Source organism: Salvelinus alpinus, chromosome 7 (assembly GCF_045679555.1).
Source record: "Salvelinus alpinus chromosome 7, SLU_Salpinus.1, whole genome shotgun sequence".
NCBI lineage: Eukaryota > Metazoa > Chordata > Actinopteri > Salmoniformes > Salmonidae > Salvelinus > Salvelinus alpinus.
Window position 1 is genome coordinate 60,159,030 of NC_092092.1, and position 288,358 is coordinate 60,447,387.

Genomic DNA, 288,358 nt, shown 5'->3' on the forward strand with positions numbered 1-288,358 from the left:
GTCAGTGTGTGACTGACGGACACTCCAGTATAAGAAGGTGACTTAGAGACAACAGTTAAACACAATCTGAAGAGAGTGAACGTGTTTGAGCAGTTCTGATAAAGGATACAATGCACACTATAGATTTTTTAAAGACACAGATTTTTCTATGAAGTGTTGCAACCTGGACTCAGGGGTAGACATAACACAGTAAATGAAAATCCGGGACCCTCCAATTAGAATGATATGTTACGTTTCATATGGTAGTTATTAATTTGTGGATGTCCATCATCCATTTTGTGTGATATTTTCCGAATTACATTTTATTTTTAGTAACGATAGCTCGGTGGCTAATGCTAGCTAGATGGCTAATGTTAACAAGGCTAGGGTTTAGTGTTAGGGGTTAAGGGTTAAGGGTTAAGGTTAAGGTTAGTGTTAAGGTTAAGGGTATGATTAGGGTTAGCTAACATTCTAAGTAGTTGCAAAGTAGCTAAAAAAGTAGTAAGTAGTTGCAAAGTTGCTAATTAGCTAAAGTTGTCCATGATGAAATTCGACCACGAAACCTTTTGGTTGCTAGATGTTAGCGTTATACACTTACCCATCCATCACAATCAATTACCCTACTTTAGTTTTTGGCCCTTAAGTAACCTTCTGTCTTATGTAACCATACTAAACGAAACATATCATACTCATTTGTGTGTCCCGGATATACATTTACTATGTTAAACCTAGTCTATGAGACCAGGCTAAGTGTATGTCATTTGCACTTACAGACGGAGTTTCAATATGATGAATGTCAACCTTTGCAGTATTTCCCTATTCTATTATAGCAGAGCTGGGTAGTGTTGCTGGCTCACAGACCTGGCAACCACACCTGTCTCACAGGATGTGCCAGACAAACACCATCTCCCCACGTTGCCCACTCTGCACAAAGCAGGCTGCAGCAGCATAGCACTGTCCGGCTCTGATGACCAACCAACCTTCACGGTCACGTTCACAGCCATACCACACCTCACAACCACACCACAGAGGTTACCTGTTCCTTCTGCTTGGGTGGACACCGTTTTGTTAAACTCCACTTTGGAAAGAAGTCAAAACAGCGAGAGAAATAAAAGGAGGAATATGTGAAGGAAGTCATAGCTGTGAGGAATGAGGCAAAGTGGTGTGTGTGTGTGTGTGTGTGTGTGTGTGTGTGTGTGTGTGTGTGTGTGTGTGTGTGTGTGTGTGTGTGTGTGTGTGTGTGTGTGTGTGTGTGTGTGTGTGTGTGTGTGTGTGTGTGTGTGTGTGTGTGTGTGTGTCCTCTGTTCCGCTGCAGGCTATGTGTCAGGGGCATGGCTGTAGCTGGACGGTCATGAAAGCCAGGGCACAGTGAACGGGGCACAGGGGAGGTCTGAGCTGATTAGACCAAACAAAATGGCTACTGATGCTATCTTGGCCGCAGTGGCCAGAGAGACTGGTCTAATGAGGAGCCCAGAGACTGCAGGGGTGAAGAGTTAACCACGTTTAATCTGAGTCTCCGTTCTATGTTCTCGGTTCTCTTTTCTCTCTCTCGCTCATATGCATAACAGTCTACTCTATAGAAAACACTAAATGCATTCTCAGTGTTTCTTCATGGACATAAATAATTTGGTTATAGATTTCAATCTGCCTCCTACCAACGAGCGCCTTGTACTGAGGGAAATGACCAGACTACACGCCCTGGTTTTGAGATGCATTGACCTTGCAGAACGTGGCAGCGTAGATTTGAGTGTTGTTAAGTAATATCAAAGACGTTTAGCGCGCTGATCTCTTGTCAGTATTCTGGAATCATTATCATGTCAAACAGGCGCCGGCATGCACATACAATTTGTACGAACGCCAATATTTCAGAGAAGAAGAAGACACTCGCTCCTATCTCCCGGAATGAATACTTTATCATCACACACAAACAAACAATTTACAGGTTGATAACACATCTGAAATAATGTATGCAATTTAAATTAGCTTTAGACCAACAACGTGACATGTTGCAGAGCTGTTGTAAAGCACAAGTGGTGTGAAGACATTGTTAATAGCTTTCGCTCGCATTGAGTCTTGCTGAGTTGCTTGGGCTGGCGCGCTCTGAGTGAAAGTCGCTCTCTGCTGGAGAAACACAACACACACAGACAAAGCTGTTACAGTCAAGCAAGGGGACCAGCGTTGTTAAACATGCTTTCGTTTACATTCAAGCAAGGGGACCAGCGTTATTAAACATGCTTTCGTTTACATTCAAGCAAGGGGACCAGCGTTGTTAAACATGCTTTCGTTTACATTCAAGCAAGGGGACCAGCGTTGTTAAACATGCTTTCGTTTACATTCAAGCAAGGGGACCAGCGTTGTTAAACATGCTTTCGTTTACAGCCGATGACAGGCAGTGCATTTTCAACACAGTATCATCATCCTTGCCCCAAAATGCATGTTCACACGAGAATTTAGTCTGATGGAGCCATATGTAAGTTAAGCAAGCCAGCGCATACCCAGGCCAGTCTACCCCCGCGACCAATACAATTTGATTTGATTGGAAAAATAAGCATATGAAAGCTAAACGTGCAGTTACGGTTACATTCCGTGATTTCCAAGCAAACAGCAATATGTAAGCAATGATATTTAACGAGCTTTTTATCATTGCAGATTGTTTCCCACGACCACGGGATCAGTTTCAGGGAGGATGAAGGTCTTCATGGATCCCACAGAGAAAAGGTAAGGTGCTATGGATTCATCGCTACATGTAGAACGTTTGATGGAGGATTGACAGGTGATGGCTATGCTTCAGTGTATGTCCAGCCCGTTGGAATGTTCAATAACAGGGTTGCAATCATGAAGCTTTGTGTGTCTGAAACGTAGCCTTACAGAAAGTAAATATTAGCCTACATCTCTTTTGAAGAATACTGCCTCGGCCTCGCAAACCCGAAAACGTAGGCTAACTATGTTGTTTAATATCTCTGGAAGAAATACCTTGCATCTAAGTACAAAGGCTAATCAGTCGATTTGGCCGGTGACTATTTCATCGCTGTGTGCAGTTCTAAAATGACTCTCTGTATGCCGCTGTGTAGCACCAGGCACGAGCTGCTTCGAATGAATTGCGCACGCGCTGCTCTTTCCCTCCCTCCAGAGCTCTCTATCCCTTCAGTATACTAACAGTAGGCCCATAGAATGGGATCCCAGGACTTGTTAACGACATGTGTATTAACACATGGGTATGGGTATCTTTATAGCAGCCCAACTAAATTGAGATGAGGGTTGACAGGTTTGGGACTTTCGGTTCGTTTTGTTGATATGCATGCTCTTAGAATGGTGTGATTCCATTTTATGTATTTTTTGCTAACCAACCATATCTGTCGCCTCAAAAAGTAAAGGAGCCTTAACTGTAAGAGTAGCAGCATGGTAAGTTAGTTTTTAGTTTCCAACTCGTAACACTATTTGTATAGAGAGACTCGAGAGACGAGAAGTTTGAGAGTGTACGTCCACCGAGGTCCCTAGTGGTCGCTGTCCATGGTGCTGAAACATACTGGCTGTGACCTACGGCTATTGATTGCTCTATACGTTTACAATGGCTTCGTTTCCTCAACATAGAAGCCTACAGGATATACAATGAGTAAGTATACGTAAATATTTCCTATATCAAACATATTTAACAGTGCAATGTAATTAAGTATGCGTCATTTCTGAAGGTTGCTCTAAGTGTCGCTGTTCACCAGCTGAGGTTGAATATACTGTATACACCTCTCCTCCCACTGCTGTCGTATTTACAGCTCAGGGTTTGCCACTAATGCAGAAAACCGTGGAAATGGTCAGATTGCGCATTCTCTTGGTTTATATTTTGTTGTAATTTTCTATCAAACCATATCTCAGCCAGTGGAATCGTTATACTTCGATCGATCTGCATATAAGGGGATCTCTTCACCACATTCTAACGATGGGGCACAAAGGAATCTCGGTGACAGGCCTGGTCTGCGGCTTTGTTTTCTTTCTTCTACCGCTGCACTTCGCCAATGGAGACGTAAGCTATTCTTTTCCGGAGGAGATGAAACGAGGATCTGTTATTGGAAATATAGCCAAGGATCTCGGGCTGGAGGCGAGCAGACTTTCCGCTCGTAAGGCCCGTATTGATACCGAAGGGAACCGCAAACGGTATTGTGACATTAATCTGAGTACCGGGGATTTGATTGTTGCTGAGAGGATTGACAGAGAGGGGCTTTGTGGCAAGAAGGCTTTGTGTGTTTTAAACCAGGAACTTGTATTGGAGAATCCTTTGGAGCTGCACAGTATCAGTCTTCATGTTCAAGATATAAATGACAACTCCCCGCAATTTAAGGAAGAGGTGATTAAAATTGAAATAGCAGAATTGTCCGTAAAAGGAGCTCGCTTTTTATTAGATGAGCCTCGTGATGCGGATATAGGACAGAACACGGTTCAAAGCTATACACTTGAAAGGAATGACCATTTCATTTTGAATGTTAATACAAAAAGTGGCGGACGGAAAAATGCCGAATTAGTCTTAGACAAAGAGCTAGACCGTGAACAACAGCAGGAATTTAAATTATTACTCACAGCTGTAGATGGGGGCACTCCGCAGAGATCAGGTACTGTAGTCATACACGTCACTGTACTGGATGCTAACGATAACGCCCCAGTGTTTAGCCAGGCCGTCTATAAAGCCAGTCTGCCTGAAAACTCTCCTTTAGATACTCTTGTAATTACAGTGAGCGCCAGTGATATAGACGAGGGACCCAATGGCGAAGTTCTGTATGATTTTGACCATGTTTCAGATGAAAATAACATTGTATTTTCTCTTGATCATAAAACGGGAGAACTAAGAGTTATTGGGTCTCTGGATTATGAAGATGAGTCATTATATGAAATGCAGATCAGCGCAAAGGACGGTTTAGGATTAGCATCTTCCTCTACCTTGATAATAGAAATCACAGATATTAATGACAACGTCCCTGTGATATATCTACAATCTCTGACTCACTCCATACCTGAGAACGCGTCTCCTGGTACAGAGGTGGGCATCATTAACGTGCAGGATAGAGACTCTGAGAATAACCGACAGGTCCGCTGCTCCATTCAACAAAACGTTCCTTTTAAGCTGGTCACATCCATCAAAAACTATTATTCTCTGGTGACCACGGGCGAACTGGACCGGGAACTAGTGTCTGATTACAACATTACAATCACTGCCACCGACGAGGGCTCTCCACCTCTGTCCTCCTCTAAAAGTGTTCAGTTATCTGTAGCTGACGTCAACGACAACCCACCTGTGTTTGAGGAACAGTCCTATAAAGCCCACGTGACTGAAAATAACAAACCCGGTGTGTCTGTGTGTACCGTTACTGCACGGGACCCAGACTGGAGACAGAACGGAACAGTGATTTATTCTCTCTTACCTGGTGAGGTGAACGGTGTCCAAGTGTCCTCGTTTTTAACCGTTAACGGAGACACGGGGGTGATCCACGCTGTGAGGTCGTTTGATTATGAGCAGTTCAGGAGTTTTAAAGTCCACGTGGTGGCCAGAGACAACGGTTCTCCTCCGCTCAGCAGCAACGTCACGGTCAGTGTGTTCATAACGGATGTGAATGACAACTCTCCTCAGATACTATACCCCGCCACGGAGCGGAACTCCTTCATGACCGAGCTGGTCCCCAAAGCTGCGCACGGAGGCTCTCTGGTTTCCAAGGTGATAGCGGTGGACGCGGACTCCGGCCAGAACGCCTGGCTGTCCTATCATATAGTCAAATCCACTGATCCGGGACTTTTCGCTATTGGTCTCCACAGTGGAGAGATCCGGACACAGCGGGACATTTCTGAATCTGACAGCATGAAACAGAACCTCATTGTGTCAGTGAAAGATAACGGACAGCCCTCTCTCTCTGCCACCTGTACAATGTATTTAGTGATTTCTGATAACTTGGCTGAAGTGCCGGAACTGAAAGATGTCTCTTATGATGAGAGCAATTCCAAACTCACCTCTTATCTGATCATCGCGCTGGTGTCCGTCTCCACCTTTTTCCTCACCTTCATCATTGTCATCCTGGTGGTGAGGTTTTGCCGCAGGAGAAAGCCCAGACTGTTGTTTGACGGAGCGGTCGCCATCCCCAGTGCGTATCTCCCTCCCAACTGCGCAGAGGTGGATGGCACTGGAACTCTCCGCAGCACATACAATTATGACGCATACCTGACAACGGGATCGCGCACAAGTGACTTCAAGTTCGTCACATCTTACAACACACTGCCCACGGACCAGACTCTGAGAAAAATTACTACAGACTTTGCTGATGATGTTGAAGATGCCGATGTTTCCCCAGAGGTAGGACTTTACCGTTAATAATAGACTTGGCACTAATTAGGCTCTGTATCAGTGGTGGTTTTTGCATGTATATCTTGGTGGGGTGAACTTCCCAAAAAATAAATAATAATCATGCCAGCAAAGTCACTACACAACACAACACGAAACCATACATGAATTGCACTGTAATAGTGACAAAAAGGTGCCCATAAACTGTTAAGGCCTACATAAAGCTGTCCCAACAGAGGAGCTTTCCTTTCAGCACCATGGAGTGAATCCTTACCCCTGTTACACCTGTCAATCAGCAGAGCCTTGTCTGGCAGCGAAACAGCTCATTCAGCCTCATTTATTGCCTTAAAAAACATAGCTGATATGGCTGACTTGTTTAAACAAATGTAAATTCTACTGACAATTGAGCTGTACAAACTATGGCATAAGGGAACGATGAGTGGAAATGAAGCAATCCGTAATTTCGATTAAGACATGAATGAGTGAGCTAAGACAGACATAGTCAATACAACTATTTGTTCAGCCCTTTTGAAATGTACAGCGACAGAATTCAGAACATGGGCCATTCTTATAGTATTCTCCCTGTACACCAAATCAGAACCATAGGACAAATAAACGGGGCATGTAAGCAGACAATAAAAGCTCTTACAATATTCGATGATGACATTTCTCTAAAACAGGCTAAAGCCTACATGTGTACCACCAAGTCAGATGAGGGGAAAGGGACCGAATTATTAAGGTGAGGCACATGGGCTACAAACAGCTTACTACTTAACATACACTTAGTATTACCTTCTTAGTTACAGTATACATATCTCCCTGGCATATTACATAATATATTACATAATTTCTGTAGCAGCATACAATACATTTTTGGACTCACAGTTGTGCTGTGCTAACTTGAACAGGAAGGTGGCACGGCGGTCCTTCTTAAGGGCACATTTTGTCATAAAACTTTGTCATCAAAGTCTGACATTCTCTGGGTTTATGCTGCTTTCAAGACAACTGAGAACTCAAAAAAAAAAAAAAAAAGGTTGAATTACGTCAGTGACGTCAGTGAGGATCGGGTCGGAGCTCTAGAAAGAGGCCTGAGTTACCCGACTTGGAATTGTGAGATGGATGATCGTTCAAACATATTTCCCCAGTCGGAGTTCATTTTGTTCAGAGTTCCCAGTTGTTTTGAACTCACTGAAGTCTGAGATTTCCCAGTTCTGAGTTTCCAGTTGTTTGAACGCAGCAGAAGTCATGCTGGCTTGACAGCATCGCCAAAGTATTTAACCTTTTAAGCTTTGAGAAGAGACCATTAAAACCAGACATGGGCCTCTCCACCGGATAGCAGGCAGGGGAAGACAAATAGGGATTTGTTTTTTTCAACGCTTGCAGTTAGCCACTGATATCTTCCAAACAACTCATTGTTGAATTTGCAATTTCAAACTTGTTGTGTAATGTTTATGTCTAATGGCTGATGAGCACTGATACGTTTTATCTATAATTTCTCTTCATATGACAAGGACTGAAAAGGATTTGCCAGTAGATTGTCAATGTGAATCATGATGGTGACTGCCTGTGTAGTTTGCTAGCTAAGATTTTGAAAGTATGATGTTGACATGATCACTCCAATCAAAGCTATGGTAGATATAATGTGATTTGACGTAATTGTATCTGTGGCCAATGACTTTGTGCCTTCTTGGTTGGGCACTTCTAATGTAAATCTAAGGCAGCAACCAAGGGGTCTTGAACTTTCAAGCTCTCCCTGTAGATTTTGCAGTGAGGGAGTGTCCCCATGAGTGACAGAACACTGAGCCAATAATGGCGCAACTAGAGAAGATTACCAAGCCCTACGCTTTGTATTACCCACTGGCTGCCCCTCCATCACAGAAAGCAATGAGCTAGGCTGAAACACCTGCATTTTGGAGCAGCCTTACTCAAGAAAGCGAAAAAGAGACGTTGGCTGCGTTTCAAACTCAAAATAGACAGCCCTCGTACCCAAACCCTCAGCGCTTGAATTACGTTTTACATCGTCAAATCTGAGTGTACCTTAAATGTCCCTTGCCCAAGCGAGGGAGAGTGATGATCGGAGAGGCAACATCCTTGTTGGAAATCGTGAAGTTTAAAACCAACCAACCTAAAGCTTTCAATGTACCTAGCAAACGAATGTATTTAGCTGGCTAGCTACAGTTACCAATAGCTGGCTAGCTAGTTCCCTAGTTTGGTAATTTATTCCAATCCATTTCAGATATTCCCAAAATATGTTTATGAATCTAGCTACGTTTTAATATTTATAGGCTGTTTACGACGAGACTAAGCCAATTTGCCCACGCTAAAATCAATGTCTATATATATTTTTTAGCAAGCTAGCTTCATACTTTTTTCTGACATGCTGAATATGCAGCCTTGTTGATTACATTTGAGACTTTGCGGGCACCAGAGTTTGACGTCACTACAGTTTGCATTGAATTGTGGGTTATATCAATCCCGCAAGTGACCAACGTTGTTCACTCTCTCCCTCGAGCTAATTCGAAGGCCGAGGGGGCAACTTTAGTGAATTGGACCTCCACTTAAAATGGCAATCTGCATCCAATTTCGACTGGGATTTCCCCGAGGGACAGTGGCTAGCGAAAGAGCTGAGAGGGTAAATATAACTTTCTTGAACTGCAGCCCATAGTTGTGCAGCTTTATTAACTCATTAAAATGGTTTACATTGTTTGCAAACTGAAATGTGACAAGTATTAATGAAGAAATAACATACAAAACAGTCAATAAAAAAAAAATATACATATATATACAGTACCAGTCAAAAGATTGGACACATTCAAGGGTTTTTCTTTATTTTTACTATTTTCTACATTGTAGATTAATAGTGAAGATATCCAAACTATGAAATAACACATATGTAATCATGTATTAAACCAAAAAGTGTTGAACAAATCAAAATATATTTTATACTTGAGATTCTTCAAAGTAGCCAACCTTTGCATTGATGACAGCTTTGCACACTCTTGGCATTCTCTCAACCAGCTTCATGAGGAATGCTTTTCCAACAGTCTTGAAGGGGTTCCCACATGCTGAGCACTTGTTGGCTGCTTTTCCTTCACTCTGCGGTGCAACTCATCCCAAACCATCTCAATTTGGTTGAGGTCGGGTGATTGTGGAGGCCAGGTCATCTGAAGCAGCACTCTATCACTCTCCTCCTTGGTCAAATAGCCCTTATACAGCCTGGAGGTGTGTTGGGTCATTGTCCTGTTGAAAAAAAAGTGATAGTCCCACTAAGCGCAAACCAGATGGGACGGCGCATCGCTTCAGAGTGCTGTGGTAGCCATGCTGGTTAAGTGTGCCTTGAATTCTAAATAAATCACCAACATTGTCACCAGCAAAACACCCCCACACATCACACCTCCTCCTCCATGCTTCACGGTGTGAACCACAAATGCGGAAATCACCCGTTCACCTACTCTGCGTCTCACAAAGACACAGGGGTTGGAACAAAAAGTCTCCAATTTGGACTCATCAGACCAAAGGACAGATTTCCACCAGTCTAATGTCCATTGCTCATGTTTCTTGGCCCAAACAGGTGTCTTCTTCTTATTGGTGTCCTTTAGTAGTGGTTTCTTTGCAGAAATTCGGCCATGAAGGCCTGATTCACGCAGTCTCCTCTGAACAGTTGATGTTGAGATGTGTCTGTTACTTGAACTCTGTGAAGCATTTATTTGGGCTTCAATCTGAGGTGCAGTTAACTCAAATTAACTTTTCGTCTGCAGCAGAGGTAACTCTGGGTCTTCCATTCCTGTGGCAGTCCTCATGAGAGCCAGTTTCATCATGGAGCTTGATGGTTTTTGTGACTGCACTTGAAGAAACTTTCAAAGTTCTTGAAATGTAATGCATTGACTGACCTTCATGTCTTAAAGTAATGATGGACTGTTGTTTCTCTTTGCTTATTTTCGAGCTGTTCTTGCCATAATATGGACTTGGTCTTTTACCAAATATTCTGTATGCCACCCCTACCTTGTCACAGCACAACTGATTGGCTCAAATGCATTAAGAGGGGGAAAAAATCCACAAATTAACTTTTTAACAAGGTACACATGTTAATTGAAATGCATTCCAGGTGACTACCTCATTAAGCTGGTTGAGAGAATGCCAAGAGTGTGCAAAGCTGTCATCAAGGCAAAACATATTTTGATTTGTTTAACACTTTTTTGGTTACAACATGATTCCATATGTGTTATTTCATAGTTTTGATGTCCTCACTATTATTCTACAATGTAGAAAATAGTAAAACATTAAGAAAAACCCTTGAGTGAGTAGGTGTGTCCAAACTTTTGTCTGGTACTGTATATACATTATTTACTTTTGTGGCTAAACAGCTGGAGCTCAAAACAGGTGGGGTTTTCCCTGAATGACGGGGTGCTACTGCTCTGTAGCAGGTTTTACACTTGTAGTTAAAGTATTTTGTGGCCACAATTTCAAAACAGTTTTTGTGATTCATGATGAAAACACTGTTTCCACAGGTCTCCTATATGTAGATTTCCATTCATTATCTGTCCCATGTTAGGTATTTTCAAAAATGGTGGATGTGTTGTATTTTCTGCTTTGAAATCAACCCTCCTCATTTCAAGGCAGACATCCCGGATGATATTATGTTCTTTGCATTGTGTTTGGGTACGTTTGGCTTGGGATTGATAATCAAATAATTTTTTCTCCCTCATAGCCAACCGCCCAGTTTTAATATTACAGAGGGCGTGTTATAGCCTGGTTCTATTTGGAACCGTTGATTGTATGTACCCTCAGAAGGCTAAAGAACAACGTGTAGAGAGCACAATGTTGAGAAAAGTACTGAAGTGTATCGGAGTGTCGCTGTCCATTGTGTTGAAACGCTCGTGTTGTTTTTGTAAAGTCTGTAGCGGCAACGCTACCAAATACTAATTGAGTGTATGTAAACTTCTGACCCACTGGGAATGTGATGAAAGAAATAAAAGATGAAATAAATCACTCTCTCTACTATTATTCTGCCATTTCACATTCTTAAAATAAAGTGGTGATCCTAACTGACCTAAGACAGGGCATTTTTTACTAGGATTAAATGTCAGGAATTGTGAAAAACTGAGTTTAAATGTATTTGGCTAAGGTGTATGTAAACTTCCGACTTCAACTATATCTTCCTTGACAGTTCTATTCACTGGCTTTGTGCATTTTACCAATGAGTGACAGTTGAGAGATAGAAGGACCCTGCACCTCTTCAGACTTTATAGGCCTAGCTACCATTTGGTAAATAGTAGTTAATTTCTACCTGGCATATACCTAACTCGAGAGTGCGAATGGTTTTAGGGAAATGAGTGCTTGTGGTTTTATGTTGTTTCCTGTGCCTATTTGGTAATGCCCTTCCTTATGCTGGGGGCATACATCATGTTTCCAATGTTTACCTACTATTTTTTTTATGTATTTTGCGCAATGTCAGCGTGTATGTGTACACTATGTGTAATTTTGGAAGGGTACACACAGTGTCGCTGTTCACTAGCGGAGGTATAGTATATGTAGCTCTCCACCCATTGCTGTTGTCATTGACAAAGCTCTGGTGCCATTTCACTGCAGATAACAGTAGAGGTAGATGCACATATACTTTGTTGATAATATAGGGAATTTTCATGGTTTTGTCGAACAATTTTTCATTACATCGATCTGTCTAACTGTGAGGTGGTTATTTGACGTTTTAATCTAAGGATGGGAAACAAAGGACTCTCGGTGACAGGCCTGGTCTGCGGCTTTGCTTTCTTTCTTCTACCGCTGCACTCCGCCTATGGAGACGTGAGCTTTTCTTTTCCGGAGGAGATGAAACGCGGATCTGTTATTGGAAATATAGCCAAGGATCTCGGGCTGGAGGCGAGCAGACTTTCCGCTCGTAAGGCCCGTATTGATAGCGAAGGGAACCGCAAACGGTATTGTGACATTAATCTGAGTACCGGGGATTTGATTGTTGCTGAGAGGATTGACAGAGAGGGGCTTTGTGGCAAGAAGGCTTCGTGCGTTTTAAACCAGGAACTTGTATTGGAGAATCCTTTGGAGCTGCACCGCATTACTCTTCATGTTCAAGATATTAATGACAATTCGCCACAATTTAATGATGACATGATAGATATAGAGATAAGGGAATCAGCGGAGAAAGGTTTTCGTTTTTTATTAGGAGAGGCTCATGACGCGGACATAGGGCAGAACTCAGTTCAAATATACACTCTAGAAAAGAATGACAAATTTGTGTTGTCCATTGATAGTAACAATGTTGAGCTTGTTCTAGATGAAAAGCTTGACCGTGAAGTAAAGCAGGATATTAAATTATTGCTTACAGCGATGGACGGAGGCTCTCCGAAGAGATCAGGTACTGTAGTCATACACGTCACTGTACTGGATGCTAACGATAACGCCCCAGTGTTTAGCCAGGCCGTCTATAAAGCCAGTCTGCCTGAAAACTCTCCTTTAGATACTGTAGTGGTTACAGTGAGTGCTACGGATGCAGATGAGGGAGTTAATGGAGAGGTGACATATGATTTCGATCACATTTCAGATGATGATAAAAAAGTATTTTCTATAGACCGTAAGGGAGGAATAATTAAAGTTATCGGTTCTGTTGACTTTGAAGAGGTTCCGTCGTTTGAGCTGCGCATCAAAGCGAAGGACGGTTTAGGGTTAGCATCATATGCCAAAGTGATAATAGAAGTAACTGATGTTAATGACAACGCTCCTGTGATATATCTAAAGTCTCTGAAAAGCCCAATACCTGAGAACGCGTCTCCTGGTACAGAGGTGGGCATCATTAACGTGCAGGATAGAGACTCTGAGAATAACCGACAGGTCCGCTGCTCCATTCAACAAAACGTTCCTTTTAAGCTGGTGCCATCCATCAAAAACTACTATTCTCTGGTGACCACGGGCGAACTGGACCGGGAACTAGTGTCTGATTACAACATTACAATCACTGCCACCGACGAGGGCTCTCCACCTCTGTCCTCCTCTAAAAGTGTTCAGTTATCTGTAGCTGACGTCAACGACAATCCACCTGTGTTTGAGGAACAGTCCTATAAAGCCCACGTGACTGAAAATAATAGACCCGGGTCTTCCCTGTGTTCCGTTACAGCACGAGACCCAGACTGGAGACAGAACGGAACAGTGATTTATTCTCTCTTACCTGGTGAGGTGAACGGTGTACCAGTGTACTCGTTTTTATCCGTTAACGGAGACACGGGGGTGATCCACGCTGTGAGGTCGTTTGATTATGAGCAGTTCAGGAGTTTTAAAGTCCTCGTGGTGGCCAGAGACAACGGTTCTCCTCCGCTCAGCAGCAACGTCACGGTCAGTGTGTTCATAACGGATGTGAATGACAACTCTCCTCAGATACTATACCCCGCCCCGGAGGGAAACTCCTTCATGACCGAGCTGGTCCCCAAAGCTGCGCACGGAGGCTCTCTGGTTTCCAAGGTGATAGCGGTGGACGCGGACTCCGGCCAGAACGCCTGGCTGTCCTATAATGTGGTCAAATCGACTGATCCGGGACTTTTCACTATTGGTCTCCACAGCGGAGAGATCAGGACACAGCGGGACATTTCTGAATCTGACAGCATGAAACAGAACCTCATTGTGTCAGTGAAAGATAACGGACAGCCCTCTCTCTCTGCCACCTGTAGCATGTATTTGGTGATTTCTGATAACTTGGCTGAAGTGCCGGAACTGAAAGATGTCTCTTATGATGAGAACAGTTCCAAACTCACCTCTTATCTGATCATCGCGCTGGTGTCTGTTTCCACCTTTTTCCTCACCTTCATCATTGTCATCCTGGCCGTGAGGTTTTGCCGTAGGAGAAAGCCCAGACTGTTGTTTGACGGAGCGGTCGCCATCCCCAGTGCGTATCTCCCTCCCAACTACGCAGAGGTGGATGGCGCAGGAACTGTCCGCAGTACTTACAATTATGACGCATACCTGACGACGGGTTCGCGCACCAGTGACTTCAAGTTCCTCACATCTTACAACGACAACACTCTGCCCGCTGACCAGACTCTGAGAACAACTCCAACAGACTTTTCTGAAGATCTTGATGACTCGGAAGGGTCCCCAGAGGTAGGCTTTTAATTAATGCAAATAATAACGCGATTTGTTTTTTAGGCTTATATGATAGGTTGGGGCTCAATTATTTTAAAATTGCAGCTAATATGCTTTGTGTAATATTTTTGTTGTTGGAGAAACCACTTTTCGTCATTAACCCAGCTTGACTATTTTTTTATTTTTTTATTTATTTTACCGTTATTTTACCAGGTAAGTTGACTGAGAACACGTTCTCATTTGCAGCAACGACCTGGGGAATAGTTACAGGGGAGAGGAGGGGGATGAATGAGCCAATTGTAAACTGGGGATTATTAGGTGACCGTGATGGTTGAGGGCCAGATTGGGAATTTAGCCAGGACACCGGGGTTAACACCCCTACTCTTACGATAAGTGCCATGGGATCTTTAATGACCTCAGAGAGTCAGGACACCCGTTTAACGTCCCATCCGAAAGACGGCACCCTACACAGAGCAGTGTCCCCAATCACTGCCCTGGGGCATTGGGATCTTTGTTTAGACCAGAGGAAAGAGTGCCTCCTACTGGCCCTCCAACACCACTTCCAGCAGCACCTGGTCTCCCATCCAGGGACTGACCAGGACCAACCCTGCTTAGCTTCAGAAGCAAGCCAGCAGTGGTATGCAGGGTGGTATGCTGCTGGCGATAATTAAGCAAATTATTTATGCTTCAGTTTCATTCAATTTGAAATGTTTTAGATTATTATTTCAGTCCCGTCGCAATTTAATTGCAAAATCCCGAGGTGCGATTATATGTTGTTTGCTAGAGTTGTAAAGTCGTGTGTGCTCTTTTTGTAATTGCTAGAATCGGTGGATTTTTCAAAATAATAGACTTCAGTCGCCTCTCGGTTTTGTGATTAGGGTTGTACTGACTATTAATTGCTATTGTGTGTTTGCACTGGAGGAGTGAAAACCTTTTTGGAAAGAGGATCGAAAATAGAACTACTGTGTTTTGAGAGATAATTATTTATTAGACATCTTGCAGGATGAAATCTCTTGAGATGCACCTTCTCGGGTTAAAGAATGTCCAAATAAAAAAACAACCCCCAAAAACAATACTTATAATATGGCAACTACTGTCTAATAATACTAACAATGAAATAAAAATAATAATAATAAAAGGTAAATTATGAGCATAAAAGAGTTGTTATACACCTACTAATAGGCCTACAACAAATACAAATAAATGATGCAACTAATAACACTAAGTTGGCTGCCTATAATATATACATAATTACAAATATCGTCACATGTTGACGTTTCTACTAGTTAAAAACACAAACAGTTTGTTCTTAACATTGGAAAAGGGGCTTTCTTAACTTCACTGTGTGATTTTAATGCCCTGATTTCTATTAGTAAATGATTCCAGCCAGTTGGTCCTTTGTATTTATTAGTAACAGAGTGATGGGAGAAGCGGTGTGAGAGCAGTGTCACTGTCCATGGTGCTGAAATGTCTAAAATCCTATTTAAACCAGTAGGCTTTACTATTGATCGCTGTTTGACCATATTCTTATTCCTTGCCATGCCCTGTTTTTTCTATAGCAGTTATGAGTTTGCTCTGGCTGAGGAACCAGCAACGGATATATTGCTTTGTTGCCTCTCTTGCAGATGTGTTGTATTTTATATTCATAGTATACCTGATCTTAACTGATGAAAAAAGAGTGGGGGGATTTTAATAATTTATGTTTGTACGGTTTAATATCCTATCGTTTTCTGTGTTTCTCTTTCGTTTTCCGATAGTTAATTGACCAAATAAACTTACTTAAGCGTATTTATAACCTTCTGTTAAAAAAACATTAAGAGAACTGTAAGCTAATAATGTACATTCTGTTGGGTACGCACAGTGTCGCTGTTCACCAGCTGTGTTTGGATAGATCCAGTTCTCCACCCACTGGTGTTGTAACAAGACTCGGGTGCTCGTTCTGCAGAAAATATTGGACGCGGTCAGATTGCTTGAACATTTTGAGGATATTATTTTCATCAAGCTGAACCTTTTTGTGGGAATACTATTTGTTCACATTGTATTATCAAGGCTATATTGTGTTTCGACGTTTTAATCCCAGGATGGGTCACAAAGGAATCTCGGTGACAGGCCTGGTCTTCTGCGTTGCTTTCTTTCTTCTACCGCTGCACTCCGCATATGGAGACGTGAGCTATTCTTTTCCGGAGGAGATGAAACGTGGATCTGTTATTGGAAATATAGCCAAGGATCTCGGGCTGGAGGCGAGCAGACTGTCCGCTCGTAAGGCCCGTATTGATACCGATGGGAACCACGAACGGTATTGTGACATTAATCTAAGTACGGGAGATTTGACTATAGCTGAAAGGATTGACAGAGAGGGGCTTTGTGGCAAGAAGGTTTCGTGCGTTTTAAAACAGGAACTTGTGCTTGAAGATCCGTTGGAGCTTCACCGTATTAGTCTTCATGTCCAAGATATAAATGATAATTCCCCACAGTTTAAAAAGGATGTAATCAAAATGGAAATGAGTGAATCAGCAGTCAAAGGCGTTCGTTTTACTCTAGATGAGGCCCATGACGCTGATATAGGACAGAATACGGTTCAGAGATATACACTACAAAGAAATGAACATTTTATTTTGAATGTCAAAACCAAAAGTGGTGGACGCAAATACAGCGAGTTAGTGTTAGACAGAGAGCTAGACCGCGAGGGGCACCATGAAATCAAGTTATTACTGACAGCGATGGACGGAGGCACTCCGCAGAGATCAGGTACTGTAGTCATTCACGTCACTGTACTGGATGCTAATGATAACGCCCCAGTGTTTAGCCAGGCCGTCTATAAAGCCAGTCTGCCTGAAAACTCTCCTTTAGATACTATAGTGGTTACAGTGAGTGCTACGGATGCAGATGAGGGATTGAATGGGGAAGTTACTTATGAATTTGATGACGTTTCAGATGAAAATAGCAATGTATTTTCTCTTGATCATGAGACTGGAAAAATTACAGTTGTTGGTCCAATAGATTATGAAAAGGAGTCTTCATATGAAATGCAGATCAGTGCAAAGGACGGTTTAGGGTTAGCATCCTACTCTACATTGATAATAGAAATCACTGATGTTAATGACAACGCCCCTGTGATTTATCTACAGTCTCTGACTAGCCCCATACCTGAGAACGCGTCACCTGGTACAGAGGTGGGCATCATTAACGTGCAGGATAGAGACTCTGAGAATAACCGACAGGTCCGCTGCTCCATTCAGCAAAACATTCCTTTTAAGCTGGTGCCATCCATCAAAAACTACTATTCTCTGGTGACCACGAGCGAACTGGACCGGGAACTAGTGTCTGATTACAACATTACAATCACTGCCACCGACGAGGGCTCTCCACCTCTGTCCTCCTCTAAAAGAGTTCAGTTATCTGTAGCTGACGTCAACGACAACCCACCTGTGTTTGAGGAACAGTCCTATAAAGCCCAAATGACTGAAAATAACAAACCCGGTGTGTCTGTGTGTTCTGTTACTGCACGGGACCCAGACTGGAGACAGAACGGAACAGTGATTTATTCTCTCTTACCTGGTGAGGTGAACGGTGTACCAGTGTACTCGTTTTTATCCGTTAACGGAGACACGGGGGTGATCCACGCTGTGAGGTCGTTTGATTATGAGCAGTTCAGGAGTTTTAAAGTCCACGTGGTGGCCAGAGACAACGGTTCTCCTCCGCTCAGCAGCAACGTCACGGTCAGTGTGTTCATAACGGATGTGAATGACAACTCTCCTCAGATACTATACCCCGCCCCGGAGCGGAACTCCTTCATGACGGAGCTGGTACCCAAAGCTGCGCACGGGGGCTCTCTGGTTTCCAAGGTGATTGCGGTGGATGCGGACTCCGGCCAGAACGCCTGGCTGTCCTATCATATAGTCAAATCCACTGATCCGGGACTTTTCACTATTGGTCTCCACAGTGGAGAGATCAGGACACAGCGGGACATTTCTGAATCTGACAGCATGAAACAGAACCTCATTGTGTCAGTGAAAGATAACGGACAGCCCTCTCTCTCTGCCACCTGCACCATGTATTTGGTGATTTCTGATAACTTGGCTGAAGTGCCAGAACTGAAAGATATCTCTTATGATGAGAGCAATTCCAAACTCACCTCTTATCTGATCATCGCGTTGGTGTCCGTCTCCACCTTTTTCCTCACCTTCATTATTGTCATCCTGGTGGTGAGGTTTTGCCGCAGGAGAAAGCCCAGACTGTTGTTTGACGGAGCGGTCGCCATCCCCAGCGCTTATCTCCCTCCCAACTACGCAGAGGTGGATGGCGCGGGAACTCTCCACAGCACATACAATTATGACGCATACCTGACGACGGGTTCGCGCACAAGTGACTTCAAGTTCCTCACATCTTACAACGACAACACTCTGCCCGCGGACCAGACTCTGAGAACAACTCCAACAGACTTTACTGAAGAACTTGACGACTCCAATGTGTCCCAAGAGGTAGGACGTTATTGTAAACAAAAATATACCTTTGGTTTTATGTTTTATTAAATTGAGGCTATACTCTTCCATACATGTTCAGGTGTCATGCTTAGCAAAACAATAACATTCTCAATTAGAGCAAGATCCTTTGTCCTATAGAAAATCACACTTTTCACAGTAATACATTCATTTTCCAATGTTTGTCTACATTGTCAGTCTGTATTTGCAACAGAAAGAGACAAATGGTTGTTAAATGTGTTTTACAGAATAGCTTACAGTCTATAGATTTCACTCCATTGTGGGTAAAATGCTGAAAAATGCTTTTATTCATTGTAATTGGAAGCCTCCTGTAAAAATGATTGTATTATACTCAATTATTTTACAGTAATAGTTTATGCCTACTGTAGATTACAATTTTCAGTTTCAGGCACCAAACTCATGCGGTGGGTAAGACACATGAGGTTCAGACTATTAATTCCTTACCCTGAATAGATTTGCCCCTGATCATAGATCTAAGATTGTACCCAATCCCAATGTTAACTCCATCTCCTTCTCTCTCTCTCTTTGTCTCTCTCTCTCCCAACACCTACCAACACAAACCAGCACATAATATACTGTAGGTTTTGAATTAGTGTTGTAATTATGCTTTTCTTTGGTTACATACATTGTTGTTTTTACAGTATTATACAATAAAACTAACAGCAATTTACTGTATTACCTGTTTATAGCCATAAATACGATGCCCTCTGGGTGATGTTAGGCATATCTGGTAAATGGTAGATGATCCCTCGATTCCAATAAAACGTTGGTTTAACAGTACGTTACTGTAAATAAGTTAACATTGTACTATATTTCCACCCCACAGTATATATGAATACATTACCCTACCATATTTTTTGCTTGACAAAAACCTTTTGACCTCTATATGGTATGGTTGTTTCTGGCTCATTAACATATTTTGAGGCACAAATTCAATATGTGTAGGGGATAGATTGGAGTGGCAGCAAGCATCTAACCTTTAATGGTTGAGTATTTGTTATGTTCTTGGTCTGTTTTTCCTCTGTAGTGACTGAACATTTGGAAGTCTTTGTTAAGTGCAAGTGATTTTAAACACCAATTATTTATATATATTTGTTTGATATGCTGTAATATGAAAACACATTACCTAGCTGCCAACCTGCTTGCACCAATCCCATGGAATTACACTAAAATACTGTAAAATACAAACCCGCCTCCCCTCAATGAATTTAATTAATTAATCCCAGTATTAAAATATTTACTGTAAAACATTTACAATTACAGTATTCGCCTGGCAACTCTGCTGATAATATAATTCTGTAAATTTACAGGGAAAAGTTTGACAGTGTATAGGCAAGTTGATAGGCTCCAGGTTTGATGTAATTTGTAATGTCGCCTGTTAAATGATTGTTTTGACCCACTCAGTTGAAGTGAGAAATATTGAGGTGCTGATATATAATCTGAGTTGTGATGGGGTTAGTTTATTTATTTAACTAGGCAAGTCAGTTAAGAACAAATTCTTATTCACTATGACGGCCAACCCCGACCAAACCCTAACCTGGACGACGCTGGGCCAATTGTGCGCCGCTCTATGGGACTCCCAATCACAGCCGGTTGTGATACAGCCTGGAAACAAACCAGGGTCTGTAGTGACACCTTTATCACTGAGGTGCAGTGCCTTAGACCGCTGCGCCACTCAGGAGTGAGGTTGTTCCTACAGTGATTACAGTCACCTCCAAAATGATTGACAGCCTTGATAAAGATGAGCAACAAAGACTGCATAAAATAAATAATACAAATATAGAGCTATTGTGTGCAAAATCATATTCATTTATACTACTATAATTGCTCAGAGAAAGAGATTTTAAAGTAAAAAATTAAATCTCAAAAAGATTGGTGTCAATATTTTTGCCAGCGCCATGATTCTCGTGAATAAATCAAACTAAATTTAAATCTACATTATCATTCTACTTTTTTAAGTTGATCTCATCTTCATTAACTTTATTGTGGCCTTCCAAGGCTTCCTGTTTCCTTTGGGTATAAGAATTAGCTAACACGCATGTAAAGTCCTTTCTCGTCCATCACCAGGGGGAAAGGCAACGAACTCACAAATGAAGAGAGAGACAAATCGTTGTTGACTTTCATATATCAGGCATTAGGTCTAAAAAAACACTACTGGAAAACCAAATATAGCACTTACTCCTATTAGGGCAATAATTGAAAATGTAAAACCACTGAATTGGTTGTAAACTTGCCTGGAAGAGGATGCAAGTGTATCTTGTCCCCACGCACAGTGAGGAAGATGGTTCAGGAGGCAAAGAAAAGTCACATCTTGGGGTCACGAAGTCTCCAAATCTACAATTAGATGCCACTTCTATGCCAATGGGCTATTTGGAAGGGTTGCCATAGAAAGCCCTTATTGAGAGCAATAAACAAATGTCAAAGCGTGGAGTTTGCTAAACGGCATTGGCACTTGGATTGGCACCAGATGCTATGGTCAGATGAGACGTAAAATAGAGCTCTTTGGCCACGCACACCAGTTTGGCTCGAAAGAAGGATGCAATGCAGAAAAAAAACTCATAAGTTATCTAGCAAATACCAGGACATTTTAGCCAAAAACCTGGTTGCCTCTGCTAGGAAGCTGAAACTCGGCCGCAAGTGGATCTTCCAGCAAGACAATGACCCAAAGCACACATCAAAATCCACAAAGAAATGGTTCATTGACCATAAAATCAACATTTTGCAATGGTCGTCTCAGTCTTTGGACTTGAACCCCATTGAAAACCTGTGGTTTGAATTGAAGAGGAAAGCACTATAAGAGCAGATCTAAGGATATCGAGGATCTTGAAATATTCTGTCGAGAGGAATGGTCTAAGATTCCTCCCAATGTGTTCTCCAATCTCATATTTTTTTATTTTATAGAAAAGGCTAGGATACCGTTATCACTGCAAGGGGAGGGTGCAAAAAGTATTGAAAACAGGGCTGCCAATAATTTCTTACAACTAATGTTTTGAGATTTTTGTATTACTTGTTATACAAAATGTTTTTCTCTGAGCAATTGTATTAGTATGAAATTATATTATCATACGTCACCTACTAATTTCAAGGCAGTGTTCGCAAATTATATTATATAATTTGGTTTGGGAATGATAAATAAACTGGATTTTTCGTGGGACACTGCACAGTTTTAGTGTTACAGAGATCGTGTTGCATATTTATTTTTTCTTTATTTTACCTTTATTTTACCAGGTAAGTTGACTGAGAACACATTCTGGAGAATAATTACAGCCGAGAGGGGGGGGGGGGGGGTGGGCCAATTGGAAGCAGGGGATGATTAGGTGTCCCATCCGAAAGGCGGCACCCCAAAAAATATAGCTGGTTCTATTTGGAATAGTTTGATATAGGTCTTGTTGGAAGGCATTTCAAAAGAAAACATAATGCTATTTAGATAATGATGAGAAGCGTTAGAGCCTTTTTTCTGCACTGTAACGGAGTTCCGCTGTCCGTGGTGTGTTTCTGAAAATAGCAGTTGATTTTCTAAAGGCTTTAGCGCCTTTTATTCTAGTTTGACAGCAGAGCTAGCCTATTACTTTCCTCCCTTTAGCGTGTTATATTCTAGTTTGACAGCAGGGCTAGCCTATTACTTTCCTCCCTTTAGCGTGTTATATTCTAGTTTGACAGCAGGGCTAGCCTATTACTTTCCTTCCTTTAGCGTGTTTTATTCTAGTTTGACAGCAGAGCTAGCATATTACTTTCCTTCCTTTAGCGTGTTATATTCTAGTTTGACAGCAGAGCTAGCCTATTACTTTCCTTCTTTTAGTGTGTTATATTCTAGTTTGACAGCAGGGCTAGCCTATTACTTTCCTCCCTTTAGCGTGTTATATTCTAGTTTGACAGCAGAGCTAGCCTATTACTTTCCTTCCTTTAGCGTGTTATATTCTAGTTTGACAGCAGAGCTAGCCTATTACTTTCCTCCCTTTAGTGTGTTATATTCTAGTTTGACAGCAGGGCTAGCCTATTACTTTCCTTCCTTTAGCGTGTTATATTCTAGTTTGACAGCAGAGCTAGCCTATTACTTTCCTTCCTTTAGCGTGTTATATTCTAGTTTGACAGCAGAGCTAGCCTATTACTTTCCTTCCTTTAGCGTGTTATATTCTAGTTTGACAGCAGAGCTAGCCTATTACTTTCCTCCCTTTAGCGTGTTTTATTCTAGTTTGACAGCAGGGCTAGCCTATTACTTTCCTCCCTTTAGCGTGTTATATTCTAGTTTGACAGCAGGGCTAGCCTATTACTTTCCTCCCTTTAGCGTGTTATATTCTAGTTTGACAGCAGAGCTAGCCTATTACTTTCCTCCCTTTAGCGTGTTTTATTCTAGTTTGACAGCAGGGCTAGCCTATTACTTTCCTCCCTTTAGCGTGTTTTATTCTAGTTTGACAGCAGAGCTAGCCTATTACTTTCCTCCCTTTAGCGTGTTATATTCTAGTTTGACAGCAGGGCTAGCCTATTACTTTCCTCCCTTTAGCGTGTTATATTCTAGTTTGACAGCAGGGCTAGCCTATTACTTTCCTCCCTTTAGCGTGTTTTATTCTAGTTTGACAGCAGAGCTAGCCTATTACTTTCCTCCCTTTAGCGTGTTATATTCTAGTTTGACAGCAGGGCTAGCCTATTACTTTCCTCCCTTTAGCGTGTTATATTCTAGTTTGACAGCAGGGCTAGCCTATTACTTTCCTTCCTTTAGCGTGTTATATTCTAGTTTGACAGCAGAGCTAGCCTATTATTTTTCCTTCTTCGCCAGCTCTACTTACTTTTCGCATTTTACTGATGAATGCTAGTTGACTTAAAAAAATTACACTGCAACTCTTTTTATGTGCGTTTTACCTCAATTTTGACAGAAGATAGGCCTATAGCTATCTTTTTGTAATGTCGTTTTTTCACCTACCTGACATTTCCCTAACTCATTATTTTTCTCAATTTTGGATTGGGGTGGTAGGATTAGCGTAAAATAACAAAGAAGGGGAAACATATATTTAAAAATATATATATGGCGGATTGGAAATGATGTAGAGATTTACAATGATAGAACCCACACTCTATCTACAATGCTAAATTACAAACAAATACACAAAAAATAATACAAAAAAAATAACATAATGAGTGCGAATAGTTTTTGTGAGAACAGTGGTTATTTTTTTCTTCTTCCGTGCCTTTTTTTCTTCCCTTTTTTCTTTATTCCCATATGCTGGAGGCATACATCTTGTTTCCAATGTTTGATGACGCAAATACAGTTTACTTACTACTTTTATTGAAATGTAGGCCTATTTAGACCAATGCCAGTGTGTATTGGTAAATATGGGTAATTTCTGAAGGGTGCTCATAGTGTCGCTGTTCACCAGCGGAGGTAGAATAGATACAGCTCTCCACCCATTGTTGTGTTGTCATTAACAAAGCTCTGGTGTCGTTTCACTGCAGAAAACAGTAGAGGTAAACGGTCAGACTGCGCACATATTTTGTTTTGAGATTCTAGTGAATGTTGATCTTTTTGTGGAATACTTTCTCCTTACATCGATCTGGTTAACTATATATATGGATGTTGTTGGAAGTCTAAGGATGCTGAACAAAGGATTCTCAATGTCAGGCCTGGTCTTCTGCTTTGCTTTCTTTCTTCCACCGCTGCACTCCGCCTATGGAGACGTGAGCTATTCTTTTCCGGAGGAGATGAAACGAGGATCTGTGATTGGAAATATAGCCAAGGATCTCGGGCTGGAGGCGAGCAGACTTTCCGCTCGTAGGGCCCGTGTTGATACTGAAGGAAACCGAAAACGGTATTGTGACATTAATCTGAGTACCGGGGATTTGATTGTTGCGGAGAGGATTGACAGAGAGGGGCTTTGTGGCAAGAAGGCTTCGTGTGTTTTAAAACAGGAACTTGTATTGGAGAATCCTTTGGAGCTTCACAGTATCAGTCTTCATGTTCAAGATATAAATGACAACTCCCCGCAATTTAAAGATGAATTGATAAAAATAGAGATAAGAGAATCAGCTATTAAAGGAGCCCGTTTCTTATTAGAAGAGGCCCACGATGCAGATATAGCACAGAATGCAGTCCAAAAATATACATTACAAAGAAATGGTCATTTCATTTTGAGTGTTGATACAAATGTAATTGAACTAGTCCTGGACAAAGAGCTTGATCGTGAGCAGGAACGGGAGTTAACAGTATTGCTATCTGCATCTGACGGAGGAGCACCGCAAAGATCAGGTACTGTAGTCATACACGTCACTATACTGGATGCTAACGATAACGCCCCAGTGTTTAGCCAGGCCGTCTATAAAGCCAGTCTGCCTGAAAACTCTCCTTTAGATACTGTAGTGGTTACAGTGAGTGCTACAGATGCAGATGAGGGAGTGAATGGGGAAGTTACCTATGACTTCGGCCATATTTCAGAGGAGGATAAGAACATGTTTTTCATCAATTCGAAAATGGGTGAAATCAAAGTTATTGGATCTATTGACTATGAAGAGGTGTCTTCATTTGAATTGCGTATTCAAGCTAAGGATGGTTTAGGGTTAGCATCATATTCTAAAGTCATAATAGACATCACAGATATTAATGACAACGCCCCTGTGATATATCTAAAATCTCTGACTAACCCCATACCTGAGAACGCGTCTCCTGGTACAGAGGTGGGCATCATTAACGTGCAGGATAGAGACTCTGAGAATAACCGACAGGTCCGCTGCTCCGTTCAGCAAAACGTTCCTTTTAAGCTGGTGCCATCCATCAAAAACTACTATTCTCTGGTGACCAGGGGTGAACTGGACCGGGAACTAGTGTCTGATTACAATATTACAATCACTGCCACCGACGAGGGCTCTCCACCTCTGTCCTCCTCTAAAAGTGTTCCATTATCTGTAGCTGACGTCAACGACAACCCACCTGTGTTTGAGGAACAGTCCTATAAAGCCCAAATGACTGAAAATAACAAACCCGGTTCCTCCGTGTGTTCTGTTACTGCACGGGACCCAGACTGGAGACAGAACGGAACAGTGATTTATTCTCTCTTACCTGGTGAGGTGAACGGTGTCCCTGTGTCCTCGTTTTTATCCGTTAACGGAGACACGGGGGTGATCCACGCTGTGAGGTCGTTTGATTACGAGCAGTTCAGGAGTTTTAAAGTCCACGTGGTGGCCAGAGACAACGGTTCTCCTCCGCTCAGCAGCAACGTCACGGTCAGTGTGTTCATAACGGATGTGAATGACAACTCTCCTCAGATACTATACCCCGCCCCGGAGCGGAACTCATTCATGACGGAGCTGGTCCCCAAAGCTGCGCACGGGGGCTCTCTGGTTTCCAAGGTGATTGCGGTGGACGCGGACTCCGGGCAGAACGCCTGGCTGTCCTATCATATAGTCAAATCCACTGATCCGGGACTTTTCACTATTGGTCTCCACAGCGGAGAGATCAGGACACAGCGGGACATTTCTGAATCTGACAGCATGAAACAGAACCTCATTGTGTCAGTGAAAGATAACGGACAGCCCTCTCTCTCTGCCACCTGTAGCATGTATTTGGTGATTTCTGATAACTTGGCTGAAGTGCCGGAACTGAAAGATGTATCTTATGATGAAAACAATTCCAAACTCACCTCTTATCTGATCATCGCGCTGGTGTCCGTCTCCACCTTTTTCCTCACCTTCATTATTGTCATCCTGGCCGTGAGGTTTTGCCGCAGGAGAAAGCCCCGACTGTTGTTTGATGGAACGGTTGCCATCCCCAGCGCGTATCTCCCTCCCAACTACGCAGAGGGGGATGGCGCGGGAACTCTCCGCAGCACATACAATTATGACGCATACCTGACGACGGGCTCGCACACAAGTGACTTCAAGTTCCTCACATCTTACAATGACAACACTCTGCTCGCGGACCAGACTCTGAGAAAAACTCCAACAGACTTTGCTGAGGCTCTTGATGACTCTGATGTGTCCCTAGAGGTAGGCCTGCAAATATATATCATCTAGGTTTGCTTTAAGACCAACATGATGGAATAGAGGCTATACTTATTTTCTTCTTTTTTCCCCCTGGAGAATTCACTAGTCCCAAGGACTTACTCAATTCTCTAGCTGGGCTATTTAGGCAGCTTACACATGCTTCAGGTTTCAGGAAATATGTAATTTTGTTAGGTGATTATTTCCATCCCCTCGCTATTTAACTGATAGCCTCAGTCTTCAGATGCTAATGTCCTTTTTTTGATGGGGTGTGTTTGTGATTGTTGTATTAGGTGGAGTTTTTACATAGCCTACATTCTTCACAGTTTTGAGGTTAAAAGAAAATTAGTAAATGCTGTCTGTGGAGAGTTTATTACAGTGTAGCTGTCCATGGTGCTGAAATTCAGAACATCTCTGTAGGCTAACGCTCATTCAGCATTACCTCTTTCCAGTAACTTGCCCAGTGATTTTTTTCGTCGACATTAAAAAAGTTTGCATAGAAAATATACGCGGCAACTGCTTGCTAGGATGCGTTTCTATTGAACTATCTTGTGTCGATAAAAACAGCTGGACGCAGTGACGTCACACCTAAAACAACACTTTTTTTCTAAAGAACCTACAGTGTGGAATATAAATCTAGTGGTTGAAGTGTTTCCATTACCCATTTAGACAAATTGCTCATTAACAACTGATCGAGAGTCTGTATGCACTTCCACCTAACTGTTTAATTTCTCAGGTAGCCTGCGAAAGCCAGCGTAGTTAGAATGCAATAATTGATACATTTTTGCCATATTCTAATAATTGTCATGTGACAGTATCGCCAAAGTCCATGCTATGGTGAAACTTGCAATCCTGTAGATCTGAAATAATTGATTGGTGAAAATTACCAGCCAACCAGAAACGCAAGGCGAAGCAATTCGGACATTCTTCAAAATCAGGACAAATCTTGTCCTGCAAAGAAACGTACTTTTTTATAGTATACATTTTTATTTTGCAAGCAGTAGGCATTTGGAATTAAATGTGGAGTGGAGCTCATAGTGACGTGATTATATCACGTTTCCCACGAACTTTCAAAAGTATTTGTCAATCATTTTGTTGTTTCTTTCCATCATCATTTGTCGAAATCAAGAAATCCACCCGTTAAATGGATAAAAATGATGTCGATTTTTCAACCTGGTCTCAGAGAATTTCCTATTATTCTGTACGTAAATCCTAGACTCTTCATTTTGTATGTATAATATGTTTAGTATGGTTACATAAGACAGATGGTTACTTAAGGCAAAAACGAAAGTAGGGTGGTTTGTCGTGGTGGATGGGTGGGCGTATAACTCAAACGTCCAGCAACCCATGTGTGCGCGTATAACGCAAACTTCCAGCAACCCAAAGGTTGCGAGTTTGAATCTCATCGGACAACTTTTGCATTATAGCTAATTAGCAACTTTTCAACTACTTACTGCTTTTATGCTACTTTGCAACTACTTAGCATGTTAGCTAACCCTTCCCTTCACCTAACCCTACCCTTAATACATACAATTTGAAACGTAACATATCATGCTAAATGGAGTGTCTTGGATTTACGTAAAGAATCATTTAAAATGCTCTGAGACCAGGTTTTATCTTTAGAAAATGTCTCCTATGGCTGCAGTCTCCATTACATGTGTCGCAATTAATTGTTTTGTGACATTGCTTTTGTCGAATAAACCTGGATCAATGGAAGCCCGCCTACAGTTTGACTGTCTTGTCACGCTCTTATCCAGAGCTACTAGGGCTTGCTCGGGGGGAAACATTGACAGATTTTTACCTAGTAGCTCGGGATTCGAACCAGATATGTAGGCCTAAACTATTTTGTTATGTCTCTTTCACCAGAGTATGTAGACGGTTTTCATACAATGATTCATCTGTTGTGATTTAATATAATGCCCGTTCCTATCCGTATAGTTGGTTATGCTTATTTCAAGACACTGGAGGTAAAATTTATCCCCAATAGTTATAAAGCAGCTTACTTATAAGCATACTTAACTTTTTATGAAATATTTAGAAAAATCGTTGCTTTGTGTAATATCTAAAGATATGCTCAACATGTCGCTGTTCACCAGCTATGCTTGGATAAACCCAGTTCCCCACCAACCGGTGTTGTCACAACGCTCGGGTGCTCGGGTGCCACTGAGCTGTAGAGAAGATTGGAGACGTTTCAAATTGCGTGCACATTGTGTTCTGACTAGTTTTATCAGGCTAAATATTTTTTTGTGGAATACTGTTTGTTTCCATTTCAAAATCTAACCAAGTTGTTCGACGTTTTAATCCCAGGATGGGACACAAAGGACTCTCGGTGACAGGCCTGGTCTGCGGCATTTCTTTCTTTCTTCTACCGCTGCACTCCGCCTATGGAGACGTGAGCTATTCCTTTCCGGAGGAGATGAAACGTGGATCTGTTATTGGAAATATAGCCAAGGATCTCGGGCTGGAGGCGAGGAGACTTTCTATTCGTAAGGCCCGTACTGACACCGAAGGGAACGACAATCGGTACTGTGACGTTAATTTGAGTACCGGAGATTTGATTGTTGCGGAGAGAATTGACAGAGAAGGGCTTTGTGGCGAAAAGTCTTCATGCGTTTTAAAACAGGAACTTTTATTAGAGAATCCTTTGGAGCTTCATCGTATCAACCTCCACATCCAAGATATTAACGACAACGGACCACAATTTAACGAGGGGATGATATATATGGAAATAGGAGAATCGGCAGATAAAGGCACTCGATTCCTATTGGAGGAGGCTCATGATGCGGATATAGGACAGAACTCAGTCCAAAAATACACACTAGAAAGAAATGAGAATTTCGTATTGGCTGTAGATAGTAATATTGTCCAGCTTGTTCTAGAGAAAGAGCTTGATCGTGAACAAAGGCATGATTTGAAGCTGTTGCTTACCGCTGTGGACGGAGGCACTCCGCAGAGATCAGGTACTGTAGTCATACACGTCACTGTACTGGATGCTAACGATAACGTCCCAGTGTTTAGCCAGGCCGTCTATAAAGTCAGTCTGCCTGAAAACTCTCCTTTAAATACTGCAGTAATTACAGTGAAGGCTACCGATGCAGACGAGGGAGTGAATGGGGAGGTCACGTATGACTTTGGTCATGTTTCAGAAGAAGTAAAGAAAATATTTTCTATCAACCGTCCAACAGGAGAAATTGGTGTTATAGGCACAATTGATTTCGAAGCGGTTTCGTCATTTGAATTGCGTATCAAAGCGAAAGATGGTTTAGGTTTAGCTTCATATGCCAAAGTTATAATAGAAATAACTGACGTAAATGACAACGCCCCTGTGATATATCTCAAATCTCTGACTAACCCCATATCCGAGAACGCGTCTCCTGGTACAGAGGTGGGCATCATTAACGTGCAGGATAGAGACTCTGAGAATAACCGACAGGTCCGCTGCTCCATTCAACAAAACGTTCCTTTTAAGCTGGTGCCATCAATCAAAAACTACTATTCTCTGGTGACCACGGGCGAACTGGACCGGGAACTAGTGTCTGATTACAACATTACAATCACTGCCACCGACGAGGGCTCTCCACCTCTGTCCTCCTCTAAAAGTGTTCAGTTATCTGTAGCTGACGTCAACGACAACCCACCTGTGTTTGAGGAACAGTCCTATAAAGCCCACGTGACTGAAAATAACAAACCCGGTGTGTCTGTGTGTTCTGTTACTGCACGGGACCCAGACTGGAGACAGAACGGAACAGTGATTTATTCTCTCTTACCTGGTGAGGTGAACGGTGTACCAGTGTCCTCGTTTTTATCCGTTAACGGAGACACGGGAGTGATCCACGCTGTGAGGTCGTTTGATTATGAGCAGTTCAGGAGCGTTAAGGTCTACGTGGTGGCTAGAGACAACGGTTCTCCTCCACTCAGCAGCAACGTCACGGTCAGTGTGTTCATAACGGATGTGAATGACAACTCTCCTCAGATACTATACCCCGCCCCGGAGGGAAACTCCTTCATGACGGAGCTGGTCCCCAAAGCTGCGCACGGGGGCTCTCTGGTTTCCAAGGTGATAGCGGTAGACGCGGACTCCGGCCAGAACGCCTGGCTGTCCTATCATATAGTCAAATCCACTGATCCGGGACTTTTCACTATTGGTCTCCACAGTGGAGAGATCAGGACACAGCGGGACATTTCTGAATCTGACAGCATGAAACAGAACCTCATTGTGTCAGTGAAAGATAACGGACAGCCCTCTCTCTCTGCCACCTGTAGCATGTATTTGGTGATTTCTGATAACTTGGCTGAAGTGCCAGAACTGAAAGATATCTCTTATGATGAAAACAATTCCAAACTCACCTCTTATCTGATCATCGCGCTGGTGTCCGTCTCCACCTTTTTCTTCACCTTCATTATTGTCATCCTGGTGGTGACGTTTTGCCGCAGGAGAAAGCCCCGACTGTTGTTTGATGGAGCGGTTGCCATCCCCAGCGCGTATCTCCCTCCCAACTACGCAGAGGGGGATGGAGTGGGGACTCTCCGCAGCACTTACAATTATGACGCATACTTGACGACGGGCTCGCACACAAGTGACTTTAAGTTCGTCACATCTTACAATGACAACACACTGCCCGCGGACCAGACTCTGAAAAAAACTCCAACAGACTTTGCCGAAGAGCTTGATGGCTCTGATGGTTCACCAGAGGTAGGCATTTATTGTTAATATAAATAACCTAGATTTGGATTCAATGTTGAAAGAGGCTAGATATCTTTTTATACAGCTAAAATAAATATTGTTATTTTTTCCCTGGAGAAAATCCCTATTCCCACGGGTCCACGGGAGAAGGTCTCCATCCATGCATCTTAGCTTTAAGTAACTTGTTTGTAATCCAGTTCGGATGTAAAGTTTTGGATGATTATTTGAATCGCCTGAAAGTTTTGTGAGAAGTCCAGAGATGATATAATGATAGGGTTTTATTTGTGATGGGTTATTTACTGTTTGTGATTGATTGATGTGAATGTACATATTCACGCTGGCGGCACAGTTTTGAGATTACAGAAAAATGGTTCGATGTCATGAATTTATCACTGTAGGAATGAAAGCCTATTTGGAATTGGGTTGTAGTTTACAAGAGAAATGTTGTCTACGGAGAGCTATTTGGTTATCAGAGAAGCGGTGTGAGAGTATTTGAAGTGCATCGGGAAGCGTTGCGAGGTCACTATCCATGGTGCTGAAATTTCTAAAATCACATTTGAAGCCAGTAGGCAGAGGTATTCATCACTTTTAGACTGTCATCACTTTCATTGATTACCATACTTTCTGTTTTTGTGTATTGCATGGATGAGTGTGCTGACTGATAGATCAACACTAAAATTGGACATTTGCGATGTAGGCCGATATTTTCCCGCAAATTGGTTCCCTTTGTAATGTATTTTTTCCACCCAATTAACTCATGTAGTATGATAATGGTTTTCATGTCATAATTTAGGGTGTGTGTTTTATGTGAGCTACTGTCGTTTCCTGTGTTTTTCAATAGGGTGAAAATGATTTCAAATAGTAGCCAATCATGCATCCTACTTCTATAACTTCATATGACGACTTCTCCTAAAATATGGATTTAGAATGATGTGTGAACATGTGTCATTTCTGTTGAGTACTCACAGTGTCGCTGTTCACCAGCTGTGTTTGGATAGATTCAGTTCTCCACCCACTGGTGTTGTTACAAGACTCGGGTGTTGCCATTAAGCTGCGGGAAAGACTGGAGACGGTCAGATAGCGTGCACAATTTGAGGATATCATTTTGATTACACTGAATGTTTTTGTGGAATACTATTTGTTTACAGTGTAGTATCTTGGCTATATGATGTATCGGCGCTTTTAATCCCAGGATGGGGCACAAAGGAATCTCGGTGACAAGCCTGGTCTTTTGCTTTGCTTTCTTTCTTCCACCGCTGCACTCCGCCAATGGAGACGTGAGCTATTCTTTTCCGGAGGAGATGAAACGAGGATCTGTGATTGGAAATATAGCCAAGGATCTCGGGCTGGAGGCGAGCAGACTTTCCGCTCGTAAGGCCCGTATTGATAGCGAAGGGAACCGAAAACGTTATTGTGACATTAATCTGAGTACCGGGGATTTTATTGTTGCCGAAAGGATTGACAGAGAGGAGATATGTGGAGAAAAGATGTCCTGTATTCTTAGGTTTGAGTTGGTCTTAGAGAGTCCTCTGGAGTTGCATCGTATATCACTTCAAATCCAAGATATCAACGACAATACACCCTTATTTCCAAAGGATACAATCAAACTGGAAATAGCGGAATCCGCATTCAAAGGCGCTCGCTTTCGTGTGAACGCAGCTCACGACGCGGATATAGGACAGAATGCTGTTCAAAGCTACACTCTGCAGAGAAATGATCATTTTGCTTTAAGTGTTCAAACGACTGCTGCCGGTAGTAAATATGGAGAGTTGGTTTTAGATAAAGAGTTAGATCGTGAACAACAGCAGGAGTTGAAATTATTGCTAACAGCTGTGGACGGAGGCACTCCGCAGAGATCAGGTACTGTAGTCATACACGTCACTGTACTGGATGCTAACGATAACGCCCCAGTGTTTAGCCAGGCCGTATATAAAGCCAGTCTGCCTGAAAACTCTCCTTTAGGTAGACTAGTTCTTACTGTCAGCAGTACTGATGCAGATGAAGGAATGAATGGAGAAGTTACATTTGAATTTAGTCGAATGTCTGATAAGACAAGGAAAGTGTTTACATTGAACCACGTAACTGGAGAAGTGACAGTAGTAGGAGAGTTAGACTACGAAGATGAATCCAAATATGAAATGTTCATAGAAGGAAAAGATGGTTATGGACTTTCCTCAGACACTAAAGTTATTATAGAAATAACTGACGTAAATGACAACGCCCCTGTGATATATCTCAAATCTCTGACTAATCCCATATCCGAGAACGCGTCTCCTGGTACAGAGGTGGGCATCATTAACGTGCAGGATAGAGACTCTGAGAATAACCGACAGGTCCGCTGCTCCATTAAGCAAAACGTTCCTTTTAAGCTGGTGCCATCCATCAAAAACTACTATTCTCTGGTGACCACGGGCGAACTGGACCGGGAACTAGTGTCTGATTACAACATTACAATCACTGCCACCGACGAGGGCTCTCCACCTCTGTCCTCCTCTAAAAGTGTTCAGTTATCAGTAGCTGACGTCAACGACAACCCACCTGTGTTTGAGGAACAGTCCTATAAAGCCCACGTGACTGAAAATAACAAACCCGGTTCCTCCGTGTGTTCTGTTACTGCACGGGACCCAGACTGGAGACAGAACGGAACAGTGATTTATTCTCTCTTACCTGGTGAGGTGAACGGTGTACCAGTGTCCTCGTTTTTATCCGTTAACGGAGACACGGGGGTGATCCACGCTGTGAGGTCGTTTGATTATGAGCAGTTCAGGAGTTTTAAAGTCCACGTGGTGGCCAGAGACAACGGTTCTCCTCCGCTCAGCAGCAACGTCACGGTCAGTGTGTTCATAACGGATGTGAATGACAATTCTCCTCAGATACTATACCCCGCCCCGGAGGGAAACTCCTTCATGACGGAGCTGGTCCCCAAAGCTGCGCACGGGGGCTCTCTGGTTTCCAAGGTGATAGCGGTAGACGCGGACTCCGGGCAGAACGCCTGGCTGTCCTATCATATAGTCAAATCCACTGATCCGGGACTTTTCACTATTGGTCTCCACAGTGGAGAGATCAGGACACAGCGGGACATTTCTGAATATGACAGCATGAAACAGAACCTCATTGTGTCAGTGAAAGATAACGGACAGCCCTCTCTCTCTGCCACCTGTAGCATGTATTTGGTGATTTCTGATAACTTGGCTGAAGTGCCAGAACTGAAAGATATCTCTTATGATGAGAGCAATTCCAAACTCACCTCTTATCTGATCATCGCGCTGGTGTCCGTCTCCACCTTTTTCCTCACCTTCATTATTGTCATCCTGGCCGTGAGGTTTTGCCGCAGGAGAAAGCCCCGACTGTTGTTTGATGGAGCGGTTGCCATCCCCAGTGCGTATCTCCCTCCCAACTACGCAGAGGTGGATGGAGTGGGAACTCTCCGCAGCACTTACAATTATGACGCATACTTGACGACGGGCTCGCACACAAGTGACTTCAAGTTCGTCACATCTTACAATGACAACACACTGCCCGCGGACCAGACTCTGAAAAAAACTCCAACAGACTTTGCCGAAGAGCTTGATGGCTCTGATGGTTCACCAGAGGTAGGCCCGTTACTGTAAATAAAATCAACTTCTTTTGGTTTGATATGTTTTTGAATGTGGTATATTTTCATTAAATTACAGCTAAGAGGCTTTTCTTTTTAAATTACCCTTGGAGAAAATCATTCTCCCCATGTGTACACAGGAATGTGTAATTCAGCTTGTCTATTTAGGCAACTTGTTTGTTGTCCAGTTGTGATGTACTTTGCAACTCATTGGATGATTTTTTTCAATCACCCCTAAATTAAAGTGAGAAATCCACGGATGTTAACATGATGTGGTGTGGTTTGTGATGTGGGATATGTAACCTACTGTTTGTGATTGAATTTTTCACATATACTCTGCACAGTTTTGAGGTTAAGGGAAATGGGTTGATATTTGACTCTGTTTGAGTGAAGGGATATTTAGCTTGTTTTGGGAATGAGATAAATACTTTCCTAATATGGAGAGCTATTTACAGTCAGTGATGAGAGAATGCATCTCCGGAGTGGCACAGCGGTCTAAGGCACTGCATCTCAGTGCTAGCGGTGTCACTACAGAACCTGGTTCGATTCCAGGCTGTATCACAACCGGCTGTGATTGGGAGTCCCGTAGGGCGGCGCACAATTGGCCCAGTATCGCTCGGGTTAGGGGTAGGGTGTCATTGAAAATAAGAATTTGTTCCTAACTGACTTGCCTAGTTAAGTAAAAATACATTTTTAAAAAGTGGTGTTAAGTTTCTGACTGGCAGCGCCTCGCTTTGTCGCTGTCCATGGTGCTGAAACGCACACAATTCGCTTCTATGCCAGTAGGGTTTACTAATAATGGTTGTTGACTGTCATAACTTTCATTCCTTGCCATACTCTGTTTTTGTTTATTGCACTGATGAGTTGTTGTGGCTGAATGACCAGCACCATAAATTGCATACATTTGATATTTGAATTGTAGCCTACTGCACCCCCTCTCATGTGCTCTATTGTATAATGTCTTTAATCCACCTGATCTTAACTCATATCAACACAGGATGATTGGCAATAATTCATGTTTTTGTGATTTTTACAATGTCGTTTTTTGGTCTTCTATTGGTTATTTCCAATAGTTTATAAATCAATTCAGCCTAGGTTATTCATAGGCCTAGAACAACTTTTCGTGGACCATATAAAAGAATGTCAAGTAATATGTATAATATCTGAAGGGTACTCACTCTGTCGCTGTTCAACAGCTACGTTTTTATAGATACTGTTCTCCACCTACTGGTGTTGTTATAAGGATCGGGTGTTCGTGTACCACTTAGCTGCGGAAAGATTTGAGAAGGACAAATATAGCATGCACATTTTGAGGATATCATTTTGATCAAACGGTATCTTTTTGTGTATTACTATTTCTTTACACTGCAGTATTTAGACTATATGTTATTTTGACGTTTTTAATCCCAGGATGAGTCACAAAGGAATCTCGATGACAGGCCTGATCTGCGGCTTTGTTTTCTTTCTTCTACCGCTGCACTTCACCAATGGAGACCTGAGATATTATTTTCCGGAGGAGATGAAACGCGGATCTGTGATTGGAAGTATAGCCAAGTATCTCGGGCTGGGGGCAAGAGGACTGTCCGTTCGTAAGGCCCGTATTGACACCGAAGGGAACCAAAAACGTTATTGTGACGTTAATCTGAGTACTGGGGATTTGATTGTTGCGGGAAGGCTTGACAGAGAGGGGCTTTGTGGCAAGAAGGTTTTGTGTGTTTTAAACCAGGAACTTGTATTGGAGGATCCTTTGGAGCTGCAATCTCTTAAGGAAGAGATTATCAAAATGGAAATAAGAGAATCTGTAGCCAAAGATGGTCGTTTTTGTCTAGACGAGGCCCATGATGCTGATATAGGACAGAATACGGTTCAAAGCTATACTCTAGAAAATGATGATCACTTCATTTTGAATGTTAATACAAAAAATGGGGGACGCAAGTATGGTGAATTAGTGTTAGACAAGGAGTTAGATTGTGAAAAGGAGCAAGAGATAAATCTAATACTAGTTGCATCTGACGGAGGCACTCCGCAGAGATCAGGTACTGTAGTCATACACGTCACTGTACTGGATGCTAACGATAACGCCCCAGTGTTTAGCCAGGCCGTCTATAAAGCCAGTCTGCCTGAAAACTCTCCTTTAGATACTGTAGTGGTTACAGTGAGTGCTACGGATGGAGATGAGGGACCCAATGGCGAAGTAACATATGCCTTTGATCATGTTTCATATTAAAAAAGTAATGTGTTTTCTCTAAACTATAAAACAGGAGAAATTACAGTTGTTGGGTCACTAGATTATGAAGAAGAATCCTCATATGAAATGCAAATCAGTGTGAAGGATGGCTTAGGGTTGGCGTCATATGCTACGTTGATAGTAGAAATAACTGATCTTAATGACAACGCCCCTATGAATTTTCTCAAAGCTCTGAGTAACCCCATACCTGAGAACGCGTCACCTAGTACAGAGGTGGGCATCATTAACGTGCAGGATAGAGACTCTGAGAATAACCAACAGGTCCGCTGCTCCATCCATCAAAAACTACTATTCTCTGGTGACCACGGGCGAACTGGACCATGAACTAGTGTCTGATTACAATATTACAATCACTGCCACCGACGAGGGCTCTCCACCTCTGTCCTCCTCTAAAAGTGTTCAGTTATCTGTAGCTGACGTCAACGACAACCCACCTGTGTTTGAGGAACAGTCCTATAAAGCCCACGTGACTGAAAATAACAAACCCGGTGCCTCCGTGTGTTCTGTTACTGCATGAGACCCAGACTGGAGACAGAACGGAACAGTGATTTATTCTCTCTTACCTGGTGAGGTGAACGGTGTCCAAGTGTCCTCGTTTTTATCCGTTAACGGAGACACAGGGGTGATCCACGCTGTGAGGTCGTTTGATTATGAGCAGTTCAGGAGTTTTAAAGTCCACATGGTGGCCAGAGACAACGGTTCTCCTCCGCTCAGCAGCAACGTCACGGTCAGTGTGTTCATAACGGATGTGAATGACAACTCTCCTCAGATACTATACCCCGCCCCGGAGCGGAACTCCTTCATGGCCAAGCTGGTACCCAAATCTGCGCACGGAGGCTCTCTGGTTTCCAAGGTGATAGCGGTAGACGCGGACTCCGGGCAGAACGCCTGGCTGTCCTATCATGTGGTCAATTCCACTGTTCAGGGACTTTTCACTATTGGTCTCCACAGTGGAGAGATCAGGACACAGCGGGACATTTCTGAATCTGACAGCATGAAACAGAACCTCATTGTGTCAGTGAAAGATAACGGACAGCCCTCTCTCTCTGCCACCTGTACAATGTATTTAGTGATTTCTGATAACTTGGCTGAAGTGCCAGAACTGAAAGATATCTCTTATGAGGAGAGTAATTCCAAACTCACCTCTTATCTGATCATCGCGCTGGTGTCCGTCTCCACCTTTTTCCTCACCTTCATTATTGTCATCCTGGTGGTGATGTTTTGCCGCAGGAGAAAGCCCAGACTGTTGTTTGACGGAGCGGTCGCCATCCCCAGCGCATATCTCCCTCCCAACTACGCAGAGGTGGATGGCACTGGAACTCTCCACAGCACTTACAATTATGATGCATACCTGACGACGGGTTCGCACACCAGTGACTTCAAGTTCATCTGTTCTTACAATGACAACACACTGCCTGCGGACCAAGCTCTGAGAAAAACTCCAAATGACTTTGCTGAAACTTTTGACGATTCTGATGGGTCCTCAGAGGTAGGCTTGAACTTTTAAACGATAGGTTTGATTTGTATAGGCTATCATAGAGTAGAACATATTATTTTTCTACAATCACAGCTAAGTTGCCTTGTACAATAAGCTATTGACCCCTGGAGTAAATCAGTATTTGCACGTGGTAACCTACGTAAATAACCCAGCTTGTCTATTTGGCAACATGTTTTTGCTTTAGATTTAATGCTATTTGTAATGTATTGATGATAATTCATGACCCCTCACAATTGAGGTGAAAAAAGGACGATGCTGGTATTTGGTTTGAGTTGTGATATTTCTGTTTGTAATTGATTTGGATTGTTGACACAGGCTTACACGCTGCACGTTTGAGGTAAACAATGGGTTAATAGTTTTGCCTGTTCTAGTGGAGTTCTAGTTGGAAAAGGTTACAAAATAAAAATGCAGTATGTGGAGAGCTACTAAGACAGAGTGATGAGAGAAGCCTTGTGAGTGTCTGAAATTCTGCGGCTTTGGTGTGTCGCTGTCCATGGGGCTGAAATCCTTTTTTAGGCATCGTTGTTTACTTTTCATTGCTGTTTGACTGTCATCACCTACATTCATTACCATTATCTCTGTTTTTGTGTATTACACTTGATGAGTTTGTGTTAAGTAAAATACCAGTAATATAAATCTAATACTTACAACGTAGACCTGTACATTTTCTTGCAGATGTGTTCCCTTTGGAACAGATTTCTTCCTACTAATCTATATCTTAACTCGTGAAAATAGTCTGAGATGTATTTTAATGTCATAATTTATGTTTGTTTTTTCTGGTGTTTTCTGAGTTTCTAGTTATGGCCATAAGCTTGGGGTGATTTCCCACAAATAGTTACAGTAATCATTCATGCACTCTTCTTATTGGAGAATATATTCAGATGTCAACTTTTCTCGAAATAGAGATTTAGAATAATATTAGTTAACGTGTAATTTCTGTTAAGTACTCATTGTGTCGCTGTTCACCAGCTGTGTTTGGATAGTTACAGTTCTCCACCCAGCGCTGCTGTCATAAGGCCCCGTGTTCGGATGTCATTTAACTGCAGAAAAGATTGGAGGTGGTCATATCGCTTGTACATTCGGTGGATGTTCTTTTCAGCAAACGGAATCTTTTTATGGAGTTTTTCTTTAGAATATCTATACTCTTGTCTATTTTTAATCGCAGGATGGGGCACAAAAGAATCTCAGTTACAGGCCTGGTCTGCGGCGTTGCTTTCTTTCTTCTACCGCTGCACTCCACCTATGGAGACGTGAGCTATTCTTTTCCGGAGGAGATGAAACGAGGATCTGTTATTGGAAATATAGCCAAAGATCTCGGGCTGGAGGCGAGCAGACTGTCCACTCGTAAGGCCCGAATTGATACCGAAGGGGAAAATCAACGTTATTGTGACATTAATCTGAGTACCGGGGATTTGATTGTTGCGGACAGGATTGACAGAGAGGAGCTATGTGGAGAGAAGGTTTCGTGTATGATTAAATTCGAGTTGGTTCTAGAAGGTCCATTGGAGTTGCATCAGATATCTCTCCTTGTTGAGGATGTCAATGATAATTCACCCATTTTCCCGAAAGATACAATCAAATTGGATATTACAGAATCGGCAGACAAAGGGGCTCGCTATCGAATTAACGAGGCACATGACGCAGATATAGGACAGAACGCAGTGCAACGGTATACATTAGAAAGGAATGAACATTTTGTGCTGGCTATTCACGATTACACAGATGGAGGAAAGAACGTCGAGTTGGTTTTAGATAAAGAACTAGATCGTGAGGGAAAGCAAGAGATGAATTTACTTATTACAGCTGTAGACGGAGGCACTCCGCATAGATCAGGTACTGTAGTCATACACGTCACTGTACTGGATGCTAACGATAACGCCCCAGTGTTTAGCCAGGCCGTCTATAAAGCCAGTCTGCCTGAAAACTCTCCTTTAGATACTGTAGTGGTTACAGTGAGTGCTACGGATGCAGATGAGGGATTGAATGGGGAGGTGACGTATGAATTCAGTCGCATATCAGACAAAGCAAGAAAGATATTTTCTTTGGGTCACAGTACTGGAGAAATGAAGGTGATAGGTCCAATAGATTTCGAAGGCGACCCAAAATATGAAATGCGCATAGAGGGTAAAGATGGCTATGGTCTTTCATCTGATTCAAAGGTGATAATAGAAATAACTGATGTTAATGACAACGCTCCTGTGATATATCTCAAATCTCTGACTAACCCCATACCTGAGAACGCATCACCTGGTACAGAGGTGGGCATCATTAACGTGCAGGATAGAGACTCTGAGAATAACCGGCAGGTCCGCTGCTCCATTCAGCAAAACCTTCCTTTTAAGCTGGTGCCATCCATCAAAAACTACTATTCTCTGGTGACCACGGGCGAACTGGACCGGGAACTAGTGTCTGATTACAACATTACAATCACTGCCACCGACGAGGGTTCTCCACCTCTGTTCTCCTCTAAAAGTGTTCAGTTATCTGTAGCTGACGTCAACGACAACCCACCTGTGTTTGAGGAACAGTCCTATAAAGCCCACGTGACTGAAAATAACAAACCCGGTTCCTCCATGTGTTCTGTTACTGCACGAGACCCAGACTGGAGACAGAACGGCACAGTGATTTATTCTCTCTTTCCCGGTGAAGTGAACGGTGTCCCGGTGTCCTCGTTTTTATCCGTTAACGGAGACACGGGGGTGATCCACGGTGTGAGGTCATTTGATTACGAGCAATTCAGGAGTTTTAAAGTCCACGTGGTGGCCAGAGACAACGGTTCTCCTCCGCTCAGCAGCAACGTCACGGTCAGTGTGTTCATAACGGATGTGAATGACAACTCTCCTCAGATACTATACCCCGCCCCGGAGGGAAACTCCTTCATGACCGAGCTGGTCCCCAAAGCTGCGCACGGAGGCTCTCTGGTTTCCAAGGTGATAGCGGTGGACGTGGACTCCGGGCAGAACGCCTGGCTGTCCTATCATATAGTCAAATCCACTGATCCGGGACTTTTCACTATTGGTCTCCACAGTGGAGAGATCAGGACACAGCGGGACATTTCTGAATCTGACAGCATGAAACAGAACCTCATTGTGTCAGTGAAAGATAACGGACAGCCCTCTCTCTCTGCCACCTGTAGCATGTATTTAGTGATTTCTGATAACTTGGCTGAAGTGCCAGAACTGAAAGATATCTCTTATGATGAGAACAATTCCAAACTCACCTCTTATCTGATCATCGCGCTGGTGTCCGTCTCCACCTTTTTCCTCACCTTCATCATTGTCATCCTGGCGGTAAGGTTTTGCCGCAGGAGAAAGCCCAGACTGTTGTTTGATGGAGCGGTCGCCATCCCCAGCGCGTATCTCCCTCCCAACTACGCAGAGGTGGATGGCGCTGGAACTCTCCGCAGCACATACAATTATGACGCATACCTGACGACGGGCTCGCGCACAAGTGACTTCAAGTTCCTCACATCTTACAACGACAACACTCTGCTCGCGGACCAGACTCTGAGAAAAACTCAACTTGACTTTGCTGAAGAACTTGACGATTCTGAGGGGTCCCCAGAGGTAGGGCTTTACGATAACTTAAAGGCTGGATTTAATTTTTAACGCTATCCCACTGGGCAAAAACTGGTTGATCAATGTTTTTTCCACATAATTTCAACCCTAAAAAAATAATTGTGCTGACGTTGAATCAACGTGGAAAACTGATTGGATTTGCATAAAGTCATAAATAGATTGATCTGGACAAAAAACTCCATGATGTCGACATGAAAAGATAATGTAATAACCCCCTTTGTTTAGGCAAGACTAAATTATTTCAGAAGCAAAATGTGGCTTAACAAATCACATAACACGTTATATGGACTGAAATAATAGGGGTTGACATGCTTTTTGAATGACTACCCTTTCCTCTGTCCCCCATACACACAGCATCTGTAAGGTCCCTCAGTCAAGTATTGAATTTCAAGCACAGATTCAACTTAAAGTGAAACGTTAAAAATGTGGATGATGTATTAAATCACCCAGACACATCAAATATGCAGTCGTCCTTCTGAACTGAGCTGCAGGACAGGAAGGACAGTGCTTAGGGCCATTGGTGATTTTAACATCTTCAGAGTTCAATGGCTGTGATGGAAGAAAAGTGAGGATGAATCAACAACATTGAAGTGACTCCACAATAATGACCTTAATGACAGAGGGAAAAGAAGAATACAAATATACAGAATGTTCCAAAACATACATATGTAATAAGGCATTAAAATAAAACGGCAAAAGAAACACTGCAAAGAAAAAAATCCTAGAAGAAAATCTGCTTCAGTGTGCTTTACACCAGACACTGGGAAAGGAATCCACGTTCCAGCAGGACAATAACCTACAACACAAAGCCAAATCTACCCTGGAGTTGCTTATTTATCAAGAACACAGCGAATGTTCAGGAGTGGCCAAGTTACAGTTTTGACTTTATAGCAATACTTGAAAATTCCTGTCTAGCCATGATCCCCAACACCTAGACTGATCTTGAGTAATTTTGAAAATAATAATTGTCAAATATTTCACAATACAGGTGTACAAAGCTCTTATGAGACTTACCCAAGAAGAGTCACAGCTGTAATCAGTGACAAGGTGTTTTTAACATGTATTGACCGATGGGGATGAATACTTATCTAATCAAGGTATATTAGTGGTTTATTTATCGTTAACCTTTAAAAAATATATAATTTTTCTCCAACTTTGACATTACAGAGTATTTTGTGTAGATCGTTGACATTTTTTAATATATGTGTATGTATATAATTAAATCAATTTTAATCCAACTTTGTAACATAAAACAATGTGAAGAAATCCACAGGGGGTGTAGACCTTCTATAGGCTCTGTATCTCTGAAGTGCAGAGGGATTTCGCAGCGTTAGCGTCCATGGTGCTCAAAATGTAAACTCAGTTTTATGAAAAACTCCAAACTACACTGAACAAAAATATAAACACAACATGTAAAGTGTTGGTCCCATGTTTCATGAGCTGAAATAAAAGATTACAGAAATGTTCCATACGCACAAAAATCTTATTTCTCTCAAATGTTCTGCACAAATGTGTTTACATCACTGTTAGCGAGCGAGCAAATTGGGGGGGGGGGGGGTGCGCTAAGGCATATTTCTGTCTGTGAGAAATCCATTTTGTAGGGAAAAACACTCATTCTGATTGGCTGGGGCTGGCTCCCCAGTGGGTGGACTTGGCTGCCAAGTGGGTTGGCCTATGCCCTCCGAGGCCGACCCAAGGCTGCACCCCTGCCCAGTCATCTGAAATCCATAGAATAGGCCCTAATGAATGTATTTCATTTGACTGATTTCCTTATATGAACTGTAACTCAGCAAAATCGTTGAAATTGTTTCATGTTGCGTTTATATTTTTATTCAGTGTATTTTTGGCATAATCACCTTCCTACCCCAACTTATTTACATACTTTTCAGGGCATTGCTCTGACTGAATGGAGTGTTGAAAAAATATTTATTTTTGTGGAAAAGTATTTATCTACATTCTAATATTTTGGATTCAGGGTGTATCGACGTTTTTGAACCCAGGATGGGGCACAAAGGAATCTCGGTGACAGGTCTGGTCTGCGGCTTTGCTTTCTTTATTGTAATGCTGCACTCCGTCTATTTTGTCCATATGATTTTAGCTGATTCAAAGATTGTCGATGGTTTTCATTTGATTAATTATTTGTTCTGTTTTTATGTACAACTACTTATTGTGTTTTATGTAGTTAATCCTGACCAGGGACTAAATGTATCCAGTTGATCAAGCATATAGGCAAGCAGGAGTTATATTGAAAAAATGTTGGCACGTCTTTAAGTTCAAATGTGGCCTGTTGGCATGAAGGCCTATTTGGACAGGGGTTACAAAAGAGAAATGCTGTATGTGGAGAGCTAGCGTATCTAAACAGAGTGACGAGAGAAGTGGCGTTTGGCGTTAGAACGTCTGAAATGCAGCGGCCTTGCTGTGCCGCTGTCCATGGTACTGAAGTCCTATTATAAACCAGAAGGGTTTACAATTCATCGTTGTTTGACTATCATCATTTCCACCCATTGCCATGCTCTCTGTTTTTGCGTATTGCGCTGATGAATGTGTGTTGACAAAAAAAACAGCACAATCTATATCTCGTGAAAAATAGCGTGGGATCGGTTTATATATCCTTTCTGTTCCTGTGTGGCTTTTCATCGTTTCCTGGTTCTATTTGGTTATTTTCATAAGCTAAGGGGGATTTTATATTCAATTGTTCAGTAATCAATCATGCAGACCACTTATTGACTTTCTTATGACGGCTTTTCCTGAAATATATATTCAGAATAATTACTGTTATTATGTGTACTTTTTAAAGATTACTCACAGTGTCGCTGTTCACCAGCTGTGTTTGGATAGATCCAGTTCTCCACCCACTGCTGTTGTTACAAGGCTCGGGTGTTCGGTTTTCATTCCGCATTTGAAATTATTGGACACGGTCAAATTGCAGATTTTGTGGATGTCATTTTCATCAAACTTCCTGCTTTTGTGGAATACTATTTATCTACATTATATTATTTTGGATTCAGGGTGTATCGACGTTTTTGAACCCAGGATGGGGCACAAAGGAATCTCGGTGACAGGTCTGGTCTGCGGCTTTGCTTTCTTTATTGTAATGCTGCACTCCGCCAATGGAGACGTGAGCTATTCTTTTCCGGAGGAGATGAAACGCGGATCTGTGATTGGAAATATAGCCAAGGATCTTGGGCTGGAGGCAAGCAGACTTTCCGCTCGTAAGGCCCGTGTTGATACCGAAGGAAACAGTAAACGTTACTGTGACATTAATCTGAGTACCGGGGATTTGATTGTTTCTGAGAGGATTGACAGAGATGGGCTTTGTGGCAAGAAGGCTTCGTGTGTTTTAAAACAGGAACTTGTATTGGAGAATCCTTTGGAGCTGCAACGTATCAGTCTTCATGTTCAAGATATAAATGATAATTCTCCACAATTCACAGAGGATTTGATTACATTTGAAATAGGAGAATCCGCAGGCAAGGGGGCTCGTTTTTCTCTAGACGAGGCCCACGACGCAGATATAGGACAGAATATGGTTCAGAGTTATACACTAGAAAGAAACGAAAATTTCGTGTTAAATGTTAATACGAAAACAGGGGGACGCAAATACGCTGAATTAGTATTAGATAAGGAGCTAGATCGTGAACAGCAACAAGGGTTGAAATTATTGCTTACAGCTGTAGACGGAGGCACTCCGCAGAGATCAGGTACTGTAGTCATACACGTCACTGTACTGGATGCTAACGATAACGCCCCAGTGTTTAGCCAGGCCGTCTATAAAGCCAGTCTGCCTGAAAACTCTCCTTTAGATACTGTAGTGGTTACAGTGAGTGCGACAGATGCAGATGACGGAGCAAATGGCGAAGTAACATACAACTTTGACCATGTTTCAGATGAATATGTACATTTATTCTCTCTAGATCACAAAACAGGTGAAGTAAGAATTATTGGAAAAGTTGACTATGAGGAGGCTTCATCATATGAATTACAAATAAGGGCTAAGGATGGGGCAGGTTTAACATCATATTCATTTTTAATTATTGAAATTACTGATGTTAATGACAACGCCCCTGTGATATATCTACAATCTCTGACTAACCCCATACCTGAGAACGCGTCTCCTGGTACAGAGGTGGGCATCATTAACGTGCAGGATAGAGACTCTGAGAATAACCGACAGGTCCGCTGCTCCATTCAGCAAAACCTTCCTTTTAAGCTGGTGCCATCCATCAAAAACTACTATTCTCTGGTGACCACGAGCGAACTGGACCGTGAACTAGTGTCTGATTACAACATTACAATCACTGCCACCGACGAGGGCTCTCCACCTCTGTCCTCCTCTAAAAGTGTTCAGTTATCTGTAGCTGACGTCAACGACAACCCACCTGTGTTTGAGGAACAGTCCTATAGCGCCCACGTGACTGAAAATAACAAACCTGGTGCCTCGGTGTGTTCCATTACTGCACGAGACCCAGACTGGAGACAGAACGGAACAGTGATTTATTCTCTCTTACCTGGTGAGGTGAACGGTGTCCCGGTGTCCTCGTTTTTATCCGTTAACGGAGACACGGGGGTGATCCACGCTGTGAGGTCGTTTGATTATGAACAGTTCAGGAGTTTTAAAGTCCACGTGGTGGCCAGAGACAACGGTTCTCCTCCACTCAGCAGCAACGTCACGGTCAGTGTGTTCATAACGGATGTGAATGACAACTCTCCTCAGATACTATACCCCGCCCCGGAGGGGAAATCCTTAATGACCGAGCTGGTCCCCAAAGCTACGCACGGAGGCTCTCTGGTTTCCAAGGTGATAGCGGTGGACGCGGACTCCGGGCAGAACGCCTGGCTGTCCTATCATATAGTCAAATCCACTGATCCGGGACTTTTCACTATTGGTCTCCACAGCGGAGAGATCAGGACACAGCGGGACATTTCTGAATCTGACAGCATGAAACAGAACCTCATTGTGTCAGTGAAAGATAACGGACAGCCCTCTCTCTCTGCCACCTGTAGCATGTATTTAGTGATTTCTGATAACTTGGCTGAAGTGCCAGAACTGAAAGATATCTCTTATGATGAGAACAATTCCAAACTCACCTCTTATCTGATCATCGCGCTGGTGTCCGTCTCCACCTTTTTCCTCACCTTCATTATTGTCATCCTGGCCGTGAGGTTTTGCCGCAGGAGAAAGCCCAGACTGTTGTTTGACGGAGCGGTCGCCATCCCCAGCGCGTATCTCCCTCCCAACTACGCAGAGGTGGATGGCGAAGGAACTCTCCGCAGTACTTACAATTATGATGCATACCTGACGACGGGTTCGCGCACAAGTGACTTCAATTTCCTCACATCTTACAATGACAACACACTGCCCGCGGACCAGGCTCTGAGAAGAACTCCAAATGACTTTACTGAAGAACTTGACGACTCCGACGGGTCACCAGAGGTAGGACTTTAATGCAATAATAATAATACAGTAGATTTGTTTTTAGGCCTATATGATAGCATTGAGGCTACACTAACTGTAGCTAACATGCTTTGTATAATCACATTCTTTCTGGAGAAACCGCTTTTCCTCATTAGCCCAGCTTGACTACAACAGCAAGTTATGTATCCTTTGGTTTCATGATATTTGAAATGTTTTTAAAGACTATTTCAATCCCCTCTCTTTTTACTTGAGAAATCCTGATGGTCTATTATGCGTGGTTTGCTTGACTTGTAATGTGGTAAGCTCTTTTTGTTATTGATAGAATCTGTGGATTTTTCACACGATAGCCTATTCTTCACAGTTTTGTGATTAGGGGCGCAGTAACAATGAGTTGCAATTATGTTTTGGCACTAGAGGAGTGATAGACTGTTTGGAAAAAGAGAAATGCTTTGTTTGGAGAGATATTTATTTTAAAATTTTACAGGACGAAATCTCTTGAGATGAACCTTTTCGGTTTAAAGAATGTCCAAATAAAAAAACAACCCCCAAAACAATACTTATTAACAAGAATAATGTATCAACTACTGTCTAATAATAATAATCATAACAATTAAATACAAATAAATACATATAATAATAATGATGATAAAAGGTCAATTCTGAGCAGAAAAAAGTTGTTATACATGGGCCTCCAACAAATACAAATAAATGATGCAACTAATAACACTAAGTAGGGCAGAAATTATTAAATAATAAAGCATTAGACCTCTCACTAAAGGCATCAGTCATACAAAAGTTATACTTAAATCCAAACTGGTTCTCTGGTAAATTGGTACGAATGTCTCATCCTATGTTCAAGAAGGGCCTTTTCTCCTTTATTCAGATTACACCTGCTCACTTTCGGTTGCTTGAAAAGGCAATAATCTCCAAAATATCGTTATTTTTTAAACAAGCCTTAGAAAGTTGGTTGCAATTTCAGTTTAATCCACCTGAAAGGACGGAACAAATAGTACAACAAATATTGTGGTTAAATTCAAATATACTAATTGATTTAAAAAAATATTTTTTTCGAATATTTTTTTTTTAAAGGTATAATTTTTGTGAATGATATCATAAATAGGACTGGTGGAGTTATGTCACACATGCAGCTAACACAGACATATGGAAATGTCTGCTCTACCCAAAATTACAACCAATTAATTGCAGCATTACCACAAAAATGGAAGAGGCAAGTAGAAGGGGAAAAGTAAGGAACTTGAATCTCGGCCCTGTATTAAAGAACATAAATGGTTAAAGAAAAGTGTGATAAATAAAAACATATACCAATTTCATTTAAGGACCAAAAAACTGACAGCTGTGCCATATAAATTGCAAAATAGTTGGGAAGAGATTTTCGATGTACCCATTCCATGGCACATGGTTTATGAATTGATACGCAAAACAACGCCAGATTCAAAACTTTCGAATTTGTCAAATTTAAATTACTATACAAAATTCTTTCAACTAATAGAATGTTATATACAGTGGGGCAAAAAAGTATTTAGTCAGCCACCAATTGTGCAAGTTCTCCCACTTAAAAAGATGAGAGAGGCCTGTAATTTTCATCATAGGTACACTTCAACTATGACAGACAAAATGAGAAAGAAAAATCCAGAAAATCACATTGTAGGATTTTTTATGAATTTATTTTCAAATTATGGTGGAAAATAAGTATTTGGTCAATAACAAAAGTTTATCTCAATACTTTGTTATATACCCTTTGTTGGCAATGACAGAGGTCAAACGTTTTCTGTAAGTCTTCACAAGGTTTTCACACACTGTTGCTGGTATTTTGGCCCATTCCTCCATGCAGATCTCCTCTAGAGCAGTGATGTTTTGGGTCTGTTGCTGGGCAACACGGACTTTCAACTCCCTCCAAAGATTTTCTATGGGGTTGAGATTTGGAGACTGGCTAGGCCACTCCAGGACCTTGAAATGCTTCTTACGAAGCCACTCCTTCGTTGCCCAAGCGGTGTGTTTGGGATCATTGTCATGCTGAAAGACCCAGCCACGTTTCATCTTCAATGTCCTTGCTGATGGAAGGAGGTTTTCACTCAAAATCTCACGATACATGGCCCCATTCATTCTTTCCTTTACACGGATCAGTCGTCCTGGTCCCTTTGCAGAAAAACAGCCCCAATGCATGATGTTTCCACCCCCATGCTTCACAGTAGGTATGGTGTTCTTTGGATGCAACTCAGCATTCTTTGTCCTCCAAACACGACGAGTTGAGTTTTTACCAAAATAGTTATATTTTGGTTTCATCTGACCATATGACATTCTCCCAATCTTCTTCTGGATCATCCAAATGCTCTCTAGCAAACTTCAGACGGGCCTGGACATGTACTGGCTTAAGCAGGGGGACACGTCTGGCACTGCAGGATTTGAGTGCCTGGCGGCGTAGTGTGTTACTGATGGTAGGCTTTGTTACTTTGGTCCCAGCTCTCTGCAGGTCATTCACTAGGTCCCCCCATGTGGTTCTGGGATTTTTGCTCACCGTTCTTGTGATAATTTTGACCCCATGGGGTGAGATCTTGCGTGGAGCCCCAGATCGAGGGAGATTATCAGTGGTCTTGTATGTCTTCCATTTCCTAATAATTGCTCCCACAATTAATTTCTTCAAACCAAGCTGCTTACCTATTACAGATTCAGTCTTCCCAGCCTGGTGCAGGTCTACAATTTTGTTTCTGGTGTCCTTTGACAGCTCTTTCGTCTTGGCCATAGTGGAGTTTGGAGTGTGACTGTTTGAGGTTGTGGACAGGTGTCTTTTATACTGATAACAAGTTCAAACAGGTGCCATTAATACAGGTAACAAGTGGAGGACAGAGGAGCCTCTTAAAGAAGAAGTTACAGGTCTGTGAGAGACAGAAATCTTGCTTGTTTGTAGGTGATCAAATACTTATTTTCCACCATAATTTGCAAATAAATTCATAAAAAATCCTACAATGTGATTTTCTGGATTTTTATTTCTCATTTTGTCTGTCATAGTTGAAGTGTACCTATGATGAAAATTACAGGCCTCTCTCATCTTTTTAAGTGGGAGAACTTGCACAATTGGTGGCTGACTAAATACTTTTTTGCCCCACTGTATATGGGGGATACATTCTTCCCAGCTCTGCAGATTCTGCTGTGAGGAGGCAGAGTCATTAGATCATTTATTTTGATATTGTCCATATGTAGCTCGTTTTTGGTCACAGGTCCAGGAATGGCTGAAGAATTGCAACATTTGCCTAGAACTAACACTACAGATAGCAATAGTGGGTGGTTTGAAAAGCCATAGTCAATCAATCAATAATATAATAATTATTTTAGCAAAAATGTTTATTTTTAATTTACAATCTGTATAAGCTATGAGAATAGGAAGGTTAAATTATTTTGTGAAGCATCACAGCACAGTTGAAAAAGATATGGCAAATAGAAACCCGAAATGGATGATGTTGAGAGATAGATGGGAGGGGTTGAATGGAGCTGAAGGGTGGGACTAATAACAAGATAAACAATGTAAAACATACGGGATCTGTAATATGTATATAGGTTCAGAACTTTTGTGAAATAGCACAGTTACAAATAGAAATCAAACTGGATGGACATCAGAAATAGAGGACGGACTAAGAACAAACAAGAGAGAATTATTGTAAAGTAGACTGTGTCTGTAAAATGTGTATAAGATGTATAAATTGAAGGTAAAAGCTGAAGTGTTTATTAGTTTACTCCAATTGGGGGATCGGTGGTAGGGTTGTGGGGAATAATAATAAAGGTATATTCTTTAAAAAAGTATGTATGTCTATATAGGTATGTGTATGTATATATGTGTATATGTATGCATGCATGTATGGATATGGATATTTACAAAAAATATATATGGGGGATTGGAAATGATGCAGACAATTACACTGATGGAAGCAACATTCTTTCTGCAATATTAAGATGATCCACCCCTTTAAATTTTTTAAAAATAACACTAAGTAAGCTGCCTATAATATACACAAATCAGATATACAAATATATTACAAATATTGTCAAATGGTGACGTTTCTACTAGTTAAAAACACAAACAGTTTGTTCTTGACATTGGAAAAAGGGCTATCTTAACTTCACGGTGTGATTTTAATGCCCTGATTTCTATAAGTAAATGATTCCAGCCAGTTGGTCCTTTCTATTTATTAGTAACAGAGTGATGGGCAAAGCGGTGTGAGAGCAGTGTCACTGTCCATGGTTCTGAAATGTCTAAAATCTTATTTTAAACCAATAGGCTTTACTATTGATCGCTGTTTGACCATATTCTTATTCCTTCCCATGCTCTGTTTTTTCTATAGCAGTTATGAGTTTGCTCTGGCTTAGGAACCAGCATCGGATATATTGCATTGTTGCCTCTCTTGCAGATGTGTTGTATTTTATATTCATAGTATACCTGATCTTAAATGATGAAAAAAGAGTGGGGGTGATTTTAATAATTTATGTTTGTATTGTTAAATATCCTTTAGTTTTCCGTGTTTCTCTTTCGTTTTCTAATAGTAAATTGACCAATTAAACTTACTGAGGGGTATTTCTAACCACTTCTCAGTGAAACATTAAGAGAACTGTAAGTAAATAATGTACATTCTGTTGAGTACGCACAGTGTCGCTGTTCACCAGCTGTGTTTGGATAGATCCAGTTCTCCACCCACTGGTGTTGTAACAAGACTCGGGTGCTCGGATGTCATTCTGCAGAAAATATTGGACGCGGTCAGATTGCTTGAACATTTTGAGGATATTATTTTCATCAAGCTGAACCTTTTTGTGGAATACTATTTGTTCACATTGTATTATCAAGGCTATATTGTGTTTTGGCGTTTTAATTCCAGGATGGGGCACAAAGGAATCTCGATGACAGGCCTGGTATGTGGCTTTGCTTTCTTTATTGTAACGCTGCACTCCGCCTATGGAGACGTGAGCTTTTCTTTTCCAGAGGAGATGAAACACAGATCTGTGATTGGAAATATAGCCAAAGATCTCGGGCTGGAGGCGAGCAGACTGTCCGCTCGTAATGCCCGAATTGATACCGATGGGAACCACGAACGGTATTGTGACATTAATCTGAGTACCGGGGATCTGATTGTTGCTGAAAGGATTGACAGAGAGGGGCTTTGTGGAAAGAAGGCTTCGTGTGTTTTAAACCAGGAACTTGTGCTTGAAGATCCGTTGGAGCTTCACCGTATTAGTCTTCATGTCCAAGATATAAATGATAATTCCCCACAGTTTAAAAAGGATGTAATCAAAATGGAAATTAGTGAATCAGCCGACAAAGGCGTTCGTTTTTCTCTAGATGAGGCCCATGACGCTGATATAGGACAGAATACGGTTCAGAGCTATACACTACAAAGAAATGAACATTTTATTTTGAATGTCAAAACCAAAAGTGGTGGACGCAAATACAGCGAGTTAGTGTTAGACAGAGAGCTAGACCGCGAGGGGCACCATGAAATCAAGTTATTACTGACAGCGATGGACGGAGGCACTCCGCAGAGATCAGGTACTGTAGTCATTCACGTCACTGTACTGGATGCTAACGATAACGCCCCAGTATTTAGCCAGGCCGTCTATAAAGCCAGTCTGCCTGAAAACTCTCATTTAGATACTGTTGTGGTTACAGTGAGTGCTACGGATGCAGATGAGGGATTGAATGGGGAAGTTACTTATGAATTTGATGACGTTTCAGATGAAAATAGCAATGTATTTTCTCTTGATCATGAGACTGGAAAAATTACAGTTGTTGGTCCAATAGATTATGAAAAGGAGTCTTCATATGAAATGCAGATCAGTGCAAAGGATGGTTTAGGGTTAGCATCCTACTCTACATTGATAATAGAAATCACTGATGTTAATGACAACGCCCCTGTGATTTATATACAGTCTCTGACTAACCCCATATCTGAGAACGCGTCTCCTGGTACAGAGGTGGGCATCATTAACGTGCAGGATAGAGACTCTGAGAATAATCGACAGGTCCGCTGCTCCATTCAGCAAAACCTTCCTTTTAAGCTGGTGCCATCCATCAAAAACTACTATTCTCTGGTGACCACGGGCGAACTGGACCGTGAACTAGTGTCTGATTACAATATTACAATCATTGCCACCGACGAGGGCTCTCCACCTCTGTCCTCCTCTAAAAGTGTTCAGTTATCTGTAGCTGACGTCAACGACAACCCACCTGTGTTTGAGGAACAGTCCTATAAGGCCCATCTGACTGAAAATAACAAACCCGGTTCCTCCGTGTGTTCCATTACTGCACGAGACCCAGACTGGAGACAGAACGGAACAGTGATTTATTCTCTCTTACCTGGTGAGGTGAACGGTGTCCAAGTGTCCTCATTTTTATCCGTTAACGGAGACACGGGGGTGATCTACGCTGTGAAGTCGTTTGATTATGAGCAGTTCAGGAGTTTTAAAGTCCACGTGGTGGCCAGAGACAACGGTTCTCCTCCGCTCAGCAGCAACGTCGCGGTCAGTGTGTTCATAACGGATGTGAATGACAACTCTCCTCAGATACTATACCCCGCCCCGGAGGGAAACTCCTTCATGACGGAGCTGGTACCCAAAGCTGCACACGGGGGCTCTCTGGTTTCCAAGGTGATTGCGGTGGACGCGGACTCAGGCCAGAACGCCTGGCTGTCCTATCATATAGTCAAATCCACTGATTTGGGACTTTTCACTATTGGTCTCCACAGCGGAGAGATCAGGACACAGCGGGACATTTCTGAATCTGACAGCATGAAACAGAACCTCATTGTGTCAGTGAAAGATAACGGACAGCCCTCTCTCTCTGCCACCTGTAGCATGTATTTGGTGATTTCTGATAACTTGGCTGAAGTGCCAGAACTGAAAGATATCTCTTATGATGAGAACAATTCCAAACTCACCTCTTATCTGATCATCGCGCTGGTGTCCGTCTCCACCTTTTTCCTCACCTTCATTATTGTCATCCTGGCCGTGAGGTTTTGCCGCAGGAGAAAGCCCAGACTGTTGTTTGACGGAGCGGTCGCCATCCCCAGCACGTATCTCCCTCCCAACTACGCAGAGGTGGATGGAGTGGGAACTCTCCGCAGCACTTACAATTATGACGCATACCTGACGACGGGTTCGCGCACAAGTGACTTCAAGTTCCTCACATCTTACAACGACAACACACTGCCCGCGGACCAGACTCTGAGAAAAACTCCAACAGACTTTGCCGAAGAATTTGACATCTCCGACAGTTCCCCACCAGAGGTAGGCCTTCATCGTAAATAAAAAATAGTATATTGTTGTGTGTTACACATTTTCAGTTATTAAGACATGTTTTAAAACATTTCGAGCTAAAATTAGAGTAATGATGCTATGTAAAATACATTTTTTCCTGACCATTTTTTTTTACAGCAGTACTTCAATATCACAACTTGTCTATAGGTAATGTGTTAGTGATCCAGGTTTGACGTAATGTGTTAGTGATCCAGGTTTGACCTAATGTGTTAGTGATCCAGGTTTGACGTAATGTGTTAGTGATCCAGGTTTGACGTAATGTGTTAGTGATCCAGGTTTGACGTAATGTGTTAGTGACCCAGGTTTGACGTAATGTGTTAGTGATCCAGGTTTGACGTAATGTGTTAGTGATCCAGGTTTGATGTAATGTGTTAGTGATCCAGGTTTGACGTAATGTGTTAGTGATCCAGGTTTGACGTAATGTGTTAGTGATCCAGGTTTGACGTAATGTGTTAGTGATCCAGGTTTGACGTAATGTGTTAGTGATCCAGGTTTGACGTAATGTGTTAGTGATCCAGGTTTGATGTAATGTGTTAGTGATCCAGGTTTGACGTAATGTGTTAGTGATCCAGGTTTGACGTAATGTGTTAGTGATCCAGGTTTGACGTAATGTGTTAGTGATCCAGGTTTGACGTAATGTGTTAGTGATCCAGGTTTGACGTAATGTGTTAGTGATCCAGGTTTGACGTAATGTGTTAGTGATCCAGGTTTGATGTAATGTGTTAGTGATCCAGGGTTGACGTAATGTGTTAGTGATCCAGGTTTGACGTAATGTGTTAGTGATCCAGGTTTGACGTAATGTGTTAGTGATCCAGGTTTGACGTAATGTGTTAGTGATCCAGGTTTGACGTGTAATGAAGCTTTTCAGATCCTCATTTAGATCCCCTCAGCTGAAGTGAGAAATACTGAGGCGCTGATGTACAGCTGCTGATAGATATTTTTAGTTGTGATGGGATTTGTGATTATGTTATTTTTTGACGAATTGATTGGTTGGATTTTTCACATACACAGAGCAGCGTTTTGAGTTCACTGAAAATGGGTTGATATAGGAGTTTTGCTCTGTTGGAATAGGCTTATTTGGAAAAAGGTTAGAAAATAAAAAGTACTGTCTGTGGAGAAGTGGTGTGAGAGTATCTGATTTGCGGCTTGAGCCTCAGTGTTGCTGTCCATGGTGGTGAACATGCAGAAAATCCAACATAAGGCCAGTAGGGTTTACACCGAGTCATCGCTACTTGACTGTCCTCACCTATCCTTCTTTCCCATAGGCTACTCTCTGTTTTTGTGTTTGTGCATTCTGACGAGTGTGTCGACTAAAGTAGCAACATAACATGTCAGTTGCTATGTAGGTAGCCCATACATTTTCTCCCCGATGTGTCATAACCTTTTCTAATGTGTTCCTTACAGCTAGACCAATCTTACCTCAATGCTGTGAGCATGATTTTAATGCTATGGTTTATGTTTTATGCTTTTTAATGTTGTTTTCTGTGTATTTCTATTAGGTTATTTTGCAACAAGGAATTACATTTATTTAGGGTTTAATTAAAAGATGTAGGCCTATATTAGTGCACATTATTCAATCATGCAGCCTACAAATATAGCTTCCTATTACGACTTGACCTGAAATACAGATATAGAGGAATGTATGTTGACATGTGTAATTTCTGAAGAGTACTGACAGTGTCGCTGTTCACCAGCTGTGTTTGGATAGATCCAGTTCTCCACCCACTGGTGTTGTTACAAGGCTCGGGTGTTCTGGTGCCATTAAGCTGCGGAAAAGACTGGAGACGGTCAGATTGCTTGAACATTTTGAGGATATTATTTTCATCAAGCTGAATCTTTTTGTGGAATACTATTTGTTTACATTGTATTATCAAGTCTATATTGTGTTTTGGCGATTTAATCCCAGGATGGGTCACAAAGCAATCTCGGTGACAGGCCTGGTCTGCTGCGTTGCTTTCTTTCTTCTACCGCTGCACTCCGCCTATGGAGACGTGAGCTATTCTTTTCCGGAGGAGATGAAACGCGGATCTGTTATTGGAAATATAGCCAAGGATCTCGGGCTGGAGGCGAGCAGACTTTCCGCTCGTAAGGCCCGTGTTGATACCGATGGGAACCGTAAACGTTACTGTGACATTAATCTGAGTACCGGAGATCTGATTGTTGCGGAGAGAATTGACAGAGAGGGGCTTTGTGGCAAGAAGGTTTCGTGTGTTTTAAAACAAGAACTTGTATTGGAGAATCCTTTGGAGCTGCAACGTATTAGTCTTCATGTTCAAGATATAAATGATAATTCTCCGCAATTTAAGGACGAAGTGATTAAAATTGAAATGAGCGAATCAGCAGATAAAGACGCTCGTTTTTTACTTGATCAGGCACACGATGCAGATGTAGGGCAGAATGCAGTGCAAAGGTACACTTTACAAAAAAATGACAATTTCCTATTGACGGTTGATAGTCATACTGTGGAGCTTGTTCTAGAGAAAGAGCTTGATCGTGAACAAAGCAATGAAATAAAAGTATTGCTTACAGCTCTAGACGGAGGCTCTCCGCAGAGATCAGGTACTGTAGTCATACACGTCACTGTACTGGATGCTAACGATAACGCCCCAGTGTTTAGCCAGGCCGTCTATAAAGCCAGTCTGCCTGAAAACTCTCCTTTAGATACTGTAGTGGTTACAGTGAGTGCTAAGGATGCAGATGACGGAGTGAATGGGGAAGTTACCTATGACTTCGCTCATGTGTCAGAGGAAGATGACAAATTATTTTCTATCGACCGGAAGACTGGAGAAATTAGAGTGATCGGCACAATTGATTTTGAAGAAATGTCATATTTTGAACTGCGCATCAAAGCAAAGGATGGTTTAGGGTTAGCATCATATGTCAAAGTCATAATAGACATCACAGAAGTTAATGACAATAACCCTTCGATTTATATACAATCTCTGACTAATCCCATACCTGAGAACGCGTCTCCTGGTACAGAGGTGGGCATCATTAACGTGCAGGATAGAGACTCTGAGAATAACCGACAGGTCCGCTGCTCCATTCAGCAAGACCTTCCTTTTAAACTGGTGCCATCAATCAAAAACTATTATTCTCTGGTGACCACAGGTGAACTGGACCGTGAACTAGTGTCTGATTACAACATTACAATCACTGCCACCGACGAGGGCTCTCCACCTCTGTCCTCCTCTAAAAGTGTTCCGTTATCTGTAGCTGACGTCAACGACAACCCACCTGTGTTTGAGGAACAGTCATATAGCGCCCACGTGACTGAAAATAACAAACCCGGTGCCTCCGTGTGTTCCATTACTGCACGGGACCCAGACTGGAGACAGAATGGAACAGTGATTTATTCTCTCTTACCTGGTGAGGTGAACGGTGTCGCAGTGTCCTCGTTTTTATCCGTTAACGGAGACACGGGGGTGATCCACGCTGTGAGGTCGTTTGATTACGAGCAGTTCAGGAGTTTTAAGGTCCACGTGGTGGCCAGAGACAACGGTTCTCCTCCACTCAGCTGTAATGTCACGGTCAGTGTGTTCATAACGGATGTGAATGACAACTCTCCTCAGATACTATACCCCGCCCCGGAGCGGAACTCATTCATGACCGAGCTGGTCCCCAAAGCTACGCACGGGGGCTCTCTGGTTTCCAAGGTGATAGCGGTGGACGCGGACTCCGGCCAGAACGCCTGGCTGTCCTATCATATAGTCAAATCCACTGTTCAGGGACTTTTCACTATTGGTCTCCACAGTGGAGAGATCAGGATACAGCGGGACATTTCTGAATCTGACAGCATGAAACAGAACCTCATTGTGTCAGTGAAAGATAACGGACAGCCCTCTCTCTCTGCCACCTGTACAATGTATTTAGTGATTTCTGATAACTTGGCTGAAGTGCCGGAACTGAAAGATGTCTCTTATGATGAGAACAATTCCAAACTCACCTCTTATCTGATCATCGCGCTGGTGTCCGTCTCCACCTTTTTCCTCACCTTCATTATTGTCATCCTGGCCGTGAGGTTTTGCCGTAGGAGAAAGCCCAGACTGTTGTTTGATGGAGCGGTCGCCATCCCCAGCGCGTATCTCCCTCCCAACTACGCAGAGGGGGATGGCGCGGGAACTCTCCGCAGCACTTACAATTATGACGCATACCTGACAACGGGATCGCGCACAAGTGACTTCAAGTTCGTCACATCTTACAACGACAACACTCTGCCCGCGGACCAGGCTCTGAGAAAAACTCCAACAGACTTTGCTGAAGAACTTGACGATTCCAACGGGTCCCCCCCAGAGGTAGGCCTTTATTGTAAACAAAAATAGTCCTACGATACGTTGTACAATTATTTTTTCCCTTGAGACAATCACCTATTTCATGGCAGTACATCATTATCCCATGTTTATACACTGCTAGTCCCTTCTATAATTTCAACAGTAAATAAACACATGGTTGTTTAATGTGTTTGACATAATACATGCTGTAGGTTGCACTGCATTATGGGTAAAATGCTGGAAAATATTGTTATTAATTGTAATTTGAACCGTCCAGTAAAACATATTTCTTAAAAATAATACTTCATGCCAACTGTAGATGACCATTTTCAGTTTCAGGCGCCAACCTCATGCTTTGGGTTGCATGCATAAAGCTCAGACTCTGAACCCTCTTACTCTGAATAGATTTGCCCTTGATCATATATCTAAGATTGTGCCCAATCCCATTTTTAAATCCATCTCCCTCTCTCTCTCTTTGTCTCTCTCTCCCCCAACACCCACCTCACACACACAGTCACATAATATACTGTGGGGTTTGAATCAGTGTGGTAATGAAACCTTTCTTTGGATACATACATTGTTGTTTTTACAATATTATACAATAAAACTAACAGAATGTACCATGTTCATTATTTACAGCAAATAGTCGTGAATCGCAATGCACTCTGGGTGAATTTAGGCGTAACTGTCACGCCCTGACCATAGAGAGCTTTTTATTCTCTATGTTGGTTGGGTCGGGGTGTGAATAGGGTGGGTCATCTAGGTGTTTGTGTGTCTGTGTTGGCCTGTTATGGTTACCAATCATAGGCAGCTGTTTATCGTTGTCTCTGATTGGGGATCACATTTAGGCAGCCATTTCCCCTTTGTGGTTTGTGGGATCTTGTCTATGGATAGTTGCATGTCAGCACTATTATTACCTTCACGTTTCGTTTGGTAGTTTGTTGTTTTTGTTCGGTGTTCATTTATTAAAGGAAAATGTACGCCTACCATGCTGCACCTTGGTCCTTTCATAATGACAATCGTGACAGTAACTGGTAAATGATACCGTCAATTCCAATGAATCATTGGTTTAACAGTACGTTACTGTAAAGAAGTACTGTATTTAAAATGGTACTATAAGTCCACCACAAAGAATATATTACCCTACCATATTTTTGGATCGACCAAAAACTTTTTTCCAGTATTGGGTATGGTTGATTCTGGCTCATTAACATATTTTGAGGCGTGCCTTGTAAGATGCGACATTTGTTGCACCCGTGAGTGAGAGTGGTGTACCAAATTAACACATATGTGGTAGTAGTGCCACAACAATTCAATATGTATAGGGGACAGATTGGAGTGGCAGCAAGCATCTAACCTTTAATGGTTGAGTATTTGTTATGTTCTTGGTCTGTTTTTCCCTGTAGTCACTGAACATTTGGAAGTCTTTGTTAAGTGCAAGTGATTTTAAACACCAATTATTTATATATATTTGATACCCTGTAATATGAAATCACATTACGTATCAGCCAACCTGCTTGCACCAATCCCATGGAATTACACTAAATTACTGTAAAATACAAACCCTGCCTCCCCTCAATTAATTTAATTCATTAATTCAACCATCCATCCGTTAATTCATTACAATTACCATAAAAATATTACCGTAAGAGTATTGTACCATAAAACGGATTACAGTAACATGCTGTACATGTACAGCATTATACTGGCAACAGAGCAAATTACTGTAATTATATATTAGCTGTGTTACAGTATACAATATTGCATATTGTATACTGTAAAGCACTTAACATTTCAGTATTTGCCTGACAACTCTGCTGACAGTATGAATCTGTAAATTTACAGGGACATTTTTGACACTGTATAGGCAAGTCGATAGGCTCCATGTTTGATGTAATTGGTCATGTAGCCTCTTAGATTATTGTTTTGACCTCTTCAGTTGAAGCAAGAAATATTGGGGTTAAATATATTGTATATACAGTACCATTAAACATTTTGGAGTCACCTACTCATTCCAGGGTTTTTCTTTATTTTTACTATTTTCTACATTCACATTCACATTCATAAACTGTTCGCTGCTCTGGCACCCCAATGGTGGAACAAACTCCCTCACGACGCCAGGTCAGCGGAGTCAATCACCACCTTCCGGAGACACCTGAAACCCCACCTCTTTAAGGAATACCTAGGATAGGATAAAGTAATCCTTCTAACCCCCCCCCCCTTAAAAGAGTTAGATGCACTATTGTAAAGTGGTTGTTCCACTGGATATCATAAGGTGAATGCACCAATTTGTAAGTCGCTCTGGATAAGAGCGTCTGCTAAATGACTTAAATGTAAATGTAAATGTAAATACATTGTAGAATAATAGTGAAGACATCAAAACTATTAAATAACCCATATGGAATCATGTAGTAACCAAAAAAGTGTTAAACAAATCAAAATATATTATATATTTTAGATTCTTTAAAGTAGCCACCATTTGCCTTGATGACAGCTTTGCACACTCTTGGCATTCTCTCAACCAGCTTCATGAGGTAGTCACCTGGAATGCATTTCAATGAACAGGTGTGCCTGTGGAATTTGTGGAATGTCTTTCCTTCTTAATGCATTTGAGCCAATCAGTTGTGTTGTGACAAGTTAGGGGTGGTACACAGAAGATAGCCCTATTTTGTAAAAGACCAAGTCCATATTATGGTGAGAACAGCTCAAATAAGCAAAGATAAATGACAGTCCATCATTACTTTAAGACATGAAGGTCAATTAATGAGGAGCATTTCAAGAAATATAATGAAACTGGCTCTCATGAGGACCGCCACAGGAAAGGAAGACCCAGAGTTACCTCTGCTGCAAAGGATAAGTTAATTAGAGTTAACTGCACCTCAGATTGCAGCCCAAATAAATGCTTCACAGAGTTCAAGTAACAGACACATCTCAACACATCTCAACATCAACTGTTCAGAGGAGACTGCGTGAATCAGGCCTTCATGGTCAAATTGCTGCAAAGAAACCAGTACTAAAGGACACCAATAATAAGAAGAGAGTTGCTTGGGCCAAGAAACATGAGCAATGGACATTAGACCTGTGGAAATCTGTCCTTTGGTCTGATGAGTCCAAATTTGAGAATGTTGGTTCCAACCGACATGTCTTTGTGAGACGCAGAGTAGGTGAACGGATGATCTCTGCATGTGTGGTTCCCACCGTGAAGCATGGAGGAAGAGGTGTGATGGTGTGGGAGTGCTTTGCTGGTGACACTGTCAGTGATTTATTCAGAATTCAAGGCACACTTAACCAGCATGGCTACCACCACATTCTGCAACGATACGCCATCCCATCTGGTTTGTGCTTTTCCCCCCACCTTTATTTAAGCAGGTAGGCCAGTTGAGAACAAGTTCTCATTTACAACTGCGACCTGGCCAAGATAAAGCAAAGCAGTGCGACACAAACAACAACACAGTTACACATGGAATAAACAAACCTACAGTCAATAACACAAAAGGAAAAACATTGCTGCACAGCTATTTTCAGGTCTCTCCAGAGATGTTCGGTTGGGTTCAATTTGGGCTCTGGCTGGGTCACTCAAGGACATTGGGGACTTGTCCCAAAGCCATTCCTGCATTGTCTTGGCTGGGTGCTTAGGGCCGTTGTCCTGTTGGAAGGTGAACCATCGCCTCAGTCTGATGGCCTGAGCGCTCTGGATCAGGTTTTCATCAAGGATCTCTCTGTGCTTTGTTCCGTTCATCTTTCCCTCGATTCTGACCAGTCTCCCAGTCCTTGCCCCCCATCTCAACAGAGGAACTCTGGAGCTCTGTCAGAGTGACCATTGGTTTCTTGGTCACCTCCCTGACCAAGGCCTTTCTCCCTCAATTGCTCAGTTTGGCCGGGCGGCCAGCTCTAGGAAGAGTCTTGGTGGTTCCAAACTTCTTCCATTTAAGAATGATGGAGGCCACTCTGTTCTTGGGGACCTTCAATGCTGCAGACATTTTTTGGTACCCTTCCTTCCCAGATCTGTGCCTTGATGGTCTGGGGTTAGATATTTTTTTCCAGTCTTCCAGTTTTCGCCTTAGTGCTCCTGTGCTGCCCTCGCTGAGTAATGAAAACGGGTTGAACAGGCCGTAGCTCGGGTGGGGGGTCCCTGATGATCTTCTTGGCCTTCCTGCAACACCTGGTGCGTTCGGCTGCACGTATCACCCTCTGAAACTCCTTTCGGTCTGCGGTGGTAGAGTTGCCGTACTAGGTTATAATGCATCCCAATCTATGATCAGGGGCAACTCTGTTCGGGGTAAGGGGGTTCAGAGGTGGTAAAAGACACAACAGGACAGTTAGGTCAGTAGAGCATCCAGGAGAGAGAAGTCAGCGCAGCATCCAGTGTTCCTCATGGGGCTCCGTAACAATCCTCCTCAGTTCTGATTAGTCAGCTCATCTCACCCCTAGGACAAGCATAGAAAAAGAAAGAATAGACTGAGAGACAGAGAGCGCCAGGGCTGTTACTCTGTGGGTAAAAAGACAGGGGACAAGGGACATATCAAGCTGGTGTCGTGTGTATGGGTACTTACCTCACTAGAGGTCTTCATTCAAACTCAGTGAGCTCTTGGGAGAATGCGGCAAGGTAGGGCTTGACAACAAACAGTTCGCTTCCTCTGGGCCACCTTGTCATGCACTTTGTCCCATCTTCAGGATTCATCATCTTGGGTTGATTCAAACCTACAACATATATCCAACATAGTTTATGAAATCAGTTGAGGCATTGAACAAACACAAATAAGAAAGATAGATGCATCTACTTCAAACCCTAGCTAACTAATACAACATCACTATAGGCTACACAATATCACAGATTATTTGACCACACTCACAACATGTCCCTTTCTAGCTGTGTAACCAAATGTTTGCAAACTCCTGGTACAGTGAACAGATTTAGCTAACACTGTAACATTATGGAACAATGTTTTTTTAATTAAGCAAATGGTTGGCGGGAGAGGCTACACAGACAGTCCTGGCATGACAAATGATGATGTATGTTGAACAGATGAGAGCCAAGTGAACCGAATCCCACAGGGTTGTGACAGCTAAGGAGGACACTGTCCCGGTGGTTTGGACATTTATGCTCTCCCCATTGACTAGAATATACCACGGTGACATCTAGATGGCTACCAATATTAGTTATTTCTTGTGTAGGCTGCTATCCTACTTGAAATGCTGTATAATCCTGGGAGGGGAAAGAGTTTGCCACGTGACTAGGTTCCACCGCCGACACTGTGTTAGGCTACAGCTGACCAGTGGCACTGCCCCTTAGGTCGGCACAACGTGTTTTATGTGTATAATGTGGCCCGTCCATCCCAAAACATATGGGTCATTTTTGGAACTGCTAGAAACAAGCCATTTTCTCTGTAGTAACAGTGGAAACATAGCAGTCATGAATCTGCACTCAGTCTATTCTGTATGACACTCCGGGGCTGGCATGCAGCCTATAATCACAATCATTATTCTCTGGGTGATGTTTTTCTAGGTCGCACAGCCAGATATTTACGAGCAATTTATAGCAGACCAAAATGTATTTTGTCAACTTGAGCTAGCTAGCCAGCTAGCAAACGTTAGCCAGCTAGTTTAGCTAAGGAAACATGTGGTAATACAATGTTGGCTAACAATAAATATACTTATAAACAACTCAATTTACCTACCCAGCAGCTGCTAAAAATATTATTTCACTTCATAGGCGCTTCAAGAAGATATTTACTAAAATCGTCTGAGCTTTATGTGTCTCTCCCGACAGCATGAGGTTGGCGCCTGAAACGGATCATTTGAATCTACAGTGTATAAGCTATTACTGTATTGAAATACAGTATGTTAGAGTCATTTTTACAAGAGGCTTCCAAATTACAGTTCATTTTCAGCATTTTACCCAACATGCAGTTCAATCTACACCACGGATGCTGTAAAACACATTTATGGTATTACACTGTGCATCCTACAGGGTTTTACTGTTGAAATGACAGAAAAGTCTTACAGTGTACCAAAGCCACCTCATAAGCCACTAGCGGTGCGTAGGTAAAATCACTGGGGAAGCCAAGCCAGATGGAAAGCCATATTACAATCTTTGTGTTGTGATAATTGTGTTGTTTGCTCTATAATCTGTTAGTTCATATGTCTTGTGACCATGATATATAGGCGTAAGGCCGAGACAATAAGAAGACACGGTGGCATAGTAAATTCAACCACATCTTGGTTTTATCACAAAACCAGAGAGCAACCTCTGTCCGAAGTCCACAAAGCATATTGCATGTAACAAACAGTAACATGACCTACAGCATGGTCAAGCAAGTTCATGTGTCCAACATTTTCAGACCACGAGACAACTATTGATTTAGAACCATGGAGAGTTACTGCAAGAAGAAGACAGGAACAGCCTCCACTATTCCAGCACCATTTCAACTTCAACATCATCAAATCACCTCTGCTTAGTCTAACACAGTGACAACTAAACGATACCAAAAACTATTTAGTCCAATCAACGTAAGCTAAATATGATGTGGCTGTCCATGGTTCTGATTTCTGTGTGTGTGTGTGTGTGTGTGGGTTCTGATTTCTGTGTGTGTGTTCGTGCAAGTTGAAAAAACATGTTGACTCACCCTACTAGTAGAAAAAAGCCAATGCCCTCCTCATCTCTTTCATGTTGACAAAACGGTCTATGACTCTGTCATACAGTACACGCTTTTATTTTTTCTTGTCCTAGTCTACCTGGCAAAAATGCTTGCTCGCTAGCCTAACTTATTTTCATGGGCAACGTTAGCTAGTTAACATTAGCCTTCTACATCTAACTACGTATTGAACTTCCATCCTCTCAGTCCAGGTGCACAATGTACGAATTTGTGGTTAGATCAGAATAGCAGTTATAATCATTGGCCAGAACGGATAACTAAGTAAAACCACAAGTTCAAATCCCTGTCTCCATCCATTGCTAATTTATGAAAGGGCCAATTTTAGCTAGCTAGCTGGCCACCGGAGGACAACAACACACACAATGAGATGCAACAATTCAAGTTGTTTCTGTCAATTACATATTTCTCTTGATAGAATGTAAAAGGATTGAAACCAAATCCAAACTGGATTTTTTTTGATGCGCCAGGACCATTCACAGTTGAGCTCAATCAGTTTAGCTCAACGCTGATTGGCTATTATTTTAAACTTTTTTTTATCAAGGGAGGCCAAATGCTCGCTGGCTTCCCTTGCATTCAATTCTACGGGCCGCAACAATGTCATACTATTTATGACCAGACAGCATCAGTTAGATGGCCTACACATACAAAGACAGAGGGGCGCTGTTTTGCTCGCTCAGATGCTTTCTCCGGTGAGATACGTTCAGCCTCTTGCAAATTGAAGTAAAATTACAAAAACACAGAGAGACGAAAGATACATTATTTTAAATGTAAAAAAAAACTATAATATTGGTCAATTTATTTTGTCTTCACTTGGCATCCATGAATACATGCCACTGCATATCTAGCAGCTGTTGTGTGTATGGAAATGTTTTGTAGATTTAGTTTTGTCCCGTTTCAACAGATGTAAATGAACTTGGCTATCTTTCACCAGTTGAAGTATCGTTAGCTAGAGAGAGCTAGCCAAATGTTGTCTAACATTAGCGAACTAACTAGCTCACTAACGTTAGCTATTATTTTTACCACAATCACACTAGACCTGAATCAAACGATGAATCCAGCGGGCAAATGATTGTAGATCGACATTCTGACGTTTTTTCAGCTCAATGTGACTTTTTATTAGAGCAATTAGAGCAATGTAACGTTTTATTGATCTATAACTTTCCCTAGCTAATTCCCTACTTTTCACACTGACACAGTAATAAACAGCTCTACAGGCTTCACTGTCGTGGTGCACAGTCAGGACACAACACTGTGCTCATCATGTCTGAGGAGGATCAGATGGTGACAGGTGTCCCAGCAGGGTCAGACAAAGAGGGAAGACAAGTCTACGGAGGTCAGGTGAATTTGCGGTATATTAACAATATCAGTGAATGATATAAAATTCCATCTTGAATTGATTGGTAGACCTACAGTAGCTACAGGACAGCATCTTAAAGTTACAGTCTGTGATCTGGGAATAATGGTCATTTCAATTATTGAACGATTGATTATATTCTTGTATAAAATAATGTAGAAATGTACACCAAGGTAATTCTTTGTCATGCCTCATCTTAGCAGGATCAGATGGTGACAGGGGTCTCAGCAGGGTCAGGCAGCCAGGAATGACCAGTCTGTGATGAAGCTGAGGTGAAGTTTTGCAGACACAACACTTTATTCACTCTGTGCAGCAAACACTGGACAAGCCAGAAAGATTTAAACTATTTTAAGGCAGTCTGACAATCGTCTAAAGTTGATTTCAGCTGTATCAAGGGTTGAAAGACGTGAGGAAGACCTGGGAAAAGCTATTGATGATCATGAATGGATAGTTATGTTTAAATGTCCAGTCATATAAACTCAGACATAAATGACTGCAGTTTAAGACCTTTCATAGAACGTACTATATCCGAGTGAAACTGAATAATGTGCACTCAGAAATGTCATTCCTGTGCTGGAGGTGTAAAGCACAAAAGAGGACCTATATGCATTTGTTATGGAAACTGTATAACCTAGCATTTGTAACGGCTAAGAAATGCATTGCCATTAATTGGAAGGTTGGTTATCCTCCCACAATGTCACAATAGATCGCAGAAATATCAGGTTATGTGTCATTAGATGTGATTTATTACCAGATTAAGGGTATACTGGGCAACTTTTATAAGGTCTGAATGACTTCTATGGAATACTGTATGACAAAAGGAGTCGGTATTGAAAACATGCCCACGTCAGGGGAGATACCTATTTAGGCTATCCCTAGCTGATGGGCAGCTCAGTCCTGGCCCTGGGGATCTGCCATCCTGTTGGTTGTCTCTCTGGCCTTGGCCTAACACACCTGAAACCAATAATGAATTTTTCACTAAGATCCTAAACCTGAGTGGGGTGTGTTGGGTTGGGGGCTGCAGGGTGGTGGACCACTAGGGGCAGGACGGGGCTACCCAGCTATATTGTGTGCAAGTAAAATGAACTCTACAGTACTATTAGGGCTATGAGATTAATTATATGGAGGATGTGTTGTTTCTGTGTGTTAATGTACAGTATATGTGTAGGTGGATGTGTTATATATACACTGCTCAAAAAAATAAAGGGAACACTAAAATAACACATCCTAGATCTGAATGAATGAACTATTCTTATTAAATACTTTTTTCTTTACATAGTTGAATGTGCTGACAACAAAATCACACAAACATTATCAATGGAAATCAAATTTATCAACCCATGGAGGTCTGGATTTGGAGTCACACACACAATTAAAGTGGAAAACCACACTACAGGCTGATCCAACTTTGATGTAATGTCCTTAAAACAAGTCAAAATGAGGCTCAGTAGTGTGTGTGGCCTCCACGTGCCTGTATGACCTCCCTACAATGCCTGGGCATGCTCCTGATGAGGTGGCGGATGGTCTCCTGAGGGATCTCCTCCCAGACCTGGACTAAAGCATCCGCCAACTCCTGGACAGTCTGTGGTGCAACGTGGCGTTGGTGGATGGAGCGAGACATGATGTCCCAGATGTGCTCAATTGGATTCAGGTCTGGGGAACGGGCGGGCCAGTCCATAGCATCAATGCCTTCCTCTTGCAGAAACTGCTGACACACTCCAGCCACATGAGGTCTAGCATGGTCTTGCATTAGGAGGAACCCAGGGCCAACCGCACCAGCATATGGTCTCACAAGGGGTCTGAGGATCTCATCTCGGTACCTAATGGCAGTCAGGCTACCTCTGGCGAGCCCATGGAGGGCTGTGCGGCCCCCCAAAGAAATGCCACCCCACACCATGACTGACCCACCGCCAAACCGGTCATGCTGGAAGATGTTGCAGGCAGCAGAACGTTCTCCACGGCGTCTCCAGACTGTCACGTCTGTCACATGTGCTCAGTGTGAACCTGCTTTCATCTGTGAAGAGCACAGGGCGCCAGTGGCGAATTTGCCAATCTTGGTGTTCTCTGGCAAATGCCAAACGTCCTGCACGGTGTTGGGCTGTAAGCACAACCCCCACCTGTGGACGTCGGGCCCTCATACCACCCTCATGGAGTCTGTTTCTGACCGTTTGAGCAGACACATGCACATTTGTGGCCTGCTGGAGGTCATTTTGCAGGGCTCTGGCAGTGCTCTTCCTTGCACAAAGGCGGAGGTAGCGGTCCTGCTGCTGGGTTGTTGACCTCCTACGGCCTCCTCCACGTCTCCTGATGTACTGGCCTGTCTCCTGGTAGCGCTTCCATGCTCTGGACACTACGCTGACAGACACAGCAAACCTTCTTGCCACAGCTCGCATTGATGTGCCATCCTGGATGAGCTGCACTACCTGAGCCACTTGTGTGGGTTGTAGACTCCGTCTCATGCTACCACTAGAGTGAAAGCACCACCAGCATTCAAAAGTGACCAAAACATCAGCCAGGAAGCATGGGAACTGAGAAGTGGTCTGTGGTCACCACCTGCAGAACCACTCCTTTATTGGGGGTGTCTTGCTAATTGCCTATAATTTCCACCTGTTGTCTATTCCATTTGCACAACAGCATGTGAAATTTATTGTCAATCATTGTTGCTTCCTAAGTGGACAGTTTGATTTCACAGAAGTGTGATTGACTTGGAGTTACATTGTGTTGTTTAAGTGTTCCCTTTATTTTTTTGAGCAGTGTATATATATATATATATATATATATATATATATTTTTTTTTTTACTTGTTTCCAAACCTTTCCCTTGGAAATTAAACAAAAAAATCTGTGAAGAAAATTGTGTTGGGGAGAGAATTTTGTTATTGACTAGAATGGTGAGGATTGGGCATGGAGGAGGCTTGGGCTGAAATGTGATATGAAGATGTCTTAATAAAGAAGTTAAGTCTTTGTACTTTATTTTTTTAAAGAGTTGTTCATTTGTTAGACTATTGGTTAAACGTGCAGCACAATATTGATTATTGAATTACATTTGATCTAGTTCAGTTTTATCAATCACTTAAACATATTAAATAATTCTCTCTTACCTATATCTTGATGACTGTGGGCATTTTTGATTACTTTTTGTTGTTCTAAATAGAGATGGCTAGAAGGGCCGTGGGTCATATTAGATTGTGTAGAAATGCAGAAAATTTGCTTTAGATGCCAAAAACAATTCTGGGGGAGGACCCCCAGACACCCGACAGGTTATGTCCGCTTCTAACTTCTAAAACTAAAGTTGAGCTACTGACTGTGCTTATTAGGTTATCTCCATATGCTGGGGGCATATATCATGTATGCCTCCAATGTTTGATCATGAATAATGTCTATCTGCGACTTTTTTTAAAATGTTCTTAGCCCAATGTCAGCGTGTAATTTCTGAAGGGTGCTCATAGTGTCGCTGTTCACCAGCGGAGGTAGAATAGATACAGATCTCCACCCATTGTTGTGTTGTCATTAACAAAGCTCTGGTGTCATTTCACTGCAGAAAACAGTAGAGGTAAACGGTCAGACTGCGCACATATTTTGTTTTGAGATTCTAGTGAATGTTGATCTTTTTGTGGAATACTTTCTCCTTACATCGATCTGGTTAACTATATATATGGATGTTGTTGGAAGTCTAAGGATGCTGAACAAAGGATTCTCAATGTCAGGCCTGGTCTTCTGCTTTGCTTTCTTTCTTCCACCGCTGCACTCCGCCTATGGAGACGTGAGCTATTATTTTCCGGAGGAGATGAAACGAGGATCTGTGATTGGAAATATAGCCAAGGATCTCGGGCTGGAGGCGAGCAGACTGTCCGCTCGTAGGGCCCGTGTTGATACTGAAGGAAACCGAAAACGTTATTGTGACATTCATCTGAGTACCGGAGATCTGATTGTTGCGGAGAGGATTGACAGAGAGGGGCTTTGTGGAGAAAAGGTTTTATGCATACTAAAATTCGAATTGGTCCTAGAGAGTCCACTTGAGTTGCATCATATATCACTTCATATCCAAGATATAAACGATAATTCACCCATATTTCCCAAGGATTTAATTAAGGTAGAAATCAGAGAATCCGCTGTGAAAGGAGCTCGCTATCGTGTAAACGCAGCTCACGACGCAGATATTGGACAAAACGCAGTGCAAAACTACGTACTACAAAGGAATAATAATTTTGTTTTGGGTTTGCAAACGAATAATGCTGGTATTAAATACGGTGAGTTAGTTCTGGACAAAGATTTAGACCGCGAGGAGCAGCAGGAGTTGAAACTGTTGATGACAGCTGTAGACGGAGGCACTCCGCAGAGATCAGGTACTGTAGTCATACACGTCACTGTACTGGATGCTAACGATAACGCCCCAGTGTTTAGCCAGGCCGTCTATAAAGCCAGTCTGCCTGAAAACTCTCCTTTAGATACTGTAGTGGTTACAGTGACTGCTACGGATGCAGATGAGGGGGTGAATGGGGAAGTGACGTATGAATTTAGTCGAGTATCTGAAACAGCAAGGAATGTATTTACTATGGACCAGAATACAGGAGAAATTAGAGTGACAGGAGAAATAGATTATGAAGAAGAAACACAATTTGAACTTTTTATTGAAGGGAAAGATGGCTTTGGTCTTTCGTCGGACAGTAAAGTTATTATAGATATTACAGACATAAATGACAATGCCCCTGAGCTATATCTAAAATCTCTGACTCACTCCATACCTGAGAACGCGTCACCTGGCACCGAGGTGGGCATCATTAACGTGCAGGATAGAGACTCTGAGAATAACCGACAGGTCCGCTGCTCCATTCAGCAAAACGTTCCCTTTAAGCTGGTGCCATCAATCAAAAACTACTATTCTCTGGTGACCACGGGCGAACTGGACCGGGAACTAGTGTCTGATTACAACATTACAATCACTGCCACCGACGAGGGCTCTCCACCTCAGTCCTCCTCTAAAAGTGTTCAGTTATCTGTAGCTGACGTCAACGACAACCCACCTGTGTTTGAGGAACAGTCCTATAAAGCCCTAGTGACTGAAAATAACAAACCTGGTTCTTCCGTGTGTTCCGTTACTGCACGAGACCCAGACTGGAGACAGAACGGTACAGTTATTTATTCTCTCTTACCTGGTGAGGTGAACGGTGTCCAAGTGTCCTCGTTTTTATCCGTTAACGGAGACACGGGGGTGATCCACGCTGTGAGGTCGTTTGATTATGAGCAATTCAGGAGTTTTAAAGTCCACGTGGTGGCCAGAGACAACGGTTCTCCTCCGCTCAGCAGCAACGTCACGGTCAGTGTGTTCATAACGGATGTGAATGACAACTCTCCTCAGATACTATACCCCGCCCCGGAGGGAAACTCCTTCATGACGGAGCTGGTACCCAAAGCTGCGCACGGGGGCTCTCTGGTTTCCAAGGTGATTGCGGTGGACGCGGACTCCGGGCAGAACGCCTGGCTGTCCTATCATGTGGTCAAATCGACTGATCCGGGACTTTTCACTATTGGTCTCCACAGCGGAGAGATCAGGACACAGCGGGACATTTCTGAATCTGACAGCATGAAACAGAACCTCATTGTGTCAGTGAAAGATAACGGACAGCCCTCTCTCTCTGCCACCTGTAGCATGTATTTGGTGATTTCTGATAACTTGGCTGAAGTGCCAGAACTGAAAGATATCTCTTATGATGAAAACAATTCCAAACTCACCTCTTATCTGATCATCGCGCTGGTGTCCGTCTCCACCTTTTTCCTCACCTTCATTATTGTCATCCTGGCCGTGAGGTTTTGCCGCAGGAGAAAGCCCAGACTGTTGTTTGACGGAGCGGTCGCCATCCCCAGCGCGTATCTCCCTCCCAACTACGCAGAGGTGGATGGCGCTGGAACTCTCCGCAGCACTTACAATTATGACGCATACCTGACAACGGGATCGCGCACAAGTGACTTCAAGTTTGTTACATCTTACAATGACAACACGATGCCCTTGGACCAGACACTGAGAAAAACTACAACTGAATTTGCTGAAGACTTTCGCGATTCCGAGGGATCCCCAGAGGTAGGCCTTTATTTTAACAGACATGCGTTATAACTCTAGAGGCTCTGTGGCAGGTGTTTTACAACTGCAGGTAGTTTTTTTACAAAGTAATTTTGTTCAGGATAAAAAATACTATTCCCACGGTTCTATCATAACGTCTGTTTTCTCTGCCACTGTTTAAACAACTAAACGTAGCTCCAAACATTATGGTGCAATCTATTATGTTATCAATTCAGCACCTTCATTTCAATGCCGACATTTTGCAGATTATATGAATTGTGGTTCAACACATTTTGTAGGATTGATAAATTAACCTATTCATTTTTTACGATTAGCCTACTGCAAAATGTTTATGTTACAAAACATATGATACGCTGGTTGTATTTGGAATCAGTTTGTTGGCCTACTTGGATGGCATTGCAAAAGAGAAAAATAGACAAAGCTCTGTTGGACTATACTATGATGAGAAAAGTAGGGCGCTTTTCTTTGAGCAGTAGCGGATGTCGCTGTCTGTGGTGCTGGTGTGTTCGGTTTCTGTTGTAAAGGCGTTAGGGCTTCTTCCGAGTACTTGTTTGTCACGAGGCTATTACTTTCCTGTTGTCAGTTCTACTCACTGTTTTTGTGGATTGTACTGATGAGTTCCAGATTACAAAATGACAGTGCAACTTCCATGTGCATTTTAGAAAAAAATATATTTTAGACTCTAGATCTACCTATTTTGTAATGCATTTTTTTATTTTTCACATAAGTGTAGGCCTAGCCTGTGCAGAGTTTACGATTTTATTTTATTTGAAATGTGTTGTTTTATTTTTCCATGGTTTTTAGTTGGTTTTTCGCTTATGCTGGGTGGCATACCTGTTTCCAATGTTTGATCAAGCAAGCATACAGTCTACCAGCAACTTTGATTAAAATGTGTTTAGCACACTATCAAATAATAGTTTCGTAGGGATGCACAAAATGTCGCTGTTCACCAGCAGAGGAAGGTAATATACAGTACTCCACCCCTGGTGATTTCATTCAGAAAGCTTTGGTGCCATTTCACTGCAGAAACGAGTGTGGATGGTTGGATTGCACGTACATTTTGTAGGTAGAGAGTTTATCATGTTTTTGTGGAATACCGTTTTCTTATGCTAATCTATATAATTATTGGGTGTTTTTGTCGATTTGTATGCCAGAATGGTGCACAAATGATTCTAAATTACAGGCCTTGTCTGTGGCTTTGAAATGTATTTTTAATGTCATATTTGAGTTTGGATGGAGCATATTGTGTGTGTTAGGGATTTCATATTTTGGAATGCTATAGGACTACGGCGGTTGAAATTATGTGTGGATAATTTGGATAGTTTGTAGCCTAACACGGGCTGTAACGTATACGCTGGGAGTCGGAAAGCAAGTGCAGGTGGTGAGTTTAATAATAAATGGAACATCGAACAATATAACAAACAAGAGTAGCGTATAGACATGAAAGACAAACAATACTGACTGAGGAAAGGACCTAAGGGAGTGCCTGATATAGAGGTAATAAGTGAGGTAATAGAGTCCAGGTGTGCCTGATGGTGACGTGCACGTGTGCATAATGATTGATGCCAAGTGTGCGTAACGATGGATCCCAGGACCGGTGGTTAGTATCCCGGCGACGTCAAATGCCGGTGGGAAGGAGCGGGTGTAGTAGACATGACATCCCCCCCCCCGAATATGTACATAAAAATATATGAATGAGTGATGCCCGAACGGCATAGGCAAGATGCAGTAGATGGTATAAAGTACAGTATATACATATGAGATGAATAATGTAGGTTATGCAAGCATTATATAAAGTGGCTAGTGATAAATTGATTACATCAATTATTCCATTATTAAAGTGGATAGAGTTGAGTTAGTATGTTGGCAGCAGCCACTCAATGTTAGTGATGGCTGTTTAACAGTCTGATGGCCTTGAGATAGAAGCTGTTTTTCAGTCTCTCGGTCCCCTATACTGACCTCGCCTTCTGGATGATAGCGGGGTGAACAGGCAGTGGCTCGGGTGGTTGATGTCCTTGATGATCTTTTTGGCCTTCCTGTGACATCGGGTGGTGTAGGTGTCCTGGAGGGCAGATAGTTTGCACCCGGTGATGCGTTGTGCAGACCTCACTACCCTCTGGAAATCCTTACGGTTATGGGTGGAGCAGCTGCCGTACCAGGCGGTGATACAGCCCAACAGGATGCTCTCGATTGTGCATCTGTAAAAGTCTGTGAGTGCTTTTGATGACAAGACTAATTTCTTCAGCCTCCTGAGGTTGAAGAGGCGCTGCTGCGCCTTCTTCACCACGCTATCTGTGTGGGTGGACCATTTCAGTTTGTCCGTGATGTGTACGCCGAGGAACTTAAAACTTTCCACCCTCTCCACTACTGTCCCGTCAATGTAGATAGGGGACTGCTCCCTCTGCTGTTTCCTGAAGTCCACGATCATCTCCTTTGTTTTGTTGACATTGAGTGTGAGGTTATTTTCCTGACATCACACTCCGAGGGCCCTCACCTTCTCCCTGTAGGCCGTCTCGTTGTTGTCTGTGCATGGCCACGCAGTCGTGGGTGAACAGGGAGTACAGGAGAGGGCTGAGAACGCACCCTTGTGGGGACCCAGTGTTGAGGATCAGCGGGGGTGGAGATGTTGTTACCTACCCTCACCACCTGGGGGCGCCCGTCAGGAAGTCCAGGACCATGTTGCATAGGGTGGGGTCGAGACCGAGGGTCTCGAGCTTGATGACGAGTTTGGAGGGTACTATGGTGTTAAATGCCGGGCTGTAATCAATGAACAGCATTCTTACATAGGTATTCCTCTTGTCCAGATGGGTTAGGGCAGTGTGATGTCGATTGCGTCGTCTGTGGACCTATTGGGGTGGTAAGCAAATTGGAGTGGGTCTTGGGTGTCAGGTAGGGTGGAGGTGATATGGTCCTTGACTAGTCTCTCAAAGCACTTCATGATGACGGAAGTGAGTGCTACAGGGCGGTAGTCATTTAGTTCAGTTACCTTAGCTTTTTTGGGAACAGGAACAATGGTGGCCCTTTTGAAGCATGTGGGAACAGCAGACTGGGATAAGGATTGATTGAATGTGTCCGTAAACACACCAGCCAGCTGGTCTGCGCATGCTCTGAGGACGCGGCCGGGGATGCCGTCTGGGCCTGCAGCCTTGCGAGGGTTAACACATTTAAATGTTTTACTCACGTTGGCTACAGTGAAGGAGAGCCCGCAGGTTTTGGTAGAGGGCCGTGTCAGTGGCACTGTATTGTCCTCAAAGCGAGCAAAAAAGTTGTTTAGTCTGTCTGGGAGCAAGGCATCGTGGTCCGCGATGGGGCTGGTTTTCTTTTGTAGTCCGTGATTGACTGTAGACCCTGCCACATACCTCTCGTGTCTGAGCCGTTGAATTTGGAGCCAGGGCCGGCTGAAAACCCAGAACACACTGGAAGGGGGTCAACCCAGTGGAGGAGTGACGTAGCGAGTTCTGGGCGTACTCCGCCCTTGGAAGGAAGCGAGCCCACTGTCCCTGCTGGTCCTGACAGGGACTCTTTAGGAATCTCCCCAGCTCCTGGTTCATCCTCTCCACCTACCTGTTGGATTGAGGCCTATTCCCGGAAGTGAGGCTGACCGTGACCCCGAGCTTCTCCATAAAGGCCCTCCATACCCGTGATGTGGATTGGGGGCCACGGTTAGAGTCGATGTCCTCTGAAAGGCCACAATTCCGGAAGACCTGCTGGAATAGTGCCTCAGCAACCTGGAGAGCAGTAGGGAGACCAGAAAGAGGGATTAAAATGACAGGATTTTGAAAATCTATCTACAACCACCAAAATGGTGGTGAAACCATCAGAAAGGAGATCAGTAACAAAGTCAATGGATAGATGGGACCAGGGACGCTCAGGCACGGGAAGGGGACGGAGTTTTCCTGCTGGAGCGTTACGAGGGGATTTGTTTTGGGCACAATCGGAATAGGACTTGACGTAAAGAGTGACGTTCTGCACCAATGTGAGCCAATACTTCCCAGAGATGGATTGGGTAGTGCGAGAAATACCTGGATGTCCAGCGCCGACAGCTGTGTGCCAAGGTCAGCAGCCGATCCCTTATCCCCGTGGGAACGTAGATGCGCTTGGGAGGACAGTTAGTTGATGCAGGCTCTATCTCCAGCGAAGACTCGGGAGGATGGGATTATAGGTGCATTCTGGACAGGACACTCTCCCGAATCGTAGAGATGGGACAGGGCATCAGCCTTGGTGTTTTTTTTAACCTGGGCGATAGGTCAGCGTGAAGTCGAACCTTGTGAAGAAAAGGGCCCACCTTGCTTGACGCAGGTTCAGCCTCCTCGCTGTCCGTATGTACTCCAGGTTCCGATGGTTGGTGAGGATGACTAATGGTTCCTTGGCGCCCTCCAGCCAGTGTCTCCACTCCTCTAATGCCAACTTCACTGCCAGGAGCTCTCGATCACCCACATCGTAATTCCTCTCTGCAGGGGACAGTCTCTTAGAGTAATATGCACACGGACACAATTTATGTGGATTACACTGTCGTTGAGACAGAACTGCCCCCACGCCTACCTCTGAAGCGTCTACCTCCACCACAAAGGAGATTGTGGGAACTGAGTTTTGAGCAATGGGGCAGAGGTGAAACGTCCCTTGAGTAGACGGAAGGCCCTGTCGGCTGCTGGGCTCCACACCAACCTACGGGGACCAGCCTTGAGGAGAGAGGTGAGAGGGGCGACGACAGAGTGGAAGTTCCTGATGAAATGGCGGTAGAAGTTGGCAAAACCCAAAAACCATTGTAACCCTTCTATGGTGGTTGGGACTGGCCATGACCTGACCGCATCTACCTTCTTGTAGTCCATCCTCACTCCCTGCGGGATGATTTGGTAGCCTATGGAGGAGACAGCTTTCTGATGAAATTGGCACTTCTCAGCCAGGAGATGTTCCAGGAATGCTCAAATGTGAGTGATGTGATCCTCCAGGGTAGCCGAGTAGACCATGATGTCATCGATATACACAACCACCTGGCGTCCGAGTAGGGAATCCATGTCCCTGAACACCTCGTTAACGAATGCCTGGAACACTGACAGAGCATTGGCTAAACCAAAAGCATTACCAAGTACTCGTAGTGACCAGACATCATGCTAAACACAGTCTTTCATTCATCCCCCTCCCAGATGCGATTGTATGTACTCCACGTGTCCAGTTTGGTAAAGAACAGGGCCCCGCAGGGCTGTTCTACGGCTGCCGGCACCAACGGGAGAGGGTAACGGTACTTTTTGGTGATTTAATTGAGTCCTCAGTAATCTATAAAAGGACGTAACCCTTCATCCTTCTTGGCCAAGAAGAAGAAACCTGTCCTAATGGCCGACTATCGAGGGCTTGAACAGGGAAAGGAGAGGATGTATGTGATGATGTTAAGAGAGGAGGCAATGGTCTGGTCAATAAAGTTCCACTAATGCTGTAGACACAGTACATGAGGGAAAGTCGTGTGACCACTACCTCCATGGGTTCAGGCTGTGATCCAGAGTGTTCACTGAGGGAGGGAGAGAAGCGATGGGAGTACCGACTCTCCCGAATTAGGTTATCCAGACGGATGGCCATTGCAATGAGTGCGTCCAAGTAGAGATTGTCGTCTCGATAGGCCAGTTCCGTCTGGACCTCCTGGCGCAGATCTCTTTCTGAATAGCGTAGGAAGTGCTGGCTCATTCCATCCACTGGATGCTGCTACTGTCTGGAAGGAGAGCATGTACTCGGCAGTCGTCTGGTCCCCCTGCCGTAATTGAAGTAAGCGCTCACCCACCTCTCTGCCCTCCGGGGGAGGATTGAAGATGCACTTGAACAGAGCCATGAACCCCTTATATGAATCTAGCTCCTCTCCTCTCCAAAATGACCATGGCTCACTCCAACGCCCACTAAGTCAGCAGAGAAATAACCGTGGCAACCTTGGACCTCTTTGTACACTCTTGGCATTCTCTTGGCTTTCTCTCAGCTTCATGAGGTAGTCACCTGGAATTTATTCCAATTAACAGGTGTGCCCTGTTAAAAGTTCATTTGTGCAATGACTTTCCTTCTTAATGCATTTGAGCCAATCAGTTGTGTTGTGACAAGGTAGGGGATGTATACAGAAGATAGCTTTATTTGGTAAAAGACCAAGTCCATATTATGGCAAGAACAGCTCAAATGAGCAAAGAGAAACTACATTCCATCATTACTGTTCGAAAGTGTTTACATATTTTATCCAGTTGGGATGAACACTCCAAACAGCCTACCCTACTGCTCTAAGTCATCCGCATGGTCCTAAAGTACACCGTTGCCAATTTTTGTATCACATTCCAATGATAAAACTGGGGGGAACAAAGATGCAATTGCAGAATATGGGGGGAAATGTCCCCCATCCCCAGGGAAAGTTGCGCCCCTGGACAAACATATTGTCTTTATCGGCTGAAATGTAAATGGAGAATGAGAAGAAAAGTGAGATTTCCTCTTTTAGAGGTATAGCTGTCCAGGTGTTATGTTCTGTTATGTGCGGATTGTCTTCATCCTCGTTTATTCTGGCTGTCTTGGTGGTTGTCGTTTTCTATGTCTATTTCATGAGCTTGGCCCGATAGTGTGCTTTGTATTTTATCAAATAGATAATGGGCTAGTCAGTGTGTTGTCATTTAAAACATGTAATTTATGAACGGCACTCAAAGTGTCGCTGTTCACCAGCTGACCAAGGATGTACGTTCACCTCTCTACCCACCTCATGTTAACGAATACAAAGCTCTGGGTTGTTCACTGCGCTGCAGAAAACCGTGGGGACCGGCCGTTTGTTAGTGTTTTCTCGGCTTGATTGAAATTATATTCGATTGAAAACTATATCTTCATTTTAGATATTTGCATATAGTGACGCACATAACTGCAGCCTATTTTCTCCACCGTTCTTATCTAAGGATGGAGCACAAAATATTCACAGTGACAGGCCTGGTCTGCGGCTTTGTTTTCTTTCTTCTACCGCTGCACTCCGCCTATGGAGACGTGAGATATTACATTTACATTTACATTTAAGTCATTTAGCAGACGCTCTTATCCAGAGCGACTTACAAATTGGTGCATTCACCTTATGATATCCAGTGGAACAACCACTTTACAATAGTGCATCTAACTCTTTTAAGGGGGGGGGGGGGGTTAGAAGGATTACTTTATCCTATCCTAGGTATTCCTTAAAGAGGTGGGGTTTCAGGTGTCTCCGGAAGGTGGTGATTGACTCCGCTGACCTGGCGTCGTGAGGGAGTTTGTTCCACCATTGGGGTGCCAGAGCAGCGAACAGTTTTGACTGGGCTGAGCGGGAACTGTACTTCCTCAGAGGTAGGGAGGCGAGCAGGCCAGAGGTGGATGAACGCAGTGCCCTTGTTTGGGTGTAGGGCCTGATCAGAGCCTGAAGGTACGGAGGTGCCGTTCCCCTCACAGCTCCGTAGGCAAGCACCATGGTCTTGTAACGGATGCGAGCTTCAACTGGAAGCCAGTGGAGAGAGCGGAGGAGCGGGGTGACGTGAGAGAACTTGGGAAAGTTGAACACCAGACGGGCTGCGGCGTTCTGGATGAGTTGTAGGGGTTTAATGGCACAGGCAGGGAGCCCAGCCAACAGCGAGTTGCAGTAATCCAGACGGGAGATGACAAGTGCCTGGATTAGGACCTGCGCCGCTTCCTGCGTGAGGCAGGGTCGTACTCTGCGAATGTTGTAGAGCATGAACCTACAGGAACGGGTCACCGCCTTGATGTTAGTTGAGAACGACAGGGTGTTGTCCAGGATCACGCCAAGGTTCTTAGCACTCTGGGAGGAGGACACAATGGAGTTGTCAACCGTGATGGCGAGATCATGGAACGGGCAGTCCTTCCCCGGGAGGAAGAGCATATTCTTTTCTGGAGGAGATGAAACACAGATCTGTTATTGGAAATATAGCCAAAGATCTCGGGCTGGAGGCGAGCGGACTGTCCGCTCGTAAGGCCCGAATTGATACCGAAGGAAACCAAAAACGGTATTGTGACATTAATCTGAGTACCGGGGATTTGATTGTTGCTGAGAGAATTGACAGAGAGGGGCTTTGTGGCAAGAAGGCTTTGTGTGTTTTAAAACAGGAACTTGTATTGGAGAATCCTTTGGAGCTGCACCGCATTACTCTTCATGTTCAAGATATAAATGACAACTCCCCGCAATTTAACGAGGAGATGATCGATATGGAAATATGGGAATCCGCAGCTAAAGGCACTCGATTCTCATTGGAGGAGGCTCATGACGCGGATATAGGACAGAACTCAGTTCAAAGATACACACTTGAAAGGAATGACAATTTCGTTTTGATTGTAGATACTAATAATGTGGAGCTTGTTCTAGAGAAGGAGCTTGATCGAGAACAAAAGCAGGATCTTAAATTATTGCTTACAGCGATGGACGGAGGCTCTCCACACAGATCAGGTACTGTAGTCATACACGTCACTGTACTGGATGCTAACGATAACGCCCCAGTGTTTAGCCAGGCCGTCTATAAAGTCAGTCTGCCTGAAAACTCTCCGTTACGTACTGTAGTGGTTAAAGTGAGTGCTACGGATGCAGATGAAGGAATGAATAGGGAAGTGACGTATGACTTCGGTCATGTTTCAGAAGACGTTAAGAAAATATTTTCTATCGACCGTAAAACAGGAGACATAAGAGTTATTGGCACTATAGATTTTGAAGAAGTTTCATCATTTGAATTGCGAATCAAAGCAAAGGATGGTTTAGGGTTAGCATCATATTCTAAAGTCATAATAGACATCACAGATGTTAATGACAACGCCCCTGTGATATATCTAAAATCTCTGAAAAGCCCCATACCTGAGAACGCGTCTCCTGGTACAGAGGTGGGCATCATTAACGTGCAGGATAGAGACTCTGAGAATAACCGGCAGGTCCGCTGCTCCATTCAGCAAAACCTTCCTTTTAAGCTGGTGCCATCCATCAAAAACTACTATTCTCTGGTGACCACGGGTGAACTGGACCGTGAACTAGTATCTGATTACAACATTACAATCACTGCCACCGACGAGGGTTCTCCACCTCTGTCCTCCTCTAAAAGTGTTCAGTTATCTGTAGCTGACGTCAACGACAACCCACCTGTGTTTGAGGAACAGTCCTATAGCGCCCACGTGACTGAAAATAACAAACCTGGCTCTTCCTTATGTTCCGTTACTGCACGGGACCCAGACTGGAGACAGAACGGCACAGTGATTTATTCTCTCTTTCCCGGTGAAGTGAACGGTGTCCCGGTGTCCTCGTTTTTATCCGTTAACGGAGACACGGGGGTGATCCACGGTGTGAGGTCATTTGATTACGAGCAATTCAGGAGTTTTAACATACACACATACAATTATGACACATACCTGACGACGGGCTCGCGCACAAGTGACTTCAAGTTCATCAGATCTTCCAATGACAACACGATGCCCTTGGACCAGACTCTGAGAACAACTCCAACAGTCTTTGCTGAAGCATATGATGACTCCCAGGGGTCCCCAGAGGTAGGCTTCTCTATTCAATAGTGTTAAGCGTTTGATGTCTATTCTAGGTACTTTGGCCTACATTTGTAATCACAATGTAGAACAGATGGCAGATGGCAGGTGAGAACGTTTTTGGAAGTGTGGAGCAATTTAGACAGAAGGATGAGATGAGAAGCCTGTTTTGATAGTGTGTGCCTCCTTACTGCAGTTGGCTTCCACTTTCCATGTCACTGAACACCCCTTATACATGTGAGACACGACATAATCATTCTTTTTCTTTGTTCCTTGTAATGATTTGTATATGTTGCATCACGTGCTAACAGATGTTTAGAAATGGTTTAGCTGTACTGCACTAGTTAATGTGTACAGTTGTTTTGCTAATATTTATGTGAACATGTCTGATGTTGAAGTAACGTTATAGACTTTTCCAACCACTTCTTGACAACCTTTATTCTTAAAACCTATTAAATATAAAGTCCCCACATTTGGGGACCATATTGGATTTGTTTTATTCAATTCAGACTGGTATGAGAACAGTAACCCCTATCTGCAAAAGCAGGATGTCTGCGGAAAGCTGAATATCTTAGCTATTGATCTTTGCCTTCAATTATTTTGTGTGACTTACTACCATATTTAGGAATACGAATGTATGAGAGCAGGCCGAGCCTATGACCTGATTTCAAGGTTGCTGCTACCTTCATTCCGGTTAGCGTTGTGAAGCATAAATTAAATAAACACGGAATATGTTGATTCACACCGAAAGCCGGGACTCCAAAGATCATGAGGATGTCTTATGAAATAACACATATGGAATCATGTAGTAACCAAAAAAAGTGTTAAACAAATCAAAATATATTTTAGATTCTTCAAAGTAGCCAACATTTGCCTTGATGACCTTTGCACACTCTTGGCATTCTCTCAACCAGCTTCATGAGGTAGTCACCTGGAATGCATTTTAATGAACAAGTGTGCCTTGTAAAAAGTTAATTTATGTTATTTATTTTGTTCTTAATGTGTTTGAGCCAATCAGTTGTGTTGTTACAAGATAGGGGTGGTACACAGAAGATAGCCCTATTTGGTAAAAAATCAAGTCCATATTATGGCAAGAACCACTGAAATTAGCAAAGACAAACAACAGTCCATCATTACTTTAAGACATGAATGTCAGTCAATCTGGAAAAATTCAAGAACTTTGAAAGTTTCTTCAAGTTCAGTCACAAAAACCATCAAGTGCTATGATGAAACTGGCTCTCATGAGGACCGCCACAGGAAAGGAAGTCAGTTACCTCTGCTGCAGAGGATAAGTTTATTAGAGTTACCAGCCTCAGAAATTGCAGCCCAAATAAATGCTTCACTGAGTTCAAGTAATGGACACATCTCAACATCAACTGTTCAGAGGAGACTGCGTGAATCAGGCCTTCATGATTGAATTGCTGCAAAGAAACCACTACTAAAGGACACTAAATAATAAGAAGAGACTTGCTTAGGCCACGAGCAACGGACATTTGACAGGTGGAAATCTACTCTTTGGTCTGATGAGTCCAAATTTGAGGTTTTTGGTTCAAACCTCCGTGTCTTTGTGAGACGCAGAGTAGGTGAACGGATGATCTCCACATGTGTGGTTCCCATCGTGAAGCATGGAGGTGGTGTGATGGTTCGGGGGTGCTTTGCTGGTGACACTCAGTGATTTATTTAGAATTCAAGGCACACTTAACCAGCATGGCTACCACAGCATTTCGCAGCGATACGCCATCCCCTCTGGTTTGCGCATAGTGGCACTATCATTTGTTTCTCAACAGGACAGTGACCCAACACACCTTCAGGCTGTGTAAGGGCTATTTGACCAAGAAGGAGGGTGATGGAGTGCTGCATCAGATGACCTGGCCTTCACATTCACCCGACCTCAAACCAATTGAGATGGTTTGGGATGAGTTGGACCGCAGCGTGAAGGAAAAGCAGCCAACAAGTGCTCAGCATATGTGGGAACTCCTTCAGGACTGTTGGAAAAGCATTCCAGTTGAAACTGGTTAAGAGAATGCCATGAGTTTGCAAGGCTGTCATCAAGGCAAAGGGTGGCTACTTCGAAGAAATCTCAATCTAAAATATATTTAGATTTTCTTAAAATTCTTTGGTTACTACATGATTCCGGATGTGTTATTTCACAGTTTTGATTTATTCACTATTATTCTCCAATGTAGAAAATAGTAAAAAAGAAAGAAAAACCCTTGAATGAGTAGGTGTGTCCAAACCTTTGACTGGTACTGTATATATATAAAAAAAATAAGTATATATAAATATATATTTATATATATACTTAATTTTTTAAATGTCAACAAAGGACATACATAGAACAACAATGCTTATAATGGAGTTACGGGATGCAGTTTTGGGTGAATATCAAATCAAATTTTATTTGTCACATACACATGGTTAGCAGATGTTAATGCAAGTCTAGTGAAATGCTTGTGCTTCTAGTTCCGACAATGCAGTAATAACCAACGAGTAATCTAACCTAACAATTTCACAACAACTACCTTATACACACAAGTGTAAAGAAATTAAGAATATGTACATAAAAATATATGAATGAGTGATGGTACAGAACGGCATAGGCAAGATGCAGTAGATGGTATCGAGTACAGTATATACATATGAGATGAGTAATGTAGGGTTTAACGTTCGTCGTTGGGAGAAAGAGAGGAGGACCAAGGTGCAGCGTGGTAAGTATTCATTATCTCTTTTAATGAAAACGAATACTCGAACAAAAACAACAAAACACGAGAACGAAACAAAACAGTCCTGAACGGTGAAAATACAAACACAGAACAGAAAATAATCACCCACGAAACACAGGTGGAAAAAGGCTACCTAAGTATGATTCTCAATCAGAGACAACTAACGACACCTGCCTCTGATTGAGAACCATACCAGGCCAAACGTAAAACACAACATAGAAAAACGAACATAGACAACCCACCCAACTCACGCCCTGACCATACTAAAACAAAGACATAACAAAAAAACTAAGGTCAGAACGTGACATAGGGTATGTAAAAATATAAAAGTGGCATTGTTTAAAGTGGCTAGTGATATATCTATTACATGAAGATGGCAAGATGCAGTAGATGGTATAGAGTACAGTATATACATATGAGATGAGTAATGTAGGTTATGTAAACATTCTATGAAGTGGCATTGTTTAAAGTGGCTAGTGATAAAAAAAAATCATACATTTTTACATTGTTAAAGTGGCTGGAGTTTAATCAGTATGTTGGCAGCAGCCACTCAATGTTAGTGGTGGCTGTTTAACAGTCTGATGGCCTTGAGATAGAAGCTGTTTTTCAGTCTCTCGGTCCCTGCTTTGATGCACCTGTACTGACCTCGCCTTCTGGATGATAGTGGGGTGAACAGCCAGTGGCTCGGGTGGTTGTTGTCCTTGATGATCTTTATGGCATTCCTGTGACATCGGGTGGTGTAGGTTTCCTGGAGGGCAGGTAGTTTGCCCCCGGTGATGCGTTGTGCAGACCTCACTACCCTCTGGAGAGCCTTACGGTTGTGGGCGGAGCAGTTGCCGTACCAGGCAGTGATACATCCTGACAGGATGCTCTCGATTGTGCATCTGTAAAAGTTTGAGTGCTTTTGATGAAAAGCCAAATTTCTTCAGCCTCCTGAGGTTGAAGAGGCGCTGCTGCGCCTTCTTCACCACGCTGTCTGTGTGGGTGGACCAATTCAGTTTGTCTGTGATGTGTACGCCGAGGAACTTAAAACTTACTACCCTCTCCACTACTGTCCCATCGATGTGGATAGGGGGGTGCTCCCTTTGCTGTTTCCTGAAGTCCACGATCATCTCCTTTTGTTTTGTTGACGTTGAGTGTGAGGTTATTTTCCTGACACCACTCTCCGAGGGCCCTCACCTCCTCCCTGTAGGCCGTCTCGTCGTTGTTGGTAATCAAGCCTACCACTGTAGTGTCATCTGCAAACTTGATGATTGAGTTGGAGGCGTGCATAGCCACGCAGTCGTGGGTGAACAGGGAGTACAGGAGAGGGCTCAGAACGCACTCTTGTGGGGCCCCAGTGTTGAGGATCAGCGGAGTGGAGATGTTGTTACCTACCCTCACCACCTGGGGGCGGCCCGTCAGGAAGTCCAGTACCCAGTTGCACAGGGCGTGGTCGAGACCCAGGGTCTCGAGCTTGATGACGAGTTTGGAGGGTACTATGGTGTTAAATGCTGAGCTGTAGTCGATGAACAGCATTCTCACAAAGGTATTCCTCTTGTCCAGATGGGTTGGGGTAGTGTGGTTGCGATTGCGTCGTCTGTGGACCTATTGGGGTGGTAAGCAAATTGGAGTGGGTCTAGGGTGTCAGGTAGGGTGGAGGTGATATGGTCCTTGACTAGTCTCTCAAAGCACTTCATGATGACGGAAGTGAGTGCTACAGGGCGGTAGTCGTTTAGCTCAGTTACCTTAGCTTTCTTGGGAACAGGAACAATGGTGGCCCTCTTGAAGCATGAGGGGACAGCAGACTGGGATAAGGATTGATTGAATATGTCCGTAAACACACCAGCCAGCTGGTCTGCGCATGCTCTGAGGACGCGGCTGGGGATGCCGCCTGGGCCTGCAGCCTTGCGAGGGTTAACACGTTTAAATGTTTTACTCACGTCGGCTGCAGTGAAGGAGAGTCCGCAGGTTTTGGTAGCGGGCCGTGTCAGTGGCACTGTATTGTCCTCAAAGCGGGCAAAGAAGTTGTTAAGTCTATCTGGGAGCAGGACATCCTGGTCCGCGACGGGGCTGGTTTTCTTTTTGTAATCCGTGATTGACTGTAGACCCTGCCACATACCTCTTGTGTCTGAGCCGTTGAATTGCGACTCTACTTTGTCTCTATACTGACGCTTAGCTGGTTTGATTGCCTTGCGGAGGGAATAGCTACACTGTTTGTATTCGGTCAAGTTTCCTGTCACCTTGCCCTGATTAAAAGCAGTGGTTCGTGCTTTCAGTTTTGCGCGAATGCTGCCATCAATCCACGGTTTCTGGTTTGGGAATGTTTTAATAGTTGCTGTGGGTACGACATTGCCGATGCACTTGCTCATAAACTCGCTCACCGAATCAGCGTATTCGTCAATGTTGTTGTTTGACGCAATGCGGAACATATCCCAGTCCACGTGATCGAAGCAATCTTGAAGCATGAAATCAGATTGGTCGGACCAGCGTTGAACAGACCTGAGCGTGGGAGCTTCCTGTTTTAGTTTCTGTCTATAGGCTGGAAGCAACAAAATGGAGTCGTGGTCAGCTTTTCCAAATGGAGTGCGGGGGAGGGCCTTATATGCGTCGCGGAAGTTAGAATAACAATGATCCAGGGTTTTACCAGCCCTGGTTGCGCAATCGATATGCTGATAGTATTTAGGGAGTCTTGTTTTCAGATTGGCCTTGTTAAAATCCCCAGCTACAATTAATGCAGCCTCAGGATATGTGGTTTCCAGTTTACATAGAGTCAAATGAAGTTCGTTCAGGGCCATCGACGTGTCTGCTTGGGGGGTAATATATGCGGCTGTGATTATAATCGAAGAGAATTCTCTTGGTAGATAATGCGGTCGACATTTGATTGTGAGGAATTCTAAGTCAGGTGGACAGAAGGACTTGAGTTCCTGTATGTTGTTATGATCACACCACGTCTCGTTAATCATAAGGCATACACTACCTGCCCTTCTTACCAGAAAGATGCTTGTTTCTGTCGGCGCGATGCGTGAAGAAACCAGCTGGCTGTACCGACTCCGATAGCGTGTTTCGAGTGAGCCATGTTTCCGTGAAGCAAAGAACGTTACAGTCTCTTATGTCTCTCTGGAATGGTACCCTTGCTCGGATTCCATCTACCTTGTTGTCAAGAGACTGGACATTAGCGAGTAGTATGCTCAGGAGTGGTGAGCGATGTGCCCGTCTCCGGAGAAGACCGCTTCGTCTGCCTCTTTTACGGCGTCGTTGTTTTGGGTCGCCGGCTGGGATCCGATCCATTGTTCTGGGTGGTTGGCAAAACAGAGGATCCGCTTCGGGAAAGTCGTATTCCTGGTCGTAATGATGGTGAGTTGACGTTGCTCTTATATCCAATAGTTCCTCCCGACTGTATGTAATTAAACCTAAGATTACCTGGGGTACCAATGTAAGAAATATCACGTAAAAAAACTAAATACTGCATAGTTTGCTAGGAACGCGAAGCGAGGCGGCCATCTCTGTCGGCGCCGGAAGTTTTTATATAACTTTCTCTTTGTCTCGTTGCTTGGAGAGGTGCGCTACTCCGTACCAGAGGAGATAGATCGCTGCTCGGTCATTGGGAATGTGGCTCAAGATCTGAGGAAGAAATTGCCTGAGCTTGGAGCACATCGAGCCCGCATCGTGGCGGAGGGCACTCGGCAGCTCTGTGACTCTGGACTCTGGGTCCAGCTCTCTGTTGGTCAGCGAGCAAATAGATAGAGAGGGGTTTGTGCGTACAAGAGGATGTATGCATTCTACAGTATCAGCTGCTGCTGAATGATCCTCTCAAAGTGTACAGTCTTGTTTTAGATATTCAGGATATGAAGGACAACAGCCCTGCTTTTGCTACTGGGGAAATTGATCTTGACCTGGTCGAGTGGACGGTGCTGGGGAGACGCTTCCCTCTAGAGAGTGTGCATGACCCTGATTTGGGCACCAACTCAGTTCGTGGTAATAAACTGAGCCACACTAATCATTTTGCCCTAAAAATTAACACCCCAATTAATGAAATACCATACCCAGAACTGGTTCTGAAAAAAGCATTGGACCGGGAGACCCAGGCAGAATAAACTCTGACCATCAGTGGTGTTGACGGGGTAATTCTGCCAGGTCAGGCACCGCGTCTATTCACATCCATGTTCTGGATACCAATGACAATGTCCCCGCGGTGAGGTGAGGGTAGTGGGTCAAGTGGACTATGAGGAGGCGAGCGCGCGTGAGCTAGATGTCCAAGCTAAATATGGCGGAGGTCAGGCGTCACTCGGTAAACTCATAATTGAAGTGATTGATGTGAATGACAGTGAGCCTGTGATAGCTGTGACATCTGCCTCCGAGGATTCTCAACCCGGTACCATGGTTGCTTTGCTAAACATGCATGACCTGGACACCGGAAATGGCGGTCGGGTCAAGTCTGCCATCTCAGACAGTATTCCTTTTTAAATTGATATCAGAGGTTAAGAAATACTTTGTTGGTGACTGAGGGTATATTGGACAGAGAGATGAACCCACACTATAACATCACGGTGACAGACGGTGACTCTGATTCTCCCTCACTATCCAGTAGAAAATGAATATCCATCACAGTGGACGAGGTGAATGACAATCCCCATCCTTTTACTCAGAGCGAGTACACCGCTAAAGTTTGGGAAAACCAACGCAGAGGCACATTAGTGATAAGGATGAGAGTTGAGGATCTAAACACGGGATCCAATGCTAAAATACTATACTCTTCATCATAGGGCATGAACCCAGAAACATCCTTTTCCCTCTCCATTAATGCAGACCGGAGAGCTCCTTACTTCGCGCCCCTTTGATTACAAGCAGGCCAGTCACTATAAGGTGGAAGTCACAGCTCAAGACGATGGTACCCCTTCTCTCTCCAGTACCTGCACTGTGAGGGTGTTCATCGGTGACCATAATGACAACATACCCGTTGTTCTGTATCCTGTCCAATCATCTGGCTTCATCGCAGAGGACCTGGTGCCGCTGGAGGCACCTAAAGGTTACCTGGTTACCAAAGTGGTTGCCGTGGATGCCGACTCCGGCCATAACGTGTGGCTCTCCTAAGCGTCGCAGCCCAACCCCTTCACTATTGGCCTGCACAGTGGAGAAATCAGGACTGTGAGGCTGTTTTGAAGAGCAGGACTAGCCTAAACAAACCCATGTGATCATGGCAAGGGACAATGGGCCGGAATTCCTCTCTGTTTTGAACAAGCTCTTTGAATTCACGGATCATGACTCACAGGCGAGCTATAACTTCACGCTTTATTTGCTAATCGCCCTGGTGACTGTGTCTTCTCTCCTACTCCTTATGATCAGTGCAGTCGTGTACTTCAAGATGTGTAGACGCGGGTTCATGTACTTCGTGTCCAGCCTCCCTGTTTTCCCCACAGGCCTACGACCCTCCGAGCTACACAGACTTCAGCCGGTGTGGAACTCTCCTGAAAGATGACAGTTTCAACTATTTCCTGACCACTGGCTCGTGGAAGGGGGACTTACGTTTTGGGTATTCCATAGACACAGACACGTTGAGGAAAAGAGCAAGGCCTATCAAAAAGACACAGTCAGACGTACAAGCACAGCTAGTCTCAAGGTGAGCCTTGGGGAATGAACTTCTGATGACGAACTTCACTAAATATCAGCTATTGCAAAGCACATAGCGTGGGTCAATTACTAATTGATCATTAAAAGGATGAAAAGTGAGTCAATAGCCTCAGACATCCGTGCTGTTTGTCCAACATAGTCCACATCTAATGTGTCTCGTCAGTGTCTCACAAGTCAATTTTAATTATTTTTATGTTATTGATTCAGATTTGTGAGGAGTAAACCTAGTGTTGTCTCTCTCTCAATTCAGTTTACTTTATTGGTTTGACGTAACAATGTAAATATTGCCAAAGTATACTTTGGAGATGTACAATATTAACATAATTTAAATAATAATAATCAATATTGTCAACGGGACAATAGTAACAACAATGATCAAGGGTCAAAATAACCATACATTGAACAATAACAATAACAATGGCATAGAGGACATGTGCAGGTTGGTTGGTCTGTCAGACACTGTCACTCATCTTATGGCAGGCAGTAATGTAGTGCTCTGCCAACCCACAGCTCTCTGCGTCCTCCCCCAACAGGACTGGTAGCCTATTCTCATCAGAGAGGTCTTTGAAACCTTGAATAAGGGTTTCAAATTTGGTGAAATGACACTCTCTAATTGTTTTATATTTTTTACATTTTGTCAGGAAATGCAGCTCCGTCTCAGGTTCTGCAGTTGTGCAGTGGTTGCACAGCCTTTCCTCTACAGGGAGCCAGGTTTTCTTGTGTCTACCCTTCTCAATGGCAAGGCTGTGCTCACTGAGCCTGTACTTTGTCAAGGTTTTTCTAAGGTTTTGATCAGTAACCATGTTCAAATATTTAGCCACGGTGTACTGTCGATTTAGGGCCAGATAGCACTGCACGGTTGCTTTGTGTTTGTGCTTGTGTTTCCCAATAAGCAATATAGTTTTGTTTTGACTGTGTTGTAATTTGGTTTATTCTGATTGATTGGATGTTCTGGTCCTGAGGCATTGCAGGGCTTGGTAATGATATGAGAGGGGGTCACTGTATTTTAGATGTTTCCAACACATATTTGCTCTTTTTGTAGCCTTTATTATTAGTGGATATTGGCCTAATTCTGCCCTGCATGCATTGTTTGTAGTTTTCCTCTGGACATGTAGGAGAATCTTACAGAACTCTGCATGCAGGGTTTCAACGAGGTCTTTGTCCCATTGGATGAAATCTTGTTTTGTAAGTGGACCCTTCACCTCGCCGTCATCAAGTTCAATTTGTTCAATAACACATACAATTAATTTTAGCCACATTTTTATTGGTATTTTAATTTGTTTTTTAATGGTGGGAAAGTATTCAGACCCCTTGACTTTTTCCACATTTTGTTAAGTTACAGCCTTAGTCTAAAATGGATGAAACAAAAAACAAGCCTCAACAATCTACACACAATACCCCATAATGACAGAGTGAAAACAGGTTTTTAGACATTTTTGCAAATGTATTAAAAATAAAAAACAGATACCTTATTTACATAAGTATTCATACACTATGCTATGAGACACGAAATTGAGCTCAGGTGCATCCTGTTCCCATTGATCATCCTTAAGATGACTGGCGTCCCCCCTGTGGTAAATTCAATTGATTGGACATGATTTGGAAAGGCACACACCTGTAAGGGGCCTTGGTCAGGGAGGTGACCAAGAACCCGATGGTCACTCTGACAGAGCTCTGGAGTTCCTCTGTGGAGATGGGAAACCTTCCAGAAGGACAACCATCTCTGCAGCACTCTACCAATCAGGCCTTTATGGTAGTGTGGCCAGACGGAAGCCACTCCTCAGTAAAAGGCACATGACAGCCCACTTGGAGTTTGCCAAAAGGCACATAAAGACACTCAGACCATGAGAAACAAGATTCTCTGGTCTGATGAAACCAAGATTGAACTCTTTGGCTTGAATGCCAAACTGTAGGAAACCTGTCTGTAGGAAACCTGGCACCATCCCTACGGTGAAGTATGGTGGTGGCAGCATCATGCTGTGGGGATGTTTTTCAGTGACAGGGACTGGGAGACTAGTCAGGATCGAGGCAAAGCTGAACGGAGCAAAGTACAGAGAGATCCTTGATGAAAACCTGCTCCAGAGTGCTCAGGACCTCAGACTGGGGCTCCCCAAATATAGGTGTGCCACGCTTGTAGTGCCATACCCAAGAAGACTAGAGGCTGTAATTGCTGCCAAAGAAGCTTCAACAAAGTACTGAGTAAAGGGTCTGAATATTTATGTAAATGTGAGATTTCAGTCTTTTTTATTTTATGAATTTGCTAAAATTTCTTAACCTGTTTTTGCTTTGTCATTATGGGGTATCGTGTGTAGATTGATGAGGGGAAAAAACAATTTAATACATTTTAGAATAAGTCTGTAACCTAACAAAATGTGGAAAAAGTCAAGGGGTATGAATACCTTCTGAAGGCATTGTATTTGGTACCTACCATTTGAGAACTTGGGTCTAATTCTCTGAGATCTGCATCTTCTCTGGAAAATCTTTATTTTTGTCTTTTTGGGGTTTTACTGTCAGGGCCCAGGTCTGGCAGTATTGCTCTAGCAGGTCCAGGCTCTGCTGTAGTCCATGTGCTGTGCGTGACAGCAGGCATAGGTCATCTGCGAAGAGCAGGCATTTAACCTCTGAATTGTGGAGACTAACACCAGGGACTGAGGATTTTTCTGGAATAGTAGCCAATTCATTGATGTAAATATTGAGGAGTGCAGGGCTCCGATTGCAACCCTGTCGAAGGCCCCACCCCTGGTTAAAGAATTCTCTTATTTTCTTGCCAATTTTGATGCTGCACATATTGCCTGTACACATTGATTTAATTATGTCATTTGTTTTACCCCCTACACCACTTTCAATAACTTTGTAGAACAGTCCTGTATGCCAAATATAATCAAATTATTTTTGGAAGTCGATAAAGCAAGCATACATTTTGGTATTATTTTGGTGGACATGTTTATCTATCAGGGTGTAAATATGATCGGTCGTGCGATGTTTTGGTATAAAACCAATTTGGCTTTTACTCAAGACATTGTGCTTATTAATTAAGTTTAGAACTCTTTAATTTCTAATACTACAGAAAACCTTTACCAGGTTACTGTTCACACACATGCCTCTGGAATTGTTAGGGTCAATTAAAGATTGGGGTTATGAGTCCTTGATTCCAGATGTCAGGGAAATAACCTACACTCAGGATCAAATTTGAGGGCCTGAAGTTTCTTATAGAGCTCCTGGTCAGTACTTGGGGAGTCTAATGGATTTTGATTGTCATTTATAGCTTTTTCGAATAAAAAATAATAATTTGCATTTACAATGATGGCCTACCTGGGAACAGTGTAACCCAATGTTCCCAGGTAGGCCATCATTGTAAATGCAAATTATTATTTTTTATTCAAAAAACTATAAATGACAAGAGGCAGAACGACAGATTTTTACCTTGTAAGCTCGAGGATTCGAGCAAGCAACCTTTTGGTTACTGGCCCATCCCTCTAACCACTAGGCTACCTGCCGCCCCATATTCTAATCCGTTCAACTTCTCATCAATCAAATTCAATCACATTTATTTATAAAGCCCTTTTGACATCAGCCGATGTCACAAAGTGCATGAATTTGAAATTGTTCTGCTTTTGCATAAATTTTTAACGGTGTTGTGGAGTGTTGTAAAATGGGTTGTCCATATGTCAACCTTTTGTATCGCTAATTCCTCTAGTTTAAATTCTTTGTGGTTTTTCACATTTTGCCAGAAGTTGTTTTTGTTTATGGACTCCTCAATTAGTGTCAGCTGCTTGCTGTTGTATTGTGCTTTTTTGGTTCTGAGTGTACGTTTAAAGAGTTTTAAAGTCACAGTAATGAAGGCGTAATTCACCATTATTTGAGTCTCTGTGCTTTTGTTTTTTTAAACTTATTTTACAATCTGCATCAAACAAGTTGTCATCTGTAGTCTTTTTTGGTTTGTTTCTTATCAATTTCAGTTGTGCTTCTTTTCCTGTTTGCCTGAATATATAGTTGATGTTTTTTACTGCTAGATTGATGCCTTCTTTACTGTGAGTGAATGTGGTATCCAGAAAGTTATCTAAGAGTGGTTGGATTTTTTGGTTACTGGTTGCTTTCTGGTATTCTTCTGTGCTGTTTTGGCCCCATCTGTATGAACTGCTGATGTTGTGCAGCTTACTGGGCTGTGAATGTGTGGTTGTTTCCATGTCTGTTCTTCTGAGGAACAAGGTAATGTGGCTGTGATCAGACAGAGGTGTTAGCGGCTTGATGGTGAATGAGCTCTGAGAGGAGGGTCAGTGTCTGTAATCATATAGTCTACTGTGCTGTGGCCAAGAGGTGAGCAGCAGCTGAATCTCCCCAAAGAGTCCCCCCTCTAACCTACCATTGACAAAGTACAGACCCAAGCTTCGACAGATCTGCAACAGATCCCTTCCGTTTTTGTTGATGGTGCTGTCACTGTTGTTTCTATGGGGGAGATAAAGACAGTTAGAAACAGTATGGCCTGTAATAAAGCTGTCCCCTCGTGTGCTCGTTAGATCAGGTATTGTTCTTTTGTGCGCAATTGTGTCCCCACAGATGAGTACTTTTCCCTGGGCCTGGAAATGGCACGTCTCTTCCTCAAGGGTGGGGAATATATCCTACTGAGTGATATGGGGATTATGAGAGGGGGGATATATATATATATATTGCCAAAGGAACACACAGTTTTCTGTCAGTACAAGTTCTTTTTTCAGTTTTAACCAAATGTGATATTTCACAATTTTGAGGGGATCAATTCGATTTTGTAGTTCGGATTTGTACCAAATGATCAATCCTCCAGAGTATCTGCCTCTATCGACAAAGCTGTGTTTCTGTGACGGCACAATTACCTCTCTTTAGCCTGTGGGACAGTGAGTGACACTGTCAGCCTTACACCATGTCTCCTGCAGAAAGATGACGTCAACATCTTGAAGATAAAAAATAAAAAAACTCCATAACCAAACTCTTCGGTTTAAAGGTTGATGAGTTTAGGCCCTGAATGTTCCACATGGTAACTGATAGCAATGTCATGTTGCAAAAAGAAAGAATAGCAGTCAGAAATACAGTAACTACTAACTAATCAAATGTTATTGGTCACATACACGTGATTAGCAGATGTTATTGCGGGTGTAGCGAAATGCTTGTGCTTCTAGCTCCGACAGTGCAGTAATATCTAACAAGTAATATTTAACAAATTACACAACATATACCCAATACACACAAATCTAAGTAGGAATGAATTAAGACTATATACATATAGACGAGCGATGTCAGAGCGGAATGGACTAAGATACAGTAGAATAGAATACAGTATATACATATGAGATGAGTAAAGCAGTATGTAAACATTATTAAAGTGACTAGTGTTCCATTCCTTCAAGTGGCTAGTGATTTTATAGTCTATGCCTATAGGCAGCAGCCTCTCTGTATTAGTGATGGCTGTTTAACAGTCTGATGGCCTTGAGATAGAAGCTGTTTTTCAGTCTCTCGGTCCCAGCTTTGATGCCCCTGCACTGACCTCGCCTTCTGGATGATAGCGGGGTGAACAGGCAGTGGCTCGGGTGGTTGATGTCCTTGATGATCTTTTTGGCCTTCCTGTGACATCGGGTGCTGTAGGTATCCCGGAGGGCGGGTAGTTTGCCCCCGGTGATGCGTTGTGCAGACCTCACCACCCTCTGGAGAGCCTTGCGGTTTCGGGCGGTGCAGTCGCCGTACCGGGCTGTGATATGGCCCGACAGGATGCTTTCAATTGTGCATCTGTACTACTAAGCTGTTCAGAGTGAGATAAACAGGATAACAGTCAGAAATACAGTAACTACTAAGTTGTTCAGAGTGAGAAACAGCACAGTCAGAACTATAGTAACTACTAAGTTCAGAGTGAGATAAACAGGATAACAGTCAGAAATACAGTAACTACTAAGTTGTTCAGAGTGAGATAAACAGGATAACAGTCAGAAATACAGTAAGTACTAAGTTGTTCAGAGTGATAACAGGATAACAGCAAACATGAGTTCTCTTTAATTTTCCTTCTTCCTATTCGTTGAACAAGTAAACTTTTAGTACACTAGCTGTGTGTGTTTGATTAGTGCTGATGTATTGGATGAGCTGTTTAATCTCACTCAATCCTACAGAGTTCTCCTGTCCTCTGAGGGCCTCTGTGTGGCTGCGCTGGTCCTGCTGTGGGGCCCTGTGGAGGGGGGGCAGGTCTGGGCTGGGGGGGGCTGCCTCTCTGATCTGCTGGAGGTGGTGGTCTGGTGTGGGGTAGTAGACGGGCCCCGGTCCAGTCTGGCTGCGCCGATGGAGGTGGTGGTGCTCTGGTGGTGGGTGGGGCCTCTGGGGTGCGCTGGGTCTGGTGGGACATTGGTCTGGTAGGGGTCTCTGGGTGGTCCTCTGTCCAGTGCGGCATGGGGTGTTTGTCTACCAAGTGCCACATCCTTTAGAGTCTTTGCAAACATCCCGACTGTCTGCTTCCTCAGGTGGGAGTGGTCATGCAGATGCTCTGGGTTGATTGTTGGATGGTGAGCAACGTGCACATTCGTGAGTAGGCCACACCCTCTGGTGATGTCAGCATTGACTTTCTGAATGGTACGGGGATGAAAGTCTTTGCGGGCCAGCAGAGTGGTGATGGTGATGTGGGAGTTGGGGAACGACTCAGAGGCCCTCTCTGCTACTCTGTTGACCAGGCTGCCTACTCTCTCCTGCTCCACTCGCAGGTTGTTGGTGCCGGTGTGAATGATAATGTGGCCTTGTGTGCCAAAGTCAGGTTGGGACAGGATGTGGAGTGCATCCTACGTTGTTGGGCACCATATTTTGGAAACATCTGCAGGGGCTACAGATTATTTCTAGGAGTCTATTCCATCTGTTCTCCATGCTGCAGCACCCTCTTGATGACAGACAACTCCTCATGGTGTCCTTTACCTCCTCAAGCGCTGTGGTAAGGCTCTAACAGAGCCAGCCTGTCTCTCAGCAGGCTGATGGTCGTGTGGTCTTGGCTCTGGTGATCGTAGACGGAGAGGGGCTAGGATAGACCTGTTGGTGGATCTGTGTTTGGGCTCCTGCTGTTGGAGTGCCTGAGGTGAGGGGAGAGGTCGGTGTGCTGTCCTGGTGCATGACAGTGCCGTTCTCGTGCTCGGTTACCGTCAGAAACCTGTTTTCCGGGTCCTTTTCGCTGTCCTCATGTATATTTGCCTTCCCTTGCAGATGCCTTTCTTTGTTGTATAGCTGAAATGCGTGGTTACAGCTGCATACCAGGCAGTAGTGTGGTCTGTGTAAAATAATAGATTTGTAACAGTCCTGTTGTGTGAGCAGTCGGCAAACAAAGTTTCCGGGTTGTCCCTCTGCATTCTGTGTTTAAAATGGATTCTTCCCTGAATTGATTTCTGCTGGAAATTTAAAAAACGGGGGGTGCTGCTTGCTTTGCCTCAGTGGCCATGTTACTATGGTTACCACCAGTAAACAGTTGGAGCTAGCCAGTAAGCTAGCTGACAAATTTGAATTTAGCTAGCTAGCACAATTAAGATTGGCCTTTCAACTCACACTCTGTCAGTCTTTGCCTTCTGTGTTGATCTTCAGTTGTACAATTTGATTACCTATATATTTTTTGTACAAAAGCTGAATAATTTACACACATCCAGGTACTTTCCTCAGGTGCTGAAGTTGTAGGTAAACTCATGGAAAACAGAAAGGAAAACGCTGCATACTGCTGCTCATTCTCCCAGGTGATATTTATTTACACCGGTTCGACCCTTAGGTCTTCATCAGGCATCCTAAGGTCGAAACATTATTATAAATAAAATCATCTGGGAGCAGCAGTGTGCAGCGCTTTCCTCTCCATTTTCTATAGATTTTTTGCTAATTTAATCTTGTTACACCTACAACCTACCGTGGTTAAAATTCACACCTACTGTGGTTATGTCACACCTACTGTGGTTATGCCACACCTACTGTGGTTATGTCACACCTACTGTGGTTATGTCACACCTACTGTGGTTATGTCACACCTACTGTGGTTATGCCACAGCTACAGTGGTTATGTCACACCTACTGTGGTTATGTCACACCTACAGTGGTTATGTCACACCTACTGTGGTTATGTCACACCTACAGTGGTTATGTCACACCTACTGTGGTTATGTCACACCTACTGTGGTTATGCCACACCTACTGTGGTTATGCCACACCTACTGTGGTTATGCCACACCTAGGGTGGTTACACCCACGGGGGTTATGTCACACCCACAGGGATTATGTCACACCTACAACCTATAGGGGTTGTGTCACGCCTACAACCTACGTTGATTATGTCACACCTACAACCTACAGTGACACCTACGGTGGTTATGAAACAGCTACGTTGGTTAGGTCACACCTTCTGTGGTTATGTCGCTCATACCGTGGTTATGTTACAACTCATTACCTATCATATTACCTGTCATTGAAAAGGTAAGGTCAGGGAAAACGTTGTTACAGGAAAAGGTCAGAGGTTCAGTGTTGCTGTGTTGCTGCGTCCTGGTCAGTGCGTGGACTGTGTGTTCACATTCACATCTCAGTACAGCAGTTAAAATGTTATGCAATGGTTAGTACGTGTGTGCGTGCGTATGTGCGTATGTGCGTGCAAGTCCTCCGCACAGAGCGGAGTGGAGAGCTTGTCTTATTGGTTAGATTTCCATGTGAACCCATGTGTGCTCATGTTATGGCTGCAGGCTCAGTAATGGTCCACATCTCAGACATGGGAGGAAGGAGGAAGCAACACAGGAATCATCAACAGCATTATGTCTGCTCTGCTGTCCTGTAGCCATTGCCCAGCCTATGTGATACACATTGTGCTACATGGATTTAACTAGTGCCCAATCTTTTCCTGTTCAGGTCATGTGATCAGGAAACACTCCTAGGCCTAAGTGTTTGCATTGTGTTGAGTTGTGTGGTACATTTCAAATGTCTTCTGTTTACTTACTTTTGATTTCCTGCATGCTCTGGTTTAGTCTGAATAGTCCTAATACTTTGCATTGATCAGAAGTAGACTAATGTGCTCACACTGTACTGACAAATTGTACTTGTGAAAAAAAGCACCCACTGCATTGTTGTAATGCTCAGTACTTATCAGTACTCTGTTGCCTCCTCACTAATCCACCACTACAGATGCCCTGTTATGGAGACAGAATTAACCTGAATTATTCCACATAAAACTGCTGTGCAATTCATCTGGTCCAACTTTTGTGTACCGTATTAAACAATCATTGAAATGTCTTCTTAACAATCTGTTTTTTTTCCCGTCTCTTTTTTGTCTTTTTCTTTGGCATCCCTCTCCCTCTGAATGGACCTCGTCCACATGGATAACAGGTAAGAAACTTTTCCTTTTCTAATTGTTGTTTGCAAAGCACACACACAACGATCTTCACTGGATCAGGAACAACAACAATAACTAAGGCAGTAGGTGTCAGTTACTGTGTCTCATAAACTCACAAGTAGACAATACTCTATCAACAGAGTCACTGGGACAATTTAGGGCCATCTATCTCTATGTCTCTGTCTCCCTCTCGCTTGCTCTGTCTCTCTGTCTCTCTCTCTGTCTCGCTATTGCTCTCTCTCTCTCTCTTTCCTTCTCTCTCTTCCCCCCTCTCTCTGTGTGTCTCTCTCTCTCTCTCTTTCCTGCTCTCTCTCTCTCTTACCCACTCTCTCTTTCTCTAACTCTCTCTTTCCTTCTCTCTCTTTCCCCCTCTCTCTGTGTGTCTCTCTCTCTCTCTTTCCTGCTCTCTATCTCTCTTACCCACTCTCTCTCTCTCTCTCTCTCTCTCTCTCTCTCTCTCTCTCTAACTCTCTCTCTTTCTTTTTTCATTTATTATTTATTTCACCTTTATTTAACCAGGTAGGCTAGTTGAGAACAAGTTCTCATTTACAACTGCGACCTGGCCAAGATAAAGCAAAGCAGTGCCACACAAACAACAACACATGGAATAAATAAGTGTATAGTCAATAACACAATAGAACAAAAAAAAAGAAAGTCTATATACAGTGTGTGCAAATGGCGTGAGGAGGTAAGGCAATAAATAGGTCATAATAGCGAAGTAATTCAAATTTTGCAGATTAACACTGGAGTGATAGATGGGCAGATGATGATGTGCAAGTAGAGATACTGGTGTGCAAAAGAGCAGAAAAGTAAATAAAAACAATATGGGGAAGAGGTAGGTAGATTGTGTGGGCTATTTACAGATGGACTATGTACAGCTGCAGCGATCGGTTAGATGCTCAGATAGCTGATCTTTAAAGTTAGTGATGGAAATATAAGTCTCCAGCTTCAGCAATTTTTGCAATTCGTTCCAGTCACGGCAGCAGAGAACTGGAAGGAGAGGCGGCCAAAGGAGGTGTTGGCTTCGGGGATAACCAGTGAGATATACCTGCTGGAGCGCGTGCTACGGGTGGGTGTTGTTATCGTGACCAGTGAGCTGAGATAAGGCGGAGCTTTTCCTGGAGCTTTACCTGGATGACCTGGAGCCAGTGGGTCTGGCGACGAATATGTAGCGAGGACCAGCCGACTAGAGCATACAGGTCGCAGTGGTGGGTGGTAGAAGGGGCTTTGGTAACAAAACGGATGGCACTGTGATAGACTGCATCCCGTTTGCTGAGTAGAGTATTGGAAGCAATTTTGTAGATGACATCGCCGAAGTCGAGAATCGGTAGGATGGTCAGTTTTACTAGGGTAAGTTTGGCGGCGTGAGTGAAGGAGGCTTTGTTGCGAAATAGAAAGCCGATTCTAGATTTGATTTTGGATTGGAGATGTTAAATATGAGTCTGGAAGGAAAGTTTACAGTCTAGCCAGACACCTAGGTATTTGTAGTTGTCCACATTTTCTAGGTCAGAACCGTCCAGAGTAGTGATGCTAGTCGGGCGGGCGGGTGCGGGCAACGAATGGTTGAAAAGCATGCATTGGTTTTACTAGCGTTTAAGAGCAGTTGAAGGCCACGGGAGGAAGCTCGTTGGCATTGAAGCTCGTTTGGAGGTTAGTTAACACAGTGTCCAAAGAAGGGCCAGATGTATACAGAATGGTGTCGTCTGCGTAGAGGTGGATCAGGGAATCACCCGCAGCAAGAGCGACATCGTTGATATATACAGAGGAAAGAGTTTGCCTGAGAATTGAACCCTGTGGTACCCCCATAGAGACTGCCAGAGGTCTGGATAACAGGCCCTCCAATTTGACACACTGAACTCTGTCTGCGAAGTAGTTGGTGAACCAGACGAGGCAGTCATTTGAGAAACCAAGGCTATTGAGTCTGCCGATAAGAATGCGGTGATTGACAGAGTCGAAAGCCTTGGCCAGGTCGATGAAGACGGCTGCACAGTACTGTCTTTTATCGATGGCGGATATGATATCGTTTAGTACCTTGAGCGTGGCTGAGGTGCACCCGTGACCAGCTCGGAAACCGGATTGCACAGCGGAGAAGGTACAGTGGGATTCGAAATGGTCAGTGATCTGTTTATTAACTTGGCTTTCGAAGACTTTAGAAAGGCAGGGCAGGATGGATATAGGTCTATAACAGTTTGGGTCAAGAGTGTCTCCCCCTTTGAAGAGGGGGATGACCACGGCAGCTTTCCAATCTTTAGGGATCTCGGATGATACGAAAGAGAGGTTGAACAGACTGGTAATAGGGGTTGCAACAATGGCGGTGGATAATTTTAGAAAGAAAGGGTCCAGATTGTCTAGCCCAGCTGATTTGTACGGGTCCAGATTTTGCAGCTCTTTCAGAACATCTGCTGTCTGGATTTGGGTGAAGGAGAAGCTGGGGAGGCTCGGGCAAGTTGCTGCAGGGGGTGCGGAGCTAGGAGTTAGGAGGAAAACATGGCCAGCCGTGGAGAAATGCTTTTTGAAATTTTCGATTATCATGGATTTATCGGTGGTGACCGTGTTACCTAGCCTCAGTGCAGTGGGCAGCTGGGAGGAGGTGCTCTTGTTCACCATGGACTTTACAGTGTCCCAAAACTTTTTGGAGTTAGAGCTACAGGATGCAAATTTCTGTTTGAAAAAGCTACCCTTTGCTTTCCTGACTGACTGAGTGTATTGGTTCCTGACTTCCCTGAACAGTTGCATATTGCGGGGACTATTCGATGCTATTGCAGTCCGCCACAGGATGTTTTTGTACTGGTCGAGGGCAGTCAGGTCTGGAGTGAACTAAGGGCTACATCTGTTCTTAGTTCTGCATTTTTTGAAAGGGGCATGCTTATTTAAGATGGTGAGGAAATTACTTTTAAAGAACGACCAGTCATCCTCGACTGACGGGATGAGGTCAATATCCTTCCAGGATACCCGGGCCAGGTCGATTAGAAAGGCCTGCTCACAGAAGTGTTTTAAGGAGCGTTTGACAGTGATGAGGGGTGGTCATTTGCCGCGGACCCATAGCGGATGCAGGCAATGAGGCAGTGATCGCTGAGATCCTAATTGAAAACAGCTGAGGTGTATTTGGAGGGCAAGTAGGTCAGGATAATATCTATGAGGGTGCCCATGTTTACAGATTTAGGGTTGTACCTGGTGGGTTCCTTGATAATTTGTGTGAGATTGAGGGCATCTAGCTTAGATTGTAGGACTTCCAGGGTGTTAAGCATATCACAGTTTAGGTCACCTAACAGAACGAACTCTGAAGATGAATGGTGGGCAATCAATTCACATATGGTGTCCAGGGCACAGTTGGGAGCTGAGGGGGGTCTATAACAGGCGGCAACAGTGAGAGACTTATTTCTGGAGAGATGAATTTTTAAAATTAGGAGCTTGAACTGTTTGGGCATAGACCTGGAAAGTATGACAGAACTTTGCAAGCTATCATTGCAGTAGATTGCAACTCCTCCCCCTTTGACAGTTCTATCTTGACAGAAAATGTTGTAGTTGGGTATGGAAATCTCAGAATTTTTGGGGGCCTTCCTAAGCCAGGATTCAGACACAGCAAGGACATCAGGGTTGGCGGAGTGTGCTAAAGCAGTGAGTAAAACAAACTTCGAGAGGAGGCTTCTGATGTTAACATGCATGAAACCAAGGCTTTTTCGATTACAGAAGTCAACAAATGAGAGTGCCTGGGGACACGCAGGGCCTGGGTTAACCTCCACATCACCCGTGGAACAGAGGAGGAGTAGGATGAGGGTACGGCTAAAGGGTATCAAAACTGGTTGTCTAGTGCGTTGGGGACAGAGAATAAAAGGAGCAGATTTCTGGGCGTGGTAGAATAGATTCAGGGCATAATGTGCAGACGGGGGTATGGTGGGGTGCGGGTACAGTGGAGGTAAGACCAGGCACTGAGTGATGATAAGAGAGTTTGCATCTCTGGATGAACTGGTTATACTGGGTGAGGTCACCGCATGTGTGGGAGGTGGGACAAAGGAGGAATCTGAGGCATGTAGAGTGGGACTAGGGACTCCACAGTAAACTAAAACAATGATAACTATCCTAAACAACAGTATACAATGCATATTGACATTTGAGAGAGACATAAAGCGAGGCATAAAGCAATCACAGGTGTTGATTGGGAGAGCTAGCTAAGACAACAACGGGTAAGACAACAACGGGTTCTTACCCACTCCCTCTTTCCTTCTCTCTCTCTCTCTCTCTCTCTCTCTTTCTTTCTCTTTCTCTCTTTCCCAATATATTTTCTCTCTCCATTGTTCCCTCTTCCAAACAGCAACTATTTTGTATCTTGTGTCTTTGTAAATCTCCAAAGAAAGTATGCATCAATGTAAACTCTATCATTTGAAAGTAGCTTTGTATTACAAAACAAAGCAAGTAAAGTTCCAATGAACAGCCCCTGTGGTGGTCTTAAAACTGTGTTTTCATTTCAGTGTGTGCAATGCACTTCTAGACCTACTTTCATCTAGCATTAATATTTATACCACTGCCTCCTGATGTGGGGCCACCAACTGAATAATGTGGTTTGCGGCTACATAACATGCAAATGCCTTGCTCTGTGCCACAGCAGGACTGATGCAGTCAGCTGTTTAAAATGCTGACAGCCAGATGGCCCACCTATGTGACCTACTAAAAACACACACTAATCTTCTGTGCTGATCAACCGTACATACACAAATCACCAAGGTAGAGAGATTAGAGGGCAGTATTAGTATTACTTCTGTCCTTAGTGAAGTTTTGAGACTGGACTCTCTCTCTGCTGAATGGGTTTCTCTACTATCTCAGGTGTAGGTCACTGGACTTGGGTCATTAATCGTATTTCAGATTCATACAGGAATGGTTACTGGATCACACATATCAGTCTCTGTGACTGTGTGTGTGTGTGTGTGTGTGTGTGTGTGTGTGTGTGTGTGTGTGTGTGTGTGTGTGTGTGTGTGTGTGTGTGTGTGTGTGTGTGTGTGTGTGTGTGTGTGTGTGTGTGTGTGTGTGTGTGTGTGTGTGTGTGTGGTGTGTACACTACATTGGCACATTTTTGTGTGTTATGGATTTCAAACGTGGCAATATTTTGTTATAGTTGTACATGTGCTTGACTGCAGTTGTAAGGTCAGAACGCTCAAATCAACCCTACTCCTGAGTACACCCAAACCAAGCTCTCCTGTCTGTCTGCAGTCATCTGGCATGTGAGCAGCACAAACAACTCCTGCTTACAACTCAACCAAACAACAGTGTTGCTCTTATTCTCTATAACTCTAGCATTTCCTCCAACCACGAGTGAGTACATCATCGTTTTTTTATTGCGTGTCTCTACCGACGGCCTGTACAGGTCCGGAAAGATACATCCGTTGTTTTGTTATTTTTTTTGTTGTTTTTGTCATTATGATTCAGAATCCATTGAAGAGCTTGAACGATTCATTGACGAGAGATACTTACGAGCTCAAAGAAACATGTCGCTGGTTTCGGAGGATTCAAGCACTGTTAAGGACAACAAACCCAATCAACAAAACAAACCAAAGCCACGTTGGCCAAGCGGTATCAACGATGGCACCAAATCTCCAAGCAAGAGGGCCCGCGTGGGGAAAGGTTCACTGATATGGATGTTGACTTGTTAAAATCCATCAATGAAAGGCTTGCCAAACTTGATATATTGGATATGTTACGAGAGGACATCAATGCATTATGTGCCAGTCTAGAATTCAGCCAATGTCATAATGGTGATCTAAGGAAAGAGAATACGGAGCTGAAAGGTACTGTAGACTCTATTCCTGGCAAGGTGGAGGTGGTGCAAAGGGAGAACAAACTACTTAAAGAAACCTTGCTTGATGTACAGTGTCGATCAATGCGCGACAATCTTTTCAGGGATACCGGAGAATGACAACAGCAGAAGCTGTGAGGACAATGTTTGAGCCTTTATGTCAACTTTATGTCAACTGAAACTGCCCACTGATGTTGTGCGTAATGTCACTTTCTCCAGAGTCCATAGAATGGGTAAGGCCTCTGGGAATAGGACACGGGCTATTATTGCATGTTTTGACCATTTTAAGCAAAAGGAAATGGCGAAGAGCAGAGGCAGAGAACTCCAAAACACTGATTTTGGAATGAATGATCACTTCCCCACAGAGATCAATGAAAGGAGAAAAAAACCTATATCCCATCATGAAGGAAAAGCGTTGCCTGAATTAACGAGTCTCCATGGTGATGGATAAACTTTATATCAACGGGCAATTGTATCGGGACTCAGGAGTAACTCCCTGGCTATTTTAATTTAACGTTCAAATGTGAGTTTGTGTGTTGTAGTGTATCATGACAACTTCAACTATAATGAATACATGCTCTATTGATCTACACTTAATAAGGAAAGGGTTGCATATAGCTCAGGTTAATGTATGTAGCCTTCTTAACAAAATACATGAGGTTTTTTACTTGGTCAACATAAATAATATTCATATTTTGGCTTTGACCGAAACACATTTAGATGCATCTGTAAATGATGGGCAAATTAACATTCATGGATATAGTCTACTGAGAAGAGATAGGAATAGGAATGGTGGAGGTGTAGCACTGTACATTCAGAATCATATAACTTTTAAGAGAAGGGATGACCTTAATGTATGTCAAGTAGAGGCACTATGGGCTCAGGTACATCTGCCTCACCAGGCAGCCATATTGGTAGGATGTGAGTACAGACCTACAAGCTCTAAGGTGTCCTATCTGAATGACTTATGCACTGGGTTTGACCAGGCCACAGATAGTAACAGAGATGTATTTATCTTGGGTGATTTGAATATAAATTGGAAGGATCATAATAATTCAAATAGAACTAAATTGATGAGATATGCCAAGAACTGTGGTTTGAAACAAATGGTTAATGATACTACTAGAGCATCAATTAAGTTGGGTCATCGTTCAGACACATGCATTGATCTGATCTTCTGTAATATAGCATTGCAATGCTTAAAAGCCAGATCAATGCCAGTGGGCTGGACAGCCCATAATATTGTGACCATAACCATGAACACCAAGGTTCCAAAGAAACCCCCTAGGATTGTGGTCAAGAGACATTTTTAAACATTTAATCATAAGCTATTTCAAAATGATTTGGCAGCTGTACCCTGGGAGCTGATTTACCTAGAGGATGATTTAAATCATGCTACAGAATGTTTTATTTATTTGCTCACTGAGGTAATGGACCATCATGTCCCAGTAAGAAAGGAGGGAGGAAGATGGATAGAGTGGGTTGTGTGTGCTCACTGTAATTTTGTAATGCAGTGTTCAGAAACTGTCTGCACAATGACTTTGCTATGTTAGAAGGGAACCTGTGTTTTGCTGGGTTTTCTCTCAGTTCATACACACACTGTGAGTGTAATAGACATCAGTAGTCTATACTATGGTTGCTTATTGCCCTCCAGTGGTGGTTGTTTAGTATCAAACCAGCGTTTGCCATGTCATGGGCACACTCACATGGAATCTCTGACCCACTTGACAACACAATTCATAAGCATGCTGTTTTACTAACAAGTCCATGTTATTAAAAAAACAGGAAACAGAAAATGATCTGACAGCTCCCATTAGAGTCCCATTAGACAGTGCTGTGTGCACCTTTCTAACTTGTTAGACAACCCTGATGTTTAAACCCCTAAGATGTGGCTCCCTACATCAGACACTTCTGTTTCATGGTGTATGAAACAACATTTGTTTGGGCAATCATTCATTGGCCAAGGATTTAAATAGAGGGTTCATAGGCCTGTGACGTTGAAAAAATAAGAATAAGTTAGCCTTTAATTTAACAGGGAGTCAAACTGAGACCATGGTCTCTTTCACAGATGAGCCCTGAATAGACATCAATACACTTCCATTTTTGTCAGAGTTAATAGTCGGAGGCCAGAATATAATCATTTGTACACTGCAAATTGACCACAACTAAGCCCAAAAAGAGATTGTATTTGAAAATAACAATAATTTCATACCTTGATTACATTGAGACACGATCACATAGCTTGTGTCTATTTGTTTATTCATGGGTTTACTTGGGAACAGATTTCCTAAGTTAAACATTTTTTTTCGTGTTTTTACAGTCTTCTTTGACCCAAAAATAAAATCATTAAACTACTTTAACATTACAAAAAACTTCGGGTGGCCAAAACAATCACTCACTGAATCTCCGGAGTTAGCCATCCCTGAGACCGAGTCTGGTATCTCGTACGTCTCGTATGTCGTTTTGTACACTCACTCTGAGTGGTGCTGTTGTCCAAGAGACCTATCTCAGCTCAGATACATATAACTGCTTTTACAAAGTAACATATGTCAGTGACAAGACCAAGCAAGGATCATTGCGCACAAAGCCATCGAAGCCATTTTAACGGAGTAAAAGCAACAATATCTTATTGAGACAAATATATCTCAAACGTTGGCTTTTTTGTTGTATAGGACTTTTGGATTGCATCATATTTGCCCGTTTTGGATAACGTTATGGATATTTTGGGGAGGATGGCCGCAGGAGAGGCTTTGAAGAGCGCAGGCTGGGGTTTGAGATGGCAAGTGCGAGTCTCCATTTTGCTTGTCTGCGTACTGAGTGCGGTGAATGGACAGGTTCGATATTCTGTACCAGAAGAGATGAGAAAGGGCTTGTTTGTCGGAGATGTGGCGAAAGACCTTGGTTTGGACATAAAGAGGCTGGTTTCAGGTCGGGCGCAGTTAGTTATAGACGGTAATAACCAATATGTAGAGCTGAATCCGAACAAAGGACATCTGGTTGTGAAAGAAAGGATTGACAGGGAGAAACTGTGCGGTCAGAAATCTCCGTGTAGTTTCAGTCTAGAGATTGTCTTAGAAAATCCGCTTGAATTATTTTCGATTACTATCGAAATTCAAGACATAAACGACCATGCCCCAGCGTTTTCTAAGAAGGAACTTAATTTAGAAATCAGTGAATCTGCACCTATAGGGACCGTGTTCTTGCTAGACAGTGCCGCGGACCCTGACGTAGGTATCAACTCCCTTCACAGCTATTCTCTACAACCAACTGATCATTTTGTTATCAAACAGCATAGTCGAGCCGACGGCAGTAAATACGCAGAGATGGTGTTGCAGTCTGGACTTGACCGTGAAAAACAGAGCGAACACTCCCTGATACTAACTGCAGTCGATGGTGGGGACCCACAGAGAACTGGAACCGTTAAGATACATATTACTGTTCTAGACGCAAACGACAATGCACCTGTATTTACTGAGTCTTTGTACAAAGCCACTGTTATTGAACACGCGCTGGGAGGCACATCTGTAGCAAAAGTAAGTGCCATCGATGCAGATCAAGGGTATAACGGAAATGTGACGTATTCCTTCACACATATGGATGAGGGTACCCCGCCCTTGTTCAATATAGACCCCTATACCGGGGAGATTAAAGTAACTGGTGCCATAGATTACGAAACTGTTCAGAATTACGAGATACACATTCAAGCTAAAGACCCATGGGGTCTGACAAGTGCGAGTAAATTAATTATTGATATCCTGGACGTGAATGATAACACTCCGATCATAACCATGACATCGTTTTCGGGTAAAATCGCAGAGGATGCTATCCCTGGTACAGTTGTGGCATTGATAAGTGTCCAGGATGTAGACTCTGGTAAAAACGGACAGGTGCGTTTAAACATCAACGAAAATCTCCCTTTTAAGATAAAGACGTCTCTTAGAAACTACTACACATTGGTAACTGAGAAGGGCTTAGACCGGGAGAAAGTTTCTAGCTACAACATTACCCTCATTGCCACCGATGAAGGTTTACCTCCGTTATCAAGCATGAACACTGTCGTTTTAGACATCACTGATGTTAATGACAACGCACCAGCTTTTAGTAAAAATGTGTATAGCACGCACGTTATGGAAAACAATTCTCCCGGCGTTTCAGTGGTTGCTATTCAAGCGACGGATCCAGATAGGGGTCAAAACTCACGTATCTCTTACTATCTAATTGACAGTGAGCTAAACGGAAACCCAGTCTCCACCTATTTCTCAATTAACTCTGAGAACGGTGTGATTCACTCAGTGCGCTCACTGGATTATGAACAAGTTAAGGAGTTCAAAATACACGTCAAAGCTCAAGACGGAGGCTCGCCACCTCTTAGCAGTAATACAACTGTTCTGATTTATGTTAAAGATCAGAACGACAACGCGCCTCAGGTTCTGTACCCAGTCCAGACTAGCAGCTCTCTGGTGGCTGAAATGGTGCCACGTTCAGCAGACGTGGGCTATCTTGTCACTAAAGTGGTGGCTGTTGATGTGGACTCTGGACAGAATGCCTGGCTCTCGTATAAACTGCAGAAAGCGACAGACAGGGCGCTGTTTGAAGTGGGCTTACAGAATGGAGAAATAAGAACTATACGTCAAGTCAATGATAAAGATGCTGTGAAACAAAGGCTCACTGTTGTAGTTGAGGACAACGGGCAGCCCTCTCGTTCAGCTACAGTCAATGTTAACGTGGCGGTGGCGGACAGCTTCCCTGAAGTGCTCTCGGAGTTCACTGACTTTACGCACGACAAGGAGTACAATGACAACCTGACTTTTTACTTAGTCTTGGCTTTGGCTGTAGTTTCATTTCTGTTCATCACATGTTTAGTGGTTATTATATCACTGAAAATATACAGATGGAGACAGTCTCGCGTCCTCTATCATTCCAATCTCCCGGTTATTCCGTATTATCCACCGCGTTACGCAGACACTTTGGGGACAGGAACTCTACAGCACGTGTACAATTACGAGGTGTGCAGGACGACTGACTCCAGAAAGAGTGACTGTAGGTTCGTCAGACCCTGTAGTCAGAACGTACTGATAATGGACCCCAGTTCTACAGGGACGATGCAGCGGATGCAGAGTGAACAGAACATCCTGGATGAACCAGACTCCCCACTAGAGGTGAGTTTATTGAAGCAAATTAATTGTTGCAATTTTTATTTATTTTTTACTAATTGACAAATATTTTTTTCTGGAACTTCGGTGCTCGTTTTTCTCAGCATCTCTCTTTTTTTATTTTTGGTCTATGAAATATTGTACATTTTTTTGCAACAAAAACAATAGTTGTAGGTCAGCTAATTGATACAACGTGACGTTGTCAGGCTGTTTCAAAAATACACGGTGTGGACAGCACAAATGTTGTCTTTATAGCGAGCATAGGAGCTCCGCTCACTCACACCTTGTATGCATTTCCTATTTTCAATCACTGGCTGCTGAACAAGTGTTATTTTTCTGTGAAGTGTAAAAATGTTTAAGCTAAACAGCATACAGCTTTTTCAAGCTTTTAGGTAGTTCGTAAAACACTGTTGCATTAATGACTAGATAGTGAATGGAAAGAGCACAAATGTATGTGGGAAATGGCATGTGGAAATATACGCACTGTATTTTCCACAACACTCAAGCGATCTGTCTCTGTCCACGGTCCTGGTGCTGAACCCTCAGACGTTGCTCTTCGGTGTTGCTTATAGTGCATTTACAGTAGCGTGACACATTCAGAGATTGATTCGAATAGTTATACATTTCCTTATTTCGGTCTTCCTGTGTAGCTATCTATATACATGCTTTTTCTTCCTGAAGCACAAGAAATACTTTCGTTTTCAATTCTTGTTTTTTTCTATGACATCGTACCTTGCATGGGCTGTGCGTTATTGAATGCAGATTCACGTTTTGGTGCATGTGAAACATGTGGATTGTGTAGTTTCTGCAGAGCGTTTGCCGTGTTCGGACTCTGAGTGCCGCTGTTGATCAATGATAGTCTCTACACGTTATTTATCTCTCTGGGTGGCGCAGTGGCCCATCCTATATTATCTGTTACTGATCGACGCACAGAGACCTTCTCAAACGGACGGAGAGCTCTTGGTATTAACATCCTCACGGATTATTTTATTTCGTTTCTCTGGGAAATACAGTTGCTTTTTTCTATTTTTGCGTGGATGTAGTGATGATCGATATTATATAATCAAAGAAGGAAATATAAGGGTGATCTGATTTTATTCAGTGGAATGGGTAACTGGAGGTCGACAGGGCGCAGAGGCGGGTGGCAAGTACTGTTTTTCATTCTTTGTCTGTGCGCCCTAGATTCTGTGACTGGGCAGGCACGATATTCCATACCCGAGGAGCAGTCAGAGGGGTCGATCGTTGGAAACATTGGTAGAGATTTGGGTTTGGAGGTGAAGAGACTAGTGTCCGGTAAAGCTCGCATTATAACAAAAGGAGCACGACAGTATGTAGATCTGAACCGAGACAAAGGGCTCCTCGTTGTTAAAGAGAGAATCGACCGAGAGGAGCTCTGCGGACAGACAACGCCTTGTAGCTTCAGCTTTGAGCTTATCATAGAAAACCCCATTCAGTTATATCGAGTTACAGTAGAGGTTCGTGATATTAACGACAACACACCATCCTTTCCAAAGGATGAAATCAATTTGGAAATCAGCGAATATGCCGTGTCCGGGGCACGTTTTTCTCTGGAGAGCGCCGTCGACCCGGACGTTGGTGTTAACGGTATACAGAATTATTCTCTAAAACCGACAGATCATTTCAAATTAGAGGTGCACAGCCAAGCCGACGGTGGTAAATATATTGAGATGATTCTGCAAACCCCCCTAGACAGAGAGAAACAGGAGACTCTGTCTCTGATGCTTATTGCTACTGACGGAGGCGAGCCTCAGAGAACTGGAACTGTCCGCATCCATATTACGGTGCTGGATGCCAATGATAATGCGCCAGTATGTGGTCAACCCGTTTATAAAACAGACGTTAAGGAGAGCTCCCCAAAAGGGACTTTGATCACCACCGTTAGCGCAAATGATGCAGACCAAGGGGTGAATGGAGAGGTCACTTTCTCCATAGCTCATGTTGCTAAAGAGGCGAAGGAGCTGTTTGAGCTTAATGTGGATACAGGGGAAATAAAATTGGTAGGAAATCTGGATTTTGAAAATACAAAAAACTATCAATTAAACGTGAAAGCGAGGGACCACGGAGGGTTTACGGATACTTGTAAGGTTGTCATTCAAATTATTGATGAGAACGACAATGTCCCCACAATACAACTCATGTCATTTTCTAATTCGATTCCCGAGGACTCCCCCCCTGGTACCACTGTAGCTGTTATTAATGTAGAGGACGCAGACTCAGACGGCAACGGTGTCGTTATTTGCTCTATTAACGCAGATATTCCGTTCAAAATAGAGTCATCGTTAACGGATTATTATACAATAGTCACTGAAAGCACATTGGATAGAGAAACCGTGTCTGAGTATAACGTCACCATTACAGTTTCAGATGAAGGGACTCCGCCTCTCTCCAGCAATAAGAACATAACTGTTAAAGTATCAGATGTGAATGATAACCCACCCAAGTTTGATCAACCTATATATAGTAAGTTTATTCAGGAAAACAACTCGCCAGGGTTTTCTATATTCTCAGTGAGAGCGAGTGATGCTGACTGGGGACAAAATGCCCGCGTCTCCTACTTTCTCGATGATAAACAAGTTAACGGGGTGACTGCTTCCTCTTTTGTCTCAGTAAATTCAGAAAATGGCGCCATCCATGCTGTTAGGTCATTCGATTATGAACAAATCAAGTCGTTTCAATTAAACGTCACTGCCCGTGATGGAGGGTCTCCACCTCTCAGTTCAGTGGTCGCTGTCAGAATATTAGTCCAGGACCAGAACGACAACGCGCCTCAGGTTCTGTACCCAGTCCAGACTAGCAGCTCTCTGGTGGCTGAAATGGTGCCTCGTTCAGCAGATGTGGGCTATCTTGTCACTAAAGTGGTGGCTGTTGATGTGGACTCTGGACAGAATGCCTGGCTCTCCTATAAACTGCAGAAAGCGACAGACAGGGCGCTGTTTGAAGTGGGCTTACAGAATGGAGAAATAAGAACTATACGCCAAGTCACTGATAAAGATGCTGTGAAACAAAGGCTCACTGTTGTAGTGGAGGACAACGGGCAGCCCTCTCGTTCAGCTACAGTCAATGTTAACGTGGCGGTGGCGGACAGCTTCCCTGAAGTGCTCTCGGAGTTCACTGACTTTACGCACGACAAGGACTACAATGACAACCTGACTTTTTACTTAGTCTTGGCTTTGGCTGTAGTCTCATTTCTGTTCATCACATGTTTAGTGGTTATTATATCAGTGAAAATATACAGATGGAGACAGTCTCGCGTCCTCTATCATTCCAATCTCCCTGTTATTCCGTATTATCCACCGCGTTACGCAGACACTTTGGGGACAGGAACTCTACAGCACGTGTACAATTACGAGGTGTGCAGGACGACTGACTCCAGAAAGAGTGACTGTAGGTTCGTCAGACCCTGTAGTCAGAACGTACTGATAATGGACCCCAGTTCTACAGGGACGATGCAGCGGATGCAGAGCGAAAAGAACATCCTGGATGAACCAGACTCCCCAGTAGAGGTGAGTTTGTTGTAGCAAAGCCATTGTCTTGCAGTTTTTTTTAAATCGTTATGTTTCAGCTATTTTGTTCGGGAGATTCGAGGCTCCTTTTCTCATCATCTCTCTTCTTTTTGGTAAATCAAAGGTTATGGATATATTTTATTGTAACGAAGTCAAACATGGTTTTTGATCAGCTCTGATTTGTGTAGTATGTCTGCTGAATTTCCAGAAAATAATTTCAAACAGAGTATTAAAGCTAAGTGATAGAACGGTGTAGCGTTGTGCGGATTTTTCAGCACGACCTCGATGTAGGACAGCGTCTGTTTTGTCTTGATAGCGAGCATAGGACTGTTACACCCACTACAGTGTATGCATTGCCTCCTTTTAACTGTAGTCTTTTGAACGAGTGTAATTGTATGTGATTTAGGCCTACTTCATGCGTAAAAATGATTAGGCTAAACAGTATACAGTTCTCAAACTTTTAGGTAGCCGGTAAAACACTATTGCATTGATGATTCGTTAGTGAGAGGAAAGATCGCATATTAATTGGGAATATTACCTGTGCAACATACGCACTGTCGCTGTCCACTTCCCTGGTGATGAAGCCTTAGACCGTTGTTGTTAGGTTGTGCTATGTTTATAGTAGCCTGACACATTCTAAAATATATTCGATTAGTTTATACATTACATTTTTTATCCTATTTTGTAGCTATGTGTGAATTCTATTTTTCCTAAAGCACATTGAAAATGCTGTAGTTGTCAATGCTCGGTTTTGCATTAACATCTTACCTGGCTTGCGTTGTGCGTCATTGATTATTGGTTGACGTTTTGTGTAACACATTTGGAGACTGTGGCATCGTTTCTATAGTGCGTTTGCCGTGTTCGGACTCTGAGTGCCGCTGTTCATCAATGATAGTCTCTACACGTTATTTATCTCTCTGGGTGGCGCAGTGGCCCATCCTATATTATCTCTTACTGATCGACGCACACAGAGACCTTCACAAACGGACGGAGAGCTCTTGGTATTAACATCCTCACGGATTATTTTATTTCGTTTCACTGGGAAATACAGTCGATTTTTTTATCATTTCTGGATGTGCTGATGATCGATATTATACAACCAAAAGCAGTAAACATAAGGGTTATCTGATTTTATTCGTTGGAATGGGTGATTGGTGTACGACAGGGCGCAGAGGCGGGTGGCAAGTACTGTTTTTCATTCTTTGTCTGTGCGCCCTAGATTCTGTAACTGGGCAGGCACGATATTCCATACCCGAGGAGCAGTCAGAGGGGTCGATCGTTGGAAACATTGGTAGAGATTTGGGTTTGGAGGTGAAGAGACTAGTGTCCGGTAAAGCTCGCATTATAACAAAAGGAGCACGACAGTATGTAGATCTGAACCGAGACAAAGGGCTCCTCGTTGTTAAAGAGAGAATCGACCGAGAGGAGCTCTGCGGACAGACTACGCCTTGTAGCTTCAGCTTTGAGCTTATCATAGAAAACCCCATTCAGTTATATCGAGTTACAGTAGAGGTTCGTGACAGTAACGACAACACACCATCCTTTCCAAAGGATGAAATCAATTTCAAAATCAGTGAATCTGCCGTGTCCGGGGCACGTTTTTCTCTGGAGAGCGCCGTCGACCCGGACGTTGGTGTTAACGGTATACAGAATTATTCACTAAAACCGACAGATCATTTCAAATTAGAGGTGCACAGCCAAGCCGACGGTGGTAAATACATTGAGATGATTCTGCAAACCCCCCTAGACAGAGAGAAACAGGAGACTCTGTCTCTGATGCTTATTGCTACTGACGGAGGCGAGCCTCAGAGAACTGGAACTGTCCGCATCCATATTACCGTGCTGGATGCCAATGATAATGCGCCAGTATGTGGTCAACCCGTTTATAAAACAGACGTTAAGGAGAGCTCCCCAAAAGGGACTTTGATCACCACCGTTAGCGCAAATGATGCAGACCAAGGGGTGAATGGAGAGGTCACTTTCTCCATAGCTCATGTTGCTAAAGAGGCGAAGGAGCTGTTTGAGCTCAACGTGGATACTGGAGAGATTAAGGTGGTAGGAAGACTGGATTTTGAAAAATCTAGAAATTATCAGTTAAATGTTCAGGCGAGCGACCACGGAGGGTTTACTGATACCTGTAAAGTTGTCATTCAAATTATTGATGAGAACGACAATGTCCCCACAATACAACTCATGTCATTTTCTAATTCGATTCCCGAGGACTCCCCCCCTGGTACCACTGTAGCTGTTATTAATGTAGAGGACGCAGACTCAGACGGCAACGGTGTCGTTCTTTGCTCTATTAACGCAGATATTCCGTTCAAAATAGAGTCATCGTTAACGGATTATTATACAATAGTCACTGAAAGCACATTGGATAGAGAAACCGTGTCTGAGTATAACGTCACCATTACAGTTTCAGATGAAGGGACTCCGCCTCTCTCCAGCAATAAGAACATAACTGTTAAAGTATCAGATGTGAATGATAACCCACCCAAGTTTGATCAACCTATATATAGTAAGTTTATTCAGGAAAACAACTCGCCAGGGTTTTCTATATTCTCAGTGAGAGCGAGTGATGCTGACTGGGGACAAAATGCCCGCGTCTCCTACTTTCTCGATGATAAACAAGTTAACGGGGTGACTGCTTCCTCTTTTGTCTCAGTAAATTCAGAAAATGGCGCCATCCATGCTGTTAGGTCATTCGATTATGAACAAATCAAGTCGTTTCAATTAAACGTCACTGCCCGTGATGGAGGGTCTCCACCTCTCAGTTCAGTGGTCGCTGTCAGAATATTAGTCCAGGACCAGAACGACAACACGCCTCAGGTTCTGTACCCAGTCCAGACTAGCAGCTCTCTGGTGGCTGAAATGGTGCCTCGTTCAGCAGATGTGGGCTATCTTGTCACTAAAGTGGTGGCTGTTGATGTGGACTCTGGACAGAATGCCTGGCTCTCCTATAAACTGCAGAAAGCGACAGACAGGGCGCTGTTTGAAGTGGGCTTACAGAATGGAGAAATAAGAACTATACGCCAAGTCACTGATAAAGATGCTGTGAAACAAAGGCTCACTGTTGTAGTGGAGGACAACGGGCAGCCCTCTCGTTCAGCTACAGTCAATGTTAACGTGGCGGTGGCGGACAGCTTCCCTGAAGTGCTCTCGGAGTTCACTGACTTTACGCACGACAAGGACTACAATGACAACCTGACTTTTTACTTAGTCTTGGCTTTGGCTGTAGTCTCATTTCTGTTCATCACATGTTTAGTGGTTATTATATCAGTGAAAATATACAGATGGAGACAGTCTCGCGTCCTCTATCATTCCAATCTCCCTGTTATTCCGTATTATCCACCGCGTTACGCAGACACTTTGGGGACAGGAACTCTACAGCACGTGTACAATTACGAGGTGTGCAGGACGACTGACTCCAGAAAGAGTGACTGTAGGTTCGTCAGACCCTGTAGTCAGAACGTACTGATAATGGACCCCAGTTCTACAGGGACGATGCAGCGGATGCAGAGCGAAAAGAACATCCTGGATGAACCAGACTCCCCAGTAGAGGTGAGTTTGTTGTAGCAAAGCCATTGTCTTGCAGTTTTTTTTAAATCGTTATGTTTCAGCTATTTTGTTCGGGAGACTCGAGGCTCCTTTTCTCATCATCTCTCTTCTTTTTGGTAAATCAAAGGTTATGGATATATTTTATTGTAACGAAGTCAAACATGGTTTTTGATCAGCTCTGATTTGTGTAGTATGTCTGCTGAATTTCCAGAAAATAATTTCAAACAGACTATTAAAGCTAAGTGATAGAACGGTGTAGCGTTGTGCGGATTTTTCAGCACGACCTCGATGTAGGACAGCGTCTGTTTTGTCTTGATAGCGAGCATAGGACTGTTACACCCACTACAGTGTATGCATTGCCTCCTTTTAACTGTAGTCTTTTGAACGAGTGTAATTGTATGTGATTTAGGCCTACTTCATGCGTAAAAATGATTAGGCTAAACAGTATACAGTTCTCAAACTTTTAGGTAGCCGGTAAAACACTATTGCATTGATGATTCGTTAGTGAGAGGAAAGATCGCATATTAATTGGGAATATTACCTGTGCAACATACGCACTGTCGCTGTCCACTTCCCTGGTGATGAAGCCTTAGACCGTTGTTGTTAGGTTGTGCTATGTTTATAGTAGCCTGACACATTCTAAAATATATTCGATTAGTTTATACATTACATTTTTTATCCTATTTTGTAGCTATGTGTGAATTCTATTTTTCCTAAAGCACATTGAAAATGCTGTAGTTGTCAATGCTCGGTTTTGCATTAACATCTTACCTGGCTTGCGTTGTGCGTCATTGATTATTGGTTGACGTTTTGTGTAACACATTTGGAGACTGTGGCATCGTTTCTATAGTGCGTTTGCCGTGTTCGGACTCTGAGTGCCGCTGTTCATCAATGATAGTCTCTACACGTTATTTATCTCTCTGGGTGGCGCAGTGGCCCATCCTATATTATCTCTTACTGATCGACGCACACAGAGACCTTCACAAACGGACGGAGAGCTCTTGGTATTAACATCCTCACGGATTATTTTATTTCGTTTCACTGGGAAATACAGTCGATTTTTTTATCATTTCTGGATGTGCTGATGATCGATATTATACAACCAAAAGCAGTAAACATAAGGGTTATCTGATTTTATTCGTTGGAATGGGTGATTGGTGTACGACAGGGCGCAGAGGCGGGTGGCAAGTACTGTTTTTCATTCTTTGTCTGTGCGCCCTAGATTCTGTAACTGGGCAGGCACGATATTCCATACCCGAGGAGCAGTCAGAGGGGTCGATCGTTGGAAACATTGGTAGAGATTTGGGTTTGGAGGTGAAGAGACTAGTGTCCGGTAAAGCTCGCATTATAACAAAAGGAGCACGACAGTATGTAGATCTGAACCGAGACAAAGGGCTCCTCGTTGTTAAAGAGAGAATCGACCGAGAGGAGCTCTGCGGACAGACAACGCCTTGTAGCTTCAGCTTTGAGCTTATCATAGAAAACCCCATTCAGTTATATCGAGTTACAGTAGAGGTTCGTGACAGTAACGACAACACACCATCCTTTCCAAAGGATGAAGTCAATTTGGAAATCAGTGAATCTGCCGTGTCCGGGGCACGTTTTTCTCTGGAGAGCGCCGTCGACCCGGACGTTGGTGTTAACGGTATACAGAATTATTCACTAAAACCGACAGATCATTTTAAATTAGAGGTGCACAGCCAACCAGATGGAGTTAAATACGTCGAGATGATCCTGCAAAACCCGTTAGATAGGGAGAAACAAGAGACGCTTTCGCTGGTGCTGACTGCGACTGATGGCGGGGAGCCTCCGAGATCTGGCACTGTCCGCATCGATATTACTGTCATGGATGTGAATGACAACGCACCAGTTTGTGGCCAGCCCGTTTACAAAGCTAATGTGAATGAGAATTCCCATGTTGGTACGTTTGTAACTACCGTTAGTGCAAATGATGCAGACCAGGGTGTGAATGTAGAAGTCACTTTCTCCATCGCTCATGTTGCTAAAGAGGCGAAGGAGCTGTTTGAGCTTAATGTGGCTACTGGAGAGATTAACGTGGTCGGAAACCTGGATTTTGAAAAGACAAAATATTATCAATTAAATGTTTTGGCAAAAGATAGTGGTAGCCTCTCTGATACGTGCAAGGTTGTCATTCAAATTATTGATGAGAACGACAATGTCCCCACAATACAACTCATGTCATTTTCTAATTCGATTCCCGAGGACTCCCCCCCTGGTACCACTGTAGCTGTTATTAATGTAGAGGACGCAGACTCAGACGGCAACGGTGTCGTTCTTTGCTCTATTAACGCAGATGTTCCGTTCAAAATAGAGTCATCGTTAACGGATTATTATACAATAGTCACTGAAAGTACATTGGATAGAGAAACCGTGTCTGAGTATAACGTCACCATTACAGTTTCAGATGAAGGGACTCCGCCTCTCTCCAGCAATAAGAACATAACTGTTAAAGTATCAGATGTGAATGATAACCCACCCAAGTTTGATCAACCTGTATATAGTAAGTCTATTCGGGAAAACAACTCGCCAGGGTTTTCTATATTCTCAGTGAGAGCGAGTGATGCTGACTGGGGTCAAAATGCCCGCGTCTCCTACTTTCTCGATGATAAACAAGTTAACGGGGTGTCTGCTTCCTCTTTCGTCTCAGTAAATTCTGAAAATGGCGCCATCCATGCTGTTAGGTCATTCGATTATGAACAAATCAAGTCGTTTCAAATCAACGTCACTGCCCGTGATGGAGGGTCTCCACCTCTCAGTTCAGTGGTCGCTGTTAGAATATTAGTCCAGGACCAGAACGACAACGCGCCTCAGGTTCTGTACCCAGTCCAGACTAGCAGCTCTCTGGTGACTGAAATGGTGCCTCGTTCAGCAGACGTGGGCTATCTTGTCACTAAAGTGGTGGCTGTTGACGTGGACTCTGGACAGAATGCCTGGCTCTCGTATAAACTGCAGAAAGCGACAGACAGGGCGCTGTTTGAAGTGGGCTTACAGAATGGAGAAATAAGAACTATTCGCCAAGTCACTGATAAAGATGCTGTGAAACAAAGGCTCACTGTTGTAGTGGAGGACAACGGGCAGCCCTCTCGTTCAGCTACAGTCAATGTTAACGTGGCGGTGGCGGACAGCTTCCCTGAAGTGCTCTCGGAGTTCACTGACTTTACGCACGACAAGGAGTACAATGACAACCTGACTTTTTACTTAGTCTTGGCTTTGGCTGTAGTCTCATTTCTGTTCATCACATGTTTACTGGTTATTATATCAGTGAAAATATACAGATGGAGACAGTCTCGCATCCTCTATCATTCCAATCTCCCGGTTATTCCGTATTATCCACCGCGTTACGCAGACACTTTGGGGACAGGAACTCTACAGCACGTGTACAATTACGAGGTGTGCAGGACGACTGACTCCAGAAAGAGTGACTGTAAGTTCGTCAGACCCTGTAGTCAGAACGTACTGATAATGGACCACAGTTCTACAGGGACGATGCAGCGGATGCAGAGTGAACAGAACATCCTGGATGAACTAGACTCTCCATTAGAGGTGAGTTTAATGAGTTTAACTTATAGCATATTGCATTGAAATACATCTCATCAATATGTCCAAAGTCTGATAGTAAAACATCAGAGAATGTTGAAATGTCAGATAACGTCGTCTGGTGGTATGGGTGAAAGGTGTTATGCTGGTATTGTGCTCCTGGTGTTTTGAACCAGGTTATTAATCATTGTTTGAAGGATAAATCGTAAAGTGATGTGTGCCGTTTACATCATCTTTCCCGTTGTGGTCTTTCTCCTTCAAATAACTGTTTCGTTGTTTGTAATACTTGAAGTAAATGTGTCGTTGATAATTTAGAGAATATGATTGCATGCGTTTCTCACGTCTTTATATTGAGTGACTACCAACTATTTCCATGTCGGACTCTGCGGGCCGCTGTTGGTCTTAAAATCATATGAACCGATGTGAACACTGCTGTACCCTCCCCAGTACCTCCCATATTCCCTCAGGATGTCAGAGAGTGAGGGCTCAGCACGAATGCGCTCTTTTTTCCACTATCCTTTTTTTGTCGACATGAGCTTTTACATTGATTGATTCTAGCTTAGAGTTTCAACAGTGACCAGTTGTGTTTAATCGAATTTGGATATAGCTTGTCTGGTCTTATTTGACATTTTACCATGTGGAATTCGATTATTTGGTTTGAGGCCACTGGTTCTGCCAGAAATGGAGGCTCGCTTAAACGGCAAGTACAGGCCTTTATTCTTGTTTTCCTCGCCCAGATTATTCACGGGCAGATTCGTTATTCTATCCCTGAGGAGATGAGAAAGGGCTCGTTTGTTGGAAATGTGGCGGAGGATTTAGGAATTAGCGCTAAACGAATGAAATCGGGTGGCGCTCGCATTGTTAGCGGCGATGGCAGCGAGTATATCAGGTTGGATGTAGACAAAGGGACCCTGGTCGTGGGAGAGAGGATAGACAGGGAGCAGCTATGCGGGCAGACATCGCCCTGCAGCTTGAGCTTCGAGATGATTATGATGAATCCTATGCAGCTGCTTAGCATTGTGGTGGAAATACTAGATGTTAACGACAACGCGCCCTTCTTTACTGAAAAAGAAATTAAAATAGAAATCTCAGAGTCTACTCTGCCGGGTACGAGGATATTACAGGAGAGTGCGACAGACCCAGATGTCGGTATCAATACACTGCAAGGCTACACCTTGCACCCTACCGATCATTTCAGCATTAAAATCCAGACTGGTCCCGATGGCAGCAAATATGTGGAGATGTATCTGTTTGCGCCTTTAGACCGAGAGAAAAGGGATAACATGCTTCTCACCTTGACTGCTGTGGACGGTGGGGACCCGCAGAGATCTGGAGCACTTAAAATACACATAACTGTGCTTGATGCCAATGATAATGGCCCCATTTTTATGCATCCGATTTTTAAAGCGTCGGTAACCGAAAATGCAGCCACAGGCACTGTAGTGACTACTGTAAGTGCCACTGACGCAGATGAGGGCCCATACGGTCATGTCACTTACCATTTCGCTCGTGTACCTCCTGACGTCGCAGAATTATTTTCTTTAGATGAAAATACAGGCAAAATAACAGTTACTGGCCAACTTGATTATGAAAAGAATAAGCAATATGAACTCGGTTTACAGGCTAAAGACCAAGGAGGACAAATGGACTCCACAAAAGTAATTATTGACGTTATTGATGTGAATGACAATGTCCCCTTGATTACACTAACGTCATTCTCGAGTCCAATATCTGAAGATTCGATCAGTGGCACAACCGTGGCTATAATAAATGTCAAAGACATAGATTCTGGTAAAAACGGTAAGGTAGAATGTTCGATAAATACCAAGATCCCGTTTGCCATCCAGTCGTCTCTAAAGAGCTATTACACCCTCGTGACAGATGGTGTTTTGGACAGAGAGCGTAATGCCGAATATAACATTACATTCACCGCTGTAGATGAGGGTACCCAGCCCCTCTCGGCCAGCAAAACCATCACACTGAGAATCTCAGACGTTAATGACAATGCGCCCGTTTTTGAGCAGAGCTTATACTCTGCCACTGTGATGGAAAACAACGTTCCGGCGGTGTCAGTGTTTTCTGTGAAGGCTCACGACTCAGATTGGGGTCAGAACGCACGCATGTCCTACGTGCTCATAGATTCTCAATTTAATGGGAATCCGATATCGTCCTACATCTCTGTTAATGCAGAGACAGGTGCCATCCAAGCAGTGCGCTCCTTCGATTATGAGCAAACTAAATCGCTTGAGATTTATATTAAAGCTCAAGATGGAGGCTCCCCCCCTCTCAGCAGCAATGCCACAGTCAAAATCAGCATCCTTGACCAGAACGACAACGCGCCTCAGGTTCTGTACCCAGTCCAGACTAGCAGCTCTCTGGTGGCTGTAATGGTGCCTCGTTCAGCAGATGTGGGCTATCTTGTCACTAAAGTGGTGGCTGTTGATGTGGACTCTGGACAGAATGCCTGGCTCTCGTATAAACTGCAGAAAGCGACAGACAGGGCGCTGTTTGAAGTGGGTTTACAGAATGGAGAAATAAGAACTATACGCCAAGTCACTGATAAAGATGCTGTGAAACAAAGGCTCACTGTTGTAGTGGAGGACAACGGGCAGCCCTCTCGTTCAGCTACAGTCAATGTTAACGTGGCGGTGGCGGACAGCTTCCCTGAAGTGCTCTCGGAGTTCACTGACGTTACGCACGACAAGGAGTACAATGACAACCTGACTTTTTACTTAGTCTTGGCTTTGGCTGTAGTTTCATTTCTGTTCATCACATGCTTAGTGGTTATTATATCAGTGAAAATATACAGATGGAGACAGTCTCGCGTCCTCTATCATTCCAATCTCCCGGTTATTCCGTATTATCCACCGCGTTACGCAGACACTTTGGGGACAGGAACTCTACAGCACGTGTACAATTACGAGGTGTGCAGGACGACTGACTCCAGAAAGAGTGACTGTAAGTTCGTCAGACCCTGTAGTCAGAACGTTCTGATAATGGACCCCAGTTCTACAGGGACGATGCAGCGGATGCAGAGCGAAAATAACATCCTGGATGAACCAGACTCTCCACTTGAGGTGAGTTTATTGGAGTTTAAATGACGTAGCTAATTTTCTTGGAGTACATATTTACAATATGTTTGTTTGTATAACTTTTTCTCAACTGTTTTACCCTGGTTCCTTACTCTTTTTTATCGGTATCTCAGAAGTTCGGTTCTCTCTCTTCTCTATTTTATAGCAGTAAATCAATGATTAAGTATTGTTTTAGTAACCTATAAAATGTTTTAGTTTCGTGTTGTATGTGTGCTGTGTTTTTAAAAATGTAGCCTATTTCGAACTGAGCGTTAGTGCTTGTGATTTATTTGTAACTCTGTAGTGCTGCAATGTTGCTTCAGCACCAACCTGTGTGGACAGCGACACTTCTGTCTTTATAGGAGCAGAGGGCTGCTTCGCTCTCTCACACTGTGTTTTATCCCTGGTTCTTACCGCTGTCTATTGACCAAATGTCGCTATAAGTTTTAGCCTTTACTGAGCATATTACTTTCAACATGCATAGGTATTGGTTTGTAATGTTGAGGCATGGTTTGGAAGACTATCCCATGGAGTAATTGTTATACACGATCCAGTCTGAGTTTTATGGGATAGTGGTATTCTTTAGTAGGCTATAAAATTGTCATTTAATTGTAGTTATGAACGTTAATTTATTTAGATTGCAGAAAGTGAAGTGTTTAGCTAGTGGTTTGTATATGGATCAGTTTGGAAAGGAAATCATCCTGTACTGTGTTAAATTATTTCCGAAAGGTTTTTGATGTGAATATGTTGGACTCTGAGGGCCGCTGTTGATCAGTGAAATAATTTCTGTCCAGTGTTGTCAGTCAGTAGAGTCCCCTCCCCTATCACTGCGCTCAAACAGAGGCGAGGGGGAGACTGCGCTTCATACGAGGCGGGGCGAGACAGAGACACCATCGCTCTGATCCATACATGTTACCGATAAACAAAAGGGACACGAAAATAGGCTGTATTGAAAAATTACGTTGAATATTACTCTTCTGTTTGTTGGCGGTATCTGAGGATCCATTATACGGAATATTTGTATTGGATTTCTTCATTGTTGGCTATGGCATTGGAAGGATTCCTTCAGCCTAAATGCATAAAATGGCATTTGTGTTGTGGACTGCGGTGGCAAGTATTTATTTTACTCCTGTATTTCAGTCATGTTGTCAGTGGCCAAATCCGCTATTCCATTCCGGAGGAGATGAAGAAAGGTTCTCTTATCGGTAACGTAGCTCAAGACCTGGGGTTAGATCTGAAAAGGCTCCGAGCGGGCCGGGCTCGTATCGTGACGGGAGAAAGCATTCAGTACACAGAGCTGAAGACAGACAAAGGGATTCTAGTCGTGAGTGAGAGAATAGACCGAGAGGAGCTTTGTGGCGACGTGACGCCGTGTAGTTTCAGCTTCGAAATGATTCTAGAAAATCCAATGGAGCTTCATCGCGTGACTGTAGAAGTATTGGATGTAAATGACCATGCTCCTGCTTTTCCAATACAAAATATACTATTTGAAATCAGTGAATCGGCTAATGTTGGTGCGCGATTTCTGCTAGAGAGTGCAGTGGATCCCGATGTAGGCCTCAACGCCCTTCAGAATTATATTTTAACCACAAATGATCATTTCATTCTGAAACAACATGCGAATCCGGACGGTAGTAAATATGCAGAGATGGTCCTCCAGAAACCGTTAGATAGAGAGGAGCATCCTCGTCTCTCTTTAAAGCTAATCGCTGTAGACGGTGGAAACCCGCAGAGATCTGGCACAGTAAATATAGAGATCACTGTCTTAGATGTCAATGACAACGCGCCTGTGTTTAACCAGTCACTTTACAGGGCTACTGTGATGGAAGACGCTCCAAAAGGCACTTATATCACAACCGTAAATGCCAGCGATGCAGACAGTGGATCAAATGGACATATATCTTACTATTTGTCGAAATTGAAAGGGAATACAGTTGACATATTTCACATTGATATGGCGACTGGGACCATTTCTGTTTCCGGTCAGATAGATTATGAGAAAGATAATAAATATGAGATCAGGGTAGAAGCAAAGGATCAGGGTGGTTTAACAGACTCCAGTAAAGTTGTTATTGAGGTTCTAGACGTGAATGACAACGCACCAGTTATAAACGTCATGTCCTTCTCCAGCCCTGTGTCTGAAGATGCTCCTCCTGGCACCACTATTGCTATTATAAATGTTAAAGATGCTGATTCAGAGAGAAACGGACAGATTACATGCTCTATAAATACTAACCTTCCATTTAAAATTCAGTCGTCGTTAAGTAGTTATTATAATTTGATCTCAGACGTAGCTTTAGACAGAGAAACGACACCGGAATACAACATAACCATAACAGCGACAGATTCTGGTTCGCCTCCACTCTCTAGCACCAGGACATTACACATTAGAATCTCTGACGTAAATGACAACGCCCCATTGTTTCATCAGCGCGTATACTATGCTTACGTCACAGAGAATAACTCTCCTGGAATGTCCATATTTACTGTCAGCGCGCGGGACTCTGACTGGAATCAAAACGCTAGAATCTCGTACCTCTTGGATGACACGCAGGTCAGTGGAACTGCAGTCTCTACTTATATATCTATTAACTCTGAAACTGGAGTTTTACATGCGGTTCGTTCCTTTGATTATGAACAAATCAAACAGCTTACAGTGGTTGTTAAAGCGCAGGATGGAGGCTCCCCTCCACTCAGTAGCAATGTGACTGTGAAAATAATGATCCAGGACCAGAATGACAACGCGCCTCAGGTTCTGTACCCAGTTCAGACTAGCAGCTCTCTGGTGGCTGAAATGGTGCCTCGTTCAGCAGATGTGGGCTATCTTGTCTCTAAAGTGGTGGCTGTTGATGTGGACTCTGGACAGAATGCCTGGCTCTCGTATAAACTGCAGAAAGGGACAGACAGAGCGCTGTTTGAAGTGGGCTTACAGAATGGAGAAATAAGAACTATACGTCAAGTCAATGATAAAGATGCTGTGAAACAAAGGCTCACTGTTGTAGTGGAGGACAACGGGCAGCCCTCTCGTTCAGCTACAGTCAATGTTAACGTAGCGGTGGCGGACAGCTTCCCTGAAGTGCTCTCGGAGTTCACTGACTTTACGCACGACAAGGAGTACAATGACAACCTGACTTTTTACTTAGTCTTGGCTTTGGCTGTAGTCTCATTTCTGTTCATCACATGTTTAGTGGTTATTATATCAGTGAAAATATACAGATGGAGACAGTCTCGCGTCCTCTATCATTCCAATCTCCCGGTTATTCCGTATTATCCACCGCGTTACGCAGACACTTTGGGGACAGGAACTCTACAGCACGTGTACAATTACGAGGTGTGCAGGACGACTGACTCCAGAAAGAGTGACTGTAAGTTCGTCAGACCCTGTAGTCAGAACGTACTGATAATGGACCCCAGTTCTACAGGGACGATGCAGCGGATGCAGAGTGAAAATAACATCCTGGATGAAACAGACTCTCCACTAGAGGTGAGTTTAAATAATATAGTACCTTGTGTCGTAATTCATCTCTCCAATGTTTCCTTTTTAACCTGATCAGCTATTGTGCTCTCCTGTCTTTAGGTTACGTAATGCCATATCTCTTTGGTCAACATTATAAGCTTAAATCATTTTTGGTTAGTCTTGGCTTTTATAGTATGCACGCTGTTTGAGTTTGTAAAAGGTTACATTGTACTCAGTAAGACTGCATGTGGTAAGTTCATTTCAGCATCACTCGAGGTGGACAGCGCCACTTCTGTGGTGGTGAGGAGGGGGTTGCTCCGCTCTCTCACACGGTGTGCTATGCCTTGTCCTGCTTGATCAACATTTACCTTGCTGTAGTGTGCCCGTAGAATCAGTTGGATCGGTGTTGATCGCAAGAAAATGACTCGGTTATCTCACTGTATTGTTTAGTAATGACTTAAAGAGAGGACCCATGGGAATGTTTTTGTTGCACGGAATGTTTTTTTGGGTGACATGTTTCAGTATCAAATCATACTATTTTCCCCGCTGGTCAAAGTATTGTACTACATGAAAGTTGTATTCAAATATGTTGCACCTAGCACGGTGTTTAACTACCTATTTGTAAAACAAGTAGTGCTGTAAAGTATTGCATCATTTCTACACAGTTCTAAATTGTTCATGTTATCTGGGGTTTTGGACTCTAAGGGCCGCTGTTGATCAACGAAATAGTTTCTGTCCAATGTTGTCAGTCAGTAGAGTCCCCTCCCCTATCACTGCGCTTTACTTGAGGAGAGGGAGAGACTGCGCTTCATTCGAGGCGGGGCGCGATAGAGAGACATTTGCTCTGATCTATAGATACACGGAGGGGACTTTTGAAATAGGCTGGATTAAAATAAAAAGTCAACAATCCCTCTTCTATTTGATCATCGTTTCTGTGGATGCGGTATAAGGAATATTCGTGTCTAATGTATTATCCGTTGGCTATGGTATTGGAAGGATTCCTTCAACCTAAATGCATAAGATGGCGTTTGTGCTGTGGACTGCGGTGGCAAGTACTGATTTTCCTCCTGTATTTCAGTCATGTTGTCAGTGGTCAAATCCGCTATTCCATTCCGGAGGAGATGAAGAAAGGTTCTCTTATCGGTAACGTAGCTCAAGACCTGGGGTTAGATCTGAAAAGGCTCCGAGCGGGCCGAGCCCGTATCGTGACCGGAGAAAGCATTCAGTACACAGAGCTGAAGACAGACAAAGGGATTCTAGTCGTGAGTCAGAGAATAGACCGAGAACAGATTTGTGGTGATATCACACCGTGTAGCTTCAGCTTCGAAATCATACTGGAAACGCCAATGGAGCTACATCGTGTTACTGTGGAAATTTTGGATGTAAATGATCATGCCCCTATTTTTCCGAATAATCACATCAGATTTGAAATCAGTGAATCCGCCACTCTAGGATCTCGTTTTGTATTGGAGAGTGCTGAGGATCATGATGTAGGAGTTAACGGTCTACAGAATTATGTTTTAACCCCGAATGACAATTTTATTCTGAAACAGCATGCGAATACTGATGGTAGAAGGTTTGCCGAAATGATTTTACAGAAACCGTTAGATAGAGAAGAGCATCCTCGTCTCTCTTTAAAGCTAATCGCTGTAGACGGTGGAAATCCGCAGAGATCTGGCACAGTAAATATAGAGATCGCTGTCTTAGATGCTAATGACAATGCGCCTGTGTTTAACCAGTCGGTGTACATGGCTACTGTAATGGAAAACGCACAGAAAGGGACCTATATCACAACCTTAAATGCCAGCGACGCAGACAGTGGATCGAATGGGTTAGTTACTTATTCGTTTTCTAATTTAAAGGGGAACTTAGCAGATATATTTCAAATTGACAGGACAACTGGCAAAATATCTGTAGCTGGACAAATAGATTTTGAAAAAGACAAGAAATATGAAATTAGAGTTGAGGCTAAAGACCAAGGAGGTTTGACAGACCTCGGTAAAGTTGTCATAGAAATAGTTGACATAAATGACAACGCACCTGTTATAAACGTCATGTCTTTCTCCAGCCCTGTGTCTGAAGATTCTCCTCTGGGAACAACCATTGCGATAATCAATGTTAAAGACGTCGATTCTGAGAGGAATGGTCAGGTTACATGCTCTATAGATACGAACCTCCCATTTAAGATCAAATTATCTATGACAAATTATTACAATTTGATCACTGATTTAACTTTTGATCGAGAAACGACACCAGAATACAACATAACCATAACAGCGACAGATTCTGGTTCGCCTCCACTCTCTAGCACCAGGACATTACACCTTAGAATATCTGACGTAAATGACAACGCACCATTGTTTCACCAGCGCAAATACTCTGCCTACGTCACAGAGAATAACTCTCCTGGAATGTCCATATTTACTGTCAGCGCGCGGGACTCGGACTGGAATCAAAACGCTAGAATCTCGTACCTCTTGGAGGACACGCAGATCAGTGGAACTCCAGTCTCAACTTATATATCTATTAACTCTGAAACTGGAGTTTTACATGCGGTTCGTTCCTTTGATTATGAACAAATTAAACAGTTTACAGTCGTGGTTAAGGCGCAAGATGGAGGATCTCCTCCACTAACTAGCAATGTGACTGTCACCATCTTCATACAAGATCAGAACGACAACGCGCCTCAGGTTCTGTACCCAGTCCAGACTAGCAGCTCTCTGGTGGCTGAAATGGTGCCTCGTTCAGCAGATGTGGGCTATCTTGTCACTAAAGTTGTGGCTGTTGATGTGGACTCTGGACAGAATGCCTGGCTCTCGTATAAACTGCAGAAAGCGACAGACAGGGCGCTGTTTGAAGTGGGCTTACAGAATGGAGAAATAAGAACTATACGCCAAGTAACTGATAAAGATGCTGTGAAACAAAGGCTCACTGTCGTAGTGGAGGACAACGGGCAGGCCTCTCGTTCAGCTACAGTCAATGTTAACGTGGCGGTGGCGGACAGCTTCCCTGAAGTGCTCTCGGAGTTCACTGACGTTACGCACGACAAGGACTACAATGACAACCTGACTTTTTACTTAGTCTTGGCTTTGGCTGTAGTTTCATTTCTGTTCATCACATGTTTAGTGGTTATTATATCAGTGAAAATATACAGATGGAGACAGTCTCGCGTCCTCTATCATTCCAATCTCCCGGTTATTCCGTATTATCCACCGCGTTACGCAGACACTTTGGGGACAGGAACTCTACAGCACGTGTACAATTACGAGGTGTGCAGGACGACTGACTCCAGAAAGAGTGACTGTAAGTTCGTCAGACCCTGTAGTCAGAACGTACTGATAATGGACCCCAGTTCTACAGGGACGATGCAGCGCGTGCAGAGTGAACAGAACATCCTGGATGAACCAGACTCCCCACTAGAGGTGAGTGTGTTGGAGATAAAACAGTATTGCTCATTGTGTTGGAATATATATTTTCAATCATTTTTCAAAGTGTCCTTTGTAACCATTTTACCTATTGTGCCTACTTAATATTTCTGCGGTTAACAGTATTTGTTCAAACCAGCTGTTAGTTGTGGTTAGTAGTTAGTAGTTGTGGTTAGCTTTGGCTTTTATAGAATTTCACTGCCACTTGAGTTTTTAGACTGTGGTTTCGACGTTAGCAAACTAATAGCTACAATAGAAGCAATTACTTGTTTATTGGTTAGTTTTTGCTTTTAAGGTATACCTACTGATTTGTTTTCATCACAATAGCAGCAATGTGGGCTGTGTGGCCATTTCAGCAACACTCTCTGTGGACAGCGCCACTTCTGTCTTGATCTCAGCGGAGGTCTGCTCTGCTCGCTCACACTGCTCTCCTTTGTTCCAACGGCAGTGTTATGACAACGAGTCACTATGGAGTCCCTTGAGCAGTGTTAACTGCTTGTCAATAACCAACCCACTTTCGTACTGAATATGTTGTTCAATAATGCTTTGGATGGTGGATCCACGGAAATGTTTTTACGCACGTTCGAATCTATTGCTAAGAGGATAGTGTAGCATAATTTAGTATCAAATTATTGCTATTTGCCTTACTGGTCCAAGTATTATAGTCATTTAACGTTTAAATTATTTAGATTTCACCTAGCACAGGAGTTTTCAACTAGCTATTTGAAATATTTTGGGAACAAATTAGTGCTGTAAATTGTTGAATATTTTCTACGTTTTTACCGATTCAAATATAATGTGTGTTCATTTTTTGGACTCTGAGAGCCGCTGTTGATCAGTGAAATAGTTTATGTACAGTGTTGTCAATCTGTAGGGTCCCTATCACTGCGCTTTACTTGAGGAGAGGGAGAGACTGCGCTTCATATGAGGTGGGGCGCGACAGAGAGACACTCGCTCTGATCTATACAGATATCGAAAGAAGACGGTGAAAATAGCCTGGATTTAAATAAGTCAAATATCGCTCTTCTATTAGTTGATGATAAAAGGAATAATTCTGTTGGATCTATTATTTGTTGGCTATGGCATTGGAAGGATTCCTTCAACCTAAATTCTTAAAATGGCGTTTGTGCTGTGGACTGCGGTGGCAAGTACTTATTTTTCTCCTGTATTTCAGTCATGTTGTCAGTGGCCAAATCCGCTATTCCATTCCGGAGGAGATGAAGAAAGGTTCTCTTATCGGTAACGTAGCTCAAGACCTGGGGTTAGATCTGAAAAGGCTCCGAGCGGGTCGGGCCCGTATCGTGACCGGAGAAAGCATTCAGTACACAGAGCTGAAGACAGACAAAGGGATTCTAGTCGTGAGTCAGAGAATAGACCGAGAACAGATTTGTGGTGATATCACACCGTGTAGCTTCAGCTTCGAAATTATTCTAGAACATCCAATGGAGCTTCATCACGTTACTATAGAAATCCTGGACATTAACGATAATTCTCCAATATTTAAGAAAAATAATATAAATTTAGAAATCAGTGAATCCGCTGTTATTGATGCGCGTTTTGCGTTGGCCAGTGCAGAGGACTCTGATGTAGGATCTAATGGCCTACAGGAGTATGTTTTAAGTTCAAACGATAATTTCATTCTAAAACAACATCCAAATGCCGATGGAAGAAAATATGCAGAGATGGTCCTCCAGCAACCGTTAGATAGAGAAAAGCATCCTCGTCTCTCTTTAAAGCTAATCGCTGTAGACGGTGGAAATCCGCAGAGATCTGGCACAGTAAATATAGAGATCACTGTCCTCGATGCCAATGACAATGCGCCCGTGTTTAAACAGTCAGTGTACATGGCTACTGTGATGGAAAACGCACCGAAAGCCACATATATTACCACCGTAAATGCCAGTGATGCAGACAGCGGGACGAATAGTTATATTGTATACTCTATTTCAGACATGAATGGTGGTCTTGCTGATGTGTTGACTATCAATGAAACCACAGGCACTATATCCGTTTCAGGGTTGATTGATTACGAAAAAGAGAAAAAGTTTGAACTGAGAATAGAAGCAAAGGACCAGGGAGGCTTAACCGATTCGAGTAAAGTTATTGTTGAGGTCATTGACAAAAACGATAATGAGCCTGTTATAAGCGTCATGTCATTCACGAGTCCGATTTCTGAAGACTCTCCTCCCGGTACAACCATCGGTATCATCAACGTTAAAGACATTGATTCGGGTGAAAACGGACATGTGAGCTGTAGCCTAGACCAAAACATCCCCTTTAAGATCAAATCTAATTTAAGAAATTACTACACCTTGGTAACCGATGCTATTTTAGACCGCGAGAGCGTGTCAGAACATAACATAACTGTAGTCTCCACGGACGCAGGGTCGCCTCCTCTCTCAAGTAAGAGAACCTTTCACCTGAAGGTGTCCGACGTCAACGACAACGCCCCAGTGTTTCCACGGCGCGTGTACAACTCTTATATCGCAGAGAATAACTCTCCAGGCGTCTCTATATTTACTGTTAGAGCTAAAGACACCGACTCCAATCAAAATTCCCGTATTTACTACATTCTGGAGGATACTGACGTCAACGGGACTCCTGTGGCTGCTTATGTTTCAGTAAATGCAGAGAGTGGGGTTATACACGCGGTACGCTCCTTTGATTACGAACAAATCAAACAGCTTACACTCGTGGTTAAGGCGCAAGATGGAGGCTCTCCTCCTCTCAGTAGCAATGTGACTGTGAAATTAATGATCCAGGACCAGAATGACAACGCGCCTCAGGTTCTGTACCCAGTTCAGACTAGCAGCTCTCTGGTGGCTGAAATGGTGCCTCGTTCAGCAGATGTGGGCTATCTTGTCACTAAAGTGGTGGCTGTTGATGTGGACTCTGGACAGAATGCCTGGCTCTCCTATAAACTGCAGAAAGCGACAGACAGGGCGCTGTTTGAAGTGGGCTTACAGAATGGAGAAATAAGAACTATACGTCAAGTAACTGATAAAGATGCTGTGAAACAAAGGCTCACTGTTGTAGTGGAGGACAACGGGCAGCCCTCTCGTTCAGCTACAGTCAATGTTAACGTGGCGGTGGCGGACAGCTTCCCTGAAGTGCTCTCGGAGTTCACTGACTTTACGCACGACAAGGACTACAATGACAACCTGACTTTTTACTTAGTCTTGGCTTTGGCTGTAGTCTCATTTCTGTTCATCACATGTTTAGTGGTTATTATATCAGTGAAAATATACAGATGGAGACAGTCTCGCGTCCTCTATCATTCCAATCTCCCGGTTATTCCGTATTATCCACCGCGCTACGCAGACACTTTGGGGACAGGAACTCTACAGCACGTGTACAATTACGAGGTGTGCAGGACGACTGACTCCAGAAAGAGTGACTGTAAGTTCGTCAGACCCTGTAGTCAGAACGTACTGATAATGGACCCCAGTTCTACAGGGACGATGCAGCGGATGCAGAGTGAAAATAACATCCCGGGTGAACCAGACTCCCCACTAGAGGTGAGTTTATTGGATCTGACATTACATTGCTCAGTTGGTTGAAATACTGCTCTTATTAATAAATCATTTGTCATATGTTTTTGTTATAGTGCGTAAAGGTTTGTGTACTCAGTATTTCTCTAGTCAACAGCATAGTTAAATCAGCAGTTGCATATTTTTGTGGTTAGCTTTGGCTTTAATATTGTCAGCTGCGATTTCAGATTGAGGTTTCGACGTTAACATATTACGTTCTACTATAGTGAGAAATACTCCACGTTTTTTTGATTATTTTGTGTTTTTATAGTATGCCTGCTGAGTTGGTTTTACTCTAAGTGCTAGAATAGAAACGAGGTATTGTGGTAAGGATATTTCAGCACCACTGTGTGGACAGCGCTACTTCTGTCATGATACAAGTAGAGTTCTGCTTCGCTCTCTCATACTGCTCCCTTGTGCCAACCGTTGTGGTTTGATAAAGTCACCATGAAATTACTAAATAGTCAGTGTTGACTGCTTGTCATATGTCAAATATAGCTCAACATACTTTTGTTACTCTGTGGTTCAATAATGGGTTAGAAGGCGGATCCATGGAAATGTTTTTACACGTGTTCCAAATTGTGGCTGAGAGGATAGTGTGCTATGCTTTAGTATCATATTGTTGCTATTTGCCTTGTCATTGTATTACAGTGACTGAACGTTGAATTTATTGAGATTGCACCAAGCACCGTTTTCAACTAGCTATTTGCAAAATGTTGGTAGGAGAGTAGTGCTGTGAAGTGATTAATAATTTCTAAGTTTTTATCAATTCAAATATAATCTGGTGTTCATGTTTTGGACTCTAAGGGCCGCTGTTGATCAGTGAAATCATTTATATCCAGTGTTGTCAGTCAGTAGAGTCCCCTCTCCTATTACTGCGCTCTGCCAGAGGAGAGGGAGAGACTCTTTGCGCTTAATAGCATGCGGGGCGCGAGAGAAAGACACTCGCTCAAACGGATACGCGAAGGAGACAGTTAATGGACTCTAGTAAAATAACACTTCCACTATCAGTTTCCTCTTCGCTTGTCGTCTCTGAGGATAAGGTCTAAGGAATATTCGTGTTGGATTTTATTCTTTGTTGGTTATGTCATCTGAAGGATCCCTTCAACCTAAATGCCTAAGATGGCGTTTGTGCTGTGGACTGCGGTGGCAAGTACTGATTTTCCTCCTGTATTTCAGTCATGTTGTCAGTGGCCAAATCCGTTATTCCATTCCGGAGGAGATGAAGAAAGGTTCTCTTATCGGTAACGTAGCTCAAGACCTGGGGTTAGATCTGAAAAGGCTCCGAGCGGGCCGGGCTCGTATCGTGACGGGGGAAAGCATTCAGTACACAGAGCTGAAGACAGACAAAGGGATTCTAGTCGTGAGTGAGAGAATAGACCGAGAGCAGCTTTGTGGCGACGTGACGCCGTGTAGTTTCAGATTCGAAATCCTTCTGGAAAACCCTATCGAACTACGTCGTATTACTGTGGAGATTCTGGATATAAATGACCATGCCCCTGATTTTCCAAAGAAAGATATTACATTTGAAATTAGCGAGTCTGCTACCTTGGGCTCTCGTTTTACGTTGGCGAGTGCAGAAGATCCCGACGTAGGCCTCAACGCCCTGCAGAGTTATGATTTAACTCCCAATGATCATTTCATTCTAAAGCAACATACGAATCCCGACGGCAGTAAATATGCTGAGATGGTCCTCCAGAAATCGTTAGACAGAGAGGAGCATCCTCGTCTCTCTTTAAAGCTAATCGCTGTAGACGGTGGAAATCCGCAGAGATCTGGCACAGTAAATATAGAGATCACTGTCTTAGATGCTAATGACAATGCGCCTGTGTTTAACCAGTCAGTGTACAGGGCTACTGTGATGGAAAGCGCACTGCAAGGCACATACATTACCACCGTAAATGCCAGTGATGCAGATAACGGATCAAACGGCGTCGTTGCGTATTCCTTCTCCAACCTCAAAAAACATTTAGCTGACATTTTCAATATAGACGAAACAACAGGCACTATATCAGTTGCGGGAGAAATAGATTACGAGAAAGATAAAAAATACGAGGTTAGAGTTGAGGCTAAAGACCAAGGAGGTTTAACAGACACCAGTAAAGTTGTCATTGAAATTATTGACATAAATGACAATGCGCCAGTTATAAACGTCATGTCCTTCTCCAGCCCTGTGTCTGAAGATGCTCCTCCTGGCACCACTATTGCTATAATAAATGTTAAAGATGCTGATTCAGAGAGAAACGGACAGATTACTTGCTCTTTAACTACTAACCTCCCGTTTAAGATCCAATCTTCGTTAAGTAGTTATTATACTTTGATCTCAGATGGAGCTTTTGACAGAGAAACGACACCGGAATACAACATCACCATAACAGCGACAGATTCTGGTTCGCCTCCACTCTCTAGCACCAGGACATTACACCTTAGAATCTCTGACGTAAATGACAACGCCCCATTGTTTCACCAGCGCAAATACTCTGCCTACGTCACAGAGAATAACTCTCCTGGAATGTCCATATTTACTGTCAGCGCGCGGGACTCTGACTGGAATCAAAACGCTAGAATATCGTACCTCTTGGAGGACACGCAGATCAGTGGAACTCCAGTCTCTACTTATATATCCATTAACTCTGAAACTGGAGTTTTACATGCGGTTCGTTCCTTTGATTATGAACAAATCAAACAGCTTACAGTCGTGGTTAAGGCGCAAGATGGAGGATCTCCTCCACTAACTAGCAATGTGACTGTCACGATCTTCATACAAGATCAGAACGACAACGCGCCTCAGGTTCTGTACCCAGTCCAGACTAGCAGCTCTCTGGTGGCTGAAATGGTGCCTCGTTCAGCAGATGTGGGCTATCTTGTCACTAAAGTGGTGGCTGTTGATGTGGACTCTGGACAGAATGCCTGGCTCTCGTATAAACTGCAGAAAGCGACAGACAGGGCGCTGTTTGAAGTGGGCTTACAGAATGGAGAAATAAGAACTATTCGCCAAGTCACTGATAAAGATGCTGTGAAACAAAGGCTCACTGTTGTAGTGGAGGACAACGGGCAGCCCTCTCGTTCAGCTACAGTCAATGTTAACGTGGCGGTGGCGGACAGCTTCCCTGAAGTGCTCTCGGAGTTCACTGACTTTACGCACGACAAGGAGTACAATGACAACCTGACTTTTTACTTAGTCTTGGCTTTGGCTGTAGTCTCATTTCTGTTCATCACATGTTTAGTGGTTATTATATCAGTGAAAATATACAGATGGAGACAGTCTCGCGTCCTCTATCATTCCAATCTCCCGGTTATTCCGTATTATCCACCGCGTTACGCAGACACTTTGGGGACAGGAACTCTACAGCACGTGTACAATTACGAGTTGTGCAGGACGACTGACTCCAGAAAGAGTGACTGTAAGTTCGTCAGACCCTGTAGTCAGAACGTACTGATAATGGACCCCAGTTCTACAGGGACGATGCAGCGCGTGCAGAGTGAACAGAACATCCTGGATGAACCAGACTCCCCACTAGAGGTGAGTTTAGCTGATGTTGAATAATATACCACATCTTGGTGGAATACATCTCTAAAATGTGCACTTTATTCTGTATCTACGGTTAACTTTATAGGGCCAAGTCATATTTTACTTTTTTATTAAAGCTTTGACATTCATAGTAGGCCTATGCCTGCTGAGTTTGTAGGATGTTATTTAGAATGTACGTGACGAAGCGCTACAATCGTTACGCTGCGGCGCTAAAATGGAACTTCAGAACCACTCTTTGTGGACAGCGCAACTTCTGTCAGACAGCAACAGAGGTATGCTCCGCTCTCTCACACAAAGTATCCATTGTTGAACTGCTGTGTATTGATGATAAGTGTCTATAGAGTCTCAGCCTTGTGTAGCCTACGGAATGGGAACGAAATAACTCTCTAGAAAGGTATTTGAGTGTATTTTCAGTCATGGTTTGGACGGCGGACACATGACCATGTTTTTACGCACGATCCATTCTAGGACTGAGAGGATAGGGCATGTTTTAGTATCTTATGATTACTATGTTCCCTGCTGGTCATAATATTCTAGTAATTGAACGGTGCAATTATTTAGATATCACTTTGCACTTGATTGAATATACATTTGAAAAAGTATAGCTGTAAAGTATTGCATTTTTTCTGAACCGATTTATGTTCACATTTAATCTGGTGTTCATGTCGTGGACTCTAAGGGCCGCTGTTGATCAGTGAAATAATTTCTGTCCAGTGTTGTCAGTCAGTGGCGTCCCCTCCCCTATCACTGCGCTTTTTCAGAGGAGAGGGAGAGACTCTGCGCTTCATACGAGGTGGGGCGCGGAAGAGACACACTTGCTCTGGTACATGTAGATTACAAATACAATAGAACGGTTAAAATAGCCTGGATTAAGATAATATCTCGTTTATCACTCTCCCCTTAACTCGCCGTTTCAGGATCTGGTATAAGGAATACTTTTGTTGGATTTGTTGTATTCTTGGATATGGCTTCTGAAGGATTCCTTCAACCTATATGCGTAAAATGGCGTTTAGATGGACTGCGGTGGCAAGTATTTATTTTCCTCCTGTATTTCAGTCATGTTGTCAGTGGTCAAATCCGTTATTCCATTCCGGAGGAGATGAAGAAAGGTTCTCTTATCGGTAACGTAGCTCAAGACCTGGGGTTAGATCTGAAAAGGCTCCGAGCGGGCCGGGCTCGTATCGTGACGGGAGAAAGCATTCAGTACACAGAGCTGAAGACAGACAAAGGGATTCTAGTCGTGAGTCAGAGAATAGACCGAGAGGAGCTTTGTGGCGACGTCACACCGTGTAGCTTCAGCTTCGAAATCATTCTAGAACATCCAATGGAGCTACACCGCGTGACTGTAGAAATTATAGATGTAAATGACCATGCCCCTGCTTTTTCAAAGAGAGATATACAATTTGAAATTAGCGAGTCCGCTACCTTAGGCTCCCGTTTTACGTTGGCTAGTGCCGAGGATCCTGATGTAGGGTTAAACGCCCTGCAGAATTACTTCTTAACCACGAATGATAATTATGTTTTAAAACAACACGCGAAACCGGACGGTAGTAAATATGCTGAAATGGTTCTTCAGAAACCGTTAGACAGAGAGGAGCATCCTCGTCTCTCTTTAAAGCTAATCGCTGTAGACGGTGGAAATCCGCAGAGATCTGGCACAGTAAATATAGAGATCACTGTCCTAGATGCTAATGACAATGCGCCTGTGTTTAACCAGTCAGTGTACAGGGCTTCTGTAATGGAAAACGCTTCAAAAGGGACCTATATCACAACAATAAATGCCAGCGACGCAGACAGTGGATCAAACGGTGTTGTTGCGTATTCCTTCTCCAACCTCAAAAAACATTTAGCTGACAAATTCAAAATAGACGAAACAACAGGCACTATATCAGTTGCGGGGGAAATAGATTATGAGAAAGATAAGAAATTTGAAATCAGGGTAGAGGTGAAGGATCTAGGTGGTTTAACGGACTCAAGTGAAGTTGTCATTGAAGTTGTTGATGTTAATGACAACGCACCAGTTATAAACGTCATGTCCTTCTCCAGCCCTGTGTCTGAAGATGCTCCTCCTGGCACCACTATTGCTATTATAAATGTTAAAGATGCTGATTCAGAGAGAAACGGACAGATTACATGCTCTATAAATACTAACCTTCCATTTAAAATTCAGTCGTCGTTAAGTAGTTATTATAATTTGATCTCAGACGTAGCTTTAGACAGAGAAACGATACCGGAATACAACATCACCATAACAGCGACAGATTCTGGTTCCCCTCCACTCTCTAGCACCAGGACATTACACCTTAGAATCTCTGACGTAAATGACAACGCCCCATTGTTTCATCAGCGCGTATACTCTGCTTACGTCACAGAGAATAACTCTCCTGGAATGTCCATATTTACTGTCAGCGCGCGGGACTCGGACTGGAATCAGAACGCTAGAATCTCGTACCTCTTGGAGGACACGCAGGTCAGTGGAACTCCAGTCTCTACTTATATATCTATTAACTCTGAAACTGGAGTTTTACATGCGGTTCGTTCCTTTGATTATGAACAAATCAAACAGCTTACAGTGGTTGTTAAAGCGCAGGATGGAGGCTCCCCTCCACTCAGTAGCAATGTGACTGTCACCATCTTCATCCAAGATCAGAACGACAACGCGCCTCAGGTTCTGTACCCAGTCCAGACTAGCAGCTCTCTGGTGGCTGAAATGGTGCCTCGTTCAGCAGATGTGGGCTATCTTGTCACTAAAGTGGTGGCTGTTGATGTGGACTCTGGACAGAATGCCTGGCTCTCCTATAAACTGCAGAAAGCGACAGACAGGGCGCTGTTTGAAGTGGGCTTACAGAATGGAGAAATAAGAACTATACGCCAAGTCACTGATAAAGATGCTGTGAAACAAAGGCTCACTGTTGTAGTTGAGGACAACGGGCAGCCCTCTCGTTCAGCTACAGTCAATGTTAACGTGGCGGTGGCGGACAGCTTCCCTGAAGTGCTCTCGGAGTTCACTGACTTTACGCACGACAAGGAGTACAATGACAACCTGACTTTTTACTTAGTCTTGGCTTTGGCTGTAGTCTCATTTTTGTTCATCACATGTTTAGTGGTTATTATATCAGTGAAAATATACAGATGGAGACAGTCTCGCATCCTCTATCATTCCAATCTCCCGGTTATTCCGTATTATCCACCGCGTTACGCAGATACTTTGGGGACAGGAACTCTACAGCACGTGTACAATTACGAGGTGTGCAGGACGACTGACTCCAGAAAGAGTGACTGTAAGTTCGTCAGACCCTGTAGTCAGAACGTTCTGATAATGGACCCCAGTTCTACAGGGACGATGCAGCGGATGCAGAGTGAACAGAACATCCTGGATGAACCAGACTCCCCACTAGAGGTCTGTTATCATAATTTTTTCCCCAAAACTATATTTTTTTCAGTTGTATTTGTAAATTCATCTTGCACTTTAACTGTTTGAAATCCACAATGTATACCAGGGAACTTTCCATGGTCAGAAGTAGTATTTTTTTCTGTTGATTAGTAGGTGTTTCAGCACCACGGTCATGGACAGCGGTGCTGTGTTGGTTGCAGCAAAGAGGCTGTATTTGAATGAACCACGTACCATAGTAAAGTTTGAATTGTTCTGCACATAGCCTTTACAGTAGTAAAAATTAGGCAAACATTTTCTCTAACAGTAATTAACAGTCTCTTAAAAAAGTTTTCATACCCCCTGACTTATTCCACATTTTGTTGTGGTACAGCCTGAATCCTAAATGGATTACATTTGTATTTCTCTCTCACCATTTACACACAATACCCCATAATGACAAAGTGAAAACATGTTTTATAAGTGTTTGCAAATGTATTGATAATGAAATACAGAAATGGCTAATGTACATAGGCATTCGCTCTCCTGAGTCAATACATTTTAGAATCAGTTTTGGCAGTGGTTACAGCTGTAAGTCTTTCTTGGTAAGTCTCTAAGAGCATTACACACCTGGATTGTATAATATTTGTACATTAATCTTTAAAAATTATTAAAGTGATGTGAAGTTGGATGTTTATCGTTGCTAGACAGCCATTTTCAAGTCATGCCAAAGCTTTTCAAGCTGATTTAAGTCAAAACTGTAACTGGGCCACTCAGGAATATTCAATGTTGTCTTGTAAAGCAACTCCAGTGTATATTTGGCCTTGTATTTTAGGTTATTGTCCTGCTGAAAGGTGAATTTATCTCCCAGTGTATTTTGGAAAGCAAACAGAACCAGGTTTACTCTAGGATTATGGCTGTGCTTTGCTCTATTCCATTTATTTTTATCCTAAAAAACTCCTAGTCCTTGCCGATGACAAGCATACCCATAACATGATGCAGCCACCACCATGCTTGAAAATATGAAGTGTGGTAGGATTTGCCCCAAACATAGAGCTTTGTATTCAGTACATAAAGTTAATTTCTTTGCCACATTTTTTTCAATTTTACTTGTTGCACACAGGATGCATGTTTTCTAATATTTTAATTCTGTACAGGCTTCCTTCTTTTCACTCTGTGTAACTGGAGTAACTACTATGTTGGTGATCCATCTCGGTGTCCTCCTATCACAGCCGTTAAACTCTGTAACTGTTATAATGTCGCCATTGGCCTCAATGTGAAATCCCTGAGCGGTTTCCCTCCTCTCCGGCAACTGAGTTAGGAAGGACGCCTGTATCTTTGTAGTGACTGGGTGTATTGATACACCATCCAAAGTGTAATTAATAACATCACCATGCTCTAAGAGGTATTCAATATCGCCCCCCCCCCCCCCCCCCCATCTACCAATAGGCCCCCTTCTTTGTGAGGCATTGGAAAACCTTCCTGGTCTTTGTGGTTGAATCTGTGTTTGAAATTCACTGCTCGACAAAGGGACCTTACATATAATTGTATGTGTGGAGTACAGAGATGAGGTGGTCATTAAGAAATCATGTTAATCGAGAATATTGCACACATAAGGGGTCCATGCAACTTATTATGTGACTTGTTAAGAAAATGTTTCATCCTGAATTAATTTAGGCTTGCCATAACAAAGGGTTTGAATACTTATTGACTCAAGACATTTCAGCTTTAGATTTTTTTATTAATTTATAAATTATTTCTAAAACATAATTTCACTTTGACATTATGGGGTATTGTGTGTGTAGGCCAGTAAAAAAATATACATTTAATCAATTTTAATTCAGGCTGTAACATAACAACATTTGGAAAAAGTCAGGGGGTGTGAATACTTTCTGAAGGACCATATATAAATACCATAATGCTGGGTTTAAATTAGCAAAAGTTGCTTTCTGTCACAATCTATAGCTTTTTGCTACATGTATTTTGAATGACATTTATAGTCAACGTGCTTCTGGCATCATGTTTTACATCAGTCCTTCACACATTGGCCTAGATGTTTTGAAACAGCCTGCATGAATAAAGCGAATCCGGTTGAGAAGGGAAACCCGAGTGCTGGCATCAGCTCATCGCATCAGCTGAGATTGCACCACGTGGATTCACACTCTACTTAACATGGTAGTCTATTTCAGTTGACCAGTTCTGCGCACGCATCCTCGATGCTGGATGACGTGCGCAAGCTATGCGCTGGTGTCTTTGCTGCTGCTGCTGTAACTATCTGTTATTCGCTATGCTTGCTGTTTACTGATTTCCCACCACCACCCCAGCCTCCACCTGTTTGGCTCTGTTTGTGTTCAGTGGGGATGTTGGTATAGCATACCATGCTCAGTGCCTGTAGTTTTCTCATTTTAATTTGACGCGTTGCTCTGGCTGTGAGCTACCCTGAAGGAGCAGAGCCGATCGCCAAGACCTAATATATTTGTTATCTTTTCTAATAAAAAAAGACGTGGTGTTTCCTTTGTGAACTGTGTTGGGTAAAGCACGATAGGTCTGTTCTTGAAGACGCAAACCTTCCCAAATATATTGGAACGTGTTTCTTTTTTAAGTGTATCTGTTGTTCAGTAGATTGAACTCAGAGGGACGCTGTTGGTCAGTGTGTTGCAGTTTTAGAGCAGATTTGCAGCAGTACCTCCCCCATCATGTCGATATATTAGAGAGAGAAAGAGCCGCACGCAGAAAACACAGTCCGGGTTACAGAGAACACTAAGCACAGAGACACGGAGCTGGGATTCTTTTGTTCCGGAATTACCCATTTTAAGTATTTTACCTTTGATGTTTTTAACTGGAAACGAATGGAATCTTCCTGAGTTTTTTACGGATTATAACGTACTTGTTGTTACATGGTGAAGAAAACATGACTGACAGAACAATGACACGGCAAGTACTGTTGTTTATCTCGGTTCTCTCTCTCAGTTCAGTGCACGGGCAGGTCAGTTACTCCATTCCTGAGGAAATGGCGAAAGGCTCTTTAGTCGGTAACATAACGCAGGATTTGGGGTTAGATATCAAAAGACTGAAATCTGGCAATGCTCGCATACACGTTGGGAACAGTGCGGAATATATCGAGCTGAATAAAGAAAGGGGAGTCCTCCTTGTCAAAGAGAGAATAGACCGTGAGGCGTTGTGCAGACAGACGACGCCTTGCGCATTGCATTTTCAGATAATTATGGAGAACCCAATAGAATTTTATCGGGTTACTATTGAGATTACCGATATCAATGATAATGCTCCAGTTTTTCAAATGCACGATATGAGATTTGAGATAAGCGAGTCCGCTATCACGGGGGCAAAATTCGTCTTGGAGAGAGCTTTTGATTCTGATATCGGATCAAATGGACTCCAAACCTATTCGCTTAATCCAACCGATAATTTTGTTTTAAAACTACAAGGTCAGGCTGATGGAATCAAAAAGGTAGAGATGGTTTTACAGAAGCCTTTAGATCGAGAGAAACAGGAGCAGATGTCTTTAGTGTTAACTGCCCTCGATGGAGGAGACCCTCAGATGTCTGGAACAGTGCAGATTCACGTCACTGTGCTAGATGCTAACGACAATGCTCCGGTTTTTACACAGGCAATATATAAGGCCAGTTTAATCGAAAATTCGAAGAGCGGCACTTTGTTAACTACTGTTAGTGCCACCGACATAGATCATGGATCAAATGGTTTAGTCACATATTCTATATCAAGCAGCACAATTGGTATTTTGGACCTATTTGAAATAGATGAGAGTAATGGCGAAGTGCATTTGATTAATGAGGTCGACTATGAAACCGCAAAACATTATCAAATAGACGTGAAAGCGAAAGATCAAGGGGGTCTTACAGATTCCAGTAAACTGATAGTCGACATTATCGACGTTAACGACAATAAACCATTAATTGATTTGATGTCAACTTCTAAATCAATACCAGAAAATTCCCCTTCTCAGACAGTCATAGCTGTAATGAGCGTCCACGACCCAGACTCTGATAATAACGGCGTGGTGGACTGTGTTTTATCTGAAAATATACCCTTTACCATTAAATCGACATCTAATGGCTTCTATAGTCTAGTAACAGACAGTGACTTGGATCGAGAAGGAGCATTTGAATATAACATAATTGTGATGTGCTCTGATGAGGGAGTGCCCTCTCTCTCCAGCAGCGTCACTCTCACCTTACAGATATCAGATGTGAATGACAACGCGCCTGTCTTTGAGAGGAGCTCATATGAGGCCTACATTATAGAAAACAACACACCGGGCCTCTCTATATTCACAGTGAAAGCCAGAGACGCTGACTGGAACCAGAATGCCCGTGTTTCTTACATACTGGAGGACTCCTCGGTTAACGGAGTGCCCGTCTCATCATATGTGTCCGTTAGTGCTGATAGTGGAGTCGTCCATTCAGTGCGCTCTTTTGACTACGAGCAGATCAAGGATTTCCAGTTCCGTGTAAAAGCGCAAGATGGAGGCTCTCCTCCTCTCAGTAGCAATGTGACTGTGAAAATAATGATCCAGGACCAGAACGACAACGCGCCTCAGGTTCTGTACCCAGTCCAGACTAGCAGCTCTCTGGTGGCTGAAATGGTACCTCGTTCAGCAGATGTGGGTTATCTTGTCACTAAAGTGGTGGCTGTTGATGTGGACTCTGGACAGAATGCCTGGCTCTCGTATAAACTGCAGAAAGCGACAGACAGGGCGCTGTTTGAAGTGGGCTTACAGAATGGAGAAATAAGAACTATACGTCAAGTCAATGATAAAGATGCTGTGAAACAAAGGCTCACTGTTGTAGTGGAGGACAACGGGCAGCCCTCTCGTTCAGCTACAGTCAATGTTAACGTAGCGGTGGCGGACAGCTTCCCTGAAGTGCTCTCAGAGTTCACTGACTTTACGCACGACAAGGAGTACAATGACAACCTGACTTTTTACTTAGTCTTGGCTTTGGCTGTAGTCTCATTTCTGTTCATCACATGTTTACTGGTTATTATATCAGTGAAAATATACAGATGGAGACAGTCTCGCGTCCTCTATCATTCCAATCTCCCTGTTATTCCGTATTATCCACCGCGTTACGCAGACACTTTGGGGACAGGAACTCTACAGCACGTGTACAATTACGAGGTGTGCAGGACGACTGACTCCAGAAAGAGTGACTGTAAGTTCGTCAGACCCTGTAGTCAGAACGTTGTGATAATGGACCCCAGTTCTACAGGGACGATGCAGCGGATGCAGAGTGAAAATAACATCCTGGATGAACCAGACTCGACATTAGAGGTCTGTGATATTTTATTCTTAATTTTGTACTCCTAAAATGTAATCTATTTCTATTCATACAGTACCAGTCCAAAGTTTGAACACACCTACTCATTCAAGGGTTTTTATTTTTTACTCTTTTCTACATTGTAGAATAATATTGAAGACATCAATACTATGAAATAACACATATGGAATCATGTAGGAACCAAAAAAGTGTTAAACAAAGCAAAATATATTTAATTCTTCAAAGTAGCCACCCTTTGCCTGGATGTCATCTTTGCACACTCTTGGCATTCTCTCAACCAGCTTCACCTGGAATGCTTTTCCAACAGTCTTGAAGGACTTCGCACATGCTGAGCACTTGTTGGCTGCTTTTCCTTCACTCTGTGCTCCAACTCATCCCAAACCATCTCAATTGATTTGACATCGGGTGAATGTGGAGGCCAGGTCATCTGATGCAGCACTCCATCACTCTCCTTCTTGGTCAAATAACCCCTACACAGCCTGGATGTGTGTTGGGTCACTGTCCTGTTGAAAAACAAATGATAGTCCCGCTAAGTGCAAACCAGAGGGGATGGCGTATCGCTGCAGAATGCTGTGGTAGCCATGCAGGTTAAGTGTGCTTTGAATTCTAAATTAATGACTGACAGTGTCACCAGCAAAGCACACTCACACCACCTCCTCCATGCTTCACGGTGGGAACCACACATGCGGAGATCATATGTTCACCTACTCCGCATCTCACAAAGCCCCAATGGTTGGAAGCAACAATCTCACATTTGGACTCATCAGACCAAAGGACAGATTTCCACCGGTCTAATGTCCATTTCTCCTGTTTCTTGGCCCAATCAAGTCTCTTCTTTTTATTGGTGACTTTTAAGTTGTGGTTTCTTTGCAGCAATTCGACCATGACGGCCTGATTCACGCAGTCGCCTCTGAACAGTAATGTTGAGATGTGTCCGTTGCTTGAACTCTGAAGCATTTATTTGGGCTGCAATTTCTGAGGCTGGTAACTCTAATGAACTTATCCTCTGCAGCAGAGGTAACTCTGGGTCTTCCTTTCCTGTGGCGGTCCTCAAGAGAGCCAGTTTCATCATAGAGCTTGATGGTTTTTGTGATTGCACTTGAAGAAACTTACAGGGTTCTTGAAATTTTCCGGATTGACTGACTTTCATGTCTTAAAGTATTGACGGACTGTCATTTCTCTTTGCTTATTTGAGCTGTTTTTGCCATAATATGGACTTTTATCAAATAGGGGCTATCTTCTGTATACCACCCCTACCTTGTCACAACACAACTGATTGGTTCAAACTCATTAAGAAGGAAATAAATTCCCACAAATTAACTTTTAACAAGGCACATCTGTTAATTGAAATGCATTCCAGGTGGCTACATCACGAAACTGGTTGAGAGAATGCCAAGAGTGTGCAAAGCTGTCAAGGCAAAGGGTAGCTACTTTGAAGAATCTCAAATATGCAATATATTTTGATTTGTTTAACACTTTTCTGGTTAGTACATTATTCAATATGTGTTATTTTATGGTTTTGATGTCTAAACTATTAATCTACAATGTAGAAAATAGTAAAAATATAGAAAAACCCTCGAATGAGTAGGTGTGTCCAAGCTTTTTACTGGTCCTGTATGTTGAAAATGCTTTGTTCAAGTGTAGCCTACCTCCCTGTCAGAAAAGCGCTTCAGTCCATTCTTATTGTACTTTAAGCATCACGGTCATTGGACAGCAGCGCTTTGCACTATATAGTGTGAATTCCATTGTAGCTGTTTAACGTCGTGAATGGTAAAGAAGATACATCCTCATGATGATCAAGCTTGACAATGGATTGTGTGTATTTAATGCACATTTATTCCATTAATAATTTGTTTGCTTGCAGGAAGTGTCCTTCTGTCACTATTAGCCTGTAGTGTAATGCAAAATTTCGGCAGGGTTCAGACATTCCTTGGCCACAACTACCTGACATCATTGCTTATATTTTGCTTACATACATTGAGCTAGATTATATATTGATATAGTATACGGTTACTTTACAATAATTATTTTCTCCAGTATATCGACCCTGACATTTCCAACACTACTGGAGCGTTTTTCTGACTTTTTATTCAAGTATATTGTCTGTAGTTCAATCCATTGAACTCAGAGGGACGCTGTTGGTCAATGTCTTGCCGTTTTGGAGCAGTTTTTTAGCAGTACCTCCCCCATCATCTCGGTATATTAGAGAGAGAAAGAGCCGCAAGCAGAGAACACAGTCCGGGTTACAGAGAACACTAAGCACCGAGACCCGAGTTGAGCTTCTTTTGTTCCTGATAAACGGATTATTGGCCGAACATGGTGTTATTTTCTGGATTCAAAATTTAAATAATAATACTATTTTCATAACGGACTATATGGTGCTTGTTGTTTCATGTTGAGGGAAAATGTCGGACAGAACAATGACACGGCAAGTACTGTTGTTTATCTCGGTCCTCTCTCTCAGTTCAGTGCACGGGCAGGTCAGTTACTCCATTCCCGAGGAAATGGCGAAAGGCTCTTTAGTTGGTAACATAGCGCAGGATTTAGGTTTAGATATCAATAGACTGAAATCAGGTAAAGCTCGTATTTATACTGGAGACAGCGCAGAATACATCGAGCTGAATAAAGAAAGGGGAGTTCTCCTCATCAAAGAGAGAATAGACCGTGAAGCACTCTGCGGACAGACAACGCCTTGTGCACTACATTTTCAGATTATTCTGGAGAACCCGATGGAATTTTATACAGCTACAGTTGAGATAACCGATGTCAATGACAATTCACCTATTTTTGAGAGGAGTGAAATTAAATATGAAATTAGTGAATCAGCGCTAACCGGAGCTAAATTTGTATTGGAAAGAGCAGTTGATGACGACGTTGGCGTCAATGGCCTTCAGAGCTACTCTCTGAAACCCACTGATAATTTCGTATTGAAAACATTAACTCGTTCAGATGGTGTTAAAAATGTAGAGATGGTTTTACAGAAGCCTCTAGACCGAGAGAAACAGGAGCAGATATCTCTGTTGTTGACAGCTGTAGATGGAGGAGAGCCTCAGCTATCAGGAACAATGCAGATACTCATCACTGTACTAGACGCCAATGATAATGCGCCCGTATGTTCTCAGGCAGAGTATAAAGCTAGTGTATCAGAGAACGTATCAAAAGGCACCGTTTTAACAACAATCAGTGCAACTGATGCCGATCAAGGTTCGAACGGAAGAATTACGTATTCTATTCCAAAATCGGGAGCATCCCATCTATTTGAAATTGATAATGTTTACGGTGTGGTAAAATTAAATGGACATATAGACTATGAAAAACGTAAACATTATGAGATAGACGTTCAGGCTACAGATCAGGGAGGTCACTCTGACGCGTGTAAATTAATTATTGAGGTTATAGATACAAATGACAACAAACCATCAATCAATATAATGTCAAAGACGAGTGCCATATCTGAGGACGCTCAACCTGGTACTGTCGTAACAATGATGAATATTCAAGACCCAGATTCTGGTGATAATGGCAGAGTGCAGTGCTCTATTGACGAAAACATCCCGTTTTCAATCAAATCAACATCGAATAATTTCTTTACTGTAGTAACAGACAGTGACTTGGACCGAGAGAGAGCCTCTGAATATAACATCAGTGTGACGTGCTCTGATGAGGGAGTGCCCTCTCTCTCCAGCAGCGTCACTCTCACCTTACAGATATCAGATGTGAATGACAACGCGCCTGTCTTTGAGAGGAGCTCATATGAGGCCTACATTATAGAAAACAACACACCGGGCCTCTTTATATTCACAGTGAAAGCCAGAGACGCTGACTGGAACCAGAATGCCCGTGTTTCTTACATACTGGAGGACTCCTCGGTTAACGGAGTGCCCGTCTCATCATATGTGTCCGTTAGTGCTGATAGTGGAGTCGTCCATTCAGTGCGCTCTTTTGACTACGAGCAGATCAAGGATTTCCAGTTCCGCGTAAAAGCGCAGGATGGAGGCTCTCCTCCTCTCAGTAGCAATGTGACTGTGAAAATAATGATCCAGGACCAGAATGACAACGCGCCTCAGGTTCTGTACCCAGTCCAGACTAGTAACTCTCTGGTGGCTGAAATGGTGCCTCGTTCAGCAGATGTGGGCTATCTTGTCACTAAAGTGGTGGCTGTTGATGTGGACTCTGGACAGAATGCCTGGCTCTCCTATAAACTGCAGAAAGCGACAGACAGGGCGCTGTTTGAAGTGGGCTTACAGAATGGAGAAATAAGAACTATACGTCAAGTCAATGATAAAGATGCTGTGAAACAAAGGCTCACTGTTGTAGTGGAGGACAACGGGCAGCCCTCTCGTTCAGCTACAGTCAATGTTAACGTAGCGGTGGCGGACAGCTTCCCTGAAGTGCTCTCGGAGTTCACTGACTTTACGCACGACAAGGAGTACAATGACAACCTGACTTTTTACTTAGTCTTGGCTTTGGCTGTCGTCTCATTTCTATTCATCACATGTTTAGTGGTTATTATATCAGTGAAAATATACAGATGGAGACAGTCTCGCGTCCTTTATCATTCCAATCTCCCGGTTATTCCGTATTATCCACCGCGCTACGCAGACACTTTGGGGACAGGAACTCTACAGCACGTGTACAATTACGAGGTGTGCAGGACGACTGACTCCAGAAAGAGTGACTGTAAGTTCGTCAGACCCTGTAGTCAGAACGTACTGATAATGGACCCCAGTTCTACAGGGACGATGCAGCGGATGCAGAGTGAACAGAACATCCTGGATGAACCAGACTCCCCAGCAGAGGTCTGTTATATTTTAACTATTATTTTGTCCCTAAAACAATGTTTTTTCTTGTGTATTTTTTTAAGACCATCATGTGATTTTTAACTCTTCGATATCGAGTCTGCATAGCTGGGAATTTACCATGCTCAGAAATCCTCTTCATTCCAGTGATGTGGCCATTTCAGAACCATGATCGTGGAAAGCGGACCTTTGCAAGGAGGCTGTTTTACAATGTGTAGCCAGTAATTTCCTCTAAGGAGTTTCAGTCAACCTGTCTTTCGTTAGTACTTGTTGTCCACATCTCATTGACATATTAGTTTATATTTGTCATTCAATGAATTAGCTTATGTGTGTTGATATAACGTTATAGTACTCTGCTTCGTCCGTTGGAGATTCGAACATTCCCAAATATGTTAGATTTATTTTAAATAATATTTGTTGTTCAGTAGATTGAACTCTGAGGGACGCTGTTGGTCAGTGTGTTGTAGTATTAGAGCAGATTTGCAGCACTACCTCCCCCATCATCTCGGTATATTAGAGAGAGAGCCTCATGTAGAGATTACAGTCCGGGTTACAGAGAACACTTAGAACGGAAACATCGAGACACGTTTCTTTTTTTCGAGAATTATGGATTGTTGAATCATTTTCCTTTGGTGTTTTGAACTGTAAACGAATGGAATATTACTGACTTCATAACGGATTATAAGGCGCTTGTTGTTTCATCTTGAAGGGAAAATGTCGGACAGAACAATGACACGGCAAGTACTGTTGTTTATCTCGGCTCTCTCTCTCAGTTCAGTGCACGGGCAGGTCAGTTACTCCATTCCCGAGGAAATGGCGAAAGGCTCTTTAGTTGGTAACATAGCGCAGGATTTGGGTTTAGATATCAAAAGACTGAAATCAGGTAAAGCTCGTATTTACACTGGAGACAGCGCAGAGTACATCGAGCTGAATAAAGAAAGGGGAGTTTTCCTCATCAAAGAGAGAATAGACCGTGAAGCACTCTGCGGACAGACGACGCCTTGCGCTGTTCATCTACAGATTACTCTGGAAGACCCGATTGAATTCTACAGTGTTACAGTCGAAATCCATGATATAAATGATAATGCACCAAGCTTTAAGAAGAATGAGATGAAATTTAGAATTAGTGAATCGGCAATGGTCGGAGCAAAATTTGTGTTGGAAAGGGCGATGGATCTTGATGTTGGTGTAAATGGCCTACAAAGTTATTTGTTGAAACCAACCGATAATTTTCTTCTGAAGTTGCAAAATCAACCAGACGGAAGCAAAAAGGTGGAGATGGTGCTACAGAAACCTCTAGATAGAGAAAAACAAGAGCATCTTTTTTTAACTCTGACAGCTATCGATGGCGGCGACCCGCCGCTGTCCGGGACAATGCAGATAGAAATAACCGTGCTAGACGCCAACGACAACGCGCCTGTTTTTACGCAAGAAATGTACAAGGCAACCATTACCGAGAATGCTGCAAAAGGCACCGTTTTGAGTACCGTTAGCGCCAGTGATGCCGATGACGGTTTTAATGGTAGAATATCATATTCAATTACCAATACTCTAGATGATGTTCCAGAAATATTTGAAATAAACGAAGACAGTGGTATTGTGGTTTTATCAGGACACATAGACTATGAAAAAGCTCGACATTATGAAATACATGTACAAGCTAGTGATGACGGAGGTCTGACTGATTCTTGTAAAATAAATGTTGAAGTAGTTGACACGAACGACAATAAACCATCTATTAACATTATGTCGAAAACAACTGCAATATCTGAAAATGCTGAACCTGGAACAGTGGTAACCATAATTAATGTACAAGACCCAGACTCTGGTGATAATGGCAGAGTGCAGTGCTCCATAAATGAAAACATTCCTTTTGCGATGAAATTAACATCGAATACTTTCTTTACTATAGTAACAGACAGTGACTTGGACCGAGAGAGAGCCCCTGAATATAAAATCAGTGTGACGTGCTCTGATGAGGGAGTGCCCTCGCTCTCCAGCAGCGTCACTCTCACCTTACAGATATCAGATGTGAATGACAACGCGCCTGTCTTTGAGAGGAGCTCATATGAGGCCTACATTATAGAAAACAACACACCGGGCCTCTCTATATTCACAGTGAAAGCCAGAGACGCTGACTGGAACCAGAATGCCCGTGTTTCTTACATACTGGAGGACTCCTCGGTTAACGGAGTGCCCGTCTCATCATATGTGTCCGTTAGTGCTGATAGTGGAGTCGTCCATTCAGTGCGCTCTTTTGACTACGAGCAGATCAAGGATTTCCAGTTCCGTGTAAAAGCGCAAGATGGAGGCTCTCCTCCTCTCAGTAGCAATGTGACTGTGAAAATAATGATCCAGGACCAGAATGACAACACGCCTCAGGTTCTGTACCCAGTCCAGACTAGCAGCTCTCTGGTGGCTGAAATGGTGCCTCGTTCAGCAGATGTGGGCTATCTTGTCACTAAAGTGGTGGCTGTTGATGTGGACTCTGGACAGAATGCCTGGCTCTCGTATAAACTGCAGAAAGCGACAGACAGGGCGCTGTTTGAAGTGGGCTTACAGAATGGAGAAATAAGAACTATACGTCAAGTCAATGATAAAGATGCTGTGAAACAAAGGCTCACTGTTGTAGTGGGGGACAACGGACATCCCTCTCGTTCAGCTACAGTCAATGTTAACGTGGCGGTGGCGGACAGCTTCCCTGAAGTGATCTCGGAGTTCACTGACTTTACGCACGACAAGGAGTACAATGACAACCTGACTTTTTACTTAGTCTTGGCTTTGGCTGTAGTCTCATTTCTGTTCATCACATGTTTAGTGGTTATTATATCAGTGAAAATATACAGATGGAGACAGTCTCGCGTCCTCTATCATTCCAATCTCCCGGTTATTCCGTATTATCCACCGCGTTACGCAGACACTTTGGGGACAGGAACTCTACAGCACGTGTACAATTACGAGGTGTGCAGGACGACTGACTCCAGAAAGAGTGACTGTAAGTTCGCCAGGCCCTGTAGTCAGAACGTACTGATAATGGACCCCAGTTCTACAGGGACGATGCAGCGGATGCAGAGCGAAAATAACATCCTGGATGAACCAGACTCCCCTATAAAGGTCTGTTACCTTTAAACCATTATCTTTACCCTAAAGCCTTTTTTTCGTAAATGTGCATAATCGTGTGGTGCTACGTGTTTTAAATCCAGTTTGTATACCTGGGAACATTCCATGGTCAGAAATGATCCTCATTCCACTAAACTGTCAATTCAGCACCACGGTCATGGAAAGCGGTGTTTGCAAAGAGGCTGTATTTCAATTGACTCTGCAACATAGTACAGAGTAAATGGTGTTGGATATTGCCTAACGTTTGTAAAGATGAGAAACGCTTTATTTAAGAATTTGATTCATACGTTCATATTAGTGCAATGCACGTTATGCCACACTGCTGGTTTTAGACTGCTGAAACGTGTTTTCTGTTAGATGTAGCCTGTTTCTTCATGCAAGGTGTATTTTGTTTCACTTTTGTTGTCCACATATGTCTGGCATCTTGATTTACAATTCTCCCTAACGCATTGCCCCAGATGTGTTGATACATGAGCTGGCTAAAGCGTTACAGCACTGTGCTTTATTCCATGCGTATTCACACCTTCCAAGATACTGTATGTTGGACATTGTTTCCTTTTTTAAAGTGTATCTGTTGTTCAGTAGATTGAACTCAGAGGGACGCTGTTGGTCAGTGTGTTGCAGTTTTAGAGCAGATTTGCAGCAGTACCTCCCCCATCATCTCGATATATTAGAGAGAGAAAGAGCCGCATGCAGAGCGCACATTCCGGGGTCCAGAGAACACTAAGCACGGAGACACCGTACTGAGATTCTTTTGTTCCAGAGATACGGATTATTGGCAGAAAAGTGTGTTATTTTCTGGATTTACATCTAACGGAATATTTCACATTTCTTACGGATTATATGGTATTTGTTGTTCCATGGTGCCGCGGAAAATGTCTGACAGAACAATGACACGGCAAGTACTGTTGTTTATCTCGGTCCTCTCTCTCAGTTCAGTGCACGGGCAGGTCAGTTACTCCATTCCCGAGGAAATGGCGAAAGGGTCTTTAGTCGGTAACATAGCGCAGGATTTAGGTTTAGATATCAAAAGACTGAAATCAGGTAAAGCTCGTATTTATACTGGAGACAGCGCAGAATACATCGAGCTGAATAAAGAAAGGGGAGTTCTCCTTATCAAAGCGAGAATAGACCGTGAAGCTCTCTGTGAACAGACAACGCCTTGCGCTTTACATTTTCAGATTATTCTGGAGAACCCGATGGAATTTTACACTGTTACCATTGAGATAACTGATACCAATGATAATCCTCCTATTTTTGAAAGGAGTGAAATGAAATGTGAAATTAGTGAGTCCGCCATAGCAGGAGCCAGAATCGTCTTGGATAGAGCAGTTGATCACGATGTTGGCGTTAATGGCCTTCAAAGCTACTCACTTAAACCAACTGATCATTTCAGCCTAAAATCACAAAGTCGATCAGATGGTGTTAAAAATGTAGAGATGGTTTTACAGAAGCCTCTAGACCGAGAGAAACAGGAGCAGATAATTCTGATATTAACAGCTGTAGATGGAGGAGAGCCTCGGCTATCAGGAACAATGCAGATACTCATCACTGTACTAGACATCAACGATAATGCGCCTGTATGTGCTCAGGTTGAGTATAAGGCTAGTATATCCGAAGTTGCTCCAAAAGGAACCGTTTTAACCACAGTAAGCGCATCGGACACCGATGAAGGTTCTAATGGGAGAATTACGTATTCCATTCCAAAATCTGGAGCAGCTCATCTGTTTGAAGTTAATAAAGACAGCGGTGTAGTGAATTTAGTTGGGTTTATGGATTATGAAAAAACGAAACATTATCAGATTGATATTGAAGCTAGAGATCAGGGTGGTCTGGCAGATAATTGTAAACTTATTATTGAGGTAACTGATATAAATGATAACGTACCAGCTATTAATTTAATGTCTAAATCAAACGTCATATCCGAAGATGCCAAACCCGGTACAGTCGTAACAATGATTAATATTCAAGACCCAGACTCGGGTGAAAACGGCATGGTGCAATGCGCCATAAATGAAAACATACCCTTTTTGATGAAACCTACCGCGAATAATTTCTTTACATTAGTAACTGATAGTGACTTGGACCGAGAGAGAGCCTCTGAGTATAACATCAGTGTGACGTGCTCTGATGAGGGAGTGCCCTCGCTCTCCAGCAGCGTCACTCTCACCTTACAGATATCAGATGTGAATGACAACGCGCCTGTCTTTGAGAGGAGCTCATATGAGGCCTACATTATAGAAAACAACACACCGGGCCTCTCTATATTCACAGTGAAAGCCAGAGACGCTGACTGGAACCAGAATGCCCGTGTTTCTTACATACTGGAGGACTCCTCGGTTAACGGAGTGCCCGTCTCCTCATATGTGTCCGTTAGTGCTGATAGTGGAGTCGTCCATTCAGTGCGCTCTTTTGACTACGAGCAGATCAAGGATTTCCAGTTCCGCGTAAAAGCGCAGGATGGAGGCTCTCCTCCTCTCAGTAGCAATGTGACTGTGAAAATAATGATCCAGGACCAGAATGACAACACGCCTCAGGTTCTGTACCCAGTCCAGACTAGCAGCTCTCTGGTGGCTGAAATGGTGCCTCGTTCAGCAGATGTGGGCTATCTTGTCACTAAAGTGGTGGCTGTTGATGTGGACTCTGGACAGAATGCCTGGCTCTCGTATAAACTGCAGAAAGGGACAGATAGAGCGCTGTTTGAAGTGGGCTTACAGAATGGAGAAATAAGAACTACACGCCAAGTCACTGATAAAGATGCTGTTAAACAAAGGCTCACTGTTGTAGTGGAGGACAACGGGCAGCCCTCTCGTTCAGTTACAGTCAATGTTAACGTAGCGGTGGCGGACAGCTTCCCTGAAGTGCTCTCGGAGTTCACTGACTTTACGCATGACAAGGAGTACAATGACAACCTGACTTTTTACTTAGTCTTGGCTTTGGCTGTAGTCTCATTTCTGTTCATCACATGTTTAGTGGTTATTATGTCAGTGAAAATATACAGATGGAGACAGTCACGCGTCCTCTATCATTCCAATCTCCCGGTTATTCCGTATTATCCACCGCGTTACGCAGACACTTTGGGGACAGGAACTCTACAGCACGTGTACAATTACGAGGTGTGCAGGACGACTGACTCCAGAAAGAGTGACTGTAAGTTCGTCAGACCCTGTAGTCAGAACGTACTGATAATGGACCCCAGTTCTACAGGGACGATGCAGCGGATGCAGAGTGAACAGAACATCCTGGATGAACCAGACTCCCCAGTAGAGGTCTGTTATATTTGAGTCATTATCCTTCCCCTAAATCAAAAATGTTTGACTATTGTGTAAATTAGTTTATGTTTTTAATGTTTTATTTTAACTGTTTCTACATCAACTCTGTTTCCATGGTCAGAAATGCTCTTCATTTAACGGTTATCTGGCCATTTCAGCACCACATTCGTGGTCAGCGCTGCTCTGCAAAGCGGCTGTATTTCAATAGACCCTTTAACATTGTAAAGAGTGAATTATACTGGGATATTGCCTAATCTTTGTAAAGAAGAGGCAAACGTTTTCTGTACTATAAATTGTATTCATATGTATATATACACATTTTAGTAGCCTACGTAATGCACAGTAATGCCATACTGCTGCTTATAGTTGCAGAAAGTTGCTTTCGGTCTCGATGATTAGCTTCACGCAAGGTGTATTTTGTTTGACCTTTCTTCTTCAGTTACTTCTTGTATCATGGTTTACATTTATCCTAAATACATTGTCTTATATGAATTAATGAATTACATTTTATTTTCGTGTCTAATCGCCAGTTTGCAACCCTTTGACACAAACATTACACTAATGCACTGTGATAATTCTTCCTGTGTTCTGTGCAGTTCTCACCGCATAAAGAGTGATAAAGAAATCAACACATAATAGTAAATAAGGTTATCCAAGCAGTCATTTTATCCCTAGAGCAGGAAAAATTATAAAATAAATAAATAAATATGTAAATTAATTAATTCAGAAAATTTAAACGGAAGGCATTTGAACCAAGTGTGGCACCAAGAGATGATTCAAGTGTGAGACAGGTCTACACAGAATTTATATACATACGTGCCATTTGCTATAAAGGAGCTACTTATTTGTTTAATTGAATTGTAGGTCGCCATTTTCCTTTAATTCCAGGCTTTATCTAAAAAAATCCGCAAACAGAAATACACAATGGACAAAAAAAACATGTCAGTTTTTCCTCATGGCTCAGCCACATCATTTCAGGGTTTATCTGGTGGGCTTTCTGCAATAAAGACAAGCATATATTGTGGTAGAAAGGTCCGTAGAGGATCAAATCAATTTCATTCTCTATTTTTTCGAGGTCATCGTCTTTTCTCTTCCATTTCACCATTATTCCGACCTGTTTCACTACGTAGGGGCAATATCCCTGATCTGACCTGTTTCACTACGTAGGGGCAATATCCCTGATCTGACCTGTTTCACTACGCAGGGGCAATATCCCTGATCTTACCTGTTTCACTACGTAGGGGCAATATCCCTGATCTTACCTGTTTCACTACGTAGGGGCAATATCCCTGATCTTACCTGTTTCACTACGTAGGGGCAATATCCCTGATCTGACCTGTTTCACTACGCAGGGGCAATATCCCTGATCTTACCTGTTTCACTACGTAGGGGCAATATCCCTGATCTGACCTGTTTCACTACGCAGGGGCAATATCCCTGATCTTACCTGTTTCACTACGTAGGGGCAATGTCCCTGATCTTACCTGTTTCACTACGTAGGGGCAATATCCCTGATCTTACCTGTTTCACTACGTAGGGGAAATATCCCTGATCTTACCTGTTTCACTACGCAGAGGCAATATCCCTGATCTTACCTGTTTCACTACGTAGGGGCAATGTCCCTGATCTGACCTGTTTCACTACGTAGGGGCAATATCCCTGATCTTACCTGTTTCACTACGCAGGGGCAATATCCCTGATCTTACCTGTTTCACTACGCAGAGGCAATATCCCTGATCTTACCTGTTTCACTACGCAGGGGCAATATCCCTGATCTTACCTGTTTCACTACGCAGGGGCAATATCCCTGATCTTACCTGTTTCAATACGCAGGGGCAATATCCCTGATCTGACCTGTTTCACTACGCAGGGGCAATATCCCTGATCTGACCTGTTTCACTACGCAGGGGCAATATCCCTGATCTGACCTGTTTCACTACGCAGGGGCAATGTCCCTGATCTTACCTGTTTCACTACGCAGGGGCAATGTCCCTGATCTTACCTGTTTCACTACGCAGGGGCAATATCCCTGATCTGACCTGTTTCACTACGCAGGGGCAATATCCCTGATCTTACCTGTTTCACTACGCAGGGGCAATGTCCCTGATCTTACCTGTTTCACTACGCAGGGGCAATATCCCTGATCTTACCTGTTTCACTACGCAGGGGCAATATCCCTGATCTTACCTGTTTCACTACGCAGGGGCAATATCCCTGATCTTACATGGGCACATAGCGATCTCTTGCTTATATGTAGGTTGTTCATAATATATCTCTCACACACGAATTCACCCTTAATCAAACAAAAGGTTTTCATTTCTTTTCATATTGCGTAATCAGTTTTTTTTAACAGCGTCTATGTCTCACTTAATTCGCTTTTCGTACAACTGTTCACAGTCAGACTGTTGGAAAATGTCAGACATTTCAGTTGCCCATGCTCCCCTTTTGGAGAGATCCCATTGGAAAAACTTTGCTGACTATTCTGGCAATTGGTATATCCAACGGTCTATTCCAAAGTCTCACCATACACGCCTTCCATCTCATCTCATCGGGTTCCCAGCGCATGTCCCCAGTTATTGCCAGTATAGATGCAAACATTGTGGGTACCTACAAAATAACGCACTGTTATGGACATGTTCGTTTTTGAGATACCTCAACATTCCTGCTGAATAGTCAAAAACAGGACACACGCATATCTGATACAGTTTGGAATACGTGGCATAATCAATATCTTTGTGTTTTTGTTTTTTCTTTAACCCCCCCAAGAGCTCTACTTACTGAGTCGGCCAGGGCAGATGTATAGAAAGGTCATATGTGATTCAATTGCCTACATTACTGGGTTGGGTGAAGCTTGATAGTGCTATGCTTTATTCCATGGAGATTCACACCTTCCCAAATATGTTGGAATGTGTTTATTTTTGAAGTATCTGTTGTTCAGTAGATTGAACTCAGAGGGACGCTGTTGGTCAGTGTGTTGCAGTTTTAGAGCGGATTTGCAGCAGTACCTCCCCCATCATCTCGATATATTAGAGAGAGAAAGAGCCGCATGCAGAGCGCACATTCCGGGTTACAGAGAACACTAAGCACGGAGACACGGAGCTGGGATTCTTTTGTTCCAGAGATACGGATTATTGCTATTTTTTTTATTTATTGTTGGACATACATCTGAAGGAATTATACTGTTCTCTTATCGGATTATAAGGCGGTTGTTGTTTCATGTTGAAGGGAAAATGTCGGACAGAACAATGACACGGCAAATACTGTTGTTTATCTCGGTTCTCTCTCTCAGTTCAGTGCACGGGCAGGTCAGTTACTCCATTCCCGAGGAAATGGCGAAAGGCTCTTTAGTCGGTAACATAGCGCAGGATTTGGGTTTAGATATCAAAAGACTGAAATCAGGTAACGCTCGTATTTATACTGGAGACAGCGCAGAGTACATCGAGCTGAACAAAGAACGGGGAGTTCTCCTCATCAAAGAGAGAATAGACCGTGAAGCTCTCTGCGGACAGACGACGCCTTGCGCACTACATTTTCAGATTATTCTAGAGAACCCGATGGAATTTTATTCCATTACTGTTGAGGTAACTGATGTCAATGACAACCCACCGGTTTTCAAGAAAAGTGATATCACGTTTAGAATTAGCGAGTCAGCTCTGACGGGAGCTAAATTCATTTTGGAGAGAGCTATAGATCCAGACGTTGGTATTAATGGCCTCCAAAGCTATTCTCTCAGTTCAAATGGTAATTTTGCACTAAAACTGCAAAATCAGCCAGGTGGTGGTAAAAATGTCGAAATGATTTTACAGAAATCTCTAGATCGAGAAAAACAAGAGCAAATATTAATAGTGTTAACAGCAATGGATGGAGGAGAGCCTCAGATATCTGGTACTGCACAGATACACGTCACCGTGTTAGACGCCAATGACAATGCCCCAATTTTTACGCAGCCGATTTACAGAGCTACAATTACTGAGAATGCACAGAAAGGTACAGTTGTTACTAAGGTCAGTGCACACGATGCTGATCAGGGCACTAATGGCAAAATAACATACTCAGTAACAAATACACAGGACGATTTTCCTGAAATGTTTGAAATTAATTATGTTGATGGTGAAGTTATATTAACTGGGGAAATAGACTATGAAAAAGCTCACCATTATCAGATACATATACAAGCCAGTGATGACGGAGGGCTGACTGATTCATGTAAAATAATTCTTGACGTCATTGATATAAATGATAACAAACCAGCTATTAATATTATGTCCAAGACTAACGTCATAACAGAAGATTCTAAACCCGGTACTGTAGTAACTATGATTAATGTACAAGACCCAGACTCAGGTGAAAATGGTAAAGTCCAGTGTTCGATAAACGACAATATTCCATTTACAATCAAATCAACGACAAATAATTTCTTTACTTTAGTAACAGACAGTGACTTGGACCGAGAGAGAGCCCCTGAATATAACATCAGTGTGACGTGCTCTGATGAGGGAGTGCCCTCGCTCTCCAGCAGCGTCACTCTCACCTTACAGATATCAGATGTGAATGACAACGCGCCTGTCTTTGAGAGGAGCTCATATGAGGCCTACATTTTAGAAAACAACACACCGGGCCTCTCTATATTCACAGTGAAAGCCAGAGACGCTGACTGGAACCAGAATGCCCGTGTTTCTTACATTTTGGAGGACTCCTCGGTTAACGGAGTGCCCGTCTCCTCATATGTGTCCGTTAGTGCTGATAGTGGAGTCGTCCATTCAGTGCGCTCTTTTGACTACGAGCAGATCAAGGATTTCCAGTTCCGCGTAAAAGCGCAGGATGGAGGCTCTCCTCCTCTCAGTAGCAATGTGACTGTGAAAATAATGATCCAGGACCAGAATGACAACGCGCCTCAGGTTCTGTACCCAGTCCAGACTAGCAGCTCTCTGGTGGCTGAAATGGTGCCTCGTTCAGCAGATGTGGGCTATCTTGTCACTAAAGTGGTGGCTGTTGATGTGGACTCTGGACAGAATGCCTGGCTCTCGTATAAACTGCAGAAAGCGACAGACAGGGCGCTGTTTGAAGTGGGTTTACAGAATGGAGAAATAAGAACTATTCGCCAAGTCAATGATAAAGATGCTGTGAAACAAAGGCTCACTGTTGTAGTGGAGGACAACGGGCAGCCCTCTCGTTCAGCTACAGTCAATGTTAACGTGGCGGTGGCGGACAGCTTCCCTGAAGTGCTCTCGGAGTTCACTGACTTTACGCACGACAAGGAGTACAATGACAACCTGACTTTTTACTTAGTCTTGGCTTTGGCTGTAGTCTCATTTCTGTTCATCACATGCTTAGTGGTTATTATATCAGTGAAAATATACAGATGGAGACAGTCTCGCGTCCTCTATCATTCCAATCTCCCTGTTATTCCGTATTATCCACCGCGTTACGCAGACACTTTGGGGACAGGAACTCTACAGCACGTGTACAATTACGAGGTGTGCAGGACGACTGACTCCAGAAAGAGTGACTGTAAGTTCGTCAGACCCTGTAGTCAGAACGTACTGATAATGGACCCCAGTTCTACAGGGACGATGCAGCGGATGCAGAGTGAACAGAACATCCTGGATGAACCAGACTCCCCAGTAGAGGTCTGTTTTATTTGAGTCATTATCTTTTCCCTTAAACTATTCAAAGTGTTTTAAATGGAGTTTGTATTCCGGGGAACATTTCATCATGAGAAATACTCCTCATTCCACTAAACTGCCATTTCAGCACCATGGTCATGGAAAGCGCTGCTTTGCAAAGAGGCTGTATTTCAATGGACCCTATTTAATAGTAGAGATTAAATCGTACTGGATATTGCCTAACGCTTGTCAAGGTGAGGCAAACGGTTTATGCAACATGAATTTGATTGATACGTTTATTTTACTTGCAGTACACAATGCACATTATACCATACTGCTGGTTTTAGACTACTGAAACTCGCTTTCTGTCAAGATGTAGCCTACAGCTTCATGCAAGGTGTATTTTGTATGACATTTGTTGTCCACATATTTCTGGCATCTTGATTTACAATTCTCCTCAATACATTGCCCCTGATGTGTTGATATAGCTTACATGAGATGGGTAAAGCGTTACAGCACTGTGCTTTATTCCATGCATATTCACACCTTCCCAGATATGTCGGAAGGTGTTTGCTTCTTTAAAGTGTATCTGTTGTTCAGTAGATTGAACTCTGAGGGACGCTGTTGGTCAGTGTGTTGCAGTTTTAGAGCAGATTTGCAGCAGTACCTCCCCCATCATGTCGATATATTAGAGAGAGAAAGAGCCGCATGCAGAGCGCATTGTCCGGGTTACAGAGAACACTAAGCACGGAGACACGGAGCTGATGTTATTTTGTACGAGAGACAGACCTACGGATTGTTGAGTAATTTTACTTGAATTTTTTGAACTTCAAAGGAATAGAATATCACAGACTTCTTTACGGATTATAATGTCCTTGTTTCATGTTGAAGGGAAAATGTCGGACAGAACAATGACACGGCAAGTACTGTTGTTTATCTCGGTCCTCTCTCTCAGTTCAGTGCACGGGCAGGTCAGTTACTCCATTCCCGAGGAAATGGCGAAAGGCTCTTTAGTCGGTAACATAGCGCAGGATTTAGGTTTAGATATCAAAAGACTGAAATCAGGTAAAGCTCGTATTTATACTGGAGACAGCGCAGAATACATCGAGCTGAACAAAGAACGGGGAGTTCTCCTCATCAAAGAGAGAATAGACCGTGAAGCTCTCTGTGAACAGACAACGCCTTGCGCTTTACATTTTCAGATTATTCTGGAGAACCCGATGGAATTTTATAGTATTACGGTTGAAATTACAGATATTAATGATAACCCTCCAACCTTTGAAAAAAACGAAATCAAATTCAAAATCAGTGAGTCTGCAGTCAATGGAGCAAAATTCGTGTTAGAGAGAGCAATGGATCTTGACGTCGGTATCAATGGCCTCCAAAGCTATACGTTGAAACCAACTGATAATTTCGCTCTGAAATTGGTTAATCAAGCAGATGGGAATAAGAAGGTTGAGATGGTTTTACAGAAACCTCTAGATCGAGAGAAGCATGAGGATGTTACTTTAGTGTTGACAGCTGTGGATGGTGGCGAGCCGCGTATGTCAGGGACAATGCAAATACTCATCACCATCCTAGACGTCAATGATAATGCGCCTATTTTTACTCAGGAGTTTTACAAAGCAACTGTAACTGAGAATGCCCCAAAAGGTACAGTTATAACTTCAGTCAGCGCATCAGATGCAGATCACGGCTCAAACGGTAAAATTACGTATTCAATTACAAACACGTTAGATTATGTTCGTGGAATTATTGAAGTAAACGAGGACAACGGCGAGATTAGATTGATTGGAAATATTGATTATGAAAAGACACGGAATTTTCAGATCAATTTAAGGGCAAGTGATGACGGAGGACTTACAGATTCATGCAAAGTGATAGTTGAAGTAGTTGACACCAATGATAATAAGCCTAATATTAACATTATGTCTAAATCAAACGTGATCTCCGAAGATGCTAAACATGGTACTGTCGTAACTATGATGAATATTCAAGACCCAGACTCTGGTGAAAATGGGAAAGTCCAATGTTCCATCAATGAAAACATTCCATTTGCGATGAAATCCTCGTCGAATAATTTCTTTACTGTAGTAACAGACAGTGACTTGGACCGAGAGAGAGCCCCTGAATATAACATCAGTGTGACGTGCTCTGATGAGGGAGTGCCCTCTCTCTCCAGCAGCGTCACTCTCACCTTACAGATATCAGATGTGAATGACAACGCGCCTGTCTTTGAGAGGAGCTCATATGAGGCCTACATTATAGAAAACAACACACCGGGCCTCTCTATATTCACAGTGAAAGCCAGAGACGCTGACTGGAACCAGAATGCCCGTGTTTCTTACATACTGGAGGACTCCTCGGTTAACGGAGTGCCCGTCTCATCATATGTGTCCGTTAGTGCTGATAGTGGAGTCGTCCATTCAGTGCGCTCTTTTGACTACGAGCAGATCAAGGATTTCCAGTTCCGCGTAAAAGCGCAGGATGGAGGCTCTCCTCCTCTCAGTAGCAATGTGACTGTGAAAATAATGATCCAGGACCAGAATGACAACACGCCTCAGGTTCTGTACCCAGTCCAGACTAGCAGCTCTCTGGTGGCTGAAATGGTGCCTCGTTCAGCAGATGTGGGCTATCTTGTCACTAAAGTGGTGGCTGTTGATGTGGACTCTGGACAGAATGCCTGGCTCTCGTATAAACTGCAGAAAGCGACAGACAGGGCGCTGTTTGAAGTGGGTTTACAGAATGGAGAAATAAGAACTATTCGTCAAGTCAATGATAAAGATGCTGTGAAACAAAGGCTCACTGTTGTAGTGGAGGACAACGGGCAGCCCTCTCGTTCAGCTACAGTCAATGTTAACGTGGCGGTGGCGGACAGCTTCCCTGAAGTGCTCTCGGAGTTCACTGACTTTACGCACGACAAGGACTACAATGACAACCTGACTTTTTACTTAGTCTTGGCTTTGGCTGTAGTCTCATTTCTGTTCATCACATGCTTAGTGGTTATTATATCAGTGAAAATATACAGATGGAGACAGTCTCGCGTCCTCTATCATTCCAATCTCCCTGTTATTCCGTATTATCCACCGCGTTACGCAGACACTTTGGGGACAGGAACTCTACAGCACGTGTACAATTACGAGGTGTGCAGGACGACTGACTCCAGAAAGAGTGACTGTAAGTTCGTCAGACCCTGTAGTCAGAACGTTCTGATAATGGACCCCAGTTCTACAGGGACGATGCAGCGGATGCAGAGTGAACAGAACATCCTGGATGAACCAGACTCCCCACTAGAGGTCTGTTATATTTTAATCATTATCTTTTCCCTAAAAATACGATTTTCTGTTGTTTATCCATCGCGTGATTTTACCTGTTTTAAATCCAATACGTACCTGCAAGATTTAATGGTCAGACATGCTCTTCATTCCGCTAATATGTGACCATTTCAGCACCATGGTCATGGACAGCGGAAGAGGCTGTATTTCAATGGGTGTCTTGTAGTTTCCTATATTAGCATAGTTTCAATTCATCCACATCTTACTGTCGTGTTGGTTTACATGGTCATTAATACTTAGGCCTATATGTGTTGATATAGAATGATAGTGCTGCATTGGATCCCATGCAGATTCTAACCAGCCCAAATATCTTGTAATATTTTTCGTATTCTGTAGTTCAGTGAATTTAACTCAGAGGGACGCTGTTGGTCAGTGTGTTGCAGTTTTAGAGCAGATTTGCAGCAGTACCTCCCCCATCATCTCGATATATTAGAGAGAGAAAGAGCCGCATGCAGAGCGCACAGTCCGGGTTACAGAGAACACTAAGCACCGAGACACCGCACTGAGATTCTTTTGTTCTGGAGATACGGATTATTGGTAGAACATTTTGTTATTTTCTCTGTTTACATCTGAAGGAAATATACTATTCTCATAACGGATTATATGGTGCTTGTTGCTTCATGTTGAAGGGAAAATGTCTGACAGAACAATGACACGGCAAGTACTGTTGTTTATCTCGGTCCTCTCTCTCAGTTCAGTGCACGGGCAGGTCAGTTACTCCATTCCCGAGGAAATGGCGAAAGGCTCTTTAGTCGGTAACATAGCGCAGGATTTAGGTTTAGATATCAATAGACTGAAATCAGGGAAAGCTCGTATTTATACTGGAGACAGCGCAGAGTACATCGAGCTGAATAAAGAACGGGGAGTTCTCCTCATCAAAGACAGAATAGACCGTGAAGCTCTCTGCGGACAGACGACGCCTTGCGCACTACATTTTCAGATTATTCTGGAGAACCCGATGGAATTTTACACCATAACTGTTGAGATAACGGATGTTAACGATAATAATCCATCATTCGAAAAGAGTGACGTACAATTTAAAATAAGCGAGTCTGCAGTCAGCGGAGCAAAATTTATATTAGACGGAGCAATGGATCAGGACGTCGGTATCAATGGCCTACAAAGATATACGTTGAAACCAACCGATAATTTTGCTCTTGAATTGCATAATCAAGCCGATGGCAATAAAAACGTAGAGATGGTTTTAAAGAAACCTCTAGATCGTGAAAAAGTGGAACAAATATCTCTGATATTAACAGCAGTAGATGGAGGAGAGCCTCCGCTATCAGGAACAATGCAGATACTCATCACTGTACTAGACGCCAATGACAATCCACCCGTTTTTACGCAGCATATATATAAAGCTACCGTTACTGAGCACTCCCCAAAAGGAACACTTGTAACTTCAGTGAGCGCATCAGATGCCGATCATGGATCAAACAGCAAAGTAACCTATTCAGTTCGAAACACTTTAGATGATGTCAGAGAAATGTTTGACGTTAACGAGGACAACGGCGAGATTAGATTGATAGGAAATATTGATTACGAGAAGACACGACGTTTTCAGATCAGCATGCGGGCAAGTGATGACGGAGGACTTACAGATTCATGCAAAGTGATAGTTGAAGTAGTTGACACCAATGATAATAAGCCTAATATTAACATTATGTCTAAATCAAACGTGATCTCCGAAGATGCTAAAGCTGGTACTGTCGTAACTATGATGAATATTCAAGACCCAGACTCTGGTGATAATGGCAGAGTGCAGTGCTCTATAAATGAAAACATTCCTTTTGCAATGAAATCAACATCAAATAATTTCTTTACTGTAGTAACAGACAGTGACTTGGACCGAGAGAGAGCCCCTGAATATAACATCAGTGTGACGTGCTCTGATGAGGGAGTGCCCTCGCTCTCCAGCAGCGTCACTCTCACCTTACAGATATCAGATGTGAATGACAACGCGCCTGTCTTTGAGAGGAGCTCATATGAGGCCTACATTATAGAAAACAACACACCGGGCCTCTCTATATTCACAGTGAAAGCCAGAGACGCTGACTGGAACCAGAATGCCCGTGTTTCTTACATTTTGGAGGACTCCTCGGTTAACGGAGTGCCCGTCTCATCATATGTGTCCGTTAGTGCTGATAGTGGAGTCGTCCATTCAGTGCGCTCTTTTGACTACGAGCAGATCAAGGATTTCCAGTTCCGCGTAAAAGCGCAGGATGGAGGCTCTCCTCATCTCAGTAGCAATGTGACTGTGAAAATAATGATCCAGGACCAGAATGACAACGCGCCTCAGGTTCTGTACCCAGTCCAGACTAGCAGCTCTCTGGTGGCTGAAATGGTGCCTCGTTCAGCAGATGTGGGCTATCTTGTCACTAAAGTGGTGGCTGTTGATGTGGACTCTGGACAGAATGCCTGGCTCTCGTATAAACTGCAGAAAGCGACAGACAGGGCACTGTTTGAAGTGGGTTTACAGAATGGAGAAATAAGAACTATACGCCAAGTCAATGATAAAGATGCTGTGAAACAAAGGCTCACTGTTGTAGTGGAGGACAACGGGAAGCCCTCTCGTTCAGCTACAGTCAATGTTAACGTGGCGGTGGCGGACAGCTTCCCTGAAGTGCTCTCAGAGTTCACTGACTTTACGCACGACAAGGACTACAATGACAACCTGACTTTTTACTTAGTCTTGGCTTTGGCTGTAGTCTCATTTCTGTTCATCACATGTTTAGTGGTTATTATATCAGTGAAAATATACAGATGGAGACAGTCACGCGTCCTCTATCATTCCAATCTCCCTGTTATTCCGTATTATCCACCGCGTTACGCAGACACTTTGGGGACAGGAACTCTACAGCACGTGTACAATTACGAGGTGTGCAGGACGACTGACTCCAGAAAGAGTGACTGTAAGTTCGTCAGACCCTGTAGTCAGAACGTACTGATAATGGACCCCAGTTCTACAGGGACGATGCAGCGGATGCAGAGTGAACAGAACATCCTGGATGAACCAGACTCCCCACTAGAGGTCTGTTTTATTTGAGTCATTATCCTTCCCTTTAATCTATTGTTGAACTGTGACATGTACATTTGTAACTATTTCTTGCGATTTTAGCTGTTTCTAAATCTTGTCTTTATACCTGCGAAGGTTCCATGGTCAGAAATGCTCTGAATTCCACTGATATTTGGCCATTTCAGCACCACGGTGGTGAACAGCGCTGCTCTCCAAAGCGGCTGTATTGCAATAGATCCTGTAACATAGTAAAGAGTGAATTATACAGGGATATTGCCTAACCTTTGTAAAGATGAGCAAACGTTTTCTGTACTAGAAATTGGATTCATAGGTATATACACGTTTTCTGTATCCTACAAAATCCACAGTAATACCATAGTGCTGGTTATAGTTGCAGAAAGTTGCTTTCTGTCCCGAGGATTAGTTTAGCGTAACGTGTATTTTGTTCGATATTTCTTGTCCACATACTACTGGCATCATTGTTTACATTTGTCCTACATACATGGGCTGAAATGTGTTAATATAGCCTACATTACTGGGTTGGGTGAAGCTTGATAGTGCTATGCTTTATTCCATGGAGATTCACACCTTCCCAAATATGTTGGAAGGTGTTTCTTTTTAAGTATATTTGTAGTTGAGTGGATTGAACTCAGAGGGACGCTGTTGGTCAGTGTGTTGCAGTTTTAGAGCAGATTTGCAGCAGTACCTCCCCCACCATCTCGGTATATTAGAGAGCGAAAGAGCCGCATGCAGAGCGCACAGTCCGGGTTACAGAGAACACTAAGCACGGAGACACCGTACTGAGATTCTTTTGTTCCAGAGTGGTGGAGTTTAGGGACATCTTTTTTTCTTCACTAAACAGTGAAAACTAATGGAATATCACGGCGTTCTTTACGGATTGTAACGTGTTTGTTGCTTGATATGGCAGAGAAAATGTCGGACAGAACAATGACACGGCAAGTACTGTTGTTCATCTCGGTCCTCTCCCTCAGTTCAGTGCACGGGCAGATTAGTTACTCCATTCCGGAGGAAATGGCGAAAGGCTCTTTAGTCGGTAACATAGCGCAGGATTTGGGTTTAGATATTAAAAGACTGAAATCAGGGAAAGCTCGTATTTTTACTGGAGACAGCGCAGAATACATCGAGCTGAATAAAGAACGGGGAGTTCTCCTCATCAAAGACAGAATAGACCGTGAAGCTCTCTGTGAACAGACAACGCCTTGCGCTTTACATTTTCAGATAATTCTAGAAAATCCCATGGAATTCTTTCGAGTAACTGTTGAGATTACAGATGTAAACGATAATGCTCCTAGTTTTAAGAAGACGGAGAAACGTTTTGAAATCAGTGAGTCTGCAGTGATTGGCGCTACATTTATGCTGGAGATAGCAATAGATCCCGACGTTGATCTTAACGGTCTCCAGAGCTACACTCTTATACCCATTGATCATTTTAATTTAAAACTAAAAAATCAACCCGATGGAAGTAAAAAGGTAGAGATGGTTTTGCAGCAGCCTTTAGATCGGGAGAAACAGGAGCAGCTGTCTTTAGTGTTAACAGCTACAGATGGAGGCGAACCGCAGCGATCTGGAACAGTACAGATACATGTTACAGTGTTAGATATAAACGACAATGCACCTGTTTTTACGCAGGAGATTTACAAAGCAACGGTTGTTGAGAATTCACCTAAAGGAGCCTTATTGGCCACTGTTAGCGCCTCGGATGCGGATAAAGGGTCTAATAGCATGGTTAGTTAGTTATTCTTTGTCCAGCAGCACTGATCTCTTTGAGTTAGACAGCGAAAGTGGTGAATTTAGACTAATCGGTCATATAGATTATGAAAAGGCAAAATATTATCAAATGTTTATCGAAGCAATGGACGAAGGAGGGCTTTCTGATTCCAGTAAAATAATCATAGATGTTATTGACGTCAATGACAACAGTCCCATTATTATTATAATGTCAAAGTCTAGTTCAATAGCGGAAGACTCTATCTCTAATACAGTTATAACCATGATCAGCGTTAACGACCCAGATTCTGATAGTAACGGACAGGTACACTGTGGGATAAATGAAAACATTCCATTCACCATTAAATCCATATCCAACGCCTTTTACAGTCTGGTAACAGACAGTGACTTGGACCGAGAGAGAGCCTCTGAGTATAACATCAGTGTGACGTGCTCTGATGAGGGAGTGCCCTCGCTCTCCAGCAGCGTCACTCTCACCTTACAGATATCAGATGTGAATGACAACGCGCCTGTCTTTGAGAGGAGCTCATATGAGGCCTACATTATAGAAAACAACACACCGGGCCTCTCTATATTCACAGTGAAAGCCAGAGACGCTGACTGGAACCAGAATGCCCGTGTTTCTTACATTTTGGAGGACTCCTCGGTTAACGGAGTGCCCGTCTCCTCATATGTGTCCGTTAGTGCTGATAGTGGAGTCGTCCATTCAGTGCGCTCTTTTGACTACGAGCAGATCAAGGATTTCCAGTTCCGTGTAAAAGCGCAGGATGGAGGCTCTCCTCCACTCAGTAGCAATGTGACTGTGAAAATAATGATCCAAGATCAGAACGACAACACGCCTCAGGTTCTGTACCCAGTCCAGACTAGCAGCTCTCTGGTGGCTGAAATGGTGCCTCGTTCAGCAGATGTGGGCTATCTTGTCACTAAAGTGGTGGCTGTTGATGTGGACTCTGGACAGAATGCCTGGCTCTCGTATAAACTGCAGAAAGCGACAGACAGGGCGCTGTTTGAAGTGGGTTTACAGAATGGAGAAATAAGAACTATACGCCAAGTCAATGATAAAGATGCTGTGAAACAAAGGCTCACTGTTGTAGTGGAGGACAACGGGCAGCCCTCTCGTTCAGCTACAGTCAATGTTAACGTGGCGGTGGCGGACAGCTTCCCTGAAGTGATCTCGGAGTTCACTGACTTTACGCACGACAAGGAGTACAATGACAACCTGACTTTTTACTTAGTCTTGGCTTTGGCTGTAGTCTCATTTCTTTTCATCACATGTTTAGTGGTTATTATATCAGTGAAAATATACAGATGGAGACAGTCTCGCGTCCTCTATCATTCCAATCTCCCTGTTATTCCGTATTATCCACCGCGTTACGCAGACACTTTGGGGACAGGAACTCTACAGCACGTGTACAATTACGAGGTGTGCAGGACGACTGACTCCAGAAAGAGTGACTGTAAGTTCGTCAGACCCTGTAGTCAGAACGTTGTGATAATGGACCCCAGTTCTACAGGGACGATGCAGCGGATGCAGAGTGAACAGAACATCCTGGATGAACCAGACTCCCCACTAGAGGTCTGTTATATTTGAATCATTATCTTTTCCCTAATATACGTCGTGTGATTTAAACTGTTTGAAATCCAATAAGTACCTGCAAGTTTTACGGTCAGACATGCTCTTCATTCCCCTGATATGTGACCATTTCAGCACCATGGTCATGGACAGCGGAAGAGGCTGTATTTCAATGCACCCAATGCACCCTCTTGTAGTTTCCTATATTAGCATAGTTTCAATTCATCCACATCTTACTGTCGTGTTGGTTTACATGGTCATTAATACTTAGGCCTATATGTGTTGATATAGAATGATAGTGCTGCATTGGATCCCATGCAGATTCTAACCAGCCCAAATATCTTGTAATATTTTTCGTATTCTGTAGTTCAGTGAATTTAACTCAGAGGGACGCTGTTGGTCAGTGTGTTGCAGTTTTAGAGCAGATTTGCAGCAGTACCTCCCCCATCATCTCGATATATTAGAGAGAGAAAGAGCCGCATGCAGAGCGCACAGTCCGGGTTACAGAGGACACTAAGCACCGAGACACCGCACTGAGATTCTTTTGTTCTGGAGATACGGATTATTGGTAGAACATTTTGTTATTTTCTCTGTTTACATCTGAAGGAAATATACTATTCTCATAACGGATTATATGGTGCTTGTTGCTTCATGTTGAAGGGAAAATGTCTGACAGAACAATGACACGGCAAGTACTGTTGTTTATCTCGGTCCTCTCTCTCAGTTCAGTGCATGGGCAGGTCAGTTACTCCATTCCCGAGGAAATGGCGAAAGGCTCTTTAGTTGGTAACATAGCGCAGGATTTAGGTTTAGATATCAAAAGACTGAAATCAGGTAAAGCTCGTATTTATACTGGAGACAGCGCAGAATACATCGAGCTGAATAAAGAAAGGGGAGTTCTCCTTATCAAAGAGAGAATAGACCGTGAAGCACTCTGCGGACAGACGACGCCTTGCGCACTACATTTTCAGATTATTCTGGAGAACCCGATGGAATTTTATAGTATTACCGTTGAAATAACAGATATTAATGATAATGCGCCCAGTTTCGAAAAAAACGAAATGAAATTCAAAATCAGTGAGTCTGCTGTGACAGGGGCTAAATTCATATTAGAGAGGGCAATGGATTCGGATGTTGGCGTTAACGGCCTACAGAGCTATTCCCTTACGCAAACCGACCATTTTTCCCTAAAACTAAAAGATCAGCCAGATGGAGGGAAAATTGTTGAAATGGTTCTACAGAAGCCTCTCGATCGAGAAAAAGAGGAGGAAATGTCCCTTGTATTAACAGCTACGGATGGGGGCGATTCTCAGATGTCTGGGACTGCACAGATCCATATCACTGTGCTGGACGCCAACGACAATGCCCCTGTCTTTACACAGCCAATATACAAGGCTACCATTACTGAGAATGTCCCTAAAGGATCAGTTGTAGCTGCAGTAAGGGCCTTTGACGCTGATAAAGGCGCACATTCTAAGATAACATATTCAATTTCAAACACAATTGCTGATGTGCGGGACATTTTTGAAATAAATGAATTCGACGGACATTTGAAAGTAAAAGAAAATGTTGATTATGAAAAGGCCCGTCACTATCAGATACATGTTCAGGCCAGTGATGACGGAGGGCTGACTGATTCGTGTAAAATAATTCTGGACGTCATTGATATAAATGACAACAAACCAGCTATTAATATTATGTCAAAGACTAACGTCATAACAGAAGATTCTATACCCGGTACTGTAGTAACTATGATTAATGTACAAGACCCAGACTCAGGTGAAAATGGTAAAGTCCAGTGTTCGATAAACGACAATATTCCATTTACAATCAAATCAACGAAAAATAATTTCTTTACTTTAGTAACAGACAGTGACTTGGACCGAGAGAGAGCCTCTGAGTATAACATCAGTGTGACGTGCTCTGATGAGGGAGTGCCCTCGCTCTCCAGCAGCGTCACTCTCACCTTACAGATATCAGATGTGAATGACAACGCGCCTGTCTTTGAGAGGAGCTCATATGAGGCCTACATTATAGAAAACAACACACCGGGCCTCTCTATATTCACAGTGAGGGCCAGAGACGCTGACTGGAACCAGAATGCCCGTGTTTCTTACATACTGGAGGACTCCTCGGTTAACGGAGTGCCCGTCTCATCATATGTGTCCGTTAGTGCTGATAGTGGAGTCGTTCATTCAGTGCGCTCTTTTGACTACGAGCAGATCAAGGATTTCCAGTTCCGCGTAAAAGCGCAGGATGGAGGCTCTCCTCCTCTCAGTAGCAATGTGACTGTGAAAATAATGATCCAGGACCAGAATGACAACGCGCCTCAGGTTCTGTACCCAGTCCAGACTAGTAACTCTCTGGTGGCTGAAATGGTGCCTCGTTCAGCAGATGTGGGCTATCTTGTCACTAAAGTGGTGGCTGTTGATGTGGACTCTGGACAGAATGCCTGGCTCTCGTATAAACTGCAGAAAGCGACAGACAGGGCGCTGTTTGAAGTGGGCTTACAGAATGGAGAAATAAGAACTATACGCCAAGTAACTGATAAAGATGCTGTGAAACAAAGGCTCACTGTTGTAGTGGAGGACAACGGGCAGCCCTCTCGTTCAGCTACAGTCAATGTTAACGTGGCGGTTGCGGACAGCTTCCCTGAAGTGCTCTCAGAGTTCACTGACTTTACGCACGACAAGGACTACAATGACAACCTGACGTTTTACTTAATATTGGCTTTGGCTGTAGTCTCATTTCTCTTCATCGTATCCATCATAGCCATACTGTCAGTGAAATGCTACAGATGGAGACGCGAGCAAATGTTTTACAAATCCAATGGGAATCTCCCAGTTATTCCGTATTACCCGCACCTTTACGCAGACGTGGGAGGCACAGGAACTCTGAGACAGGTGTATAATTACGATGTATGTGGAACGACTGACTCCAGAAAGAGTGATATGAAATACGTCAGACCTTACAGTCAGAGCATCATTAGTCTGGACGGAACACAGACACTCCCCCACGCGCAGAGGGACACGCTGATCAATGACGATTCAGACAGTCAGGTGAGCATGAAAAATCGTCTCTCATAACCTCAGAATAATTATGACGTCACCGTTTTTGGTGTCATGACCTTATACTGATACTACCTTATTCTTATTTTAACATTAACTATCGTTATTTTGCAAGTGTTGCCTATGTTTTCTTTTGTCCAACACTGAAAGGTTGGCTTCACTCTTGAATTTCTGAAAGGTGTTTCCTGTGGCCTTTACTTCTGACTGATTTGTGATTTCACACCATGCGTAATGGCCCAATTGTAACCATCAGCTATATACTTTAAGCCAAATAACCATCAGTTGATGTGTTGTGCTTTACAGCTCATTTATAAAGGAAATGATCATTGTCATCATACCTTGCGTATAGTGTGTTTTACTGCAAGATATTAGGGTTTGGATATGCTTAGGTTTTACGCATGGTTGGAGAGCACAAGCGTTTTCAATATTCTGTGTGTAGTTTACACGTATGAACTCAGAGGGCCGCTGTTGGTCAGTGTGTTGCAGTTTTAGAGCAGATTTGCAGCAGTACCTCCCCCATCATCTCGATATATTAGAGAGAGAAAGAGCCGCATACAGAGCGCACAGTCCGGGTTACAGAGAACACTAAGCACAGAGACACCGAGCTGAGATTCTTTTGTTCTGTATTTTGGGCACATCTTCTTTACATTTCTTGCACTGAAACAAATGGAATATTACAGATTTCTTAACGGATTATAACGTGAGGTGTTTTATATCCCAGAGAAAATGTCTGACAGAACAATGACACGGCAAGTACTGTTGTTTATCTCGGTTCTCTCTCTCAGTTCAGTGCACGGGCAGGTCAGTTACTCCATTCCCGAGGAAATGGCGAAAGGCTCTTTAGTCGGTAACATAGCGCAGGATTTAGGTTTAGATATCAAAAGACTGAAATCAGGTAAAGCTCGTATTTATACTGGAGACAGCGCAGAGTACATCGAGCTGAATAAAGAAAGGGGAGTTCTCCTCATCAAAGAGAGAATAGACCGTGAAGCGCTTTGTGAACAGACGACGCCTTGTGCACTGCATTTCCAAATTACTTTAGAAAACCCGATGGAATTATACCCGGTAACTGTAGAAATTACAGATATAAACGACAACGCTCCCACTTTTCAAAAGACTGAGCGACGATTGGAAATCAGCGAGTCAGCTGTGACTGGATCAAAATTTATGTTAGAGAAAGCAGTGGATCAAGACATTGATTTAAATGGCCTCCAAAGCTACTCTCTGAAACACGCTGATCATTTTGTTCTGAAATTGCATAGTCAGGCAGACGGGAGTAAAAAGGTTGAGATGGTTTTACAGAAACCTCTAGACCGAGAGAAACAGGAGCATATGTCTCTGTTGTTAACTGCTTTGGATGGAGGTGAGCCTCTGCTGTCAGGGACAATGCAGATACACGTCACAGTGCTGGATGCAAACGACAATGCGCCCGTTTTTACCAAACCAGTGTATAAGGCAACAATAAGTGAGAATTCACAAAAAGGAACGTTTGTCACGACAGTTAGTGCGTCTGATGCAGATAAAGGCACGAATGGAGAAGTGTCTTACGTGATTGCAAATAGCATGAACCGTCTTTCAACGTTATTCCACATAAATGAAGATGGTAATTTGATATTAGATGGCCAAGTTGATTATGAAAAAGCCAGAAGTTATCAGATTGATATAGAAGCCATAGATAATGGTGGTCTCTCGGACTCAAGTAAAATAATCATTGATGTTAGTGACGTAAATGACAATAGTCCTCTAATCAATTTTATTTCCAAATCCGGTATAATACAAGAGGATTCCCGTCCTAACACAGTAATAGCTATGATGAGCGTAAACGACCCTGATTCTGAGAGTAATGGTAAAGTTAACTGTGGCATAAATGAGAACATCCCTTTCACCATTAAATCTACATCTAATGGATTCTATAGTCTAGTAACTGATAGTGGCTTGGACCGAGAGAGAGCCTCTGAATATAACATCAGTGTGACGTGCTCTGATGAGGGAGTGCCCTCGCTCTCCAGCAGCGTCACTCTCACCTTACAGATATCAGATGTGAATGACAACGCGCCTGTCTTTGAGAGGAGCTCATATGAGGCCTACATTATAGAAAACAACACACCGGGCCTCTCTATATTCACAGTGAAAGCCAGAGACGCTGACTGGAACCAGAATGCCCGTGTTTCTTACATACTGGAGGACTCCTCGGTTAACGGAGTGCCCGTCTCATCATATGTGTCCGTTAGTGCTGATAGTGGAGTCGTCCATTCAGTGCGCTCTTTTGACTACGAGCAGATCAAGGATTTCCAGTTCAGCGTAAAAGCGCAGGATGGAGGCTCTCCTCCACTCAGTAGCAATGTGACTGTGAAAATAATGATCCAGGACCAGAATGACAACGCGCCTCAGGTTCTGTACCCAGTCCAGACTAGCAGCTCTCTGGTGTCTGAAATGGTGCCTCGTTCAGCAGATGTGGGCTATCTTGTCACTAAAGTGGTGGCTGTTGATGTGGACTCTGGACAGAATGCCTGGCTCTCGTATAAACTGCAGAAAGCGACAGACAGGGCGCTGTTTGAAGTGGGCTTACAGAATGGAGAAATAAGAACTATACGTCAAGTCAATGATAAAGATGCTGTGAAACAAAGGCTCACTGTTGTAGTGGAGGACAACGGGCAGCCCTCTCGTTCAGCTACAGTCAATGTTAACGTGGCGGTGGCGGACAGCTTCCCTGAAGTCCTCTCGGAGTTCACTGACTTTACGCACGACAAGGAGTACAATGACAACCTGACTTTTTACTTAGTCTTGGCTTTGGCTGTAGTCTCATTTCTGTTCATCACATGTTTAGTGGTTATTATATCAGTGAAAATATACAGATGGAGACAGTCTCGCGTCCTCTATCATTCCAATCTCCCGGTTATTCCGTATTATCCACCGCGTTACGCAGACACTTTGGGGACAGGAACTCTACAGCACGTGTACAATTACGAGGTGTGCAGGACGATTGACTCCAGAAAGAGTGACTGTAAGTTCGTCAGACCCTGTAGTCAGAACGTACTGATAATGGACCCCAGTTCTACAGGGACGATGCAGCGGATGCAGAGCGAAAATAACATCCTGGATGAATCAGACTCGACATTAGAGGTTTGTTATATTTGAATCATTAATTTTCTCCTAAAAATATATTTGTATGGGTAGTGCATTTAACTGTGTAACATCGAGTCTTTAAATTTGGAAACTTTCCATGTTCAGAAATTCGACACCTTTTTCCAATTCGGTCAATTCAGCACCGCTGACATGGTCAGCGGCTTTTTCACAGAGGACATGTAACGGAATGAAGGGTGAATCATCGTTGTCAAGATCATGATGACTTTTTGCATAAATTCATAAGTCTATATCAGTATTTGCATATTTGCATGGAAAGCACACTTCCATACATCACATTTTAGAAATGTGTGTTCTGTCGTGATGTAGGCTATATTAAGGCAACGTGTGTCTTGTTTGAGATTACTTGTCAACATCCTGTGGCATCTACGTTTACAATTTTCCTATATGTGTTGATATATCTTATGTTGGGTATGGCATGGTAGAGCTAATATTTTTCCTTTGGAGACTTAAACCTTCCCAAATATGTTGGAATGTGTTTATTTTTTAAGTATCTGTTGTTCAGTAGATCAAACTCAGAGGGACGCTGTTGGTCAGTGTGTTGCAGTTTTAGAGCAGATTTGCAGCAGTACCTCCCCCATCATGTCGATATATTAGAGAGAGAAAGAGCCGCACGCAGAGCGCACATTCCGGGTTACAGAGAACAGTAAGCACCGAGACTCCTTTGTTCCGTGGGTACGGATTATTGACAGAACATTTTTTAAATTTTCTGTATATAAATTTGACGGAATTTAGCAAATTACTGAACGGATTCTATGGTGTTTGTTGTGTCATGGCGCAGGGGAAAATGTCGGGCAGAACAATGACACGGCAAGTACTGTTGTTTATCTCGGTCCTCTCTCTCAGTTCAGTGCACGGGCAGGTCAGTTACTCCATTCCCGAGGAAATGGCGAAAGGCTCTTTAGTTGGTAACATATCGCAGGATTTGGGTTTAGATATCAAACGATTGAAATCAAGTAAAGCTCGAATACACGTTGGAAATAGCGCAGAATACATCGAGTTGGATAAAGACAGGGGAGTTCTCCTTATCAAAGAGAGAATAGACCGTGAAGCGCTATGCAGACAGTCAACGCCTTGCGCACTGCATTTTCAAATTATTCTGGAGAATCCAATAGAATTTTATCGCGTCACAATTGAAATTATCGATATCAATGATAATGCACCTGTTTTCCAAAAAGATTCAATGAAATTCGAAATAAGTGAGTCAGCTGTGACTGGAGCTAAATTTGTGCTGGAGAGAGCTTTTGATTCTGATATAGGATCAAATGGACTCCAAAGCTACTCCCTTAATCCAACTGATAATTTCAGTCTAAAATTACATGGTCAAACTGATGGTAGCAAAAAGGTAGAGATGGTTTTACAGAAGCCTTTAGATCGAGAGAAACAGGAGCAGATGTCTTTAGTGTTAACTGCCCTCGATGGAGGAGACCCTCAGATGTCTGGAACAGTGCAGATTCATGTCAATGTGTTGGATGCAAACGACAATGCTCCGGTTTTTACGCAGGCACTATATACGGCGAGTGTTGTAGAGAACTCACAGAAGGGTACTTTATTAACTACAGTTAGTGCCACTGATATAGATCATGGATCAAATGGTTTAGTCACATATTCTATATCAAGCAGCACAATTGGTATTTTGGACCTATTCGAAATAGACGAGAGTAATGGCGAAGTGCGTTTGATAGGCAAGGTCGACTATGAAAGCGATAAACATTATCAGATTGACTTAGAAGTAAAAGATACAGGAGGTCTTTCTGATTCCAGTAAATTAGTTGTCGGCATTGTGGACGTCAACGACAACAGCCCTTTGATTGATATGATGTCCACTTCTAAATCAATACCAGAAAATTCCCCTTCTCAGACAGTCATAGCTGTAATGAGTGTCCACGACCCAGACTCTGATAATAACGGAGTGGTGAATTGTGTTTTAACTCAAAATATTCCCTTTACCATTAAATCTACATCCACTGGCTTCTATAGTCTAGTAACAGACAGTGACTTGGATCGAGAGGGAGCATTTGAATATAACATAATTGTGATGTGCTCTGATGAGGGAGTGCCCTCTCTCTCCAGCAGCGTCACTCTCACCTTACAGATATCAGATGTGAATGACAACGCGCCTGTCTTTGAGAGGAGCTCATATGAGGCCTACATTTTAGAAAACAACACACCGGGCCTCTCTATATTCACAGTGAAAGCCAGAGACGCTGACTGGAACCAGAATGCCCGTGTTTCTTACATACTCGAGGACTCCTCGGTTAACGGAGTGCCCGTCTCCTCATATGTATCCGTTAGTGCTGATAGTGGAGTCGTCCATTCAGTGCGCTCTTTTGACTACGAGCAGATCAAGGCTTTCCAGTTCCGCGTAAAAGCGCAGGATGGAGGCTCTCCTCCACTCAGTAGCAATGTGACTGTGAAAATAATGATCCAGGACCAGAACGACAACGCGCCTCAGGTTCTGTACCCAGTCCAGACTAGCAGCCCTCTGGTGGCTGAAATGGTGCCTCGTTCAGCAGATGTGGGCTATCTTGTCACTAAAGTGGTGGCTGTTGATGTGGACTCTGGACAGAATGCCTGGCTCTCGTATAAACTGCAGAAAGCGACAGACAGGGCGCTGTTTGAAGTGGGTTTACAGAATGGAGAAATAAGAACTATACGCCAAGTCACTGATAAAGATGTTGTGAAACAAAGGCTCACTGTTGTAGTGGAGGACAACGGGCAGCCCTCTCGTTCAGCTACAGTCAATGTTAACGTGGCTGTGGCGGACAGCTTCCCTGAAGTGCTCTCGGAGTTCACTGACTTTACGCACGACGTGGAGTACAATGACAACCTGACTTTTTACTTAGTCTTGGCATTGGCTGTAGTCTCCTTTCTCTTTATCGTATCCATCATAGCCATACTGTCAGTGAAATGCTACAGATGGAGACACGAGCAAATGTTTTACAAATCCAATGGGAATCTCCCAGTTATTCCGTATTACCCGCCCCTTTACGCAGACGTGGGAGGCACAGGAACTCTGAGACAGGTGTATAATTACGATGTGTGTGGAACGACTGACTCCAGAAAGAGTGATATGAAATACGTCAGACCTTACAGTCAGAGCATCATTAGTCTGGACGGAACACAGACACTCCCCCACGCGCAGAGGGACACGCTGATCAATGACGATGGGGAAAACCAGGTGAGAATAATGGCTACATCAGCAGCATATAGGTTTTCGTTTTCAAGAGCTGTAGTTTGGGTTATAAATCTCGTTCGATTTCAAAGCAAGGTTATACATTTCATGTGCTGTTACCATTTCATCAGATTTTTCTTAGCCTATTAAAACAAGACAGTATCAAACAGAACGCATGGTATTAGGTTTTTGACGTTTGCAGGGTTTTGGACATTTCACATTTGATCATTTCATTTCTGCCTCATAAATACAATCTCAAACATCGGACAACTTATGGCAACCTAATATTTGTGCAGATATTTGTGCAATATCTATTCAGGGCTCTAAAGGCCGCTGTTGGTTAGTGTCAGGATATATACGTCTCAGACAGTAGACCCTCCCTCCCTCTCTTCTTTGCGTCACAAGCTGCGCAGCGGACTGTACTTCCATATCATCAGAACTAGTCTCCTAAAAGAGCCCACACAATCGTTGGGACGTGTTGGTGACGCAATATTCATTATTGTGGAGCCATTCGTTTTTGTATTGTTTTGTCTCTCAGGCTGAGTAGTCTGAAGATGGACGATCTTTCTTGTCATGGCGCAGGGAGGACCAGCTCGCGGATATGGACATGGAAGACATGGGTCATGCTGTTTGTCTGTCTTTGTGGTGCAAGGGTAGCGCGCGCCCAGGTCCGTTATTCCATCCCCGAGGAGATGGCGAAGGGCTCACTCGTGGGGAATATCGTACAGGATCTGGGTTTGGATGTAAAAAAGTTGAAATCTGGTCGAGCGCGGATCTTTACTGAGGACAGCAGTGAGTGCATCGGTCTGAATGTTGATAAAGGGACGCTGGTGGTGAAAGAAAGGATAGACAGAGAGGAGCTGTGCGCCCAAGTCTCTCCCTGCTCTCTGCATTTTCAGATCATCGTTGAAAATCCGATGGAGCTCCATCGAATTGATGTGGAAATATTAGATATTAACGACAATGCTCCTGCATTTGCTAAAAAGGAAATGAATTTCCAAATAAGTGAATCTGCGGCTCCTGGGGCTCGGTTTTCACTCGACGGTGCAAAAGATCCCGATGTGGCTCTAAATACTCTCCAAACATACAAACTAAATCCTACGGATCATTTTCAATTGAAAACCCTATCTCGCTCTGATGGAACGAAATACGTCGAAATGGTTCTGCAGAGCGCACTTGATAGGGAAAAACAGGACGAGCATAAACTAGTCTTAACTGCTTATGATGGCGGCAGCCCCCAGAAATCTGGCTCCGTCAAAATCAATGTTATTGTATTAGATGCAAACGACAATGCCCCTGTATTTGGCCAGTCACTGTATAGGGTGGTCGTGCCAGAAAATGCGTCAAAGGGAACGATTGTCTTGACAGTGAGCGCCACTGATGCAGACCAGGAAACAAATGGAGAGGTGATGTATTCCTTTTCTCAAAATACAGATAGTGCTTCAGTTCTATTCAATATAGACGCCCATACTGGTGAGATTACCATAAGTGGCCTGTTAGATTTCGAAAAAGTTAGGCATTATGAACTAGATGTAGAGGCGACAGACAACGGGGGGTTAACAGATACTAGTAAAGTGCTTATTGAAATGACTGACGTGAACGACAATGCACCCGTGATTAGCATTATTTCATTCTCCAGCCCTATTCCCGAGGACTCTGCCCCGGAGACGGTCATAGCCATGCTCAATATCAAAGACTCAGACTCCGGTAAAAACGGTCAGGTTAAGTGTTCTATTAGTCCAGATTTACCTTTCCGCATAAAGTCATCCTCTTCTAATTTCTACAGTTTAGTGTCAGACCAGGCTTTGGACCGTGAAACGGTGTCTGAATATGACATAACAATAACAGCCACAGATGAAGGGTCGGCATCTTTTTCCACTAATAAGACAGTAACACTGAAAATATCAGATGTGAATGACAACGCCCCCCTGTTTACACGACAATCATACACAGCTTACGTTATTGAGAATAACTTACCTGGAATGTCAATATTTTCAGTCAAGGCCAGCGACAAAGACTTTGGCAACAACGCGCGTATTTCATATTTGCTTGGTGATAATCAAGTGAATGGAGTTTCGGCGTCTGCGTACATTTCAGTAAATGCAGAGAGTGGGGCGATTCTTGCTGTGCGTTCTTTCGACTATGAGCAAATAAAAGAGTTCCAAATTCGCGTAAAAGCGCAGGATGGAGGCTCCCCTCCTCTCAGTAGCAATGTGACTGTGAAAATAATGATTCAGGACCAAAACGACAACGCGCCTCAGGTTCTGTACCCAGTCCAGACTAGCAGCTCTCTGGTGGCTGAAATGGTGCCTCGTTCAGCAGATGTCGGCTATCTTGTCACTAAAGTGGTGGCTGTTGATGTGGACTCTGGACAGAATGCCTGGCTCTCGTATAAACTGCAGAAAGCGACAGACAGGGCGCTGTTTGAAGTGGGCTTACAGAATGGAGAAATAAGAACTATTCGTCAAGTCAATGATAAAGATGCTGTGAAACAAAGGCTCACTGTTGTAGTGGAGGACAACGGGCAGCCCTCTCGTTCAGCTACAGTCAATGTTAACGTGGCGGTGGCGGACAGCTTCCCTGAAGTGCTCTCGGAGTTCACTGACTTTACGCACGACAAGGAGTACAATGACAACCTGACTTTTTACTTAATATTGGCTTTGGCTGTAGTCTCCTTTCTCTTTATCGTATCCATCATAGTCATACTGTCAGTGAAATGCTACAGATGGAAACGCGAGCAAATGTTTTACAAATCCAATGGGAATCTCCCAGTTATTCCGTATTACCCGCCCCTTTACGCAGACGTGGGAGGCACAGGAACTCTGAGACAGGTGTATAATTACGATGTGTGTGGAACGACTGACTCCAGAAAGAGTGATATGAAATACGTCAGACCTTACAGTCAGAGCATCATTAGTCTGGACGGAACACAGACACTCCCCCACGCGCAGAGAGACAAACTGATCATTGACGATTCAGGCAGTCAGGTAAGCATGCATTATCGACTGTAACCTATATAATTACCTTCTAACAAGCTAGAACGAGTAATTAGGCCGTACATACCAAGTACTTACCAATTTGACACTCACCTTTTTGTCTTGGCTTTAGCAGTGGTACATGCTATGTACCTGTCATCAGGCAATCACATTCCTATATAGTCATTCTGGAATAATGCCTATGTAATTAATATAGGTTATAGTGTTGCCAAAGACTGCCCTGTGAAACAGCAGCGAACCTGTATGAAATAATCTTCTGGAATACATTCAGGGACAAAGAGAGCAGTGCTGCTGGAGGCTATAGAGAAACACAAAGGAAGAGCTGGGCTGAGCTGGGCTGGACTAGACGAGACTGGGCTGGACTGGGCTGGGCTGGACTAGACGAGACTGGGCTGGACTAGACGAGACTCGGCTGGACTGGGCTGGGCTGGACTAGACGAGACTGGGCTGGACTAGACGAGACTGGGCTGGACCGGGCTGGGCTGGACTAGACGAGACTGGGCTGGACTGGGCTGGGCTGGACTAGACGAGACTGGGCTGGACTAGACGAGACTGGGCTGGACCGGGCTGGGCTGGACTAGACGAGACTGGGCTGGACTGGGCTGAGCTGGACTAGACGAGATTGGGCTGGACTGGGCTGGGCTGGGCTGGACTAGACGAGACTGGACTGGGCTGGACGAGACTGGGCTGGACTGGGCTGGGCTTGACTAGACGAGACTGGGCTGGACTGGGCTGGACTAGACGGGACTGGGCTGGACGAGACTGGACTGGACTGGGCTGGTCTGGGCTGGACGAGACTGGTCTGGTCTGGACTAGGGCCTGCAGATTTTTTTTCTCTCTCACACACACACTGCACTATTTTTAACACCGACCTAAATTCCTGTCTCTCACACGCTGCTGTTACTGTATATTCCTGACTTTGAACCGTGTACATACAGAGAGCGAGAGATGGAGAGATGAGAGAGAGAGGAGAGGAGATTGAGGAGTGGTAGAGAGAAATTCGGACTGAAAGAGGTGGGAAATGTGTTGGCGAGAAGGATTGAGGATGGGGAGAGGCAGTAGCATGGAGCCAGAGAGAGGGATGGTGTGGGGGAGGGGAGGAGATGTGTTGTAGCTGGCCTCATCCACCGTTCATGCGCAGCAGCACTGTGTTAGTGATGCACGGCAGCCATTTTGCACCACAAGCTGCAGTGTTTGTAGAGAAATAGGCTCCTCATAACCTCTAAGGTAGAAAGGGATGGATAAACAACTATAAATAATTGAGTGTGGATATAAATGAGGCAGGGCTCGATACAGGGAATATAGAAACAGGGAAAGATAGATGCAGGGAAAGATAGATGCAGGGAAAGATAGAGGGAGGGAGAAAGAAAATGACAGTATATGACATCCAGCTTAAAAGATGAGAGCAATCTGTTTTTGTGCTGAAAGGAGAGAGAGAGTGATAGAGATACAGAGAGAGAAAGTTGAGTAGACTACTGTGTTGAAACGAGAGAGACAGAGACAGATGAGTAAACTACTGTGCTGAAAGGAGAGAGAGAGACAGAGACAGATGAGTAAACTGTGCTAGATTCCTCTATATGATGCTAGTATAGTGACATGTTGTTTGTATCACTGAGCTCCTCGATCCCTCTTTCTCCTCCCTCACCACAGACATCATAAAGGGGTCATTAGAGCTCCATGGCCCGCAGGTCTCCATGTTTACTGGGTAATACACACACAGGGAGGAAATGCCCTCCATATGGCTCTCACATGCAGCCCATAATACTAATCCCACACACCAGGCCACTGCCACACACAGCAAGTAACCAGGCCAACCGATTGGAAACACTCTTTTCACGGCACTTCCATACCGAAGGGACTTTTTCGTAGCAGGTTAGGAGAATTAACATAGCAGGTTAGGAGACTGAGGTTAAGATTAGGAGAGGGGTTAGGGTTAGCGAAAATGCTCTCCTAACCTGCCACAAAAATCACTTTGTATCGAAGTGGCGTGAAAAGAGTGTGTCCCGTCAACTGATAGTTTACCTCATAAAATAGGTGATGGTCACACTCTTTTTCACCACGTGGTGATCCTATTGTGTGTCAATGCTGTTAAATTCTTAGTTAGGTGGTCATGATGCTGGCTTTATTGTATGGGGGGACATAGTATCTAATGCTAGAGGTGGTGTAGCTTCAGTCGGTGTCTGTAGATGGAGGTGTGGCCCTGGCATAGACAACAGGCCAACTGTTTGTGTACATACTGCACAGGCATGCTGTATGTGTTTGTGTTGAATGTTTCTGTGTAGAAGAGTAGCACATGCCTCTCATAAACATCTGACATGACACAAAAATGCTTGAGGTTTTATGGAGGAAACCTCTGTCCCTCTGGAAACAGTCTATCATCATTATCACCCTACATCTGTGTCCGTTTTGCCCGTTTAAACCGCTTTTTAACCACTAAACCTTGGTTCTCAGGCTTGTCAGCGAGGAAGGCTTTTACTATGGACCGTAAACCCTTGAACTCAGTGCGTCTCTGTGGGGGTCAGACCCCACCGACCTATACACCCCTCGGTCTAGCCCTGAATGTTCCAGTCCAGTGTATAGATGTGGATGGTGTGTGGGTGACTCTTGGATTTGACTTCTCGCTTCTGGTTCAGACACCCACTTGGATGACCTTTGAACTGTAGAACAGTGGTTTGCTAAACATATGTCAAGGCTGTAGACCTCTGGAGCAGAATTTAGCAGTCCCCTGCCTTGGCAGCCATTTTGGATCCCACCCTGAGCCGAGGCCCTGTAGTTTCTAGACCTTGTGACTGTCCACATTGATATGGGAAGAAACTGCTTCCCACAGCTGTTGTTTATTCTGTACTTCCTTCCTCACTGGCCCAGTCATCTGGTGAGCAGCTGTATCTCTACAGTGTGTTGCTCTGTCTGAAGATTAACGTTGGACTTTGAGCAGTGTTTATGGTTGCTGTGTATGGTGATCAGGATGCATTAAGGTAGGTGTGTGTGTGTGTGTGTGTGTGTGTGTGTGTGTGTGTGTGTGTGTGTGTGTGTGTGTGTGTGTGTGTGTGTGTGTGTGTGTGTGTGTGTGTGTGTGTGTGTGTGTGTGTGTGTGTGTGTGTGTGTGTGTGTGTGTGTGTGTGTGTGTGTGTGTGTGTGTGTGCGTGTGTGCGTGTGTGCGTGCGTGCGTGCGTGCGCTTCTTATCTAGCCTTCTGGAAAGTGGGGTTAGAAATTCTGATTCTCACATATCTGATTCTTCTGCTCCCCCTGCCCCATTAAGATCCTTGATTAGATATCAGGGATGTCTGGATGATTTGTGAGTGACTTTATCCTCTCTCTCACACACCTGCACACACTCAAATATTCTGCTAAGGAGAGTTGAGACCGCACTCACAGTTTGTCAGCTGTATCCATAAGTCTGTGTAGTGACTGTGTGTGATCTGATGTAAGTAAAGAGAAGTGGGAACAGGGTGTGTACGTTTTCTTTAATCATCCTTCCTTGTGGAATCACTCCAACAGTATGCTGTCATCTCATTTCATGGTTTTGAGGATGGAGGGAGGCAACTCTGCTTCTACTGCCATGTACCCCTGAATCTTATCATCTTTACCCTCAGCCTATTTCAGTTATGACAGTAAACCCTCAGGCTCTCATCTGTGGTGATCTGATGTTCTGTTTTCTCTGGCCTGGTAGTAAGAGTGTACTGTTTCCCTGCAGTGTCCTACAGCCCGACAGTCCTACAGTCCTTCAATCCTACAGGCCAAGGGGCACAGTCCTACAGTCTTACAGTCCCAGGCTGTCTCAATAGTCTACAGCCAAAGGTTCCTTTGCCTCTCTACATTCAATGGACAATAATTAGAATGAAAAGGGAGCCATGTTGCGTACGTACTTTCAGTGTGCAGGCCTGAAGAGGCCCGAAGAGGCCTGAAGAGAAGAGAGGGAGTTTTGGCTCTGATGATGAGGCAGATGTCCTCTGAACACTGAGTCTCAGGTGCTCAAACCAGTCATTGGCATTATGAGAATTCACCTGGCCTGGCCTGACCTGGCCCTTTGAGCAATGTGCAGGGAACTGGGCACATCATACATACATACATAGAGTGGGGAGAACAAGTATTTGATACACTGCCGATTTTGCAGGTTTTCCTACTTACAAAGCATGTAGAGGTCTGTAATTTTTATCATAGGTACACTTCAACTGTGAGAGACGGAATCTAAAACAAAAATCCAGAAAATCACATTGTATGATTTTTAAGTAATTAATTTGGTCCACCACCCAAAGGACATCTAGCCAACTTGACACAACTGTGGGAAGCATTGGAGTCAACATGGGCCAGCATCCCTGTGGAACTCTTTCGACACCTTGTAGAGTCCATGCCCCGATGAATTGAGTCTATTCTGAGGGCAAAAGGGGGTGCAACTCAATATTACGAAGGTGTTCTTAATGTTTTGTACACTCAGTGTATATTAAGGACTACATTCACCTGTTATATTACTCTTAGGTCCAGGTGCTCTTGTATGCCCCAGATGGAGTTGTGTGTGTGGTGTGTTTCTATTGGTTTTTACACACTGCTTGTTTGTGTGTTATTTGTGTTACTGTTCCAGTAGTGATGCCCAGTGAGTCTGGACTCGCTGCTCCTCTGGAAAGGATCCCACCAGAGATTATACAGGCCAGTGTAACAGTAAGGCTCAGCCAGAATTGTCTTGTACCAGAGATTATACAGGCCAGTGTAACAGTAAGGCTCAGCCAGAATTGTCTTGTACCAGAGATTATACAGGCCAGTGTAACAGTAAGGCTCAGACATCATTATCTTGTACCAGAGATTATACAGGCCAGTGTAAGGCTCAGACAGAATTGTCTTGTACCAGAGATTATACAGGCCAGTGTAACAGTAAAGCTCAGACAGAATTGTCTTGTACCAGAGATTATACAGGCCAGTGTAACAGTAAGGCTCAGCCAGAATTGTCTTGTACCAGAGATTATACAGGCCAGTGTAACAGTAAGGCTCAGACAGAATTGTCTTGTACCAGAGATTATACAGGCCAGTGTAACAGTAAGGCTCAGACAGAATTGTCTTGTACCAGAGATTATACAGGCCAGTGTAACAGTAAGGCTCAGCCAGAATTGTCTTGTACCAGAGATTATACAGGCCAGTGTAACAGTAAGGCTCAGACAGAATTGTCTTGTACCAGAGATTATACAGGCCAGTGTAACAGTAAGGCTCAGACAGAATTGTCTTGTACCAGAGATTATACAGGCCAGTGTAACAGTAAGGCTCAGCCAGAATTGTCTTGTACCAGAGATTATACAGGCCAGTGTAACAGTAAGGCTCAGACAGAATTGTCTTGTACCAGAGATTATACAGGCCAGTGTAACAGTAAGGCTCAGACAGAATTGTCTTGTACCAGAGATTATACAGGCTAGTGTAACAGTAAGGCTCAGACAGAATTGTCTTGTACCAGAGATTATACAGGCCAGTGTAACAGTAAGGCTCAGACAGAATTGTCTTGTACCAGAGATTATACAGGCCAGTGTAACAGTAAGGCTCAGACAGAATTGTCTTGTACCAGAGATTATACAGGCCAGTGTAACAGTAAGGCTCAGCCAGAATTGTCTTGTACGTCACATACTGTTCCACGCCGTCTGAGTCACAGACATTCACACGATACACACTCCGCGATGCACACACACACTAGGTGATGGTCCTGAGGTCATGGCATGTGGGTAGCGTTGTGTGACGATGTTCTGATCTGTCAGGCTGGATAGACTCACTGCAGCCATTTTGCTGTGAGTTAGTATGCACTAAATCGCTACTGTATGTAGTCAATATGATTATTAATATGATCACAATCACAATGATGGTTATTGTTAATAGTCTCAATGTCATTATTGTCATGATCATTACCAGTGATGATATCCGTGGATAAAAGTAGTGGTGACAGCGATGATCATGTATGTTTGTCTGTTGGTGAGCTGTTTCCTCTGTAAGGCTTTCTGGATTTGTTGGTCCTCTCCTTTTTCTTCCTGATCTCGTTGTTTCTCTGCTTCTCTCCCCTCCCCCTCTCCAGCTGCACCGTTCTGATTCAGTGAGTGTGAGAGAGCTGGAGGAGAGAGAGAGAGGAAGAGGGAGAGCGAGATCTCTGCTCGTTCCAAAACATTTTGTACTGTGTGCATAAAACCATGGATGCATTTGGGCGTCCAAAGTCACACCTGTGTTGTGTTTATCAGAGGAGCTCTTTCTCCCTATGGTCTCTTTATGTAACTGGTCAGTAGGTTATTGCTGCTGTCCACAAGCCTGTACATTCTTAACTTAGATACGCTACTAATTGTATTGGTGCCTTGGTAAGTGATGAATGATTAGAAAAGAGGACTGTACAGTGTATGAGGAACCTTTTAGACACCCTATCACCCTTCCTTTCTCTCCCCTCCATTCTGTTTTCTACATTCTTCTTTTTTTCCCACTCTCAGGAAGAGAGGTGGGATGTGTTGCCATAGCAACAAGCTGACTCACTGTCAGGACTGTACCATTGTGGTGCGGTACACAGGGGAGCATCAGCAGATGCAATGTCTGCTGTCTGATAGGATACAGGCAGCTCTGGGCTTTAGAGGGCAGATGCACCCCTGTTTAGGACACAGAGGTGCAGTGTCCTTGGGCTCAGAGCTGGATTGGTGGGAGAGAGGGTGTATGACAGGGTGGAGTGGGGGTATGTTGAAGGCTCTACCTCTCTGTTTCCGTAAGATGGACGCTGCCCTGCCCTGAATACCTTTCACGGTTTCACCTCCCTGCTGCTCTGACTGGGAGTGTGAAAACGCTGTCTAAACTAAACCCTCAGGCCTCTGTAGAGGTTGTTTCCTTTGATCACAGGCTATACATTGATTTTCTATTGACTGGTACATGTGCATTATTGTGTGTGTATCATAGTGGTTATCCATGTCTAACGCACAGTACCACAAGCTCTGTTCCTCTATCAGACGCACAGCGTGAAAGCATGTCATTAATAACGAATACATAATCCCTGGGCATCTCCTCGAGTGCACCTGCTGTTCCTGTGTTCCTCTGCAGCATGGCAACATCCTGTACTGCAGCGTAGTGATGTTATCCTGCAGCTCTGGGACAGAACACTCCCCCAGGGACTCTGAAATGGCAGCCTATTCCCAATATAGTGCACTACTTTGGACACGGTTCCCATAGAACTCTGGTCAAAGTAGTGCACTACATAGGGAATAGGGAGCCATATTGGACACACACTCAGTCCTCTTTAAATGGTGCTATCAGCATCCTGGCTGGGACATGCAGATGATGATCGACTCCACTGCTCACACTCCTGTTTTAGAGAGGCTGGGTCGATAAGGGTGTTGTATTTCTCTTTTATTAAGTCTTCTCCTCCGTAACCACCTTCTCAATCACATTTATTGACATGGGAAACATATGTTTACATTGCCAAAGCAAGTGAACTAGATTTTTTTTTAAACTAAAGTGAAATAAACAATAACAATTAACAGTAAACATTAAACTCACAGAAGTTCCAAAAGAATAAAGACATTTCAAATATATGATGTCTATATACAGTGTTGTAACGATGTGCAAATGGTTCAAGTACAAAAGGGAAAATATGGGTTGTATTTAACAATGGTGTTTGTTCTTCACTAGTTGCCCTTTTCTTGTGACAACAGGTCACAAATCTTGCTGCTGTGATTGCACACTGTTGTATATCACCTAATAGATACGGGAGTTTATCAAAATTGGATTTGTTTTCAAATTCTTTGTGGGTCTGGGTAATCTGTCTCTATGGTCATACATTTTGCAGGAGGTTAGGAAGTGCAGCTCAGTTTCCACCTAATTTTGTAGCCTGTCTTCTCTTGAGAGCCGGGTCTGCCTACGGCGACCTTTCTCAATATCAAGGCTATGCTCACTGAGTCTGGACATAGTCAAAGTTCTCCTTAATTTTGGGTCAGTCACAGTGGTCAGGTATTCTGCCACTGTGTACTCTCTGTTTAGGGCCAAATAGCATTCTAGTTTGCTCAGGTTTTTAAAAAATAATTATTTCCCATGTGTCAAGTAATTATCTTTTTGTTTTCTCATTAAACTAATTGTCTAATTGTGTTGCTGTCCTGGGGCTCTGGGGTCCGTTTGTGTTTGTGAACAGAGCCCCAGGACCAGCTTGCTTAGGGGACTCTTCCCCAGGTTCATCTCTCTGTAGGTGATGGCTTTGTTATGGAAGCTTTGGGAATCGCTTCCTTTTAGGTGGTTAACAGCCCTTTTCTGGATTTTGATCATTAGCGAATATCGGCCTATTTCTGCTCTGAATTGATTATTTGGTGTTTTACTTTGTACACGGAGGATATTTATGCAGTCTCAATTTGATGTTTGTCCCATTTTGTGAATTCTTGGTTGGTGATCGGACCCCAGACCTCACAACCATAAAGGGCAATGGGTTCTATAACTGATTCAAGTATTTTTTACCAGATCCTAATTGGTATGTGGAATTTTATGTTCCTTTCGATGGCATAGAAGGCCCTTCTTGCCTTGTCTCTCAGCTCATTCACAGCTTTGTGGAAGTTACCTGTGGCGCTGATGTTTAGGCCGAGGTATGTATAGTTTTTTTGTGTGCTCTAGGGCAACGGTGTCTAGATGGAATTTGTATTTGTGGTCCTGGCATCTGGACCTTATTTGGAACACCATTATTTTTGTCTTACTGAGATTTATTGTCAGGGCCCAGGTCTGACAGAATCTGTGCAGAAGATCTAGGTGCTGCTGTAGGCCCTCCTTGGTTGGGGACAGAAGCACCAGATCATCAGTAGACATTTGACTTCAGATTCTTGTGGGGATCTGTTTTCTCTCTGTCTCTCTCTCTCCCTCTCTCAAGAAGCACACCTCACATATAGCAGACACAAATTATTTGTATTGTTTTGATATTAGCCCACCTTTCTTTGACGCACACAAACAGTGCACATAGCAGATCGGCTCTGGGAACATCATAATTTGGCCAAATGTCACAGGTATCACAATGCATATCATCACTATCACCCACTCTGGAGTCAATCAAGGCTACATTGCCGTTGTAAGGTGAACGGTAAGTATCAGGGATGTGTCTGTCCCAAGACACACTGTGTGCTAACCCACGTCTCTTGTGTCTCTCTGTTCTTCTCTTCCATGTCTCTCCTTTGCTGCTGTTGCGGACATGTCTTATGTTACTCACCCGGCTCTCCAAATAAGGTAAGAAATACTTTAAGTTAGAAGGACTCCACCATCACAACTCACATACAGTGCACACCTCCATGACCTTACTGACTGAAATGACCTTATAGAAACGGACAAAGTAAGACAACGAAGCACCTTTATGATCCGCATATACAGTGGCACCCAGCACTGAGTTTTATTCCACCAATAGCTGGGAAGATGTACTGTATATCATTTGCACATAATAAACTATACATTGACATGAAATTCACAGTTCCAAACAAAGAAAAGGGACTGAATATAAGGCTTGAGCCTTTCATTATATGGGTGGATGTTGTGTGTATACCAGATTCTATGTGTTGGCAGATACGTTTGAAAGCGTTGCAATGTATAGACAGTCTATAAGGACATATAGATGAATAAATCTCTATAGTGACTCCGTGAAGGCACGTCAGAACGAATCTGACAACGACCAGAGTATGATGGATGTTCAAACACGATATCTATCCTACGTTACTAAATGTTTTTAGACGTAGGTATGTTGTGGCGTAGGTAGCCTACAATAACTGCTGTCGGAACCTGATTTGGCAGTGCATTTAAAGCAATTGGTTTATAAAACAAAATGATTTGCTCGATCAAAATGATGTTATTGGAAAACATTTGGATTGATTATTAAGGCAGAACGTTTTTCTGTTTGAATCGAGAGAGAAGAGGAGGTTAGCACGTATGTTGTGGTTGTGTTTTCGAAAGTCTTTGTTTGGGAAGGACTCAGACTGTGTCTGTACAGCAGCCACCACGCGGTCGCCCACATTTCAGCAGCAGCGCGAGCTGGCCGCTTGTGTGGGGCTGTCCACCCGTGCGGTGCTGAAACGCGCTTCAGAGCTCAGTGGAAGCGCGTTCCCCCTCCCTCTCTCGCTCTCCCTACCTACCTCCGTCGTTCTGTCAAACTCGGATTATCTAATAGCAAAGCTGATATATTGTTTTCATATTTAGATACATTCGTTGCACTATTGTGATATGATGTAAGCTACGGCTTGTGATTTGTATAATAATATAGCGTTTTTGCTTTTTTTTCATTGCGGATATAAATAATTCCGTCAGATGCCAGTGTTGCTAGGCAGACCTTGAGGGATGACGAAATCGCGCAACCCTTTAATCTCCGAGACCCGATTCGTGGTCGACCCCCAAAAAAGTGTCGATAGAATATGTCCAAATCTAAAATATTAGGGCGGTCTATTCAGCTCTCAGGTAATTAGTTAATGTCATGGAAATAGCCCAGTGGTGTGTGTGTGTGTGTGTGTGTGTGTGTGTGTGTGTGTGTGTGTGTGTGTGTGTGTGTGTGTGTGTGTGTGTGTGTGTGTGTGTGTGTGTGTGTGTGTGTGTGTGTGTGTGTGTGTAGGAGAGCGATCTCCGCTCCCCCTCTCTTTTCATTTGCTCTACAGACCTCATGCAGATATTTTTAAGACGGCTTGTGGGATGTATTTTTATTCGGAGCCACGTGGGTTGCTCTGATGACGTGCTCAGGCTGCGCTTGCTTTCTGTTACCACAGGACGGCAACGGAGAGCCTTTGTCTCCCACACAGACATCAGGAAGCATTGAGACCGTGGGGATACAGAGTCTGATACCTAGAGGTTTAGAACGACCACTTTACAACCTATAATACCTGATTTACAGTACAGCTGTGCACATACTAGTATTCCATCTGTAATTAATTTATAACAATTTAATAAGAACATTTAGATCCTTCACCAGCTGATAATGATAATAGATCATTATCGGCTACTAATAGTGAGTAATGTAAATTGTATAGTAGCAGTACTACTAGTATTAACATGAAATGGAGAACTGTGTTTTTTCTCATGTTGAATTGCTATGGTGCTTCATCGGTTTCCAACGTGCTGATATTTTCACTGTAGCTATAAATGACAGCTAAATCCTGATGTTTAACTCATATTCGATGCTGTGCATCAATAGCGTGCAGAACTGTACAAAGATATCTACTCCCTCCCCCCAGACTCAGAACTGTAACCCTCCCAGAGAAGGATGCGCATTGACAAAAAACTTCCCCATCACTGTAAAATATGAGACACGTTGGATTACTGATTGATTATTTCCACTCCTGCGAGAGGCCGAATGTTGGATGGAATAATATAAAGGTTTTGATGTGTTGTGGAATAGACTGGGTGTGTGGCAGGTGCTGCTATGGGTGGCACCATGTCTTTCTCTTGTTGGTTACAATAGATGGACAGACTCGCTACATCATCCCGGAGGAACTGAAACAGGGCTCTGTGATAGGAAATCTAGCCAAAGATCTGGGGTTGGGACTATCTGAGATTTACCGTCGTAAATTACGGATAACCTCGGAGGCTGGTAAGCAGTATTTCAGAGTGGATTTGGAGAGCTGGTCGTCAGTGAGAGGATAGACAGAGAGGATATGTGTGGACAAAGAGTTCCGTGTCTATTGCCTTTGGAGGTAGTGATATAAAATAATTTGCAGCTGCACCGAGTCGAGATTGAAATGCAGGGATATTAATGACAATTCTCCCTGTTTTCTTACGAAAAAAAGGGGGCTGAAGACCCAGGCTCACGATTTCCACTCGAACGTGCACTGAATTCTGATGTAGCTGCAAATACAACACTCTCTTACAGCATTAACATTAACGAACATTTGAAATTGAATGTCAAAAACCACTGGGATGGGACTAAATTCCCAGAACTGGTACTGGAAAAACATTTTGACTGGGAGAAGCAGTCTGTTCACAAGCTGATTCTCACCGCTGTAGATGGGGGAGGGGGGGGGGATTCAGGAACCTCTGAGACTAGTATTAGGGTGCTTGATATTAACGATAACGCACCACTGTTTGAGAGACAGCTTTATGAGACTAGTGCTAACGAAAATGTTGCTCACGTCACTGATTTTACGCGTAAAAGCGACAGGTCCAGATGAAGGACGAAATGGGGATATCGACGTGGGGATATCGAGCAGGTTTTTGTCGATCAAACGCCAGACTCAGTGGCAACATTATTTGAAATGTACCATTTATCTGGGGTAATTATAGTAAAAGGTGAACTAGATCATGAAAAAACGTATTCCCATGTATTTGACGTTATTGCTAAAGACAAAGGCAACCCAGAGATGGATGGGCATTGTGGTGTTGATCTTAAAATAACTGACGTCAATGACAACATCCCAGAGATCATTGTGACGTCTCCAAGTACTACTGTTCCGGAGGATTCGACTATCGGGAAGGGGACAGCCTTGACAAGCGCTAAAGACCCAGATTCACAAGACAATGGGAAGGTGAGGTTGAGCGTGTCCCCAACGTCTCCATTCAAATTGAACCCGTCCGTATCCAAGCATTATGCTGGTAACCAACGCACCTCTTGACAGTGAGCGTCACTCCCAGTATAGAGATCAGTGCTAGTGATTCAGGAAAAAACCCTCTATCCAGCAAGAAAAGTATCACTGTTGATGTGTTAGATGTGAATGACAATCTACCGCTATTCTCAGCCTTCCTACCCAGTGTATGTATAAGACAATTACACACCGGGGAAAATATTATTTTCAATCTCCGTTGCTCATCCAGACCTGGGGGATAGGGCCAAGATCTCCTACTCCGTCCTAGACTCCAAAGTGCAGGGCGTGTCTGTGTCCTCCTGTGTGACACAGAAACCTGCAGATCCAGCTCAACACTGACGGACCTATTAAGTACGTAGAGGTCCTGGGAGGGGACATGTTGTCTCAGAGTCAGTCCTTCAGGTCCTGTCTCTCTCCCATGTCAGAGTTCAGTGATTTCACCTTCGTTAAGCCCAGCAGCACCACTGTTTTGTTTCAACATTGCACAAATCAATGCTTGTTATTTTAGATTCAGAACAAAGGTCGGTTGATAAATAATGAATAACTGGGTCACCGAATTTAGAGATATTTTGATATATTTTTTTCTGCCACTCAATTATTATTTTATGTAAACTATAAGAGATCTAATCAAATGTATTTTCTTCCAAGCAAGGGGCTCTATTGGAATGCCAATGTGTTGGTATCTGTGCGCAAAGGTGCACTATATTTCCGACGCTGCTTCACACATTTATGAATTCTTAAATAATAACCTACCTCTGGACTGTCCATGATATTTTTCACATCAATATAGACAGTGTATTATTGTTCAATGGAAAATACAGTCTCTCTGCCTCTGCCTCTGCCTCTGCCTCTGCCTCTGTCTCTGCCTCTGCCTCTGTCTCTGTCTCTGTCTCTGTCTCTGTCTCTGTCTCTGTCTCTGTCTCTGTCTCTGTCTCTGTCTCTGTCTCTGTCTCTGTCTCTGTCTCTGTCTCTGTCTCTGTCTCTGTCTCTGTCTCTGTCTCTGTCTCTGTCTGTCTGTCTGTCTGTCTGTCTGTCTGTCTGTCTGTCTGTGTGTGTGCTGTGTCAGAGCGCTTGGACAGCTCCTGGCTGCTCTGGCTTTAAAAAGTCTTATTTTAGCCTCTCATTGGGTGTTAGAGATGCACGCTGTGCACCAATAGCGTGCAGAACCGTTGAAAGAGATCTACTCCCTCCCCCCAGCCTCAGCACCGTAACCCTTACAATACTCTGAGCTGGAGAAGAGAGAGGGACGAAGTCATACACACGGAGATACAACATCCTCTAAACACATCCTTATCGTGATACAAAATTAACGAAATAATGCTAAATGAAATATGTCTTCTGGAGAGGTATTTTGATATGAAGCTCTTTGTTCTGTACAGTATTTAAGTGGGAATTGTGTTATAACAGATCAGGGATGACAAAGGGAATGGGATACCGAGACTGGAGATGGCTGGCTCTTTGGTGGCATCATTTCTTTCTCTTGTGGAGTACAATAGACGGACAGACTCGCTACACCATCCTGGAGGAACTGAAACAGGGCTCTGTGATAGGAAATCTAGCCAAAGATCTGGGGTTGGGACTATCTGAGATATTTGACCGTAAACTGCGTGTCGCTTCTGAGGCTGGTAAGCAGTATTTCAGTGTGGATGCGGGGAAGGGCGAGCTGATCGTCAATGAAATAATAGATAGAGAGACTGTATGCGGACAACGCGCCAGCTGCGTTTTACCTCTGCAGGTTGTCATTGAGAACCCGTTACAGTTACATCGAATTGAGGTGGAAATACGAGACATAAATGACAATTCACCAAATTTTATAACAAATGAACTCACGTTGAAAATAGCAGAATCTGTTGTTGTAGGCAGGCGATTTTCTTTGGAGAGCGCAGAGGACCCAGATGTGGGAAGTAACGCACTCAAGTATTACACTATTAGTAAAGACGAGTGCTTTAGTTTAAAGGTAAAAGACCTTAGTAATGGAAGAAAAGCCCCAGAGTTAGTATTAGAAAAACGTTTAGATCGAGAGAAACAAGCTGTCCATCAGCTACTATTAACTGCACTAGATGGGGGGAATCCTGTCAGATCCGGGACGTCACAGATAACTATTACAGTGCTTGATGTAAACGACAATTTCCCAGTGTTTGAAAAGGCATCGTACAAGGTTTCCATAGACGAAAATAGTCCAAAGGGTACTTTTATGGTCAAACTTAAAGCGATTGACATCGACGATGTTCAAAATGGGGAAGTGAAGTATTCATTTGGTGAGCGCACCCCCAATGCTGTGCTTTCTATATTTGACATTGATTCAGACACAGGGGAGATGTTTTTGAAAGGAGAATTAGATTTTGAAAATGCTGCTACATATGAAATTGATATCAGTGCAAAAGATAACGGCACTCCGGAAATGGAAGGACAATGTAGTGTTCAGGTGGAGGTAGTTGACCTAAACGACAACCCTCCTGAAATAATTTTTACCTCCAAGCCGAGTCCGTTGCGCGAAGACGCACCCAGTGGCACAGTAGTGGCTTTGATCAGTGCCCGAGACCTAGACTCCGGGAATAACGGTAACGTAACGTTACAGCTCCCGCGAGACTATCCTTTTAAACTGAAACCGTCATTTTCTAATAATTACGCACTGGTCACCAGTGGTGTTTTAGACCGAGAGAGCTTCTCAGAGTATAACATTGAGATAACAGCCACTGATTCGGGCTCCCCTCCCCTTACTACCAAGAAAACTATACCTGTCCGTATCATTGATGTCAACGACAACTCCCCTAAATTCACTCAGTCCTCCTATGATGTCTATTTAAAAGAGAATGGACTACCAGGCTCCATGCTCTCCTCAGTCTCCGCATCTGACCTGGATTTCGGGGATAATGCCAAGATCTCCTACTCCATCCTAGACTCCAAAGTGCAGGGCGTGTCTGTCTCCTCCTATGTGTATATGAACTCTGATAACGGCAGCATCTACAGCATGCACTCGTTTGACTATGAGACACTGAAGGTGTTTCAGATTCTAGTGCAGGCAAAGGACCACGGCTCTCCGTCTCTGAGCAGCAACACCACTGTCCATGTTTTTCTCCTGGACCAGAACGACAACGCCCCTGCTGTTATTTACCCCTCCACTGCCCTGGGCTCGCTCTCTCACCAGAAGATGCCCCGCTCCGCTAAAGCAGGCCACCTGGTTACTAAGGTAACTGCCGTAGACGCAGACTCGGGTCATAACGCCTGGATCTCGTATAAATTGGCGGAGGCCACAGACGCATCTCTGTTTAGTGTCAACACTTACACAGGGGAGGTGAGGACTAAACGCGCTGTGTCCGAGCAGGACGACTCCTCTCAGAGGCTGCTTATAGAGATAAAGGACGACGGGGAACCGGTACAGTCTTCCACGGTCACAGTGGCCATACTGGTAGAGGACGGGCTCCAAGAACCCATCTTGAACCTCCGGCAGAAAGCGCCAGAGCCCGGCAAGAAAAGCGGGAGAATCACCCTGTATTTGATCCTCTCTCTGGCCTCGGTGTCCATGCTGTCTCTGGTGACTTTTGTCGTCTTAGCGGTCAAGTGCGTTAGAAACAGCAGGAGCAGCGGTAGTTGCTGCATGAGACTGGACGATTTGGACGGCTACAATAACCCCAATAGAAACCTGCAGATCCAGCTCAACACTGACGGGCCTATTAAGTACGTAGAGGTCCTGGGAGGGGACATGTTGTCTCAGAGTCAGTCCTTCAGGTCCTGTCTCTCTCCCATGTCAGAGTTCAGTGATTTCACCTTCGTTAAGCCCAGCAGCACCACTGACTTTAATGCGATGATCAACGTCCTAGACGCGTCTTTACCCGACAGCGCCTGGACCTTTGAGAGCCAGCAGGTGAGCAATGAACTGTAGTTGATTGTGTCTATCATGATGTTCGAATGTAGACTGTTTAGTGACGTGATTAATCACCATTAGAAGAATACGTAACAAAATAACCTCTACTGGTGTCTTTCATTCCATAAATCATAGCTTGTTGTTTTGGGGGGTTGTTTAGATATAATAAGAATATTGTGTGGCTAGCGCATAGTTTATGCTCAGTATTTTGTCATGTATTAGAGGAAGTAGGTGCAGTGAAAAACTCTGCCACTGAACCTTACAATAATCTGAATCGAAATCATGGTTTCAGTGTTTCATAATATAATTATGTAAAAAATATTAGCAGCTGGTTACTCTTAATTGAACTGCTGACGTAGGCAGCCATCTCCAATGGAGGATTAGAAAAAGCACAGGAATCCCCTGGTCATAATCATCAGTGACTCTGAGTGATAATGTTTCTGTGGGTGTTAAACGTGGTGGTAGTTCTAATGTGACCCTGATTAACATAATCAAGATGCTCTGGTATCTGACGGGTTTCAGCACCACCAGTGTGGACGGCGACACCCCCTCGGAATCAACGGTGTGAATTTGTGGGCTCATGGCAGGCTAACAGAGAAATACATTTACAGTTGTTGTACATTTTTTAATTGTACAATTGCTGCTATTTTTATGATTGTTTGCAGCTCATTTGATAGTTTATATAAACTTAGTAGTATAAAAAGTGTTTCCTTCCTCTGGGCTCTTTTTAGAATGACTGTTTTGGATGAAGTCTGTGAGCAAAATAATATTTAATTTTCCATCCTGGTTTACACCTTTACACATTCTGAGTCATAGGCTTACCTCTTGGCTGCCCATAGGATGTTGTACATCAATATGAACAGTATAATATTGCACGGGCTAATGGTACTCTCTCTATGTGCTGTCAGTTAGAGCGCGTGGGTAGTGTGACTGCTGTGGCTTTAAGAGGTCTGTACTGTTGGCCCCTCATTGGGTGTTAGAGATGCATGCTGTGCACCAATAGTGTGCAGAACTGTCCAAATAGATCTACCCCCTCCCCCAGCCTCAGCACCGTAACCCTTACAATACTCCGAGCTGGAGGAGCGAGAGGGATGCGCTTCCATACACGGAAAGACTATATACTCTAAACACAACGTCCATATCGTGATAAAACATTTATGAAAAAAATACTAAATGGAATATACATTCTGGAGATGTGTTTTGATATGAAACTCTTTGTTCTGGACAGTATTTAATTAGGAATTGTGCTGTAACGGATCAGGAATGACGAAGAGAATGGGATACCGAGACTGGAGATGGCTGGCTCTTTGGTGGCATCATTTCTTTCTCTTGTGGAGTACAATAGACGGACAGACTCGCTACACCATCCCGGAGGAACTGAAACAGGGCTCTGTGATAGGAAATCTAGCCAAAGATCTGGGGTTGGGACTATCTGAAATTTTTGACCGTAAACTGCGTGTCGCTTCTGAGGCTGGTAAGCAGTATTTCAGTGTGGATGCGGGGAAGGGCGAGCTGATCGTCAACGAGAGAATAGACAGAGAGACTTTATGCGGACAAAGCGCCAGCTGCGTTCTACCTCTGCAGGTTGTCATTGAGAACCCGTTACAACTATATCGTGTTGAGGTAGAAATACAAGATATGAATGACAACTCCCCTAGTTTTCCTTCAAAACAACATACATTAGAGATAGCTGAATCTACTGCAGCTGGTGTACGTTTTCCATTAGAAAGCGCACAAGACCCAGATGTTGGAAGTAATTCTCTAAAATCATATACTCTTAGTAAAGACGAATGTTTCACTTTAAAATTAAAAGAAATCACTGGTGGAAGAAAAGTGCCAGAACTGGTTTTGGCTAAACCTCTGGACAGGGAGAAAAAAGTTGTCCATCAGCTATTATTGACAGCGCTTGATGGGGGCAATCCCATAAGATCCGGAACGGCACAAATAACAATTACAGTGCTTGATAATAATGACAATATTCCCGTTTTTGAAAAAACTGTGTATAAAGTTTATGTAAGTGAAAGTAGCGCGAAGGGTACTTTAATACTCCAACCTAAAGCGACAGACATCGACGAGGGCCAAAATGGGGAGGTAGAGTATTCTTTCGGTGTGCATACACCTGATTCCGTGCTGTCTGTATTTGAGATTGATCCTGTGACCGGGAAATTATTTTTAAAGGGGGAATTAGATTTCGAGAGTGCTGCAAATTTTGAAATTGACATCAGCGCGAAAGACAAAGGCACCCCTAAAATGGAGGGACATTGTAGTGTGCAGGTAGAAGTCGTAGACGTTAATGACAACTCTCCTGAAATCGTCCTCACCTCTAAACCGAGCCCTGTGCGCGAAGACGCACCCAGTGGCACAGTAGTGGCTTTGATCAGTGCCCGAGACCTAGACTCCGGGAATAACGGTAACGTAACGTTACAGCTCCCGCGAGACTATCCTTTTAAACTGAAACCGTCATTTTCTAATAATTACGCACTGGTCACCAGTGGTGTTTTAGACCGAGAGAGCTTCTCAGAGTATAATATTGAGATAACAGCCACAGATTCGGGCTCCCCTCCCCTGACTACCAAGAAAACTATACCTGTCAGTATCATTGATGTCAACGACAACTCCCCTAAATTCACTCAGTCCTCCTATGATGTCTATTTAAAAGAGAATGGACTACCAGGCTCCATGCTCTCCTCAGTCTCCGCATCTGACCTGGATTTCGGGGATAATGCCAAGATCTCCTACTCCATCCTAGACTCCAAAGTGCAGGGCGTGTCTGTCTCCTCCTATGTGTATATGAACTCTGATAACTGCAGCATCTACAGCATGCACTCGTTTGACTATGAGACACTGAAGGTGTTTCAGATTCTAGTGCAGGCAAAGGACCACGGCTCTCCGTCTCTGAGCAGCAACACCACTGTCCATGTTTTTATCCTGGACCAGAACGACAATGCCCCCGCTGTTATTTACCCCTCCGCTGCCCTGGGCTCGCTCTCTCACCAGAAGATGCCCCGCTCTTCTAAAGCAGGCCACCTGGTTACTAAGGTAACGGCCGTAGACGCAGACTCGGGTCATAACGCCTGGATCTCGTATAAACTGGCGGAGGCCACAGACGCGTCTCTGTTTAGTGTCAACACTTACACAGGGGAGGTGAGGACTAAACGTGCTGTGTCCGAGCAGGACGACTCCTCTCAGAGGCTGCTTATAGAGATAAAGGACGACGGGGAACCAGTACAGTCTTCCACGGTCACAGTGGCCATACTGGTAGAGGACGGGCTCCAAGAACCCATCTTGAACCTCCGGCAGAAAGCGCCAGAGCCCGGCAAGAAAAGCGGGAGAATCACCCTGTATTTGATCCTCTCTCTGGTCTCGGTGTCCATGCTGTCTCTGGTGACTTTTCTCGTCTTAGCGGTCAAGTGCGTTAGAAACAGCAGGAGCAGCGGTAGTTGCTGCATGAGACTGGACGATTTGGACGGCTACAATAACCCCAATAGAAACCTGCAGATCCAGCTCAACACTGACGGGCCTATTAAGTACGTAGAGGTCCTGGGAGGGGACATGTTGTCTCAGAGTCAGTCCTTCAGGTCCTGTCTCTCTCCCATGTCAGAGTTCAGTGATTTCACCTTCGTTAAGCCCAGCAGCACCACTGACTTTAAGGAGATGATCAACGTCCTAGACGCGTCTTTACCCGACAGCGCCTGGACCTTTGAGAGCCAGCAGGTGAGCAGTAAACAACAGCATTGTGACGAATAATATTCCTGACTCTTGTGCTTTATGACGTCCTATCATGAGAATTCAGAGTTAATTTTTCACGTAGCCTATGATGTCATAATCCGTAAGTGAAGATCCACCATCAGTTATGACATCACACCCTGGGAGTTTATGATGAACATTAGCCTGTATTGTGACGTTTAATTGTCCAGGGTGCACTTTATGATATAATAATGTCGGCCTAATATTATATAGTATTAGCGTCAATTCATGCTTACCGGTATGCACATTCACCTCAACGTTGTAGCCTATGAGAAGGGATGATATCTTAACCTGCAGGTCATATATGGTTGTAGAGTAGTTCAGAAAAATAATTAATTGTAAACACTTATCAACTACATAAAAAGCTTAGGCTTGTGTTTTCATGTAAAATATTTTCTTCATAACGAAAATGAAGAAGACAATTATATGATTTATCAAAATATGAATTTACATCACACAAATTGTGTTAATAGTTATTAAACCCTCTTTCGTTGATTACCTCATTTAGCATACCAGTGAATGATATGGATTTCTTTAGGCCTATATCATAGCACTGTAATTTCTCATTAAAGTATTTTGTCAGTACAGTAGGCCTACTAATTTGCACCGGATCAAACGATAAGTGACTTTTGTTATCTAACTGTAAATCGCTCTGGATAAAGGCGTCTGCTAAATTACTAAAATGTAAATGTAAATAAGTGCCATTTATTAACTGTTGTAGTAGGCCTGTTACAACACAGCTGTTGTAAGTAGGCCAATGCTCGTTGTACTTGTTATAAATGACATTGCTGCCTCCTTGCCAAGACGAGTCTAGGTTACATAATGTTGTATGGTTGAAGCGTTATCAACACTTCTGAAATGGAAACGCGTTGGAAACATGCCACCTTGCGGCTAAATCTATTATTGCAATTTGACCATCAGTTCATCACTTCCTTTTCAACGTTGCCTATATTCAATGGAAGAAGTTAATTTCGTTGACAAAACATAGCAACAAGTTCATACTTACTCTTGTTGTTCATACCCACCCTTGTTTGTTTCGGTCTGTGCATCATAAGTCACTTTCTTTTAAAAAAAAAACTCAATCATTTGCTTTTACGCTTCCCGTTGCCTTTCTGTTGTGCATTCAGAGTTGTTTTGCTTAAAACAATAATGGATTTAGCCTGTAACGTGTCGGTAACTTGGTTGTTAGTGCAAAAGAAGTGGCTCTAAAAAGTTTTCCCTCTCGGCTTTGTGAAAGAGTTCTTTCTGTATGGGGAGCAAGTCCCGGGTTCTCGGCCAATAGGAAACGGGTCTTTGTGTCTGTGTCCCCGCCCTAAGAGGAGCGGAGCAGAGGAGACAGACTGTGGAGAGTTTTAGCCGAGCCTTCATGCAGTTTTACCTTTCCTCTGTATTTTACATATAGAATTAGGGCGTCATGATTACTTATAAACTTCCCACCGCACTTTTTCTGAAACGCAAGTGTTTACCAACAGCCTGGTACCGTCGTTTTCACGAAACTATGGATTAGTTACGGTAAAGAGGAACTTTTAACTTTTTCCATCCCCCGGACCCCTCTCATAATGGAATCCAGACAGAGGAAGCACTGCGGAGGGTGGCCCGTGCTGAGGCTATGGTTTTCCCTGGCGTGCCTCATGAGCGCGACCGCCCAGCTTAGTTACTCGGTGTCAGAGGAGCTCAGGCCGGGGGCTGTGGTCGGGAATATCGCTAAGGATTTGGGTCTCACCGTTCAAATGATAATTAAGAGAAAATTGCGGGTGGTCTCGGAAACTAACGCGCAGTACTTCGAGGTGAACCAGGCGACTGGGGATTTTATTATTAGACAGACAATTGACAGGGAACACATGTGCGAATTAAGTGCAACATGTTCACTACATGTTGAGATTGTACTCGAGGACCCTTTAGCAATACATCGTGTTCTTGTGGATATTGTGGATGTGAATGACAATGCGCCGCAGTTTTCCACTAAGAATATTTCCTTGGAGATATCAGAGGCGGCCGCGCCGGGCACCCGGTTCCGACTGGAGAGTGCGCACGATCCAGATGTGGGTATCAACTCTCTGCGTACTTATCACCTCGCAGCCAACGACCGCTTTGTTTTGAATGTGGAAACGAAAAGTGACGGGAGTAAGTTCCCGGAGTTAGTTTTAGAGAAGGCTTTGGATAGGGAGACGCAGGCCTCGTTTCGCCTGTTGCTTACTGCCCTAGACGGGGGACAGCCAGAGAAGTCTGGCTCCACTCTTCTACTCATTACAATTCTGGACGTCAATGACAACGCGCCCGTCTTTGACAAGTCGATGAAAAAAGTTAGCGTGTTGGAGAATGTTGAAAAGGGCACTTTAGTAACGAAACTGAACGCGACCGACGCGGATTATGCTCAGAACGGGGAGATCTCCTTCCTGTTTAGTAAATACACGCCGGACCGGGTGCTCAAGCTATTCAGCGTAGATTCGAAAACCGGTGAGGTCCGTGTGAATGGTCACGTGGATTATGAGACAGCGAATGAGTATTACGTCACTGTGCTGGCCAGGGATGGGGGAACCCCCGCCATGGAAGCATCCTGTAATATCAAAGTTGAAGTCACTGACGTGAATGATAACTCTCCGGAGGTGATGTTGACGTCACTGACCAGTCCTATCCAGGAGGACGCAGCATCGGGCACAGTTATCGCCCTCATCAGCGCAAGGGACCTGGACTCTGGTAAGAACGGCAAGGTAACATTAAAGGTCCAGTCTGGCCTGCCCTTCAAACTCAACTCCGCCTTTGGAGAGCACTACAACCTCATCACCGATGGCAACCTGGACAGAGAGACCATGGCTGATTACACCGTGGTCATCATGGCGACCGACGCTGGATCCCCTCCCCTGTCGTCGCGTACGACCTTCGTGGTCAAGCTGTCAGATGTGAATGACAACGCTCCATCGTTCTCCCAGCCCTCCTACTCAGTGGACGTCCCCGAGAACAACGCCCCCAGCACCCCCATCGCCATGGTGATGGCCTCTGACCCGGACATAGGGGACAATGCCCGCGTCTCCTTTTCCATCCTGCCCAGCATGGTCCAGGGCTCACCCATCTCCTCCTATATCTACATCAACCCAGAGACTGGCCACATCTACAGCATGCGCTCCCTGGACCATGAAACCCTCAACGCCTTCCGCATTGAGGTGCAGGCCCGAGACGCCGGGGCGCCACCCCGGACCACCAACGTCACCGTGCATGTGTTCGTAGTAGATCTTAACGACAACGCGCCCCTCATCGTGTACCCCCCCTTCCCCCAGGATACGGGGCTGCAGCTCAGTGTACCGCAGTCGGCTGGGCCAGGGCATCTCATTAATAAACTGGTTGGGGTGGATCCTGATAGCGGTCATAACGCCTGGTTGTTCTACTCCATCGCCCCCGGGCCTCACGCTGCTCTATTCCTCATCACCCCCCACACCGGCGAGCTCCGCACCACTCGCAAACTAGCCGAGGAGGAGGGTGGCTCCGCCTATGACATCATCGTGGTCGTCCAGGACAACGGCGAACCTATTCTCTCCACCACTGTAGCCATTACGGTAACCGTGGAGGAGAAGGGCGCCAGCGACGCCGCCATAGACAACCGGAAGACGTCGTTGATGCGGCAGACTGGGATGTCTGACATCACCCTGTACCTCATCATCTCACTGGCCTGCGTCTCGGCCGTGTCCTTCCTCACCTTCTTCATCCTCATGGTCCGATGCCTCCGCCACCGCAGCGACCATGGAGGGACAGGCTGCTGCTACAGCCATTACCGGCCCAGCAGGGCCTACCATCAGAGGCCCAACAAGGACCTCCACCTGCAGCTCAACACAGATGGACCCATCCGTTACATGGAGGTGGTGGGAGGGGCTCAAGACCCCCCAGGAACACGAACCTACAGACCCTGCTACTCCACCACCTCCAGCCACAGTGACTTTATGTTTGTCAAGACACCCATGATGAGCCATAACAACACACTCAGTATGACGCTCAACAGGAAGCACCTAATGAACTCAGCCAATGAGGTGAGGGCACCAGGGGGCAGAAGGCAGGGTATTGGTGAGAACTCTATTAGCCATATCACAGGTGTTTCTGAAAAATCACTTGTTCAATGACATTTGAGGTCTACAAGGACTAGGTTATAACCAGTGGCGGTGAAGGTTTTATCCAAAAATTGTTGTCTTTATTGAGTTAGCTTACCATATTGAATGGAGAATTCAAATCATGGTTATAATACTATTTTTAACATCCAGTCTTGAGCCTGCTCACCTAGATTGACTAAGTAACGTAACAATGCATTATTTCTCCTAAAGCCTGGTGTTGTTGAGCCTCATCCTTCTCCTTAGGACGTGGTGAAGGGGCTCTCCTTACTGTGTCATTCAGCTAGAGGAGGAAATGAAGGAGAAGAGGAGAGATTTCATATTTCATCTGACCCAAGGCTAGGAAATGCGGTCTCCCTCTCTTTCTGACTTCCAATTACTAAACAAGATCAGCAGGGAAGCACTGTGCTATGAGAGAATGAGGGAGAGAGGGAATGGATGGATTGGAGGGTAGAGATTGGAAGGAAGAGGGAATGGATGGTTTGGAAGGCAGAGATTGGAGGGAGATAGAGGGGAAGGTTTAGAGTAGACAGATGGAGAGGAGGAGAGTAACGACAGATGGAAATAGAGTAATGGAATAGTGAGATAGGAAGTGGAAGGGAACAGGATGACCGAGAGCAGAAGAGAGTGGGGCTGGAAAAGAGGGATGTGAGGGAGAGGGGGGAGGATGGAACAGAGGGAAGGAAAGGGAGAAGAGGGGGTGAGGGAGAGGGAGGAGGATGGAACAGAGGGAAGGAAAGGGAGAAGAGGGGGTGAGGGAGAGGGGGGAGGAAAGGGAGAAGAGGGTGTGAGGGAGAGGGGGGAGGAAAGGGAGAAGAGGGGGTGAGGGAGAGGGGGAGGGAAGGGAGAAGAGGGGGTGAGGGAGAGGGGGGAGGAAAGGGAGAAGAGGGGGTGAATCATTCAAAGACTAAAGCAGAAGCTGAAAAACAGGAATTCCAGAGTCAGCGCTCGACCTCTCACTTCCTGTTGTCCTCTGAACCTTGATTGGTTCCATGCCTCTGACACTGAGTCACAAGACAACCATGGCCTCGCCCTGTGTGGACGTCTGTACGCCTGTGGCAGCAGCTCTGGCCAAACATTCCCAAACCTCATTCCCAGAGCACTTTTAAGAATACCATTCCACTCTATGTTCTCGAGGTGTGGATGGAAGGTTATATTCCGTTAAATCTGTTCACATACAGTATACAGAGGACTACTCTCTGTTCCTGACTCACTATGTAGCTCTAGGTTTCCAAGATGGCTGCCTGTGCTCTAGTTTTGATGATTCATGTGGAGAGACTGTGGCCTCTTTCCCCTATTTACATTTATTTTATCCTTTTTTAATTTAGTTTTAGTAAAGTCCCTACAGAAAGAGTTCAGTGGGTGGAGATGTGGTTTAGTTTTAGTTTTTATGTTTCTCTGGTGAATTACACAGCTTATTTTTTCTGGTGAGTTGCAGTTTACGTTTCTCTGGTGGGTTACACAGCTTACGTTTCTCTGGTGAGTTACACAGTTTATGTTTCTCTGGTGGGTTACACAGCTTACGTTTTTCTGGTGAGTTACACAGCTTATGTTTCTCTGGTGGGTTACACAGCTTACGTTTCTCTGGTGAGTTACACAGTTTACGTTTCTCTGGTGGGTTACACAGCTTATTTTTTCTGGTGAGTTGCAGTTTACGTTTTTCTGGTGAGTTGCAGTTTACGTTTCTCTGGTGGGTTACACAGCTTACGTTTCTCTGGTGAGTTAAACAGCTTACGTTTCTCTGGTGGGTTACACAGCTTATTTTCTCTGGTGAGTTGCAGTTTACGTTTCTCTGGTGAGTTGCAGTTTATGTTTCTCTGGTGAGTTACACAGTTTATGTTTCTCTGGTGAGTTACACAGCTTATTTTCTCTGGTGGGTTACAAAGCTTATTTTCTCTGGTGAGTTACACAGCTTACGTTTCTCTGGTGGGTTACACAGCTTATTTTCTCTGGTGAGTTACAAAGCTTACGTTTCTCTGGTGGGTTACACAGCAGCTGTTTCTCTGGTGAGTTACACGGCTTACGTTTCTCTGGTGAGTTACACAGCAGCTGTTTCTCTGGTGAGTTACACAGCAGCTGTTTCTCTGGTGAGTTACACAGCAGCTGTTTCTCTGGTGAGTTACACAGCAGCTGTTTCTCTGGTGAGTTACACAGCAGCTGTTTCTCTGGTGAGTTACACGGCTTACGTTTCTCTGGTGAGTTACACAGCAGCTGTTTCTCTGGTGAGTTACACAGCAGCTGTTTCTCTGGTGAGTTACACAGCAGCTGTTTCTCTGGTGAGTTACACAGCAGCTGTTTCTCTGGTGAGTTACACAGCAGCTGTTTCTCTGGTGAGTTACACAGCAGCTGTTTCTCTGGTGAGTTACACAGCAGCTGTTTCTCTGGTGAGTTACACAGCTTATTTTCTCTGGTGAGTTACACAGCTTATTTTCTCTGGTGAGTTGCAGTTTACGTTTCTCTGGTGGGTTGCAGTTTACGTTTCTCTGGTGGGTTACACAGCTTACGTTTCTCTGGTGGGTTACACAGCTTATTTTCTCTGGTGAGTTACACAGCTTACGTTTCTCTGGTGGGATACACAGCAGCTGTTTCTCTGGTGAGTTACACGGCTTACGTTTCTCTGGTGAGTTACACAGCAGCTGTTTCTCTGGTGAGTTACACAGCAGCTGTTTCTCTGGTGAGTTACACAGCTTATTTTCTCTGGTGAGTTGCAGTTTACGTTTCTCTGGTGGGTTGCAGTTTACGTTTCTCTGGTGGGTTAAACAGCTTACGTTTCTCTGGTGAGTTACACGGCTTACGTTTCTCTGGTGAGTTACACAGCAGCTGTTTCTCTGGTGAGTTACACAGCAGCTGTTTCTCTGGTGAGTTACACAGCAGCTGTTTCTCTGGTGAGTTACACAGCAGCTGTTTCTCTGGTGAGTTACACAGCAGCTGTTTCTCTGGTGAGTTACACAGCAGCTGTTTCTCTGGTGAGTTACACAGCAGCTGTTTCTCTGGTGAGTTACACGGCTTACGTTTCTCTGGTGAGTTACACAGCAGCTGTTTCTCTGGTGAGTTACACAGCAGCTGTTTCTCTGGTGAGTTACACAGCAGCTGTTTCTCTGGTGAGTTACACAGCAGCTGTTTCTCTGGTGAGTTACACAGCAGATGTTTCTCTGGTGAGTTACACAGCAGCTGTTTCTCTGGTGAGTTACACAGCAGCTGTTTCTCTGGTGAGTTACACAGCTTATTTTCTCTGGTGAGTTACACAGCTTATTTTCTCTGGTGAGTTGCAGTTTACGTTTCTCTGGTGGGTTGCAGTTTACGTTTCTCTGGTGGGTTACACAGCTTACGTTTCTCTGGTGGGTTACACAGCTTATTTTCTCTGGTGAGTTACACAGCTTACGTTTCTCTGGTGGGATACACAGCAGCTGTTTCTCTGGTGAGTTACACGGCTTACGTTTCTCTGGTGAGTTACACAGCAGCTGTTTCTCTGGTGAGTTACACAGCAGCTGTTTCTCTGGTGAGTTACACAGCTTATTTTCTCTGGTGAGTTGCAGTTTACGTTTCTCTGGTGGGTTGCAGTTTACGTTTCTCTGGTGGGTTAAACAGCTTACGTTTCTCTAGTGAGTTACACAGCTTACGTTTCTCTGGTGGGTTACACAGCTTATTTTCTCTGGTGAGTTACACAGCTTACGTTTCTCTGGTGGGTTACACAGCAGCTGTTTCTCTGGTGAGTTACACAGCAGCTGTTTCTCTGGTGAGTTACACAGCAGCTGTTTCTCTGGTGGGTTACACAGCTTATTTTCTCTGATGAGTTACACAGCTTACGTTTCTCTGGTGGGTTACACAGCAGCTGTTTCTCTGGTGAGTTACACAGCTTATTTTCTCTGGTGAGTTACACAGCTTATTTTCTCTGGTGGGTTACACAGCTTATTTTCTCTGGTGAGTTACACAGCTTACGTTTCTCTGGTGGGTTACACAGCAGCTGTTTCTCTGGTGAGTTACACGGCTTACGTTTCTCTGGTGAGTTACACAGCAGCTGTTTCTCTGGTGAGTTACACAGCAGCTGTTTCTCTGGTGAGTTACACAGCAGCTGTTTCTCTGGTGAGTTACACAGCTTATGTTTCTCTGGTGAGTTACACAGCTTATTTTCTCTGGTGAGTTGCAGTTTACGTTTCTCTGGTGGGTTGCAGTTTACGTTTCTCTGGTGGGTTACACAGCTTACGTTTCTCTGGTGAGTTACACAGCTTACGTTTCTCTGGTGAGTTACACAGCTTACGTTTCTCTGGTGGGTTACACAGCAGCTGTTTCTCTGGTGAGTTACACAGCAGCTATTTCTCTGGTGAGTTACACAGCAGCTGTTTCTCTGGTGAGTTACACAGCAGTTGTTTCTCTGGTGAGTTACACAGCAGTTGTTTCTCTGGTGAGTTACACAGCAGTTGTTTCTCTGGTGAGTTACACAGCAGCTGTTTCTCTGGTGAGTTACACAGCAGCTGTTCCTCTGGTGAGTTACACAGCAGCTGTTTCTCTGGTGAGTTACACAGCAGTTGTTTCTCTGGTGAGTTACACAGCTGCTGTTCCTCTGGTGAGTTACACAGCAGCTGTTTCTCTGGTGAGTTACACAGCAGCTGTTTCTCTGGTGAGTTACACAGCAGCTGTTTCTCTGGTGAGTTACACAGCAGCTGTTTCTCTGGTGAGTTACACAGCTTACGTTTCTCTGGTGAGTTACACAGCTTACGTTTCTCTGGTGAGTTACACAGCAGCTGTTTCTCTGGTGAGTTACACAGCAGCTGTTTCTCTGGTGAGTTACACAGCAGCTGTTTCTCTGGTGAGTTACACAGCAGCTGTTTCTCTGGTGAGTTACACAGCAGCTGTTTCTCTGGTGAGTTACACAGCAGCTGTTTCTCTGGTGAGTTACACAGCAGCTGTTTCTCTGGTGAGTTACACTGCAGCTGTTTCTCTGGTGAGTTACACTGCAGCTGTTTCTCTGGTGAGATACACAGCAGCTGTTTCTCTGGTGAGTTACACAGCAGCTGTTTCTCTGGTGAGTTACACAGCTTACGTTTCTCTGGTGAGTTACACAGCAGCTGTTTCTCTGGTGAGTTACACAGCTTACGTTTCTCTGGTGAGTTACACAGCAGCTGTTTCTCTGGTGAGTTACACGGCTTACGTTTCTCTGGTGAGTTACACAGCAGCTGTTTCTCTGGTGAGTTACACGGCTTACGTTTCTCTGGTGAGTTACACGGCTTATTTTCTCTGGTGAGTTACACGGCTTACGTTTCTCTGGTGGGTTACACAGCAGCTGTTTCTCTGGTGAGTTACACAGCAGCTGTTTCTCTGGTGAGTTACACAGCAGCTGTTTCTCTGGTGAGTTACACAGCAGCTGTTTCTCTGGTGAGTTACACAGCAGCTGTTTCTCTGGTGAGTTACACAGCAGCTGTTTCTCTGGTGAGTTACACAGCAGCTGTTTCTCTGGTGAGTTACACAGCAGCTGTTTCTCTGGTGAGTTACACAGCAGCTGTTTCACTGGTGAGTTACACAGCAGCTGTTTCTCTGGTGAGTTACACGGCTTACGTTTCTCTGGTGAGTTACACAGCAGCTGTTTCTCTGGTGAGTTACACAGCAGCTGTTTCTCTGGTGAGTTACACAGCAGCTGTTTCTCTGGTGAGTTACACAGCAGCTGTTTCTCTGGTGAGTTACACAGCAGCTGTTTCTCTGGTGAGTTACACAGCAGCTGTTTCCCTGGTGAGTTACACAGCAGCTGTTTCTCTGGTGAGTTACACAGCAGCTGTTTCTCTGGTGAGTTACACAGCAGCTGTTTCTCTGGTGAGTTACATAGCTTACGTTTCTCTGGTGAGTTACACGGCTTACGTTTCTCTGGTGAGTTACACAGCAGCTGTTTCTCTGGTGAGTTACACGGCTTACGTTTCTCTGGTGAGTTACACGGCTTACGTTTCTCTGGTGAGTTACACAGCAGCTGTTTCTCTGGTGAGTTACACAGCAGCTGTTTCTCTGGTGAGTTACACAGCAGCTGTTTCTCTGGTGAGTTACACAGCAGTTGTTTCTCTGGTGGGTTACACAGCAGCTGTTTCTCTGGTGAGTTACACAGCAGCTGTTTCTCTGGTGAGTTACACGGCTTACGTTTCTCTGGTGAGTTACACAGCAGCTGTTTCTCTGGTGAGATAGCAGGGTGTTTACCTGGTCATCAGATTTTACTCTCTCTCTGTCTCTCTCTCTGTCTCTGTCTCCCTGAATCTCTCTGTCTCCCTGAATCTGCCTGTCCCTGGGGTTGTCAGGGTAACATCTGTCTCCATGCTCCAGTGACACGTGCAGAACAGTGACGATAGAGGGAAGGAGAGAAGGATGAAGGGAGAGAAAGACAGCAAGGGATGGCTTTACGCACGTATGCCGCAGTGACAGATGGACTGGCCTCTAATGGGCCAGGGCCACAGAGAGGGCACAATCAGTGTGTGTGTGTGTGTGTGTGTGTGTGTGAACAGCGTATAGTCAGGTGTTCCAAGCCCTACAGGGGTGTGTCATTTTAACAGGGCCCTAGGTTCCCAATGTCCCATTGTGACAGAGTGACTCCTCAGTGTCCCCGTATCTCCTCTCGTTTCAATAGGAGTGTGTAGCTCTTCATCAAAGGCTCTTTGTGTTTGGAACTGTTGGAGTGGGGTTGTATCCAAGGAGTAAAGTACCACATTCAGGGTGTGTGTATGCGCTCATGTCGACACTACAGTGTTTATCTGTGTTCGTGTGGTCACGTGGGGTGACTAGATATGGAGTGGTTGGTAAATACTGTGTGTTTTACGGATGAAGAAGCAGCACGTGCCACCAACAGGCCTGCATTGCTCACTGACTCTGTCCCTGACTCATATCCTGTGTGACTGTCTCAGTGTGGTCCAGTGCACCTGAATAAAGCTCATCAACAGTCTTCCTTTCATGTCTCCTGCCCTGGTCTTAGCCTCCTGGTGGGTCCTACATTGTTGACTCTGTCACTAGGGTCCAGCTAGAGCTTAGTATTAGGATTCATAATAATCAGTTTTTCCTCTAGTGTTGTCATCAGAATGGCTTAGTGGACAATGGAACTTAAAATAATGTATTGTGAAAACTAGGATAATATTATGCAGGAGTGTGGGGGTTTGTGAAGCTCAGTTGGTAGAGCATGGAGCTTATAACACCAGGGTAGTGGGTTCGATTCCCGGGACCACCCCTTATGTAAAATTGATGCACACATGACACATCTGTTAAATGTCATAGTATTTATGTCTTCACTATTATTCTACAATGTAGAAAATTGTCAAAATTAAAAAATACCCTGGAATGAGTAGGTGTGTCCAAACTTTTGTCTGGTACTGTATATTACTTTACTATTTACTGTTGGAGGGACCTCCACTTTCAGACAGAGCACCAGGTGCAGTCTAGCCACAGTTCTGTCAATGCGAAGAGCCTTGGGGGTGTGTGTTTTGGTGTGTGTTTGAACACGGTAACTTCCTCACACAGCACAAAGCACCAGGTGGGTCCAGCCTGTGTGATAACCATGCCAATGGAGGGTGTGTGAGTGGTGTGTGTGTGTTTCGGCAGGGAAGCCTGCTGTGAATCTCTTCTATTCATCAGATTCTGGCCAGACAGACAGACACAGACAGACAGACGGAGACCAGACATTCATGTTCAGCGATTAGTGTCTTTTCCCACTTGAGTCCAGAGCTATCCCTCACTGTGATTATCCTTCTCCACATCAGATAAATCCTCAATGATTTTAAACCTCTATACTGACTGTTTTCATCCACAGTATCTTACGGACATGAACGGGCTGTAAGGCAGTAGGTTCTCTACCTACGGTTCTAACTCCAGTGGTAACTGTGTGCTAGGAGCTATAATTCTGATAAGTCTCTATGGATCAGAACAGGAGAACTAGAATCCCCATCTGGCCTCAGAGCCGGCAGAGCTTCTCACTGAGGGAGTCTAGTGGATTTGATCCTCTCTGGTCACTTTCTTGGTTCTGCCTTTAACTGACTCTGGATCAGCTTTCTGGAGCACCGGTCCCTATTTTAACTACATTTACATTTTTACATTTAAGTCATTTAGCAGACGCTCTTATCCAGAGCGACTTACAAATTGGGTCTTAGCCTCCTGGGTTGGGTTTTAGGGGGTTGGGTTTTAGGGGCGGTTTTAGGGGCAGAAAGTTAGTACACATTTATTACGTAACATACAAACTGAAAGAAATAGAAATGAACGTGAGCTGTTGTGCTCTTGCTAACGTCACTTGACCCTTTAATTGTGTGAACTCACCTCAGTACAGTAACACTACATAGTGTCCCTGTCTGGAACGCCAGCCCAGAATCTGTTTACCTTTATTCTACATGCCTGTGGCGAGACCTGGGAATGACCTCTGGGAATGTTTTTGTCGGCAGTGAGCGTCACACTGCTGGAATGTTGGGCCCCTCGTTCATTTTCAAATGAGGAAACACGTTTTCTCTTTTCTCCCTTACTGCCATGACAACTGCCGCCAAAACCAGCAGAGAGAAAAATTGGGAAATATCCATCTGTCTGTCTCTGTTTGAAACAAAATAAAACTACATGAGTGGAGAAGATTAGATTACACACCGTTCTTCCCTCCCTGTCATGATTGTCTTATTTAGAAGCCTATTCATAGTTTAGAGACCAGGGTATTCCTGTTTGGTTTTATTGACAGTCTCTTATCAATATATAATCATATAGGCACACAAAGATGGCTGCCACTCTTCGTCGGTATACATTTAAAGGATCCTTGACAGGATAGAATTTGCATACAGATGCGAGCGATGTGTATTATTGTGTTACATGAGACCCTTGGGTAGACTGATATTTAATCAGTGGGTCATTTTGGTGCAGTTTGTAAATTCTGTGTTGGTGGGGAAGGTGTTATTGAAGTTGGATAGTGTGTTGCTCTACCCCTCTCTCTACCTCCCTCCTATCCCTCCATTCCCTCCCCCTCTCTCTACCTCCCTCCTCCTATCCCACCATTCCCTCCCCCTCTCTCTACCTCCCTCCTATCCCTCCATTCCCTCCCCCTCTCTCTACCTCCCTCCTCCTATCCCACCATTCCCTCCCCCTCTCTCTACCTCCCTCCTCCTATCCCACCATTCCCTCCCCCTCTCTCTACCTACCTCCTCCTATCCCACCATTCCCTCCCCCTCTCTCTACCTCCCTCCTCCTATCCCACCATTCCCTCCCCCTCTCTCTACCTCCCTCCTCCTATCCCACCATTCCCTCCCCCTCTCTCTACCTCCCTCCTCCTATCCCACCATTCCCTCCCCCTCTCTCTACCTCCCACCATTCCCTCCCCCTCTCTCTTTCCTCCGTCTCAGTGTGGCAGAACAGTTGTGTTGATAATTCAAGGGAGGTGGGCGGCAGCAGCGCTGGCTTCTCTCTGGGGAGCCTTTCTCTTCTCTCCTGTTTTCTCCTCCTGTGTTGATTAGGAGACAGAGTCTGGAACAGAGCCAAGGGTCTATTTACCGCCTCGATGCCCAACGTGAGAGAGAGAGATGGAAAATAGGTAGAGAGAGAGGGAAAATAGGTAGAGAGAGAGAGGGAAAATAGGGAGAGAGAGAAAAAGGGAAAATAGGTAGAGAGGGGGAAAATAGGTAGAGAGAGGGAAAATAGGGAGAGAGAGAGGGAAATAGGGAAATAGGGAGAGAGAGAGAGAGAGAGAGAGAGAGAGGGAAAATAGGGAGGGAGAGAGAGAGAAAATAGTTAGAGCAAAAATAGGGAGAGCGAGAGAGCAAAAATAGGGAGAGCGAGAGGGAAAGAGGGAGGGAAAATAGGGAGAGAGGGAAAATATAGGGAGTAAATAAGGAGAGAGAGAGAGAGGGAAAATAGGGAGAAAGAGAGAGGGGGGAAGGAGGGAGAGAGAGAGAGAGAGGGGGAAAACAGGGAGAGAGAGAGAGAGGAAAAATAGGGAGAGAGAGAGGGGGAAATAGGGAGAGAGAGAGGGGAAAAGAAGGGAGAGAGAGAGGGAAAATAGGGAGAGAGAGAGGGAAAATAGGGAGTGAGAGAAAGAGGGAACATAGGGAGAGAGAGAGGGAAAATAGGGAGTGAGAGAAAGAGGGAAAATAGGGAGAGGGAAAGTGAAAATAGGTGAGAATCAGCCACAACACGTTAACTTCGCTATATACAGGCTATATGGAGTCCTTATCACTGTGAATCAGCCACAACACGTTTTAGATGTTGTTCCGTATTGTGAATAAATGTTAGGGAATATCTCGTCAATGGCGACCTTGTGTTGTCTGAATCTGATAAACTAAGACTTTCATCTTGTAGAAGCTAGTAGAGACTTTGTAAAGCTTGAAGCTCTGTATAAAGGGTATAATCATTCATGCAACAAGGATGACACATATCCCGTCCATATCCCGTGAAATCCCGTTTAGTTCCTGAGTTGATTTCGTTTTGTGACTGTAATTGGGAGCGGTGTCCCAGTCTCTGTGTGTGTGTGTCAGTGACATTTTCTGCTCCATGGATTTCAGAACAAAATGGCCTCCCATGCAGGCTGGAAGATGCATGCCCTTTATTCAGCCCCCTGACTACAGACAAAAAAGAGTACACGCACATACACACACCCGGATGGCCTGAGACCCAAACAGTAATGCATAAAACAGGCGGACGGACACACAGTCCCATGGTCCCGTTGTTGGTATGTAGAAACAGAGATTTGATTTTGTCTTTTCTTCACAGCAAAAGCCTCCTAACGCCGACTGGCGCTTCACCCAAGGCCAGAGACCTGGACCCAGTGGGTGAGTACATAGATTCTCTCTCACACACACACACACACACACACACACACACACACACACACACACACACACACACACACACACACACACACACACACACACACACACACACACACACACACACACACACACACACACACACACACACACACACACACACACACACACACACGTTATGTATTCATGACGAGTAACTGGGCTTTGGTGTTGCTCAGAGGCTTTCAGAGGGAAGGAGAGCAACAGAGGAGTGAGCAGAGCAAGAGACTGAGGCCTGGAGATGGGGAGACCGCTAGATAAAGCGATGGAGAGTGAGAGAGATGGCGAGATGGTTGAAGGGAGTGAGGAGAGGAAGCAGTAGGAACATACAGTTCTCAGCGGTGATGACATCAGATACTGAGGCACAGAGACTCTGAAGATAACGGAGAGATTCCATCTGAGCTCTGAGTCCTCTGAGTGAACAGTCAGATTCTTCTCTCTAACCTGAGTGTCTCTCCTGCCTGTCTCCAGGCTGCTCTCTCCCTCACATACACAATGGCTTCCATTCCTCTCCCTCCTTCCCTCTGCTCAGAGCCTGTGTGCCATCACTCAGTACTGCTGATGAGAGGAGGGGACCAGAGTGACAGGGAGTGGACCAGAGTGACAGGGAGGGGACCACAGAGTGACAGGGAGGGGACCACAGAGTGACAGGGAGGGGACCACAGAGTGACAGGGAGGGGACCACAGAGTGACAGGGAGGGGACCACAGAGTGAGGGGACCAGAGTGACAGGGAGGGGACCAGAGTGACAGGGAGGGGACCAGAGTGACAGGGAGGGGACCAGAGTGACAGGGAGGGGACCAGAGTGACAGGGAGGGGACCACAGAGTGACAGGGAGGGGACCACAGAGTGACAGGGAGGGGACCAGAGTGACAGGGAGGGGACCAGAGTGACAGGGAGGGGACCAGAGTGACAGGGAGGGGACCAGAGTGACAGGGAGGGGAGAACATAAGCGCACAGATTTCTAACCTCCACATTGTGGCTCATTGATCGTTGTGTTTCCATCTGGGTGATTGCATTTGATTGACCACTTGTGATTTACTGTTTGTCAATGATTGGCTGTTTCATGGCGGTAGCTGGGGATTTGCATCTACCGACACCAATCAGTGTGTGTGTGTAACTATGTGTGTGTGTAACTGTGTGACTGTGTGTGTGTGTGTGTGTGTAACTGTGTGTGTGTGTGTGTGTGACTGTGTGTGTGTGTAACTGTGTGTGTGTGTGTAACTGTGTGTGTGTAACTGTGTGTGTGTAACTGTGTGTGTGTGTGTGTGTGTGTGTAACTGTGTGTGTGTGTGTGTAATAGTGCGTGTGTAACAGTGTGTGTGTGTGTAACAGTGTGTGTGTGTAACAGTGTGTGTGTGTAACAGTGTGTGTGTGTGTGTGTGTAACAGTGTGTGTGTGTGTGTAACAGTGTGTGACTGTGTGCCCCTTCATTGCTTATTCAGTCCGCATTGTGTTCCAATTTGCTGCAGCAGTTTCCACAACAGAACATTACACAACACATTCCATGAGTCCTCATCTGAAATCAACCATCTGGGAGAGGAAACTCTCTCTCCTCTCCTAGCCTGCTTCTCTTGCACAAACACAAACCCACACACATACACACACACACACACACAACCCCACGCACGCACGTACACACACACAACCCCACGCACGCACGTACACACACACACACACACAACCCCACGCACGCACGTACACACACACAACCCCACGCACGCACGTACACACACACACAACCCCACGCACGCACGTACACACACACACACACACAACCCCACGCACGCACGCACGTACACACACACAACCCCACGCACGTACGTACACACACACGCAACCCCACGCACGTACGTACACACACACACAACCCCACGCACGCACGTACACACACACACACACACAACCCCACGCACGCACGCACGTACACACACACAAACCCACGCACGTACACACACACACACACACAACCCCACGCACGCACGTACACACACACAACCCCACACACGTACGTACACACACACACGCAACCCCACGCACGCACGCACGTACACACACACACAACCCTGCGCACGCACGCACACACACAACCCTACGCACGCCCATACACACAACCCCACGTACACACACACACACAACGGCACACACACACACACAACGCACACACACAAACACACGCATGTACAAACACGCAACACACAAACGCACGCACGTACACACTTACACAACACACACATGCCCTCACGGACACACACACACAAGGCAGCTTTAGCAGGGAACAAAGACACGACAGCTGTCCATGCTGGACGCCACTGTGGTTGTGGATACATTGGAAGTGATCCATTTGGAAAACTTTGCTTCTCTTTGAAATGTTAGATGGATGTCACAGGCGCAACATTTTTCACAGGAGAGTGCAGCGCCGCTGAGTATTGCCTGATCTTCCCCTAGCCTGTAGATCCTGATGTAATAGAAGTCATAACACTTCTCTTGTGTTTCCAGTCCCTGCAACTACCATGGTGATCACATACGATGGCCACAGAAGCGAAGCATAAGGTATCAACATGTGTATAGTATACAGTGTGGTCACTCTATCCCCTTAACAACTGTTCTGGATCGATTTTGTTGAGTCATTGGTCAATGGGTAATGTTGGAGCTGAGGTAAGGGAAACTGATCTGACACCAGTTGTTAAGGGCAGAGAGTAGCCACAGCTTGGTAGGTAGAGCTCTGCAGTGTTGTGTGTAGGTATCCCTGACCCTTTTGCTATAGCGCAGATTCACTAGCCTGTGCCGAGCTGGGCTGTTAGTCCCTCTGCGATAGTGAGACATTGATGGGGATCTCTGATTGGTTCCCTCATGTGTAGTGGGATGCTTCGAGTTTCTTCACTGTGTGTATTTTGTGGAGTTTTACTTCGCATGGTGTGGTTGTGTAATCAAAAGACTGTTGTCTCAAATCTCTGAGGAATAATGTCCTGTTTTTAGTTTGGTGTAAAATATGTTTTATCCCAAATAGAGATTCCTTTGATGTGTTGAGTTTGCTGGTTTCCCAGACACACTGACACTCTATGGGGTTCTTCTCATGCGCTTCCCTGGTGGCCAGAAAAGAGGGTTTTGAAACGACTATGTGATGATCGATTGAACCCAGCTGGCTGAGAAGGTGGTTGAACAGGACCTTGTAAAGAAGGACAGGAATAAAGCCTACTACTCTGTAGAAGGATTGGACAGGAGTAACCCATAGTTGAAGTGGACAGTAGAGTTGAGGAAGCAGTTTGAAGGCCTCCTCATAGATAAGAGGGCTATTTCATGCATGGTTACAGTAGCAGCTCTTACTGACCAGTGAGAATGATCCCTCTGAGCATGAATAGTAATCATCTTAGCCACAGGAAGAGATAGTCCTGACCGCAGGAAGTGATTATTCTGACCGCAGGAAGTGATAGAGCAAGGAGAGGCTAATTAGCGACAAACAAGGCGTCCTCATCTCTCCAATCCACCAAAGGAAACTAATCAAAATGGCCTCCCCAGCTGCCTCCACTGACCCCGCTTTAACCTTGTCTGGTTCTCATTTCAGATGCTGGCAGTGGTCAAACATGCAAGACTGTCTCACGCTTTGGCACATTAGTAATTGTTTGGCAGAAAATTAAATGTGGGTAAAATTCTGGCAGAACATTTTGGCAAGCTGGATCGCCCCACTTGTTTTTACAAAAACATGCTCAATCTCTTTCCTCACATGGTTTGATGCCATTCCATTTGCTCCGTTCCAGCCATTATTATGAGCCGTCCTCCCCTCAGCAGCCTCCACTGCTCTCATATTTAACGGTTTTATTGGCATGGGAAACATATGTTTACATTCCCAAAGCAAGTGAAGTAGATAAACAGAATCCCCTCCCCCGCTCCATGTACTTTAGTCCAATGGGTTTTTAATTGGCATTCAGTTATTTTTTTAAACTGCAGTCCAAAACACGCATTCATCTTATTTTTACTGCTGCTCGTATAAGTCAGGAAGCTGGACCTGAGACCTTTTTAACCCCTCGCGTGCCATTCTCTTTCCTCCCTGGGGCTTCAAACAGGGGCACAGCCTTTACCTACAACTAGTGGTGTCATTAGTTACTTGGGAAGGTAAAACATTACATATTACATTTACTTGTTACATTTGTGCGTCACCCTATGGAGTCACACAATTGGCCCAGCGTCGTTCGGGTTTTTGAAAATAAGAATTTGTTCTTAACTGACTTGCCTAGTTAAATTTAAAAAATCATAAAAAAGCTATATTACTTGACGTTAGTTTCATTTTTAAATCTCATTGTTTGACTGTCGGAGGGAGCAAGGCGAGCCGCGCACGCTCTACCAACGACAGACTACTTACTAACTCAGGTTTAATCACTAGTTCCTCCATCAATCTGATAGGCTACTTACTAACTCAGGTTTAATCACTAGTTCCTCCTTCAATCTGATAGGTTACTTACTAACTCAGGTTTAATCACTAGTTCCTCCTTCAATCTGGGACTCTGCTTTCCTGTGCTAGTCTACAAGTGCTGCGCTATATATGGGCTGCTTAATTAGCCACATACACTGTAAGCCAAACATCTGTACAGATTTCCTATCTTTTCATTCAAAATCTTTTTCTCGAGACGTCAATTCTGGTTATAGACTGCATGTACACGGACCCATAGAGATGTATAGAGGGCACACTTGCCACTAGACGGGAAAGCCCTATATGTTTTACTTTCCTTGTGTATCAGTGTTTTGTTACTTGTCATGTTATGTGTTTCTTGTGGACCCCTGGAAGAGTAGCTGCTGCTTCTGCAAAAGCTAATGGGGATCCAAATAAACAAAACAAATATCACAGAAGTGATCAATGGCAAAGATCAGAGGAGTGCCCTCTATACATTTCTATGGAAAGCAGCTGTCATGGCATTTCTCCAAACATCCTTTCTTTGCTTGCTGGTGCTGAGCGATTAGTGCTTTTTAAGGTTGGTTCAGTGTCGGTACGATTTTGATTATTTAAAAAAAAAAAATGAAATGCACTATGCATTATGTGGGTTGAATGCTGTAACAACACAGACTGAAACAATTAAAAGTCCCATGGTAGTAGTGACTGCCTATTACTACATATCACTTATTAACCATCATTTATTAACTTTACTTTAATAAAATATTTCAGTTGTTGTGTATGTTACATTAGTTTTATTCATGACTTTATTATTTAGTTCCAAGTCATCTCATCTCTATAGAGCTGCTGTCTACCAAAATCACTATTTCAGCAGTTCTTCAAAGTAAATGAGGCAGACTTTTTATGACTGCTGAACAACTATCAATCCCTTAGATCATGTATTTTCAGGTAGAGATGCTTTGCGAAGCAACTGCTCTCTGTCCCTCTCCATCGTGCGTTCCTCTTTCTCTTCTCTCCCTCTGTGTCTGCTCCACACAGAACGGACTAGTAGGCTCGCAATGGATTATGGTCATGTAGTTAATTACCACGTTTTCTGTGCTAAACTATGTAGACTATTGGCCTGTTGGAAACTACAAATTCCTACTACATTGCCCAGTTCGGACTTGATCTGATTGATCTCTAAAGAAACTGTACATTTAGTTAACAGAAAAAATTATACGAACAAAATGGAATTCAAATAATTGAATTGACGTCGGTCAAATAGTTGTTTTAAAAAACCAAAAGTAACCTAAATGTCACGGAATTGCTCAGCACTACTGCTCACTCCAGAACTAAATGAGGAAACAAGTGGAGACCGGATCACGGAAACATGCACCCGGTAGAGATATGATTCTGAAAGTAACGCACGCGTTGCGTTGTTTGACAAAGTAACTGTAAAAAGTAACTCGTTACTTTACACTGTTACTCATAAAAGTAATCTGATTACGTAACCCCCAACACTGCCCACAACCTCCTGGAGCTAATGTACTACTGATTTAGACCATCAAACAGCTGCTGAAGAGACTGGTGTGGGTGAAAACCATCAGTAGACTGCTTCCAGGAAATACCAGTGCCTAATACCTATAGGCCTCTGTGAAATATGGCAGGGTAGGGAAGGTTAGAGAACAGGGACATTGTAAAGCCCGGGCAGTCAGATACAGAACTGAAGAACCCAGAAAACTGCAGAGTTTCAGTGGCCTTCTCCGTTAGGTCTTGTGAAACAGGACGGGACTAGCAGAAAACTATTTGACCTAAATATTTGAGTGTGTGTGTGTGTGTGTAAGAAGGTGAGCAATCTAGAGAGCAGGTCTACTCCTTCCTTTGTTCCTCTACATGCTAATTACAGACGAAAAACAACCCTTTGAAGATCAACGCTGCCCATATGGAAATGTTCAACGTGTGTGTGTTTCTCTGCGTGTGTGTCTGTGTGTTTAGCCAGCTGTTAATTTTTAAAGTGGTGCCATTAAGGTTTCATCAGATTTACTATATGGTGCTATGCTAGTAGACATGCTAGAGAGAGTGAGAATGTACTGAAGTGTGTGCTCATGCGTGCACATGACTGTGTGTGTGTGTGTGTGTGTGTGTGTGTGTGTGTGTGTGTGTGTGTGTGTGTGTGTGTGTGTGTGTGTGTACATCTTCGGATGTACACGCAGGCTGTGTCTACTCATGATCAGACGCTGTGACTTGACATCATAAACCACCAAACGTCACACCAGGAACCAGCAACACAACACTCTCAAAAGACTAGAGTTACAAAATGGCCGCCAGTTGTTGACGTATGTGTCCTCTGTCTCTCTCTGTCCCTGCAGGGCTGGAGGCCCCCCGGAAATGGCCATGGGAACCGGACCCTGGCCCAACCCCCCCACCGAGGCTGAGCAGCTCCAAGCCCTGATGGCCGCCGCCAACGGTGAGTCCAACACTTCTCCATTCATCTCTCTATCTTTCTATCCCATTTCTCTATCCTTTATTCCAATCCTCTTCCACTCTCTATCCCTCTCTTTCCATCACCACATCCCCCTCTCTCCCTCAATGTGGTGGGGTAAAGGGGAAGGGAGGGAGGGGTCAGGGTTTGTTCCTGTTATGTTAGAGGGCATGAAGCCAGACTTAATGATAAAGATGTCCATGACCCATTGTACAGAGAGACAGACACACTTCAATAAGAAGTCTTAGCACATAGACTTCTGTCATTGTTATTTCTACCATTGACACATCAATCCTCCCACGCGCACACATATACCCCTCCCTCCTAGACACTGCTCACACACCCCGGATGTGATCTTACGGTTTCCATTAGGAGAATGATAGAATGACTCTGGCTGGATAGTGTGTCTGTCATCACAGTGAGAAAGAGGAAACACTCTCTGTGCAGGTTCAGACAGAGCCAGGGCACAGCTACCAGACGAGTCATATTAACAACTAGAAACAGAGGCTCCCAGACGAGTCATATTAACAACTAGAAACAGAGGCTCCCAGACGAGTCATATTAACAACTAGAAACAGAGGCTCCCAGACGAGTCATATTAACAACTAGAAACAGAGGCTACCAGACGAGTCATATTAACAACTAGAAACAGAGGCTCCCAGACGAGTCATATTAACAACTAGAAACAGAGGCTCCCAGACGAGTCATATTAACAACTAGAAACAGAGGCTCCCAGACGAGTCATATTAACAACTAGAAACAGAGGCTCCCAGACGAGTCATGTTAACTAGAAACGGAGGCTACCAGACGAGTCATATTAACAACTAGAAACAGAGGCTACCAGACGAGTCATATTAACAACTAGAAACGGAGGCTACCAGACGAGTCATATTAACAACTAGAAACAGAGGCTACCAGACGAGTCATATTAACAACTAGAAACAGAGGCTACCAGACGAGTCATATTAACAACTAGAAACAGAGGCTACCAGACGAGTCATATTAACAACTAGAAACAGAGGCTCCCAGACGAGTCATATTAACAACTAGAAACAGAGGCTACCAGACGAGTCATATTAACAACTAGAAACAGAGGCTCCCAGACGAGTCATATTAACAACTAGAAACAGAGGCTACCAGACGAGTCATATTAACAACTAGAAACAGAGGCTACCAGACGAGTCATATTAACAACTAGAAACAGAGGCTACCAGACGAGTCATATTAACAACTAGAAACAGAGGCTACCAGACGAGTCATGTTAACTAGAAACGGAGGCTACCAGACGAGTCATATTAACAACTAGAAACAGAGGGTTTAAAATGTTATCAAAGGCAGATGGTGCTTTAGGTAGTGCTTTAATAATCAGTTAGGAGATAGCACAGTCAGTTAGGGTAGCAGAAACAGTCTTGTCAAATCAGCTATTGTCCCAGCTTCTGTTATCTCTAGTCTAATTCTACTAGCTTGTGTGTTTGAGCGTGCGTGCGTAGTGGAGGCAGAGCGCAGGGAACGGGGTCAGGATGTTTGTGTGTGTCCCTGTAGCTCTGGGCTGGGAGAGAATTATGAGCTAGCAGCTAGGTCACTCACACACACATGCACACATTCAGAAATGAACACACAGACACATTCAGAAATGAACACACAGACATGCACACATTTAGAAATGAACACATACACATGCACACCATAAATTCACAAGTTTCTCCACTTTGACAAAAGGTCTCTGCCTTTTCTCTCGATTCACTTCATTTCAGTCCAATTAGCTTTGCATAAACACACACTTTTACCAAGCAACATATAGAAGTGATCATTGAAATCGTAACAAATGGTAAACAATCAATGTATTATACAAGTCACCTCTGCCGTATCAGAACATCTTATTAATATGTTCTATCTCCTCTCTGCTCTCCTCCTCCCCGCTCTGCCCCTATTCTCCCCAGAAGTGAGCGAAGCGACCGCCACCCTGGGGCCGGGCACCATGGGTCTAAGCACCCGTTACAGCCCCCAGTTCACCCTGCAGCACGTGCCCGACTACCGTCAGAACGTCTACATCCCTGGCAGCACGGCCACCCTGACCTCCAATCCCCAGCAGCAGCAGCAACAGCAGATGCTGATGCAGCAGCAGATGGCAGCCCAACAACAGGCCCTGCAGGCCCAGCCCTCCGAGGCCTCGGCTCAGCCTGAACCCCCCAAGGCTGCCCAGACCCCCGCCTCCAAGAAGAAGTCCACCAAGAAGGAGAAGAAGTAGGATGGATGGAAGGACGAACGATGAATGGATAGATATGGAGTATACGATGAGAAAAGAACGACCCGATGAGAACTGAAATCTTACCACAGGAGGCTGCTGAGGGGAGGAATGCTCGTAATGGCCGGAACAGAGCGAATGGAATTGCATCAAAGACATGGAAACCATGTCTTTGATACCATTCCTCTCCAGCCAATACCACAAGCCTGTCCTCCCCAATTAAAGTGCCACCAACCTCCTGTGAATTCAACCCTCCCTCACCCCCACTTTTCCACACAATGCGTTTACTCTAACCATGGTTGGAATTGTATTGGTCACGCTCATATGATAAAACAAAATATGGAGATGGTTTAGGAATGTTTGTTTTTGGGCTCTTGAATCTGGAAAGGGTTAAGAGCAAACAGCATGGACATTTTGTTTTTGTTTTCTTTCTGAAGGCTAGTTAGAAACGTTTTTTTGTTTGTTTTCTTTCTGAAGGCTAGTTAGAAACGTTTTTTTGTTTGTTTTCTTTCTGAAGGCTAATTAGAAACGTTTTTTTGTTTGTTTTCTTTCTGAAGGCTAATTAGAAACGTTTTTTTTTGTTTTCTTTCTGAAGGCTAATTAGAAACGTTTTTTTGTTTGTTTTCTTTCTGAAGGCTAGTTAGAAACGTTTTTTTGTTTGTTTTCTTTCTGAAGGCTAGTTAGAAACGTTTTTTTGTTTGTTTTCTTTCTGAAGGCTAATTAGAAACGTTTTTTTGTTTGTTTTCTTTCTGAAGGCTAATTAGAAACGTTTTTTTTTGTTTTCTTTCTGAAGGCTAATTAGAAACGTTTTGTTTGTTTTGTTTCTGAAGGCTAGTTAGAAACATTTTTTTTTGTTTTCTTTCTGAAGGCTAATTAGAAACGTTTTTTTTTGTTTTCTTTCTGAAGGATAGTTAGAAACATTTTTTTTTGTTTTCTTTCTGAAGGCTAGTTAGAAACAGTTGTTTTTGGAAAGCCTGTGTTCTGTTCTACTCAACAGCAAAGTATTAATGGTATTTCCTGGTAAGGAAGACTGGAGTTGGGGGGGGGGGGGGGGTCAATGAATTTGGATTCACTTCAGACAACAGATTGAGTGTAAGAAACTTTGCTGGGGTAACAAGGTTCACCCAGTGACGTATTCACAGGTTGATATTTGAACCATGTTCCCTAAGATGTTTCATGTTGTATTTGTAATTCTTTATTTTCCTGAGTTGGAAAGTAGATCAGTGTTGACTACTAGATTGCCCTGCTCAGATTCCTATATAGCAGTTCTAAAACCAATCTGTGGGGCACTCAGCTGAATATGAAAGTCCCGACGTGAGCCTCCACCACTATATAGGATCAGCCTCATAGGATCCTACACCACAGCTCTTTGGAACACAAGGGTATCCCGTCCACTGGTAGTATTCTACTCCTCTGCATGTTCCTATAGCTTCAAACCACAGACCTTCTAGAAGATTCAACAATGCATTGCGTAAGTGTTGCAAAGAAGACGACCACCTTAACTCCTCTCCCAAAAAATACTGGTTGATAAATGCACTTGTAGCATTTATCTGACGTGGTAGAGAAAAATTATAAATATGATTTTGTAAGCATTAGTTAAATGGTAAGATTAGAATCTTTTGTTGTTTTTTATGACCTTAGCGTGAATCCTATTGGAGTGCTAGGGCAGAGGGGGAGGGGCATGTTATAGTACTATCATCAGTCCTGTTGGCTGGCTTGGTGACATAGTAGGCACTGCCCCTTTTTTAAAACACCATAGATGGGCAAAGAGACCACCTGCTGTCCCCTTATGCCCCCTCCCCTCACTGGCTATCCCACTTCAACCATAGGAGATGCACTGTTCATACTATAAAGATCAGCTGTAGGGTAAAAAGCCCTTCAGAGGAGGGCACAAGTAGAGATCTTCAACAAACTGCTTAGTAGTTACACTTCTTAGGTCACTAGGCTCCAGATTGAGTGTTCACCCCTTGCTATGTATCCTGAAGTGCAGATGATTCTATTCCTTGATGTGATAAGATACATTTTTGGACGACTCAGTAGTATAAGAGTTGTTTAGAAGATAAGTAGGAAGTCTTTCCTTTGCCGCCAGTCCGTCCGTCTGTCAGCCTACTGGTTAGATACCACTGCATGAAGAGGCAGCAGGGTTCAAGGGGGAGTGGAAAGGGATGGGGTTATGGGGTACGACGTCTGGGTTGGTACCATTAGATTGACGGGGAGGGGGGGCAACAACCTTGGCTCTACTCACTGAATGTACATAGGCAAGGTCCACCCCTAAACTTCCTCTAATGCACTGACCCAGGTTAGAGGTTGACAGAGCCAAACACATCTTTCCATGTCACGGAGATACCACTTCAGAAGAAGGGAGGGGGGGGGGGCAGAGTTCGCTAGTTCCATTCCTCGCTGTATCTATCCCCTGTGTAAATCCACTCTGGTAAAGCTAACCTCAGACTCTGCCCTCGACTCCCTGGTCCTGTGAAGGCTCTTCCCCACTGTAAATAAACACTGGTCCTGTCGATGGCATGAGCCAGTTGTTTGTCTAGTACGGACCACGTCCAGCATTTTCAAATGAAAAGTCCTCTCCACAAGGCGTGGCTTACTACTGGAATGTGTTGCATTTGTTTTTCAAGAAAAATATGAAAACCCCAGCGAGAAAAAAAGATCTCGGAAATGTTCTTCTACAGTTTGTGTTGCAATGTCGTAACTAAACACCACGAAGGCCAACTAACTCTTCAGTGTAAATAAAGTTGTTAACTTTAGACGACGAGTAAACAGTGACACACATAGACTAGTTAACTTGTGATATGTGTTGCGCATATTTTTGTGTTCATTTTCACTCTCCATTTTACCACCCTGTAAAGAAACCAAACAAAAAAAGTATATTGAAAAAATGTTTCTATCCTTCTGTAACCTCTTTACGTTTTTTTTTCTGTGATTCATATTGCGCATTTGTGCAGGAATGCCTCTCTGTCCATATGAACAAATCATTATAAATATTATATATGTGTGTACGTCCGTCTGCTGCTGAATTAATCCTCTCCTGTGCTGTGGCCTGATATCTTTATGAAACTCTTAGACCCCCCCCTAATCTCTTATTTGTTATGCTAATATTTATATTGCTGTTTTATTTTCTCTTGAACATTGACGTTTCAAATAAAAGGTTCTGAAATCATTAAACCCTCGTTGTCCGTCTAGAGTCTTTTCTACCATCCAGCTTGGTTTGTAAGATGGGAAAAATGTATTTTAGTTAAGGGAGCTTTATAAATTGTGTTAATAAAATAGTGCAGAATGATACAATATTCAAGACAGTCACTAACAACATAATTAGGATCCAACTTAAATTCTACCATAATCATGTATCATGATTATAGATACCCAACTAAGGCATTACAGCACATTAAACAACTAGTAAAGTTGTCCTGGCAGCCACAGTGTTCCAGTCTGTTCTGTTGACCAGGGTTTTTAAGTGGCAGTAGTTCTGCATCAGTTCGCTCAGATCCACCAGACTTCATCAGCACCACGCTATCCCACAATCCTCTACTCCCACGCCCGTTTGAAGTGTCCGCTGCGATGTGAAAACAGGGGAAATGGGATGAGGGGAAGGGGGGATGAAAGCAAGATGACAATGTTTCCTCAGCCTCAGTAGAAATGTGACAACTTCCTCCGACAGTCCTCAAAGTGAATGTGGATAAGCATTATGGAATATATAGCCTATCTGAAGACACATTTCTTTGCTTTAAATTGATCATATTCCAAGGTTTTAAATATGTATGTATTGCAATCGATGGAACTATACAGAACATTCTATATTATTGAGAGAATGTTGTTATCCCTGTCGCGTTAGGCTAGGCTATGCTAGTCAGCTTTTTTGATGAGGAGGATCCCGGATCCGGGAGAGAGAAGCGGTAGAGGTTAAGCTTTTAGGATACACTACACATTTTATACTAGGTTACACAATCCTATGTAATGGATAAATAACTTTAGAATCACATTGATATAATATAGAATCCCTCTTTCATATGATTCCTCTTCATTGCTTCCTCTTGACTAGCGTCGCTGGGATCCTAGAGGCTAGATTCAATCCGGACCGCAGAATATCTGCGTTATAATGTGATTGAAATGTAAAGGTCATTTCTGACTGAGCCGACATGTGCAGCGTTTACCGTGAATGCGGTCTCTGCAAACATGGGAACATTGCCTTTCAATTTAAATCGCGCTATAGTGCGGATATTCCGCCAGTCCAGATTGAATCTAGCCCCTAGGATCCCAGTGATGACGGTCAAGAGGAAGCCATCAGAAAGGTATCATATCAATTATTCAGGGCCCCTTTTCTTTTCTTCATCATAGCAGTGGGGCCACTTTTCCTGGTTTGTAACGGTTCTCGTGGCCAACGTGTCAGACTTCCTGCTTCCTGTGACTGTGCAACAGGAAGTGAGGCGATGCCTTCGGGGGGGGGGGGGGGGGGGACAACAGAATGGGGGGATTGTTCTTTTATCTTACACTCATCCCATCTCCCCATCTGGCACATTTCCACCAGTCACACACACACACACACACAGATGTACACAAAGAGGTATACACACTCACCATACACAGAGTCACATGAACACATAGATCAGGCATGTGCAGCACTGGAAAGAGCATTAGGGGGATCCCAGGCCTAGCCAGGCTAATGGGAACCTTGACAATAGACTGTCTTTGTGTGTTAATAACATCAGTCAGACATTCTGGACAAAGGACATCACAGACGTCATCATACCTTGAGTGACACACAGACCAGACTCACATAACAGACACAGTCTCACACACACCAGACTCACACACAACAGACTCACATAACAGACACAGTCTCACACACACCAGACTCACACAACAGACAGTCTCTCACACACACCAACCTGACACACACCAGACTCACACACACCAGACAGTCACACACACCAGACTCAAACACCATACATAATTTCCACGCAGAGACAAAAAATCTAGGATGGATTGTTGAGACAAAGTTAACAAAAACATCCCTTTCGTTTATATAGAAAGTAAAGGCAGGAAACAACTTGTCCTTTCCTTATCTGAACCATCAGGCCACTGCAGAGGAGCAGGGAGGAGGGAAGACAGAAGAGGAAATGAAGGCTCTGGGAAACAGGGATCTGATTTCAGGGGCAGCCATCTGATCCATGTGAGGAAAGCAGGAAGTAATGAGATATGTGTATGGCGGGACAGGAAGTTAATTTCCGTGCCATTTTAAGCTCTTTACTCTGCCGTTACAGCTCTGGCCCGTACAGGGGGGAGGAACCCCCACCTCTACCCAGCACCCCACCCCCGTGTCCGCGTCCGGCAGCTGCCCCACTGACAGAGGATAAAGAGCCACAGTGCTTTTATAGAGTAATATAAGTCAACACATGTTGTACTATAAAATACAGCCCTGGACAGACACAGGATAAAAGACAAGGATAAAGTCTGTGTTATGTCTATGTCTGGTAGAGTTGTAGGTCTCTTCCAGAGCCTCAACAGGTGACCTAAAGATAAATTAAAGATGAGATCATGATATCTGTGTAATGATGACTGCAGCAGAGTTCTGGGACTTGTGACAGAACACAGTTCTGGGTAATCTCCACTCTGAGGCACTAGCCAGCATAGCAGGACAGGTAGAGAAAGAGAGGGAGAGAAAGAGAAAGAGAGAGATGGAGCAAGTGAGAGAGAGAGAGAGAGAGAGAGAGAGAGAGAGAGAGAGAGAGAGAGAGAGAGAGAGAGAGAGAGAGAGAGAGAGACAGACAGACAGAGATTCTGCCGGCTTGGGAATGATTAATGAAAAATGAACCTGGGGAAAATGGAACATCTGTTTCTGGTGTTGGCTCTCAGATGGGGATGCAGGGGAGCAGTTTAGTGTTGGACCATTCACACAGAGAGGAAACATTCTCTCTATGATGGCGCAATACTTCATGGCTGCCGTCTTGAGACCCAACTTTTCTATTTTGTGATTATTTTGGCGTGTATCCGCTATCATTTCTTCAAAAACTTTTGAACATCAGATCGGCTTCAACTTTGACTTATCTGCCGTGGTCTCTTCATTTACATCTGATCTAATCTTCGGGCTACCCAAGAGGAAACGCAAGTGAAAAAGTGACAAGAGATTGAAGTCCTGTTGAGAAGGTGGAAAACTGGCCACCACTTCCCTCCATTCTATTTGTCACTTGATAATAAGATGAATGAACTCCGACCGATTTGCTTGTATCAAACAAGTTCGTCCGAGGGCATAGCAGGATTTCTTATAAATGTCCGGATTAGTGTCCCGCTCCTTGAAAGCGGCAGCTCTAGCCTTTAGCTTGATGTGGATGTTGCCTGTAATCCATGGCTTCTGGTTGGGATATGTACGTACGGTCACTGTGGGGATGACGTCGTCAATGCACTTATTGATGAAGATACTCCTCAATGCTATTGGATGAATCCCGGAACATATTCCAGTCTGTGCTAGAAAAACAGTCCTGTAGAGTAGCATCTGCGTCATCTGACCACTTCCATATTGATCGAGTCACTGGTACTTCCTGCTTTAGTTTTTGCTTGTAAGCAGGAATCAGGAGGATATAATTATGGTCAGATTTGCCAAATGGAGGGCGGGGGAGAGCTTTGTATGCATCTCTGTGTGTGGAGTAAACATGTTTTTCCCCCTCTGGTTGTACATGTGACATGCTGGAAAAATGTTGGTAAAACTTATTTAAGTTTGCTGGCAGGCATCTTCACTGTCACTGTCAATGTAATCCCCACGTCTCAGGTTGACCACCATCATTCCTGTTCCCAAGGACTCTAAGGCTTCCTGCCACAATGACTACAGCCCTGTAGCACTCACATCTGTAATCAGGAAGTGCTTTCATGGCACACATCACCTCCATCATCCTAGACCCACTCCAATTTACAAGCTTGTGCGCCACAATGCAATTGCACTCCACGCTGTCCTCTCCCACCTGAACAAGAGGAATACATGTGAGAATGCTGTTCATCGACTACAGCCCCAGCGTTCAACACCATAGTGCCCTCTCAGCTCATCACTAATCTCAGGACCCTGGGACTGAACACTTCCTTCTGCAACTGGATTCTGGACTTCCTGACGGGCCGACCGCAAGTGGTGAGAGTAAGGTGTTGAGAGGCGGGGTGAACACCAGGGGTTGGAGCCCAAATTATTTTCCAATCATTTGATTCAGAATAGAACCATTCTTTTTTTTGTTTCGGCCGTTCCACTTTTTTTGCTATTAGCTGGACATTAAATTACCTCATTAATCAGTGTGGATAGAGAAGCTTGCTATTGAGCGAGCAAGCTATATTTGTTTTAGCCTAAGCAGCCGAGGCTATAGTTGTTTACATGCGCAATGGACAACCAAGTGTAGGGCGCAAGATGCAACTGAAATTTGGCAGGTGGGGAGAGAGCAAGAGAGGGTGAAGGAGAAGGCCTGGCTTGAAGCGCTGGGCATCTTGTTATGACATGCATGATCTGACACCACACAATTATACCTAGGAGGAGTGGCTTCTATGGAGGAACTTTGAATGTCCTTTGAACTTCCGAGAGTTGGACCATAGCTAGCTAGCTAACAAGCTTGTGTGTGTGGAGCGGCAACAGAATTAAAAACGCGTCTTACATTTTTGTAGTTAATAAATAAAATAATAAATAAATCCAATGTGAAATGTGATAACTACAGTATCCATAACTATACCATTGACAAAGTCAATCCATTCTTCTATAATTAAAATATCTCCCTAATTTCTGAATCACGCTTGTAACGTCAGTAGGCTACAGTAGCCTAACCTTCAGAGGGGGAGTGGCAGGTTGCCTACACACATCACACTCACACACACTGGCAAAGCTTTTCAGCTGAGTGACAGACTGAGGGCTTTGGCATAGGTGCCTTGTTGCGTTTTCTGGGGGACAGAAAACAATGCCCAGAATGTAAAATAACATTATTAACCAGATCCCATGCTTTTAATATAATGGTTCTGTTCCGGGACATCGATTACTTTCATTCTTGTTTCTGATCCTGTTCCTCTAAAATTGTTATTTTTTGGCTTTCGGTTCTGTTCCCTGAACTGGTTCCAACCCCTGTTGCACACCCCTATCTACATCGACAGGGACGTAGTGGCGAGAACTTCAAGTTCCTCTGTGTCAACATCACTGAGGACCTAACATGGTCCTCTCACACCAGCACAGTTGTGAAGAAGGCGAGAGCATCCTGACTGGTTGTATCATCATCTGGTATGGCAACTGCACCGCCCGCAACCGGGTGGTGCGGACGACCCAGCGCATCACCGTCCAGGACGTACATGCTAGGAAGTGTCTGAGAAAGGCCTGAAAAATTGCCAAAGACTCCAGCCACCCGAGACATGGACTGTTCGCCATGCTCCTGTCCGGCAGGCGATACCGGTGCATCAAGGCTGAGATCAACAGATTCCTAAACATCTTCTATCCCCTGGCCATAAGCCTGTTAAATGGCTAACAACTAGGGCTCTCCATCTCCCACAGATGATCTACACGGTTTACCTGACTCTATGCTGCTCCACAAGTCTCTACCCACTCAGACACAACCTACGCTGCTGCTAAAATTATTAATTAGATGTATTACTCAATTACACTGCTGTTCGTTGATTATTGATTTCCATTACCATCTATCTATTTATCCTGTTACTGGTCACTATTACTCCTGTTGACATGTATATATTACCATTAGTATCTATTTATACTGTTACTGGTCACTATTACTCCTGTTTACATGTATATATTACCATTAGTATCTATTTATCCTGTTACTGGTCACTATTTCTCCTGTTTACATGTATATATTACCATTAGTATCTATCTATTTATCCTGTTACTAGTCACTATTACTCCTGTTTACATGTATATATTACCATTAGTATCTATTTATCCTGTTACTGGTCACTATTACTCCTGTTTACATGTATATATTACCATTAATATCTATATATCCTGTTACTGGTCACTAATAATCCTGTTTACATGTGTATATTACCTTTAGTATCTATTTATCCTGTTACTGGTCACTATTACTCCTGTTTACATGTATATATTACCATTAGTATATATTTATCCTGTTACTGGTCACTATTACTCCTGTTTACATGTGTATATTACCATTAGTATCTATTTATCCTGTTACTGGTCACTATTACTCCTGTTTACATGTATATATTACCATTAGTATATATTTATCCTGTTACTGGTCACTATTACTCCTGTTTACATGTGTATATATTACCATTACTATCTACTGTATTTATCCTGTTACTGGTCACTATTACTCCTGTTTACATGTATATATTACCATTAGTATATATTTATCCTGTTACTGGTCACTATTACTCCTGTTTACATGTGTATATATTACCATTACTATCTACTGTATTTATCCTGTTACTGGTCACTATTACTCCTGTTTACATGTATATATTACCATTAGTATCTATTTATCCTGTTACTGGTCACTATTTCTCCTGTTTACATGTATATATTACCATTAGTATCTATCTATTTATCCTGTTACTAGTCACTATTACTCCTGTTTACATGTGTATATTACCAGTAGTATCTATTTATCCTGTTACTGGTCACTATTACTCCTGTTTACATGTATATATTACCATTAGTATCTATTTATCCTGCTACTGGTCACTATTACTCCTGTTTACATGTATATATTACCATTAGTATATATTTATCCTGTTACTGGTCACTATTACTCCTGTTTACATGTATATACTACCATTACTATCTACTGTATTTATCCTGTTACTGGTCACTATTACTCCTGTTTACATGTATATATTACCATTAGTATCTATTTATCCTGTTACTGGTCACTATTACTCCTGTTTACATGTATATACTACCATTACTATCTACTGTATTTATCCTGTTAATGGTCACTAGTACTCCTGTTTACATGTATATATTACCATTAGTATCTATTTATCCTGCTACTGGTCACTATTACTCCTGTTTACATGTATATATTACCAGTAGTATCTATTTATCCTGTTACTGGTCACTATTACTCCCATTTGCATGTATATATTACCATTAGTATCTATTTATCCTGTTACTGCTCACTATTACTCCCGTTTACATGTATATATTACCATTAGTATCTATTTATCCTGTTACTGGTCACTATTACTCCCGTTTACATGTATATACACTGCTCAAAAAAATAAAGGGAACACATAAACAACACAATGTAACTCCAAGTCAATCACACTTCTGTGAAATCAAACTGTCCACTTAGGAAGCAACACTGATTGACAATAAATTTCACATGCTGTTGTGCAAATGGAATAGACAAAAGGTGGAAATTATAGGCAATTAGCAAGACACCCCCAAAAAAGGAGTGATTCTGCAGGTGGTGACCACAGACCACTTCTCAGTTCCTATGCTTCCTGGCTGATGTTTTGGTCACTTTTGAATGCTGGCGGTGCTCTCACTCTAGTGGTAGCATGAGACGGAGTCTACAACCCACACAAGTGGCTCAGGTAGTGCAGTTCATCCAGGATGGCACATCAATGCGAGCTGTGGCAAAAAGGTTTGCTGTGTCTGTCAGCGTAGTGTCCAGAGCATGGAGGCGCTACCAGGAGACAGGCCAGTACATCAGGAGACGTGGAGGAGGCCGTAGGAGGGCAACAACCCAGCAGAAAGACCGCTACCTCCGCCTTTGTGCAAGGAAGTGCACTGCCAGAGCCCTGCAAAATGACCTCCAGCAGGCCACAAATGTGCATGTGTCAGCATATGGTCTCACAAGGGGTCTGAGGATCTCATCTCGGTACCTAATGGCAGTCAGGCTACCTCTGGCGAGCACATGGAGGGCTGTGCGGCCCCACAAAGAAATGCCACCCCACACCATGACTGACCCATCGCCAAACCGGTCATGCTGGAGGATGTTGCAGGCAGCAGAACGTTCTCCACGGCGTCTCCAGACTCTGTCACGTCTGTCACATGTGCTCAGTGTGAACCTGCTTTCATCTGTGAAGAGCACAGGGCGTCAGTGGCGAATTTGCCAATCTTGGTGTTCTCTGGCAAATGCCAAACGTCCTGCATGGTGTTGGGCTGTAAGCACAACCCCCACCTGTGGACGTCGGGCCCTCATACCACCCTCATGGAGTCTGTTTCTGACCGTTTGAGCAGACATGCACATTTGTGGCCTGCTGGAGGTCATTTTGCAGGGCGCTGGCAGTGCACCTCCTTGCACAAAGGCGGAGGTAGCGGTCCTGCTGCTGGGTTGTTGCCCTCCTACGGCCTCCTCCACGTCTCCTGATGTACTGGCCTGTCTCCTGGTAGCGCCTCCATGCTCTGGACACTACGCTGACAGACACAGCAAACCTTCTTGCCACAGCTCGCATTGATGTGCCATCCTGGATGAGCTGCACTACCTGAGCCACTTGTGTGGGTTGTAGACTCCGTCTCATGCTACCACTAGAGTGAGAGCACCGCCAGCATTCAAAAGTGACCAAAACATCAGCCAGGAAGCATAGAGAAGTGGTCTGTGGTCACCACCTGCAGAATCACTCCTTTTTTGGGGGTGTCTTGCTAATTGCCTATGATTTCCACCTTTTGTCTATTCCATTTGCACAACAGCATGTGAAATTTATTGTCAATCAGTGTTGCTTCCTAAGTGGACAGTTTGATTTCACAGAAGTGTGATTGACTTGGAGTTACATTGTGTTGTTTAAGTGTTCCCTTTATTTTTTTGAGCAGTGTATTACCATTAGTATCTATTTATCCTGCTACTGGTCACTATTACTCCTGTTTAGATGTATATATTACCATTAGTATCTATTTATCCTGCTATTGGTCACTATTACTCCTGTTTACATGTACAGTGGGGCAAAAAAGTATTTAGTCAGACACCAATTGTGCAAGTTCTCCCACTTAAAAAGATGAGAGAGGCCTGTAATTTTCATCATAGGTACACTTCAACTATGACAGACAAAATGTGAGAAAAAAAATCCAGAAAATCACATTGTAGGATTTTTAATTAATTAATTTGCAAATTATGGTGGAAAATAAGTATTTGGTCAATAACAAAAGTTTATCTCAATACTTTGTTATATACCTTTTGTTGGCAATGACAGAGGTCAAACGTTTTCTGTAAGTCTTCACAAGGTTTTCACACACTGTTGCTGGTATTTTGGCCCATTCCTCCATGCAGATCTCCTCTAGAGCAGTGATGTTTTGGGGCTGTTGCTGGGCAACACGGACTTTCAACTCCCTCCAAAGATTTTCTATGGGGTTGAGATCTGGAGACTGGCTAGGCCACTCCAGGACCTTGAAATGCTTCTTACGAAGCCACTCCTTCGTTGCCCGGGCGGTGTGTTTGGGATCATTGTCATGCTGAAAGACTTAGCCACGTTTCATCTTCAATGCCCTTGCTGATGGTAGGCTTTGTTACTTTGGTCCCAGCTCTCTGCAGGTCATTCACTAGGTCCCCCCGTGTGGTTCTGGGATTTTTGCTCACCGTTCTTGTGATCATTTTGACCCCACGGGGTGAGATCTTGCGTGGAGCCCCAGATCAAGGGAGATTATCAGTGGTCTTGTATGTCTTCCATTTCCTAATAATTGCTCCCACAGTTGATTTCTTCAAACCAAGCTGCTTACCTATTGCAGATTCAGTCTTCCCTGCCTGGTGCAGGTCTACAATTTTGTTTCTGGTGTCCTTTGACAGCTCTTTGGTCTTGGCCATAGTGGAGTTTGGAGTGTGACTGTTTGAGGTTGTGGACAGGTGTCTTTTATACTGATAACAAGTTCAAACAGGTGCCATTAATACAGGTAACGAGTGGAGGACAGAGGAGCCTCTTAAAGAAGAAGTTACAGGTCTGTGAGAGCCAGAAATCTTGCTTGTTTGTAGGTGACCAAATACTTATTTTCCACCATAATTTCCAAATAAATTCATAAAAAATCCTACAATGTGATTTTCTGGATTTTTTTTTCTCATTTTGTCTGTCATAGTTGAAGTGTACCTATGATGAAAATTACAGGCCTCTCTCATCTTTTTAAGTGGGAGAACTTGCACAATTGGTGGCTGACTAAATACTTTTTTGCCCCACTGTATCTATTTATCCTGCTACTGGTCACTATTACTCCTGTTTACATGTATATATTACCATTAGTATCTATTTATCCTGTTACTGGTCACTATTACTCCTGTTTACATGTATATATTACCATTAGTATCTATTTATCCTGTTACTGGTCTCTATTTCCCCTGTTTACTATGTATATATTACCATTAGTATCTATTTATCCTGTTACTGGTCACTATTACTCCTGTTTACATGTATATATTACCATTAGTATCTATCTATTTATCCTGCTACTGGTCACTATTACTCCTGTTTACATGTATATATTACCATTAGTATCTATCTATTTATCCTGCTACTGGTCACTATTACTCCTGTTTACATGTATACATCAGTATCTATCTATTTATCCTGTATATATTGCTATTAGTATATTACCATAAGTATTTATATATTCCTGCTTCCAGTCACTTTCAGCCCTGTTTATATGTATATCATACTGCCTATTATTATCTATATTAGTATCATCATCAGTGCATTGTGGGAAAGAGCTCTCAAAGAATTTCACTGTACTGTTTATTCACCATGTGCACAGGACACAACAGGTGTAAACGTTGAACCATTAAACAATACCATACACAGTTGATCACACACACACACACACACCTCTTAACCAACAGACAAAATGGTTTTGCACTCATGAGTATTTGCGCATATAAAATACTGCACACACACAAAGGTTTGAACAAGTTTATGCATACAACTGGCAACAGCCTTTCCTTTAAATTCACTGATGCAAAGTGCCTAGAATGGTGATGTAAGAGAAAATGGCAGGAAGTGTCCTTAGGAAATGGAAGAAGCCATTGAATAAACACACTGGGACACAATCATTGCATTGCCAGGGGCTATCTCATCTGCTTTAAAGAGACACAGTAATGCTGTGGTTGCTAACAGAGCTAGAGATGTAGCCTAGAGATGTGTAGCCCAATGTAAGGCTAGCACAATGCTCTCTTTCATTGTGGCAAACTCTCTTTTCTCTCCGTCTGAAAAGGCCTCTCCTCGTCTCTTCTGCCAAGAGTCCCCGCTCCTGTTTTCTCAGCTGGGAGGAAATCAGACAGAAAATGGGAGGGAGGGAGACAGACAGACAGGCAGACAGGCAGGCAGAGCTACACTCTAATCAGAACTAAGCTTTAAAATAAGAGGTTGATGAGGGTGGTATTTTCACTCCTTCTGGCTACCCCAATTTAACCCCACCAAGAGCAGAAGTCAAAGGTCAAACGTATGAAATACATTTACTCAGGTCAAGTGCAGAGCTCTATGAGGTAACAGCCCACTAAGGTAGATGATTCAGAAGGGAAAGAACTCAAGCATTCAAGCACTCTGTAGGTTATGAAAGCTCCATACAGTGAATCAGAATTAAAACTACTGAACTGAATCAAATGGAGTAGAATCACATTCATTAGTCCTGATGAAACAGAGACTCTTTTGGAATCAAAAGCTTCCATCTGGTGCTGTGGTTTTAGGGAAACCTTCCCCCCACCCACATTCCCCCTCTAGTCTAGCCCCCTTAACCCTCCCCTCCCAATTCCTCTCTCAACTCATTTCATCCACCCCTGCCCCCAATCACCCCCTACTCCCCTAAACCCCATTCCAATCCCCCGACCCCTGTTCTCATATCTGTTCTAGCTGCAAAACACACCATTAGCACTCTACATTTCACAAATCCATTTCGTCCACATCTGCAGTTGTCCTGGAAACACTGCTTTCCCCCCTCTCTGACAGTGGAGGAAGAAGGCACGGAAGTGGGAGTGAGAGGGGAAAAGGAGTGGGAGAGATACTGAAAAAGAGAAGAGAAAAAAAAGAGAAAAAGAGAAGAAAGCCAACAAAGGGAGCTATCTTCCATGTAGGATTAGAGGAACAGGCCAACGTCTCAGTGCTGTCGTGTGGCTTTAGTGGGACCGTCGTGTGGCTCTAGTGGGACCGTCGTGTGGCTGTAGTGGGACCGTCGTGTGGCTGTAGTGGGACCGTCGTGTGGCTGTAGTGGGACCGTCGTGTGGCTGTAGTGGGACCGTCGTGTGGCTGTAGTGGGACCGTCGTGTGGCTGTAGTGGGACCGTCGTGTGGCTGTAGTGGGACCGTCGTGTGGCTGTAGTGGGACTTGAGTAGCTGTAGTGGGACTGTAGTGGGACCGTCGTGTGGCTGTAGTGGGACCGTCGTGTGGCTGTAGTGGGACCGTCGTGTGGCTGTAGTGGGACCGTCGTGTGGCTGTAGTGGGACCGTCGTGTGGCTGTAGTGGGACCGTCGTGTGGCTGTAGTGGGACCGTCGTGTGGCTGTAGTGGGACCGTCGTGTGGCTGTAGTGGGACCGTCGTGTGGCTGTAGTGGGACCGTCGTGTGGCTGTAGTGGGACCGTCGTGTGGCTGTAGTGGGACCGTCGTGTGGCTGTAGTGGGACCGTCGTGTGGCTGTAGTGGGACTGTAGTGGGACCGACGTGTGGCTGTAGTGGGACCGTCGTGTGGCTGTAGTGGGACCGTCGTGTGGCTGTAGTGGGACCGTCGTGTGGCTGTAGTGGGACCGTCGTGTGGCTGTAGTGGGACCGTCGTGTGGCTGTAGTGGGACCGTCATGTGGCTGTAGTGGGACCGTCGTGTGGCTGTAGTGGGACCGTCGTGTGGCTGTAGTGGGACCGTCGTGTGGCTGTAGTGGGACTTGAGTAGCTGTAGTGGGACTGTAGTGGGACCGTCGTGTGGCTGTAGTGGGACCGTCGTGTGGCTGTAGTGGGACCGTCGTGTGGCTGTAGTGGGACCGTCGTGTGGCTGTAGTGGGACCGTCGTGTGGCTGTAGTGGGACCGTCGTGTGGCTGTAGTGGGACTGTAGTGGGACCGACGTGTGGCTGTAGTGGGACCGTCGTGTGGCTGTAGTGGGACTGTAGTGGGACCGACGTGTGGCTGTAGTGGGACCGTCGTGTGGCTGTAGTGGGACTGTAGTGGGACCGACGTGTGGCTGTAGTGGGACCGTCGTGTGGCTGTAGTGGGACCGTCGTGTGGCTGTAGTGGGACCGTCGTGTGGCTGTAGTGGGACCGTCGTGTGGCTGTAGTGGGACCGTCGTGTGGCTGTAGTGGGACTGTAGTGGGACCGTCGTGGGACTGTAGTGGGACCGTCGTGTGGCTGTAGTGGGACCGTCGTGTGGCTGTAGTGGGACCGTCGTGTGGCTGTAGTGGGACCGTCGTGTGGCTGTAGTGGGACCGTCGTGTGGCTGTAGTGGGACCGTCGTGTGGCTGTAGTGGGACCGTCGTGTGGCTGTAGTGGGACCGTCGTGTGGCTGTAGTGGGACCGTCGTGTGGCTGTAGTGGGACCGTCGTGTGGCTGTAGTGGGACCGTCGTGTGGCTGTAGTGGGACCGTCGTGTGGCTCTAGTGGGACCGTCGTGTGGCTGTAGTAGGACCGTCGTGTGGCTGTAGTGGGACCGTCGTGTGGCTGTAGTAGGACCGTCGTGTGGCTGTAGTGGGACCGTCGTGTGGCTGTAGTGGGACTTATGTGGCTGTAGTGGGACTTCTGTGGCTGTAGTGGGACCGTCGTGTGGCTGTAGTGGGACCGTCATGTGGCTGTAGTGGGACTGTCATGTGGCTGTAGTGGGACTGTCATGTGGCTGTAGTGGGACCGTCGTGTGGCTGTAGTGGGACTTATGTGGCTGTAGTGGGACTTGTGTGGCTGTAGTGGGACCGTCGTGTGGCTGTAGTGGGACCGTCATGTGGCTGTAGTGGGACTGTCATGTGGCTGTAGTGGGACTGTCATGTGGCTGTAGTGGGACTGTCATGTGGCTGTAGTGGGACTGTCATGTGGCTGTAGTGGGACTGTCATGTGGCTGTAGTGGGACTGTCATGTGGCTGTAGTGGGACTGTCATGTGGCTGTAGTGGGACTGTCATGTGGCTGTAGTGGGACTGTCATGTGGCTGTAGTGGGACTGTCATGTGGCTGTAGTGGGACTGTCATGTGGCTGTAGTGGGACTGTAATGGGAGTAGGGGGTGATTGGGTACAGGGGTGGTTGAAAGGAGTTGAGAGAGGGATTGGGAGGGGAGGGTTAAGGGGGCTAGACTAGAGGGGGAATGTGGTGGGGGGAAGGTTTCCCTAAAACCACAGCACCAGATGGAAGCTTTTGCCATGCTATGTTGTTGTCTTAGGTCTCTCTTTATGTAGTGTTGTGGTGTCTCTCTTGTCGTGATGTGTTTTTGTCCTTTATTTTTATATATTTTTTATTTTTTATCCTCCATCCCCACAGGAGGCCTTTTGGTAGGCCGTCATTGTAAATAAGAATTTGTTCTCAACTCACTTCCCTAGTTAAATAAAGGTTAATAAAAAAAAAATGGGACTGTTACGGGATTGCTATGAAACTGTTATGTGGCTGTAATGTGGCTGTAGTATCTGTCTGCATGTGTGTGAATGTAATTTGGTGTTCCTGTGTGTTTGCATGTGTTCATAAAGCTATAGCGAGAGGGTGTTGACAAGTGGATAAAACTGTAGAATTTTGTTATGCGTACTAATGTGTTTGTGTAATGGAAAAGTAAGTGTGTGTGTGTGTGTTTCTCACCCTCTTGTCAGCCAGTGAATGCCAGAAAACTGACATCGCAGCGCCATGGCGACAAGTGTTGCTGAGGAAATGATGCAGCTGTTGCATGGATATTTTGGGATAATAAGCGTTCACTATAAACCCCTCCCCTTTCTCCCCCAAACTAAAACATCCCTCCCTGGAACAGAGATTGGAATGATTTCACTGAAAGAAAATGGAATATCTTAAACATTTGTGTCACTGTCCAAACCTAAGCTACAACCATGGAATTAGATACTGCACTCTTAGAACAAAATGGTTCCAAAAGGGTTCTGCTGTTCTCCCCATAGGATAACTATTTAATAGAAACTATGAAACAGGCTTGTAACAGCCTAAAGCCTTTTGTTTAACATCAAACAAGACTTGTAAATTGCTCATAAATATAAGTTAAGGAGGCTACAGCTGATCATATCAGATCTTTAACCTGCTGTGCCACCTAGTCCAGCAATCAGCCAGTCCTTAGACAAGCCCTGACATCATCGAACGTGAATGATGGTTAATTGGTTAGGTTCAGCACCCTCTGCCCCTTCCGAATCAACCCCATCCATTCATAGCTGACCTCATATTCCACCCGGCGTTGGAGCTCGGGAATTCCAGTCTCCTCAAACAGGGCTACACTCAGAGCTTTGAATGAATGAACTAATGAACTAATGAATGCAGTACTCTGTCAAGCGGCAGGGGTTTCAGTACCAAGGCCCATAAAGGAACATACCGTTGGTCGGAACCTCTGGGACAGGTGTGAAAACCATCACGAAGAGACAATCCGAACGACATAATTCGTGAATGGTAGGAATGGCTTCCTGGGACCCAATAATACTACTATTGGCCAGAATAAGAGAACAAACTATTAGGTCCTTGGTTTTGTCGATCAAAAACAACAGTGAAATGTTCAAATGAATCGTAGAGATGAAAGACAATTGGGACAAATATGTCAATTAATGGGATTTTAATGCATTGGAGTCAGATTATGTTTCTGTGTAAATATACACAATTAACTCCTCTCATAATACAATGTCTTGTTCGAAGTCTGTCGGAATCATGGTTAGTGTTGCTATTAGCGTGTGTTTGAGAGAGAGAGCGCACTACATTGCTGCCTGCCATAAGATGAGGGACAGTGTCTGACAGACCAACTAACCTGCACATGTACTCAATGACATTGTTATTGTCCACTGTATGGTTATTTTGACCCTTGATTATTGTTGTTACTTTATGTTAATATTGTAAATGAATCACTTAATCTCCGAAGTACACTTTGGCAATACGCATATTGTTACGTCATGCCACTAAAGTACATTTAATTGAATAGAGATCGTGTGTGTGCCAGAGGCTGGTGAGAGCAGCTATAGGAGGACAGGTTCATTGTAGTGACTGGAATCAATGGAATGGTACCAAACACATCAAAACACCGTGTTTATCTCCGTTCCATTGATTCCATTCCAACCATTACAATGAGCCCGTCCTCCAATAGCTCCTCCCACCAGCCTCCTCTGGTGTGTGTTGGGGCTGTTTATGGCTGCAGAGGAAACAGACAGCCTGCTGAGGATTCATAAGAACATGCTGCAGGATCTTCCAAGAAAAGTGTGTCCATTCCCCTCCCCCATGTCCCGTAAGTGAGAAACCTACAGTTGAAGTCGGAAGTTTACATACACTTAGGTTGGAGTCATTAAAACTCGTTTTTCAACCACTCCACAAATTTCTTGTTAACAAACTATAGTTTTGGCAAGTCGGTTAGGACATATACTTTGTGCATGACACAATTCCAACAATTGTTACAGACAGATTATTTCACCTATAATTCACTGTATCACAATTCCAGTGGGTCAGAAGTTGACATACACTAAGTTGACTGTGCCTTTAAACAGCTTGGAAAATTCCAGAAAATTATGTCATGGCTTTAGAAGCTTCTGATAGGCTAATTGACATAATTTGAGTCAATTGGAGCTGTACCTGTGGATGTATTTCAAGGCCTACCTTCAAGCTCAGTGGCTCTTTCCTTGACATCATGGGAAAATCTAAATAAATCAGCCAAGACCTCAGAAAAAAAATGGTAGACCTCCACAAGTCTGGTTCATCCTTGGGAGCAATTTCCAAACGCCTGAAGGTACAACGTTCATCTGTACAAACACCATGGGACCACGAAGCCGTCATAACGCTCAGGAAGGAGACACGTTCTATCTCCTACAGATGAACGTACTTTGGTGCGAAAAGTGCAAATCAATCCCAGAACAACAGCAAAGGACCTTGTGAAGATGCTGGAGGAAATGGGTACAAAAGTATCTATATCCACAGTAAAATGAGTACTATAATCGACATAACCTGAAAGGCCGCTCAGCAGGGAAGAAGCCACTGCTCCAAAACCGCCATAAAAAAGCCAGACTAAGGTTTGCAACTGCACATGCGGACAAAGATCATACTTTTTTGAGAAATGTCCTCTGGTCTGATGAAACAAAAATAGAACTGTTTGGCCATAATGAACATCGTTATGTTTGGAGGAAAAAGGGGGAGGCTTGCAAGCCGAAGAACACCATCCCAACCGTGAAGCACAGGGGTGGCAGCATCATGTTGTGGGGGTGCTTTGCTGCAGGAGAGACTGGTGCACTTCACAAAATAGATGGCATCATAAGGGAGGAGAATTATGTGGATATATTGAAGCAACATCTCAAGACATCAGTCAGGAGTTAAAGCTTGGTCGCAAATGTGTCTTCCAAATGGACAACGACCCCAAGCATACTTCCAAAGTTGTGGCAAAATGGCTTAAGGACAACAAAGTCAAGGTATTGGAGTGGTCATCACAAAGCTCTGACCTCGATCCTAAAGAACATTTGTGGGCAGAACTGAAAAAGTGTGCGCGAGCAAGGAGGCCTACAAACCTGACTCAGTTACACCAACTCTGTCAGGAGGAATGGGCCAAAATTCACCCAACTTATTGTGGGAAGCTTGTGGAATGCTACCCGAAACGTATGACCCAAGTTAAACAATTTAAAGGCAATGCTACCAAATACTAATTGAGTGTATGTAAACTTCTGACCGACTGGGAATGTGATGAAAGAAATAAAAGCTGAAATAAATCACTCTACAATTATTCTGACATTTCACATTCCTAAAATAAAGTGGTGATCCTAACTGACCTAAAACAGGGAATTTTTACTATGATTAAATGTCAGGAATTGTGAAAAACGGAGTTTAAATGTATTTGGCTAAGGTGTATGTAAACTTCCGACTTCAACTGTACATGCCAAGTATCGACCATATATTATGTTCCCTACAGGTTATAGAAAAGAGCAGAAGCTCTGAAATCTTCAGACCCCAGTCCTACCTACCTACAGGTTATATAAAATGTGCCTTTGGAGTATTTGTCCAGTAGCCTTCCTCAAGGAGAAAGTCCCCACTGATATGTCAGAGTTAATCAAATAAAAACACTATCGTTAATACCACAGTAAATTCAACAGTTTTTTTTACACTACAGTATTTATACTATAGAAAACAGTAAATACTACAGTCATGTCTGCAATACTACAGTAAATACTACAGTATTCACTCCAAAAACAGTACAGAGAAAACCATAGTATTTTTTCATGTGGGAAGGATGGATTGAGATAGGTAGAGTAAGAACAGACAGCGAAAGGTCCCACCCTGCCCTCTCCGTCCCAAGGTCTCCACTGCAGTTTGTCTTTGTCCTGTCTCTGTCCCTTCATAAAGACCAGGCCTGCAGAGGGACTGTAAGTTGCTTACTGTAAGACAGCTGCAGAATGGGATTTAATACAGCATTATCCATTGACACGGTCTCATCCCAACTCGCTGTCTTGACTCCATTTTACCAGCTGTGCTTCCATCGCTCACCCTCCCTGTCCTATCCTTCCTCTTAGTGTCGCAGGTTGACATTTATTGTCATGAATCTTGCCCTGGAGGCAGCACTGAGCGATTTCCGCTAGATGGGTCAGCTGCAAAGTCAAAATTGGCTATATTGTAAAAACAGCATGAAAACAAATATTCGCTTTTTGGTCTTATTTTAAGGTTAGGTTTAGGCATTAGGGTTAGCAGTGTGGTTAAGTTTAGGTTTAAGGTTAGGTTTAAAATCAGCTTATATGACTTTGTGGCTGTGCCAGCTAGTGACCACTCTGCAGAGCTGTCTCCAGTACATGAGTCATCCCAATAAATGCCAACATGCCTCTGTGTCCTGCCCTCAGCATCTCTTTCCCGTAGAGGTCCTATGAATCACTTATTGCGTGTTATATAAGGAACTATATAGAGACCCTTGTACATCAATGTCTCATCCCTCTATATGTGGGTCTGATAGCTCAAATACATTTCTCATGTACTGTAGTCTAACCCACTGCTCTCCTGGAACTAGTGTCTCTCCATACATACAGAGCATCAAATTATAGGAGCTCTCTCTCTTAGTGCCCTGTTCGTCTTCCCTCTGGCCCAAATGTGACCTTGTGGTCTGTCCACTGACATCGTTACCGTTTATTGCGTTCTTGCCTCTGAAAGGTCATGGCTGATTGCCTGGCATTTCACTGGGCCAGAGAACTGTCCTGTCCACTGCTCTTTGTGTCTCCTCCATTATACATGATACACAATGACTGCTCCACTTTATACACAGGCAGACTGGGACCTGGGGAGAGGGAGGGGGCAGTGAGAGGGAGTGAGGAAGAGAGAGGGAGGGGGCAGTGAGAGGGAGTGAGGAAGAGAGAGAGGGAGGGGGCAGTGAGGAAGAGAGAGGGTGGAAAGGAATGAAAACTGAGAGTTGGAAAAGGGAGGAGACAGAGAGTGAGATGAAAGCGAGAGAGGTAGAGAGAGAGCAGGAAGTCAGCAGGAGAAAGAAGGTGGGGAAAAGGGTTCTGCTGATGCTCAGTAGCTAGAGGCCATGGTAACCATGGTTACAGAGCCAAAGTGGTGATGGCATCCCTGTTAATATGTCCTTCACAGGGCAGGTGTATTTTAGGGTTTGTTGTGTGAATGTGTGTGTGCACTCAGCACTTCATTTGGGAGTCTAATACACCAAAGGAAAAACACAATTCCACCTCCTTTCATGACTCTTCAAAGCCAGAGTCCTCCATTTTCCTTAAGCTATTTAACAATGACAATAGTGCTACTCCTCAAATACTCCTCTATTCCCCTGCTTTTCTTTCTCTCCCTCTGCTCCCCCTTCTCTCTCTTTCCCTCTATACTGTCTCTTCTCCCACCCCTTGCTCCCCCTCCTCTCTTTCATCGCTCCCTCAGCAGCTCTGAGAGGACTAAGCCCTTTAAGAGGCTCTACTGCCAGAATGTTAATATGGAGCATGAACAGGGACCAACCAGCCAGGCTGCCACAGAGGGCCTAAGAGTGTGAGTGTGGGCCCAGTCTAAGAAGCAGAGGACAGTCTCTATACACAAAGAACAAGGGAAGAATTCACACGGACCAGGAACAACCTGTCTTCAACACTCTGGGTAGCTTATGTAAGGAGGCTTACCTCCCGACTGACATTTACAGGGAACATTATAGTGAATCAGGTGCCATTTTGTCTGGGACTTCCATCTGACTTGAACTGATATAAATGTCTCTGAGTTAGTCTGACTACAGTTTAACCCAATATCCCTGTCTACCACCAACCAACCCCACAATAAGTGTTATGCCTCACACACAAGACCCTGTAGACAGACACACACACAGAGCTGCAGGCTCAGCTGATGTGGGTGAATCGACTGGCAACTCCCTCACCTACATCAATACAGAGGGCAGGAGGGAGGGTCTCTCTCACACACACACACACACACACACACACACACACTTTGGAGAGATCAAGGGAGAAATTGGTCAGCGGCTCCTGACTCCAAAGACAACTAGGGTTTAACACATTGATACCACAGGCTTTATCAAATACAACATCAGTAGCATCATCAACAGTACTACCACTAGAACACCAACTATCACTGAAACATAGCATGCTTGTGCTACAGTCCCTACTATTAACCCCCACAGCCTTAACACATGGTATAATGAGTGTGTAGGATTTGGTGCAGTGTGTGTGAGTGAGTTACGGCGTTGAGTGTGACTCTTGGGTCTTATTGATATTCTGGTGGCATCTTCCCTCAGCTCAGCCTGGTGCAAAGACTAGAGAAAGAGAGACCTTCCCCCCTGCTGCCAGCAGAAATAAACACTGACATGTCTCTGTACACAACTGGTCCCGTGGGATGAGCTGTGACATTAGGATTAGGATGAAGGCTCCAATATAAATGTGTTTCAACATTTGAGAAGTGAAACAGATTGATTTGGAGGATGGTCAGGTGGTGGTGTGGGGTTACCTTGGTGTGGGGTTATGGTGGTGTGGGGTTATGGTGGTGTGGGGTTATCGTGGTGTGGGGTTACCTTGGTATGGGGTTATCGTGGTGGGGTGATCTTGGTGTGGGGTTATGGTGGTGTGGGTTTATGGTGGTGTGGGTTTATGGTGGTGTGGGGTTATCGTGGTGGGGTGTTATGGTGGTGTGGGGTTATCGTGGTGTGGGGTTATGGTGATGTGGGGTTATGGTGATGTGGGGTTATGGTGGTGTGGGGTTATGGTGATGTGGGGTTATGGTGGTGTGGGGATATGGTGGTGTGGGGTTATGGTGGTGTGGGTTTATGGTGGTGTGGGTTTATGGTGGTGTGGGTTTATGGTGGTGTGGGGTTATGGTGGTGTGGAGATCTTGGTGGGGTGTTATGGTGGTGTGGTGTTATGGTGATGTGGGTTTATGGTGGTGTGGGGGTTATGGTGATGTGGGTTTATCGTGGTGTGGGGTTATGGTGATGTGGGGTTATGGTGGTGTGGGGTTATGGTGGTGTGGGGTTATGGTGGTGTGGGGTTATGGTGGTGTGGGTTTATGGTGGTGTGGGGTTATGGTGGTGTGGGTTTATGGTGGTGTGGGGTTATGGTGGTGTGGAGATCTTGGTGGTGTGGAGATCTTGGTGGGGTGTTATGGTGGTGTGGGGGTTATGGTGATGTGGGTTTATCGTGGTGTGGAGATCTTGGTGGGGTGTTATGGTGGTGTGGTGTTATGGTGGTGTGGGGTTATGGTGGTGTGGGGTTATGGTGGTGTGGTGGTGGTGGGGATATAGTGGAGTGGTGGTGTGGGGATATAGTGGGGTGGTGGTGTGGGGATATAGTGGGGTGGTGGTGTGGGGATATAGTGGGGTGGTGGTGTGGGGATATAGTGGGGTGGTGGTGTGGGGATATAGTGGGGTGGTGGTGTGGGGATATAGTGGGGTGGTGGTGTGGGGATATAGTGGGGTGGTGGTGTGGGGATATAGTGGAGTGGTGGTGTGGGGATATAGTGGAGTGGTGGGGATATAGTGGAGTGGTGGTGTGGGGATATAGTGGAGTGGTGGTGTGGGGATATAGTGGAGTGGTGGTGTGGGGATATAGTGGAGTGGTGGTGTGGGGATATAGTGGAGTGGTGGTGTGGGGATATAGTGGAGTGGTGGTGTGGGGATATAGTGGAGTGGTGGTGTGGGGATATAGTGGAGTGGTGGTGTGGGGATATAGTGGAGTGGTGGTGTGGGGATATAGTGGGGTGGTGGTGTGGGGATATAGTGGGGTGGTGGTGTGGGGATATAGTGGGGTGGTGGTGTGGGGATATAGTGGGGTGGTGGTGTGGGGATATAGTGGGGTGGTGGTGTGGGGATATAGTGGGGTGGTGGTGTGGGGATATAGTGGGGTGGTGGTGTGGGGATATAGTGGGGTGGTGGTGTGGGGATATAGTGGGGTGGTGGTGTGGGGATATAGTGGGGTGGTGGTGTGGGGATATAGTGGGGTGGTGGTGTGGGGATATAGTGGGGTGGTGGTGTGGGGATATAGTGGGGTGGTGGTGTGGGGATATAGTGGAGTGGTGGTGTGGGGATATAGTGGAGTGGTGGTGTGGGGATATAGTGGGGTGGTGGTGTGGGGATATAGTGGGGTGGTGGTGTGGGGATATAGTGGGGTGGTGGTGTGGGGATATAGTGGGGTGGTGGTGTGGGGATATAGTGGGGTGGTGGTGTGGGGATATAGTGGGGTGGTGGTGTGGGGATATAGTGGGGTGGTGGTGTGGGGATATAGTGGGGTGGTGGTGTGGGGATATAGTGGAGTGGTGGGGATATAGTGGGGTGGTGGTGTGGGGATATAGTGGAGTGGTGGTGTGGGGATATAGTGGAGTGGTGGTGTGGGGATATAGTGGAGTGGTGGTGTGGGGATATAGTGGGGTGGTGGTGTGGGGATATAGTGGAGTGGTGGTGTGGGGATATAGTGGGGTGGTGGTGTGGGGATATAGTGGAGTGGTGGTGTGGGGATATAGTGGAGTGGTGGTGTGGGGATATAGTGGGGTGGTGGTGTGGGGATATAGTGGGGTGGTGGTGTGGGGATATAGTGGAGTGGTGGTGTGGGGTTATTCAAATCAAATCAAATCAAATCAAATCAAATTTATTAGTCACATACACATGGTTAGCAGATGTTAATGCGAGTGTAGCGAAATGCTTGTGCTTCTAGTTCCGACAATGCAGTAATAACAACAAGTAATCTAACCTAACAATTCCGCAATTACTACCTTATACACGCAAGTGTAAAGGGATAAAGAATATGTACATAAAGATATATGAATGAGTGATGGTACAGACGGCATAGGCAAGGTGCAGTAGATGGTATAGAGTACGGTATATACCTATGAGATGAGTACTGTAGGGTATGTAAACATAAAGTGGCATAGTTTAAAGTGGCTAGTGGTCCATGTATTACATAAGATGGCAAGATGCAGTAGATGATATAGAGTACAGTATATACATATACATAAGAGATGTGTAATGTAGGGTATGTAAACATTATATTAGGTGGCATTGTTTAAAGTGGCTGGTGGTACATTTTTACATAATTTCCATCAATTCCCATTTTTAAGGTGGCTGGAGCTGAGTCAGTTTGTTGGCAGCGGCCGCTAAATGTTAGTGGTGGCTGTTTAACAGTCTGATGGCCTTGAGATAGAAGCTGTTTTTCAGTCTCTCGGTCCCTGCTTGGATGCACCTGTACTGACATCGCCTTCTGGATGATAGCGGGGTGAACAGGTAGTGGCTTGGGTGGTTGTTGTCCTTGATGATCTTTATGGCCTTCCTGTGACATCGGGTGGTGTAGGTGTCCTGGAGGGCAGGTAGTTTGCCCCGGGTGATGCGTTCTGCCGACCTCACTACCCTCTGGAGAGCCTTACGGTTGTGTGCGGAGCAGTTGCCGTACCAGGCGGTGATACAGCCCGACAGGATGCTCTCGATTGTGCATCTGTAGAAGTTTGTGAGTGCTTTTGGTGACAAGCCGAATTTCTTCAGCCTCCTGAGGTTGAAGAGGCGCTGCTGCGCCTTCTTCACAACGCTGTCTGTGTGGGTGGACCAATTCAGTTTGTCCGTGATGTGTACACCGAGGAACTTAAAACTTTCCACCTTCTCCACTACTGACCCGTCGATGTGGATAGGGGGGAGCTCCCTCTGCTGTTTCCTGAAGTCCACAATCATCTCCTTTGTTTTGTTGACGTTGAGTGTGAGGTTATTTTCCTGACACCACACTCCGAGGGCCCTCACCTCCTCCCTGTAGGCCGTCTCGTCGTTGTTGGTAATCAAGCCTACCACTGTAGTGTCGTCCGCAAACTTGATGATTGAGTTGGAGGCGTGCATGGCCACGCAGTCGTGGGTGAACAGGGAGTACAGGAGAGGGCTCAGAACGCACCCTTGTGGGGCCCCAGTGTTGAGGATCAGCGGGGTGGAGATGTTGTTACCTACCCTCACCACCTGGGGGCGGCCCGTCAGGAAGTCCAGGACCCAGTTGCACAGGGCGGGGTCGAGGCCCAGGGTCTCGAGCTTGATGACGAGTTTGGAGGGTACTATGGTGTTAAATGCTGAGCTGTAGTCGATGAACAGCATTCTCAGATAGGTATTCCTCTTGTCCAGATGGGTTAGGGCAGTGTGCAGTGTGGTTGCGATTGCGTCGTCTGTGGACCTATTGGGTCGGTAAGCAAATTGGAGTGGGTCTAGGGTGTCCGGTAGGGTGGAGGTGATATGGTCCTTGACTAGTCTCTCAAAGCACTTCATGATGACGGAAGTGAGTGCTACGGGGCGGTAGTCGTTTAGCTCAGTTACCTTAGCTTTCTTGGGAACAGGAACAATGGTGGCCCTCTTGAAGCATGTGGGAACAGCAGACTGGGCTAAGGATTGATTGAATATGTCCGTAAACACACCAGCCAGCTGGTCTGCGCATGCTCTGAGGACGCGGCTGGGAATGCCGTCTGGGCCTGCAGCCTTGCGAGGGTTAACACGTTTAAATGTTTTACTCACCTCGGCTGCAGTGAAGGAGAGCCCGCAGGTTTTGGTAGTGGGCCGTGTCAGTGGCACTGTATTATCCTCAAAGCGGGCAAAAAAGGTATTTAGCCTGTCTGGGAGCAAGACATCCTGATCCGCGACGGGGCTGCTTTTCTTTTTGTAATCCGTGATAGACTGTAGACCCTGCCACATACCCCTTGTGTCTGAGCTGTTGAATTGCGATTCAATTTTGTCTCTGTACTGGGACTTAGCCTGTTTGATAGCCTTGCGGAGAGAATAGCTACACTGTGTGTATTCGGTCATGTTTCCGGTCACCTTGCCCTGGTTAAAAGCAGTGGTTCGCGCTTTCAGTTTCACGCGAATGCTGCCGTTAATCCACGGTTTCTGGTTTGGGAATGTTTTAATCGTTGCTCTGGGTACGACATCGTCAATGCACTTCCTAATGAACTCGCTCACCGAATCTGCATATTCATCATTGTTGTTGTTGGACGCCGTGCGGAACATATTCCAATCCGCGTGATCAAAGCAGTCTTGAAGCGTGGATTCAGATTGGTCGGACCAGCGTTGAACAGACCTGAGCGCGGGAGCTTGTAGTTTTAATTTCTGTCTATAGGCTGGAATCAACAAAATGGAGTCGTGGTCAGCTTTTCCGAAAGGAGGGCGGGGGAGGGCCTTATATGCGTCGCGGAAGTTAGTATAACAATGGTCCAGAGTTCTGCCAGCCCTGGTCGGACAATCGATGTGCTGATAGAATTTAGGGAGTTTTGTTTTTAGATTAGCCTTGTTAAAATCCCCAGCTACGATGAATGCAGCCTCAGGGTGTGTGGTTTCCAGTTTACAGAGAGTCAGATAGAGTTCGTTCAGGGCCATCGATGTGTCTGCATGGGGGGGAATATATACGGCTGTGATTATGACCGAAGTGAATTCCCTTGGTAGATAATGCGGTCTACATTTGATTGTGAGGAGTTCTAGATCAGGTGAACAGAATGACTTTAGTTCCTGAGTGTTGTTATGATGGTCACACCACGTCTCGTTAATCATGAGGCATACCCCCCCGCCCCTCTTCTTACCAGAAAGATGTATGTTTCTGTCTGCGCGATGCGTGAAGAAACCAGCTGGCTGCACCGACTCCGTTAGCGTCTTTTCAGTTAGCCATGTTTCCGTGAAGCAGAGCACGTTGCAATCCCTGATGTCTCTCTCGAATGTTACCCGTGCTCGGATTTCATCGACCTTATTCTCAAGAGACTGGACATTGGCGAGTAGTATGCTAGGGAGTGGAGCGCGATGTGCTCGTCTCCGAAGCCTGACCAGGAGACCGCTACGTTTGCCCCTTTTTCGGCGTCGTGTAGCTTCGCCGGCTGGGATCAGGTCCATTGTATTGGGTGGAAGGCAAGACACTGGATCCGTTTCGGGAAAGTCATATTCCTGGTAGGAAGGGTGGTTAGTTGACGTTAATCGTATATTCAGTAGTTCCTCCCGGCTGTATGTAATGAAACTTAAGATCACCCGGGGTACCAATGTAAGAAATAACACATAGAAAAACAAAATACTGCATATTTTCCAAGGAACGCGAAGCGAGGCAGCCATCCTGTTCGGCGCCGGAAGTAGTCTAAAGCAGCGACAGAGATAGATTTGCATGTGACAAAAGCAGTGGAAAGACTTGCAATTGATCTTCACACACTCATTAAAATGGCATAGCAGCTTTAGCATCATTCACACATTTATTCTTAGTCCATAAATATTATCCTCTGGGAGAGGTGTATGATAGTTGCATGACTAGAGTTTAGAATTTAGTGTCAGGAGAATTTCAGATCGTTTCTCCAATCTCTAATATATAGGGATGATGATGGTAGAGCTCAGGTTCATTCAGTCACCACTTGAATCTAAAAATAGACAATTATCTTTTCTTCTAGAATATTTCCTTTAAAAAAACCTTCAGGGGCCACCCCCCCTTTCATCACAGAGTTCATCCTTCTGTTGATTTGCATAAGTCTATGGAGGATCAAGTCATGTTTATAAAAGGATGTCATGCATAAGCTGGTCTACATTCTACGCCCTCAGATCTAGCATACTGCACAGCACTAACATTCAAGTCTTTTTCAGAGTGCATGGCCGGGAGTGGATCACGTTCACAGTGAATATGTAGGCCAAGTTGACTTTGTTCCTGCGCGCTCAGAGAGTCGGGGGCGGAAAGAAGAGCTTAATTGGGTGGCTTTTCTCTGCAGCGCAGTGTGCTCTCAATCCCCTTGAGAGCGCTTCTTTCTAAACGGATACGCCACAGCACATTAATGCAGGGGCGTCAAACATGCGGCCCGTGGGTGGTGAGTAAAAGAACTTGACCAAAACCAAATGGAAACTGTTGAAATTATGGACCTATACTCATAGTTTATTGACTCTCCAGCTCGCTAAACATCTTTAGACAGTCAGTGAGAATCGAAAATGAACAAAACGACGGAGGACAATAAAGAAATTGATGGCAAGGAAATATAGCCAATTTTCAGTGCGGAACTCTGGACGTTGTTGAAAACCAAATGGGGCCCCTGGGGCAAAATGAGATGGACCGCCCCCTTTTAATGCATTACATACATGTCCCCAAGACGTACACAACACCCTTCCTCGTTCTACTGTGGATGTTCCTGACATGAGACACATGCTGGTGACATAAGAGGATGTAGTAGATCTAAGCGAGTCACAAATGGCCCCCTATTAGTGCACTATATAGGGAATAGGGTGCCATTTCAGACACAACCTACTTTCTTGAATGCTCAGGTGTTGCTGCTTATGTAAGATGGGATACATGGAGGGGACAGAGGGAGCCTACAAGACTACAATGGAGCTGTCACTCAGTTGGTTGATGGCAGAGCAAATCGGTTGACATTTGGTGGCCCGTGTTAATTGTGTCACGTGGAACCTGTTGTACAAGAAGCTGGATAATTTAATCAGAGAAATCACATAAAGACATGATGACTGAGACAGGAAGGGAGATAGACCCAGAATGGTTCTCTCTGCACACACACAATCATCCATTCCAGACAGGTCAGCCAAAACATTATTTTTCATCAGTCAGTACTACCCTTCCTTTCTCTCTCTGGAATGGTATCCTGGAGTGGGTATTTGGAATAACTCAATGCCAAAACTCTCTTCTCTCAGGGAGAGGAAAGAGTTAGAATAAGCCTTTCCAAACAAACTTCAGCTTCACTACACTTTTCTCAGAATTCCAGAGAGAGAGAGAGACAGAGCGAGAGAGACAGCAAGAGAGACAGAGACAGAGAGATAGACAGAGAGAGAGACAGAGAGAGAGAGACAGAGAGACCGAGAGAGAGAGAGCAAGAGAGACAGAGAGCAAGAGAGACAGAGACAGAGAGCAAGAGAGACAGAGAGAGAGAGAGAGACAGAGAGAGAGAGAAACAGAGAGAGACAGAGAGAGAGAGAGATAAACAGAGACAGAGAGAGAGACAGAGAGCAAGAGAGGCAGAGACAGAGAGAGAGACAGAGAGCAAGAGAGGCAGAGAGAGAGAGAGAGAGAGAGAGAGAGAGAGAGAGAGAGAGAGACAGAGAGCAAGAGAGAGAGAGATAGAGAGAAAGAGAGACAGAGAGAGAGAGAGATAGACAGAGAGAGAGAGAGATAGACAGAGAGAGAGACAGAGAGAGAGACAGAGAGCAAGAGAGGCAGAGAGAGAGACAGAGAGCAAGAGAGACAGAGAGAGACAGAGAGACAGAGAGAGAGAGAAACAGAGACAGAGAGAGAGACAGAGAGCAAGAGAGGCAGAGAGAGAGAGAGAGAGAGACAGAGAGCAAGAGAGACAGAGAGAGAGAGAGAGACAGAGAGAGACAGGGAGCAAGAGAGGCAGAGAGAGAGAGAGAGAGAGAGAGAGAGAGAGCAAGAGAGAGAGAGACAGAGAGAGAGAGAGACAGAGAGAAAGAGAGACAGAGAGAGAGACAGAGAGAGAGACAGAGAGCAAGAGAGGCAGAGAGAGAGAGAGAGACAGAGAGCAAGAGAGGCAGAGAGAGAGAGAGACAGAGTGCAAGAGAGAGAGACAGAGAGAAAGAGAGAGAGACAGAGAGACAGAGAGAGAGCAAGAGAGGCAGAGAGAGAGAGAGAGACAGAGAGCAAGAGAGACAGAGAGCAAGAGAGACAGAGAGAGAGCAAGAGAGGCAGAGAGAGAGCAAGAGAGGCAGAGAGAGAGAGAGTGAGACAGAGAGCAAGAGAGACAGAGAGAGAGAGAAACAGAGACAGAGAGGGGGCAAAATAGAGAGATGGCGACACTAATCAGAAAGAGACCCACCCGAGCAGCTTTACCCCTTCTTTATCTGGCCAACAGAAAGAGGATGCTCATTTAAAACTGAGCCCTGCCTGGCAATCCTGCTGCTCCTTAACAGACAGAGAAGAACAACGAGAGAGGGACGGAGGGAGAGAGGGATGTGTAGGAAGAACGAGATAGAGGGGTAATGAGGGGAAAAGAATAATGATAGGAAGAGAGAAGGATGGATAGAGGTAAACACATGGAAATATAGAGGGAGCGAGGGAGAAATGTGTTTGTGTTTATCCCCCTTTTCCTGTAGCGAGGTCACGTCGCCCCCTCCATCGTTCCTCCCGGGGGTAGATATTCTCCAGAGTCCACTATGCTACCTGGAGACCGACCAACAGAACCCCCAGCCAGCCAATCACATGCCCTGAGAACCGAGCATCTGTGTTCTGATTGGTCCTGGGCTCATTACAGAATCAATGTAAATGGCGTTGTGGCGTCTGGCAATGGTCGACCAATTATACGCCCCCTCAACTTTGTCCACCGACTTCCTTTCTGTTTCTGTGCTGCATTACCCCCAACCCTTTCACACACACACACACAGTCTTGTACAGCTAACCTTGTGGGGACATACAATTCAGTCCCATTCAAAATCCTATTTTCCCTAACCCCTAACCCTAACCCTAACCCTAACCCGTACTCTTACCCTAACCCTAACCTTAACCCTAACCCTAACCCAAAAACCTAAACTTGATCCTAACCCTAAACCTAACCCTAGCTCCTAACCCTAACCCTACAACTAACCCTAGCTCCTAACCTTAATATTTAACTTAATTCTAACCCGAACACTAATTCTAACCTTAACCCTAAACCCCCTAGAAATAGCATTTGACCTTGTGGGGACTAACAAAATGTCCCCAGTTGGTCAATTTTTACTTTGTTTACTATTCTTGTAGGGACTTCTGGTCCCCACAAGAATAGTTAAACACGTCCACACACACACACACATCTTAATGAGGAAGTGAAGGAGACCATGATGCTCTTGTACTAAGGTCAAGAAAGCCACAAAGATACTTTAGGTGACTCCTAGTTTATAGTAATAAAATAGACAGTCTGGAGGAATTGAGTTTATAGCTGAAAGATTGAGACTCAGATTGACACAGATAGTTTCATGTGGGATATTTGTTATTTAAATATTTATTTGATCTGTATTTGAGTATTTTCAAATACTGCGGCCAAATAAGCCATTCTTCAAATAACTTCCAATAAAAAGCATAAACTATTTTCAGAAACGTAATTCCAAATACATTATTTCAAATACCCAGGACCAAACAGACCTCACTGAAATACATTAAGTATTTAAACATTTGTATTTGAAAACACACTTATGGTATTTCATATTTTTTTAATGAAAGCAAATCATTTCCAAAAGTGTATTTCCAAATACATTCTGATTATCAACTACTTGTGTTTTCAAAGAAAAAATATATCCAAATTCTTCCTTTGAAATGTCTGAAAGTAATAGAATAATATAATAACATTTGAACCCAGATCTGGATGAGGTACGCAGGCAGACACAAGGGACAGTAACAATAAGACACATCCTTAGGGGCCCTAAAACATCAACGTGACTTCAATGGCAAACAATGATATGCTCCATAGCCTAGCTAGATCTTCTAGATACAATATTAAAATACATTGAAATATCCACCCAGGATACATTCAAATGATGAGAACACAATAGGGAACATTCAAACAGTCACACAGCCATGACCAGACAGGATATATTCAACTTCAGTCATTCAGTCACACAAACACGACCAAACAGGATATGATCAACTTCAGTCATTCAGTCACACAAACACGACCAGACAGGATATATTCAACTTCAGTCATTCAGTCACACAAACACGACCAAACAGGATATATTCAACTTCAGTCATTCAGTCACACAAACACGACCAGACAGGATATATTCAACTTCAGTCATTCAGTCACACAAACACGACCAAACAGGATATGATCAACTTCAGTCATTCAGTCACACAAACACGACCAAACAGGATATATTCAACTTCAGTCATTCAGTCACACAAACACGACCAGACAGGATATATTCAACTTCAGTCATTCAGTCACACAAACACGACCAAACAGGATATGATCAACTTCAGTCATTCAGTCACACAAACACGACCAAACAGGATATGATCAACTTCAGTCATTCAAACAGTCACATAGACACAACCAAACAGGACATGCCATTCATACACACCCGTTCATGAGAGTCAGTGTGTGCAGAGTATGCATTCACACACACCTAACAAAGAACACGCACACATACATACATACATACATACAGTGGGGAGAACAAGTATTTGATACACTGCCGATTTTGCAGGTTTTCCTACTTACAAAGCATGTAGAGGTCTGTCATTTTTATCATAGGTACACTTCAACTGTGAGAGACGGAATCTAAAACAAAAATCCAGAAAATCACATTGTATGATTTTTAAGTAATTAATTTGCATTTTATTGCATGACATAAGTATTTGATCACCTACCAACCAGTAAGAATTCCGGCTCTCACAGACCTGTTAGTTTTTCTTTAAGAAGCCCTCCTGTTCTCCACTCATTACCTGTATTAACTGCACCTGTTTGAACTCGTTACCTGTATAAAAGACACCTGTCCACACACTCAATCAAACAGACTCCAACCTCTCCACAATGGCCAAGACCAGAGAGCTGTGTAAGGACATCAGGGATAAATTGTAGACCTGTACAAGGCTGGGATGGGCTACAGGACAATAGCCAAGCAGCTTGGTGAGAAGGCAACAACTGTTGGCACAATTATTAGAAAATGGAAGAAGTTCAAGATGACGGTCAATCACCCTCGGTCTGGGGCTCCATGCAAGATCTCACCTCGTGGGGCATCAATGATCATGAGGAATGTGAGGGATCAGCCCAGAACTACACGGCAGGACCTGGTCAATGACCTGAAGAGAGCTGGGACCACAGTCTCAAAGAAAACCATTAGTAACACACTACGCCGTCATGGATTAAAATCCTGCAGAGCACGCAAGGTCCCCCTGCTCAAGCCAGCGCATGTCCAGGCCCGTCTGAAGTTTGCCAATGACCATCTGGATGATCCAGAGGAGGAATGGGAGAAGGTCATGTGGTCTGATGAGACAAAAATAGAGCTTTTTGCTCTGAACTCCACTCGCCGTGTTTGGAGGAATAGAAGGATGAGTACAACCCCAAGAACACCATCCCAACCGTGAAGCATGGAGGTGGAAACATCATTCTTTGGGGATGCTTTTCTGCAAAGGGGACAGGACGACTGCACCGTATTGAGGGGAGGATGGATGGGGCCATGTATCGCGAGATCTTGACCAACAACCTCCTTCCCTCAGTAAGAGCATTGAAGATGGGTCGTGGCTGGGTCTTCCAGCATGACAACGACCCGAAACACACAGCCAGGGCAACTAAGGAGTGGCTCCGTAAGAAGCATCTCAAGGTCCTGGAGTGGCCTAGCCAGTCTCCAGACCTGAACCCAATAGAAAATCTTTGGAGGGAGCCGAAAGTCCGTATTGCCCAGCGACAGCCCCGTAAACCTGAAGGATCTGGAGAAGGTCTGTATGGAGGAGTGGGCCAAAATCCCTGCTGCAGTGTGTGCAAACCTGGTCAAGAACTACAGGAAACGTATGATCTCTGTAATTGCAAACAAAGGTTTCTGTACCAAATATTCAGTTCTGCTTTTCTGATGTATCAAATACTTATGTCATGCAATAAAATGCAAATTAATTACTTAAAAATCATACAATGTGATTTTCTGGATTTTTGTTTTAGATTCCTTCTCTCACAGTTGAAGTGTACCTATGATAAAAATTACAGACCTCTACATGCTTTGTAAGTAGGAAAACCTGCAAAATTGTCAGTGTATCAAATACTTGTTCTCCCCACTGTACATACATAGCTTATTTGGCCGCAGTATTTGAAAATACTCAAATACAGATAAATGCACACACACAGAGACACACACCCTCTCCATCTCCTTCATTTCTTATTTGTTAGATGGCTAATCACTTCATCATGAGCAGCTTTATCTGTCACTCTGCCATTCCCTTCACATGTTCTCTCTCTCTGACACACCCAGTCCTTTCCATAGACATATCATGGCTGACACACACACACACATTCTTCTCTGTAGATCCTCTCAAGCTCTGTCAGGTTGGATGGGGAGCGTCGCTGCACAGCTATTTTCAGGTCTCTCCAGAGATGTTTGATCAGGTTTATGTCCGGGTTGTGGTTGGGCCACAGAGACTTGTCCCGAAGCCACTCCTGCGTTGTCTTGGCTGTGTACTTAGGGTCGTTGTCCTGTTGGAAGATGAACCTTCACCCCAGTCTGAGGTCCTGAGCTCCCTGGAGCAGGTTTTCATCAAGGATCTCTCTCTCTATACTTTGCTCCATTAATCTTTCCCTTGATCCTGACTAGTCTCCCAGTCCTTGCAGCTGAAAACCATCCCCACAGCATGATGCTGCCAGGTTTCCTCCAGACGTGACGCTTGTCATTCAGGCCAAAGACTTCAATCTTGGTTTCATCAGACCAGAGAATCTTGCTTCTCATGGTGTGAGTCCATTAGATGCCTTTTGGCAAACTCCAAGTGGGCTGTCATGTGCCTTTTACTGAAGAGTGGCTTCTGTCTGGCCACCCTACCATAAAGGCCAGATTTGTGGAATGCTGCAGAGGTGTTTATCCTTCTAGGTTTTCCAATCTCCACAGAGGAACTCTGGACCTCTGTCAAAGTGACCATCGGTTCTTGGTCACCTCCCTGACCAAGGCCCTTCTCCCCTAATTGCTCAGTTTGGCCGGGCGGCCAGCTCTAGGAAGAGTCTTGGTGGTTCCAAACTTCTTCCATTTAAGAACGATGGAGGCCACTGTGTTCTTGGGGACCTTCAATGCTGCAGAAATGTTGGGGTACCCTTCCCCAGATCTGTGCCTCGACACAATCCTGTCTCGGAGCTCTACGGACAATTCCTTCGACCTCATGGCTTGGTTTTTGCTCTGACATGCACTGTCAATTGTGGGACCTTATATAAACAGGTGTGTGCCTTTCCAAATCATGTCCAATCATTTGACCTTACCACAGGTGGACTCCAATTAAGTTGCAGAAACATCTCAAGGATGATCAATGGAAACAGGATGCACCTGAGCTCAATTGAGTCTCATAGCATAGGGTATGAATACTTATGTAAATAAGGTATTTATTTTTATTTTTCGATTTGTCATTATGGGGTATTGTGTGTAGATTGATGAGGATTTTGGATTTATTAAATCCATTTTAGAATAAGGCTGTAACGTATCAAAATGTGGAAAAAGTCAAGGGGTCTGAATACTTTCCGAAAGCACTGTAGATTAAAGGTAATCTAGTCTGTCGTCGTGGCATTCTATCCAGACCCACACGCCAATTCCCCAAACTCACTAAAAGAAACACACTGAACAACTTCAGACTACTCCCAGAACACAACACACACACCACCACACATTCATTTAACATTGCCACATTTCACATCTTTCCCAGCACAACACACACATGCACGTAAATCAGACACAGACTTAGCCAAAGGTATAAGGACAGACCAGAGAGAGGACAGTTACGCACACTGCGATTCAGATCAGATGCTGAGAGAATAACAGGTCAGTTATGTCTATCTTCAAAGGAGAGAGGAAGAATGACATGCCAAAGCCATGTGCACAGAGATCTATACAGGAAGACAAGTTAGACCGGCTGAGACACGCACACAGACCCTCTCCCCCTTACTGTTCATCCAAAAGGACTAGTCTAGTTAAATATGGCTGGCACATGTCTTTGGTCACAACAGAACTGCAAAGGATGAAAGGGAGAGAGGTCTTGGTTAAATCAACACCAGTGTTAATGAGGAGAAAGGGAGAGAGGTCTTGGTTAAATCAACACCAGTGTTAATGAGGAGAAAGGGAGAGAGGTCTTGGTTAAATCAACACCAGTGTTAATGAGGAGAAAGGGAGAGAGGTCTTGGTTAAATCAACACCAGTGTTAATGAGGAGAAAGGGAGAGAGGTCTTGGTTAAATCAACACCAGTGTTAATGAGGAGAAAGGGAGAGAGGTCTTGGTTAAATCAACACCAGTGTTAATGAGGAGAAAGGGAGAGAGGTCTTGGTTAAATCAACACCAGTGTTAATGATGGGAAAGGGAGAGAGGTCTTGGTTAAATCAACACCAGTGTTAATGAGGAGAAAGGGAGAGAGGTCTTGGTTAAATCAACACCAGTGTTATTGAGGAGAAAGGGAGAGAGGTCTTGGTTAAATCAACACCAGTTTTAATGAGAAAGGGAGAGGTCTTGGTTAAATCAACACCAGTGTTAATGAGGGGAAAGAGAGAGAGGTCTTGGTTAAATCAACACCAGTGTTAATGAGGGGAAAGAGAGAGAGGTCTTGGTTAAATCAACACCAGTGTTAATGAGGAGAAAGGGAGAGAGGTCTTGGTTAAATCAACACCAGTGTTAATGAGGAGAAAGGGAGAGAGGTCTTGGTTAAATCAACACCAGTGTTAATGAGGAGGAAGGGAGAGGTCTTGGTTAAATCAACACCAGTGTTAATGAGGAGAAAGGGAGAGAGGCCTTGGTTAAATCAACACCAGTGTTAATGAGGAGAAAGGGAGAGAGGTCTTGGTTAAATCAACACCAGTGTTAATGAGGAGAAATGGAGAGAGGTCTTGGTTAAATCAACACCAGTGTTAATGAGGAGAAATGGAGAGAGGTCTTGGTTAAATCAACACCAGTGTTAATGAGGAGAAAGGGAGAGAGGTCTTGGTTAAATCAACACCAGTGTTAATGAGGAGAAAGGGAGAGAGGTCTTGGTTAAATCAACACCAGTGTTAATGAGGAGAAAGGGAGAGAGGTCTTGGTTAAATCAACACCAGTGTTAATGAGGAGAAAGGTCTTGGTTAAATCAACACCAGTGTTAATGAGGAGAAAGGGAGAGAGGTCTTGGTTAAATCAACACCAGTGTTAATGAGGAGAAAGGGAGAGGTCTTGGTTAAATCAACACCAGTTTTAATGAGAAAGGGAGATGGCAGTAGATCTCCTTACTGAAGAGGAAATGTGTGGTGTGTAACAGAGAACATCCTCCCCTTCTCGGTCTTCTGTGGAATGGGAAAGTAGCCTGTCACTATATCATAGTCAGCCATTCTTGGAGGACAGTGGAAGTTGAATAAAATAATGACCATATTTTCATATTGACATTTCAAGTGGCTACCAGTCCCCTGGCTGGTTCTCAGTGTGTAGTCAGACTGACCTCTAACCCTCCACCACCATCAGGGAGAGGCGTATAGAGAGTAGTCAGACTGACCTCTAACCCTCCACCACCATCAGGGAGAGGAGTATAGAGAGTAGTCAGACTGACCTCTAACCCTCCACCACCATCAGGGAGAGGAGTATAGAGAGTAGTCAGACTGACCTCTAACCCTCCACCACCATCAGGGAGAGGAGTATAGGAAAAAATAAGGATTGAGAAATAAACAGGCAAACGTGTCCATGTCTCTCATACACACAGTCTGGTGCTCGTTCAGTGGATGTCCCAGTGAGGGATCATTGGGAACTGTGGAACGTACATTGGCAGAAGTCTGTGGAAAACTCACCAGCAAACGTCTGGGACCTGGAACGACAGCAGATACTCAGCCTCAACAACGGCAGTGTGTGTGTGTTAGTACAGCCGTAACATGGTCACAACAGGAAATAATGTGTGTGTTATGATACAGTATAGGGCTGTAAAGTCTGACTTTGTGGTGATGTAATAGCTCTTCCAAATGGACTTAATGTGTGTGTGTGTGTGTCAGATCTAGTACATACATAGTCTCTCTAACCCCTGGGGTGCAGAGAAATGTACCTAAGATGGAATTTCTTCTGGCTGAGAACCAGGAACAGAGCTCTGTTTTTGATTTGAAATCACACACACACACACACACACACACACACACACACACACACACACACACACACACACACACACACACACACACACACACACACACACACACACACACACACACACACACACACACACCTCAAAGTCTGTCGTACAAAATAATCCTCAGACATTCTTATTGAAGAAATTTTAACAGAAGGACTTCATACATAATACCATACACATTACCACAGTGATATCTCTCAAGAATGAAACCTCACTAGCATTAAAACAAGCAACAGTAAAAATTCACATTGAAAACAAACGAATCAAATGAAAAAAAATGGACAAAGAAAATAGACTAGAAAATCTTATTATTTTCCATTGGTGTTTTTTCAACCTCTCAGCAACGTTTGAAAGAGAAATTCAGTAGAGACAGGATCACATGAAGTAACTCATTCGCACAAGGAACGCTGTCTTGCGGTTGACACAATGATGTTCTTGTGTTTCTGGTGAACAATCACTATCTGAGGGCTAAATGTCTCCAGGCAGACATTCTCCCCAGCATTTGACTGACTGGAGGATAAGCTGGAAACGTATCACGTCACAAACATTGTGGTAACGTTGGTCCTTTTAATACCTTTGTAATGTACTGTAGGAATCAACAATGCCCATGAACTGATCTCTCAGCTCGACAACAACATGTTGTGTTGGTAACAGCCCTTAAACAACTTGTGCTTGGCTCTACAGTACAAACTGATCAGTACTCATGGAAACCACAGTTATGCATGCAGATGTTCAAACTGCTTGAGACTGACTTGAGATCAGCGGTAGGGATGTTATATTTGCATAGGCATTGGTATAGCATGGGGCAGCTGACAGAACTACTCCTCACAATGCTAGCCTCGCGGCAGCAACATTTGCTGTTAGCTACGGAATAGAGAAAAGCAAGTCCAGACATTAAGCAACAGGTGCTGCTGTCTAAAAGGGCAAAACACACACACACACACACACACACACACACACACACACACACACACACACACACACACACACACACACACACACACACACACACACACACACACACACACACACACACACATCTCAGCAGTTTTTGGGCAGGTCCTCCAGTAACCTCAGCAGAAAGACCACAGCTCTGTTTATGGAATCTAACAGTTATGATGACAGCAGACAGAGGCAGTAGCAGACAGTAATTACAGACGACAGAACATACCCATGCACAAACTGACACACACACACACACACTACATAAATGCACAAACAACCCCCATTACATACACACACACACACTACATAAATGCACAAACAACCCCCATTACATCCACACACACTTCTCTTTCAATAATAATGTATAATATATGCCATTTAGCAGACGCTTTTATCCAAAGCGACTTACATGAGAAAGCCCACGAGAAATCCCATGAGAAAGGCCACGAGAAAGCCCATGAGAAAGCCCATGAGAAAGGCCACGAGAAAGCCCACGAGAAAGGTCACGAGAAAGGTCACGAGAAAGCCCATTGAGAAAGGCCATGAGAAAGGCCATGAGAAAGGCCATGAGAAAGGCCACGAGAAAGCCCATTGAGAAAGCCCATTAGAAAGGCCACGAGAAAGGCCACGAGAAAGCCCATTGAGAAAGCCCATGAGAAAGCCCATGAGTGCTCTAAATATAGCCAGTAAATCAGTGACTCCTTCCTGTCAACCAGGGTGATAGAACAGTCGAGATGAGGATTGTGGAACACACGCAACATGTGATATCATATAAACACACACAGCGAGAGAGACACAGACACACACACACACAGAGCGAGAGAGACACAGACACACACACACAGAAAGAGAGAGACACAGACACACACACACAGAAAGAGAGAGACACAGACACAGACACACACACAGAGCGAGAGAGACACAGACACACACACACACACACAGAAAGAGAGAGACACAGACACACACACACACACACACAGAGCGAGAGAGACACAGACACACACACAGAGCGAGAGAGACACAGACACACACACACAGAAAGAGAGATAGACAGACACACTTTAAGGTAAAAGGTTTTTGATTGGTCCACCGTAACCCTATTGGACAACACGACAGGTGAAATGTGAAGCTTGGAATTGTATTGGTTGGCACTTGTTTCTTTTATAAACATACAGTATACAGCACAACATTAGCATACAGTATATTTGACAATTAAAGAGCAACATTTAATAGGTTTTAAATCAAACCAGGTGGGAAAAGCAGTGTTCCAAAAACCACCCAGGGCTTCCATACAGCAGGACATCCCCACCATCCAGACAATGTAGGACCCCTCCTCCTGAGAAAGAGTCTTTGGATTCTCACGATGCACTTCAGACAGAGGAAAGTAGACCGATAGATAGTGGATGTGTGTGAGAGAAATAGAGACAGAGTGCAGTGGATGTGTGTGAGAGAAATAGAGAGACAGAGTGCAGTGGATGTGTGTGAGAGAAATAGAGACAGAGTGCAGTGGATGTGTGTGAGAGAAATAGAGAGAGACAGAGTGCAGTGGATGTGTGTGAGAGAAATAGAGACAGAGTGCAGTGGTGTGTGTGAGAGAAATAGAGAGATACAGAGTGCAGTGGATGTGTGTGAGAGAAATAGAGACAGAGTGCAGTGGATGTGTGTGAGAGAAATAGAGAGATACAGAGTGCAGTGGATGTGTGTGAGAGAAATAGAGAGAGACAGAGTGCAGTGGATGTGTGTGAGAGAAATAGAGAGACAGAGTGCAGTGGATGTGTGTGAGAGAAATAGAGAGACAGAGTGCAGTGGATGTGTGTGAGAGAAATAGAGAGACAGAGTGCAGTGGATGTGTGTGAGAGAAATAGAGAGATACAGAGTGCAGTGGATGTGTGTGAGAGAAATAGAGAGATACAGAGTGCAGTGGATGTGTGTGAGAGAAATAGAGAGATACAGAGTGCAGTGGATGTGTGTGAGAGAAATAGAGAGATACAGAGTGCAGTGGATGTGTGTGAGAGAAATAGAGAGAGACAGAGTGCAGTGGATGTGTGTGAGAGAAATAGAGAGACAGAGTGCAGTGGATGTGTGTGAGAGAAATAGAGAGATACAGAGTGCAGTGGATGTGTGTGAGAGAAATAGAGAGAGACAGAGTGCAGTGGATGTGTGCAGATGCTGATGCTTGAACAGGGATATGTTTATATGGCAAAGAGTCATCCCTCAGCGTGGAAAACCCTGGGGCTGTGTCATGGTGAGAGCTCCGCCCTCACCCATTGGCTCCTTCAGTCCCAGTATGTCCAATCCGGTGGTCCCATGAAGGACAATGGGCACAGACTCCTCCTTCAACTGGCAGGAGGATGAAGTTGCCCTTAGACACTGATTGAAGGACAGTTTCTATATTTCTCTATGGTTAAGGTTAGGATATGGGTAAGATGAGCTGATCCTAGATCTGTGGCTAAGGGCAAACTTCTACCCATCTCCTTTAATTGGACCGTGATAGACTGTCCTCTAAGAGGTCCTCTAGTGACCCCGCCCCGTCTATACTAGCCCCCTCTATGCTAGGCTCCTCCTTCTGCGCTATCTTGGTCTTCTTATTGGGTGGTTTGCTGAAGCGGGGCGGGGTGTCCTCCTGCATCAACTCTTTGGCCAAGATGTTCGTCACTGCATGACCAGCTCTCCGGTTGGCTGAGAAAGAGAAAGAGAGACAGAGACAGAGACAGAGACAGAGAGAGAGAGAGAGAGAGAGAGAGAGAGGTCAGACAGGTCATTTCAGGGATTGGTCATATTGTGTTACCAGACAAGCGGCAGAGGGACAGTGGAGACGGGGGTCAGTTCAGTACAGGCTAACAGCTCAGTACTAGCAAACCAAACGTCTCACTGCAAACAACCAGCCAGCGGCACTCTATTTCTTATGTAGTGCACAACTTTTGACAAGACTCCATAGGGATCTAATCAAAAGTAGTGCACTATGTAGGGAATAAGGTGCAATTTGGGATGCAGAGGCAGAGACTGACTCGCCCCAGGCCCAGGCAGGCTGTCTTCAGGAATATACCGTCTGTTGATACTGGTCAACAGGACCCACACATGAACAAGCCTGTATTCACTGGTGACGCACACACACAACTACAGTTGAAGTCAGAAGTTTACATACACCATTCCTGACATTTAATCCTAGTAAAAATTCCCTGTATTAGGTCAGTTAGGATCAGCACTTAATTTTAAGAATGTGTAATGTCAGAATAATAGTAGAGAGAATGATTTATTTCAGCTTTTATTTCTTTCATCACATTCCCAGTGGGTCAGAAGTTTACATACACTCAATTAGTATTTGGTAGCATTGCCTTTAAATTATTTAACTTGGGTCAAATGTTTTGGGTGGTCTTCCACAAGCTTCCCACAATAAGTTGGGTGAATTTTGGCCCATTCCTCCTGACAGAGTTGGTGTAACTGAGTCAGGTTTGTAGGCCTCCTTGCTCGCGCACACTTTTTCAGTTCTGCCCACAAATTTTGTATAGGAATGAGGTCAGGGCTTTGTGATGACCACTCCAATACCTTGACTTTGTTGTCCTTAAGCCATTTTTCCACAACTTTGGAAGTATGCTTGGGGTCATTGTCCATTTGGAAGACACATTTGCGACCAAGCTTTAACTTCCTGACTGATGTCTTGAGATGTTGCTTCAAGATTTCCACATTATTTTCCTCCCTCATGATGCCATCTATTTTGTGAAGTGCACCAGTCCCTCCTGCAGCAAAGCACCCCCACAACATGATGCTGCCACCCCCATGCTTCACGGTTGGGATGGTGTTCTTTGGCTTGCAAGCCTCCCCCTTTTTCCTCCAAACGTAACGATGGTCATTATGGCCAAACAGTTCTATTTTTGTTTCATCAGACCAGAGGACATTTCTCAAAAAAGTATGATCTTTGTCCCCATGTGCAGTTGCAAACCTTAGTCTGGCTTTTTATGGCAGTTTTGGAGCAGTGGCTTCTTCCTTGCTGAGCTGCCTTTCAGGTTATGTCGATATAGGACTCGATATAGGACTCGTTTTACTGTAGATATAGATACTTTTGTACCTGTTTCCTCCAGCATCTTCACAAGGTCCTTTGCTGTTGTTCTGGGATTGATTCTCACTTTTCGCACCAAAGTACGTTCATCTCTAGGAGACAGAACGTGTCTCCTTCCTGAGCGTTATGACGGCTGCGTGGTCCCATGGTGTTTATACTTGCGTACTATTGTTTGTACAGATTAATTGCTCCCAAGGATGAACCAGACTTGTGGAGGTCTACAATTCTTTTTCTGAAGTCTTGGCTGATTCATTTTGATTTTCCCAAGATGTCAAGCAAAGAGGCACTAAATTTGAAGGTAGGCCTTGAAATACATCCACAGGTACGACTCCAATTGACTCAAATGATGTCAATTAGCCTATCAGAAGCTTCTAAAGCCATGACATCATTTTCTGAAATTTTCCAAGCTGTTTAAAGGCACAGTCAACTTAGTGTATGTAAACTTCTGACCCACTGGAATTGTGATACAGTGAATTATAAGTGAAATAATCTGTAAAAAATTGTTGGAAAAATTACTTGTGTCATGCACACAGTAGATGTCCTAACCGACTTGCCAAAACTATAGTTTGTTAACAAGAAATTTGTGGAGTGGTTGAAAAACGAGTTTTAATGACTCCAACATAAATGTATGTAAACTTCTGACTTCAACTGTTTGTCTTACTAGAACTGAGGACTTTTTTGGGACCAACAATTGATTCCCATTCAGAATCCTTTATTCCCTAACCCTAACCATAAAACTAATCTGTAAGCCTAAAATAGCCATTTTACAAGTGAGGACTGGCAAAATATCCTCACTTCTCTGAATTTTAGTTGCTTTAATTCTTGCCAGGACTTTTGGTACTCACAAGTATAGTAAACGTGTACACACACGTACACAACAGTGGTGTTAATGTGAGTGAGGATTAGTCTGTGTGCATACTGAACCCTTCACTATGTGTCAGATTACTACCGCTCTACATGATCCTGCTGACACAGAGAAATGTAGAGGGATGGAAGGATGATACATGTAGTAGGAAGATGAGAGAAAGGGGAGAGAGGGAGAGAAATTGTGCCCTGCGGACGTTATGTCATTTTTATCATTCTACTTGTTTTATCTCAGCAATCCTGCTTTATCCCTCCCTCCCTCCCCTTCTCTCTATTCTCCTGTGTGGGTGGACAGCTGTGCCGCAGCGGCCATGTTGAATCATATAGATCAGACGGGGATTGTGTGTGTGTCTGAGAAATGAGTGCAATTATCCCTCAAGACCTGCTGCAAAAGAACTGTGTGTTTGTATCACACACACACAATGTGACTGAGAACACACACAGTTGGATGTAGGTGTGTGTGTGTATGTGTGAGTTTAGAGCAGTCAGTGAGATGCAGTATTGTATTCTGGTGTTGACCTGGTAGCTAACACACACACACACACACACACACACACACACACACACACACACACACACACACACACACACACACACACACACACACACACACACACACACACACACACACACACACACACACACACACACACACACACACACACACACACAAGATGGAGAGATACATTAGCGGTTATGTAATTCAGTCCATTTCACTTGATCAGTACTCGGCTTCACAGAACGTCATCAATGCTGAGGAAAACAGGCAGCCAGAACTTTAAATTAGCATCCACGCCAGGGTGTTCAGAACAGAGAGATTTCACAGTCACACACACTAATTAGACATTATGCAAATGACCCTGATAGAGTGAGAGAGGTACAGATCAGAGCCAGGCCCAGAAACCCAACATGAGAAGAAATTTCAAAGGCTGTCAATTCTGCGCCAGTCCTCCACGCCACTCTCCCCCAGGAGAGAACAGAAAGAGGAAAGAAACAAAGGGGTTGATGACTAGAACCACAGTGAGCTAGGGAGAGAGGTCTACAACTGTAAATAGAGGATTCAGAGGGAGAAGACTAAACCACTAATCAGAGAATCTGGGAGAGGACACTGGTTTGGAGGTCGGAGAATCAGGGAGAGGACACTGGTTTGGAGGTCGGAGAATCAGGGAGAGGACACTGGTTTGGGGGTCGGAGAATCAGGGAGAGGACACTGGTTTGGAGGTCGGAGAATCAGGGAGAGGACACTGGTTTGGGGGTCTGAGAATCAGGGAGAGGACACTGGTTTGGGGGTCGGAGAATCAGGGAGAGGACACTGGTTTGGGGGTCGGAGAATCAGGGAGAGGACACTGGTTTGGGGGTCGGAGAATCAGGGAGAGGACACTGGTTTGGGGTCGGAGAATCAGGGAGAGGACACTGGTTTGGGGGTCGGAGAATCAGGGAGAGGACACTGGTTTGGGGGTCGGAGAATCAGGGAGAGGACACTGGTTTGGGGGTCGGAGAATCAGGGAGAGGACACTGGTTTGGGGGTCGGAGAATCAGGGAGAGGACACTGGTTTGGGGGTCGGAGAATCAGGGAGAGGACACTGGTTTGGGGGTCGGAGAATCAGGGAGAGGACACTGGTTTGGGGTCGGAGAATCAGGGAGAGGACACTGGTTTGGGGTCGGAGAATCAGGGAGAGGACACTGGTTTGGGGTCGGAGAATCAGGGAGAGGACACTGGTTTGGGGTCGGAGAATCAGGGAGAGGACACTGGTTTGGGGGTCGGAGAATCAGGGAGAGGACACTGGTTTGGGGTCGGAGAATCAGGGAGAGGACACTGGTTTGGGGTCGGAGAATCAGGGAGAGGACACTGGTTTGGGGGTCGGCAAATCAAGAAGAGGACACTGGTTTGGGAGTCGGCGAATCAGGGAGAGGACACTGGTTTGGGAGTCGGCGAATCAGGGAGAGGACACTGGTTTGGGGGTCAGCGAATCAGGGAGAGGGCACTGGTTTGGGGGTCGGCAAATCAAGGAGAGGACACTGGTTTGGGAGTCGGCGAATCAGGGAGAGGACACTGGTTTGGGGGTTAGTCAATCTCAGTTTAGAACGATATTGAGGATGATGTTGGTTAGAAGAGCAGATCAATTCCTGACTGATCAGGACAAAGCCCATCTGTGCTGATCGTAACCTAAACTGCTATCGTAACTAGCTCCTGGTGCTAAAGTAACTGGTTCTCCAGTCAGAGCTGAGGGGAGTTTGGCTCTGGGACTGAAGAGTTCTCTTCCCACCAGGAAATGAGATGTCTAGACAAGAACCCAGCACAATGCCTCAAAAACATGCTGCCTGTGTCCAATTTGTTTATAACTCTCTGTGTGTGTGTGTGTGAGAGAGAGAGTGTGTGCCTGAGTGAGTGTGTGTGTGTGTGTGTGCGTGAGAGGGGAGATGGGGACACAGGGGGTTTAAAGATCATCTGCGACACATTACACAATATGGGAGTCTTCATAATTACTAACAGATGAGGAAAGTCACTTATTGTGCCAGTGAGAGGTTTCATGTTTGTGTCTGTGTGGAGGTCTATAGTCATGTGTCTGTGTAGAGGTCTATAGTCATGTGTCTGTGTAGAGGTCTATAGTCATGTGTCTGTGTAGAGGTCTATAGTCATGTGTCTGTGTAGAGGTCTATAGTCATGTGTCTGTGTAGAGGTCTATAGTCATGTGTCTGTGTAGAGGTCTATAGTCATGTGTCTGTGTAGAGGTCTATAGTCATGTGTCTGTGTAGAGGTCTATAGTCATGTGTCTGTGTAGAGGTCTATAGTCATGTGTCTGTGTAGAGGTCTATAGTCATGTGTCTGTGTAGAGGTCTATAGTCATGTGTCTGTGTAGAGGTCTATAGTCATGTGTCTGTGTAGAGGTCTATAGTCATGTGTCTGTGTAAAGGTCTATAGTCATGTGTCTGTGTAGAGGGAGAGGTCTATAGTCATGTGTCTGTGTAGAGGGAGAGGTCTATAGTCATGTGTCTGTGTAGAGGTCTATAGTCATGTGTCTGTGTGGAGGTCTATAGTCATGTGTCTGTGTAGAGGTCTATAGTCATGTGTCTGTGTAGAGGTCTATAGTCATGTGTCTGTGTAGAGGTCTATAGTCATGTGTCTGTGTAGAGGTCTATAGTCATGTGTCTGTGTAGAGGTCTATAGTCATGTGTCTGTGTAGAGGTCTATAGTCATGTGTCTGTGTAGAGGGAGAGGTCTATAGTCATGTGTCTGTGTAGAGGTCTATAGTCATGTGTCTGTGTAGAGGGAGAGGTCTATAGTCATGTGTCTGTGTAGAGGTCTATAGTCATGTGTCTGTGTAGAGGTCTATAGTCATGTGTCTGTGTAGAGGTCTATAGTCATGTGTCTGTGTAGAGGTCTATAGTCATGTGTCTGTGTAGAGGTCTATAGTCATGTGTCTGTGTAGAGGTCTATAGTCATGTGTCTGTGTAGAGGTCTATAGTCATGTGTCTGTGTAGAGGTCTATAGTCATGTGTCTGTGTAGAGGTCTATAGTCATGTGTCTGTGTAGAGGGAGAGGTCTATAGTCATGTGTCTGTGTAGAGGTCTATAGTCATGTGTCTGTGTAGAGGGAGAGGTCTATAGTCATGTGTCTGTGTAGAGGTCTATAGTCATGTGTCTGTGTAGAGGTCTATAGTCATGTGTCTGTGTAGAGGTCTATAGTCATGTGTCTGTGTAGAGGTCTATAGTCATGTGTTTGTGTAGAGGGAGAGGTCTATAGTCATGTGTCTGTGTAGAGGTCTATAGTCATGTGTCTGTGTAGAGGTCTATAGTCATGTGTCTGTGTAGAGGTCTATAGTCATGTGTCTGTGTAAAGGTCTATAGTCATGTGTCTGTGTAGAGGGAGAGGTCTATAGTCATGTGTCTGTGTAGAGGTCTATAGTCATGTGTCTGTGTAGAGGTCTATAGTCATGTGTCTGTGTAGAGGTCTATAGTCATGTGTCTGTGTAGAGGTCTATAGTCATGTGTCTGTGTGGAGGTCTATAGTCATGTGTCTGTGTAGAGGTCTATAGTCATGTGTCTGTGTAGAGGTCTATAGTCATGTGTCTGTGTAGAGGTCTATAGTCATGTGTCTGTGTAGAGGTCTATAGTCATGTGTCTATGTAGAGGTCTATAGTCATGTGTCTATGTAGAGATCTATAGTCATGTGTCTGTGTAGAGGTCTATAGTCATGTGTCTGTGTAGAGGTCTATAGTCATGTGTCTGTGTAGAGGTCTATAGTCATGTGTCTGTGTAGAGGTCTATAGTCATGTGTCTATGTAGAGGTCTATAGTCATGTGTCTATGTAGAGATCTATAGTCATGTGTCTGTGTAGAGGTCTATAGTCATGTGTCTGTGTAGAGGTCTATAGTCATGTGTCTGTGTAGAGGTCTATAGTCATGTGTCTGTGTAGAGGTCTATAGTCATGTGTCTGTGTGGAGGTCTATAGTCATGTGTCTGTGTAGAGGTCTATAGTCATGTGTCTGTGTAGAGGTCTATAGTCATGTGTCTGTGTAGAGGTCTATAGTCATGTGTCTGTGTAGAGGTCTATAGTCATGTGTCTGTGTAGAGGTCTATAGTCATGTGTCTGTGTAGAGGGAGAGGTCTATAGTCATGTGTCTGTGTAGAGGTCTATAGTCATGTGTCTGTGTAGAGGGAGAGGTCTATAGTCATGTGTCTGTGTAGAGGTCTATAGTCATGTGTCTGTGTAGAGGTCTATAGTCATGTGTCTGTGTAGAGGTCTATAGTCATGTGTCTGTGTAGAGGTCTATAGTCATGTGTTTGTGTAGAGGGAGAGGTCTATAGTCATGTGTCTGTGTAGAGGGAGAGGTCTATAGTCATGTGTCTGTGTAGAGGTCTATAGTCATGTGTCTGTGTAGAGGTCTATAGTCATGTGTCTGTGTAGAGGTCTATAGTCATGTGTCTGTGTAGAGGTCTATAGTCATGTGTCTGTGTAGAGGGAGAGGTCTATAGTCATGTGTCTGTGTAGAGGTCTATAGTCATGTGTCTGTGTAGAGGTCTATAGTCATGTGTCTATGTAGAGGTCTATAGTCATGTGTCTGTGTAGAGGTCTATAGTCATGTGTCTGTGTAGAGGTCTATAGTCATGTGTCTATGTAGAGGTCTATAGTCATGTGTCTATGTAGAGATCTATAGTCATGTGTCTGTGTAGAGGTCTATAGTCATGTGTCTGTGTAGAGGTCTATAGTCATGTGTCTGTGTAGAGGTCTATAGTCATGTGTCTGTGTAGAGGTCTATAGTCATGTGTCTATGTAGAGGGAGAGGTCTATAGTCATGTGTCTGTGTAGAGGTCTATAGTCATGTGTCTATGTAGAGGTCTATAGTCATGTGTCTGTGTAGAGGTCTATAGTCATGTGTCTGTGTAGAGGTCTATAGTCATGTGTCTATGTAGAGGTCTATAGTCATGTGTCTGTGTAGAGGTCTATAGTCATGTGTCTGTGTAGAGGTCTATAGTCATGTGTCTGTGTAGAGGGAGAGGTCTATAGTCATGTGTCTGTGTAGAGGTCTATAGTCATGTGTCTGTGTAGAGGTCTATAGTCATGTGTCTATGTAGAGGTCTATAGTCATGTGTCTGTGTAGAGGTCTATAGTCATGTGTCTGTGTAGAGGTCTATAGTCATGTGTCTGTGTAGAGGTCTATAGTCATGTGTCTGTGTAGAGGGAGAGGTCTATAGTCATGTGTCTGTGTAGAGGGAGAGGTCTATAGTCATGTGTCTGTGTAGAGGTCTATAGTCATGTGTCTGTGTAGAGGTCTATAGTCATGTGTCTATGTAGAGGTCTATAGTCATGTGTCTGTGTGGAGGTCTATAGTCATGTGTCTGTGTAGAGATCTATAGTCATGTGTCTATGTAGAGGTCTATAGTCATGTGTCTGTGTAGAGGTCTATAGTCATGTGTCTGTGTAGAGGTCTATAGTCATGTGTCTGTGTAGAGGTCTATAGTCATGTGTCTGTGTAGAGGTCTATAGTCATGTGTCTGTGTAGAGGTCTATAGTCATGTGTCTGTGTAGAGGTCTATAGTCATGTGTCTGTGTAGAGGTCTATAGTCATGTGTCTGTGTAGAGGTCTATAGTCATGTGTCTGTGTAGAGGGAGAGGTCTATAGTCATGTGTCTGTGTAGAGGTCTATAGTCATGTGTCTGTGTAGAGGTCTATAGTCATGTGTCTATGTAGAGGTCTATAGTCATGTGTCTGTGTAGAGGTCTATAGTCATGTGTCTGTGTAGAGGTCTATAGTCATGTGTCTATGTAGAGGTCTATAGTCATGTGTCTATGTAGAGGTCTATAGTCATGTGTCTGTGTAGAGGTCTATAGTCATGTGTCTATGTAGAGGTCTATAGTCATGTGTCTGTGTAGAGGTCTATAGTCATGTGTCTGTGTAGAGGTCTATAGTCATGTGTCTATGTAGAGGTCTATAGTCATGTGTCTGTGTGGAGGTCTATAGTCATGTGTCTGTGTAGAGATCTATAGTCATGTGTCTATGTAGAGGTCTATAGTCATGTGTCTGTGTAGAGGTCTATAGTCATGTGTCTGTGTAGAGGTCTATAGTCATGTGTCTGTGTAGAGGTCTATAGTCATGTGTCTGTGTAGAGGTCTATAGTCATGTGTCTGTGTAGAGGTCTATAGTCATGTGTCTGTGTAGAGATCTATAGTCATGTGTCTGTGTAGAGGTCTATAGTCATGTGTCTGTGTAGAGGTCTATAGTCATGTGTCTGTGTAGAGGTCTATAGTCATGTGTCTGTGTAGAGGTCTATAGTCATGTGTCTGTGTAGAGGTCTATAGTCATGTGTCTATGTAGAGGGAGAGGTCTATAGTCATGTGTCTGTGTAGAGGTCTATAGTCATGTGTCTATGTAGAGGTCTATAGTCATGTGTCTGTGTAGAGGTCTATAGTCATGTGTCTGTGTAGAGGTCTATAGTCATGTGTCTATGTAGAGGTCTATAGTCATGTGTCTGTGTAGAGGTCTATAGTCATGTGTCTGTGTAGAGGGAGAGGTCTATAGTCATGTGTCTGTGTAGAGGTCTATAGTCATGTGTCTATGTAGAGGTCTATAGTCATGTGTCTGTGTAGAGGTCTATAGTCATGTGTCTGTGTAGAGGGAGAGGTCTATAGTCATGTGTCTGTGTAGAGGGAGAGGTCTAAAGTCATGTGTCTGTGTAGAGGGAGAGGTCTATAGTCATGTGTCTGTGTAGAGGTCTATAGTCATGTGTCTGTGTAGAGGTCTATAGTCATGTGTCTGTGTAGAGGTCTATAGTCATGTGTCTGTGTAGAGGTCTATAGTCATGTGTCTGTGTAGAGGTCTATAGTCATGTGTCTGTGTAGAGGTCTATAGTCATGTGTCTATGTAGAGGTCTATAGTCATGTGTCTGTGTGGAGGTCTATAGTCATGTGTCTGTGTAGAGATCTATAGTCATGTGTCTATGTAGAGGTCTATAGTCATGTGTCTGTGTAGAGGTCTATAGTCATGTGTCTGTGTAGAGGTCTATAGTCATGTGTCTGTGTAGAGGTCTATAGTCATGTGTCTGTGTGGAGGTCTATAGTCATGTGTCTGTGTAGAGGGAGAGGTCTATAGTCATGTGTCTGTGTAGAGGGAGAGGTCTATAGTCATGTGTCTGTGTAGAGGTCTATAGTCATGTGTCTGTGTAGAGGTCTATAGTCATGTGTCTGTGTAGACGTCTATAGTCATGTGTCTGTGTAGAGGTCTATAGTCATGTGTCTGTGTAGAGGTCTATAGTCATGTGTCTGTGTAGAGGTCTATAGTCATGTGTCTGTGTAGAGGTCTATAGTCATGTGTCTGTGTAGAGGTCTATAGTCATGTGTCTGTGTAGAGGTCTATAGTCATGTGTCTGTGTAGAGGTCTATAGTCATGTGTCTGTGTAGAGGTCTATAGTCATGTGTCTGTGTAGAGGTCTATAGTCATGTGTCTGTGTAGAGGTCTATAGTCATGTGTCTGTGTAGAGGTCTATAGTCATGTGTCTGTGTAGAGGTCTATAGTCATGTGTCTGTGTAGAGGTCTATAGTCATGTGTCTGTGTAGAGGTCTATAGTCATGTGTTTGTGTAGAGGGAGAGGTCTATAGTCATGTGTCTGTGTAGAGGTCTATAGTCATGTGTCTGTGTAGAGGTCTATAGTCATGTGTCTGTGTAGAGGTCTATAGTCATGTGTCTGTGTAAAGGTCTATAGTCATGTGTCTGTGTAGAGGGAGAGGTCTATAGTCATGTGTCTGTGTAGAGGTCTATAGTCATGTGTCTGTGTAGAGGTCTATAGTCATGTGTCTGTGTAGAGGTCTATAGTCATGTGTCTGTGTAGAGGTCTATAGTCATGTGTCTGTGTGGAGGTCTATAGTCATGTGTCTGTGTAGAGGTCTATAGTCATGTGTCTGTGTAGAGGTCTATAGTCATGTGTCTGTGTAGAGGTCTATAGTCATGTGTCTGTGTAGAGGTCTATAGTCATGTGTCTATGTAGAGGTCTATAGTCATGTGTCTATGTAGAGATCTATAGTCATGTGTCTGTGTAGAGGTCTATAGTCATGTGTCTGTGTAGAGGTCTATAGTCATGTGTCTGTGTAGAGGTCTATAGTCATGTGTCTGTGTAGAGGTCTATAGTCATGTGTCTATGTAGAGGTCTATAGTCATGTGTCTATGTAGAGATCTATAGTCATGTGTCTGTGTAGAGGTCTATAGTCATGTGTCTGTGTAGAGGTCTATAGTCATGTGTCTGTGTAGAGGTCTATAGTCATGTGTCTGTGTAGAGGTCTATAGTCATGTGTCTGTGTGGAGGTCTATAGTCATGTGTCTGTGTAGAGGTCTATAGTCATGTGTCTGTGTAGAGGTCTATAGTCATGTGTCTGTGTAGAGGTCTATAGTCATGTGTCTGTGTAGAGGTCTATAGTCATGTGTCTGTGTAGAGGTCTATAGTCATGTGTCTGTGTAGAGGGAGAGGTCTATAGTCATGTGTCTGTGTAGAGGTCTATAGTCATGTGTCTGTGTAGAGGGAGAGGTCTATAGTCATGTGTCTGTGTAGAGGTCTATAGTCATGTGTCTGTGTAGAGGTCTATAGTCATGTGTCTGTGTAGAGGTCTATAGTCATGTGTCTGTGTAGAGGTCTATAGTCATGTGTTTGTGTAGAGGGAGAGGTCTATAGTCATGTGTCTGTGTAGAGGGAGAGGTCTATAGTCATGTGTCTGTGTAGAGGTCTATAGTCATGTGTCTGTGTAGAGGTCTATAGTCATGTGTCTGTGTAGAGGTCTATAGTCATGTGTCTGTGTAGAGGTCTATAGTCATGTGTCTGTGTAGAGGGAGAGGTCTATAGTCATGTGTCTGTGTAGAGGTCTATAGTCATGTGTCTGTGTAGAGGTCTATAGTCATGTGTCTATGTAGAGGTCTATAGTCATGTGTCTGTGTAGAGGTCTATAGTCATGTGTCTGTGTAGAGGTCTATAGTCATGTGTCTATGTAGAGGTCTATAGTCATGTGTCTATGTAGAGATCTATAGTCATGTGTCTGTGTAGAGGTCTATAGTCATGTGTCTGTGTAGAGGTCTATAGTCATGTGTCTGTGTAGAGGTCTATAGTCATGTGTCTGTGTAGAGGTCTATAGTCATGTGTCTATGTAGAGGGAGAGGTCTATAGTCATGTGTCTGTGTAGAGGTCTATAGTCATGTGTCTATGTAGAGGTCTATAGTCATGTGTCTGTGTAGAGGTCTATAGTCATGTGTCTGTGTAGAGGTCTATAGTCATGTGTCTATGTAGAGGTCTATAGTCATGTGTCTGTGTAGAGGTCTATAGTCATGTGTCTGTGTAGAGGTCTATAGTCATGTGTCTGTGTAGAGGGAGAGGTCTATAGTCATGTGTCTGTGTAGAGGTCTATAGTCATGTGTCTGTGTAGAGGTCTATAGTCATGTGTCTATGTAGAGGTCTATAGTCATGTGTCTGTGTAGAGGTCTATAGTCATGTGTCTGTGTAGAGGTCTATAGTCATGTGTCTGTGTAGAGGTCTATAGTCATGTGTCTGTGTAGAGGGAGAGGTCTATAGTCATGTGTCTGTGTAGAGGGAGAGGTCTATAGTCATGTGTCTGTGTAGAGGTCTATAGTCATGTGTCTGTGTAGAGGTCTATAGTCATGTGTCTATGTAGAGGTCTATAGTCATGTGTCTGTGTAGAGATCTATAGTCATGTGTCTATGTAGAGGTCTATAGTCATGTGTCTGTGTAGAGGTCTATAGTCATGTGTCTGTGTAGAGGTCTATAGTCATGTGTCTGTGTAGAGGTCTATAGTCATGTGTCTGTGTAGAGGTCTATAGTCATGTGTCTGTGTAGAGGTCTATAGTCATGTGTCTGTGTAGAGGTCTATAGTCATGTGTCTGTGTAGAGGTCTATAGTCATGTGTCTGTGTAGAGGTCTATAGTCATGTGTCTGTGTAGAGGTCTATAGTCATGTGTCTGTGTAGAGGGAGAGGTCTATAGTCATGTGTCTGTGTAGAGGTCTATAGTCATGTGTCTGTGTAGAGGTCTATAGTCATGTGTCTGTGTAGAGGTCTATAGTCATGTGTCTGTGTAGAGGTCTATAGTCATGTGTCTGTGTGGAGGTCTATAGTCATGTGTCTGTGTAGAGGTCTATAGTCATGTGTCTGTGTAGAGGTCTATAGTCATGTGTCTGTGTAGAGGTCTATAGTCATGTGTCTGTGTAGAGGTCTATAGTCATGTGTCTGTGTAGAGGTCTATAGTCATGTGTCTGTGTAGAGGGAGAGGTCTATAGTCATGTGTCTGTGTAGAGGTCTATAGTCATGTGTCTGTGTAGAGGGAGAGGTCTATAGTCATGTGTCTGTGTAGAGGTCTATAGTCATGTGTCTGTGTAGAGGTCTATAGTCATGTGTCTGTGTAGAGGTCTATAGTCATGTGTCTGTGTAGAGGTCTATAGTCATGTGTTTGTGTAGAGGGAGAGGTCTATAGTCATGTGTCTGTGTAGAGGGAGAGGTCTATAGTCATGTGTCTGTGTAGAGGTCTATAGTCATGTGTCTGTGTAGAGGTCTATAGTCATGTGTCTGTGTAGAGGTCTATAGTCATGTGTCTGTGTAGAGGTCTATAGTCATGTGTCTGTGTAGAGGGAGAGGTCTATAGTCATGTGTCTGTGTAGAGGTCTATAGTCATGTGTCTGTGTAGAGGTCTATAGTCATGTGTCTATGTAGAGGTCTATAGTCATGTGTCTGTGTAGAGGTCTATAGTCATGTGTCTGTGTAGAGGTCTATAGTCATGTGTCTATGTAGAGGTCTATAGTCATGTGTCTATGTAGAGATCTAT

At 44.0% G+C, this 288,358-nt stretch overlaps 11 protein-coding genes and 2 pseudogenes across 37 annotated transcripts in view; 12 read left to right on the forward strand and 1 right to left on the reverse strand.

The window, feature by feature from the left end:
• Window positions 1-3,734: 3,734 nt before the first annotated feature.
• Window positions 3,735-234,134, forward strand: LOC139581382 (protocadherin gamma-C5-like). 27 transcript variants are annotated; one of them, XM_071411097.1, is made up of 4 exons: window positions 3,735-6,307; window positions 221,774-221,832; window positions 228,603-228,700; window positions 230,656-234,134. In XM_071411097.1, exons 1-4 carry the CDS (start codon window positions 3,914-3,916, stop codon window positions 230,961-230,963), a joined length of 2,859 nt encoding a protein of 952 aa, XP_071267198.1. In that variant the 5' UTR covers window positions 3,735-3,913; the 3' UTR covers window positions 230,964-234,134. The 27 variants fall into 27 exon arrangements, with proteins under 27 accessions (XP_071267198.1, XP_071267200.1, XP_071267195.1 ...); XM_071411099.1 differs by lacking the exon at window positions 3,735-6,307 and adding an exon at window positions 11,875-14,398; XM_071411094.1 differs by lacking the exon at window positions 3,735-6,307 and adding an exon at window positions 16,336-18,861.
• LOC139580260 (protocadherin gamma-A4-like) lies at window positions 29,006-31,558 on the forward strand. Its single transcript, XM_071408811.1, has one exon. It carries the CDS (start codon window positions 29,156-29,158, stop codon window positions 31,556-31,558), a length of 2,403 nt encoding a protein of 800 aa, XP_071264912.1. The 5' UTR covers window positions 29,006-29,155.
• LOC139580262 (protocadherin gamma-A10-like) lies at window positions 36,389-38,881 on the forward strand (annotated as a pseudogene).
• Window positions 57,033-65,242, forward strand: LOC139580263 (protocadherin gamma-A11-like). Its single transcript, XM_071408812.1, has 2 exons — window positions 57,033-59,478; window positions 65,225-65,242. The coding sequence occupies exons 1-2, from the start codon at window positions 57,091-57,093 to the stop codon at window positions 65,240-65,242; spliced, it is 2,406 nt and encodes an 801-aa protein (XP_071264913.1). The 5' UTR covers window positions 57,033-57,090.
• On the forward strand, window positions 109,013-112,516 carry LOC139580264 (protocadherin gamma-A8-like). Its single transcript, XM_071408813.1, has 2 exons — window positions 109,013-111,666; window positions 112,463-112,516. The coding sequence occupies exons 1-2, from the start codon at window positions 109,222-109,224 to the stop codon at window positions 112,514-112,516; spliced, it is 2,499 nt and encodes an 832-aa protein (XP_071264914.1). The 5' UTR covers window positions 109,013-109,221.
• Window positions 112,563-115,237, forward strand: LOC139581387 (protocadherin beta-16-like). Its single transcript, XM_071411102.1, has one exon. The coding sequence runs from the start codon at window positions 112,767-112,769 to the stop codon at window positions 115,197-115,199; it is 2,433 nt and encodes an 810-aa protein (XP_071267203.1). The 5' UTR covers window positions 112,563-112,766; the 3' UTR covers window positions 115,200-115,237.
• LOC139581376 (protocadherin gamma-A11 pseudogene) lies at window positions 129,636-132,359 on the forward strand (annotated as a pseudogene).
• Window positions 139,347-142,840, forward strand: LOC139581377 (protocadherin gamma-A11-like). The gene has a single exon (XM_071411047.1). The coding sequence runs from the start codon at window positions 140,280-140,282 to the stop codon at window positions 142,794-142,796; it is 2,517 nt and encodes an 838-aa protein (XP_071267148.1). The 5' UTR covers window positions 139,347-140,279; the 3' UTR covers window positions 142,797-142,840.
• Window positions 155,944-160,993, forward strand: LOC139581389 (protocadherin beta-16-like). Its single transcript, XM_071411104.1, has one exon. The coding sequence runs from the start codon at window positions 156,783-156,785 to the stop codon at window positions 159,204-159,206; it is 2,424 nt and encodes an 807-aa protein (XP_071267205.1). The 5' UTR covers window positions 155,944-156,782; the 3' UTR covers window positions 159,207-160,993.
• On the forward strand, window positions 165,353-168,245 carry LOC139581385 (protocadherin beta-16-like). Its single transcript, XM_071411100.1, has one exon. The coding sequence runs from the start codon at window positions 165,670-165,672 to the stop codon at window positions 168,238-168,240; it is 2,571 nt and encodes an 856-aa protein (XP_071267201.1). The 5' UTR covers window positions 165,353-165,669; the 3' UTR covers window positions 168,241-168,245.
• LOC139581390 (protocadherin beta-16-like) lies at window positions 168,770-172,457 on the forward strand. Its single transcript, XM_071411105.1, has one exon. It carries the CDS (start codon window positions 168,770-168,772, stop codon window positions 171,182-171,184), a length of 2,415 nt encoding a protein of 804 aa, XP_071267206.1. The 3' UTR covers window positions 171,185-172,457.
• On the forward strand, window positions 200,442-203,419 carry LOC139581386 (protocadherin gamma-C5-like). The gene has a single exon (XM_071411101.1). The coding sequence runs from the start codon at window positions 200,790-200,792 to the stop codon at window positions 203,256-203,258; it is 2,469 nt and encodes an 822-aa protein (XP_071267202.1). The 5' UTR covers window positions 200,442-200,789; the 3' UTR covers window positions 203,259-203,419.
• A 37,171-nt stretch (window positions 234,135-271,305) lies between the features above and the next one.
• Window positions 271,306-288,358, reverse strand: part of LOC139581392 (protein diaphanous homolog 1-like) — a 59,262-nt gene continuing 42,209 nt past the window's right edge. The window contains exon 11 of the mRNA XM_071411109.1: window positions 271,306-274,805. Within this exon, the coding sequence (XP_071267210.1) occupies window positions 274,603-274,805 (203 nt within the window). The 3' untranslated portion in view covers window positions 271,306-274,602. The remainder of the gene's footprint in view (window positions 274,806-288,358) is intronic.

What these genes read in the sequence shown, in the direction of transcription:
- LOC139580260 (XM_071408811.1), top strand. Translation starts at nt 29,156, where the DNA reads ATGGGACACAAAGGACTCTCGGTGACAGGCCTGGTCTGCGGCATTTCT.
- LOC139581382 (XM_071411071.1), top strand. Translation starts at nt 45,389, where the DNA reads ATGTCATTTTCATCAAACTTCCTGCTTTTGTGGAATACTATTTATCTA. An exon ending in ACTCCGACGGGTCACCAGAG is followed by an intron (nt 47,885 to 221,773) that starts GTAGGACTTTAA and finishes TTTTCTTCACAG; the next exon opens with CAAAAGCCTCCTAACGCCGA. An exon ending in CAGAGACCTGGACCCAGTGG is followed by an intron (nt 221,833 to 228,602) that starts GTGAGTACATAG and finishes CTGTCCCTGCAG; the next exon opens with GGCTGGAGGCCCCCCGGAAA.
- LOC139580263 (XM_071408812.1), top strand. Translation starts at nt 57,091, where the DNA reads ATGGGTCACAAAGCAATCTCGGTGACAGGCCTGGTCTGCTGCGTTGCT.
- LOC139580264 (XM_071408813.1), top strand. Translation starts at nt 109,222, where the DNA reads ATGGATATTTTGGGGAGGATGGCCGCAGGAGAGGCTTTGAAGAGCGCA. An exon ending in AACCAGACTCCCCACTAGAG is followed by an intron (nt 111,667 to 112,462) that starts GTGAGTTTATTG and finishes TGGATTGTGTAG; the next exon opens with TTTCTGCAGAGCGTTTGCCG.
- LOC139581387 (XM_071411102.1), top strand. Translation starts at nt 112,767, where the DNA reads ATGGGTAACTGGAGGTCGACAGGGCGCAGAGGCGGGTGGCAAGTACTG.
- LOC139581377 (XM_071411047.1), top strand. Translation starts at nt 140,280, where the DNA reads ATGGCTTCTGAAGGATTCCTTCAACCTATATGCGTAAAATGGCGTTTA.
- LOC139581389 (XM_071411104.1), top strand. Translation starts at nt 156,783, where the DNA reads ATGGTGCCGCGGAAAATGTCTGACAGAACAATGACACGGCAAGTACTG.
- LOC139581385 (XM_071411100.1), top strand. Translation starts at nt 165,670, where the DNA reads ATGTCCTTGTTTCATGTTGAAGGGAAAATGTCGGACAGAACAATGACA.
- LOC139581390 (XM_071411105.1), top strand. Translation starts at nt 168,770, where the DNA reads ATGTCTGACAGAACAATGACACGGCAAGTACTGTTGTTTATCTCGGTC.
- LOC139581386 (XM_071411101.1), top strand. Translation starts at nt 200,790, where the DNA reads ATGACAAAGGGAATGGGATACCGAGACTGGAGATGGCTGGCTCTTTGG.